This window comes from Narcine bancroftii, chromosome 2 (genome assembly GCF_036971445.1).
Source record: "Narcine bancroftii isolate sNarBan1 chromosome 2, sNarBan1.hap1, whole genome shotgun sequence".
Taxonomy (NCBI): Eukaryota; Metazoa; Chordata; class Chondrichthyes; order Torpediniformes; family Narcinidae; genus Narcine; species Narcine bancroftii.
The window spans coordinates 140,968,072-141,256,429 of NC_091470.1; the positions used below are offsets into that span (position 1 = coordinate 140,968,072).

General features: G+C 41.8%; 4 protein-coding genes and 2 long non-coding RNA genes across 35 annotated transcripts in view; 2 read left to right on the forward strand and 4 right to left on the reverse strand.

Moving 5' to 3' along the window:
• The first annotated feature begins 9,274 nt into the window (after positions 1 to 9,274).
• Positions 9,275 to 171,757, forward strand: mib2 (MIB E3 ubiquitin protein ligase 2). Of its 12 annotated transcripts, XM_069918211.1 has the most exons (22): positions 10,382 to 12,504; positions 32,045 to 32,219; positions 32,471 to 32,595; positions 48,362 to 48,431; positions 54,457 to 54,764; positions 72,169 to 72,340; positions 103,696 to 103,802; positions 105,463 to 105,657; positions 121,014 to 121,156; positions 122,038 to 122,145; positions 132,868 to 132,972; positions 141,146 to 141,311; positions 143,854 to 143,987; positions 145,680 to 145,828; positions 148,001 to 148,157; positions 150,348 to 150,502; positions 153,451 to 153,577; positions 159,718 to 159,942; positions 161,271 to 161,449; positions 165,259 to 165,434; positions 168,613 to 168,678; positions 171,509 to 171,757. In XM_069918211.1, exons 5-22 carry the CDS (start codon positions 54,542 to 54,544, stop codon positions 171,748 to 171,750), a joined length of 2,829 nt encoding a protein of 942 aa, XP_069774312.1. In that variant the 5' UTR covers positions 10,382 to 12,504; positions 32,045 to 32,219; positions 32,471 to 32,595; positions 48,362 to 48,431; positions 54,457 to 54,541; the 3' UTR covers positions 171,751 to 171,757. The 12 variants fall into 12 exon arrangements, with proteins under 12 accessions (XP_069774315.1, XP_069774313.1, XP_069774320.1 ...); XM_069918214.1 differs by lacking the exons at positions 10,382 to 12,504; positions 32,471 to 32,595 and adding an exon at positions 9,275 to 9,397; XM_069918212.1 differs by lacking the exons at positions 10,382 to 12,504; positions 32,471 to 32,595 and adding an exon at positions 9,524 to 9,562.
• Positions 171,758 to 179,820: 8,063 nt separating this feature from the next.
• On the reverse strand, positions 179,821 to 192,919 carry LOC138754265 (uncharacterized). Its single transcript, XR_011351622.1, has 3 exons — positions 192,193 to 192,919; positions 190,550 to 190,813; positions 179,821 to 180,848 (listed from the first exon to the last, which is right to left on the reverse strand). It is a non-coding gene; the product is annotated as an uncharacterized lncRNA (long non-coding RNA).
• Positions 186,656 to 233,525, forward strand: mmp23ba (matrix metallopeptidase 23ba). Of its 2 annotated transcripts, none has more exons than XM_069918240.1 (9): positions 186,656 to 186,786; positions 190,742 to 190,881; positions 192,610 to 192,746; positions 193,658 to 193,825; positions 198,821 to 198,985; positions 199,526 to 199,636; positions 200,222 to 200,348; positions 214,945 to 215,115; positions 233,193 to 233,525. In XM_069918240.1, the coding sequence occupies exons 1-9, from the start codon at positions 186,658 to 186,660 to the stop codon at positions 233,314 to 233,316; spliced, it is 1,272 nt and encodes a 423-aa protein (XP_069774341.1). In that variant the 5' UTR covers positions 186,656 to 186,657; the 3' UTR covers positions 233,317 to 233,525. The 2 variants fall into 2 exon arrangements, with proteins under 2 accessions (XP_069774341.1, XP_069774342.1); XM_069918241.1 differs by lacking the exon at positions 233,193 to 233,525 and adding an exon at positions 217,963 to 219,782.
• Positions 197,882 to 212,977, reverse strand: LOC138754264 (uncharacterized). The gene is made up of 3 exons (XR_011351621.1): positions 212,773 to 212,977; positions 201,434 to 201,656; positions 197,882 to 198,248 (listed from the first exon to the last, which is right to left on the reverse strand). It is a non-coding gene; the product is annotated as an uncharacterized lncRNA (long non-coding RNA).
• On the reverse strand, positions 218,392 to 278,904 carry cdk11b (cyclin dependent kinase 11B). 17 transcript variants are annotated; one of them, XM_069918224.1, is made up of 24 exons: positions 278,833 to 278,902; positions 278,081 to 278,176; positions 271,952 to 271,993; positions 271,532 to 271,604; positions 269,303 to 269,432; positions 263,383 to 263,498; positions 262,029 to 262,153; positions 259,558 to 259,683; positions 255,034 to 255,184; positions 251,295 to 251,434; positions 249,803 to 249,922; positions 248,679 to 248,774; positions 247,402 to 247,491; positions 246,085 to 246,150; positions 245,759 to 245,988; positions 233,759 to 233,849; positions 231,314 to 231,435; positions 230,939 to 231,044; positions 226,737 to 226,858; positions 225,975 to 226,082; positions 222,338 to 222,454; positions 221,371 to 221,519; positions 219,449 to 219,638; positions 218,392 to 218,711 (listed from the first exon to the last, which is right to left on the reverse strand). In XM_069918224.1, the coding sequence occupies exons 5-24, from the start codon at positions 269,411 to 269,413 to the stop codon at positions 218,619 to 218,621; spliced, it is 2,469 nt and encodes an 822-aa protein (XP_069774325.1). In that variant the 5' UTR covers positions 269,414 to 269,432; positions 271,532 to 271,604; positions 271,952 to 271,993; positions 278,081 to 278,176; positions 278,833 to 278,902; the 3' UTR covers positions 218,392 to 218,618. The 17 variants fall into 17 exon arrangements, with proteins under 17 accessions (XP_069774325.1, XP_069774330.1, XP_069774323.1 ...); XM_069918229.1 differs by lacking the exon at positions 271,532 to 271,604 and having other exon boundaries at positions 245,759 to 245,982; XM_069918222.1 differs by lacking the exon at positions 271,532 to 271,604.
• Positions 278,905 to 280,855: 1,951 nt separating this feature from the next.
• Positions 280,856 to 288,358, reverse strand: part of slc35e2b (solute carrier family 35 member E2B) — a 33,969-nt gene continuing 26,466 nt past the window's right edge. For both annotated transcript variants that reach the window (XM_069918244.1, XM_069918243.1), the window contains exons 7-9: positions 288,117 to 288,189; positions 284,847 to 284,992; positions 280,856 to 282,299 (exon numbers count right to left, since the gene is read on the reverse strand). In XM_069918244.1, coding sequence (XP_069774345.1) covers positions 282,065 to 282,299; positions 284,847 to 284,992; positions 288,117 to 288,189 — 454 coding nt within the window. In that variant the 3' untranslated portion in view covers positions 280,856 to 282,064. The remainder of the gene's footprint in view (positions 282,300 to 284,846; positions 284,993 to 288,116; positions 288,190 to 288,358) is intronic.

The following is a 288,358-nucleotide window of genomic DNA, read 5'->3' on the forward strand; positions in this document are numbered from 1 at the left end:
TCATGTGTCAATGCTGCAGAGTTGCCTTTCCCTATAACTTAATATTTTTGGTTAATAAGATTCCAGAATGGATATTTAATTAAAAGGTAACTTGGAAAATGTTCAGCAAACAAAAATGCACAGGATCATTGGGGAATTGACCAAAGAAAACAGGTACCGGTGGAGGGGTGAGAGGGTGGGGGTGGGGGGGGGGGGGGGGGGAGTCGGCGGAGGATTTATTCTGGCTGGAAATCTGTAAGTCGTGGTTTTTTGCCACGATTGGTGCATACCTACCTTCATTGGTTGGGGCATTGAGTATAAAGTGAGGAAGTTGTGTTACAGCTACATAAAACTTCAGTTTGACTGCATTTAAGAATATTTTGTGCACATCTGATTGCCCCATTACAGGAAGGTTGTGGAGGCTTTGGAAAGGTACAGAACAGATTTGCCAGAACTGTAAGGCATAAGGAGACAGGCAAACTTGGGTTGTGTTCTCCAGAGTGTTGGGAGGCTGAGGGGAGATTTGATAGATGTTTATAAAATTGAGTGGTTAGAAATTTTTCCCCGAGGTTTAAAAAAAAAAGTTGCAAACTAGAGAATGTGTGTTTAAGGGAGGAAATGTTTGAAGGAGATATGGGAGCTTTTTTTTTTAATTGCAGCATGGTAGAAGCCAATTCCATCCATTTAAACCTGGCCAAATTACACAAAAATTAACCTATAACCTGTGCGCTTTTTTTGAGGGGAAATCCTATGTAGTCGCTGGGAGAACGGACAAACTCCTTACAGACAGCGCCAGATTTGAACCAGTGGGTCACTGGGGTGGATAGGTATTTAATCAACAATTGGTACTGAAACTGGAAAGATGTGGTTCCAGCAGGCAGAAGAGGTTTAAGTTCAGTACAGACATGGGCCAAAGGGCCTCCACCTTCTGCTCTACTGTTCTATGTTCTGAACATAAATGATACTAAAACACTGGCAACTTAATTTACAGATGCAACACTGTAACACCCTTCTGGCCCAATAACCTGTGCTACCCAAATGCACTCATGTTAGCCCTGTACTTCTGGTGTATGGGAAGAAGCCGACGTTGTCACAGACAAAGCATATGAGCTCCTTACAAACAGTGTTGGGTTTGAACCCAGGTCATTAGTACTATAATACTGTGGTGCTAACTGCAACACTAACCGTATTTCTGAATATGTAATTCTTGACCAGAAATGAGAACTTTCAATCTATCCTTAGTTCCCCTTTAAATTTTGAAAATATTGATGAAGTCACTTCTGAGTCTTTAAATGAACCCGAAGATTACCATATAACAATTACAGCACAGAAATAGGCCAGTTTGGCCCTTCTAGTCCATGCCGAACACATCCCACCTAGTCCCATTGATCTGCACCTGACACACCTCTTGTCCATATATAAATAATAAAATCAAACCCGCATCTACCACTTCGGTCAGAAGCTCATTCCACACTCCCACCACCCTATGAGTTAAGAAATTCCCCCTCATGTTTCCCCACTTTTGAACTTTTCCCACTTCAATCTCAATCCATGTCTTCTTGTTTGAATCTCCCCCATTCTCAATGGAAATAGCCTGTCCACATTGACTCCATCTGTCCCCCTCATAATTTTAAATACTTCTATCAAATCATCCATCTTTCTCCTATGCTATTTATTGTGAAGGGAATATATATTCTTTTGGTACAAGATGCAAAAAGGTATCACAAGTTTCTGTACTGAACTTTAAAATATTTGCACTTCATTTGATTTTCCAAACAAGACCATAATGGAACTAGTTATACTTTCCACAGAACTCGTACAGGAGCTTGCAGATGTTAGAATCTGGAATAAAATAATCTGCTGGAGCAACTGAGAAGATTGAAATTGTGTCAGTCTACCACTGATGTTGCTTGACCCACTGAGTTCATTCAGCAGATTGTGTTTTACTTTCCAGTGTACCTGTCGAAGTTTGATACAGAAATGGATAATATGCCAAATCATCCTTTGTAATAGAAGCATCAAAAAATAAAGGGGAGATTTGACAGACATTTGCAAAATTAGGAGGGATGTAGATAAGGGAAATGCAAGCAGGTTTTTTGACCTCAGACTGGATGAGACCAGAATGAGACAACATGGGTTAGGGGTGAAATGTTTTAAGAGGAACATTAAGGCAAATATTTGCACAGGGTGATGAGAGAGTGGAATGAGCTGCAAGTGGAAGTGGTGGATCTGGGCTTGATTTCAAAGAGAAGATTGGGCAGGTACCTGGATGGGAGGGCTCTGGTTGGGTGCAGGTCGATGGGACTTGGCAGAATGGCCTAGAAGGGCTGAAGAGCCTGTATCTTCACTGTAATGTTCTTGGGGTGTTAGCTTGCCATCAAAGAAGCCTCGATGTGCTGGCTCAAGGAGAAGATCACCATGAATTTGAAGGAACTCGCTCTCTCCGCCATTGTCCTATCAATGTTCCTCTCCCTCTCTCTCTCCACTGCCTAAAGTTTACAATAAGCCTGGTTTCAGTGATGTTGAGAGCAAGATTACTTTGGCACCACACAACCAAAATCTCAGTTATGAAGGGGATAGAGGGATATGTATCTCACATAAGCAGCAGGGTTCGTTTAATTTGGACATCATATTTCAATGCTGTCACAAGGGCTGAAGGGTCTGTTCAATGTTATTAATTTAAAGCATGATTTATTGGCCTGTATCTTATGGACTTATAGTAGGAGAATTGATCAGCTCTGGAAGGGATTGCAGAGAGGATTCAATGGGCTGACTGGCCGCCTATACCTTATAGGATCATAGAAAATGGGTGCAGGAGAAAGCCATTCAGCCCTTCAAGCCTGCACCACCATTCAATACAATGTGGTTACACAAGTTCCTCCTCATCTCAGTACAAAGTAACTTCCTTCTTATCCTCAGACTGTGACCACTTGTTCTGAACTTCCCCAACATTGGGAGCATTCTTCCTGCATCTAACCTGTCTTGTTCTGGCAGAATTTTATCTCTATGATATCCCCTCTCACTTGTGTGATTTCTTTTTTCTGACCATAATGTGATAAACACAGGTTCGCTGGCACTCCAGACTTAAGTGGTGTTGCTCCTGGAGTTTCAATACCACCTGGTCTTTTTTTTTGGTTATCACCAGGTGAATATTTTGGGTTAAAAACAGGTTGAAACAGTTGAAATTTGTGGTTTATGTTACTCTGCTCGTCTTTGGAAAGTTTTAACCCCAGTTTGCAAAAATTTCCTAGAAGTTTTTAATTACAGCCATCTTCCACAAGGTTTGGTTCCACGATGTTCTAACATGGGCCTTGCTACAACCCATTGCAGATCATGATAAAATGTCAAATTGAAACATGGCTTCATGTTTGCAGGGAGGTTGGGCTCTTCGTAAACATCCACAGTGGCAGAACTCCAGTATTTTCACACGTGAAATAATGGGAATTTGAACAAATTCTTTAAAGCACAATTCATTTAATTTGCAATTGAATGTAACATCTGTAATTTTTGACATAATCTTGCAGATTTGTTTCAGGACTTGTTTTTATAAGCACTTCATAACCTCCATATCGCTCAAAATGTTTACTGCTAGTTAAATACTTTGGAAATCTAGTTAAACCAGGAATTAATTTAGTCCAAATTATTCATTCAAGTGCCCATACACACTCAAGTGAGGAACATTGGTTTTAGTGACTGATAGCTTATTAAAACCTGCCAGGAGATGAATGTACTTCCCTGATAATCAGAAAACCAAGCTATGGGATATTTGTTTCCACCCATGAAAACAAGGAGAGGGGAAACACCCAACAGAGCTACACTCTCTCAAGCAGGAAAATATTAGTCTTGTTGCTTTGTACAGTGCAAGAAGCCTTTGTAATTTCCAGATAATTGGCAGGAACTCAATCTTAATGTTAGTCTGGAAAGGGGACTGGTTGTGTTGACAGGATATGAAAACAGCTTTTCAAATTTGTGTAAATGTAAAAGTTATTTGCTTACATGGAATGTTAATACCGTAAAGGAAAGTCGGCTTGCTTCTGTGATATGAAGTGAAAAATGAGTCATCAGATGATTCAATTGTAGTAAAAACACAGGAATGCTGGAGGAACTCAGCCGGTCTCACAACATCCACAGGAGGTAGATGTACCGTATATTTCAGCATATAAGTCGACCGTCAGAAAAGTTGGGTCCCTTTCAGTCTCATCATCATGTATCAGGTGTTCAAGTCATGCCCCCCCCCCCCCATCAAAAATCACGTTGACTGAGCTATTGGGCATTGCCGGGCGGTGTTTGTTATGGCGCCTCCTGCAAAATGATGAAAGTATGAAGAGTTTTAAGTTAAAAGTAATAAACAGTGAGACTCTGAATGTGTTTGCCGAGGTCTTTGTCTCAGACAGTGATAGTGATTTTGAAGGATTTAAATTTTTTTTTTCAATAAAAATTTCTTTCTAATATACTGGTAGCTGTAAAATTTGTTGGTTGGGTTCTTTTTTTGGTGTTTTGGGTCATCTTATATGCCGAATCTAAACCGAGTGGGGTTTTTTTAGTTGAATTTAAGGTCTCATTTTTGTATCTGGCATTATGTCAACCCCTGATTTTTTTGAGGGTTTCAAAACTTGACATACACTGAAATGTAGGTATATACTGACATTTTGTATTGTTTCCTCTTTTATCATATCCAATTAACACCTTTTGCTTGTTGGTCTGGACTCCTTACACCCCCCCCCCCCCCCCCAATTCTTCTCCCTTTGTCTTTATTGAGACGTCTGCCTGACTTTTTGCTTACACCTCAAAGAAGGGCTCAGGCCCAAAACGTTGGTAATATATCGTTACCTCCTGTGGATGCTGTGAGTCTGGCTGAGCTCTAGCATTTCTGTGTTTTACTTGTTTCTTATAATATCACTGTTCTAATATGGCATGGTACTCCAGTAGATGAGTTATTTGACCAGTATATCAATAGTTTGAACCATTAATTAAAAAGGCACAAGTTCACATCCCTTAATGGTAGCTGGGCATTATAAAACTCTGTAATGGTAACTGGAATTCTCATTAAAAACCCCGTCTGGTTGACTAATGGTTTGAAGAAATCTGCTGTCCTGCCCCAGCTATGCCAATACAGTTGGCTCTTACACTGGACGTCAAATGCTTGTATTTCAGCAATATCCACATTCCAAGAAAGAATAGATTAAAAGAAAAATGATAAGATTTTATTCAATTATCTCCCAGAGCAACAGGTTTTACAGTATTCTTGTTTATATTTATTTTTCACCAAATACTGAATACAGTCAGAAGAATTCTTGTTATATGTGGATTCTGTCTGAAACTTACAAGTCCCATCACCTCCAATCAAGGTTGGACTCCAGCCACCAATTAGTGTATTCATTTAAATGCTTGTCATTATTGGCCAGATGCCCAGCTCAGAACAGTATAAAACATCGATCCATACCACATTTCTTTTTCTCTGTCTCTTGGTCCAAACCTTGGACAATGTTCCATACTAGGTCACTACTGTGGACATTGCTGAAGGAGTCGCAGGTAAGGTGTGCACTACACTGAATTGAGGCATAGTACTGCAATAGATCAGTGCTTGCAGAGAACTGCATCTTGGTTGGACTGATATACAAATTGGCTTAAAACATGCATTATCTCAAGGTTTTAGAAAGGACAGCCCTCCCATCAAGAGGCATTTGAATGCAGGCACAAAAATTAATAAAACTTTATTAAACGGGAGACGATGCAAAAATTGGTAAGGCATGCAGAAACGTGGGCGGAAGCTTGACGAGAAATTTTAATTCAGCACTGAAAAACAACCTGGAAGAAATTGACAGAATTGTGGCCCAAACCGAATTGACTGACCGGCTATGGAGGCAGCCACCAAAGCAATAACTTGGAGCAGATGAAAAGCAAAAGACAAAATTCAAAATTACAGCCTCATGTTCCCCTCAAGGGGAACAGGCTGCGGGCCCAAACTCAGGAGCAGCTCACACACACCTCCACCGCTAACACACTGACTTGCACACATGAGGCCTAACCCTAATGTGAAGTGGTATGTGTCCTTAATATAGCTGGGGGGGGTTCTGTCCAAGGGGATTAAGGAAGGAGTCTATGTATTTGGCTACCTGGTAGGATTCGCTGCCGGTCTGATACAATTTGCCTGACTGGCGGGACTTCACCCACTACCATCCACGTATCTCAGTTCTTGGGTATTTTGGGTAAGATCTAGAACTTTTTCGTGGTTGTGTTCCTTTCAGGTATTCTAGTTTTTTTGGTGATGTGCTTGGATCTTTGTAGGCCTTCTAAGATTTCCCCAATCTCCTCGTGTTTGTCTAAAAATGGGCTCTGTCCGCTTGGTGTAGTGCTCTGTGTTGTAAAGTTGTCTGTGTGCTTCCAACAAGTATTGCTGTCTATCCAGCTGCCCTTGTCTTTATGACTATCTCTTTGTTGTTCCTCATTTCTGCCAGGGCCTGTTTCCTTCCTAGTCAGATTTGATCTCTTCTTCACTATGTCTATTTGCTGAATGTCCTCCTCTGCTTCTAATATGAAGTCCATAATGGCCCCCGGGACTTCCTCTGGTTTGGGTTCCCAACTCGAGGGTGGACAAAAGGGTGTTCTAGTAAACTGCTGAAGTGGTTGATTAATTATCCTATAGAATTGCTTCACATCTGCCGTTTTTGGATTTTTGCTGTAGGGACGAAGGTGAGACCCTTGTTCAGGACCCTCTCTTGTGTTTCACTGGGGATGAATGTCTGTGAAAGATTCACATTGGTTCTCCCTAGTTTAGGTGTGTGCCGCATGGGGCTTGTGGTCTCATTTAGGTTAAAGACTTCATCCACCCCTTAATAACATCCTGGGCTGTATTCTTCATCCAGTGGATGTTGTCTGGGCCTACAATGAACTGGTTATTGGGAACTGCTGGGAGGTGCTTATTGGTTTTTATGAACTAGTTTAGCCCTACCAGGGTAGCCCATTCTCTCTCTGGGAGTGCCTGGCTAAAGTTAATTATGGCCACCCAGATGCTGGCATTTGGGAATTTAATGCGAGCTTGTTTAAGCTGTCTGAGGTTTTTGTGACCTGTTGTTTATGCCAATTGATAAGACTGTCTTTTTAATTTCATGGCACGGTTCCAATTTTTCCAGGATTGAATTTGCATGGATAAATTTTGCTCCCAGATAGCTGTCCAATTGTGTGTACCTGTTAGGGCACTGTTTAATGTGGGAAATATTAGAGTCTCCAATTATCAGCACAGGTTTAGTTGGTTTAAGTCACCAATTCATATTCTGTTTGGCATTGGGGTGCCAAGTTACATCTCTGCTATTCTCAGTCACTGAAGCTGGCAGGGGCCCTCTACATTGTGGGGAAGAAACTAATTTTTAGCCTGATATGCACTTTCAAACTCTTCCTTCTCCTCGATGGGAGGTGCTGATAGATCCTTCAGGATGTTGGCTTCCCTTTGCTGGGCAGCGAAGATGTAGTGGAGTCCATGGAGGGGAGGGATGTTCGCATGATGTTCTGAGCTGCATTCACCACCTGATCTTGAGCAGAGCAGCTGTGACGCACCCAGCAAGTGCTTTCAATGGTGAACCTGTTATGGAGGGAAATGCTGAACCTTGTTAGTCTTCTGAGAAAGTGGAAGTGGTGTCCCAGGTTAGGTAATTGGAGACATTTATTCTCAGGAACTTGAAGCTACCTGCTCTTTCAACTTCAGTGTATTCATCTGGACAGGGTGTGGACTCAGCCCCTTTCCTGAAGTCGATGATCATCTTTGTCTTAATGAGAGGTTGTTCTGTTGGCACCGTACTATGAGGTTTTCATTCTCCTTCCTGTATTCTGTCTCATTATTTGATACCCTTAGGGGGGGGGGGGTTTCAAAATTCATCGCTATGTAATCCCTAAAGATTTCCATGGTGATATATTTCAGGAATAATGTATTACTAAGTTATAATTTGAAGGACTGTATCTGAAAATTTAATTTTTTATAATAAGCTGAGAAAAAAAGATTTCAAATGCTGTCCTCAATGCTGGTGTTGCTCAACTAGTTGGCAGGTTTATAATAGCAATGCATTTATGAGTCTTGCATACATAATTCCAGTTTCATTGGTCCACCAAGGAAGAGCATTTTTGATGGGGTGGGGTTTAATGGACATGTTTCAAATGGAGTCATGCTCTTTCCTTCACCCATACCCAAAGATGAGGACTTGATAGAAAGGATTTGTTTTAATATTTTGCTTTTCAAGAGTTTAAATTAAATGTTAAAACATTGTCTCAGGCACCTTCAGCAAGTATAGTACACTCACTGGCTGGAAATGCTGACTGTCTCTGGCCTGCAGAGGGACTGATGTAAACACCACACAATGTCCAGTTTCAGAAACAGGACCTTATTTTATAAATATTGCTTTGAAGAGGTGCTTCTGTGCCACAATTTTGGTGACAATTGCAAATTTACTATCCTCTACCATAAGAATCATAAAACCAGAGAGGATTTTCATCCAAGTGGACCCAGCACTGATCCCAGCGCTACACCACTACTCACAGGCCAACAATCTGTGTTACAACCCTCCACCTCCACCCTCCATCTCCCATCATCAAGCCAAATCTGCACACACCAATTTGGCCACCAACCTGACCTGGATCCTATCATGAGGGATCTTGTGAAAGGCTTTGTTAAAATCCATATAGAGAGATCTACCACCAAGCCCTCAACAGTCTTCTTGGTTGGTCAAAAACGCAATTAAATGTCGATTAGAGGGAGGGGGATAGTTTAGGTTTGGATGTGTTTATGACATTATTTGAAGAATAGGGGAATAAAGGGAAATAAAATAAAACTGGAAAGTCAGCAGGCACTGTGGTTGAAATAAAAAACAATGCAGGAGAAATTCAGCAGGTCCACAGTGTACTTTAAATTGGAAAGATAAAAAAATTCGTAACCAACTTTTCTGGCTTGAGCCCTTCATCAAGGAGGAATACATGGGTAAATGGAGCGGAGTCCATGGACCGATCTGTCAAGCTCATGTTGAATGGCAGATTTGCTCGACGGGATAAATAGTTTCCCCTAGTTTTTTTTTCCTTCTGATCAGCACCAGTAAAATAAAAGCTGAAAAGCTGCAGCACTCTGCAGGTCATGGAAATCTGCAAAACGATCGATCATCCACATCGGTCCTGTCAGCAAGAGTGACCCTGATCTTAGACCTTAACCCCCTGCCGCTGTTTCAATGGGAAGTGCCTCTGTTCTGTTTCTGAGCTGGATCGGCTGCTTCGGCAACTCGAGCCACGCCCGTGTCAGACCCTGTTCCGTTCTCCGGAGCCACCCACCGCCACGTGAAACAGTTGGCCGTCGTGCCGAGGATTCCCCGCGGGTTCACGGCATTTCCTGCCAAGTTGTTCTCCAGTCGCCCCGATCAACGAAACCTCGGACCATGAACAGGTGATGGACTGGGTGACAGGGCCAGGGAGTGAAGCGGGCCCGGGGGAGCTTCATTGGTGACGTAACCTTGAAACCGCTCTATTAGTGCCCGGCGTTCCGTCCAGTTCATGCTTCCCCCGAGCACCGTCGCCCCGGAACGGCTTGCGCCACGGAGCAGGATGGCGGGTGAGGGGACGGCGACATCTCCCGCGGGCTGGCGGCTCTCAGAGGCCCGGCGACCGGGGACTCGGGAGGTGGTGGGGGGAGAGGGAAGGGGAGGGGTGGTTTTGTGGTAAAGGGGGAGAGGGAAGGGTGTGGGGGGGGGGGAAGGAGGGTGGAGGGGAGATGGAAGGGGGAGGGTGGAAAGGGAGAGGATGCCGTTAGGGAAGAGAGGGAGGGGAAGGAGGGTGAGGTGGAGAGTAAAAGGGGTAAGGGTAGGGGAAGTCATGTGGGGTGGGGAGTGGAGAGCGGTCTTCAAGGGAGAGGGGGTTATTGGGGTGGGGAAAGGGAGGGGTGGCAGAAGGGTGGGGGAGAGTTTGAAGGAGGGAAAGTTGAGGTAGGGAGTGGGGGAAGGGAAGAAGGGAGGGGCAAGGGGAGAAGGGGATGGGAAGAGGGGGAGGGGGTCGTCAGGGTGAGGAAGGGGAAAGAGAAGGGATGTTGGGGAAGTAGGGGTGTGGGAAGGTGTTTGGAGATGGTGCTCTGGAAGTAAATACACCAAAATGCTGGAGAAACTCGGGTGGTCTTTTCAGCATCTATAGGAGACAAAGATGTATTGCTTCAAGGAATAAACAGAATAAGCCAGGAACAGGAAATCTCAGAATTCAAACAATAGGGAAGGAATCGAGATCACAAAAGGTGTTAATTGTATGTGCTTAGGGATTAGGTAGGTAGAGTTTATCGTGTCTGTGTGAAAGGAGACAGGGAATGGGGAGACAATGGGGGAAGAAGAGAGTGGGGGTGGTGGTAGTGGTGGTGGGGGGGTTTAATAAAGCCAGAGAAGTTGATATTAATGCCATCTGGTTGGAGGGAGCCCAGTCAGAAGATGAGGTGTTGTTCCTCCAATTTGCAGGTGGTCTCAGTCTGGCAGTGCATGAGATCATGGACAGCAAGTGAATGGGGCAGGGAATTGAAATGTGACGGACAGAGCCAAGGTGCTCAACAAAGTGATCTCCCAGTCTGTGTCCATCTGTCTGATGTAGAAGAGACCACAGCGGAATGCAGTAGATGACCCCCACCCCTGCAGATTCAAAAATGAAATTTAGCTTCATGTGGAAGGCCTGTTTGGGGCCCCAAATGGTGGTGAGGGAAGATGTGTGGACACAAGTGGAGAATCTCCTGTGGTCATGGACAGGTACCAAGGGAATGACTGTGGGAAGGGAGTAATGGGCAAGGGAGTCACGGAGGGAGTGGTCCCTGCAGAAGGTGGAGAGGGGAATATGTGTCCAGTGGTGGGATCATATGGTAGATGGCGGAAATGGTGGAGTTGGATATGTTGGATGTGGAGGCTGGGTGGGGTGGTAGGTGAGGACAAGAGAAATCCTGTCCTTGTTGTGCATGGGGTTGGAGGTGGCCAGGGCAGTTGTGTGGGTAATGAAGGATATGTGGGTGAGCGGTGAGTTGATGGTGATAGAGGGAAAACCATGTTGTTAGAAGAAGAAGGACATCCCTGATCTGGCATGGATATCCTCATCCTGGGTACAGATGAGATGGAGACTGAGGAATTGAGAGAATGAAATGGAATCCTTACAGGGGACAGGGTGGGAAGAGGTGGAGTCAAGGTGCTGTGGGAGTTTGTAGAAAATGACCGTTGAGAGTTTGTCTCCTGAGATGGAGACAGAGAGATTGAGAAAAGGGAGAGTTGCTATAGATGGACCAAGTGAATTGGAGGTTAGGATGGAAGTTGGCAGCAAAGTGGATGAAGTCATCAAGTTCATCGTGGGTACATGAGGCAGCAGCAAAGTAGTTGTCGATGCAATAGAAGAAGAGTTGAGGGGCATTCCCTGTGTATGGTTGTAGCATGGATTGCTCCATATAGCCAACAAAAAGGCAGGCAGAGCTGGGGGCCATGGAGAAAGTGGGATGAGCCAAAGGAGAAATTATTGAGGGTGAGGTCAAGGGGGACTAGTTGGTTCTATTGTCCAGAAAGAAACAAAGGGCTTTGAGGCCTTCAATATGGGGAATGGAGGTTTGTAGAGATTGGATGTCTGTGATAAATATGAGGTGATTCAGTTCAGGGAAATGGAAGAGATAAAGGGCATGCGAAATGTCCTGGATGTAGGTGAGGAGGGACCAGACCAGTGGGGACAAAACAGTCAAGGGAAGCGGAGACCAATTTGGTGGGGCAGGGGCACATGGACACATTGGGTTTTCTGGGACAATTGGGTTTGTGGATCTTGTGTAGGAGGTATAAACGGGTGTTGTGGGGTTGGAAGGCTGTGTCAGGGAGGTGACCAGAAGTGATGAGTGCATGATACAGTTGTTGATGAGTTTTGATGGAGTCCTATTGGAGGGGCAAGGAAGAGGAGGTGCCTGAGAGCTGTCGTCCAGCTTCCGCCAGATAGAGGTCAGTGCACCAGTCCACAACAGCATCGCCCTTTTGATGGTGAGGGTCGAATTGGTGCAGAGAGTGTGGAGGGCCAGGTGTTCTGAGGGGGTGAGATTGGAATGAGTAAGGGGAGAAGTAAAGTCGATATGTTGATGTCACAGTGGCAGTTGGAAATATAAAGGTCCAGAGCAGGTGGACTGGAATGAAGTGTCCAGGAGGAGGAAGATGTTTTAAAGTGGGAGAAGGGATCTGTAGTGGGGGGGAGAAGGAGATGTGGAGATTCGTGGTTGTGAAAGTAAGCATGGAGACGGAGCCGAAGGAAGATCATGGTGTGCGTGGAACTGGTTAAGGTGTGGGCAGGGGTGCAATGTTACCTTCATTACCCATAATCCCCCACGCAGCTGGAACCACTCTGCCAGTGCCAGGGAAATGTGAATGCCTGTTGCCACCCCCCCACCCCACCCTCCCAGTTTCTTCCATGACCAGTTGTATTCCTACCGTTTGCTCTCAATTACACAACACCAAATACAACATGGCGGCCACCAAGGCCAGGTTTCACAAGGCCTCCTTGTCGCCATTTTTGGTGAGTTCTGGTGCCTAAAAAATTTGCATTGCACCCCTGGGTGTGGGGCAAAGGGGGACGAAGGAGAGGCTTCTACTGAGGACAGAGCATTGGAAGTTGGGAATCATTGTTTTGTTCTGTGGTGTCGGACTGAGAGAGGTCTGCAGTTGATGGAGCTGCTGGAGATTGATGGAAGGATGTTCATGTGAATCAAGGAGGTAGGGAACATGAAGTTTAAATCACAAGTATCCTGACGTCAAATAGAGTAAAGGGCTACCCAGTGATCTTACCATATAACCGTATAACCACTTACAGCACAGAACAGGCCAGTTCGGCCCTACTAGTCCATGCCGTAACAAATCCCAACCCTCCTCGTCCCACTGACCAGCACCCGGTCCATACCCCTCCAATCCTCTCCTATCCATGTAACTATCCAGTCTTTCCTTAAATGTAACCAATGATCCCGCCTCGACCACGTCTGTCGGAAGCTCAGTGACATCCTAAATATCTCTGTTAATGGCCCCACTATCTGTCCACTAACCTCCCTGAGTGTCCTTGGAATATTTTGTCCGGTCCCGGAGATTTATCCACCTTTATCTTTTTCAACACAGCCATCACTACCTCCTCGGTTATCCTTATATGCTTCATTACCTCCCCACTATTTTTCTTTACCTCAACTGGTTCAATATTTTTTTCCTTAGTGAATACCGAGGCAAAGAAATCATTCAAAATTTCCCCCATTTCCTCTGTCTTCTCACTCAGCCTACCCTCACTATCTACAAGGGGTCCAATTTTATCCCTCACTAATCTTTTACTTTTAATGTACTTATAGAAACCCTTTGGATTTATTTTTACTCTGTTTGCCAAAGCCTCTTCGTGCCTTTTTTTGGCCTTTCTAATTGCTTTCTTAAGATTCCTTCTACTCTCCTTGTAGTCCTCCTTCAAATTGTCAGCTCCCTGTTCTTTATACCTCTTGTACACCTCCCTTTTTCTCCTAACCAAATTTCCAATATTCCTCGAAAACCAAGCCTCCCAATGACTTCCAGCCTTTGATCCTCACTGGGACATAACTACTCTGTACCATCAAAATTTCTTTTTTGAATATCCTGCATTTTTCATTTACACCCTCACCTGAAAATATTCTGTCCCACTCAATACTCCCCAAATCCCTTCTTATTCCTTCAAAATTTGCTCTTCTCCAATCCATAACCTCAACTTTAGGCCCCTCTTTGCTCTTCCCTAAAACTACCTTAAAACTAACAGAATTATGATCACTAGACCCAATTGGATCTCCAACATTAATGTCTGATACCTGACCTAGCTCGTTCCCTAACAGAAGATCCAGTATTACACTGTCCCGAGTCAGTTCTTCTACTAATTGATTCAGAAAACAATCTTGAACATATTTAACGAACTCTAGCCCATCCAGCCCTCTAACTGTATGGGTATCCCAATCAATGTGAGGGAAGTTAAAATCTCTCATGATCACTACCTTATGATTCTCACACATATATGTTATCTCTCTACACATTTGTTCCTCTAGTTTTCTTGACCCATTTGGTGGTCTGTAATACACCCCTATTAGCACCCTCATGTCTCCTTCACCCCTCAATTCCACCCAAAAAGCCTCACTGGACGATCCCTCCAGACCATCTTGCCACCTCACGGCAGTAATGTCCTCCTTAAGAAGCAGAGCAACTCCTCCCCCTTTTTTACCCCCTGATCTATCACATCTAAAACAAATGTATCCTGGAACGTTAAGTTGCCAGTCCTGCCCCTCTTGTAGCCAGGACTCACTAATTGCCACAATATCATGACCCCAAGTATCTGTCCATGCTCTAAGCTCATCTACCTTGTTCACTATGCTTCTTGCATTAAAATATATGCATTTCAGAGAATGACCCTCACATACATTCTCTTTTCTACCTTCTACCCTAATCTCCATCCTACCTTTGTTATCGTTTTTATTCTTATCTAGGTGGCCATGCTCCCTTGACACTGCTCTCACATTCTGTTCCCCACCCCCCTGCCAAACTAGTTTAAACCTTCCCCCACAGCTCTAGCAAATCTGCTTGCCAGCACATTGGTCCCCCTCCAGTTCAAGTGGAGTCCGTCCCTTTTGTACAGGTCCGACCTTCTCCAGAAGAGATCCCAATGATCCAGAAATCTTATCCCTTGCCCCCTGCACCATCTCTTTAGCCATGCATTCATCCTCCACATCCTCCTATTTCTACCCTCACTAGCCAGTTTTTAAAAAAAATTATTTTATTAGCACATGCATCAAAAATACATACAAAAATAGGAAATTTTAGTATATCAAAATCAATACAGGCCTTTTTATCATTTCCTTCACCCCCCCCCATTCCCTCCCACACAGAAAAACCCCTAAGAAGAAGAAAAGAAAAGAAACAAAAAGGAAAAAATTAATAAGCAAAGGAAGAAAAAAAGGAGAGAGACTAGTTTTATAATAATACTGGATATTATCTGATTAATAAATACTTAAATGAATCTAATAAAACACTACTGTATAATATATAACATTTCTCCATGCCATCTGTCTAAAACCGTCAGTGTCTAATTTCTATGAAATTACTATACATTTCCTAACAACTGCTCGTGCAATCTTTAAAAAATTCTTTTTTAAACCAATTTAATTTTAAATCTAGACTCATCCTTCATATGTCTCCCAAAAGAAACAACATAGGGTTTCTCAGAAGCTTAAAAGTGTTACTTGTTGAAGAAAATCTATTACGCTGGTCCAGAAGGAATTCAATTTAGGGCATGTCCATGGGGAATGTAAAAACGTACCGATATCCTGTTTGCATCAAAAACACATCTGAAATAATTGACTTCAATCTATTCAGTTTTTGTGGTGTAATATATAACTGATGTATAAAGTTATACTGTATATCAAACATTTATTGTATTTTCCTACTATCATAGCATATTTGTGACCTATTTTTTTCACCTATATCTGCACCCAGGACCATTTCCCACCTTTGTTTAGACATAAAAATCTTTCTTCCTTACTCCCCTCTTGAGTAATAAGTATATAACTGATATGAATTTCTTTGTATTTGGTTTTGATATTGTTTCTATTTCATCATTTTCTAATAATAAATAAGATGTAGTTAGTCTTTCTCATAAATAAGCCTTTAGTTGATAATATCCAAATTTTGTATTCCATATTTAACTTTCAATTGATCAAATGTCATTAAATATCTGCCTTGATAACAATCTTTAATAGATTTTATTCCTTTTTTTGATCAGTTCAACATAAACAGGATCAATTTATTTTGTACCAGTGACGCTCTTATTAATTCATACCCCTTAATTCCCATCAACAAATGTACCTTGTGCCATATTCTAATCAAATGTTTTAATACAGGTGTGTTCATTTCTCCAGTTAATAATACCTCATTCCATTTAAATAGAAATTCTTCAGGTTCTTTCTCACCTATTTTTTTCATTTCCATATTAACCCAAAGCCACTTTTTCTCCTTCCTCAAAAAGAGAAGAGAGAACTCATAATTGGTCCACTTTATAATAATACTCAAAATTTGGAAGCTGTAAACTTCCGATTCAAATCTCCAGGTTAATTTGTCCATAAAAATCCTCCACATCTTTCCTTTCCTTATAAAATTTTCCTTCTAATTTTGTTTAAATATTTTTTAAAAACTTTTAAGAAAAATCAATGGGCAAGGATTGAAATAAATATTACACACGTATAAAAATATTCATTTTAATACAATTTACTTGACTAATTAATTAAGGTGATTGGTAGGTCAACCCATTTTTTAAAATCTTCAGTTTTCTTAAACAATGGTCCATAGTTAATTTTAAATAAATTCCAACATTGTCAATTCTAATTCCCAAATATTTTATTCCATGTTCAGGCCATTTAAATCTCGTATTTTGCTTACATAGAGTATGATCACCAAGAGCCAGTGGCATAATTTCACTTTTGTTCCAATTAACTCTATATTCCTGAAACTGCTTCATATTGTTCTAATTGCAGATGGAATTGATCTTTTTTTTTAAATTTTTTATTTTTCACACTATAAACCATATTGATCAAGATACATACATTTTCCTTTCCAAATATATACAGTGTTGTTTTCTCTCCCCCCTTCCCTCCTCCCCTCCCTCCCTCCCTCACCTCCCCTCCCACTTATTTAAAGTTCAGAATATAAGATACATTAAACCCTTTAAACAATGTTGTCACTCAATAAAAATAAACAAGAAATTCCACTGAGTCAGTTCTTTTCATTATCTTCTCCTTCTGACATTTTAGGTGGTAGATATCCACGGTAGATTTTCTCTATTGTGTTTCATGTATGGGTCCCATATTTGTTCAAATATTGTAATGTTATTTCTTAAATTGTATGTTATTTTTTCTAATGGAATACATTTATTCCTTTCTATATACCATTGTTGTATTCTCAAATTATCTTCTAATTTCCAGGCTGACATAATACATTTTTTTGCTACAGCTAGGGCTATCATAACAAATCTTTTTTGTGCTCCATCCAAATCAAGTCTAAATTCTTTGTTTTTTATGTTACTTAGGAGGAAGTTCTCTGGCTTTTTTGGTATATTGCTTTTTCTGATTTTATTTAGTATCTGGTTTAGATCTTCCCAAAATTTTTTCACTTTCTCACATGTCCAGATTGCATGAACTGTTGTTCCCGTTTCCTTTTTACAGCGAAAACATCTGTCAGAAACTGTTGGGACCCATTTATTTAACTTTTGAGGTGTAATGTATAACCTGTGTATCCAGTTATATTGTATCATACGTAACCTGGTATTTATTGTATTTCTCATGGTTCTGGAGCATAGTTTCTCCCATGTTTCCTTCTTTATCTTTATGTTTAGATCTTGTTCCCATTTTTGTTTGGTTTTACCATTTGTTTCCTCATTCTCCTTTTCTTGTAGTTTAATATACATTTTTTGATTATCATTGTATCTGTAATCACATATTCAAAATTACTTCCTTCTGGTAACCTCAGACTGTTTCCCAATTTGTCCTTCAAGTAGGATCTCAGTTGGTAGTATGCCAACCTTGTATCGTCAGTTATATTATATTTATCCTTCAATTGTTCAAAGGATAATAATTTATTTCCCGAAAAACAATTATCTATTCTTTTGATCCCTTTTTTCTCTCATTCTCTAAAGGAAAGGTTATCTATTGTAAAAGGGATTAACTGATTTTGTGTCAGTATTAGTTTTGGTAGTTGGTAATTTGTTTTATTCCTTTCTACATGAATATTCTTCCAAATGTTGAGCAGATGATGCAATACCGGAGAATTCCTACGTTGTACCAATTTTTCATCCCATTTATATAATATATGTTCAGGTATCTTCTCCCCTATTTTATCTAGTTCTAATCTAGTCCAATCTGGCTTTTCCCTTGTTTGATAAAAATCTGATAGGTATCTTAATTGTGCGGCTCTATAATAATTTTTAAAGTTTGGTGGTTGTAAGCCTCCTTGTTTATACCATTCTGTTAATTTATCTAGTGCTATCCTCTGTTTCCCCCATCTCCATAAAAATTTCCTTATTATTTTCTTTAAATCCTTGAAAAATGTCTCTGTTAATCGTATTGGTAATATCTGAAATAAATATTGTATCCTTGGGAAAATGTTCATTTTAATACAGTTTATCCTTCCTATCAGTGTTAGTAGTAAATCTTTCCAATGCTCTAAGTCGTCTTATAATTTTTTCATTAGTGGATAATAATTGAGTTTATATAGATGGCCGAGGTTTTTATTTATTTGTATACCTAGATAACGCATTGTTTGCGTTTGCTATCTGAATGGTGATTCTTTCTCAAATTTTGAGAAATCCGCATTATTCATTGGGATTGCTTCACTTTTATTTGCGTTAATCTTGTACCCCGACACTTCTCCATATTCCTTCAATTTCCTATGTAATTCTTTTATTGATATTTCTGGTTCTACTAAGTATATTATAACGTCATCTGATTATATTTGAATATAAAATAGACTGATTTTATATTCCTTGTCTTTTATTTTTATCCCTTTTATTTTCTGTTTTTATCAGTTCTGCCAGTGGTTCTATGGCTAATGCGAACAATAAAGGAGATAGTGGGCATCCCTGCCTTGTTGATCTGCTTAAGTTAAATTGTTTTGATATATATCCATTTACTGTCACTTTCGCCAATGGCCCCTTATATAATGCTTTAATCCAATTAATATATTTCTCTGGTAAGCTGAATTTTTGTAGTACTTTGAATAAATAATTCCATTCTACTCTGTCAAAGGCTTTCTCTGCGTCTAAAGCAACTGCTACTGTTGGAGTTTTATTTCCTTCTACTGCATGAATTAAGTTAATAAATTTACAGATATTGTCCATTATTCGTCTTTTTTTAATAAATCCAGTTTGGTCTAGATTTACTATTTTTGGTACATAGTCGGCTAATCTGTTTGCTAATAGTTTAGCTATTATCTTGAAATCTGTGTTAAGTAAAGATATTGGTCTATATGACGCTGGTGTAAGTGGATCTTTCCCTGTCTTTGGTATTACTGTAATTATGGCTGTTTTACATGACTCTGGTAAGCTTTGTGTTTTATCAATCTGGTTGATTACTTCCAGAAGGGGAAGAATTAATAAATCTTTAAATGTATTGGGAATCCATCCTCTCCTGGTGTTTTATTGTTCGGTAGTTTTTTTATTATCTCCTGTATTTCTTCTATTTCAGATGGTTTTGTTAATTTATTTTGTTCCTTTGTTTGTAATTTCGGTAGTTCAACTTTAGTTAAAAATTCATCTATTTTATCTTCTTTCCCTTCGTTTTCAGTTTGATATAGTTGTTCATAGAATTCTCTAAAGTTTTCATTAATCTCCGTTGGATTATATGTGATTTGCTTGTCCTTTTTCCTTAATGCCAATACCATTCTCTTAGTTTGTTCTGTCTTAAGCTGCCATGCTAGAATTTTGTGCGTTTTTTCTCCTAGTTCATAATATTTCTGTTTTGTCTTCATTATGTTCTTCTCCACCTTATATGTTTGTAGTGTTTCATATTTTATTTTTTATCTGCCAATTCTCTTCTTTTAGTTGTGTCTTCCTTCATTGCTAATTCTTTTTCTATATTTGCTATTTCCCTTTCCAACTGTTCTGTTTCCTGGTTGTAGTCCTTCTTCATCTTGGTTACATAACTTATTATTTGCCCTCTGATGAACGCGTTCATTGCGTCCCATAGTATAAACTTATCTTTCACTGATTCCGTGTTTATTTCAAAGTACATTTTAATTTGTCGTTCAATGAATTCTCTAAAATCCTGCCGTTCAAGTAGCATGGAGTTTAATCTCCATCTATACATTCTTGGTGGGATGTCCTTTAACTCTATTGTCAATAACAGGGGTGAGTGGTCTCATAATACTCTAGCCTTATATTCCGTTTTCCTAATTCTCTCTTGCATGTGAGCTGATAACAGGGATAGGTCTATTCTTGAGTATGTTTTATGTCTACCCGAATAATATGAATATTCCTTTTCCTTTGGGTGTTGTTTCCTCCATATATCCAAAAGTTGCATTTCTTGCATCGATTTAATTATAAATTTGGTTACTTTGTTCTTTCTATTAATTTTTTTTCCAGTTTTATCCATGTTTGAATCCAAATTAAGATTGAAATCCCCTCCTATTAGTATGTTCCCTTGTGTATCTGCTATCTTCAAAAAGATATCTTGCATAAATTTTTGATCTTTGTTAGGTGAATATACATTGAGTAGATTCCAAAACTCCGAATATATCTGACATTTTATCATTACATATCTCCCTGCTGGATCTATTATTTCCTCTTCTATTTTGATTGGTACATTTTTACTGATTAATATAGCTACTCCTCTAGCTTTTGAATTATATGATGCTGCTGTTACATGTCCTATCCAATCTCTCTTTAATTTCTTGTGTTCCACTTCGGTTAAGTGCGACTCTTGTATGAATGCTATATCAATTTTTTCTTTTTCAATAAATTTAACAGTTTCTTCCTTTTATTTGGTTATGTATTCCAATAATATTTAAAGTCATATAATTCAACATAGCCATCTTATACTTTGTTTATCTTTCCTTTCTGTTTCCTCATCATCACCTTTCCTTCTTATCCATTTCTGTTTTTTTTTAAGCACATTATAAGACAACATTTCTAAAACATAAAATATTTCCATTACTCTCCTATCTAAAAATCCTTTAACCCCATTATCCCCTCCCCTTCCTGAGTTGCCCTTTATCCCTTGTCGGGCAACCACATCTCTCCTCTCCATTTGGATTTGCGAAATCACTCACAAACGTCAACTGATTTCGCAGTGATCGTAGTTCTTCCCCACCCAGCCCCCCCAGAAAAGATTTTGATCTTCATATATAACGAAGGTCACTCTCTTAATTCCCTCCTTACTTCCTCTCTTCCCTTACTTTCCCTTATTAATTCTTATCTATACTCTATATATTTTTTTAAAATATACATACCCACATGTACACACATACATACATACACACATACATATAGTCTGTGGTCATTTTTGCTCTCGTTACATGTCTTCATCTCTCTGTCTGTTTTGTAGTTGTTCTGCAAATTTTCGTGCTTCCTCCGGATCTGAGAATAGTCTGTTTTGCTGCCCTGGAATAACTATTTTCAGTACCGCTGGGTACTTTTGCATAAATTTATATCCTTTTTTCCATAGGATCGCTTTTGCTGTATTAAACTCCTTTCTCTTCTTCAGGTGTTCAAAACTTATGTCTGGATAGAAAAAAAATTTTTGAACTTTGTATTCCAGTGGTTTTTTGTCTTCTCTTATTTTCTTCATTGCTTTCTCCAATATATTTTCTTTTGTTGTATATCTTAGGAATTTTACCAGAATGGATCTTGGTTTTTGTTGTGGTTGTGGTTTAGGGGCTAATGTTCTATGTGCCCTTTCTATTTCCATTTCTTCCTGTAATTCTGGTCTTCCTAGGACCCTGGGGATCCAATCTTTTATAAATTCTCTCATATTCTTGCCTTCTTCATCTTCCTTAAGGCCCACTATCTTTATATTATTTCTTCTATTATAATTTTCCATTATATCTATCTTCTGAGCTAACAGCTCTTGTCTCTTTAACTTTTTTATTAGATTCTTCTAATTTCTTTTTTAAGTCATCTACTTCCATTTCTATGGCTGTTTCTCATTCTTCCACCTTGTCCACTCTTTTTCCTATATCTGACATGACCATCTCTAATCTATTCATTTTTTTCTTCTGTACTTTTTATTCTTCTTTTTATTTCACTAAATTCTTGTGATTGCCATTCTTTTACTGATTCCATATATTCTTTAAAAAAAATATCCATTGTCTTGTCCTTCCCTTCTTCTTCCATTTCTCTGTGTTCTTCCTCTTCTTCCTCTGGGTTGGTCATCTGTTGTTTCTTTGATTTCTTTTTATTCTCTTCTTTCTTGTTCTCATTATTTTCTATGTTCTCCTCTTGTTGTTGTGTGGTGGCTGTCATTCTCAGCTGTGGAGATCGACTCCTCAGCTGGTCCCCCCTCCCTTAGGTGTTTTTTCTTGTCTTGCGCATCGCGCATGCGCGAGGAGTCGTGCATGCTCGGTTGCGCACTTTTGCTTGGCTCCGCGAGCCATTTTTGTAGTCCCGAGCTCGGGGCTTCAACTGACCTGAGGGAGCGGGCTTCTCTCTCCACAGCGGGCCTCCTCGGACAGGTAAGGCCTTCACCTTCTTCTTCCGACGTCTTTTCTTCTTCTCTTCTTCCCGTTGCTTTTGACTTTTCTTTCTTCACTGCCATTTTCTTCCCACCTTTATTTTCACTTTATTTTAATTTTCGTTTTTGTGCATTTGTGTTTTCTGTGTTTTTTTTAAACTTTTCTGGAGAGGGCTGGAGTTCCCCAACCGGCCACTACTCCATCACGTGACTCCCTCCGTATATGGAATTTATCTGATGAATTTTCATGGTCTGTCAAATAAATAATTATATCATCTGCAAATAGACTAATTTTATGTTCCTTAGCCCCTATTTTAATACCCTTAATATCAGAATCAATTCTAAGTAATTCAGATAACTGTTCAATTACTAATACAAAAAGTACTGGCAATAATGAAGAACCTTGTCTTGTTGATCTTGTTAATTTAATATATCAGATATTTGACCATTTGTCATTATTCTGACTCTTGGTTCAATATATAATGCTTTTATCCAATTTATAAATGTTTCTCCTAAATCAAATTTAGCAAATATCTTAAAAATAAAATCCCATTCTACTCTATCAAATGCTTTTTCTGCATCTAGGGCCACTACTACACTTAGATTTTCTCTCTTTTCAGCTAGATGAATTAAACTAATCAACCTAGTTAGATTGTCTGACAATTTTCTTTTTTTAATAAATCCTGTTTGGTCCTTATTAAGTTTCCAGTCTATTTGCCAATAATTCAGCCGCTATCTTGTAGTCCACATTCAGTAAGGATATCAGTCTATAAGGTGATGACATCAGTGGATCTTAAACTTTTTTTGGAATCACTGTTATAGTTGCTATCTTAAAGGAGTCAGGAAGATTTCCAGTTTCTTCCATTTGTGTTAAAACTTTCATCAATTAAGGAATCAGGGCATCTTTGTGAATTTTTTAATAAAAATCTGATGTAAATCCATCTTCACCAGGAGATTTATTATTTTGTAAAGAAGCGATCACTCTTCCAACCTCACCTACTGTAAAGGAGGTACCAAATATTTTCTGTTCTCCTATATTTAATTTGGGTAAATTTATTTTAGATAAAAATTGATCAATTTTATTGTCATCCTGCTTAGACTCTGATTTGTATAGTTTCATATTGAATTGCTTAAAACAATAATTTATATCCTGAGGTTTGTAAGGTATATAATCTCACTTGTTTCTAGTTGCAGTAATAGCTTTTGATTCTTGGTGTTTTCACTTGCCATGCTAAGACTTTGAGCTTGTTCCCCCAGTTCATAGTATCTCAGTTTAGTTCTCACCATCATTTTTTCCATTCTATAGGATTATAATGTATTATATTGCAACTTTTTATTCAAAAGAATTCTTTTTTTTCTAACAATTGTTTTTGTAATTCCTTTTCTAGATGTAATATTTCTCCCTCTAAATTATTAATTTGAGACATATATTCCTTTTTAACTTTAGAAGAGAAACTTGTTATCTGTCCACAAATATACGCTTTCATTGCATCTCTTAGAACAAATTTGCTGACAATACAAACGTATCAAATCTAGAGTATGAATCATATCTATTGGAATAAAATGAATAGTCCTTTTCTCTAGGATATCCCCTTCTCCAAATATCAACTAAATTCAGGTCTTGCATTAATAACAAAGTTATTTTTGCCACCTTAGATGGTGTCATGCTTTTTGTTGATCTATCTAATATAGGATCAAAACAAAAATTAAAATCTCCACCTAAAGCTTCACCCATATTTAAAAAGATTTCTTGTCTAAATTTACCATCATCCACATTTGGTGCATAGATATTCATTAATGTCCACTGTTCAGAAAAAAAATTGACAATTTATTAATACAAACAGACCAAATGGATCTGAAACTGTATTTTGTATTTTAATTGGAATATTCTTAATTATCAAAATCACCACTCTAGGTTTTGTATTAAAATGTGATGCTACTACCATTCCAACCCAATCCCTTTTTAATTTCTGATGTTCCTTTTCAATTAGATGTGTTTTTTGTTGGAAAGCAATGTCTTCTTTCATTTTTTTAATATATGTTAAAATTTTCTTTCTCTTTATAGAGCCCATTCGCATTAAAACTAGCAAAATTTAATCCTTTACTCATTATGAAATTTTAAAAATTCGTACACTTTTCCCTTTTTCATAATTCTCCTTCATCAGTCCCCGGCCCTTCACCAAACTCTTAATTATAAAAGTCATAAAATCCAGTGATAACAATAATTCTTGACTGCATAGATAAAAGGAAAAAAGAAAAGGTGACAGAAAAGACCCCACCGGCTTGAGCATTATCGTGAAATCCCCTGGCACTGCTACCTCCCCCCTCTATTTTTCAGGTTGAGACTAAAGTCACAAAATAACATCCACGGTTCGGCAGGATCCAGTTAGCACATTTCCGGCTCCTCTGAGTATATTAAACACATCCCCACAATATTTCAAAATCTTTTCCAAATTACATTAACCACAGCAAAGTAACTTTGCATTTTCAAGTGTCTGCTCTTTGGGTCAACTCTTGATGCAAACGCTCCGCAAACTCATGAGCTTGTTCTGGATTCATAAAAATTGACTTGGACCTCCTTGGACAAATACTTCCAGAGTCGCAGGATAGCGTAGAATGAAAGTATATCCCTTCTTCCACAATATTATTTTTAACTGGATTAAAACTCTTCCTCTTCAATAATTCAAAGCTGATGTCAGGATAAGAAAAAATCTTGTTGCCTCCAAATTCTAATGTTGCTTTTCTTTCTTTTAGCCTGTTTGGCTGCTCATTCAAATTTTTTCCCCCTTACTTGGTAACGGAGGAATTTAACCACAATGGGCCTTGTTTTTTGACCTGATTGAGGTTGAGATCTGTGAACTTGCTCAATCTCAATATCCCCTTGAAAATGTTCTTGCCCAAAAGTCTGGAATCCAGTGCTGCAAGAATTGTGTAATATTCTCTCCTTCTTCTTTCAAGCCAATATCTTGATATTATTTCTTTGACTAAAACTTTTCTAATGAATCCACTTTTTCAGACAGCTGTTTATTCATCGCAAACATCTCCCCTAATCCTTCATCTACCTTATCTACATTTTTTTTAAAGAAATTGGTTTTCCAAATTTATACTTTGAAGTTTTTTTCCATTTCTTGATTTTTTTTGCATCTCTTTAACAAATTCACATCCTTTATTAATGTTAGCCTCTGATCTCTTAATATCGCGCCTTACTGACTTTAGCTCTTCCATGATCATAGCTATTGGGTCTTGGGACTCAGGGATAACTTTAGTTTTCTTTCTTACTCCTCCTCCTTCCTTCAACAACTCCTTTAAACTTTGCTCTTCTTCTACTTCTCGTAATTCTTCTCCCTCTGCCAACTGCCCAGATTGCTTGGAAAGCCACTCTGACCGGGCCTCCCGTTGTTGCCGACCGCTCGTGCATGCACAGTTGGGTCACTCCCCCAATTCACCTGGATGTCCCTGTTGATGCAGGGATGCCGCAGCTCACCAGGGAGTGAGTCGGGAGGCCCTCTTCGTTTGGAGAGAAGACTTCACCTCAGGTCCCAGCTTCTCCTCCTCCAAGGTAGGTCTCTCTTTTTCATCCAGTTGTTGTTCTTTCATCTTCTCTGTCGCCTCTTCTGCTTCTTTATCTTTCTTTGGCACTGTCGCTTGCATCACTGTCCGTGATGTTTTATAAATTGTTTAGATGAGTTTTAAAACTTATCCCTCCACTTTTCTCACTTTTATTTTAACTTTTTCTCGAAGGAGCCAGATCTCTCGTCCTGGTCCTACACCATCTTTTGGCAGTTGTATTGACTTCAGGACTGGTGCTTTGTAGGTACCATAACTCAGACAGGGCGCTCTCAATTTTACTCCTGTAAAAGAGCTTTGCCCTCCTTAGAAAGTGTAGGTGCTACAGCACCTTCCTGACTAATGGGGAGGTGTTGTGAGTCTTGGATAGGTCATCCCCTATATGCATGCCACTCTCTACACAATGGAACTGTTGATATTTAATAACCACATGAAGTTGACATTCATCTCCTTTATCTTGTCCATGTTGAGATTCAGGTTGTTCTCACACCATTTTACAAGCCTTTCAACCTTCTCTCTGTGATGTGACTCATCGTTGTTGCTGATGAGACCACCTTGATGATTCTTTTTGAACTGAATCTGGCAGTGCAGACGTGTGTCATCAGCATGAACAAGAGTGGGCTGAGCCCACAGCCCTGAGGTGCGCTAATGCTCAGTGTGATGGGGCTTGAGATTTTACTACCCACCTGAATAGATTGCGGTCTTTCCATCAATAATCAAGAATCCAGTTGCAGAGAGGGGTGTTGATCCCAGCAACCCAGCAAAGACAGCTCCCCCTCCCCCTCGAGCAGTTTATCCACCAACCTCTAAAGTATGATCATGTTGAACACTGAGCTGAAGTCAATGAACAGCAGCTTGGTTTATGAGGCGTCGTTCTCTTGGTAGGCCAAGATTGAGTGGGGGGAGACGAGACTCACATTATCCATGGACTGGTTTGTACTGTAGGTAAACTGGAGCCGCTCTACTATTGCTGGAAGGTGTGATTTGATGCTTTCCATTACCAGGATCTCAAAGCACTTATGATAAATGAGGTCAATGCCACTGAGCGGTTGTTGTTTAGACCAATCACCATTGTTCTCTTGAGTACCAGGATGATGAGGGCTGTCTTGAATCCTGCTTTGAATCCTGTTGTAGATGTCTGTAAGGACATGTCAGCTGGGCGCATGGTCCCTCAGCCCCCGACCAGGTATGTTGTCTGGTCCCTCTGCTTGGTGTGGGTTCACCCTGGATAGGATCTTCCTCACCTCAGCCGCAGCTATCCTGCGTGCCTGTTCTTCAGGGGAAGATGAGGCTTTCTTTGGTATCCTGTTTTTCTTTTCAAACCGTGCGCAGAAGGTATTCCACCTGTCAGAACGGGAGGCATCATTGTTTCTGACCCACTGGGTTGACTTGTAGTTAGTGTGCCTTGAGTTGCTGGTGTCATACATGTTTTGGTGGATTCTCTGTGTGTATCCTTGAGCACAAAATCGGCCTGTGTCTCTCATAGTTCAACTGAGGGAGGACTGCATTGTGGCAGGTTCTATGTCAGATGAGAAGGTAAGTCTTGGTCGTCTTGGGGAGATGTAAATGATCCCTTGGCAGTACTGCAGCAGAAGTTTCCTTGGTGGATTGGACTTCCTCAAATTACAGCAGTAGGTATAAGTAGATTAGACCCCTCTATTTTGTTGGACCTCTTTGCACACTGCTTTTGAGCTACATACTCTGTGTTGCTCCAGCAGCCACCATTCAAAAATATGTTGCTTACCAAGATCTGTTTTGAAGTACTCTGATGAGAAGCATTGCCTCACTCTGTGAACTGAACTGTGGAGATGCTGCAGACTCTATAATTAGAGTAAAAACACGCAGTAAATGCTGGAGGAACTCAGCATATATCAGCGACATTTCTGGCCTGAGCCCTTCTGCATAAGCAAAAAGTAGGTAGGCACCTCAATTGAAGACGAGAGAGAGGGGAAGACTGGCGGGGGAGGAGTCCAGACCAACAACAAAATATATGGATTTGATGAGATGAAAGGTGGAATTGATTCTGGCTCTGTGAAAGGAGACAGGGAAAAGGGAAGAGAGAGAGAGAACTAGAGGAAATGAGACGGGGTCGAAGATTGGGAAGGGATGCAGGCATTGTGTTGAAAATGTGTCTTGATTTTAAAGCCACTGTGTGCATGGCTCTTGTTTTCTTTGCCTTGTCTCCTTCTCAGCAAGAGAAGACATGGGCATTGTGCAGTTGGTCACTGTCTATCTGCCTTGGATATACTGTTACGGACCATGAAACAGAGCCCCTCAATTCGCCGTGTCTGAGATGAGCACTAGTTAATGGGATTAAAGTCATTCTATCTGCCTGGATGTGGCTTATATTTGTATATCCATGTCTCTGTGTAAATGCCTCCACCTCTGGCATTGCATTCCAATCACCTACCCACTCTGTTTTTAAAAATAAAAGCTTCATAAATGACCTTTTAAACTTCTCCCTATCAACTTAAAGCTATGTCCTTTAGTATTTGACATTTACACCCTGTCTCTGGTCTCAATGCCTCACAATTTTATACATCTCTATCAGGTCTCTCAGCCTTCTGTTCAGAGTAAACAACCCAAATTCCTCCACCTTCTTGCAACTCATGCCATGGAATCCAGGCAACCTCCCAGGGAAACTCTTCTTCACCCTTTCCAAAGGCTCCACATCCTTCTGCAGACAAACAACCAGAACTGAATTCAATAATCCAATATGGTCTCAGCAAAGTTTGTACAGCTGTAATGAAACTTGTCAGCTTTTACACTCTGTACACTGACTGAAGCCGGTAAGTATGCTGCACACCTTCTGTACCATCCTATGTTCCCACTTTAAGCTGTGGATTTGCACCTCGCAATCACTCTGTTTGTCAATGTTAGGGCCTATCCTATCTCTATCCATCTGTATGGAGTATAATTTTGTTCCCGCGTGTTCTGGTGCTCCAGTTTTCTTCCACAATCAAAGATTTGCGGATTGGCATGTTAATTGTCCTCGTGTGTAGATGAGCGGTAGAATCAGAGGAACGTTGATTAGAACGTGGGGAAGAATAAATAATTTAGAATCAGTGTAAATGTGTGTTTGATCGATATGATTTGTTTGGGGAAAGAGCTTTTTTTCTGTGCTATCTCGCAATGAATGACAAAGGAAAATATTTCACCCATGAGCGAACTGTTAGAAATATATGAAGAAATACAAACTGCAGATGCTGGAATCTCAAGAAAGCAAAGAGCTGCTGGAAGGACTCAGCAGGTTAGGCAGCGTCCGTGGGTAGAAATGCCCAGTCAGCGTTTTGAGTTGGGATCCTCAGTAAAGAATCCCGACCTGAAATGTTGTAAAAACACAATGCTGGAGAAACTCAACAGGTGAAACAGTGTCCTTTATGTGGCAGAGAGACATAACCAATGTTTCAGGCTTGAGCCCTTCATCAAGGTATGAGCAACATGGAGGCAGGTGCCCAAACTTGTACACCAGCCTACGTTTTCTTAATAAAGGGCTCAAGCCTGAAACATTGGTTATGTCTCTTTACCTTTGCTCTATAAAGTTCACTGTCTGACCTGCTGAGTTTCACCAGCATTTTGTGTTTTTACTTCAACCATGGCATCTGCAGACTGTTGTGTTTTACTCTGACCTGAAACGCTGACTGGCCATTTCTGGATGGTGCCTGACCTGCTGAGCCCTTCCAGCAGCTTCTTGTTTGCCACTAGAAATGTATTTGGGGGATTTGAGTACACCTCCACAATATCTTGGTCACTCTCTTAGCTCGAGCAGGTCTATCAGCTCCTTGGTCAAGTGTCACCTCCACCATACTTAAGAGCTCTTGTCTGCATCTCATTTGTTTCTTACACATTTGCTCTCACTCTCTTTCTCCTTCTGGATGGGGCAAGTATACATTTCCGTTTGTCCTCCCTTTCCACTTAAATCTATTTAATCAATCATCCTCTGCAAATCCCTCCACCTTAGCATTCCACTACCAAAATCTATAATTTCCTCCCATTTCAACATTCCAAAGGATCTGTTCCCTGGTCCATTCTTCCATCCCACTTTGCAACTCTCTGGAGTCAAATTTTGCACCTCATGCATTTCTTCATGCTCTCATTTTCTAAATGGCTTTACTCCATAGCGTGTATGATCAAAGGATCAAGTTCTTCCTGCCTAACTGCCCCCATTGGGTAGCACGTTGGCATAGCGGTTAGCACAACACTGTTACAGCACCAGCTACTGGGACGGACGTTTGAATCTGGCGTTCTCTGTAAGGACTTAGCACGTTCTTACTGTATCTGCATGGGTTTCCTCCTATCCTTTAAAACATAGCGGGGGTGTTGGATAATTGGCATATTTGGGTGGCAAGGGCTCATAGGCTGGTTGGGCCTGTTACCATGCTGTATGGCTATATTTAAAAAAAAAAATTAACTCACTGATTAGATGACAACAGCTCACACAGGGAATTCCTGGCTTTGAAACGTTCTCTCTGACACTCCCATATCCTCTGTCAGATGAATGCTGATCCCACACTGCATTTGGTCTAATTTCAGTGAGTTGGTGCACCCACGTGCATTCAAGCAAGGATGATTTAATACTTGGTTTCATCAAAATGTTTGCAGCAGATTGCTTAAGATGTTTTAAGGTCATTGAAGTAATGAGCATATCAGTGTGGAGATGGCTTGGTAAAATTCCCCCACAATAACATTTGGTTATTTTTCATTTGCAAAGTTTGCAAAATGAAAGGTTACAGTTCCGAGCCTGTAAAAGTTTACATTTTAGAATGCAACCATAAACCAGGAACTGGTGGACCAAATGGCCTTTTGTCTCATAATAAATAAACAAATAAAGAAATAAATAGATGGATGAATTGTGTCACTGCTTCATCCTTCTCCCACTGTTACTCTGTACAAGCCAGCCCACATTCTAGTAACTGTGTCCGAATGCAACTCGCATCACCCTCAAAAATATCTGATGCATGTAAGAATGGTCCAGCACTCTTCATGGGGAACTTTTAACTTGCACGTAGAATGGATGAATCAGGTTGGTCGAGGCAGTCATGAGGAGGAATTCATCAAATGCATCTGTGATAGCTTTCTTCAACAGTGTGTTACCAAACCTACAAGGTGACATGTTATCTTAGATCTGGTCCTGAGCAATGAGACGTGTAAAATTAATGATCTTGTAGTTATTGATCCCCTCAGAAAGAGTGATCACAATATGTTCAAGTTTATTATCATCTGACAGTACTTAACTGATAGCGTTTCTACGGACCAACGAGCATGCACATGAACACACAATAAACAACATGTAGATTATATTATATGTTACATATATAATTTATATTTTGGAATAATTTATTCCATTTCATTAATAAGGTCACAGGATACTGTGCATTAATCTCTTAGCCTGTGGGAAGAAGGTATTCCCCAGCCTAGCAGTCCTGAGTTTGATGCTCATGTACATCCTTCCTGATGGCAGTAGGTCAAAGATCCTGTGTGATAGATGTTAGAGGTCATAAATAATTCTGAGGCCAATTTAAGCAACAGATCAGGATAGGTTGTTGATTTGATGGAAGGGTGCAAGAGTACGATCTAAGCCCACTGTAAACAAAGCAGATTGCACTGGGATGGGGAGGAATTGGTGACGGTCAACTGAATGAGCAATCAATGTGGTGGAGCAGTTGAGGAACAATGGAAGACTTCCAAAAAGATTTTTCAGTGCTCAACAAAAGTATATTCCAGTTTAAAATAAGGATCGCAATGGGATCCAACCTTGGATAACTGGAAAACATCAAACCAAAAACAAAGTTGCCAAAAGTAATGGGAAACTGGAAGATTTTTAAAAAGCAACAAGCAATAAAGAAAGATGTTATGAAGTAAAATAGTACAAAAGAAACTTTTTACTGTTTTTCATTGATCTAAAAAGGTGAATGTATTGTCTGAGGTGAATGCAGGTCCTTTTTTAAGATCAGAAGGGGGAATTAACACTGGGTAACACAGAAAAGGCCAGGCCTTGACCCATTATTTTCTGTCAGGAGGTTGTGGGACAAAGCATCTGTTTCTCTCCTGTATAATCCCTTGACTATGAATGATGGGGAAAGCTCGAAGGAATGAATGGCCTCCTTCATATATTTTTGCATTTACAGTATATCGATTCACTTTCACATCTGACATAGAAATTTACACTGTGGAGAGTTGCATAATTGGAAGCATTTGAATGTTGTTTTGGCTACTTGAGACTTCTATCTGTTACTTGGTTGTAAAGTGAAAATGATTACTTGGTGTTTGACAAGTTCCTTTTACTTGCAGGTGACATTCAGTAGAATCAATAATTACCCTGATTTCATAGCCCTGAACGTGGAAGATCGCAGTTGCCTGTGTGGAACATCGTAGTTGTATTTTATCACCACATGCATCATTTATGTAATTCACTGGAATAATGGATATCTTTTCAGTTTGTTATTTCTTCACTAAACAATATATGGTGAGTGAATTTTGTGTCACTGTTGATTTCCTTTTGGTCCATATATTGTGGTTCAAATTGGAAAATTACATATTTGAATTTAATTTTAACCCTTATTTGTTAAAGTCATCAATTGCTAAATTATATTTGGTCTGGATTAAACAAAGAATCACAGTGATAAAGCAGAGGCAGAGATCATTCTCTCCATGTTGAGCACTAGGTTTATTTAAGCTAAACAAGTTGTAGCGTTAACAAAATAATTTTAATCCTAGATTCCTATCAGAAGCACCGTGTCAAGTGTAAAGATGTTTCCTTGGGTTGATTTCTGGCAGTGTTAATTTCATGGACTGAATAGACAAAGAATTACTGGAGGGAATCAGATGGCTAGACAGCAGAGGTAGGAATAATCAGTCAACATTTCAGGTCTGCACCTTTTGACAAGACTTAGAAGAAATAGAAAAATTACATGGATATAAGGGGAAAGAAGCTGGGGTGGTCTCCGAGTTGATTCCGATGTGGATACAAGGGGAAAGAAGCTGGGGTGGTCTCTGAGTTGATTCCGATGTGTATACAAGGGGAAAGAAGTTGGGGTGGTCTCAGAGTTGATTCCGATGTGTATACAAGGGGAAAGAAGCTGGGATGGTCTCCGAGTTGATTCCAATGTGTATTCAAGGAGAAAGAAGCTGGGGTGGTTTCCGAGTTGATTCCGATATGGATACAAGGGGAAAGAAGCTGGGGTGGTCTCCGAGTTGATTCCGATGTGTATACTAGAGGAAAGAAGCTGGGGTGATCTCCGAGTTGATTCCGATGTGGATACAAGGGGAAAGAAGCAAGGGTGGTCTCTGAGTTGATTCCGATGTGGATACAAGAGGAAAGAAGCTGGGGTGGTCTCTGAGTTGATTCAGATGTGGATACAAGGGGAAAGAAGCTGGGGTGGTCTCCGAGTTGATTCCGATGTGGATACAAGGGGAAAGAAGCTGGGGTGGTCTCCGAGTTGATTCCGATGTGTATACAAGGGGAAAGAAGCTGGGGTGGTCTCTGGGTTGATTCCGATGTGTATACAAGGGGAAAGAAGCTGGGATGGTCTCCGAGTTGATTCCGATGTGTATTCAAGGAGAAAAAGCTGGGGTGGTTTCCGAGTTGATTCCGATGTGGATACAAGGGGAAAGAAGCTGGGATGGTCTCCAAGTTGATTCCGATGTGTATACAAGGGGAAAGAAGCTGGTGTGGTCTCCGAGTTGATTCCGATGTGTAAACAAGGAGAATGAAGCTGGGGTGGTTTCTGAATTGATTCCGATGTGGATACAAGGTGAAAGTAGCTGGGGTGGTTTCTGAGTCGATTCCGATGTGTATACAAGGAGAAAGAAGCTGGGGTGGTTTCCGAGTTGATTCCGATGTGTATACAAGGGGAAAGAAGCTGGGGTGGTCTCCGAGTTGATTCCGATGTTTATACAAGGGGGAGGAAGCTGGGGTGGTCTCCGAGTTGATTCCAATGTGTGTACAAGGGGAAAGAAGCTGGGGTGGTCTCCGAGTTGATTCCGATGTGTATACAAGGGGAAGGAAGCTGGGGTGGTCTCCAAGTTGATTCCGATGTGTATACAAGGAGAAAGAAGCTGGGATGGTTTCCGAGTTGATTCCTATGTGTATCCAAGGGGAAAGAAGCTGGGGTGGTTTCTGAGTTGATTCCGATGTGGATACAAGGGGAAAGAAGCTGGGGTGGTTTCTGAGTTGATTCCGATGTCTATACTAGGAAAAAGAAGCTGGGGAGGTCTCTGAGTTGATTCCAATGTGTATACGAGGAGAAAAAAGCTGGGGTGGTTTCCGAGTTGATTCCGATGTGGATACAAGGGGAAAGTAGCTGGGGTGGTTTCTGAGTCGATTCCGGTGTGTATACAAGGAGAAAGAAGCTGGAGTGGTTTCCGAGTTGATTGCAATGTGGATACAAGGGGAAAGAAGCTGGGGTGGTTTCCAAGTTGATTCTGATGTGGATACAAGGGGAAAGAAGCTGAGGTGGTTTCCGAGTTGATTCCGACGTGTATACAAGGGGAAAGAAGCTGGGGTGGTCTCCGAGTTGATTCCGATGTGTATACAAAGGGAAAGAAGCTGGGGTGGTCTCCGAGTTGATTCCGATGTGTATACAAGGGGAAGGAAGCTGGGGTGGTCTCCAAGTTGATTCCGATGTGTATACAAGGAGAAAGAAGCTGGGGTGGTTTCTGAGTTGATTCCGATGTGTATCCAAGGGGAAAGAAGCTGGGGTGGTTTCTGAGTTGATTCCGATGTGTAAACAAGGAGAAAGAAGCTGGGGTGGTTTCTGAGTTGATTCCGATGTGTATCCAAGGGGAAAGAAGCTGGGGTAGTTTCTGAGTCGATTCCGATGTGTATACAAGGGGAAAGAAGCTGGGGTGTTCTCCGAGTTGATTGCGATGTAAGGCAGAAAATGTGGGAGATGGAGGGAGAAATCATTGTGAAGTAAAATGAAAAGTAAATGTCAAATACTTTTATTTGCTCAGCAATTGATTGCTCTGTGCAATCATTTAATATGTCTTTTGAACTCACCGCAATCTATGTATCAAGAGTCTTCGATGTATTCGATGTATCAAGAGTCAGCCATGTTTGATCAGTGGGATGTGGCGTACAACAGATGCACAATAACTGAATGTTATTTCAAGGAACTGCTTAAATCTTTTTGTGGATGATTAAAAAGAATCATCAAGACATGGTTATTTATTTCTGAACTTAGTAAATGTCCTCCCATGGCAAGATGTGTGAACTCTGAGGCAATCAGGATCTTTTATTGGAAGCGTAGTTAACACCGTTGTAAACTGGTCCATTTCTTTGTAGAGAACAGAACTGTTGGGTAATCCATCGCTGCAGATTGAGGTGAAATGGTGGAAGGATTAAGTCAGCTATATGATGAAATGCTTCCATAAAGCAGTCTGCTTGATTGACAACCTATCCTCATTCCATTTCCCACCATCCTGTTGAATGGCGGCGCAGGCTCCATGGGCTGAATGGCCTTCTCTGTTCCTGGTTCTGATGTTTTTGTGTAATTTGGCACCTGCAGAATCCAGCTTCAATTTCATCAAAAGTTAAAATTTTTCAAGGACACAAATAGCAAGTAACTAAAGGTTGATAACCTGACACCAATTGTTGGAGTGAAACAGGAGAGTCTGCAGACACTACGGTTTAAAAAATTTTTTTTTTATTTTTCACACTATGAACCATACTGACCAAAATACACACAAACATTTCCCTCTTGAATATACACAGTGTCATTTTCTTCCCTTTTCTCCCCTCCCTTCCCTCCTTCCTTCACCCCCCCCTCCCCACCCACTCAACATTCAACATATATTACACATTAAACCCATTTAACAGTGTCCTCACACAATGAAAATAAACAAGAAAACTGGGTCAGTTCATTTCGTCTTCTCCTTCTGTCATTTTAGGCGGTGGAGGTCAGCGGTAGGACATCTCTGTTGTGTTCCATGTACGGTTCCCAAATTTGTTCGAATACTGTGATGTTATTTCTTAAATTATATGTTATTTTTTTCTAATGGAATACATTTATTAATTTCTATGTACCATTGCTGTATTCTCAGGCTATCTTCTGATTTCTCCAGCTAAGGTTATCATAATAAATCTTTTTTGTGCTCCATCCAAATTGAGTCCAAGTTCTTTACTTCTTATATTACTTAGAAGAAAGATCTCTGGATTTTTTGGTATGTTGCTTTTTGTGATTTTATTTAATACCTGATTTCGATCTTCCCAAAACTTTTCCACTTTCTCACATGCCAAAATTGCATGTACTGTTGTTATCATTTCCTTATTACAGCGAAAACATCTATCTGATACTGTTGGGTCCCATTTATTTAACTTTTGGGGCGTGGTGTATAGCCTGTGTAACCGATTATATTGTATCATGCGTAACCTCGTGTTTATTGTATTTCTCATAGTTCCGGAGCATAGCTTTTCCCATGTTTCATTCTTTATCTTTATGTTTAGATGTTGTTCCCATTTCAGTTTCGGTTTACAGCTTGTTTCCTCATTCTCTTTCTCTTGCAGTTTGATGTACATGTTTGTTATAAATCTTTTAATTATCATTGTGTCTGTAATCACATATTCAAAATTTCTTCCTTCTGGTAACCTCAGCCTGCTTCCCAATTTGTCCTTTTTTTTTAAATTTTTTATTTTTCACACCATAAACCACACTGACCAAGATACATACACTTTCCTTTTCAAATATATACAGTGTCATTTTCTTCCCCCCCCTCCCTCCTCCCATCCCACCCTCCCTACCTCCCCCCCCACCCTCCCTACCTCCCCCCCCCCATTCATTTAAAGTACAAAATCTAAGATGCATTAAACCAGTCTAACAATGTTTTCATTCAATAAAAATAAACAAGAAATTCCACTGAGTCAATTCTTTTCATTTCCTTCTCCTTTCGTTAATTTAGGTGGTAGATGTCCCCGGTAGGTTTTCTCTATTGTGTTTCATGTATGGCTCCCATATTTGTTCAAATATTTCAATATTATTTCTTAAATTATGTTATTTTTTCTAATGGAATACATTTATTCATTTATACTTAGCATTGTTGTATTCTCAAATTATCTTCCAATTTCCAGGTTGGCATAATACATTTTTTTTGCTACGGCTAGAGCTATCTTAACAAATCTTTTTTGTGCACCATCCAAATCAAGTCCAAATTCTTTATTTTTTATGTTACTTAGGAGGAAGATCTCTAGGTTTTTTGGTATATTGTTTTCTGTAATTTTATTTAATATCGGGTTTAGATCTTCCCAAAATTTTTCTACTTTCTCACATGTCCAGATTGCATGAATTGTTGTTCCCATTTCTTTTTTACAATGAAAACATCTGTCAGATACCGTTGGGTCCCATTTATTTAACTTTTGAGGTGTAATGTATAGCCTGTGTATCCAGTTATATTGTATCATACGTAACCTCGTATTTATTGTATTTCTCATCGTTCCAGAGCATAACTTCTCCCATGTTTCCTTCTTTATCTTTATATTTAAATCTTGTTCCCATTTTTGTTTAGTTTTACCATTTGTTTCCTCATTCTCCTTTTCTTGCAGTTTAATATACATATTTGTTATAAATCTTTTGATTATCATTGTATCTGTAATCACATATTCAAAGTTACTTCCCTCTGGTAACCTCAGACTGCTTCCCAATTTGTCCTTCAAGTAGGATCTAATATGCCAACACTGTATCTTGAGTTATATTATATTTATCCTTCATTTGTTCAAAGGATAATAATCTATTTCCTGAAAAACAATTTTCTATTCTTTTGATCCCTTTTTTCTCCCATTCTCTAAAGGAAAGGTTATCTATTGTAAAAGGGAGTAACTGATTTTGCGTCATTATTAGTTTCGGTAATTGGTAATTTGTTTTATTCCTTTCTACATGAATCTTCTTCCAAATATTGAGCAGATGATGTAATACTGGAGAACTCCTACGTTGTACCAATTTTTCATCCCATTTATATAATATGTGTTCAGGTATCTTTTCCCCTATTTTATCTAGTTCTAATCTAGTCCAATCTGGCTTTTCCCTTGTTTGATAAAAATCTGATAGGTATCTTAATTGTGCGGCTCTATAATAATTTTTAAAGTTTGGCAGTTGTAAGCCTAATTTATCTAATGCTATCCTCAGTTTCCCCCCTTTCCATAAAAATGTCCTTATTATTTTCTTTAACTCCTTGAAGAATTTCTCTGTCAAATGTATTGGCAATGCCTGAAATAGGTATAATATCCTTGGGAAAATGTTCATTTTAATACAGTTTATCCTTCCTATTAGTGTTAGTGGTAAATCTTTCCAATGTTCTAAATCGCCCTGTAATTTTTTCATTAGTGGATAATAATTGAGTTTATATAGATGGCCGAGATTTTTATTTGTTTGTATACCTAGGTATCTTATTGCTTGCATTTGCCATCTGAATGGTGATTCCTTCTTAAATTTTGAGAAATCCGCATTATTCATTGGCATTGCTTCACTTTTATTTACGTTAATCTTGTAACCCGTCTCTTCTCCATGTTCCTTCAATTTCTTATATAATTCTTTTATTGATAGTCTGGTTCTGTTAAGTATACTATAACATCATCCGCAAATAAACTGATTTTATATTCCTTGTCTTTTATTTTTATCCCTTTTATATTATTTTCTGTTCTTATCAGTTCTGCTAGTGGTTCTATGGCTAACGCGAACAATAAGGGCGATAGTGGGCATCCCTGCCTTGTTGATCTGCTTAAGTTAAATTGTTTTGATATATATCCATTTACTGTCACTTTCGCCAATGGCCCCTTATATAATGCTTTAATCCAATTAATATATTTCTCTGGTAAGCTGAATTTTTGTAGTACTTTGAATAAATAATTCCATTCTACTCTGTCAAAGGCCTTCTCTGCGTCTAAGCAACCGCTACTGTTGGCGCTTTACTCCCTTCTACTGCATGAATTAAGTTAATAAATTTACAAATATTGTCTGTTGTTTGTCTTTTTTTAATAAATCCAGTTTGGTTTAGATTTACCATTTTAGGTACATAATCTGCTAATCTGTTTGCTAATAGTTTAGCTATTATCTTATAATCTGTGTTAAGTAATGATACTGGTCTATATGACGCTGGTGCGAGTGGATCTTTCCCTTGCTTTGGTATTACTGTAATTATTGCTGTTTTACATGAATCTGGTAAGCTTTGTGTTTTGTCAATCTGGTTGATTACTTCCAGGAAGGGAGGAATTAATAAATCTTTAAATGTTTTATAGAATTCTATTGGGAATCCATCCTCTCCTGGTGTTTTATTATTTGGAAGTGTTTTTATTATCTCTTGTATTTCTACTATTTCAAATGGTTTTGTTAATTTATTTTGTTCCTCTATTTGTAATTTTGGGAGTTCAATTTTAGTTAAAAATTCATCTATTTTACCTTCTTTCCCTTCATTTTCAGTTTGGTATAATTGTTCATAGAATTCTCTAAAGTTTTCATTAATCTCCATTGGATTATATGTGATTTGTTTGTCTTTTTTCCTTGATGCCAATAGCATTTTCTTAGCTTGTTCTGTCTTAAGCTGCCATGCTAGAATTTTATGCGTTTTTTCCCCTAGTTCATAATATTTCTGTTTTGTCTTCATTATGTTCTTCTCCACCTTATATGTTTGTAGTGTTTCATATTTTATTTTTTTTATCTGCCAATTCTCTTCTTTTAGTTGTATCTTCCTTCATTGCTAATTCTTTTTCTATATTTACTATTTCCCTTTCCAACTGCTCTGTTTCCTGATTGTAGTCCTTCTTCATCTTGGTTACATAACTTATTATTTGCCCTCTAATGAATGCTTTCATTGAATCCCATAGAATAAACTTATCTTTCACTGATTCTGTATTTATTTCAAAGTACATTTTTATTTGTCTTTCAATTAATTCTCTAAAATCCTGCCTTTTAAGTAGCATGGAGTTTAATCTCCATCTATACATTCTTGGAGGGATGTCCTCTAACTCTATTGTCAATATCAAGGGTGAATGGTCCGATAATATTCTAGCTTTATATTCTGTTTTTCTTACTCTATCTTGCATACGAGCTGATAACAGAAATAGGTCTATTCTTGAGTATGTTTTATGTCTACCCGAATAATATGAATATTCCTTTTCCTTTGGGTGTTGTTTCCTCCATATATCCAAAAGTTGCATTTCTTGCATCGATTTAATTATAAATTTAGTTACTTTGTTCTTTCTGTTAATTTTTTTCCCAGTTTTATCCATATTTGAGTCCAAATTAAGATTGAAATCCCCTCCTATTAGTATGTTCCCTTATATAATGCTTTAATCCAATTAATATATTTCTCTGGTAGGTTGATCCTCTGTAGTACTTTGAATAAATAATCCCATTCTACTCTGTCAAAGGCTTTCTCTGCTTCTAAGGCAACCACAACTGTTGGCGTCCTTTCCTTGTACTGCATGGATTAAGTTAATGAACTTACAGATATTGTCCATCTTTTAATAAATCCAGTTTGATCTAGTTTTACTTGTTTTGGTACACAGTTGGCCAATCTGTTTATGAATAGTTTAGCTATTATCTTATAAGCTGTGTTGAGTAGAGATATTGGTCTAGACGATGCTGGTGTTAGTGGATCTTTCCCCATCTTTGATGTTACTATAATTATTGCTGTTTTGCATAAATCTGGCATGTTTTGTGTTTCTTCAATCTGGTTCATTACTTCCAGGAGAGGAGGAATTAATAAGTCTTGAAATGTTTTATAGAATTCTTTTGGGAATCCATCCTCTCCTGGAGTTTTATTGTTTGGTAGATTTTTTAATATATCCTGTATTTCCTCTATTTCAAATGATTTTATTAATTTGTTTTGCTCTTCTTGCAATTTTAGTAGTTTAATTTTAGCTAGAAACTCATCTATTTTTGCAGACACTATGTTTGAAGTAAAAACACAGAAATGCTGGAGGAACTCAACAGTTCCTGCAGTGTCTATGGGAGATAAAGATATATTACTGGTTATATCTCCTAAGGACCTGCTGAATTTTTTTTTAGACATACAGCACGGTAACAGGCCATTTCAGCCCATAAGCCCATGCTGCCCAATTACACCCTATTAACCTACAATCCCTGGTACGCTTTGAACTGTGGGAGGAAACTGGAGCCCCCGGGGAAAACCCATGCAGACACAGGGAGAATGTATACACTCCTTACAGACAGTGCCAGATTCGAACCCCAGTCCCGATCACTGCTCTTTAAAGTTGTTGCACCAACCGTACCACCAGCATTTCTGTGTTTCTACCTATTGTTAGAAAACAGATGAAAGAAAATTACAGAAGCATTAGGGAGAGGGTTATTTTTCACATTTGGAAAATCAAGTTCATGCAGCATTGGTGTTTTTTCTGAGGAAGTCTCCACCAGAATGGCCTGGTGTGTCTGGACTTCCAGGAGATGTTCACAAAAGGTAAAGTCACAAGATGAGAGCCCATCATATTGGTAATGGATAGTGACACAAGAGACAGCAGGTGCTGGAAACTTAAGGAAAGCATGAGAAGCTCGAGGGAATCAAGTGGTCGAGCAGCATCCATGGAGAAAAATGGAGAGTCAACATTTTGGGTCAGGACCCTTTGTTGAGACCAAGGTGTGAAGAAAAGATAGGAAGCATTAAAAGGGGGTGGGGAAGCCAAAATGAGATAGGATGTTGGATAGATGGGAGAGGTGGAGTGGCAATAAATGTAGGTCAGAGATGAGAGCACTGAAACAGTAGAAGTGATTACAGGAATGGACTAGGGAAATGGGAAGATGTGATGGACAGATGGGCATTGTGGAACTGGATTGGGGTGGGAGTTAACTAAAATTGTAAAATTCAGTGTTCATGCCACATGTTTTGTGGAGAAACATCTGAGTTCCTCTCCCAACTGGTAGGAATTTATAGATTGGCACATCGAGGGCTAAAGGCCTGTACTGTTCTTTAGTATTTTACGTTTCTACAACTTTTGCTTTCATACTCCATCTCAAATACACAGTAAATCTTAAGACCAGATTTTCCATTTAATTGCACATTAATAAAGTTTCTCACAAAAGATAAGGATGGCTTCTGTTTCATTTTCCATTTTCACACAGTTCAGCATTTCTCAGAACAAGATATGGCTGCTACTCTTCAATTGTAGAGTGGCTTGATGTTAATAGGCACTGTGGTTAACCATGGTCTAATTTAGTGATTTTAAATACCATTCAACTTTGCTTTAATTGCAGTGAATCCTGCCTAATACACCTTCTTGTCAGATATGCACATTTTCCTTTCTCCTCTTGTAATAATTCTCCTGGATTTAAGGTTCTTGCAAAATGGGAAATAATCAAACAGTTCAGTTTATGAGCATAAATGTTAGGGTCAGTAGAAAAGAATCACGTTCCTTTCTTCTGCTGTCCCCATTCTCCAGTAAACATCAGTGGAGGAACATTGGAGTCACACAACACTGCAGAGGCTAGAATGTGGAGCGATGACCACTCTGCTGGTTACGCAGCATCAGAGGGAGAAGGAGTTCAGAGCCCTTCTTCCTGGCTCTCGAGAAGACTTTATCAAGAAGTATTGTCGGCTTTGTCCTTTTTCTCAACCACCCAACCTGATCAAATTAGTCATTTGTCTATTACCAAGACTTCTTGTCTTGGCTGAATGCCATTTCTTAGCCATCAGTGCAAAGGCGTCCTCATGCCAAATATAAAATGGTTTTGTGTTCTTGTAGATTTTCACATCATCATTAAATAAATCCGAGGAAACAGTGCATGAAGATGTAATGCATTAATGTCAGCCATGACACTCAAATTATCACATTTATCCCACTGGACAAGATGTATAGTTTCCAAAGGCAAAGAAATATCAAAGGTTGGAATTGTCTGAATGTTTTGCATTTCTCAATTTTACATTTGGATTCAGTGGAATAATTAATCTTTACTCAATTTTTCCATCTTTATACGTTTAATACCGTATACAATATTGTATCTGTCACAGTATCCTTGCCTTTATTAGGTATGTGTCCAGGACGCAGTGCACAAATGTGACTGTGTAGGGAACTGTTATCATTCCTCTAGCTCCAGGTGATTATTTGTCATTCGCTGTGCTAAAACTAGACTTTGAAATGTGTTCCTTCAGAAGAGCATTACTCTACCATCTTTGGATTAGTAAATAGATTAATTTCCAAGAATATTTTATGAGGATAATCATTCTTGATCAACCACAGTTGAAGTGATTTAATTTTCACAAAATCTGCACTTAAACTCAAACTAAAAGATGATGAGGAAAGGTCAACAGTGCGGAGATTTACCTTGGTGGATTCCATTATAATGTTCATCCCTCGTTTCCCTCCCTCAAGGACATATTTTGCTGAACTTCTTGAACTGTTCCTGCTCTTCAATCACTTGTTCAATTCCCGTTCTAATGAGAAGTTGTATAAATGCCTGATGGTTTTAGAATGATTGCCAGCGGCTCGTTCCTCTCTATTTGCCTGCCCTTTGGTGAGAGTGCTTGAAGTTTGGCCAATAATCCAAGGTCTACATATCTGCATCTGTGCAGCAAGATCTTGTCATCCTGATCAAAGAGAAATGTGTTCATGCCTCTTGCACAAAGGGGAATTAACTTCTAATTGAATCATATTGTGTGATATCAAGCGACTGAGAGCACATGAATTCCCTTTTAAAAATGTGTGGTGACTCCACTAAATCTTATTATTTCTATTTGAACCTTTTGCTCCTTTCTTAATGATACCGATGTCAGTTAACTTGTCAATAGTTCTCTCCCTCCAACTTTCTGAAATTGTGGGATTATATTTGCTACTTTCCAGTCTTTGGGAACCATTCAGGAATCTGGAATTTTTGGGGGGAAAATAACTTGTTCATGATCATAATTTCAGAACCTGGATTTCTGGACATTGAGTTCCAGGTTAAAAATCCCTCATTAATTTCTCCCATTTTTAAATTATTATTATTTATCCTTCATTTTTTGTTCATGTCAGGCTGATTGTTCACTATTTGCAGGAGGTTTTCTATCTCCCATGGAGATGGACACAAAATGCAGGTTTTGTTTCTTTGCAGTTTATTTATTACCCAAGATATTTCTCTTGTGGTAAAAGTAGTGGTGGTTCAGAGGCTCTAGAGGTTGCATATATATTATTAAGTACAGGTATGAGAAAATGATCAAATGGGCTAATGGTCTCCTGGCTTTACCCAGAGGGCCAAGGTACTGGGAGGTGGGTGTAATCCGGCAACAAAACAGATCTATTATTTAACCACATGTGAGCTGTTCTGGGCTCCATACTTTAGCATAAAAATATTGGTCTTGGACAAAGCAGTGCACAAACATGCTTGAGAAACTCAGCAGGTCACGCAGCATTTCTCAGAACAAGACGTGGCTGTTTCTCTTCAATTGTAGAGTGGTTTGATGTTGATAGGCACTGTGAAAAAGCAAAAGGCAGTGACGTTTTGGGTCTGAGCCCTTCCTCATTTAGAGAAAGCAGGCTGGATTTCACCGAATCCATTTTTGACTCCATTGTTTTCAGCCATTCTCAAAAGGGGACCCACAGCTCATTTTAGCAAAAACCTGGTTTTCTTTTCACCTCGTGTAACATAAAAATTTTAAATATTTTTTATGTAGTCAGTAGGAGAGAATTATGGAGAAAACCAAACCTTGACTGCTTCACAGGGAAGGGGGCCATAAACTCTGAGCAGAGTCCTTGGGGACCACAGCAAAGCAAGGTTGAGAATCGATGGTTTAAATTACAAGGGGAATTAAGGGATATGGGGAAAGACAGGTAGGTGGAGATGAGTCTATCATCAGAATCAGTTGTGATCTCATTGAATGGCAGAGCAGGCTGGACTCCTGCACCCATTATGTTCTTATCAGAGAAAGTGTATATAGAATTTCAAAGATTATGGATGATTTTATAGAATTCTTTTAGCTATTAAGGAAATTTAATAGCTGGTGGTGGATGAATAACTGTTGGTTAGAGTCTTGGAACAGCGTAAAAATTAGAAGAGTAGGAAACTCACAGGGTGCTGGAAGTTTGAGTTTGAAATCTTTGAAGTGGTTGACATATATCAGCTGTGGTTGTATGAGGCAGTGAAGTGCTGCCTCAGTTCCCCATGTGTAATGTGGGCTGGGCTCAGCGGGTCAAATACTCTCATCCTGTGGAAAAACTGTGGGTTCTTGTGCTCTCATTTGAATTCATCATCAAGGTCACTGGTTACCAAACTCCTCAAACTAAAACCCCACTTGGTAAAATGTATTCCTCTGCTCGATGTCACAAGCTGCTCCCTTTGGGGAGATGGGCTGTCACAGAGTCTAATGGAGTTGCTAGCTGATTGTTGGGCAGCTAGACTGTACTTTTATTTATTTTTCACTGTGCATATCGATGCTATCTCTTATTAAAGTGTCCTGACCCCTTTTTGCCAGAGGATTTGTGCTGTTCCAGGTTGCATTGATGAAAGTTTGTACAGGCATTGAATGTACTGGAAATAAGGCAGAAAATCCAGTTAGCAGGTTGGTCAGCAGCTGTGGTGTGAGAAATAAGGTGAGCACTTCAGGTTGATGACCTTGTATCTGTTATGACACTAGAACTGCAGATGGGAGGTGACGGTCAGGGGCTTGATGAACCGAGAGATTTATTCAAACAAGCAGATTTGAGACCTGAATTAAAACATCCCCGTGAGATTGGATTGTTCTCAGTGTAAAGAGTGGGCAGATTGTCCCATCTCCTGCTGAAGAGATCAGTGCAGGTTAGGCTCCAGTGTGCCCCTCTGTGCACGTCTCTTACTTCATGAGCCTGATTTACATATGAGGTTTGTCGTGAATGGCTCTGCACAGCAGGGGGAAGCAGTTTCCTTTATTTTAAACTCTGGGGTTTTGAAGATGAGAAGCTTGTGTGTTACCAGAGCTTGTGGGAGCTTTGTCTGCCTCCATTTCAGCTGCTCCATGTTGCATTTGGAAGCTCCCCTTTGTGCATCGTTCATAAAGCAGCGATTAAGTAATTGGATCAGCAGTGCACCGTCTGCTTCATTTTAATGCTGAGGTTTGCATTCTGTAATTTCCCTCTGATCCCAAGCAGAGCTGTCACCCTGAGAATGCATTGATTTGGCAGACAACAGTTGAAATTGCTTTCTCTTTATCAAATCCTGCCTTGTACAGCTTGTTTCCTTACTGTTTAAAGCACATTGAAAGCTATATTTGCTTGCTGAGGCCATTTATCACCCTGGAATTATTGCTATTAATAGTTCGGTGCATTTCTACAACTTGGCCAGGATCCTTACAGGAGGTAATAGAGCATGTTCTGTTTTGTTTTGTGATTTGTTATCTTGTGTTATTAAAATGAAATTGGTTTTATTGATCTTATGACAGCTTTGAGCTGTGAAGTGCTAAAATATTGCAATTGCTCGTTTTGGTGTAGTTTACCGTTGTAATGGTTTGCAGACTGACTTGCTTCAGTTTCGACGTGATAGACGATGAATAATTCTGGAAGTGTGAGGCAGTGCATTATCAATTGTTTGCCCAGTTAAATATGAAATAGGCTGGTACAAATACAAGTTTTGGTGGGCAGTTTGCCCATTTCTAATTAATAACACACTCTTTGGCACCAGACTAACTTTTTAATTGGGTCAGTGTAAACAGATGTAAAAGAAGCATCAGTGGAAAACGTGACGGCACAGGCACATTCCTCCATTGCTTTGGTCAAACCAAATGAAACCAAGCCCTTGTTTACAAAACAAGTCTCCCTCCTTCAAGCTACATGTCCAGCTGGTTTAACCCTGCAGCTCTTTGCAGCCAGTGGAATTTCAAACAGCTCTATATTCTGTTTGTAACTTCAGGGATTATACACAAATCTGATATTAGGCCATTAGATATTGGTGGCCAAATCTTTCCTGTGGTCTCCAGGGAGTGTCGGTAGGATTTGTGCTCTATTTAGCAGGGGGTTCCTTTGAAACCGTTTTTTTTTGGGGAGGGGGGAACTATGGCTTAAACTTGCTGTTGTACCAATGTCTTAGTTGCTTAGATGTGTACATTATGTAGAAATATTAATGAAGCTATGATTGAAAAGATGCTAACTTAACTCCATTTATACAAGTATCTTGGTGTGCATGAAGGGTGCCAATAATTTGTGAGCAGTGGATTGCAGCCATGTTGATGCCAAAGTTCATATCTTCAGTAACCTGCTTAGGGAAGGACTAGTCAGGATTGTTTGTCTAAAGGTGCACAGCTTGATCTTGAACATGAAATTTTTAACATCTTTGTAAATTGGAGAAATATTGAGTGGGGGTTTCTAAAGTTGGGAAAACAGTGGATTGGATTTTTGCTGAATAACCAACTCTATGCGGCTGGCACAAGATCTGTGACAGAGCTTCTCAGGGTAAAGTTTGGAACCTGCTGAATAAAAGCACACAAGCAAATGGTAATTTTACAATAATGGGAGTAGAGGAGGTTGAGTGAGGACACCATTTAGAAGTGCTTTGAGGTTGGTTATAATTTGCATTAACTCCAGCCACCGCCAACACACTCTAAGTCACCTACTGCCCCAACAAGTCCATGGCAGATGCCCTGGCCCTATACTTGGTTCTGGAACAGCGAAACAACAAGGATACATACGTCAGAGATACATACGTCAGACTACTATTCATTAACTACAGCTCCACTTTCATCATAAATATTAAATGAACTCCTCCCCAAACTCCCAAAACGTTGGCTTCAGCACATTTCTCTACTACTGGATCAAGACCTCCTGTTCTTCAGTGGGGATCGACTCCAACATGATCACCTTTAATATTGGTGCCCTGGAAGTCTCTGTACTCAGCCCCATGACTAGGTGGCCAAACACCACTCCATCTGATCCATAAACTTGCAGATGACACCACAGTGGTTGGCAGGATCTCAAACAATGATGAAATTGAACATAGAAGAACTAGTGGCTTGGTGCCAGGCTCTATCCTCTCTCTCCACGTCAGCAAGACTCGGGAACAGCTCATGGACTTCCCCTGTCTACATCAATGTTGCTGATATGAGATAGTTTCTAGGAGTAATCATCTACAATGATGTGATGGTCATGAAAGTGCAACAGCGCCCCCACTTCCCAGTATCGTGAGGAAATTTGGCATGTCACCTGTGATCCTCAATAACTTCTCTAGGTATCAGTGGGAACTGCTCTGTCCAAGACTCCAAGAAACTGTAGAGTGTTGCCAACATGGCTTGAGCCATCACACAAAACCACTCTCTCTACTCCCCACTCTTCCATTGACACTGCCCTTGAAAAGCAGCCAACATATGAAAATAAATTCATCCCACCCCAACCACACTTTTAACCTGCATTCCGTCATGAAGATTCACGAGTGAGATTGCACATCACCAGATTAGATGAGAGTTTCTGTTCTGCTGTGATCAGACTCCTGAATGAACCTAGCACCAGTAAATTGGGTTGACTTTGTTCCATACTAACTGATCTCTTTTGTAACTCTGCATTGTGCTATTACTGCTCTATTATGTACAAGCTGATGATCTGGAAAGCTCGTTAAACAAACTTTCTCACTCCCTCTCATTACATGTGACATGAAACATGAACGATTGAGGTATATAAAATTCTAAATGATTTTGATGGGATAGACTGTAGAAAACTTTTCCTCTTAACAGATGAATAAAATTCAAGAATAAAGGTCACAGGGTTCGAGGGGATCTGAGGGAGACCTTCAAATGAAGAGTGGTGAGTACGTGAAATGCTTTGCTAGAAAGAACGATACAGTCAGATTTATTGACAGCACAGAATAAGTATCTGGATGATCACAAATTGCTGGAAGATGGGATGAATATAGATTGGTGCTGACTTGTCAATATTCCTAAACAGTTGGATTACCCAGAGCTCAGGCTGGGTGGAGGTAAAGATGGAGGAAGCCAGCCAGTAAAGACCATTTCAGGAGAATTAAGGGACTGCACACTTTGACTGTTGCTTATGGCCTAGGAAGAGGAGTGTCCCGTCCAACTCCACTTCCTACTTCTACCCACACTGTTTTTTTTTTGTTTTTTTTTAATTTTTTATTTTTCACACCATAAATCACATTAGCCATGATATACACTATTTCTTTTTCACACATATACAGTGACTTTTTCTCCCCCCCCTTTCCTCCCAAACCACCCCCCCACCCCCCCCCCCCCCCTCTCATCTATTTTAGGTATACAATCTAGGTTGCATTAAGCCAGTCAGACAATGTTGTCATTCAACAAAATTACACCAGAAATTCTACTGAGTCCATTCTTTTCTTTCCTTCTCCTTCCATCAACTTAGGTAATGTTTGTCCCCAGTAGGTTTTCGCTATTGTATTTAATGTAAGGCTCCTATACTTGTTCGAATATTTCAATATTATTTTTTAACCTATATGTTATTTTTTCTAATGGAATACATTTATTCATTTAAATTTAGTAGTTTCTTCCTTTTAATTTGGTTATGTATTCCATTAATATTTAAAGACATATAGTTCAGCGTAGCCCTTTTATATTTTGTTTATCTTCTCTTTCTGTTTTTCCATCATTACCTTTCCTCCTTTTCCATTTCTGTTTTCTTATTTTCAACTCTTTATAAGACAACATTCCTACAACATCCAACATTTTCCTTATTCTCCTATTTCTATCTTATTTATCCCCAATCTCCCCTCACCTCCTGAGTTGTCCTTTATCCCTTGTCGGACAACCACATCTCCCCTCTCCATTTGGATTTGCGAATCCACTCGCAAGCGTCAACTGATTTTGCAGTGACCGCTATTTCCCCCCTCCCCGCCTCCCCCAGAAAAGATTTCACTTTTCATATGTCACAAAGGTCACTCTTTTAATTCCCTCCTTATTCTCTCTATTCCATTACCTTCCCTTATTAATTCTTATCTATACTATCTATATTTTCCTCTAAGTACAGATACATTCATGTATGCTCATTGTCTCTATTCACTCTTATACCTCTTTACCCGCATACATATCAATCATGATCATTTTTACTCTCGTTACCCGTCTTCATCCCTCAGTCTATTTTTGTCTTTACCCACATACATATCAATCGTGATCATTTTAACTCTCATTACCCGTCTTCCTCCCTCAGTCTATTTTTGTAATTGTTCTGCAAATTTTCGTGCTTCTTCTGGATCCGAGAATAGTCTGTTTTGTTGTCCTGGAATAAATATTTTCAATACCGCTGGATGCTTTAGTATAAATTTATACCCTTTCTTCCATAAAATCGCCTTTGCTGTATTGAACTCTTTTCTCTTCTTTAGGAGTTCAAAACTTATATCTGGATAAATGAAGATTTTTTGCCCTTTATACTCCAGTGGTTTGTTGCCCTCTCTTACTTTTTCCATTGTCTTCTCCAGTACCTTTTCTCTTGTAGTATATCTTAGGAATTTTACTACAATAGATCTTGGTTTTTGTTGTGGTTGTGGTTTAGTGGCCAATACTCTATGTGCCCTTTCTATTTCCATTTCTTGCTGTAGTTCTGGACATCCTAGGGTCTTAGGGATCCACTCTTTTATAAACTCCCTCATATTCTTGCCTTCTTCATCTTCCTTAAGGCCCACTATCTTTATGTTATTTCTTCTGTTATGGTTTTCCATTGTATCTATTTTTTGAGCTAGTAGTTCTTGTGTCTTTTTAGTTTTTTTATTAGATTTCTCCAATTTCTTTTTTAAGTCTTCTACCTCCATTTCTGCTGCTACTGCCCGCTCTTCCATCTTGTCCATTTTCTTTCCCATTTCTGTTAAGGTCATCTCCATTTTATTTATTTTCTCTTCTGTGTTGTTTATTCTTTTTCTTAAATCCTTAAATTCCTGTTTGCCATTCTTTAAATGACTCCATGTATCCTTTAATAAGAGCAAGTATATCCTTTACCTTGCCTTTCTTTTCTTCTTCTATTTCCCTGTACTCTTCCTCTTCCTCTTCTTCTTCCTCTGGGTTGACCATCTGTTGTTTCTTTGGTGCCCTTTCCTCCTCTTCTTTCTTGTTTCTATTGTCTTCTGTGGTCTCTTCTTGCTGCAGGTGTTCTGCAGCTGTCGTTGCCGGCTGTGGAGATCGACTCCCCAGCTGGTCCCCCCTCCCGTCGGTGTGTTTATTTTCATTCGCATCGCGCATGCGCGATACTTCGCGCATGCGCGGTTGCGCACTTTTACTCGGCTCTGCGAGCCATTTTTGTAGTCCATTATTTACCGACCTGAGGGAGCGGGTTTCTCTCTCCGCAGCGGGCCTCTTCAGACAGGTAAGGCCTTCACCTTTTTCCTCCTTTGTCTTCTCTTCCTCTCTTCTTACCGTTGCTTTCGATTTTTCTTTTTTTGTCGCCATCTTCTTTCCACCTTTATACTCACTTTTCTGTAACTTTTATTTCTGTGCCTTTGTGTTTTCTTTTGTTTGTCCCGACTTTTCTGGAGAGGGCTGGAGTTCACCATCCGGCCACTACTCCATCACGTGACTCTCTCCACCCACACTGGTTGATGCAATCCACCACTGGTATCCACGGTGCAGTGCAGAGGTAGCTAAGGTTCCATTGGAGAGACTGGACCCACACACCTCTGGTCAAGGGCTTTTTTTTTTTGTTTTTGTAATAAGAAGGAAAATAATATCCTGATAGTTGAGCTCAAGTACATCTGGGCAGTGGTAGCAGATGAGAAGATGGTAATGAAAAGGAGAAAAGATCACATGGAGGTGCAATCCTAGAGCTGATCAATCCTAGAGAAACAGCAGGATAAGTTTAAGGCTGAGGCAAGGTTATTTTGATGACTCCTGAAGTAGGCAGGGTTGGAGGAAAGGGTTGGGGCACTGACAAACACCATGAAGATTATGCACTTGCTTCCTTCCCACTCTTACTGTCAAATGAGCTGCCAAAAGGTCAGTTCTTTTCATTTAAAATTTATTATAAGAAGCAATATTAACTTGTGAAGTAACCTGTTTTGCCAAGCTTTGTAGTTATATTATTGCCAGCCTTATTGCCAAGTTTTAATGGGGTGGGGGGGGGGGTGTCCAAAAAGATATATGCTTTAAAGATTTTTTTTAAGAATAGGATTTCTTTAATTATATTGAAAGAGCAGAGACTGAAAATTGAGAGTCACTTTATATGTGCAAATTCACAAATGAGCTTTATAACAATGAGCCTCAGGTCACTTTTACAAGTTTCACAAAATCAGAGTGCACCTCTTGGATTCACTTGGAGATTTTTAATGGATTTGTAATGACACAAATATTACGGCACAGAGAAAGGAGACCCGCTTTTACAAGAATGTGTCTTCCACTCTAGTCAGTGACTGAGCTGAGGTAGAAAGCTTTTCCTTCTATCACTGTGAGCTGAGACATCTCTCTGTGCGATGTCATTTCGAGATAGAATTTGCACCGTTATTTGAAATTGAAAACTGACCAAACTTGTATCAAAGGTTGATTTTGCTTGTGCAAGCTATGATCACTGCATGTGTCTGAATCACTTCAAACATTCTCTTTTTAAAACGAATGTGTTTGAAGCTAGCATCTCCCACAGTACTAATGATCTCACAGATTGAATTAATTTCCCATTGTGTGGTTCTGACAGAACATGCTACCTGTTTTTTCGAATGGAGCTGTGGGACTTGTGCTTTTCACGTTAGCAGATCAGATAACCTTGCTGATTTTAACATGCTTTAGGATATACAGAAGTGAACACAAGAGGTGATATTTAAGTCTGTCTTTTATTTTAAGATTGAGCTGTATTTTGTTAAGTATAAAAGTTGAAAAAGTAAGTGGATAGATGCTGTTTGCGTTGCGTGCATGGTAAACAGTTTGAAAAAACTGTTTTGAGTTGCGTCAATCCAGCTGGAACCTAGATTGACACGCAAGTTCAAATAAATTTGCCCTCTTGTAGGAAATCATTTTCCACTGTACAGTATTATCTTCGGTTCTAAATGTGCTACTGCACAATATTCGATTGCAAAAAGTAGATATGCCGAATTTGTGTCGAGACTGCCAAATGCAAATCAGAAATTCTCCATTGGTAATTGTCTCAGTATCTCACGAGCCAGCAGTTCAAAGACCACCAAAACTCATGAAGGTAAGGGGATGAGAACATTGTTCAGCCCTGGTAGCTGAGCACAGCTGTTTTTGTTTTTAATCTTGTTTTAATATCTGAATAATATCTAACCTGATAAGAGTTAAGAGTAGGTACATATTTTAGTGTCATTTGGTTACAATTTTGCCTGGGTCTGAATGTTGTGGGCCTTGTGCCTCTGAAGTACATCAGCTGAACGTGCTGCTAAAGGAGGGCTGTGTTGTCAGAGGTGCTGTCTGAGATATGTTCCCTGTCGATTTCAGTCTTCAGAATGTGATTTATAATCTTGTGACCAAACTGGAACTGAAAAGCTGTAAGAAAACAGTCATTCACTTGAGAGTGAGTTCCAAGCAGCTACAGGTTAGCCTGGCCAGATTAGGAGAGTGAAAAATGTTTGACAGCTGCAGTATAAATGTACTGTTCATCGGAAGGTAGATTGTTATCTGGTTAAAAATGGTGCTTCAGTCAATTAAGTTTGGAATGCAGGTATAGCAGGTGATGAAGAAAGCAAATGGCATGCAAGAGGTTTTGAATATAGAAGCAGGGAGGTTTCACTATGGATATATGGAGCCTTGGTGAGATCACACCTTGAGTATTGTACTCTTAATATGAAGGACATTCATGCAATTGAGTGGAGTGAAGGTTCACCAGACTGATCCCTGGAAAGGCAGAAATGATGAGTGTAGAATGGTTGAATTGACCAGGGTTTCAATCATTGGAATTTAGAAGAGGGGGATCTTATTGGCATACGGTTCTGACAGGGCCAGACAAGTTAGATGCAGGAAGAATATTCCCGATGTTGGGAAACTCCAGAACAAAGGACTAAGGAGAAGGGCAAAGCCATTTTGAACTGAGATGAGGAGAAACTTCTACCTTGATGAAGGGCTCAAGCCTGAAATGTTAGTTGTCTCTCTTTGTGAGATAATGTGCACTGTATGATCTGCTGAGTTTCTCCATCATTGTGTTTTTACATCAATCATAGAGTCTGCAGACTTTAGTGTTTTACTCCTTTCACCCTGAACGTTGTGACTTCTAAAATGGCTTTGTTGGAGGACAGCCACTATATCTTAAGAGTTAGTCTCTCATTAGCCTGATCATCTCCTCAGCAGAACGAAACCATTTGTATTTTAAAGCTTTGCTTGAGGCAGTGATTCAGTACCCATAAAAGATTAACAGCCAGCACAGTTTTTTCCATTGATCATTCAATGGCTATCCTTGAGTGTTGAATGGCTCCTGTTCACGTTGCAGCTGTACAAAACTGTGACAAGAGTGCGCAAAATCATTAAGGACCTCTTCCACCACTTCTGACCTTTCACAAACTGGATGCAGATAAAACCCGTGTTCCTTTGAAATGTAATTTTTTTTAAATTTCAGATTCAACACATGAAGATAAGAACATCTGTTTTGTTGTTTGTAGCAGGTTGCTTTACAGTGAAGATCTGAAGTGCGTGTAAGCAGTGAGACCCATGGTATACTTGTCATGCTTGGATCATGATGGATCGTTCTTGTTTGTGGTATTTTCTTTTGAAGTTTAGTTATTACGGAAACCAGTTCAGTATATTCATGTAGTTCAATAGAGGTACTGATAATTGAGAAATTTTACTCTTGCATAAAAAGAGTGGATTAAAAAGAGTACACGCTAATGAGTTAATGATAATTGTTAAATAATTGATTTGTTTTCCTTTTCCAGGTGTTCTAGGCAGTCTGAGACACCTTCTGTCGCTAGACAACATTGCATTTGTTTGCTGGTAAACCATCCAGGCACCAGTTGCACCATGGAAGTGGGCATGCGTATTGTGCGTGGTGTGGATTGGATCTGGGGAAACCAGGATGATGGAGAAGGACATGTTGGCACTGTGGTGGAGATTGGCCGCCAAGGCAGCACCACAACACCAGATAAAACTGTGGTGGTGCAGTGGGACTGTGGTACGAGAACCAATTATCGCACTGGTTACCAAGGGGCCTACGACCTGCTTCTCTATGACAATGCTCAAATTGGTAAGTTGGCAGTTCTGTCGTGAACTTCCGATTAAGATTTTTCAGATCCTCTCTCTTTTGTGCAAACTACATCTTTGACAATAATTCAGGCAGTTATCTCAATGGAATGTCTTTGCCAGGATAAAAGGAGGCAGGACTGATAACCGTATCAGGTAACGCTCCTTCATGTTGCCCCTTCTAGGGACTTGTACTCTTTCATGTTTTTAGGAAACATCTTCAGAAATTGGAACACTGAACACAAGTTCCTACACTCTGCTTCACTTAAAGTGAATAATTGATAATGTGTCCTTATTTTTAATGAAGAGAAAAAAAATTTGATAAATCATAAAGCCAGTAAGTACGAAAATTAATTTGGTTTTTTTTTTAATGTTCATTCCTTTGCCTAAGTTTAATATTTTGTGATATTTTAAATCCAAATTGTATTTAAATGGATGTTTTTAAAAGAAATCAGGAAGGAAAAAGTTCACCAGGCTGTTGTAGAACAAAAATCTGTCAGAAACATTTACTATAGTCTTGCTATATAAAAATGTTTTTAAGAAATCAAAATCAGGTTTATTTTCATGAACATGTGTCATGGAATTTGTTGGTTTGTGACAGCAGTATTGTGCGGAACTAAGTGCAAAATTACTTTAATTACAATTCCATAAGTATGAGAAGTTTGTGTATTTTTATGATATTTAGGTCTCTCTATCCTTATTAATGTTTCATCCTTCACCATCTTTGATGGCTTCTTACAATGGGAATAATTCAGGTTTCCTCAGATCCTGAATCATCCCACAATGGGAAGTTACTGTAGATGACAATATTGTCGTGTTGTTTATAATTGATTAGCAAGTGAGAAGATTAACCCATGAGATGAATGTTGTTCAGTACACACATGGGCACCTGCTCATTGCTTTCTTTCACTAAGTTTTTGCACTGCCCACAGGTTTGTTTCCCTAGCAGGGGAGCCAGTGGCTTCTGTTCAGGCTAAAACTGGTAATGGTAGTGATGCAGTTCTTTCGCTCTGACCTTGCAAGTACCTGAAGAATCGTTATTGGGATGAAATGCATTTCAGCTCCAATGCTTGTAACTCTGCAAGTTAGCTCTTCAAGGACGTTTATGAGATGTATGTTTATAGGTACCTTAGGGCAGCTGCTCACTTTTCCTTCAATAAACTTCAGATAAACCAAATGATGCTTTAAAAGTAGAATCACAATTATTTGTAGATGACATTATTTTCCCGGAGTTTAGTATATCAGTATATTTAAGAAATGATAATGCATGTAGATAGTATGTTAATTAAACTAATTGTGAAATGGAATCATCAAAGCTGTAGAACACAGCCATTTTATTTGTTCATCTTGTATAAACTAGGAGATTCCTGATAAAATGCGAAACAATAATATGATTATGTTCAATAGGCACTTCCAAATTAAAACCAGATTAAATTGTTCCACAATCCATACTGGTCAATTAAATCAATTTCTTATAAATTCCTCATGCATGAAATAAACTGCTGTGCAGGCAATGAATCCCTGAAATGGGAAGAATATCTCTCAAACTAATGAGTGTAAAATATAAAAAGGATGTGTTAAATTGTTGGGAGAGGAATCACTGCATCATTTAGAAATACCTTTTAAATGTGAAGCTGCAACTTGAGGAGCTATAAGATGATGAGAACATTGGAGCTGAAATACATTTCACCCCATTAATGATTTTTGCGGGTATATGGAAGGGTGACAAAGCTGAAAGAGTTGTGCAGACACAATCACCACTAGTTTTACCCCAAATAGAATCTAAGGTGGTTTTCCTGGTAAACTAATCATTATTTCAGCCAGCTCAAAAGCTTTCCCATGTGTAAACCTAATTATATCCATCTCACGGATTGGTGACCCATCAGTTATAGGCAGTGATACAGTCTTGTGATCCTACAGTCAGCACAGAATCCACGAAGGGAGTGACTGCAGCCATGGGACATTTACAAAACCGGGAAAGTCAATGGTGCGTTGGAGATTGACCAGCATATTCCCAGATGTGAACAGCTCTGGATTTTGGTCCATTCCTTGAATGTCAGCCAATAATGAGTCATCTCATTCTGTCAGACTTATGCATAATAATTCTTCTGTTGTTTATTGCACAGTTTCCTGATATGAACCATTGAACGTTTCACAGTTTGCTGACTTGCAGTTTTTGATTTTATTCACCTAACCTGTATGAATTGCAAACCGTGCTTGGAAGCATCATTAATGATTTTTAATTTTATCAACTACATTTGGTCTCTCTGGACTAACCAGTAACATTGCTTCATTTTGGTTACCAGGTTGAACTTATTATCACATGACTGTACATGTAGAGTTTCTCTGGACCATGATACACACATATTGCTCGACTAGCACATAGTAATCACATACATAGTACAATATAATATTTATAAATGTTCAGGAATCATTTACTCAGTTTCATTCATAAGAGACCCAAGGATACCATTGATCAATCTCACAGCCTGGGAAGACCTGGCAGTCTTTTCCAGGAGGACAATTCCCACAGAAGATGGGGAAGGAAAATATGATCTGGAAAACCAGATCAGGCCATTCAGCATCTGTGTACGCTAAAATTTTGGAAACTGGAATCCTTTGCTCTTCGTGAGGTGGTGCAGGCTGTATTTTTTTTTAAAAGCTTCTATTTCTGTACAATTTAAGTTCTTTTCCACAATGGGAAAGAATGATATCAGATGGTCATGTGCATAAGCTTCTGATCATGGCATTGGATGCAACCAACAGAAATCTGCAGGCTGGTCATGACCTTTTTCCCCATGAGATGAGTTTAGAAAATCCCAGTGAAGGAGTTTTTTATCATAACTTATCGTGAGCGATGGGAAGAGGTTGGACAAACTTGAATTGTGTTCTCTGGACTGTCAGAGGATGAGGAGAATTCAGAGGGTAATTTAAAATTATGAGGTTCATAAACAGGGCAGACAGTCAGAATCTTTCCCAGGGTAAACATGTCAAATACTAGAAGGCATGTTTAGGATGCATTTCCTGCCCCCCCACCCCCCCACAGAGTGGTGAGTGACTGGCATGGGCTGTCAGAGATGTGGTGAAAGCAGATACAATATTCGCATTTAACAGGCCTCTAAATGCACACATGAATGTGCAGGGGATGGATGGATCATGTATGGGCAGAAAAGTTTTTTTAGTTATTTTTTATTTTTCATATCAACCAAAATATATACAAACGTTTCTCATTAAATATACATAGTGGTGAGAGTCACGTGATGGAGTAGTGGCTGGTTGGGTGGAAACAGCCCTCTCCAGAGAAAAGGGGAAAAAAAAGTGTGAAAAAACATAAAATACAGGAAGAGAAAGATAAAGTTACAAAGAAGAGACAGAAGATGGCACCCAAAAGAGAGAAAGTAAGAATAACAGAGAAAAAGGAAGAAGGAAAATCAGTGGAGAAGAAAGAAGAAGCCCTTACCTGCACATCGGAGCAGAGACCCACCGTGGAGAGGGGCGGCCGATCTCCGGTGTTGGTGAGTCCCCAGAGGAGCGGTGTCCTCCCGACCGGCGTACTTCAAAAATGGCTCTCAGAGCACAAGTAAAAGAAAAGGTTAACGCCGATGGGAGGGGGACTCAGCTGAGGAGCAGCCAGCTGAGAGAGCCCAGTATCGGGGCGTTCGGCTGGGGGAAGTAAACAAGAAAGAAGAAAAGAAGAGTGGTGAGAAAGAGAATGAAAGAGGGTGAGCGGCAACAAGGCGACCGACAAGGGGACGACCTGCGGCAGGGGGCCCAGCAGCGGGTCGACCTGCAGCAGGGGGCCCAGCAGCGGGTCGACCTGCAGCAGGGGGCCCAGCAGCGGGTCGACCTGCAGCAGGGGGCCCAGCAGCGGGTCGACCTGCAGCAGGGGGCCCAGCAGCGGGTCGACCTGCAGCAGGGGGCCCAGCAGCGGGTCGACCTGCAGCAGGGGGCCCAGCAGCGGGTCGACCTGCAGCAGGGGGCCCAGCAGCGGGTCGACCTGCAGCAGGGGGCCCAGCAGCGGGTCGACCTGCAGCAGGGGGCCCAGCAGCGGGTCGACCTGCAGCAGGGGGCCCAGCAGCGGGTCGACCTGCAGCAGGGGGCCCAGCAGCGGGTCGACCTGCAGCAGGGGGCCCAGCAGCGGGTCGACCTGCAGCAGGGGGCCCAGCAGCGGGTCGACCTGCAGCAGGGGGCCCAGCAGCGGGTCGACCTGCAGCAGGGGGCCCAGCAGCGGGTCGACCTGCAGCAGGGGGCCCAGCAGCGGGTCGACCTGCAGCAGGGGGCCCAGCAGCGGGTCGACCTGCAGCAGGGGGCCCAGCAGCGGGTCGACCTGCAGCAGGGGGCCCAGCAGCGGGTCGACCTGCAGCAGGGGGCCCAGATATGAACAGATATGAAGGAATTTATAAAAGATGGATCCTGAAGGTGCTGGGAATGACAGGTTCACATGAAGAAATAGAAATCAAAAGGGCTCATAGAGCACTAGTACTGAAACCGCCACCACATCAAAAACCGAAATCCATATTGGTAAAATTTCTAAGATATATGACAAGAGAAAACATACTGGAGCAGGCAAGAAAGAAGGTTAGAGAAGACAATAAGCCGTTGGAATATAAGTGACAAAAAAAAAATATTTTTTTACCTGGACATAAGCTTCGAAATTTTAAAGAGGAAGGAATTTAACACAGCGAAAACAATCTTATGGAAGTAAGGGTATAACTTTATATTAAGACATCCAGCAGTACTCAAAGAATTTATTCCTGGGGAACGGAATAGACTGTTCTCGGACCCAAAGAAAGCTCAAGAATTTGCTGAACATTTGCAGGACAGGAAAAGAGAGGAGGAGGAGTGACAAGAAGGATGACCGGCAAGAAAATATACAAAAATATGTAAAAATATAAAGTAAAAATAATGTATATATAAAGATTTAAAGATGGATAAGAGAAGGGGAAGAAGGGGAAAAAAGAGAGAGAGCTTTGTTATATGTATAGGAAAATAGTGTTCTCGGGGAGGGGGGCTGGTGGGGTGAATATAATCGTCACTGCGAAATTGGTTGACGCTTGCGAGTAAGTCGCAAACCGAATGGAAAGGGAAGTTATGTTTGCCGTCAAGGGACAAGGGGCAATCCAAGGAGGGGAGGTTCATTTGGGGTTAAAGGGTTATTGCCTGTTGGGATTGTTAGGGTATTTCATGTCTTAAGTGCGTTGTCATATATTGAGATTAAAAAGGAAAACTTAAAAAAACAGTAATGGAAAAAAAGGGGATGGAGGTGGTGAAGAGGCGGAAAGAAGTGAAAATAAAAATTTAAGATGGCCACTTTGGACTATATGACTATAAACATTAATGGAATATATAACCAAGTTTAAGTGTATCCCATTTGAAAAAAAAAATCACATATAATTTAATGATTGAAAAAACCTGGGAACCATATATGGAACATAGCAGAAAGAGCAGGTCTCGGACCACCACCACCTAAAATGATAAGAAGATAAACATGATCAGATTTAATGCGAATAAACAGATGATACGTCTTTTTTGTTTATATTCTTTTGTATCAAGATATTGTTTTATTGTATTTTATATGTCCAATATTTACTGTTTTTGGAGAGGGTGGGAAGGGAGGGATGGGGGAAAAAAAGAAAAAATGTCACTGTGAATATTAAAAGAGATGCATCTGTAAATATATTGGTTGAAATGGTTCATAGTGCGATAAATAAAGAATTACAAAAAAAATATACACAGTGGCATTTTCTCACTTTCTCCCCCCCCCCACACTCCCTTCCCCCTTCCCACCCCCCTCCAAAACCAATAAATATTCAACATATAAAATAGAACCAAGAAACAATGTCTTCACACAGTGAAAAATAAACAAGAAAAATATGTCATCTACTTTTACTCGTTTTGTCTTATTTTAGGGGGTGGAGGTCCAAGGCAAGCCCTCTCTGTTATGTTCCATGTACGGTTCCCAAATTTGTTCAAATAATGTGACTTTATTTTTAAATTGTATGTTATTTTATCCAGTGGAATACATTTATTCATTTCCATGTACCATTGCTGTATTCTCAGGCTCTCTTCCATTTTCCAAGTTGACATTATACATTTTTTTGCTACTGCTAAGGCTATCATAATGTCTTTTTTGCGCTTTATCCAATTTGAGGCCTAATTCCTTACTTCTTATGTTACTTAGAAGAAAGATCTCTGGATTTTTTGGTATGTTATTTTTTGTGATTTTATTTAATATCTGATTTAGATCTTCCCAAAATATTTTCACTTTCGTACATGCCCAAATTGCATGTACTGTTGTTCCCATTTCCTTCTTACAGCAAAAACATCTATCTGATAATGTTGGATCCCATTCTTTTAACTTTTGAGATGTGATATATAACTTGTGTAACTAATTATACTGTATCATGCGTAACCTTGTGTTTATTGTATTCTTCATAGTTCCAGAACATAACTTTTCCCATACTTCATTTTTTATCTTTATGTTTAAATCCTTTTCCCACTTTTGTTTAGGTTTATAGCTTATTTTATCATTTTCCTTATCTTGCAGCTTAATGTATATGTTTGTTATAAATCTTTTTATTATCATTGTGTCTGTAATCACATATACAAAGCTGCTTCCTTCTGGTAATCTCAGTCTGTTTATAATGTATATGTTCCAGTACCTTCTCCCCTATTTTATCTAGTTCAATCTTAGTCCAGTCTGGTTTTTCCCTGGTAAAAATCTGATAAATACCTTAATTGTGTGGCTCTATAATAATTTTTTAAAGTTTGGTAACTGCAAACCACCTTGGTTATACCTCTCTGTTAATTTATCTAACGCTACCCTCGGTTTCCCCCCTTTCCACAAAAAATTTCCTTATTATTCTCTTTAGTTCATTAAAGAATATCTCTGTTAAGGGAATTGGCAACGATTGAAATAAGTATTGTATCCTTGGGAAAACATTCATTTTAATGCAATTTACCCTCCCTATCAACATTAGCTGTAATTCTTTCTAATGTTCTAAGTCTTCCTGCAATTTCTTTATTAGTGGCTGATCATTTAGTTTGTACAAGAGGCTTAAGTTATTATCTAACCTGATACCTAGGTATCAGATTGCTTGTGCTTGCCATTTAAATAGTGATTCTTTTTAAAAATTCTGTATAATCCGCATTACTCATTGGCATCACTTCACTTTTATTTTCATTGATCTTGTACCCCGATATTTCTCCATACTCCTTCAATTTCTTATGTAATTCTTTTATTTATATTTCTGGTTCTATTAGGTATACTATGATGTCATCTGCAAATAAGCTGATTTTATACTCCTCCTTTATTTTTATCCCTTTTATTTTCTTTTCTTATCAGTTCTGCCAATGGTTCTATTGCTAAGGTGAACAATGAGGGGGATAATGGACATCCCTGTCTAGTTAACCTACTTAATTTAAATTGGCTTGATACATATCCATTTACTGTTACCTTCGCCAATGGCCCATTATACAATGCTTTAATCCAATTAATATATTTTTCTGGTAGATTGAACCTTTGTCTATAAATAGTTCCATTCTACTCTGTCAAAGGCTTTTTCTGCGTCTAAAGCATCAGCCACTGTTAGCTTCTTATTTCCTTGAACTGCATGAATTAGATTAATAAGTTTACAGACATTATCCTCTGTTCCTCTTTTCTTAATAAATCCAGTTTGATCTTGTTTTACTATTTTTGGTACACAATCGGCCAATCTGTATGCTAATAATTTTGCTATTATCTTATCATCTGAATTAAGTAGAGATATTGATCTATATGATGCTGGTGTTAGTGGATCCTTCCCCATCTTTAGTATTACTGTAATTATTGCTGTCTTACATGAATCTGGCAAGTTATGTTTCTTCTATCTGGTTCATTACTTCCAGGAGAGGAGGAATTAATAACTCTTTAAATGTTTTATAGAATTCTATTGGGAATCCATCCTCTCCTGGCGTTTTATTGTTCGGCAGTTTTTTTAATATATCCTGTACTTCCTCTATTTCAAATGGTTTTATCAGTTTGTTTTGTTCCTCTTTTTGCAATTTCGGCAGTTCAATTTTAGCTAAAAGCTCTTCTATTTTATCATCTTTCCCCTCGTTCTCAGTTTGGTATAATTGTTCATAAAATTCCTTAAAGTTCTCATTAATCTCTATTGGGTAATATGTAATTTCTTTGTCCTTTTTCCTTGAGGCCAATACAGTTCTTTTAGCTTGTTTTGGTTTAAGTTGCCAGGCTAATATTTTATGTTTTTTTTTTTCTCCCAGTTCATAATACTTTTGCTTTATTTTCATTATGCTCTTCTCCACCTTATACGTTTGTATTGTTTCATATTTTATTTTTTTGTCTACCAATTCTCTCTTTTTCCTTATATCATCTCTTTTTATTTGTTCCTTTTCTGTACTTATTATCTCCCTTTCCAACTGCTCTATTTCCCGATTTTAGTCCTTTTTCATCTTAGTTACATAACTTATTATGTACGGCCCCTCACCCCAAGTCCAAAGCCCGCTGCGCAGCTCAGACGGCAAAGTCCTCCTCAGCGACAAGATCTCCATCCTCAACCGATGGTCAGAACACTTCCAATCTCTTTTCAGTGCCAACTGCTCAGTCCAAGATTCCGCCCTGCTCCAGCTCCCTCAACAGCCCCTAAGGCTAGAGCTGGATGAGGTTCCCACCCTGGATGAGACATATAAGGCAATCGAACAACTGAAAAGTGGCAAAGCAGCAGGTATGGATGGAATCCCCCCAGAAGTCTGGAAGGCTGGCGGCAAAACTCTGCATGCCAAACTGCATGAGTTTTTCAAGCTTTGTTGGGACCAAGGTAAACTGCCTCAGGATCTTCGTGATGCCACCATCATCACCCTGTACAAAAACAAAGGCGAGAAATCAGACTGCTCAAACTACAGGGGAATCACGTTGCTCTCCATTGCAGGCAAAATCTTCGCTAGGATTCTACTAAATAGAATAATACCTAGTGTCGCCGAGAATATTCTCCCAGAATCACAGTGCGGCTTTCGCGCAAACAGAGGAACTACTGACATGGTCTTTGCCCTCAGACAGCTCCAAGAAAAGTGCAGAGAACAAAACAAAGGACTCTACATCACCTTTGTTGACCTCACCAAAGCCTTTGACACCGTGAGCAGGAAAGGGCTTTGGCAAATACTAGAGCGCATCGGATGTCCCCCAAAGTTCCTCAACATGATTATCCAACTGCACGAAAACCAACAAGGTCGGGTCAGATACAGCAATGAGCTCTCTGAACCCTTCTCCATTAACAGTGGCATGAAGCAAGGCTGTGTTCTCGCACCAACCCTCTTTTCAATCTTCTTCAGCATGATGCTGAACCAAGCCATGAAAGACCCCAACAATGAAGACGCTGTTTACATCCGGTACCGCACGGATGGCAGTCTCTTCAATCTGAGGCGCCTGCAAGCTCACACCAAGACACAAGAGAAACTTGTCCGTGAACTACTCTTTGCAGATGATGCCGCTTTAGTTGCCCATTCAGAGCCAGCTCTTCAGCGCTTGACGTCCTGCTTTGCGGAAACTGCCAAAATGTTTGGCCTGGAAGTCAGCCTGAAGAAAACTGAGGTCCTCCATCAGCCAGCTCCCCACCATGACTACCAGCCCCCCCACATCTCCATCGGGCACACAAAACTCAAAACGGTCAACCAGTTTACCTATCTCAGCTGCACCATTTCATCAGATGCAAGGATCGACAATGAGATAGACAACAGACTCGCCAAGGCAAATAGCGCCTTTGGAAGACTACACAAAAGAGTCTGGAAAAACAACCAACTGAAAAACCTCACAAAGATAAGCGTATACAGAGCCGTTGTCATACCCACACTCCTGTTCGGCTCCGAATCATGGGTCATCTACCGGCACCACCTACGGCTCCTAGAACGCTTCCACCAGCGTTGTCTCCGCTCCATCCTCAACATCCATTGGAGCGCTTACACCCCTAACGTTGAAGTACTCGAGATGGCAGAGGTCGACAGCATCGAGTCCACGCTGCTGAAGATCCAGCTGCGCTGGATGGGTCACGTCTCCAGAATGGAGGACCATCGCCTTCCCAAGATCCTGTTATATGGCGAGCTCTCCACTGGCCACCGTGACAGAGGTGCACCAAAGAAAAGGTACAAGGACTGCCTAAAGAAATCTCTTGGTGCCTGCCACATTGACCACCGCCAGTGGGCTGATAACGCCTCAAACCGTGCATCTTGGCGCATCACAGTTTGGCGGGCAGCAACCTCCTTTGAAGAAGACCGCAGAGCCCACCTCACTGACAAAAGGCAAAGGAGGAAAAACCCAACACCCAACCCCAACCAACCAATTTTCCCTTGCAACCGCTGCAATCGTGTTTGCCTGTCCCGCATCGGACTTGTCAGCCACAAACGAGCCTGCAGCTGACGTGGACTTTTTACCCCCTCCATAAATCTTCGTCCACGAAGCCAAGCCAAAGAAGAAGACATAACTTATTATCTGCCCTCTAATGAAGGCTTTCATTGCGTCCCATAATATAAATTTGTCTTTCACTGATTCTGTGTTTATTTCAAAATATGTTTTAATTTGGCGTTCAATAAACTCTCTAAATTCTTGTCTTTTAAGTAGCATGGAGTTTAACTTCTATCTATATGTTCTTGGTGGGATGTCCTCCAGTTCTATTGTTAATAACAGGGGTGAATGATCAGATAGTAATTACCCCCTCCATAAATCTTCGTCTGCGAAGCCAAGCCAAAGAAGAATCTAGCTTTATACTCAGTTTTCCTAAGTCTCCCTTGAATATGGGCCGACAACAAAAACATATCAATCCTTGAGTATGTTTTATGCCTACTCGAATAATATGAATATTCCTTCTCTCTTGGGTGCTGCCTCCTCCATAGATCCATGTTTTATTTCCTGCATTTATTTAACCATAAATTTGACTACTTTATTCTTTTTGCTTGTCTTTTTCCAGTTTTATCCAACATTGGATCCAAATTAAGGTTAAAAAACCCTCCTATCCATATATTTCCTTGAATATCTACAATCTTCAAAAAAATGTCCAGCATAAACTTTTGATCCTCCTCATTCGGAGCTTATATATTGAGAAAATTCCAAAATTCTGAGTAGATCTGACACTTTATCATTACATATCTCCCTGCTGGATTTATTATTTCCTCCTCTGTCTTGATTGGTACATTTTTATTAATTAATATAGCTACACCTCTAGTTTTTGAATTATATGATGATGCTGCTACGTGTCCTACCCAGTCTCTCTTTAATTTGTTATGTTCCATTTCAGTTAGATGCGTTTCCTGCACAAATGCTATATCTAATTTTTATTTTTTCAGTAAATTTAATAGCCTCTTCCTTTTAATTTGGTTATGTATTCCATTAATGTTTATAGTCATATAGTTCAACATGGCCATCTCATATCTTGTTCACACCTCATTTCTGCTTCCTCACCCCATTTTCATCTCTGTTTTCACTTTTTAAACTCAATGTATGACAACGCATTTAAAACATAAAATACTCCAACAACTCTCACACCCAATATTACCTTAATTCCAAATGCTCCCCCCCCCTCTGAGTTGCCCCTTATCCTTTGCCGTGCAACCACAACTCCCCTTTCCATTTGGATTGCGATCTTGTTCGCATACGTCAACTGATTTCGCAGTGAAGGTTATTCTCTCTCCCCCCCCCCAGAAAACACTTCTTTTTTTTACACATATAACAAAGCTCTTCCTTTATTTCCCCCTTACTTACTTCCTTCCCTTCTCTTTTCCCTCTTTAGTTCTTTACATATACATTGTTTTTACATCTTTATATATACTTTATTGCCGTTCTTCATTCTTATTACATCTCTTCATCTCTCCTTCTGTCCTGCAAACGCTCTGCGAATTCTTGTGCTTCCTCTGGATCCGAGAACAGTCTGTTTTGCTCCCCAGGGATAAATATTTTAAGCACAGCTGGATGTCTTAACATGAATTTATAACCTTTTATCCATAGGATCGATTTTGCTATATTAAACTCATTCCTCTTCTTTAAGAGTTCAAAACTTATGTGTGGGTAAAAAAATATTTTTTGACCCTTGTATTCAATGGTTTATTATCTTCTCTAATTTTATTCCTTGCCCGCTCCAGTATATTTTCTCTTGTCGTATATGGGCAGAAGAGTTTTACTTAAATTTGGGCATCATGTGCAGCACAGATCTTGTGGGCTGAGCGGCCTGTTCTTGAGCTGTTCTGTTCCATGTTCTATGGTGTCCTTGGCACATCCACAATGTGTTAAAGGTTGAGATGTTAATTACACTGATATTTTCCTATGTTAGTAGAAAGTAATGTGGGCTTTATTTAGAACCAGAGCTCGAAATGGCATGGCACTGTCTGTGTACAGTTGAATAGTCAGAGTAGCAGGATTCTGCCATCTGTCCGTCAATGTGGGAATTTGCTTGGCATCTTCACATCTTTCCATCTGGGCTGATTCTCCTTGGGTTTCCATTCCCTCCCCCACGTGGTTCCATTTTTCCATCAGCCCTCACTCCTGGTTCCATCGACAACCGACCAGCCTCTGCCTTACCTATCCCTCTTGCCCTGCTGCAGAGTTTTGACCTGAATCGTCTTTGTCACCCCAGATAGTGCTCAACCCACTGAGCTCATCCAGCATTTTATTTATGCTCAGAAAGTCTCCCATTGTCCCACAAGAGTCTCCATAATATTGGCTTTGAATTATTCTAAATAATTATTCTTTCACGTGGTGGCACTCTCATACATGTTACTGGACTCATGACAGGTCCCAGTCCAGCTTCTTCCTTGGAATTACAGGTGTATCCGTGGGGTTCAGCGAAGCTTCATTACTTCCTTTTTCAGGCACGGGAATATTAAAACCCTGGTGGTTGCACAACCACATTCCAAGACTTTGGAAAGTTGGCAGCACTTCATCTTTTTGTAAACAAACTGTTTTCCATTATTTAAAATCAGCATAACCATTTGGATGAGCATTGTAAACTTGCCTTAATGGTCAGCTGAACATACCAAGAGCACTCCGACATGGAGTGGGCATTCAAGTTAATTATCATCTGAACACCCTCGCCCACTGCTACACCAGGGGATCGAACACCCATACCCACTGTTATACCAGGGGATCGAAAACTCACCCACTGCTACACCGGGGGATCGGACACCCTCACCCACTGCCACACCGGGGGATCGGACACCCTCACCCACTGCTACACCGGGGGATCGGACACCCTCGCGCACTGCTACCCAGGGGAACGGACACCCTCGCCCACTGTCACACCGGGGGATCGGACACCCTCGCCCACTGCTACACCGGAGGATCAGACACCCTCACCCACTGCTACACTGGGGGATCGGACACCCTCGCGCACTGCTACCCAGGGGAACGGACACCCTCGCCCACTGTCACACCAGGGGATCGGACACCCTCGTCCACTGCTACACCGGGGGATCGGACACCCTCGTCCACTGCTACACTGGGGGATCGGACACCCTCGCCCACTGCTACACCGGGGGATTGGACACCCTTGCCCACTGTTACACCGGGGGATTGGACACCCTCGCCCTCTGCTACATTGGGGGATCAGACACTCTCGCCCTCTGCTACACCGGGGGATTGGACACCCTCACCCACTGCTACACTGGGGGATCGGACACCCTCGCGCACTGCTACCCAGGGGAACGGACACCCTCGCCCACTGTCACACCAGGGGATCGGACACCCTCGTCCACTGCTACACCGGGGGATCGGACACCCTCGTCCACTGCTACACTGGGGGATCGGACACCCTCGCCCACTGCTACACCGGGGGATCGGACACCCTCGCCCACTGCTACACCGGGGGATTGGACACCCTTGCCCACTGTTACACCGGGGGATTGGACACCCTCGCCCTCTGCTACATTGGGGGATCAGACACTCTCGCCCTCTGCTACACCGGGGGATTGGACACCCTCACCCACTGCTACATTGCTACACCAGTCTCGCACACTGTTACAGCAGGGGATTGGACAATCTCGCTACTGCTACACTGCTGTCAAGAATGCCGGCTGCTCCATTCAACATCTGTACTTTGGAAAGTTGGAATCCCTGGCTTTTCTCTTTTGTGCAAACAGGCTGACAGAAGCTGAAGAGCATGGAACCAGCAGTGAATGCTATCCATAGGTGCTCTCATGAGGTAGAAGAGTGGATTCATGACTAGCTGGAGTCAGTGAACTTGGATATACCACAGTGGTCACTGACTCCATCAGGAAAGGCGTGGAGGAGTATGTTCTACTCAAATTCTCTGTGTCAGAAGCCATGGATGGATGCAGACATCTGCAACCTGTTGACCGGATCTGTGGCTTTCAGATCATGTGATTCAGAAACCTAGAGAAAGACGTCCAAAATCTGAAAGGCCATTACTGAAGCAAAGAGGCCATTCAGATTCAAACTGTTCATTTCCAACAGTTATCAGGCTCTTGATCATCTTTGTCCAAACTATAAACTAATCTGGGACAACCAAAAGATATACCTGCTTTGTTGGAATAACCTTTTTTTGTTTCTTTCACTAGCTGCATATGGATGTATTTATCTATCTTGTGCCATTTTGAGTTATGTCATATTGTGGTAATTTGATGAGGTTGGTGTTTCTTACCTGCCTATATATATAATGAAGAGAGAATTTTGTGGCATCTGGACATTATACTGGTATCTATGACAATAAACTTTCGTCTTGTGCTTTTTGTTTGGAGAGTAGCAAGTAAAAACTATTGGTTTTCAGCTTTCATGGAAATTAAGTTATTACTTTGCAATGTTTCATTAAAACATGAAACTATAGACCACCTTTTTAGCATCTGAGAAACCAAAGATTGGTTGTATAGGGCATAAACCAGCTTGGCAGCCTTTAAATCTGTCCTTTCCTATATTGCAGCACTGACTGTCCTTCAAGAGTAACTTGGTTGTCTATAAACCATTTGAGAGTTGTTCCTTTTCATGTTTGTGTGCAGTATTCACTTGAGTTTTTGTGAAGATGACCAAGGGAAGGCGAGGATAAAGGAGCACCACCATGACCTTTTTCCAGCTTCTTCCTTGCAGAATTGTCTGTGTATTTGTTGATAGTGTCAGAAGAGTGTATTTGTGAAATTATATTGGCAAAGACTTGTTACACTGAGAGATGGAGCTGTTCTTAAACATCAAATCGTAGATCCTCTCACTTCATTGCAAGCAGCTGTGGTTTTGGATTTGTCTGCTGGCCAGAACATTCTCTGAGCTGGTTCTGATTGTTGCCTTTGTACATTTTGATTGTGAAATGTGCTTTTCTTTCTGGAATCTTGTTATTGAGAAACCAATTTGACAAAGAATCATTTTAGTTTGGCAGTAACTATTTTTTGTGTTTTCCATTTGTCCATTTTGTATCAGCGTTGCTCTAGTTTGGTAACGTCCCCTCATCTGCGTTGCCTGAGGGGTTAAGTTCCTGAGTTAGCCCAGCGACAGAGTTTACATCCCAGCGGGGCTGCTGCAGGATTTACTTTCAAGTTCTTCTTCTTTTCTTTGGCTTGGCTTCGCGGACGAAGATTTATGGAGGGGGTAAATGTCCACGTCAGCTGCATGCTCGTTTGTGGCTGACAAGTCCGATGCGGGACAGGCAGACACGGTTGCAGGGGAAAATTGGTTGGTTTGGGTTGGGTGTTGGGTTTTTCCTCCTTTGCCTTTTGTCAGTGAGGTGGGCTCTGCGGTCTTCTTCAAAGGAGGTTGCTGCCCGCCAAACTGAGGCGCCAAGATGCACGGTTTGAGGCGATATCAGCCCACTGGCGGTGGGTTAACAAAAGTAAATATGGCCTTGCAAATAGTAATGGCAATTTACCAGAATGCTCCTAAATGGCAAAATTCTGAGCTATGTGGAGGAAAGGAGGGATTGTGGGGTCCAAGCCAACAGATCCCTCAAATTGCTGCAAGTTGATAAGGTGGTTAAGAAGGCATATGCTGTGTTGATCTTCATTTGTCAGGGGATTAAGTTCAAAAGCTGTGCAGTAATGTTGCAGTTCTATAAAACTCTGATTAGACTACATTTGGTGTGTTCTGTTTAATTCTGGTGCCTCATTATTGGATGAATGTGGAAGCTTTAGAGAAGGTGCAGAGGAGACTTAGTAGGATGCTGCCTTGTGAGGAAAGGATGACAGAGCTAGGGCTTTTCTTTTTGGATCGACGGAGGTTGAGATGCAACTTAATAGAGTTGTATAAGATTATTAGAGGCGCAGATAGGGTGGACAGCCAGCGCCTTTTTCCCAATGTGGTAATGGGCATAACAGAGGACATCTGTTTAAGGTGAGTGAAGAAAGTTTCAAAAGTAGGTGGGATCTGAAACAAACTCCTGGGGGTAGTGATTGAGGCTAATACAATATGCACATTTATGAGACTCCACACACACATGGATATTTAAAAAATGGGGATTGTGGGGACTATGAGGGAAGGAAGGGCTAGACTGATGTGGAGTAGGTTTATATAGGTCAGTACAGCACAATGGAGTGAAGGGCCTATACTGTACCGTTCTGTGGTTCACTAATGTCCTCCAGGGAAAGAAGCAGTGAGATTGACGATTATCGGCTTTGGGGACAGACAGTCAATGCTGGCATTTCTAGTGAAGTTCTCTGCATGCATTTAACAAAAATTCTTGCCAAGTGATGTATCTGTCAGTGTAAAACCTGAAATGATGATCTCGCTGCATGCACCACCCATTGAACAAAGTGGGATTGAAATGATGGCAGCGTAGGCAGAAAGCCCACGCTATATTTTTGGAACTAATAGTGCAAGTCTAACCATCCACTCCCCGCTTTTAAACCCCACTCTCCTCTCCTTGACCCCCCCCCCCCACCCCGATTTCAGTTAGAAATACCAGATAATTCTAAACGGAGAGCAGCAGTGGTGTCGTTTCTGTGGGGTGACTGACCTGGGGACAATCACCTCTGAGCAACTTAATTCTCTTCTGCCACAACTAATAATGTGAATAAATTGGTATTATTTTATTCTTGATATTTCCTACAAATTATTTATTGTCTTTTCGTGAAATGTTAAAACCATAATGTTCTCAATTTAATTTTTGTTTCTGTCATTTGACTCTGACCCCTCCTCTCTATTTTTTTTACTCTGAGTCCAAGGCCTGACCTTGATGCATTCCTCACACACACTCTCTTTGCCCACCCACCCACTGCAATTACCCAACCTCTTCTCCCTTTTGTTCCAAGAATTCCTGTCTTTCTAATGTGTGTATGTTGGAAGATGGTGAGCGACAGAGCTCAAACTCCCAGGAATAACTCCTCACAGATGAGGACAGTGAGGATGATGGGCTGGAGAGGAGATTTGAATGTTACAGATTTCCTGTGTGTGTGATCAGGTACTATATAACAATTCTGTGTTCTGTATTCAGGTGTACGTCACCCCAACATAATCTGCGACTTTTGCAAGAAGCATGGCATTATGGGAATGCGATGGAAATGTAAAGTGTGCTTTGATTATGATCTGTGTACACAGTGCTACATGATCAACAAGCATGATCTTACACACTCATTTGAACGCCACGAAACTGCACATTCTCAAGCGTAAGTCACTTCTGCTTTTTGGTACCTGCTGTCACTGTTTGTTCCATATTACAGTGATCATGAAGACGTTTGACGGCTTGAAATGTTGATGTGTTCCTTGTAATGAACCCCCATAATCCCGTCACTTGGCCCAGTCAGAGTGTGATGGACTTCTTCAGATGCTGTCAGTCAGCACCATCCAAATCAGCCACGTTTAAGATTTGTCTTCACCAAGCACATCCTCACGAACTGACTGTAGGTTTCATATTCCGTCTGGGAATCCTCCAACAAGATGGCATTGACCGACTTCTCCAGCTTCCTATGCCCCCACCCCGTCTCTCTCCTTCCCCATCTCTATTTCTCATTTAATTGTGTGTCTCTCTCTCTGTTTTCCTCTTCCCTTTTCCTCTGTCTCCTTTCCTTCAGTCCACATCCTCAGAGTCATCCCCTCCCCTGATCAGTTCTCACCTTTTCCTTTCCATGTCCAATGATCACCTTTTCTTGGTTGGCCAATGCTCTTCCTCCAGGAATCAGCAACCAGTTTATGCCCCATCTAAACTTGCTGCATTGATGTAATCCATTTCTATTACCTGTTCTCTTGGATGCCTGTCTAGTTTCCCTTTAATTGTATGCATGTGGGTTTTTTTTAGCTCAACTCGAATCATTGGTTCCCCAGATCTGATTAAAGATTGATTTCCTTCATGATCTACCGATCTACAGCATCGTCTTTATCTACTCTCTTGTTCAAACCAGGCAGGGTAGAAGCCTGGAAGAGAACTGAAGCTCTATTCCTTTGTCACTTTGATTCTCTGCTCTGGCATTAAAAGTCCAATTGTTAAAAATATTTCAAAGTTCTCCAAATCTTGTCATCTGCTGCCCTCAGGTTTTCAGATGCTGCGTGCAATGTCGGCATTCCAAACGGACCCAATACAAAGGGCTTTGCTGTGTGAATTTCCTCTTGTGTCTGATGACAATTGCTGAAACACTGATCTAGTAAGAGGTGAATAATGCTTTCAGGATATGTTGCATTTAAAATGTTTAGTCTCCGTTCCCACTTCTCTTGCACCTCCACTCTCCTTTCTCACAATCGCTCCAGCTCTACCTTGCTTTATCTCTCCTCTGCTCCAGTTCTCTCTTTCACTCACTCTCTCATATTAAATCAGGGCCAAATTTACCTTGTGATGATCAGTGGGTGACAAGGTCCACCTTGGATTCCTGTATTATGTCCCATAAGTAATTGCCTTTGATTTGTTCATAAGAAATGGGAGCAAGAGTAGGTCGTTTGGCACGTTGAGCCTGCTCCACCATTATTCATTACAATCGTGGCTGATTTGGCCATGGGCTCTTGTCTGCCTTTACCCCACAATCCTTAATACCCTCACGATGCAAAAATCTATATGGCTCTTTCCTAAAAATGAGGAGCATCTACTGCTTCCTTGGTCAGAGAATGTTGTAGATTACCAGATGTGTTCTTGTGCTCGTATACAAGTCATGTTGCGTTCAGTGGTCTTGAACAGAGTCCTGGTGTTGAGCAAATGTTGCAGGGTGAGAAGAATTTACCAGCAAATCTCAGCTCTGCTAACCCTTTAGTTCTTCAAAGATTGATGTAGCATTTATTTGTAGGTTAATTGGTGATGTAGTTTGGTTAAGATTACAATGACCAAACCGCGTTTGGTCTTGACTGTGTGGAGCCAGCTGCTGTCTGTCCTTCTCTCTCATTCTGTCCCCTGGTGGGCTACTCCAAAGTTGCCTTCAGCCTGGCAAAGAAACTGATCTTGCAGGCAACCCAGCTTCAGCTGGAATACAAGAGAAGCACAGACATAGTGCGAAGATATTAAACAATCATGAAATGTTATTCTTTTTGAAATGCTTTGAATTTTGAATGCTTTTTTGTAATTAAACCATACATTGTGTTTGTGTAACTTCTGGTCCTGTGTATTGTGCAAGAAACGTAGATTCTTGTGTAGGGTTAGGGTTAGCACACAGTCCTGAGGATTGAGGCTTTGCTACCAACCTGGACAGACTGCTCTTTCCGTCAAGAAGTCCAGAATCCATTTGCAGGGAAGGGTACTGAGTTCCAGTGAGGACAGTTTCTCCACCAGCCTCTGAGGTATGATCTGTTGAACATTGAGCTAGTCAATGACAACAGCCTGGCGTATGAGGCACTGTTATCTGGGTGGGTCAGGATGGAGTGGAGGGTTGAGGCTATAGCATCACCTGTGGACAGGTTTGGACCGTTGACAAATTGGAATGGGTCCAATGTCACTGGTTTGTTGTAGAACAACTTGTACCTATCCTGATTAATGCAGAAGTTATTTGGCCACTCCTGATCCCTGCCCCCTTTCCCCCTGATGGGCTGCTGCCCTCTAACCAAGTATTTATACAATCCTCTGTGCAAAGTTCCAATTGAATCTTTCACCAATGTTCCAGGCACCAAATACCAGATTGGAGTTTTCTGTATAATATTGAAGCTTTTTATTTTATCTGTGCTGTTTTTGCCAATTGCATTTTAAATTTGTCCAGAATTACCCTCACTGTTATGTGTGTCTGATCCCAATTATTGCCACGAGTTCCCATACCTTCACAACACAGGCTCTTTCCATTTTCCTAATGGCTCGTTAACTCGCTACACACCCACCACCCTTCCTCTTAGACCATTAATGAAGTCCATCTTTTAACCGTTTCTTTCCTGTTTTATCTTGTGCCAGTCTTTAATTTGTCTACTGTTATTTAATTGTTTTTTTTTCAGTTTTGTGTATGTTAAGCATTGCCTACCAATGTTTCCTAGGAAGGGTAGGCGCTGCTTGCTAAAGGCTGGATGCTGAAACACTTTTACCTCTAGCTTCTGACCTTTGACCTTTGTAACTGTGGAAACATCAAGCTTGAAAGGTGGACAGACTGAGTTGAAAGATTATGGGTGATCTAACTAATCCCAACTGGAATAAGGTTTTTAATATTATCACGGGGTATGATAAGTGAAGAATCCAAAACTGTTGTAGATATAAGACTACAAGACAAATGAAGGATTCAGGAGCCAGAAAGTGGTGTGAATGTGGACACTACTATAGGGCATGGCTGAAGGAACTTCTCCATTTTTTTCCAGGATGATGCTCAGTTCTTGACCCAACTCTCCACACCGCTCCCCTTCGGATTTTCATCCGATGTTCCCGGTTGAATAGGAGCTTTCTTCGATCTTTGTTCTCGGCTGCCTTGGCTTCTTCTTGCTAGTTTTATCCATTTTTGATTAAATAGATGTTGATTTTCAAGTTTTGACCATCTATTATTTAGTACTCTTCATGGAGAGCTGAACCAAAACACGTCTGTCTAAGCCCTTTGCATGGCAACGCTCCCTGGGGTAACATCTTGATACAAGCTCTCCACTTCCAACAATATGTCTGTTGCTGCAAGAGTTAGCATCACTGGCCTGTTCTACCAAAGTGCTGCCAAAACTGGGGTTGACTTTGACAGCAATGAGGTCATGTGTATGCAGCAACTTATGTAATTCTTTCTGATATTCTGGAACCAATTATTACTTTGCAGAATGGATCTTTTTAAAATGCTGCATCATCAAAAGATCTGAAGCACTACAGGGGGAGAGCTATTTGGAAATGTGTTGAGTCATGCTGGCCAACAGCGATTGACCAATGCCTCTGTCAGTTTGGTGAGAGAGGAATTTTGAAATATTTGCAAATCTGGGAATTTGGAATAAAAGCAAAAGATGCAGGAATTCGGCAGCTCAGGCAGCATCTGGGGGAGAGAAATAGCTATGGTTCAGGTCCAAAATCCTTCCTCAGATCTTAAAATATTTGTCCCAGTCTGAATATCCAAGTTCAGTTGTACATAATTGCCAGTGATGTGAATCACCGACAAAGAAACAAAGTTTGTTGATGTATAGAGTCTTTAACATGAAATATCCCAAGGTGATTAGAAAATGAATTGAACAGGATCTGTGATGAGGTGTTAGTGAAACAAGCAAAGGTTAGTCAAGGGTACTTTGTTACAGATGGAAACATGCCCAACCTGTCTGTTCCGAACAATGTGCTCTCCTGCTTTAGCTCAACGCCCACATGAGGCACATACCCCTCCAATTCCCTCCCACCCATGGGGTTATCCAAGTGCTTCTTCAAGGAAGCTACTGTACCTCATCCACCACTTTGTATGGCAGCTATTTCCACATGTCCATCACCCTAGGAGTGAAGAATTGTCTCCACCCTTCTGTGGTTATGCCCTCTTGGAAACACTCTCACTATTTGCCTTCTCTCAGTCCCTCATGATTTTATAGACCTTTGTAATAGCCTTTACATGATGTAACGCAGGTCTCAGAAGGTCTGACCTAACATTCTTACTCCAAGGTGCAGGGTAAAAGCTAAACAGGAGAGAAGATACAAAGAGTGCTTAGCAGTTTACTGCTCCAGTTTAGTATCAGGTCATTGAAGACAGAGTGCTCGATGCACTTCTCCTGAGCTTCTCTTACAGCAAATATCATGTTCACTGGACTCCATTCTGGTCGAAAGCCACACTGCGCCTCTGGGAGATTCCTTTCCGAGACGGTGACAAATCTGTTCGGGGGAATGTGGGCGAAAATCTTGATAACAGTTACACTACTCCCTTCATTCTTCTCTTATTTATTTCTCCATAAGACAGAGGAGCAGAAGAAGGGCATTCGGCCCATTGATCCGCTCTGCCATTCCCTCATGAGCTGATATATTCTCCAACTCAGCCCCACTCAAAGAACACAGAACATTACATCACAGAAAACAGGCCTTCTAGCCTGTGCAGAACTAGTATTCTGCCTAGTCCCACTGACCTGCACCCAGTCAATAACCATCCATACCCCTCCCATCCATGTAACTTTTCAAATTTTTATTAAATGTGACAATTGAACCTGCATTCACCAACTCATCTGGCAGCTCATTCCACACCCCCACCACTGTCTGTGTGAAGAAGTTCCCCTAAACTTTTCCCCTTTCACTCTTAACCCATGTCCACTAGTTTGTATCTCACCTACCCTTGGAGGAAAAAGGACTACCTACATTTACTCTATCTTTTCCCCTCATAAGTTTGTATACCTCTATCAAAATTCCTCTCGTTCTTCTACATTCCAGGGAATAAAATCCTAACTATTTAACCTTTCACTGTAACGCAGTTCCTGAAGTCCCAACGACATCTTAGTAAATCTTCTCTGCATTCTTTCTATGAAATTGACACCTTTCCTATAGTTAGGTGACCAAAACAGTACCCAATACTCCATATTTGGCCTCTCTTGCCTTCTCCCTGACCATTCAGATACCCATCACCCATCAACCTGGCCACAGCCACCTGTGGCAGCAAAATGCAGAAGTCCAGAGGAATCTATTTATGTTATTATTACACTACCTGCAATGGAAGTTGGATTGCCTGATAACACGCAAATGAAAGCTTGCTCTATTTTGGTGCACATGGCAATCATTCACATTCATTGGTAGGAATTCTTGGCTTGGTGTTGGCAGGCAGTGAATGCTGAGTGTGAACAGTTGCCGAGGTTGCGCTGCTGACTGCAGTAATAGGTTCATCATAGGTGGATCGTGAGCTGATGGTTGAAAACAGCAACGCTGACAGAAGGGAAATGTTCAGAGGCTGATGGAAAAAGAAGCTGACATTCTAGTGTTCTGTCAAGAGCCTGGTCTCAGGTTGAAATGGTAGTTTTTCTGATTTAATTGTGCAGAGAACATTAGTGATCATCATTCTGATTCACAGGTTGCTGACATGTGGGAAACATTCCAAAACATAAAGCAAATGGTGTGTGGTTTGGATTCATTCATCATTTCTTGGGATTATTAATGATTTTAGTAAATGCGGATTCTGTAATCTGCTCCAAAGATTCAACAAATGTTGATGATAAGAATAAATCAGTGAAACGAGACAGTGGTTGGAATTGTTGAATTATTATGCCCTAATGCCCAGCCACATTATCATCTTCTCAACATTGGCTTCCAGTAGTGCAATACCCTTTGTCTCATTCTCTCTCATACCCAGCCAACTACCCAATGAATTCCAGATCCCATCCATTCGGAGGAGAGAAAACTTTCCTCTCAATCCCTTTGATTTTTTTAAATATTTAGACATGCAGCCCAGTAACAGGCCCTTTTGACCCACAAGCCCGTGCCACCTAATTACACCCAACTAACTTGCAAACCCCCCCCCCCCATTACTTTTCGAACGGTGAGAGGAAACTGGAGCCCATAGAGAAAACCCACGCTGACACAGGGAGATTCTTTTGTACATAGCTATAACTGTGGTCTATGGTCACTGAATGTTGTTCTGTTTAAGGTAGTGAAGTGCTCATGAAGGGGTGATAACACTGAGTGTTTTGCACTTCAGATTCTTCAATGTACAAGCTGTTGAATATGTGAATATAGTTCCTGACCCACAGGAGAAGATGGAGGCAATTTTTGAAGATGTTTTCAGGACTGGAGATTTTTGACTGCTGGGAAACGTTGTGTAAACACTTCTTTGTAACAGAGAAGGCTAAAAGTCAAATGATATGCTTGAAATGACAAGGAACCTATGCAGCATGAGTAGGAAGAGATCCTAAACCAGCAGGCTTAGAACACTACAGCACAGAAAACAGGTCATTCGGCCCCTTATAGTCTGTGCTGAAACAAAGACTTAAAGTAATTGGTGAAAGGGTTAGAGGAATGAGAAGGAAAACATTTTTCACCCAGATCTGGACTTGGATGGACAGAGTGAAGACTGGAGAGAGAGAAGGAGAATCCGAGAAGATGATCTCTGATAGTCACCTTCAGATTTGATGTTGCCTATAGGGAAGTCACTGGTCCTGGTCTCTGAGTGAGGCTGTTGCCTGGGTCTGCTGCATTGTACATAACTGATTGGATGTATCAGCCCAAAAATGTCTGCTGTGAGCATCCTAAATCCATTAAATAAGGAACTGAAGGTGCTAATTCCTGGCATGACATTGGGTCGCTTAGACAGGCTAATAGAAGTCTAGCTCACACACCTTCTGCAGAAACCCTTGACTTGTGGCAAAACCAAGTTCAGTTTTATTGTCATGTGTGCCAAGATACAGTGAAAAGGTTTATGTACTATCCAGCAAGTCTACCACACAGAACGCAAAGCAGAGTTACAGGGAAAGAACTGTTCAAGTGGAGTAAAGGAAATGTTTGTGCAGTAGTCTCATGGTAGTTGGAAACTGACCTTGAATCTGGTGGTGTGTGATTTCGCACTCTTGAAGCTTCTTCCCAATGGAAGGATAGAGCAGAGAGTGTTGCTGGATGGAATCAGTCTTCTAGTACAATGACTACTTTTCCAAGGTGTTCAGAGGTATAGATCGAGTTAATGGAAGAAAGGGAGGTTTGTGTGATGGTCTCGTTCTGTTCTCCGCAGTTTCTAGTGGACTTGGGTGGAGCACCTCCTGTACCAGAAACTGATGTATCCTGACAGGATATCACAATGTTCCTGGAAGTAGTTGATTGAGGCTGGGAAAATGCCAAATTTCCTCAGACTTCTGAGAATGTCCAGGTATCGGTGTCCAGGTGTTGGTGCACTGCCCTGGCTGTCACATCAATGTGGGTGGACCAGATGTTTACTCCTTCTAATTTAACGCTGTCTACTATATGAACAGGGAAGGGAGAGCTCATTTTCCTGAAGTTGGTGGTGAGATTCTTTGAGGGAGAGGTTGTTGACCTGATGATCCAATCTAGAATAGTGGTGTCATCCACAAATCTATAGATGGAGTTTGACTGTATTTGGCCATTTGTGCATGTACAGCTGAAGGCTAATGACGCAACTTTTTAGGGCACGGGTGCGGAGCTGTCTTGAAGAGGACCTGTTGTCACCGATCCTTGCTAATAGCGATTTTCCCGGACAAGAAGTTGAGAATTCTCTTATAGAATGGGGTGCTTAGACCAAGGTCCCAGAGTACAGGGCTATGGTTGGAGAAGTAGTCAATGAATAGTGGTCTAACAGATCTTCTTGTTTCGGTATTCCAGAGCTGAATGTGTGAGGCCAGGACCCGTGGACCCACTGCAGTTGTAGATGAATTGGAGTGAGGGAGGCTGGAGATGACCAATTTCTCAGAGCACTTCATGAGCTGGATGGGAGTCATTCAGCCCCTCTCCGTTCTTCAGCACCAGAATGATAGCATCCATGTAGACAAAATCTATTATCTTGTCTCATCTTTCCTCTTGGTCATCTCTTCAAAAAAAAACTCAAATTTGTGAGATGATTTCCTGGGCACAAAGTCACGCCAATTGTCCCTCATCAGTCCTTGCATTTCAAATACAAGTAGATCCTGTCTCTCAAAGTACAGTTTGCCATTGTTTTGACCCTTTCATCTTAGATGAACCAGTTGTATGCCTAGAACAAAAAATCTATGTTCTGTTGGTTTAAATGTTGCATCCTCAAATCTGAGAGCCTGGGTAAAAACCAACATCGGGCGGCACAGTTAGCCCAGTGGGGCAGCAACCAGGAATACCTTGCTGTCCATAAGGAGTTTGTACATTCTCCCTCTGTCTGCATGGGTTTCCTCCGAGAGCTCCGGTTTCTCCCCACTATTCAAAATTAACCAGGGTTGTAGGTCAATTGAGTGCCGTTGGGCGCACGGGCTTGTGGGCCAAAAGGGCCTGTTACCGTACTGTATGTCGAAATTAAATTAAAGGTAAAGCATAGAATTCTGTGGACACTGTGATTGAAGTAAAAACACACTATGCTGGAGAGACCCTGCCTGAGCCTCTCTGGCATTTTGTGTTTTTAAATTGAATTAAAAGTTGGTCAGGTTTTCACTGAAAGTTCATAATGTAAGGTCTATGGACCGTTTGCTGGTAAATGGGGTTGGGCTAGATGGGTGCATGATACCACAGATGTTGAGGGCAGAAAGGCCTGCCTCTGATACAAGACTGAGTGTATAATATTGCTGTTCTGACCAGATCCCCAGAGTCAAGCAATGCTGGGGCACTTCACCACCAAGTAAGGGTTTAACAAAACGTCCCCAAGCTGCTAGTGCCTGGAGAAACAAGTGGAGTGGGGGGAGTCACGTGATGGAGTAGTGGCCGGTCAGGGAATTCCAGCCCTCTCCGGAAAAGTTGAAAAAAAACGCACAAAACACAAAGGTATAAGAATAAAAATTAAAACAAAGTAAAAGTAAAGGTGAGAAAAAACTGGCAGCGAAGAGAGAAAAGTCGAAAGCAACGGGAAGAAGAGAAGATGAAAGAACGTCGGAAGAAGAAGGTGAGGGCCTTACCTGTCCGAGCAGGCCCGCCGCGGAGAGAGAAGCCCGCTCCCTAAGGTCGGTGGAAGTCCCGAGCTCGGGACTACAAAAATGGCTCGCGGAGCCGAGTAAAAGTGCGCAACCGTGCATGCGCATGAAAAAAAACACTGACAGGAGGGGGGAACAGCTGAGGAGTCGATCTCCACAGCTGAGAGTGACAGCTGCAACACAGCAACAGGAAGAGAACGTAGAAAATAACGAGAACAAGAAAGAAGAGAGCAAAAAGAAAACAAGGAAACAACAGATGGCCAACCCAGAGGAAGAAGAAGAACATAGAGAAATGGAAGAAGAAGGGAAAGGCAGGACAATGGATATATCTTTTTTTAAAGAATGTATGGAATCAGTGAAAGAATGGCAATTACAAGAATTTAATGAGATAAAAAGAAGAATTAAGAGTGCAGAAGAAAAAATGAATAAAATAGAAATGGTCATATCAGAGATAGGAAAAAGAGTGGATAATGTGGAAGAACGAGAAATAATCATAGAAATGGAAGTAGAGGACTTAAAAGAGAAATTAGAAGAATCTAATAAAAAAGTTAAAGAGGCACATGAGCTGTTAGCTCAGAAGATAGATATAATGGAAAACTATAATAGAAGAAATAATATAAAGATAGTGGGCCTTAAGGAAGATGAAGAAGGCAAGAATATGAGAGAATTTATAAAAGATTGAATCCCCAGGGTCCTAGGAAGACCAGAATTACAGGAAGAAATGGAAATAGAGAGGGCACATAGAACACTAGCCCCGAAACCACAACTGCAGCAAAAACCAAAATCCATTTTAGTAAAATTCTTAAGATTTACAACAAGAGAAAATATATTGGAGAAAGCAATGAAGAAAATAAGAGAAGACAAAAAGCCGCTGGAATACAAAGGTCAAAAAAATTTTTTTCTATCCAGACATAAGTTTTGAACTCCTGAAGAAGAGGAAGGAGTTCAATACAGCAAAAACGATCCTATGGAAAAAAGGATATAAATTTATGTTAAAGTACCCAGTGGTACTTAAAATAGTTATTCCAGGGCAACAAAACAGACTATTCTCGGATCCAGAGGAAGCATGAAAATTTGCAGAACAACTACAAAACAAGCAGAGAGATGAAGACATGTCTTTTCTTTTGCTTGGCTTCGCGGACGAAGATTTATGGAGGGGGTAAATGTCCACGTCAGCTGCAGGCTCGTTTGTGGCTGACAAGTCCGATGCGGGACAGGCAGACACGGTTGCAGCGGTTGCAGGGGAAAATTGGTTGGTTGGGGTTGGGTGTTGGGTTTTTCCTCCTTTGTCTTTTGTCAGTGAGGTGGGCTCTGTGGTCTTCTTCAAAGGAGGTTGCTGCCCGCCGAACTGTGAGGCGCCAAGATGCACGGTTTGAGGCGATATCAGCCCACTGGCGGTGGTCAATGTGGCAGGCACCAAGAGATTTCTTTAGGCAGTCCTTGTACCTCTTCTTTGGCGCACCTCTGTCATGGTGGCCAGTGGAGTGCTCGCCATATAGCATAATCTTGGGAAGGCGATGGTCCTCCATTCTGGAGATGTGACCAACCCAGCGCAGCTGGATCTTCAGCAGCGTGGACTCGATGCTGTCGGCCTCTGCCATCTCGAGTACTTCGACGTTAGGGATGAAGGCGCTCCAATGAACGTTGAGGATGGAACGGAGACAACGCTGGTGGAAGCGTTCGAGGAGCCATAGGTGATGCTGGTAGAGGACGCATGATTCGGAGCCGAACAGGAGTGTGGGTATGACAACGGCTCTGTATACGCTTATCTTTGTGAGGTTTTTCAGTTGGTTGTTTTTCCAGACTCTTCTGTGTAGTCTTCCAAAGGCGCTTACCAAGACACAAGAGAAACTTGTCTGTGAACTACTCTTTGCAGACGATGCCGCTTTAGTTGCCCATTCAGAGCCAGCTCTTCAGCGCTTGACGTCCTGTTTTGCGGAAACTGCCAAAATGTTTGGCCTGGAAGTCAGCCTGAAGAAAACTGAGGTCCTCCATCAGCCAGCTCCCCACCATGACTACCAGCCCCCCCACATCTCCATCGGGCACACAAAACTGAAGACATGTAATGAGAGTAAAAATGACCACGAACTATATGTATGTGTGTATATGGGTATATATATATATATATATATATATATATAGATAGATATATATATATATATATAGACGTGTATGTATATATGTGTATACATGAATGTATCTGTATTTAGAGGAAAATATATAGAGTATAGATAAGAATTAATAAGGGAATGAAAGGGAATAGAAGAAATAAGGAAGGAATTAAAAGAGTGACCTTTGTTATATATGAAAATTGAAATCTTTTCCGGGGGGGCTGGGTGGGGAGGAGTTACGGTCACTGCAAAATCAGTTGACGCTTGCGAGTGAATTCGCAAATCCAAATGGAGAGGGGAGATGTCGTTGCCCGACAAGGGATAAAGGGCAACTCAGGAGGGGGAGGGGAGAATGGGGTTAAAGAAGTTTTAAATAGGAGAATAAGGAAAATGTTTGATGTTTTAGAAATGTTGTCTTATAAAGTATTCAAAACAAGAAAGCAGAAATGGATAAGAATGAAAGGTGATGATGAGGAAACGGAAAGGGAAGATAAACAAAGTATGAAATGGCTACGTTGAACTATATAACTTTAAATATTAATGGAATACATAACCAAATCAAAAGGAAGAAACTGCTAAATTTACTGAAAAAAGAAAAAATTGAGATAGCATTTGTGCAAGAAACACATTTAACTGAAATGGAGCATAAGAAATTAAAGAGAGATTGGGTAGGACATGTAACAGCAGCGTCGTATAATTCAAAAGCAAGAGGAATAGCTATATTAATCAGTAAAAATGTACCAATTAAAATAGAAGAGGAAATAATAGATCCAGCATAAAATGTCAGATATATTCGGAGTTTTGGAATTTACTCAACGTATATTCACCTAACGAAGAAGATCAAAAGTTTATGCAAGATATTTTTTTGAAGATAGCAGACACGCAAGGGAACATATTAATAGGAGGGGATTTCAACCTTAATTTGGATTCAAATAAAACTGGGAAAAAAAATTAACAGAAAGAACAAAGTAACCAAATTTATAATTAAATCGATGCAAGAAATGCAACTTTTGGATATATGGAGGAAACAACACCCAAAGGAAAAGGAATATTCATATTATTCAGGTAGACATAAAACAAACTCAAGAATAGACCTATTTCTGTTATCAGCTCGTATGCAAGATAGAGTAAGAAAAACAGAATATGAAGCTAGAATATTATCGGACCATTCACCCTTGATATTGACAATAGAGTTAGAGGACATCCCTCCAAGAATGTATAGATGGAGATTAAACTCCATGCTACTTAAAAGACAGGATTTTGGAGAATTAATTGAACGACAAATTAAAATGTACTTTGAAATAAATACGGAATCAGTGAAAGATAAGTTTATACTATGGGACGCAATGAAAGCGTTCATCAGAGGGCAAATAATAAGTTGTGTAACCAAGATGAAGAAGGATTACAATCAGGAAACCGAGCAGTTGGAAAGGGAAATAGTAAATATAGAAAAAGAATTAGCAATGAAGGAAGATACAACTAAAAGAAGAGAATTGGCAGATAAAAAAATAAAATATGAAACACTACAAACATATAAGGTGGAGAAGAACATAATGAAGACAAAACAGAAATATTATGAGCTAGGGGAAAAAACGCACAAAATTCTAGCATGGCAGCTTAAGACAGAACAAGCTAAGAGAATGGTATTGGCATCAAGGAAAAAAGACAAACAAATCACATATAATCCAACGGAGATTAATGAAAACTTTAGAGAATTCTATGAACAATTATACCAAACTGAAAACGAAGGGAAAGAAGGCAAAATAAATGAATTTTTAACTAAAATTGAACTACCAAAATTACAAATAGAGGAACAAAATAAATTAATAGAACCACTTGAAATAGTAGAAATACAAGAGATAATAAAAAAATTACCAAATAATAAAACACCAGGAGAGGATGGATTCCCAATAGAATTCTATAAAACATTTAAAGATTTATTAATTCCTCCCCTCCTGGAAGTAATCAACCAGATTGACAAAACACAAAGCTTACCAGATTCATGTAAAACAGCAATAATTACAGTAATACCAAAGCAAGGGAAAGATCCACTTGCACCAGCGTCTTATAGACCAATATCATTACTTAACACAGATTATAAGATAATAGCTAAATTATTAGCAAACAGATTAGCAGATTATTTACCTAAAATGGTAAATCTAGACCAAACTGGATTTATTAAAAAAAGACAGACAACAGACAATATTTGTAAATTTATTAACTTAATTCATGCAGTAGAAGGGAGTAAAGCGCCAACAGTAGCAGTTGCTTTAGACGCAGATAAGGCCATTGACAGAGTAGAATGGAATTATTTATTCAAAGTATTGCAAAAATTCAGTTTACCAGAGAAGTATATTAATTGGATTAAAGCATTATATAAGGGGCCATTGGCGAAAGTGACAGTAAATGGATATATATCAAAGCAATTTAATTTAAGCAGATCAACAAGGCAGGGATGCCAACTATCACCATTATTGTTTGCAATAGCTATAGAACCACTAGCAAAATTGATAAGAACAGAAAATAAAATAAAAGGGATAAAAATAAAAGACAAGGAATATAAAATCAGTTTATTTGCAGATGATGTTATAGTATACTTAACAGAACCAGAATTATCAATAAAAGAATTATGTAAGAAATTGAAGGAATATGGAGAAGTGTCGGGTTACAAGATTAACGCAAATAAAAGTGAAGCAATGCCAATGAATAATGCGGATTTCTCAAAATTTAAGAAGGAATCACCATTCAGATGGCAAATGAAAGCAATAAGATACCTAGGTATACAAATAAATAAAAACCTCGGCCATCTATATAAACTCAATTATTATCCACTAATGAAAAAATTACAGGACGATTTAGAGCATTGGAAAGATTTACCACTAACACTAATAGGAAGGATAAACTGTATTAAAATGAACATTTCCCAAGGATGCAATACCTATTTCAGGCATTGCCAATACATTTGACAGAGAAATTCTTCAAGGAGTTAAAGAAAATAATAAGGACATTTTTATGGAAAGGGGGGAAACCAAGGATAGCACTAGATAAATTAACTGAATGGTATAAACAAGGAGGCTTACAACTGCCAAACTTTTAAAATTATTATAGAGCCGCACAATTAAGATACCTATCAGATTTTTATCAAACAAGGGAAAAGCCAGATTGGACTAGATTAGAACTAGATAAAATAGGGGAGAAGATACCTGAACATATATTATATAAATGGGATGAAAAATTGGTACAACGTAGGAGTTCTCCAGTATTACATCATCTGCTCAATATTTGGAAGAAGATTCATGTAGAAAGGAATAAAACAAATTACCAATTACCAAAATTAATACTGACGCAAAATCAGTCAATCCCTTTTACAATAGATAACCTTTCCTTTAGAGAATGGGAGAAAAAAGGGATCAAAAGAATAGAAAATTGTTTTTCAGGAAATAGATTATTATCCTTTGAACAAATGAAGGATAAATATAATATAACTCAAGATACAGTGTTGGCATATTACCAACTGAAATCCTACTTGAAGGACAAATTAGGAAGCAGTCTGAGGTTACCAGAGGGAAGTAATTTTGAATATGTGATAACAGATACAATGATAATCAAAAAATTTATAACAAATATGTATATTAACCTGCAAGAAAAGGAGATTGAGGAAACAAATGGTAAAACTAAACAAAAATGGGAACAAAATTTAAATATAAAGATAAAGAAGCAAACATGGGAGAAGTTATGCTCTGGAACGATGAGAAATACAATAAATACGAGGTTACATATGATACAATATAACTGGATACACAGGCTATACATTACACCTCAAAAGTTAAATAAATGGGACCCAACAGTATCTGACAGATGTTTTCGATGTAAAAAAATAAATGGGAACAACAATTCATGCAATCTGGACATGTGAGAAAGTAGAAAAATTTTGGGAAGATCTAAACCAGATATTAAATAAAATTACAGAAAACAATATACCAAAAAACCCAGAGATCTTCCTCCTAAGTAACATAAAAAACAAAGAAGTTGGACTTGATTTGGATGGTGCACAAAAAGATTTGTTAAGATAGCTCTAGCCGTAGCAAAAAAATGTATTATGTCAACCTGGAAATTAGAAGATAATTTGAGAATACAACAATGGTATATAGAAATGAATAAATGTATTCCATTAGAAAAAATAACATATAACTTAAGAAATAATATTGAAATATTTGAACAAATATGGGAGCCATACAAGAAACACAATAGAGAAAACCTACCGGGGACATCTACCACCTAAAATAACGAAAGGAGAAGGAAATGAAAAAAATTGACTCTGTGGAATTTCTTGTTTATTTTTATTGAATGACAACATTGTTTGACTGGTTTAATGTATCTTAGATTTTGTACTTTAAATGAATGGGGGGGGGTGGTAGGGAGGGTGGGATGGGAGGAGGGGGGGGAGAAAATGACACTGTATATATTTGAAAAGGAAAATGTATGTATCTTGGTCAATGTGGTTTATGGTGTTAAAAATTAAAAAAAAAGAGAAGCAAGTGGAGTGGGTAGAAGTAGGGGGGTAATCTACCTATTTAGCTAAGCACCCAAACTGCAGATCTTGAGGAAAGAATTGCTGGAGGAACTTGGCAGGTCAGACAGCATCCACAGGTAGAAATTTCTAGATGTCACATCACTCCCTTCCCTCCTGTCTTAACAGATGTCAACTGACCATTTCCACCCATGAACCCTGTCTGACTTGCTGAGTTCCTCCAGCAATTCTTGGTCTGCCTTTATAGCTGTTGGCAGCTGCGCACTAGAAACTAGAAAGGGAAATGTTATTTGTGTTCCTGTTGAGCAATATTCATCTTAAATGGTCACACTGGCTCAGTGGCCGGATTTGGGGTGGTGGGGGGGGGGACACGACTGATTTTCTTCCACCCATGAGCTTTTTATTTCTGAATTTCTTCATGATTTCTGAAGCTGACAGGACTCGAAACAAAGCAATCTGTTGAAATCTAGGATATAAATTTATTACATTAACAAGATTAAAGCCACCCATTTCTCATGTTATTGTGCTGCATATTTAAGTGTAAAATATGTACATCAAGAGAATGTACATTATAACAGTGAGATTAATTATGCAAATAAATCAGTGGTGGAACCAGGTTCTGTGTATCAGCTTCCCATTTCAGTAAGTTTTCATTACATCCATACATTCAACTTGTGGCCCCAATAAAAAAAAACAATTCATTCATTAAGATCTGCTGTCATCTGGTTGGATGGGTTCTTTTCTCACTTGTGCACATTGGAAAATTGTAAATGCTTTAATGGAGTCTCTTGTTCTAAATTATTCTGTGCTGGGCCTCTTTTGAAAGTGGGTTGTGCTAAATAACGTGCTATTTTAAGAACCTAAAGCATTAAAAATGTCAGCATCCCCTGAGCAAAGCACCATCTGCTCCAGCAGAGCACAGTGAGTGAGGTCAGGTGGAGGGGAGGCACACATTCCGGGCTGAGCTGTTCCCAACGCAGTGATGGGGCAAGTGTTCACACCTGGGCCATCTCCTTCAGCTCGAGATGCTCCAGCGGAAGTGGCCCCACTTCACCCCACATCTCTCTCTGGTTGTGTCATACAGTGCAGGACCAGGCCCCATTTCACCCCACATCTGTCCCTGGTCGTGTCATACAGTGCAGAAACAGGCCCCACTGTGCCCCAGGCCCCACTTCACCCAACATCTGTCTCTGGTTGTGTCATACAGTGCAGGAACAGGCCCCACTTCACCCACATCTGTCTCTAGTTGTGTCATACAGTGCAGGAACAGGCCCCACTGTGCCCCAGGCCCCACTTCACCCCCACATCTGTCCCTGGTCATGTCATACAGTGCAGAAACAGCCCCCACTGTGCCCCAGGCTCCACTTCACCCCACATCTGTCTCTGGTTGTGTCATACAGTGCAGGAACAGGCCCCACTGTGCCCCAGGCCCCACTTCACACCACATCTGTCTCTGGTCATGTCATACAGTGCAGGAACAGGCCCCAATATGCCCCAGGCCCTACTTCACCCCACATCTGTCTCTGGTCGTGTCATAGAGTGCAGGAACAGGCCCTTCAGTCCAGGGAGACCGTGCCGGCCCACAACACTCATTGCATGAATACCAATTTATTCTCTCCACATTCACCTCAACTTCTATTGTCCACAACGCTGGAGAAACTCATCAGGTCAAACTGTGACCTTAAGATAAAGATACATCTCCCACGTTTTGGGCTTGAGCCCTTCATCAAGGTATGAAAAAATCTAGGCAGGTGCCTGAATAAAGAGGTGTGGGAGAGGGAGAAGCCCAGGCCCCACAGGCAGGAGGTAATAGATGGATAGGGAAGGGAGGGCACAGCAGCAAACAGGGGGAGGGGGGGTGGCTCTGTGATGGAGAGGGAAGGGAGCATGGAGCCTGAGAAAAGGAAATGGGAAAAGAGGGAGAATTGAAGGCTAGCAAGAACTGGAGACGTCCATGTTAATGCCGTCTGGTTGGAGAAAATTGTGTTGGTGTTGGTCCTCCAATTTACGGGTGCACACCGCCTGAATGCAGTGGGATGTAGGAGGCTGCAGGAGTCACAGAGAGCCAAGGCTCAGGTTTAAACCTGCATCTTTGGAGACCATTAGCTGCATCTGTGAGCCCTCCCCTCTCCCCCTATCTATCTGGCTGTTGCAAGAATCCAAGCATTTTTGGAAGGAAGTTTGTGGATAGAGAAAGGAAAATTGCAGCACTAGTGATCTACAGGGAAATAAGATTGGGAATTTGCACACTGAATTTTAATAAAAAGGTTTTAGTGATTTTTAAATCCGAATTTATGTCATAAACGTGTCACAAAATTCTTTTTTTTTCAACAGCATCACAATGCAAACATTTGTATAAACTACCTCAAAAAACAAATAAAAATAGTGCAAAAAAAGTCAAATTCAATGTGAGGCAGTGTCTATGCTTCATTGATCATTCAGGAATCTGATGACGGAGGGGAAGGAGCTGTCCTTGTGCCGCTGGGTGCTCGTCTTCAGGCTCCTGGACCTTTTGCCCGATGGTAGCAGAGTGAAGAGGGCATGGCCTGGGGGGTGGTGCCTTGAGGACAGATGCTGCTTCCTTGAAGCCTCTTGTACATGTCTTTAATGGAGTGAAGACTGAAGCCCATGGTGACACAGGCTGAATTCACAACTCTCTGGAGTCTTTTCCTGTCCTGAGCATTGGCATGTCCGTACCAGGCAGTGATGCAAGCGGCCAGAATGCTCTCCACGTAGAAGTTTACGAGTCTTTGGTAACATACCGAACTTCCTCAAACTCCGCACAAAGTATAGCCGCTGGCGAGCCTTCTCCAGTATGAAATAAAAAAATGCTGCAAGTGCTGGAATCCTGAAACCAAAAATACTGGATTGAGTGTTCTCCAGAGGCTAGTTCATTCTTCTGCTTTCACCAGCTCCCCACCCCTTGTGTTCCTTCCTCTGCAACCACAGCTGATGCTTCTTACTTTCTCCTTTTCTGTTGTCCAGAATCCCAAATGTATATTCCAGGTGGAACTGCAGTACTTGCAGGTCTAACAATTTAATATACCGTGTGCTCGCAATGTGGCCTCTCTGCTGAGAAGATCATTGTAGTCTGTGCAGCTGCTTTGTGGAACTCCTGTGTTCAGTCCTTAAATGTGACCCAAAGCTTCCTTCCGGTTGCTCTTGGTTCGAACTTCCATCCTGGTTCCAGGCTGAGTTCACTGGCTTCAGTTTCCTCCGTCGTTCCAAACACTGTAGGTTTCGGATCAGATCCTTTGCATTTACAACTGCATGGGTTGATTTTCTGTGTGTGTGGGTGAGTTGGTGTAGAGCTCATCGAAAGAACCAAAGACTTGTTGATCCAAACCAAGGCTTTTATTAGCAAAAGACCGGAGCTCTTCACAGGTGGCCGACCAGTCTGGAATGATCCGACCTGGCTAGGGACACAACCCTTTAAGGCAATAGGTGTGGCTTAGCTCTCAGCCAATCGCTGTAAGCACAGTCTAGATACAGTAACTATATACACTATGTACATTGGTGATAGATCTGTACTATCACATTCACCCCTTCTTGGAGAACTGACCCTGGGAAAAAAAAAACAAAAACGAGGGAGAGAATGAAAGGAAGGGGTAGGTCAAGGACTGTAGCGGTCAGGGGGTCTGACCATCCGGCGTGACCGCCGTGGTGCCGGGATTGGGGTCGCTGGAGTGGTGTCGCCAGCAGGCTCGTCGGGTGCGACTGCTCCGTCGCTCAATTCCCCAGTCGTGTTGTCGGCAGGGTGGCCCGGGTCATTGGGGTGCTGTTGGTCCTTCTGTTGCGGCACGGGACCTGGAGAATAAAGAGTTGGGGAAGGTTGGGTTGGGGGGTTTGCTGTGTCTACCGCGTCCTGAGCTAGGTCCCGCACCGAAACAGTGTCCTCCCGCCCGTCTGGGAACTCAACGTAGGCGTAATGTGGGTTCGCATGGAGTAGAGTCACTCGGTCGACCAAGGGGTCGTTCTTTGAGTGCCGGACGTGGCGTCGCAAAAGGACGGGGCCAGGAACGGTGAGCCATGCCGGTACAGTGGTTCCTGATTCGGATTTCCTCGGGAAAAGGAACATCCTTTCGTGGGGGGTGGCATTTGTTGCAGTACATAGGAGGGAGCGGATGGAGTATAAGGCATTAGTGAGAACCTCCTGCCAGTGAGAGGTGGGGAGACCTTTAGACCGGAGAGCCAGTGTAACCGCTCTCCATATGGTGGCATTCTCCCTCTCGACCTGGCCGTTACCACATGGGTTATAGCTTGTGGTCCTGCTTGAAGCAATACCACACTCCAGAAGGTACTGTCGCAGCTCTGCACTCATGAATGAGGACCCCCTATCACTGTGGATGGAATTGGGGTACCCGAAGATGGTGAAAATACTGTGAAGGGCCTGTATCACTGAGGTGGCAGTGGTGTCTGGGCAGGCCACAGCGAATGGGAAGCGGGAGTACTCGTCGATGGCTGTAAGGATGTAGGTATTACGGTTGGTCGACGGTAGGGGCCCCTTAAAGTCTACGCTAAGACGCTCGAAGGGGCGGGTGGCTTTGATAACGTGGGAGTTATCCGGACGGAAGAAGTGGGGCTTGCATTCAGTGCACACCGAACAGGCTCGGGTCATGGAGCGGATCTCCTCGACTGTGTAGGGTAAGTTGCGCGCCTTGACAAAGTGAGCAAACCTAGTGACCCCTGGATGATAGAGCACCTCATGGAGTTTCCGTAGTCTGTCCATCTGTATGCTGGCGCACGTCCCCCTGGAGAGCGCGTCAGGCGGGTTGTTGAGCTTACCAGGCCGGTACAGGATGTCATAGTTAAAGGTGGAGAGTTCGATTCTCCATCTGGCGATTTTGTCGTTTTTTATCTTACCACGCTGGGTGTTGCTGAACATGAAGGAGACTGCGCGTTGATCAGTCAACAGTGTAAAGCGCCTCCCAGCGAGGTAATGTCTCCAACGACGCACCGCTTCAACTATGGCCTGGGCCTCCTTCTCGATCGAGGAGTGTCTACTCTCCGGACCCTGGAGGGTTCTGGAGAAGAAGGCTACAGGCCGACCGGCCTGGTTCAAGATGGCTGCCAGGGCAAAGTCGGATGCATCGCTCTCGACTTGAAACGGGACAGACTCATCGATCGCGTGCAGCGTCGCAGCAGCGATGTCGGATTTGATTCGATCGAAAGCCGCTGTGGCTTCGGTCGAGAGGGGAAAAGAGGTGGTCTTGATAAGAGGACGCGCCTTGTCGGCGTAGTGTGGAACCCATTGGGCGTAATACGAGAAAAGGCCCAGGCAACGTTTGAGAGCTTTCTGGGTATGTGGGGGGGGGGGGGGGTGTAAGTCCATTAGGGGACGCATGCGGTCAGGATCTGGCATGACTATCCCGTTCTCCACCACACAACCTAGAATAGCGAGTCGTGTGGTCCGGAAGACACACTTGTCCAAATTGTAAGTCAGGTTCAGCCGACAGGCAGTTTGAAGAAATTTGTCTAGGTTGGCATCGTGGTCCTGCATGTCGTGGCCGCAGATGGTGATATTGTCCAGATACGGGAAGGTAGCGGTTAGCCCGTTCTGGTCCAGACAATAGGTGTGGCTTAGCTCTCAGCCAATCGCTGTAAGCACAGTCTAGATACAGTAACTATATACACTATGTACACTATCACAGTTGGGAACAACATCTTGATAAGATCACAGAAGTAGATTGGATAGTGAAATAGAAAAAATAATATCGGTTAGTTGAGAGGGTGAGAAATTTTATTTGAATAGCAAAGGATTCAGGGAGAGCGACAATTTTCCAGAGGTATTTAATTTCCGTGTGCTTGAATTGTTCAGAAATTTAGCAGCAGCAACAGTGCGGGTGAATTAAAATTGTGTGTTGCTCACATCTGGGCTGAGTGGATTACCTCAATCTTTGTGAGACGTTTATGTCCAGGCAGCAGACTCCAGTCTGGTTCAGTGATTGCTTGTGCCAATGTACATAGTTGATTAAGTCCAATGTTCCACCTTCACCTGGCCTGTTTTGTACGTTCAATATCATCCAACGTATGGATTGCAGACTGAAACCCAGACCCTCTGTCAGCAGGTCTCCAACCATTTTATTTTTGGACAAAATTGCCTCAAACTGCATTTTATACCAGCATCCAGTCTGATCATCAGGAAAGAATGTGTGGCCTGAGCCAATTCAAATAATTCACATCTACTGTTAAAGTGGGCATCTTAAATTCCTATATAATGAAATCCTTTTTAAAATGTGAAAGAGGCAACAAACTGGATGTGTGTTTGCTTTACCAGTTGCAGGAATGAGTTATAAATACACAGAAATGCTGGAGGCAGTAAAGGGCCTGAGTCCTTCAAAGTATAAGCAAAAGGCAGGTAGTCCCCTTAATTAAAGACTAGAGAGAGGGGGAAGAATGGGAGGGAAGGAGTCCAGACCAACAGGCAAAAGGTGTTAATTGGATATGATAAGAGGACAGGTGAAAATTGATTTTGGCTCCCTGATGGAAAAAGATGGGGGGAAGGATTTAACAGAAACTGGAGAAGTCTATGTTAATTAATGCCACCTGGTCAGAGGGGGCCCAGATGGAAAATGAGGTGCCATTTCTCCAATTTGCGGGTGGTCTCAGTCTGGCAGTGCATGAGACCATGGACAGACACGTCAGCAAGGGAAATGGGGCAGGGATTTTCCACTGGGAGATCCATGCTATTGTGCTGGACAGAGCCGAGGTGCTCAATGATGAGGTGGTCTGGCACTAGGGTTCTGCTGTCAGAAAAATGGTGCATATTCCACACTGGTCAAGAGGTTCTGCTTAAATGTTGGATTTTGTTTAAAGCAGTATCTTCACACTGGTTTAAACACACATCAGGATGAAGGATAGTTAAAATGTTCTCTGGCTCAATGCTGTGCTTCCAATGGTTGAAAATGGAAACTTCCTAGTTGATCTTAGTTAGTCATTAAAACCCCATGCAGCCTCTGCACTGGGAACTTGGAGTGCCAGCCAGGATCATACAACAGCTGCCTGTCCTTGTGAACAGAGGAGAACAAATCTATGAAAGATCTCAAATGTCATACTTGGTGACTACTTCTATGGTCAGAGTAAATGCAATGATTAGTGCAAAGGTCTTTTAAGGATTAAAAAAAAAGTTCTTGGCGCACACATGATGCTTCCACTTATACAAAAAAACTGTTCTAATTAAGCGATCCTAACTAATTTGGCGAGTTCACTAGCTGTGAAATTAGACCTTTTAACAATGGTAGCAAAGGAGGGTCACCAGCAAATTCACTGAAATGTAAGCAATCTTGCTTAGAATTTATCACATGTTGCGAGCCACTGTATATTCTGTGAATGGTTTGAGTGCTTGATCCTTATATTCTATTCAGATTTTCTAATTAAATCCTATCTCATCTCTTGATAAATTGTACCCTACTCCATTCTGAGAAATGTGAGCAATAACATTTCCTATTTCTGAGTGAAATGAATGTAAGTGGCTGGGTTGAGACCCCTGTCATCGCCAAATTCATTCTTGGTCTTGCACCTTGTGATTTATGTGGTGAAGCCACTGTTGGGCAGCAGGGTGCAAGGAATGCACACCAAAGGCATAGGTAGCACTGTGGTTCTGAAATATCACTGTTGCAGAGCAGATTGTCCAAGTGCAGTAATATTCACAAGTACACTGGTAACGTATTTATCATTACCTTTCATCCACTGTGTGATCAGTGTGCATCTCAGAAGCTGGTCAACAATGATCAGATGTTTAATAACTCAGGAACGATCCCACCCAGCATTAATGCTGAGACACTAACCATTCTAAGCTGCAGTACACAATCATGCTGATGAAACCCAGCAGGTCATGCAGCATTTATAAATCTGCCATTACTTCCTGTGTTACTTAAAGGTAACCATAAAGGTTCCATTTTTTGTCATGTAATACCACATTTAGAAAGTAACATACTTGAAATTCCTGAAATTCTTTAACTTTTGTCTATGGTAAGGCAGGCAGAGAGTTACTACTTTGCCCAACCTCCAGCACTTGGTGCTCCTCAGTGCTCTTCCCACCCCCCCCCCCCCACCATGCACTGAGCCTGAGCCTGCTTAACTTCGGAGATCAGATAATCTCAGGGATATTCAGGCTTTTAGGCTTCTGCTCTGCTTGTCCTCTACATGTGAAACTGGCTTCCAGAAATTAATTATTTTGTGACTAGTTCAGGCCTGGAATAATTGGGAATGTTGGGGTAGACCCATATTGGGCATTCAAAAGCTGCAAACATGACCATGTATAGTTAGTCATTCCCTGTCCAGGAAAGAGCCCTGGTGAACTGATGGAGGGAATGCCCATTTAAGTCTGGTTCTTCCAAAATACCAAAGTGATTGTTCCTGTACTTTTTAGGAGTATTCACGATGGTGTCCAGAGCTTGTAGAGTCAGCTCATTCATCAGAGATTGGTCTGGCTTAGGGAGTGCCATCGTTAGGTGTGGTACCAGTGGAGGTCGTTAATGATTCTCGTAAACACTCAGTTCAGTACAAATGCATCCATTTTGATCCTGTGTTGTGTCAGCTATTTTCCACTAGAGGCTGCTAGGTCGACAGATGATGGTGCCATCCAGTCTTCTTCCAGCTGTTCATCAGGGAGAACTGGTCCGGGGCCTGGCTTGGAAATGAGAACAGGTTTGTTGTCCTACACACAGAACATAATGTACAGATGCATCGAAATTCCTGCTGCAACCACACAGGTACTTATGTTTAAATAAAACTGTTTAAATGGTAAGCATTAAATTCCCCAAGTTTGGAAAGAGATGAATAGAGAATAATTATTGCGAGAAACAAAATGTGGTATTTGAATCACGCAGAGAGAAATCCTTTTGTGGTGTTGGAGTGGCTTTTGATTGCTATACTAAGTGGGGGGGGTTTCAAGAATCGGATAGCTGTTGGGGGAAAATACTCTTCTGGAACCTAGAGATGCTGGACTTCAGATTCTCTACCTTCTTCCTGAAGGGAACAGTGAGAAGAGGTAGTGACTAGGGTGATGGAGATTCTTTATGATGTTGGCTGCCTTCTTGAGGCACATTCAGTGGAATGGAGGTGAGAGTCTGCGACGAGCTTGGCTTGGTTTTCTACTTTCTACAGCCTTCTGCATTCCTGGGCACTCAGACCAGAACAGTATACTTTCCACATTGCATCTTTAGAAGTTACATGCCAAATCTCCTTAAACTTTTCAGAAAATAGAGGCCTTCATGGTTGCCTCAGTGCGCTGGTTCCAGGAGAGGTCCTCTGAAATATGGACTCCCAGGAAGTGAAGGTACCCACCCTCTCCACATCCATCCCATCGATGTGGACAGGTGTATGGTCCCTTAACCTCCCCTTCCTAAAATCCACAATCATCTCCTCGGTCTTTGATGATGTTGAGAACAAAATTGATGTTCTGGCATCACACAAGCAGATTCTCCATCCTGTATTCTGACTCGGCATTTCCGTTTCACTGACTTTCAATGGCCTTATGCAACCATATCCAGGCCCCTTTGAACATCACCACAATCCAATCCACTCTCTCATCATTCATCAATAATTTTCATATCAAATTGGATGATTTCAAATTATATTTCATTGCCCAGTCGTTCAGCTTTCTCCGTCCCCCGAAGCCTCTTTAGCTCATCTTCTTCTGTAGTTACAATCCATCTTATTTAAGATCATTCACAAACTTAGAAAGAGGTCCTTTCATCATCAAAATTAAATTGGTGATGAAAAGCTGAGTCCAAGTACCAATTCCTCTACGTACATCCTGCAACCTGAGGAGGGTCTCCTTATTCTCACATGGCAGACGATCTCTCTCCGTTCCACCTCGTCAGGTGGCTTTACCCATTGTTATGAGACCTGATAAAAAGCCTAAAGATCTAAATACACCATTTATTCTGTAATTGGATCTTCAAGGAATTCCTGCAAATTAAACATTTAGTATCAAAGGAGAGTTGGGGAAGAATTTGATTCAAACGTGTATCACATGACAAATTGAGGGAGAATCTGTCTGATCTGATTGTGCATGGCATGAGTGGAATTGTACAAGGAGAAATAAAAGAGAGCTGTATTACAGTTTGTATCTGTAAATATAGCAAAATAATTTATGAAGCAAATGGGACTTCTGCTCGAAGGATGGAACTTTAGAGTATATGACCACAGTTGAAAATATAGAAAAGCTGGAGGGACTCAGCTGGTCTCGCAATGGACGCTGGACGCCATGAGGCTGGACGCCATGAGGCTGGACGCCATGAGGCTGGACGCCATGAGGCTGGACACCACGAGACTGGATGCCAGACACTGGATACAGTGAGACAGGCTGCTGGAGGCCACAAGCCCAGCTGTGGATACAGTGAGATCGGCTTTTGGACACTGATGTAGCCAGACCGGTTGCTGGATGCCACGAGACCAGTTGCCAGACACTGATACATCAAAACCTGCTGCCAGACGCCGTGAGACAGTATGCAGAGAGACTGGCTGAGATCCTCCAGCATTTCCCTACTGCAATCACAGCGTCTGCAGACTTTTGTGTTTCACTGGATCATTTTAGGAAACTTGATTCTGTTCCACTTAGTAATTTCAGGGAAGGGTTGAATGCTTTGGAACCACTGCAGAGAACAGCAGGAAGAATTATCTCAATTGCAATGTGGATGAATTAGTAAAGATAAAGAATCTCTAATTCCACAATTCATTAGTGACCTCATTGGTAGCTTGTTAAATGGTATAAATGCAATTAATCCAGAACATAGTCTCAGAAGAAGGCGAGACTGGTGAGAGCAGGGAGCATAATCGTGAAAAATAAACTGAGAATCAGATCGTAGAGACATTTTACAGAGGGTAATAATCTACAAGTTGGATTACAGAATGGTCCTTAGAAGTTCGAGACTGGATGAGTGGAAATAATACTGAAATGTTCATTTAGCAAATTTTCAAAGGATTACTCTGAATTGAGTTAAGGTAAGGCAAGTATACCAGATGGTGATGTTATTGGAATGCATCCGGGTTCTCCCATGGTCCAGATTTTATAATAAATGACATTGATTACATCTAGAATAAATTACATGACATCATTACTGGTGGGAATACTGCTATAATAAATTACATTTTTTTAAATGAATAAATTAAAGGGAAAAAGAAGAGAGTGAGGTGGTGTCTGGTTCGTTGATCATTCATGAATCTGATGGCGGAGGGGAAGAAGCTGACCTTGTGCCGCTGAGTGTTCGTCTTCAGGCTTCTGTACCTCCTTCCTGATGGTAGCAGAGTGAAGAGGGCCTGGCCTGGGTGGTGAAGGTCCTTGAGGATAGAGGCTGCTTTCAGGTCACGTTTCCCCAGGTCATGGGGAAACATGGCTTTGTACACAGAGATAAAGTGGAGTGTGTTGAAACAGCGAGTTGACTGACCAAGTTTTCAGTAAAGTGAATTGTCACCGTTTGTGGGAAAAATACTGCAGTAATTCAGCTGTAATGACGGCTGGCTGATCTTTCAAGTTGCAGTTGTGGATCTTACTCGTATAATTTATTTCTCCCCTCCTCTAACTTGAAAGCTACACTCTTCCAGTGATCTTGCTACACACTTCTCTGCAGGTTTACCTAAAGCTTGGGGAGATGCATCGTTTTATTAACATTGACATGGCAACATCAAGAGTTAAGTGAATTGTATCTTTACAATTTATCCTGGTATTATGACTTTATCCTCTGTCCTTCTGGCACTCTGCACCAGACAGCCAGCACGACTTCACAGCTCCTCTGCGGAATGGATCTTTTAATTTTAAGTTAGTGAATCCAGGTGTGAGCAGTTATAAATGATCCTATTGGTAAGTAACTCATTGCTGAACTGAGAGCTTCAAGCAGTCGCAAAGTGAAAATATCAGTGTTTATCTACGTCCTGTCAGAACAGGAGATGTACATCTGAACTCCAAGGTGGGATGCCAATAGCAAGGTTGGCTTTGTCTTCAGTCCTTAACTTACTTGTAGTGTTTAAAAGGCATGGTACACGTGTGGCCAAATGCATCAGGACTTTTGGGAATGTGGATCCTTGTTTGTCACTGGTGAGAGTTTGATACAGAAGAGGAAAAGAAGCGTGTGTGAGACACATGCACACACTCATATTCACTTACACGTGTGTGCACGCACTCACACATGCTCAGATGCACACGTACGCACTCGCAAACAAATGCATGCACACACTCATTCTCACACTCTCTCCTTCCCCCTCTCCCCTCTCTCTTTTGCTCGCTCTCCCACACATGCACTTGCTCTCCCACAAGTGCACTCGCTCTCCCGCACACACAAGCATGCACATATTCACTCTCTCACCCACAAAAAGAGCATATATACACACGTAGCCTTTCCCCCACCCCATTCTCCTCCCTCCTTCATCCCCACCTACTCTTTCACTCTTCTCCCCCAGCCACTTTCTCTCCCCTCTCCATCCATCTCGGAACTGTCACACCCTCCACCTCCCTCCCTAACCACTGCCATTTGTCATACAATTCACTGCACTTGCACACACTCTCACAGGTCAGAACAGAAAGGCAGTGTACAGGGTGGGAAATGATAATCTGGCAGTTCCACGTTGACAATCACCTACAATGGTGTTTTATTTAATTACTTAAATTTAGATTCCTAACTGTAGTCATTACATTAAAAGTTTCTATGGATTGAGGCAAAAGCTAAATTGTAAGATGGAGTTTTCTGCAGAGAAAGTATTTCCTTTCATGGAACCTTTTCTCTTTTTATCATGGATTGATGTTGCAGGCTGCTGGAAGTAATCCTGTAACCTAAACACAAAGCTCCCAATCCATGGCCATAACTCTGGAAGCAGTTTGGTTCCCTGGACTCATTCTTTCCAAATGCTGAATCTTTGTATTTCCACTGAATTTAAATTGTGCTCTCTGTGGCTTCATTGTGAAGCCGAACTACCCAGCTTTTACACTTCTCTTTATTTCTCATGATCATTTCCTTTAAAACATAGTGTTGGGATGAATTTCCCTTTGAATCAGAATTTATTGTCATGAACGTCACGAAATCCGTTGTTTTGCGGCAGCGTCACAGTGTAAACATTCATATAAACCACCTTCCAGCAATAAATAAAAATAGTCAGGAAAAGTCAAAGTGAGGCTGTGTCTGTGGTTCATTGATCGTTCAGGAATCTGATGGCAGAGGGGAAGGAGCTGTCCTTGAGTGCTTGTCTTCAGGCTCCTGTACCTTTTCCCTGATGGTAGCAGAGTGAAGAGGGCCTGGCCTGGTGGATAGAGGCTTTCTAAAGGCACCACCTCTTGTAGATGGCCTTGATGGAGTGGTCTGGTGCCCGTGATGTCACAGGCTTGTATTCTGTTTGTATTCAGAGAAGGTGGTGGAGGCAGATACAATGACATGTTACCATGTTTGAACCGGCCCCGGGACGGGAAAGGTTTGGAAGGATGCAGGCCTGATTCAGGCAGATGGGACTCGTGGATGGACACTGGATCAAAGGGCCTGTGTCTGTGGGGTCTGATTCTACTTTGTCGTGTCACTCTGATGGCCAGTCAGCCAGACACCTCTCTGCTGTTCCATTGCACTGAGTTGCCTTCCACTCCCGACACAGTTACCATGAATCAGTATTTGAAGAACTTGCTCCACCGCTACTCTGTGTAAGAAAAATGTGCCTCCCAAATCTCCTCTAAACATTCCCTTTCTCATCTTAAATCTGTGCCCTCTAGGATTTGACATTTCATGGTGATGTTTGCTGACTTTATCATACACATTATACAGTGTCAACATACACCAAAGTTCCTACTTGCTGCAGTTCAATGGGCACTTTGTTAAATAAACGACTGCAACAGTATTCATTCTGCCCCGGGAAAAGATTTGAACCGTTCTTCCTGTCGACACCTCTCATAATTTTCAGAACTCTCCTCAGCTTCCGACACTCCAAAGAAAACAACTCCGCTTTGTCCAACCTCTCTCTCTGTAACTCAAACCCACTGATTTAATTTATTTGCAATACTGCAGAAGCCGACTCCAGCCGTTGAAACTCATGCCGTACAATTACACCCAGTTAACCCACTAACCTTGTACACCTTTGAAAGGTGGAAGGAGACCGGAACGTGGGGAGGACATATAGATTCCATACAGGGGTTCGAACCTGGGTTGCTGGTGCTATAATAATGTCGAGCTAACCGTGACAGGCAACATCCTGGTAAATTTCTTCTGTACCTATCCTGAAGCTTCCAGGTTCATCCTGTGATGGAGTGAGCAGAACTACACACAACATTCCAACTGCGGCCTAACCAAACTGCACAGCCCTTCCTAACATGCCACGCATCATCTTTACCACCTAACCTACCTGTGCTGCCATTTTTGGTCAGCAGTGGACATACCTCAAGATCCCTCTGCACATCAGTGCTCCTCAAAGTCCTGATACCTCATGCACTTTCCTCTGGAGTTTGACCTCCCAAAATGCTAAACTCACACTTGCACTCGTCTGGATTAAACTTCATTTCTTCAGCTGGTTACACCATTCTGCTTCCTTTGACAGCCTTCCTGTCCTCAACTCCACCAAACTTTGCATCATCTGCAAACGTACTAATCAGCCTGTATACATCTTATTCCATATTACTTGTATATCTCTCAAACACCGAAGGTCCTGATGTTGTTGCCTGCAGAGCACCCCAGGTCACAGACCTCCAGCCAGAGAAGCACCCCTCCAGTACCACCCTCCGTCTTCTGTGAGTGAGCCGATTTTGTAACCTATTTACCAACTTGGTGAGGATCCCATGTGACTCTGGATGTGGAAATGTGAAGGGAGCAAACATAGAAGGTGCAACCAAGATGAGACTGGGCCAAAGTCCGGACTCTTCTGCACCTGCCTATTACACCATGACATCCCCATGCAGTCAGACCAAGGGCCCCTGGATCCTTTCAGCCCACACATGCTGTGGGACTGGTAAAACATTAATTTTACCACACATATTGAAGGCTTTGTGTGTGTAGTTTCTGCTTAAGTGATGTTGTTTCTTGAAAGAAGTAACACGTACAAGAAGTGAATAATAGCTTGTCAATCATCCTGGAGTTCCTCCAGGAAATGTATCCTCACGCAAATGCATTCTATGTGATTTTTTTGGTTATTTGCCTAATAGAAAATTATTTTTCTTTTCTGACACAGTTGAATATTTTGAAAGGATCAGTGTTCCACTTCATTATATTTCTGTGTTTAAAAACTATAATTGGCACAGGAGACTAAAAGTCTCTAACTATAGAAAGGTTAAAAAATGGATAATTTCATAATATAATAGTCTTTGAGAATTGTAAAAGTCAGTGCTCTTTGTATCCAGTCAATAATTAGGCTTGTTATCAAGAGGAGTTTTTCTCATCCTGCTATTACCAACATTAATCAAGTGTGAAACTGTTATCTGATGGAATATTAATGCGTTTGGTGAATTGCAATAATTCATCACTTTTATTACAGCAATTTTAGTTGCAATATTAACTGCCTGCTTTCTTTTCAGAGTTCCTGTTGGTCCACGCCAGAATCTGCCAAGAATTGTACTGAGAGGGATCTTCCAGGGGAGTAGAGTGGTGCGAGGGCCAGATTGGGACTGGGGCAATCAAGATGGTGAGCACTTTGAATTCTGTCAGCTTGTTTGATTTATTAACAATGGCAACTCTGGAGTTTGTTTTATAACAAATTCATTCTCATTTTCTCATTTGCATATATTAATCTTCTTCAAGAAAAAGGGTCAAGTTTTTCAATTGGCATTGTAGTCAGCACAGGCATGGAGGGCTGATCCCTGTTCTACTATTCATGTTCAACGATTTTAAGCATTTTATTGTTAGTTGTTTCTGGATCTCAGAAACTATGAACATGCTTGACAACATTGACAGTTACCAAGGCTGGGTTGTGATCCAGCTTAAGTCATGACTCTATCCAAAGCAGTTAATTGTTTCTACAATCTGAACTCGTGTCGCAGAACACAGTCGAGATCCCTTGAGCTTGTTCCTCATTGACGAGGTGACCCTGGGTCTCATCCATTTTCTCACTCACTCCCTGAAATCTCTATTTCCCTATATCCAATAGAAGGCTGAACCCATTGATCCTGCTTCAGTCTGGCATAATTAGATCCTCGTGACATTAATCGGGGTTAAGTAATTTCCGTCTTTAGCTTAAGATAATTAATATTGTTTATTTTGTCCTATGTCTTTTGAGAAAAGGCTTTACTGCATTTAAAATGGTTCCATCCAGCATAGGAAACAAGTTTGGTGTGTGTTTCTCTGAGGGTCACTTGACTTGCCCCATCACTTCAGTGGGACTCACTGATCTAATTATTGAACGGTTCATGTGTTAAAACAGCAAGGAACACAGGGTAGAAACTCTTGCCTCATCTTTCTGAAGTAGTTCTTTCCACGTTTGTGCTATAGGTCCAGGGATGAGGATTTTGCTTCCCTTGTTCCTGAACACGGGTCCAGCACTTGTATAGTAGTGAGGCAACGTCAAAGGAAACTTCTGAATTGCCCTTCACTGTGCATTTCATCACACTTTTCACCTCCCTTTTAGCACATCCCAAAATGGTAACTGAAAAATAAATTCTCTCCAGTTCACCTGGAGAACCTCAACTGGAGAGCAGGCAAGGATTGTCCCCAAATAGACAGCTCGACACCACCTCGCCCTTACCCTGGAACATGACCTGGGAGGGAGTTATATGGTCTCTGGGGTGAGATTTTTCTAACAGATTGTGGTGGTGGTTAGTGGACTAGCCAGTGGCACGAAGCACCTCTCCCACACATAGATCAGGACTGTGTGTGGATTGATCTGATTGCCAGTGTTACCCCCTGCAGTTGTTTATTGGCCAAAGGCTCAGTTCATGTGATGTCTTGAAATTCCTAACTAATCTCATTGATCCCTGCTGCATCCCCAGAGTGATGGGCTAAATAATATTGTGGTCTTAATATTATGAGAATGGAAGGCTAACTGTTTCCCTGAGGAAGTTGAGGATTATTAGTGTCCATGCTGAGCTCGTTATTGTGGAGTCACTAACCTGTTTGCCCTCCTTGGAAGTGCATGGAGATGAAGATGGGAGTACTGTGTGCTGTGGACAGCCTGTTGGAGATCGTTGTTCCTGGCAGCCCTGCATGCTAACTCTGAGCTAGATCTCAATTTAACAGCTTGGGCTGCTGCCATTCTGGAAGTCACATAACCGCTGGGGCTGGTGAGCAACGGTAAAGATTACAAAACTTGCTTTCGAGGAAAATGTACAGTGGTCCTTTTTGCTTTGTAGGTGGGGAAGGCAAAATTGGGAAGGTAATGGATATCCGTGGCTGGGATACCGAGTCAGGACGGAGTGTATCAAGTGTCACCTGGTCCAACGGAACAACCAACGTCTACCGAATGGGTCACAAAGGCAAGGTGGACTTGAAGTACGTCACAGATGCTGCCGGAGGTTACTACTACAAAGACCATTTGCCAAAGCTGGGTATGTTTACATCGTTTCTCTGCAGTTACCTCAGCAGGTTGAAATAGTGAGCATTCCTTGAGCATTGGGTCAGGGCCTGTGCAGTGATGAGCCCCAGACCAAAAACTAAGTCATGTTTTTATACTTAACTCTGTGACTGAAGCAGCAAAGCTAGTGCAGTGGTTAGCACAATGCTGTTACAGTGCCAGCGATCAGGACCGGACTGGGGTTTGAATGGTAGGATGTCTGTAAGGAGTTGGTATGTTCTCCTTGTGTCTGCATGGGTTTTCCCCAGGGGCCTTGGTTTCATCCCACCCTTCAAAATGTACTAGGAGTTAGGTAAATTGGGTGGCATGGACTCGTGGGCCAAAATAGCCTGTTACCATGCTATATATCAAAATTTTTAAAATATTTAAATGTTAAAGAAGGACAGAACCATAGCGCTTCACTATTTATGATGCATGGGCTTCTAATATATTTACATATTTGACTTTGTGGCTCAGGTTGTTCAATCCTCTACCCATTGCTGAACCTGGTACTGAGCATGGTTGTATAGCACTCCTTGTCCATCCCAACCTTTTAGCCAAATATTTTCATCCTATTTGCCTGCACCTACTCCATATCCTTGTATTCCTTACCTTTTTACAGACACTGGAAATCTGAAATAAAAGCAGGGAATTACAGGCCCATGAGCCTGGTGCGCGGGGAAGTTCTGAGGAGCAGGATTAATCTAAGTGTGGTCGGGCATATGATAATTGAAGGTACTCAGCATGGGAGACTCCAGAGGACCAATTAGTTTCAAATTTTCAATGAGGCCTATGTTATTGAGGCTTTTAACAAGGGGCCTCATGGGGATTGGTCTAAAAAATCTAATGGGATCCACAGCAAGTTGGCAAATAGTTTCCAAAATTGGCTTCACGATAGGGTGATGGCCAAGGGTGGAATGCTGTCTCTAGTGGTGCACCACGGGTTTGGAACTGGTACCCTTGCTGCTACTGGATGTATGCTTTACCAATGAGGAAATGCATTGAGGAAGTTTGCAGATGACAAATCAGTGGTGGAGGATCATATGAGGCCACAGGCTGATGTGGCCATTTAGTAGAAGAATGGCAGGGGCAATTTAATCTTGATAAATGTGAGGGGTTGCAGTGGTGCAAGAGGACAGCTCTACTGCCTCGAGCAATTTGGGATAGGCAATAGGTATAGAAAATAATGGACCAAATGCACGATCCACTTATGTCTGTCTCAGAGATGAGTGGGCAGCGGGACTTAGTTGTTGAGAATAGTTAAGGTGGAGAGCAGAGTTTTGGATTATAAGTGAATCCCAGGATGTGGGGGTATAACGGAAAGTGATGTTGAGGTAGATGGATGGGGGTGAAGGGCTGATTGGCCTGCACAAAGCCCTTCTGTTGAATAATTGAGCTTGAGTTGCTCGTTGTCACCCCCAAGTGGCTACACATTAAGATGCACATATAGTCCTGCTGTCCTGGGAACCATCGTCAGCTGAGACATAAACAGACATTTTTTTTCTCAAAAAAAGGTTAAAGAATATAGCCTTAAACTGTTAATATGGTGGCTAAAAAATGCAATTTTCTCAAAGAATGTGCTAAAAGCTGTCTTGATAAGACTAGAGAGTGTTGGCACTGCATGTTTCTTGTGAGGCTTTAGAAAGATTAAAAGTGATCCTAATTTATTTGACAATTAGCATTTGTCTGTGTTGCAGTTGCAGTTTTGCAATGATTTGTGTTTTGAAAGTGCAGGAATATATTACATATATTTCCTAAAAACATGGACTCATTCATTCTTTGTTCGGAAGCAAAGCCTTGGGCTTATCACGCCTGCACAGCTCCCCAGCTGAAACTACTCTCTCAAATGTCCGTTCTGTTACTTCCCCACAACTTTTCATGTCTCCTCCTGTTGAGTTTGCTTCAACACCTCTTAAGTACGTTTTGCTTCTGTGGCTTTTAGTAAGAATATACTCCATATCTGGGGCTCCTTGAGATTACTCTATGATCCTAAAATCACACACCTTAATTCAAAACCCTAACCATGAATTAATACTGTCACTTTTTCTATTGTTTTCCATTGTATCCATTCCAAATTTAGTGAATAAGGCCCAGTCCTTCAGCCTGTTCTCTCAACCTGTCGAACCATTGAAAGAGCATTCTGATTTGCAGTAAAATACAACAGTCTGTAGACACTGTGGTTGAAGTAAAAACACGATGCTGGAGAAACTCAGCAGGTCCAACAGTGTCCTTTTTATAATAATGATGTTCCAGGTACCTTCCTACATTTTGATCATATCTTGATGAAGGACTCAAGCCCAAAACATTAGTTATGTTTCTTGACTATATAACGCACATTGACCTCAGGATCAGAATTTATTGTCATGAACAAGTCGCGAAATTTGTTGTTTTGCACCAGCGTCACAGTGCAAACATTCATGTAAAACCACCTGACAAAAATAAATAAAAATAGTGTGAAAGTAGGGCAGGGTCCGTGGTTTGTTGATCATTCAGGAATCTGATGGCAGCAGGGAAGAAGTAATCTTTGCGTTACTGAGTGCTTGTCTTCAGGCTTGTATTTTTTCCCGATGGTGGCAGAGTGAAGACGGCTTGGCCTGGGTGGTGGGGGTCCTTGAGGATAGAGGCTTTCTTCTTTTTTTTAAAATTTTTTATTTTTCACGCTATAAACCACATTGATCAAGATACATACATTTTCCTTCTTAAATATATACATTGTCGTTTTCTCCTCCCCTCCCTCCCTCCCTACCTCCCCTCCCATTTATTTAAAGTTCAGAAAATAAGATATATTAAACCCGTCAAACAATGTTGTCACTCAATAAAAATAAACAAGAAATTCCACTGAGTCAGTTCTTTTCATTCTCTTCTCCTTCTGTCATTTTAGGTGGTAGATGTCCCCGGTAGGTTTTCTCTATTATGTTTCATGTATGGCTCCCATATTTGTTCAAATATTGTAATGTTATTTCTTAAATTATGTGTTATTTTTTCTAAAGGAATACATTTATTCATTTCTATATACCATTGTTGTATTCTCAAGTTATCTTCTAATTTCCAGGCTGACATAATACATTTTTTTGCTACAACTAGGGCTATCATAACAAATCTTTTTGTGCACCATCCAAATCGAGTCCAAATTCTTTGTTTTTTATGTTACTTAGGAGGAAGATCTCTGGATTTTTTGGTATATTGCTTTTTGTGATTTTATTTAATATCTGGTTTAGATCTTCCCAAAATTTTTCACTTTCTCACATGTCCAAATTGCATGAATTGTTGTTCCCATTTCCTTTTTACAGCGAAAACATCTGTCAGATACTGTTGGGTCCCATTTATTTAACTTTTGAGGTGTAATGTATAGCCTGTGCATCCAGTTATATTGTATCATACGTAACCTCATATTTATTGTATTTCTCATAGTTCCTGAGCATAACTTCTCCCATGTTTCCTTCTTTATCTTTATGTTTAGATCTTGTTCCCATTTTTGTTTAGTTTTACCATTTGTTTCCTCATTCTCCTTTTTATTGCAGTTTAATATACATGTTTGTTACAAATCTTTTGATTATCATTGTGTCTGTAATCACATATTCAAAATTACTTCCCTCTGGTAACCTCAGGCTGCCTCCCAATTTGTCCTTCAAGTAGGATTTCAGTTGGAGGAGTCACGTGATGGAGTAGTGGCCGGTCGGGGAACTCCAGCCCTCTCCAGAAAAGTTAAAAAAAGATAGAGAAAAAACAAAGGCACAAACTTAAAAACCAAAACAAAGTGAAAGTAAAAGTGTGAAGAAAATGGCAGCGAAGAAAGAAAAACCAAAAACAACGGGAAGAAAAGAAGAAGGAAAGACGTCGGAAGAAGAAGGTGAAGGCCTTACCTGTCCGAAGAGGCCCGCCGCAGAGAGAGAGGCCCGCTCCCACAGGTCAGTGGAGGTCCTGGGCTCGGGACTACAAAAATGGCTCGCAGAGCCGAGTAAAAGTGCGCATGAAAAAAAACACACTGATGGGAGGGGGGAACAGCTGCGGAGTCGATCTTCACAGCTGAGAGGGACACCTGCAGCTCAGCAGCAGGTGCAGAACACAGACAATAACGACAACAAGAAAGAGGGTAAAAAGAAAACAAGGAAACAACAGATGGTCAACCCAGAGGAAGAAGAAGAAGAACAGAAAGAAGTGGAAGAAGAAAAGAAAAACAAGACAATGGATGTATCTTTTTTTAAAGAATATATGGAATCAGTGAAAGAATGGCAATTACAAGAATTTGAGATAAAAAGAAGAATTAAGAATGCAGAAGAAAGAATGAATAAAATGGAAGTGGCCATATCAGAATTGGCAAAAAGAGTGGAAAATATGGAAAAACGAGAAACATTTGTAGATATGGAAGTAAAAGACTTAAAAGAGAAATTAGAAGAATCTAATAAAAAAAGCTAAAGAAGCACAGGAGCTATTAGCTCAGAAGATAGATATAATAGAAAACTATAATAGAAGAAATAATATAAAGATAGTGGGCCTTAAGGAAGATGAAGAAGGTAAGAATATGAGAGAATTTATAAAAAATTGGATCCCCAGGGTCCTGGGAAGACCAGAATTACAGGAAGAAATGGAAATAGTGAGGGCACATAGAACTTTAGCCCCGAAAACACAACCGCAGCAAAAACCAAGATCCATTTTAGTAAAATTCTTAAGATATACAACAAGAGAAAATATATTGGAGAAAGCAATGAAGAAAGTAAGAGAGGACAAAAAGCCACTGGAATATAAAGGTCAAAAAATTTTTTTCTATCCAGACATAAGTTTTGAACTCCTGAAGAAGAGGAAGGAGTTCAATACAGCGAAAACGATCTTATGGAAAAAAGGACATAAATTTATGTTAAGGTACCCAGCGGTACTTAAAATTATTATTCCAGGGCAACAAAACAGACTATTCTCGGATCCAGAGGAAGCAAGGAAATTTGCAGAACAACTACAAAACAAGCAGAGAGATGAAGACATGTAATAAGAGTAAAAATGACCACGATCTATATGTTTGTGTGTAAAGGGGTATATGTGTGTATATATATATATATATATATATATATATAGTGTGCATACATGAATGTATCCGTATTTAGAGGAAAATATATAGAGTATAGACAGAATTAATAAGGGAGGGAAATGGAATAGAGGGAATAAGGAGGGAATTAAAAGAGTGACCTTTGTTACATATGAAAATTGAAATCTTTTCTGGGGGGGCTGGGTGGGGAGGAGTTACGGTCACTGCAAAATCAGCTGACGTTTGTGAGTGAATTCGCAAATCCAAATGGAGAGGGGAGATGTGATTGTCCGACAAGGGATAAAGGACAACTCAGGAGGGGGAGGGGAGAATGGGGTTAAAGAAGTTTTAAATAGGAGAATAGGGAAAATGTTTGATGTTTTAGAAATGTTGTCTTATAAAGTGTTCAAAACAAGAAAGCAGAAATGGATAAGAAGGAAAGGTAATGATGGAGAAACGGAAAGGGAAGATAAACAAAGAATAAAATGGCTACGCTGAACTATATGACTTTAAATATTAATGTAATACATAACCAAATTAAAAGGAAGAAACTGCTAAATTTACTGAAAAAAGAAAAAATTGATATAGCATTTGTGCAAGAAACACATTTAACTGAATTGGAGCACAAGAAATTAAAGAGAGATTGGGTAGGACACGTAACAGCAGCGTCGTATAATTCAAAAGCAAGAGGAGTAGCTATATTAATTAGTAAAAATGTGCCAATTAAAATAGAAGAGGAAATAATAGATCCAGCAGGGAGATATGTAATGATAAAATGTCAGATATATTCGGAGTTTTGGAATCTACTCAATGTATATTCACCTAACGAAGAAGATCAAAAGTTTATGCAAGATATTTTTTTGAAGATAGCAGATACGCAAGGGAACATATTAATAGGAGGGGATTTCAACCTGAATTTGGATTCAAATATGGACAAAACTGGGAAAAAAATTAACAGAAAGAACAAAGTAACCAAATTTATAATTAAATCGATGGAAGAAATGCAACTTTTGGATGTATGGAGGAAACAACACCCAAAGGAAAAGGAATATTCATATTATTCGGGTAGACATAAAACATACTAAAGAATAGACCTATTTTTGTTATCAGCTCGTATGCAAGATAGAGTAAGAAAAACAGAATATAAAGCTAGAATATTATCGGACCATTCACCCTTAATATTGACAATAAAGTTAGAGGACATCCCTCCAAGAATGTATAGATGGAGATTAAACTCTATGTTACTCAAAAGGCAGGATTTTAGAGAATTCATTGAAAGACAAATTAAAATGTATTTTGAAATAAACACGGAATCAGTGAAAGATAAGTTTATACTATGGGATGCAATGAAAGCGTTCATTAGAGGGCAAATAATAAGTTATGTAACCAAGATGTAGAAGGACTATAATCAGGAAACAGAGCAGTTGGAAAGGGAAATAGTAAATATAGAAAAAGAATTAGCAATGAAGGAAGATACAACTAAAAGAAGAGAATTGGCAGATAAAAAAATAAAATATGAAACACTACAAACATATAAGGTGGAGAAGAATGACAAAACAGAAATATTATGAACTAGGGGAAAAAACGCACAAAATTCTAGCATGGCAGCTTAAGACAGAACAAGCTAAGAAAATGGTATTGGCATCAAGGAAAAAAGACAAACAAATCACATATAATCCAAAGGAGAAGTAGGATTTCAGTTGGTAGTATGCCCACACTGTATTGTGAGTTATATTATATTTATCCTTCATTTGTTCAAAGGATAATAATTTATTTCCTGAAAAACAATTTTCTATTCTTTTGATCCCTTTTTTCTCCCATTCTCTAAAGGAAAGGTTATCTATTGTAAAAGGGATTAGCTGATTTTGTGTCAGTATTAGTTTTGGTAGTTGGTAATTTGTTTTGTTCCTTTCTACATGAATCTTCTTCCAAATATAGAGCAGATGATGTAATACTGGAGAATTCCTACGTTGTACCAATTTTTCATCCCATTTATATAATATATGTTCAGGTATCTTCTCCCCTATTTTATCTAGTTCTAATCTAGTCCAATCTGGCTTTTCCCTTCTTTGATAAAAATCTGATAGGTATCTTAATTGTGCGGCTCTATAATAATTTTTAAAGTTTGGCAGTTGTAAGCCTCCTTGTTTATACCATTCTGTTAATTTATCTAGTGCTATCCTCGGTTTCCCCCCTTTCCATAAATATTTCCTTATTATTTTCTTTAACTCCTTGAAGAATTTCTCTGTCAAGTGTATTGGCAATGCCTGAAATAGGTATTGTATCCTTGGGAAAATGTTCATTTTAATACAGTTTATCCTTCCTATTAGTGTTAGTGGTAAGTCTTTCCAATGCTCTAATTCATCTTGTAATTTTTTCATTAATGGATAATAATTGAGTTTATATAGATGGCCGAGGTTTTTATTTATTTGTATACCTAGGTATCGCATTGCTTGCGTTTGCCATCTGAATGGTGATTCTTTCTTAAATTTTGAGAAATCCACATTATTCATTGACATTGCTTCACTTTTATTTGCGTTAATCTTGTATCCCAACACTTCTCCATATTCCTTCAATTTCTTATGTAATTCTTTTATTGATATTTCTGGTTCTGCTAAGTATACTATAACGTCATCTGCAAATAAACTGATTTTATATTCCTTGTCTTTTATTTTTATCCCTTTTATTTTATTTTCTGTTCTTATCAGTTCTGCTAGTGGTTCTATGGCTAACGCGAACAATAAGGGCGATAGTGGGCATTCCTGCCTTGTTGATCTGCTTAAGTTAAATTGTTTTGATATATATCCATTTACTGTCACTTTCGCCAATGGCCCCTTATATAATGCTTTAATCCAATTAATATATTTCTCTGGTAAGCTGAATTTTTGTAGTACTTTGAATAAATAATTCCATTCTACTCTGTCAAAGGCCTTCTCTGCGTCTAAACAACCGCTACTGTTGGAGCTTTATTTCTTTCTACTGCATGAATTAAGTTAATAAATTTACAAATATTGTCTGTTGTTTGTCTTTTTTTAATAAATCCAGTTTGGTCTAGATTTACTATTTTTGGTACATAGTCGGCTAATCTGTTTGCTAATAGTTTAGCTATTATCTTATAATCTGTTTTAAGTAAAGATATTGGTCTATATGACGCTGGTGTGAGTGAATCTTTCCCTGTCTTTGGTATTACTGTAATTATTGCTGTTTTGCATGAATCTGGTAAGCTTTGTGTTTTATCAATCTGGTTGATTACTTCCAGGAGGGGAGGAATTAATAAATCTTTAAATGTTTTATAGAATTCTATTGGGAATCCATCCTCTCCTGGTGTTTTATTATTCGGTAGTTTTTTTATTATCTCTTATATTTCTACTATTTCAAATGGTTCTGTTAATTTATTTTGTTCCTCTGTTTGTAATTTCGGTCGTTCAATTTTAGTTAAAAATTCATCTATTTTGTCTTCTTTCCCTTCGTTTTCAGTTTAATATAATTGTTTGTATAATTCTCTGAAGTTTTCATTAATCTCCGTTGGATTATATGTGATTTGCCTGTCTTTTTTCCTTAATGCCAATACCATTCTCTTAGTTTGTTTTGTCTTAAGCTGCCACGCTAGAATTTTGTGCGTTTTTTCTCCTATTTCATAATATTTCTGTTTTGTCTTCATTATGTTCTTCTCCACCTTATACGTTTATAGTGTTTCATTTTTTTTTATCTGCCAATTCTCTTCTTTTAGTTGTGTCTTCCTTCATTGCTAATTCTTTTTCTATATTTGCTATTTCCCTTTCCAACTGCTCTGTTTCCTGATTGTATTCCTTCTTCATCTTGGTTACATAACTTATTATTTGCCCTCTGATGAACGCTTTCATTGCGTCCCATAGTATAAACTTAACTTTCACTGATTCCGTATTTATTTCAAAGTACATTTTAATTTGTCGTTCAATGAATTCTCTAAAATCCTGCCTTTTAAGTGGCATGGAGTTTAATCTCCATCTATACATTCTTGGAGGGATGTCCTCTAACTCTATTGTCAATATCAGGGGTAAGTGGTCTGATAATATTCTAGCTTTATATTCTGTTTTTCTTACTCTGTCTTGCATGCGAGCTGATAACAGGAATAGGTCTATTCTTGAGTATGTTTTATGTCTACCCGAATAATATGAATATTCCTTTTCCTTTGGCTGTGGTATAGTTTGTGGTCATTTTTATTCTCATTACATATCTTCCTCTCTCTGTCTGTTCTGTAGTTGTTCTGCAAATTTTCTTGCTTCCTCCGGATCCAAGAATAGTCTGTTTTGCTGCCCTGGAATAACTATTTTCAGTACCGCTGGAAACTTTAGCTTAAATTTATATCCTTTTTTCCATAGGATCGTTTTTGCTGCATTAAACTCCTTCCTCTTCTTCAGGAGTTCAAAACTTATATCTGGATAGAAAAAAATTTTTTTGACCTTTGTATTCCAGTGGTTTTTTGTCTTCTCTTATTTTCCTCATTGCTTTCTCCAATATATTTTCTCTTATTGTATACCTTAAGAATTTTACTAGAATGGATCTTGGTTTTTGTTGTGGTTTAGGGGCTAATGTTCTGTGTGCCCTTTCTATTTCAATTTCTTCCTGTAATTCTGGTCTTCCTAGGACCCTGGGGATCCATTCTTTTATAAATTCTCTCATATTCTTGCCTTCTTCATCTTCCTTAAGGCCCACTATCTTTATATTGTTTCTTCTATTATAATTTTCCATTATATCTATCTTCTGAGCTAACAGCTCTTGTGTCTCTTTAACTTTTTTTATCAGATTCTTCTAGTTTCTTTTTTAAGTCCTCTACTTCCATTTCTACGGCTATTTCTCATTCTTCCACCTTGTCCACTTTTTCCTATATCTGACATGATCATCTCTAATCTATTCATTTTTTTCTTCTGTACTTTTTACTCTTCTTTTTATTTCACTGAAATCTTGTGACTGCCATTCTTTTACTGATTCCATATATTCTTTAAAAAAAAATATATCCATTGTCTTGCCTTTCCCTTCATCTTCCATTTCTCTGTGTTCTTCCTCTTCTTCTGAGTCTACTCCAGGATCTGTGTCCTTTACCTCTGTCTCTTCTGGTTTTCTTGTTGGTTTGTTTGTTTTATCTTTTTGGTCTTCTTATTTTTATTAGAAGTGCTGCTGGTCTTCTTCCTCTGGGTTGGTCATCTGTTGTTCCTTTGATTTCTTTTTACTCTCTTCTTTTTTGCTCTCATTATTTTCTGTGTTTTCCTCTTGCTGCTTTGTTGTGGCTGTCAATTTCAGCTGTGAAGATCGATTCTTCAGCTGTGAAGATCGACTCCTCAGCTGGTCCCCCCTCCCGTCAGTGTTATTTTTGACTTGCACATCGCGCATGTGCGAGGAGTCGCACATGCGCGGTTGCGCACTTTTGTTCGGCTCCGTGAGCCATTTTTGTTGTCCCGAGTTCGGGGCTGCAACTGACCTTAGGGAGCGGGCTTCTCTCTCCGCGGCGGGCCTCCTCGGACAGGTAAGGCCTTCACCTTCTTCTTCCGATGTCCTTTCTTCTTCTCTTCTTTTCGTTGCTTTTGGCTTTTCTTTTTTCACTGCCATTTTCTCCATGCCTTTATTTTCACTTTATTTTGGTTTTTGTGTTTGTGCCTTCGTTTCTTCACTGTCTTTTTTTAACTTTTCTGGAGAGGGCTGGAGTTCCCCGACCAGCCACTACTTCCATCACGTGACTCCTCCCTGAGAGGCTGCTTTCTTGTTGTTGAATTCTCCAGCATTGTGTTTTTACATTCTGATCTGCATGTTCTGCTCAGCAACTCCAGTCACTCCTGCTCCGCTCAGGATATTTTTACCTGCATTTGTAATTATTTTCCTTCTCCTCTAACCTGTGCAGTCTTCAGAGTCTTCTCTCACAGTTTGCCTGCAGACCACCATGACCAGTGTCATGAAATAAGGCTCTGTAGAAGCTGGAGGTCCACATCCACCTCGGTTGCTTTCCTGTGTCAGGGCGGCAGGTTTAACGAGGCGGATAGTGCAACGCTGTAATAGCACAAGCAACTTGGTTTAGAATCCCGTTCTGACTGTAAGGAGTTTGCATGTTCTCCCCGTGTCTGCTGGGCTTCCTTCGGGCACTTGATTTCTACCCACCGCTCGTAATGTACAGGGATTGTAGGTTAATTGGGGTTTTTGGGCTTGTGGGCCAGAAGGGCCTGATACCGTGCTGCATGTCTAAATTTTAAAACTGTAAATTTAAGATGCTAGCCGACCTGCTGTGTAATTCCAACGTTAAAACAGAGACGATGTCTCTGGATGGATGATGCCTGATTGCTGCATGTTCCCAGCGTTCCATTGGCACCACTTCAGTGCAAGTCTCTCAATCATTTATCATCAGTGGGAGTTTCTCCAGCAGGAATGTTTTTGCTCCAGATTCCAGTATCACAGTTTCTCAAGCCTCTAAATCATTAATGTTTCTGAAGAACGAGAAGTCCCGCATAAATCACTGAGCATGCCTCTGATCCATCAGTGAAGGATGAATCTAATTCCAAGCATGAGTAACTGTTGACTTGCTCAGTCAAATGTTGTGATCGATAATGTGCCATTTCTAGTTCACGCGTTTCAACAAAAGGAAACAGACTGGCTTTCTGCAAGTAATTAGAACAGAGTATCTGTCAATAAGTATTTGAAGAATAAACAGGTGTACTTAATTCTATCATAAAATAAGTGGGTGCACGTCTGAATTCACAGCATGCAAAGAGAATGGCTTTGGTTAAAACAATAGCAAATATTACCAACGTAGCAATACATCCAACAGAGTTTCACAGGAATGGTCTTAAATATTGACCAAGAGTAGGATGCAAGGACAGAATGCGATTAAATTGATTGAGGAGGTGGAGTTTGAAAGAGGACAAAAAAGAGGGAGGGAGTGCTCAGGGCTTTGGCAGCTGGACACCCAGGCTGCTCTGATTGGGTGGTCCAGCCCACGCTGGTATTGTAGGGCAGTCCAGCCCACGCCGGTACTGCAGGGCGGTCCAGTCCACACGAGTACTGTAAAGTGATCAGTGATAATTGATGAAGCTGTAGAGGGTGCAGAACAGATTCACAAGGATGCATCTGCATTGGAGGGCTTGAGTTATGGTGAGAGGTTTTCCAGGAGTGGAGGGGGCATCAATAGGGTAGACCAGTGGTTCTCAACCTTTTTCTTTCCACTCACACACCACTTTAAGTATTCCCTATGGCATTGGTGCTCTGTGATTAGTAAGGGATTACTTAAGGTGGTATGTGGATGGAAAGAAAAAGTTTTGAAACCCAGTGTTTTAATCATCCTCATTGACTCGTTATGTGCACGATCTCATAACTCCAAAGAAAATGGGCCAATGACAATTTTCCTCAAGCAAAATATTTCAGTAAAAATTGGGTCTAGAGCAGTGATTCTCAACTTTACTTCCCACTCACATCCCACCTTAAGCAATCCCTTACTGATCACAGAGCACTGTTGGCACAAGGATTACTTAAAGTGGGATGTGAGTGGAAAGAAAAGGATTGAGAACCACTGGATCATACAGTGCTTTCCACGGTAGGGTTAACATAAACATGCTGGGCTGAAGGGCCTGTCTTTGTGCTGTACATCAGAGGTGTGAGTGCAGTCACATAAGCATACTAAAGTAGGTCAGGCAGCATCTGTGGAGAGAGAACGAGTTGGTGTTTCTTCAGAATGGAGAAGGAATTGTTTCAGCTGGCTCGTGCTGTTGTGCTGCTCCGTGGATTCCGTGTTTATTCCACAACATTTAAAGCAATAGGGTGCGGAATGTTCATAGAAGATCCACACTGAATACCACCTCCCCTGACTTCCCACGGAGCCCCACCTTCCCCTGCGGATCCCCACATTCTCCCCGGCAGACCCCCGCCTTCTCCCCTGGCAGACCCAAGCCACCTCCCACGGCAGACCCCACTGTCACCTCCACCGAGTGGACCCCCTTCTACTGGCTGGCACCTGAGGGTGTAAATGAAGAATCTGTGACATATTGGAGATTTGAACCCTTAAATTTCTTGCCTTTACTGGTCTCACAACCTGAGCTCTACTGAGGGAGCAGGCTGTCCACAGTGGATCCTATCCTGCCAGGTTGTGTGGAATCTGCCAGAGGGGGCAGGCACTGTTCACTCAGCACTTCCCACCCTTGTGTGAAGGCAGAGGATGGAGACAGATTTGTTTCAGTTGTTCTCAATCTGGGCACTGATGTGGGCAGCGAGTGTGAGCTCCCACATGTCACTTTGTGTATGTCATTCAGTCAAGAAACCAAAGATGCTCCTTGGTATTTTTTGGGCATGGATTATGGAAAACTGTATGGGGTAATTTGTCAAAATGTCTCTCCCCCTGCCAGCCGCCCTCTCCCCCCGCCAGCCCTCTCCCCCCCCACAGCCTTCTCCCCCCCCCGCAGCCTTCTCCCCCCACAGCCCTCTCCCCCCGCAGCCCTCTCCCCCCGCAGCCCTCCCTCCCCGCAGCCCTCTCCCCCCGCAGCCCTCTCCCCCCGCAGCCCTCTCCCCCCCGCAGTCCTCTCCCCCCCCGCAGTCCTCTCCCCCCGCAGCCCTCTCCCCCCCCAGCCCTCTCTTCCCCCGCAACCCTCTCCCCCCCACCCCGCAGCCCTCTCCCCCCCACCCCGCAGCCTTCTCCCCCCCCACCCTGCAGCCCTCTCCCCCCCACCCCGCAGCCCTCTCCTCCCCACCCCGCAGCCCTCTCCCCCCCACCCCGCAGCCCTCTCACCCCACCCCACAGCCCTCTCCCCCCCACCCCGCAGCCCTCTCTCCCCCACCCCCCCACCACCGCCTTCTCCCCCACACTGCTCTTGTCCTTGCGGAAGTGCAGAAATAGATAAAATTCTTATTACATTAGCCAGCCCATAACCATGCACATGTCTGCCTGATATCTACAATATTTTGATACCATTGTTGCTGGGTACGGTGTAGCATTCTCTGATCTGTCAGAGATTTAAGGATCACTTTTTTCTTTAAATAAAGACTGGAACGTTCCCATCTGCTGAACGGTGCAAATAGTTTGCAGCTCTTGAATCTGTTTGATTGAATGTTGGAGGCTACTGAAGCTGGCAGTTGGTCAAACATGATCACACCGCTTCACTATTCAGATACCCAATTTACAGGGAAAATATTTGGTTGTTTTTATGCCACATTAAATGTACTGTTTGAGTTAAATCCTGAAGTGGATTTAATTTCTGCTCATTATTGGTCGAAATGTATTCAAAATTGGTATTTTAAAGGCTGACCAGGTGCCAACGGGCAGGGAATGAAGGCAGCCCACACTGGTTCTAAAAGCAGACAGGATAAAATTCTTCTTCACATTGATGGCAATTGTCTTTGGCCAGATTAGTGCAGGTGACCCTTCACAAATTTCACAAGAGAAATTTCCCATCTACGTGGCATTTTTTAAAATCTGAGGTTCTGACTAATTTGTCACCACAAGCAACGTCAGACTGCATAATTGGAAACTTAGTTGTGGTGAAGGACTTTAACCATTTGGACAACAATGTAAAGGCAAGAATGTAATTGGGATTTAATAACTCTTAACTTTTCTTGGCTCTCAGCACCATTTCTCTTTATTGGACAGCTCTGAACTCTGTAATTCCAAAAGCTGTTTGTTCAAGAGTCACAGAACTGTAAATGCTGGAATCTTGAACAAGCGACCAAATCAGCAGGACATGGAGATAAAACCCTAAGGTCATAAAAAAAACCCTGAATTCCACTATTTCCTATCAGACCGAGGCTTTCACTCACTCCTCACTGTCTGTCGTTACTTAGTTGACCAGAATTCTGCCTTGTTCACAGTAGAGTTAAGAGAGAGGCAAGTAACTGAAGGAAGCGTGATCTACCCGAGGTGGAACCAACAGTTCTACAGAAACACAAGAATTGTAGATCCTAGAGTCTTGAGCTAGTAACTCGGCAGATCCGAGGAGAGAAATGGAGTCGATGTTTGGGGTCCCGATCGATTCACTGAGACCATCCATCTTAACATTGTTACTCAATTATTTTACAGTATTTTGATGAAGACATTTTTAAATTTAGACACAGTACAGTAATGGGTCCTTTCGGACCCATGAACCTGTGCCGCCCAATTACACCCAATTAACTTACAACCCCTGGTAGGTTTTGAACGGTGGGTGGAAACCCACACAGACACAGGTGGAACATACAAGCTCCTTACAGACAGAGCAGGATTCAACCCCAGTCGCAGGCACTGTGACAGTGTTGCACTAACTGCCCTGCTGACCGGGGCCCCTCACACATTGTCGCACATCTCCAATTGTCGCTGCGTTGTTTGGTTCACGTTCCCTTTTTCCCTTCAGGTGAACATGCGGAGCTGCCCCAACAGGAGAGTGCATGTGGTCACACATTCCAGCACAATGACAAGGTGAAATGCCTTCTGGAGGTGGACATTCTGCGACAGATGCAGGAAGGACATGGGGGGTGGAATCCCAAAATGGCCGAGGTATTTGGGAACTCAAAACAGTAAAATGTTTTCTACCCACAGTTTGTTGTTCAAAAAATAAATCCCAATGTGTGAGCCAGAAATAGCTGAAATGATGTCAGATGGTAATAGACCGTTTCATTGCAAACATCATTCAACTAGAAGTTGAAAGGAACATGAGTGTTTTTCCTTGCTTCCCAGAACTATCGAGCACTACAGCACAGAAATGGCCCTTCATCCCATCTAGTCCGTGCTGAACTATTATTCTGCCTAGTCGCATTGACCTGCATCTCTCCCAACCGTGTACCTATCTAAAGATTTCCTAAGTGTCAAAGTTGATCCCACATTCACCACTTCCGCTGCCCACACGTTCCACACTCCCACCACTCTCTGTGTGAAGAAAGTCCCCTATTGTTCCATTTAAACCAATGGTTCTCAACCTTTTTCTTTCCACTCACATATGCCATTGGTGCTCTGTGATTAGTGAGGGATTGCTTAAATTGGTATGAGAGTGGGGAAAAAGGTTGAGAATCACTGCTCCAGACCCAATTGTTAATGAAATATTTTGCTTGAGAAAAATTGTCATTGGCCCATTTCCTTTGAAGTTATGAAATCGTGCACCTAACAAGTCATTTAGGTACAATTAAAACATGGGTTTTCAAGTCTTTTTCTTCCACCCACATACCCCGCCCCCCCCCCCCTTAAGCAATCTCTTACTAATCACATGGCCTCTAGTTCTTGTCTTGCCATGGTTTATCCTCAATCCATGGCCTCTAGTTCTTGTCTTGCCTAATTAACCTCAGTGGAAAAAGCCTGTATACCTCTATCAAATGTCCCCGATTTAAGAACGTGCAGGGCAGCAATGTTTTGTGTGATGTAATGTTCCCCTCTGCTTTTGACAGTACATTGGCCGAGCAGGCACGGTGCACAGAATTACTGACCGAGGAGATGTGAGAGTGCAGTACAGCAACAGTATTCGGTGGACTTTTCACCCCGGAGCCCTTACAAAGGTACAGTCAAAGACCCAACCCATGATCTACTTGGATCAATAAACTAACTCCGTAAAATATGTATGCAATAGGACAGGACAAATAATTCAACCTTCTGAACCATCCAATAGGCTTGCTGTACTCGGATGCCTTCTGTGATCAGCATTATACAAATTCTGGCCTTGGTTTAATCTGGTTTGGTGTCCCTGATCCTATCTGGTATACAAATAGTTGTAAAACTCTGTAAAAGGGTCATGTGAAAGTTAAAGTAATAGGTTGAATTCTTTTGCATGGTGTTGCAATGTGCCAATGGAGGATCATTTTGGAGACAGTGACCACAACCCTCTACGTTTAAAAGTGATACATCCTCAGATGACTGGATCATGTTGTGAAAAATCATGATACAGATGTTTTCAAAGAAAGGACAGTCTCCTCCCACCCACTCTCGTAATCCAGGGTCACCTGTACTAATGAGGATAGGACATTGCCATGAATGATGAGGTCTTATTAAATACTGAGGAACTGAGGGACCTCAGAGTACAAGTGCAGAGATTGTCGAAGGTGGTAAGTAGGTAGGTGGAAGGTATGTGGGATACTGGCCTAGTTTCGTCAGGGTATCAAATATAGAAGTAGGGAGCTTATATGTCAACTTTCTAAAACATTCGTCAGACCTCAGCTGAAGTGGTGCACAGGAGGAGGTGATTCACCCGAATGTTGTCAGGAATGGAACAGTGCAGGTCTCTCTGTCTGGATGCTACTTCTCATGGGGTTGGCTCTGTGCAACCTCATTTATTCTGGTTTGAATGTAAGGGCCACAGTGAAAATGTTTGCAGATGGCCGTGTGGTTAACAATGAAGAAGAAAATTTTAAATTGTAGTGGATCCTGCTGACATACACAAAACACCCATCACAACTCCTTTTTGAGTGGGTACGTATGCAGTTTGGTTTACGAAATGTGGCACATACATTTCTGAGGCTGCTGGATGATGTGGTTAGTGGTTTTTCTTTTGTCTGTGAATACATAGATGATCTGCTAGTAGCCAGCTCTACAGAGGATGAACACAAGATTAATCTCCAAATACTTTACGAGCATGTGCAGGAGTATGGCATAGATGTCAACCCAGCCAAGTGTCAGTTTGGAGTACTGTTCCTCACCTTCCTGGGCCATACAGTTGATGAACATAGGATTCGCCCTCATGACAAGGTGAAGGTCATCCGTGATTTTTCCATTCCTTTGTTGCTCACGAAGCTGAGCGAGTCTTGGACTGATAGTTTTTACAGACGATTCACCCCGCACTGTGTTAACATACACCAACCACTCACGGACTTGCTGAAGATCAGGACTAAGGAAAATCAGTCCATCACACTCATTGAGGTGGAACTTTCAGCCTTCCATTGCGCTAAGAGCGACCTGGCTGATGCAGCTACTCTGGTTCATCCTTGACAAGACATCCTATTATGTCTCATTGTCGATGCGTCGGATGTTGGAGTGGGTAGAGCCATTCAACAGCTTGTAGATAGTGCTTGGAAACCCCTTGCCTTTTTCTCCAAGTGACTCCAACCTGCTGAGACCAAATATAGCACAATTGGTCATTAACTGCTGGCCATTTACTTTGCCATCAAACTCGAGGGTCTCGCATTCACTACCTACACTGATCACAAGCCTTTGACGTAAGCTCTTTGTTCAAAGCTGGACAGGTGCTCCCCACGTGAAGTCCGTCATTTGGATTACATGACACAGTTCACCTCTGATATTCAACATGCCCAAGGGAAGGAAAACAGTAGCAGATGCACCGTCACACCTGCATGTAGATGCATTGTGTGCCTCCTCTATCATTGTTTTTCAGCAACTTGCCTGTGACCAAGAGGAGGAGGACGACTGGGCTGCAGTTCAACTTTGCTCTCATTCAAGTATGTACCTTGCCAGCAAGTAATGGACATATCTGGTGTGATGTATCTACTGCACATGAACGACCCTATGTTTCCAAGAAACATTGGCGGTCTGTTTTCAATGCTCTCCACGGTATGTCGCATCCTGGTATAAGGTCTTCACATAAGAATGACCTACTCCTGCTCCTATCTTCTATGTTTCTAAGCTGATAACATCTCACTAAGTATGGCCTAACATGAATAAGGATGTTAACCAGTGGGCTAGGAGCTGCATCACCTGTCAGAAAACCAAAGTTCACCATCATACCAGAGCTCCCCTTGACACATACGCTACTCCAGACACCAGATGTCAACATATACACATCAATCTAGAAGGTCCTCTCCCTCCGTTGAATGGGTGCAGTTATCTTCTCTCCTGTATAGACCATTTTAGCAGGTGGGCTGAAGCTATACCTATTCATGATATGACAGCCGAGACAGGAGCCAGAGTTTTGGCCCATTACTGGGAACATATTGCAGCACATCATCTACGATCACGACAGACTGGGACGACAGTTTGAACCTCAGCTCTTCCATGAACTGACCAATCTACTTGGTAGTACACACACCCGCACAACAGCCTATAATCCTGCAGCTAATGGCATCGTCAAATGCTTTCATCGTCAACTCAAAGCAGAATTGAAAGCCCAGGAGAACTCAAACTAGTGGTATGAGTACTTGCCAATCATAGTACTGGGCATCCATTCAATGGGGTGCACACTGGCTGAACTAGTGATTGGGACAATGCTAACAATACCTGGACAGATGTTTGCACCTGATTGATCTACGTTGATACTAGACACAACGGATTATGTTAATCGACCATGGCAATACATGACAAATATCACTCCTGCCAAGACGCGTACACAAAGTGTTGTATCACATGTATCAGCTGAGCTCAGTTTGTGTTCATCAGATGTGACGCAGAACATCAACCCCTCCAGACACCATACACTAGACCATATAAAGTGATACACAGATCTCCCAAGTATTTTGTTCTCGATATACAAGGCAAGAGAGAGTCTGTTAGCATTTACCATCTTAAAGTTGCTCACTTAAAAGAAGAGTTTTTAGCTTCTTCTCAGAGGGGTGTAAGCAGGGATAAGGAACAGGGAGAGGTGGTCTGACTGGCCTATGTGAGGGAGTTGTTTGGCTCTGTATGCGTGCTTGATGATCAAGAACGAACCGGTTGGGCATGTGAGCAGAAACATTACTACTACCTCTGATGAGGATAGCACAGCTCGAAACAACAAGGTCTGGGAGAAATGTTCACTGGCCAGCTTATTATATACAATATTTCAACACCTGAAGGAACTCTTGATATTATACATCTGTAACGCTACCTTTTTCTCTTTATCAATCACTTTCACTTGTGCCCACATTTAGCACTTTTGTGATCTTGGAGGGGGCTAATTAGCAAGCTTGAGAAGGGATTTTATGGCAATTGGAGTCAGGTGACTCAGGCAGTTGGATTTGAAACGCTCAGAGCAGCAGGAAGCTGTTTGGGCAATAGAGATCAAGTGATTCAGGGGACTTGTTTTTTTCCATGAACTTTTGACACAGGGTGGTATTAATTCACTTTCCTTCAGCAGTCTGGAGTCAGAACTGTCAACCGGAGTTCCACACTGTACAGGCAACAGTGAGTAGGAAATTCACAACTAACTAGTTGTTTTTCTACAAACCTAAAGTTAATTATTATTCATTAGAACGTTCTTGTATCTCTTCAAACAAAATAATATACATGAAGATTGATGCCATGTTTACACATTGCAGTTAAACCATAGGGCCTTGTAAGCAATAAAAATGAGGTGGGCCAAATTTTGCATCATTGACTATTCCTAGTTCACTGATGATGACACTGGCTTGGAAGATTGAACGGTTTTGTACAGATGTCGTGACGTGATCTTCGAACTCCTTTGGGCATGGATTTCAGAGTGGGTTCATTGTGCACATTTGCAGCATTGCACATTCACACATGGAACAAAGGCTGAATGTCTGCCCCAACTTTAGCACAACGGAGTAATAATTCCTCGAGTTTTAATTTGTGTGTCCATTTTTTCCACAGTGAAAGCCACTTTACTGGTATGATGAATGACTGCAAGGAATTGCAGCAGTTCCAAATTTCAAGATAACAACATTTAGAAATGTGACTGAATTATGGTTATTTTGGGAATTAAAATGAAAACAAATCATTCTTTGTCACCAAAGTGCAACTTTGCATCAGCAATAAGTAAATTAATTTGTATATTTTGGCATACAAGTCGACCCCCAGTTTTCGGGCTGTCCGGACCTCCCAGGAACAACTCAAAATTTTTAAAAACACTCCAATCGGCCTTCTAGACAGTAATAGTGACGATTCACAGAATGGTGGGGAGGTGTTGGGGAGCAGCGGCACCCAGTGGTGGGGAGGTGTCAGGGTGTGGCGGCGCCCAGTGGTGGTGGGGAGGTGTCCGGGAGTGGCAGCACTCACAGTGGGGAGGTGCTGTCAGCATTGACTTACTTGCCAAATTATCGTCAATCTGTTTGATTCACTGAATTTGAGGTCTCAAAAGTATATCCAGCGTAAGTCGACCCCACCAGCCCCCCCCCCCCCCACATTTTTGAGAAATCTTTCAGGGTTTCACAACTCGACTTATGCGCTGAAATAAATGGTATTTCCTTTAGTTGAATATTTTAATGAACGATATTATTGAATAGCACTGAATAGCTTCTAAACTGGACCAATTATGCAGTCCGTGAGGAACAGACTTCAAATCAAATATCAAGTCAAATAGCTTTTTATTGTCATTGTACAAGTTATACAACGAGATTTATGACAGCAGTACAAGGTTACCAATGCAGCGACGCAACCACAGGCAGCACCACAGAAGTTAAATAAAAAATTTAATTTACGGTGCCGGAAATGTCCTTTATGTGAATGGAGGGGGGGTGTCGGCTGTATGTATAATGGATGTGGAGGACAGAGAGGGGAATTTGTGGATATGTGTGTTCACTGTAGTGACAGCCTGGGGGAAAAAGCTGTTTCTGAGTCTGTTTGTTCTTGTCTTGATTGACCTGTAGCGTCTGCCAGAGGGTAGTAGGTCAAACAGATGCAGGGCAGGGTGGGTGGGATCCTTTATTATTGCTTGTGCTCTACTGAGGCAACAAGAGATGTTGAGATCCTTCAGGGAGGGTAGGGGACATCCAATTATCTTTTCTGCTGCCCTCACCACCCGTTGAAGTCTTTGCCGCTCTTCTTCAGTGCAATGGGAGAACCATACTGTGCTGCAGTACAGCAGGATGCTCTGTACGGTGGAACTGTAGAAGGTCATCAGCAGCTTCTGACCCACCTTGCTCTTTTTGAGCATTCTCAGGAAGTACAGGCGCCTCTGGGCCTTTTTGATGACTGCTGAAGTGTTTACAGTCCAGGAGAGGTCGTCTGAGATATTGATGCCCAGGAGGGTGAGGCTGTGGACCCTCGTCACACAGTCACCATCTATGTAGAGGGGGAGCGGGTCAGACCTGTGCTTCCTGAAGTCCAGAATGATTTCCTTTGTTTTTGTGGTGTTTAGGATCAGGTCATGAGCCCGGCACCACTTGGTCAGATTCAGGATTTCATTCCCGTAGGCAGACTCATCTCCCCCTGTGATCAACCCCACCACCGTGGTGTCATCTGCAAACTTCGCCACGGTGTTACTGGCGTGGACAGGTCTGCAGTCGGCGGTGTAAAGAGTGAAGAGCGAAGGGCTCAGCACACAGCCTTGTGGGGAGCCCATGCTCGATGTGCGGGTGGAGGACAGGTGGGTTCCAAGTTTGACTGTCTGTGGTCTATCTGTAAGGAAATCTTTGATCCATGAACAGGTGAGAGGATGAAGGCCCAGAGCAGACAGTTTGCTGACTAGGATATCGGGGATGATGGTGTTAAAGGCTGAGCTTAAGTCCATGAAAAGTACCCTTGCATAGGTGTTCCTGTGTTCCAGATGGCTCAGCACAGTGTGGAGGATGATGGATATGGTGTCTTCCGTCGATCTGTTCGCTTTATAAGCGAACTGGTGTGGGTCAAAGGAGGGAGGGAGACAGTCTTGGATGTGGCCTAGGACCAGTCGTTCCAGGCATTTGATGATGACAGGTGTGAGTGCTACTGGACGGTAGTCATTTAGGCCGATTATTTGTGGTTTCTTTGGTATGAGTATGATGGTGGAGGCCTTCAGACAAGCTGGTATAATGGCTTTTGACAAGGAAAGGTTGAAGATTGTGGTGAAGACCTGGGACAGCTGATTTGCACAGGCCCTAAGTACCTTCCCCGCTACGCCGTCTGGACCAGCCGCTTTTCTTGGGTTTACCCTGGCGAGGGTTCGTTCCACCTCGAATGGCTGCACAGTCAGTGGCTCGTAGCTAGGGGTGGACTGGGTTAGAGGGGGTGCAGCTGTAGGCTGCTGGGCGGTGGACTCAAAGCTTGCGAAGAAGGTATTTAACTCCTCCGCCAATGCAGTGCTTGAGTCCACAATTTTGCTGGGCTGACCCCTGAAGTTGGTCAGCTGTTGTAACCCTTGCCACACTCACCTGGGATTGTTGTCGGTGAGATGGCCTTCCAGTACTTCCTTATAATCTAGCTTGGCTTTCCTGATGCCCTTCTTTAGTTCAGCTCTGGCAGCACTATACAATTTATTATCACTGGATCTAAAGGCAGTGTTGCGGCTCCTGAGGAGTGATTTAACCTCCCTAGTCATCCAGGGTTTCTGGTTTGGGAACACCCGGATGTGTTTGATGACAGTGACAGTCTCCATGCAGAACCTTATGTACTCCAACACAGACTCTGTATACGCTGACAAGTCATGGTGTTCAAATATACTCCAGTCAGTGAGTTCGAAGCAGTCCTGGAGCTGGGAGAGAGAATCAACGGGCCAGGTGGTAATGGTCTTTCTCACAGGAGCTGAGCTTCTTCTCAGAGGGGTGTAAGCAGGGATAAGGAACAGGGAGAGGTGGTCTGACTGGCCTATGTGAGGGAGTTGTTTGGCTCTGTATGCATGCTTGATGTTGGTATATACATGGTCTAATGTGTTTCCTTTCCTGGTCGGGTACTTAACATGTTGATAAAACTTTGGCAGGAGAGACTTCAGGTTTGCTTGATTGAAATCGCCTGCAATTAAGTGTACACCGTCCGGATGAGCCTGCTGCTGTTTGTGGATTATGTCCGAAAGAAGTGAGAGGGCTGAGCCGGCATTTGCCTCTGGTGCTATGTAGACAGCCGTGATTAGGACAGCTGTTAGCTCTCTCGGCAGAAAGAATGGACGGCATTTGATAAAGATAGTTTCTAACAACGGTGAACAGGTAGTGGATATGGTTGAACTATCCTTGCACCAGTCATTATTTACATAGACGCATAAACCACCTCCCCTGCTCTTACCCGACTCCTCTTTGCTCCGGTTGCTACGATGAACGGTGCGGCCAGGTAGCTGTATGGCCTCGCTCGGTATTCTTGGATGAAGCCATGTTTCGGTAATCACCATACGCCACAGTTCTTAACATAACGGTCATCAGCTACCCGAAGTTCCAGCTCGTCCATTTTGCTTGCCAAGGATCGTACGTTGCTGAGAAGCATGCTAGGGAGCGGAGGTCTGTGGGGAGCCTTCCTCAGCCTAGCTAGCAGGCTTGAGTGGCAACCCTGCTTTTGCTTCCTCTCCCTCCTCTGTCTCCGCCTCTGCCTCCACCTGCTGCAACCGCCGTCAACAATCCAAGGAGCTCCTGCTGGTCTCGCTATCTCACTGGGAATGCTGTGAGAGCGGTGGAACTCGTCCGTGACCTCTATCCTAGCGGAAAGTCCGATGCCTAGCAGCACTTGTCTGCTGTTGAAGTTCAAGGAGACATGGAGGTGACCGATACCGGGCCGGGCCGGGCTCTCGCGCAACACAGGCACGGATGCCGAGGCCAATTGACTCACCGCGTCCAGCCTCATGGAGCTGGGCGGTGGGTCCGTTGTATTCGTGACGGGCTCTGTGATGTGGGACCCGAAAACGTGGAGGTGACTGATGCCGGGCCGGATAGGGCTTTCGCGCAACTCGGGCACGGCTTTCAAGGTCCTGAACCTCCGCGGATGCGGAGGGGACTCGCCTCGGGAGGAATCCGCTCCCTGCGACCGTGGCGGCCCTCGGCAGCGGACCCCGCCGGCCGGTCCGTCCGCCACTACGCCGCTGCTGCTGCTGTCGGCGCCGCTGTGGATATCTGCTATCTGCCGTGGTAACGATAGCTTTTTTTAACTTACCCATTTACTTTATTGGGTTCGGTGTACCTGCTGTGCCTGCTGTGGAAGTGCTTGCTGCTAGCCGCTGCGACCGTGCGCGCCGCCAGCAGTCCGTGAGGAACAGTCTTATCACTCGTACACTGGAGATGGGCAGGTGCAATGAAAAACACCATACTTTTAATGCAACCAAAAAGGTTCATAGTTTTCAAAAAAAACTTTCAGTATCTCAGACAAAAATGAATATTGGAATAGAACAAAAAACTCTACAGCACAGTACAGGCCCTTCGGCCCTCAGTGTTGTGCCCACCCATATATTCCTCCAAAAAAGAACTAAACCCTCCCTACCCCTGTAACCCTCTATTTTTCTTTCATCCATGTGCCGTCTAAGAGCCTCTGAAATGTGCCTAATCTTTCAGCCTCCACCACTTCTCCTGGCAATGCATTCCAGGCCCCCTTAACTCTGTGTGCATAAAAAAAACTTGCCCCTGACATCTCTCCAAACTTCCCTCCAATTCACTTTGTGCTCTGGTGTTTGCTGATCCTGCCCTGGGAAACAGGTGCTGGCTGTCCACCTTATCTATAGCTCTCTTAATCTTGTTGACCTCTATCAAGTTTTCTCTCATCCTTTTATACTCCAAAGTGAAAAGTCCCAGCTCTGCTAACCCTCATAAGACTTGTTTCCCAATCCAGGCAACATCCTGGTAAATCTCTGCCCCCTCTCCATAGCTTCCACATCCTTCCTATAATGAGGTGAACACAATGCTCCAAGTGTAGTCTTACCAAAGATTTTGTAGAGTTGTAACATGACTTTTCCTGAACTCAATCCCCCTATTAACAAAGCCCAGAATTCCATTGGCCTTCTTACTTATCCTATCAATCTGTACGGTGACCTTGGGGGATGTTTGGATTTGTACCCCAAGGTCCCTCTGTTCATCCACACTCTTAAGTAACTGACTATTAACCCTGTACTCAGCCTTCTAGTTTGTCCCTCCAAACTTCATCACCTCACACTTACCTGGATTGAGCTCCATCTGCCACTTTTCTGCCCAACTCTATATCCTGTCTATATCCTCTTGTAACCTTCGGGGGATAAGAAGAATGAGGCTGTTAAATTAACATTTGTTCATTTTCAGTGATGGATTGTCCAGGTCTTCACATTACTTAAAGATTCATAGAAAAGAGAATTTGCATTTGCATTTCTGTATCACCTATCATCACCTAAGACAGCTGGGACCCTGCTGCCCCCCTTGGGGCAAAGGCAGAGTTTAGTAAAAGCCTTGCTTTCTTTCATCACATAACATGGTTCTAATTTTCTTTTACATAGCCTGTGGGAGAGGAGTGCAGATGTAACCAAAACGTGATTGCTTCACAAGGAAGTTGAGCCCATAAAATCTGAGCAGAGTCCTGGGGGCGGGGGGCTGAGGGGAGGGGGTTGCGAATGACTGATCTAAAAATGTATCCAATGAAGCGCCTGTGAACTGCAGTGCCTGTGGTAATTGAGGCAGGAATAGGGATGTCATTGAGACCACAAGTTGAGATGCCATATTATTACATCTATACAGAGACGTTGGTGAGACCACATTGGAATATTCAGTACCCTTTGGTCACTCAGCGACAAGAAAGATATTGTTAAGGTGGAAAGGTGAGGAGAGGATTGGAGGTTCTGGGTTACAAGGGGAAGTTTGATAGGGCGGGTATTTTTCTCCCTGGAACATGAGGCTGAGGGTGATTTGATAGAGGTTTATACAATCAAGAGGGGCATAGACAATTTTTCTGAGTAGAGGAATCTAAAACTAAATGTCATTGGTTTAATGTGAGAGGCGAAAGATTCAAAAGGGATCTGAGGGGCACCTTTTTCATCTAGAGGGTGGAGAGAATGTAGAACGAGCTGCCAGAGGAAGTGGTTGGTGGAGACATTTAAAATGTTTAAAAGACATGGGTAGAGGGATATTGGCCAAACACAGGCATATGGGACTGGCCTAGGTTGACAGCTTGTGCGATGTGAACAAGTTGGGGCAATGGCCTGTACCCGTGCTGTCGGACTCTGTGATTCAAAATTTCCTCACATCAAGGTCCTTTGATATTTCCCATGATTTTCATACCATTGATTCCAGGAGATAATGGGCAAGGATACCACATTAGTTAGGCCGCAGCTGGAGTGGTGCGTACAGTTCTGGTTCTCAACATGTAGACAGCATGTGACTGCTCTGAAGAGAGTGCAAAGCTCACCAGGATGTTGCCTGGACTGGAATATTTCAGATGTGAGGAGAGATTGGAAAGGTTGGCTTTGTTTTCCTTGGAGCCGAGGAAAGTGAAGGGTGTCACGAAGGAAGTTTAGGTCGGGTTAAACTCTGGAGTATCTCTGCTCAGACTGTTGGTTGGGTTAAACTGGATTATCTCTGCTCGACTTTCGGTCAGGTTAAACTGGATTATCTCTGCTCAGACTGTCAGTCGGGTTAAACTCTGGAGAGTTTCTGCTCTGACTGTCAGTTGGGTTAAACTCTGGAGTATCTCTGCTCTGACTATCAGTTGGGTTAAACTGGATTATCTCTGCTCTGACTGTCAGATGGGTTTAACTCTGGATTATCTTGCAGGTTGATGCCTTCTCAGTTGGTGACATTGTTCATGTGATAGATGAGTTGGACACGGTGAAAAGACTTCAAACGGGCCATGGAGAATGGACGGACAGTATGACTCCAGTAGGTGCTTTTTCATTCCTCTGGAAAGTACTTAGTACAGGGAACACTGCCTTTTGGAAAGTTCTGGATTACAGAATAATCTTTGTAGAAGCCAGATGTTTGCTGCGGTAACACCATTATATATGGCAGAATTAGGCCATGCCTGTTCCACCAATTGAACCATCGCTGATGTATTTATTCTCTCAACTTCATCTCTTGCCTTCTTCTCATAACCTTTAACACCCGTATTGTTCAAAAGCTTTGCAACCTTTGCTTAAATCTACACAATGACTTGGTCTCCACAGTCATCTGTGGCAACGAATTTCACAAATTCACCCCCACTCTGGCTGAAGATCTACTCCGTAATCCACTTCACTTTGGGTCTTATTACTGACCCCCTGATTCTCCCATTCCAAACCTGCTGAAGGTTTCTTTCTTCTGTGCAGAAACATATGACAGCACTGGGAGAGTTGGTGGAGTGGGGTTCTGGGTGCTGGCCAGGGCCTGCCTCACCAGTGAGTTGCTGTGTGCATCACACTGTGTGGCCACGATCCATGCAGGACCTTTCTCAGTGAATGTTGGGGTGGAGGAGAGGTGCCAGAGTAACTGCCTGCTGCCCCACCTCTGATTCAACTCCGTGTTCTAGGGCAGACTGAAGGACTGACCCTGTGTCTATGTAGTGGGCCCATCCCTTCACTGTTTTCAGTTCATCATCACAAAGGAATTATTAACCTTTCAGCTGATTTTCTTTTTAAAATATCTTTATTGAGTTTAATGTATAAAATTGCATACAAAAATTTTGGAAACATAACCAGTCATCTCATGAATATACAAGTACATCTATATAAATATATAAACAAATTGATGGAGTAACATTAGACAGTTCTTTGATCCACATCAGAAGCAAATAATTAATTAGTCTATAATAACCATGTTAAACCTCATATTTGCAAAGATAAGCCAAATAAAAATTATTTAAAAAAACATCAAAAACACTGATGTTCTTCCCTGACCTGAGTCCTGTGCTGCTAAAACATCAAAAATAATTTGACCATGTCAAGAAAATGCTGAGAGATTAAAAGAAAGTAGAGTACACGATGTGCATCCAACCATCCTAAAAATCCTGCTACAGGAGGGGGGAGAAGCATTTTAAGGAGCTGCGGGATGCTACGTTATGCACCTGGGAATTACCAGGAAATGTGTAAGCCTGCAAGAATGCAGGCTGAATCGAACCCCTGAAGGAATCATGGACAGAATGCCTGAGAGAAGCTATGGAACAAAAGAGTACACGATGTGCATCCAACCATCCTAAAAATCCTGCTACAGGAGGGGGGAGAAGCATTTTAAGGAGCTGCGGGATGCTACGTTATGCACCTGGGAATTACCAGGAAATGTGTAAGCCTGCAAGAATGCAGGCTGAATCGAACCCCTGAAGGAATCATGGACAGAATGCCTGAGAGAAGCTATGGAACAAAGGAAGGGTCATTACAGCCATATAATTAGTGATTCACAAAAACAATCAAGACAATTGAGGCTATTGTAGTACATAGTAGCTGGGGTTCTGATAAAGTTATAATTATTGGAGGGAATGGAGGGCTATATACTTTTCCTTTTTTTTTAAATGTATTAGTGGGGAAAATAATGGGAGCTCGAGGTGGAAGAGGCAACGCAAAGCTGCAGTGCAGACCGGGTGAGGGAGAAGATAGCACATGAGGAGACTCTAAATAGGAGGGGAGATAGCACAGGAGCAGAGAGGAGGGGCGCAAAAATTTTGACATACTGGGGTTTTTTAAGGTTTATTTTATTTAGGTTTGTCCATGGGGGGGGTGGTTTGTCTTTTTCCCATTTTTTTTATTTTCCTCTTTCCCTTTGTGGCTGGTGTGGACGTCGACATGGAGAGACCATGAACAACAGAAAAGCATGAGGAGGGCGCTATTCAAGACAAACAAATGAGGGTGATGTGAAGGTGAAAAGATAAGATATAGAAGCATAAATAAGACTATCAAATTATTAGTATCATTATGAATGGTTTAAACAGCCCCATAAAGAGGAAGAGGGTCCTGGCTTCCCTTAAAAGATTGAGAGCAAATATAAAATTCTTACAGGAAATGCACTTGACAGAAAGGGAACAAAACTTAAAAGGGACTGGGTGCAGGGTATAGCCATTTTAATACACAAAAGGATCCCGGTGGTGGTGAGTAGTGTCGCTACAGACCCAGCCAGGAGATTTGTAATGGTACCATGGAAGCATGGACACTGCTGAATCTCTATGTGTCAAACTTTGATCATGAGCAGCTTATGCAAAATGCTTTCCCAAAGGCTGCAGAGGGTAAACAGAACATATTAATTGGAGGACATCTAAATTTATGTCTGGACCCTATTCTAGATAAGACAGCAAAGACATTGACAAGGTCCAAGGTGGTGAAAACCACTCTGGCCTTTATGAAAGAATTAAATTTGATAGACATATGGAGACAGTGGAACCTACAGGGTAGGGACTACGCCTTCTACTCGAAGCCCCATGGTTCTCACATAAGAATTGATTATTTTTTGATGTCAGGATATTTAGCAAGGCTAGTATCAGATCAGTCACTGTTGACCTTGCAAGTAACAGGCAAATGCATATAGGTGGCACCTTAATGCTCCATTGTTGAAAAACCCAGACTTTTGTGCTTTTATAAGGGGTCAAATGCTCTGTTTTGTGAAACAAATTGGCCCTTAACTAATAATTTTTTTAAAAATCTGGGTCACAATAAAGGCCTATCTAAGGGGGAAAGTAATTTCATACACCAAAAGTATTAAAAAATCACCTGACTGAAGTGGAGACATTGGAACAGGAGATCACAAAATTTGAAAAATAATATCAAAATCTGGGATTGAATGAGGAACATCGGAATTGGAAAACCAGAAACTTAAATACAACATTCTGCAAACTTACAGAATGGAAAAATGCTTTTGCGATCCAAGCAAAGATATTATGAATTAGGCAAAAAACACATAAAATACTGGCATGGCAACTGAGAGCAGAGAAAACTTCAAGGACAATTAATGTGGTTCAATCTGGGCCGGACTCAGTGACATACAATCCAAGAGAAATAAATTACGCCTTTAAAACTTATTATGAAGAATCTATAAATCCGAAACGCCGAGACTTAAATAAAATTGAGGAGTTCTTGGCGGGGATTGGCCCAGGAGGACCAGACAGAATTAGATCCCTGACTTTCCAGTGAGGAAATTGAACGGGGTACAAACAAATAAGTCTCTGGGAGAGGACGGCTTCCCCCACACCCCTCCCCTCCCAAGTTTTATAAGGAATTCAAAGACCTATTGATTCTGTTGTTAATGGGGTTAGTGAACCAGGTGGCAGAGTCCAAACTCTCCTGGAATCTTTTTCAACAGCCACCATTGTGGTGATACCTAAAAAAAAATCAGGGTCCCGTTGAAGCCATCCTCAAACAGACCTATCTCACTATTAAATACAGATTACAAAATAATAGCCAAGGCACTGGCCAATAGGCTGGGTCAGTATCTTCCCAAACTGATCGATCTGGACCAAGTGGGATTATTCAGGAAGAGGAACTCTGCCAACAAATTGAGCAGACTATTTAACATTATACATTTGGCACAGGCAAAACATGATCCAAGTATAATAGTCTCGCTAGATGCAGAAAAGGCCTTTGATTGGCAAGAATGGCCTTTCCTGGAAATATTTGAAATGGGACAAAAATTTGTTAATTGGATAAAAACACTGTATGACAAACCACTAGCAAAAGTCATTATGAATTGACAAACATCACCAACATTCCCCCTCAGTAGGTCCAGCAGGTAGGCTGTCCTCTGTCTTCAGGACTGTTCGTCCTAGCAATTGAACCATTGGTAGAGGCAGTCAGGAATGATCCAGCGATAAAGTGAGTCAGTGTGAGCATAAGATAAATCTAATGGAAAATGATGTGTTGCTGTACCTGACGGAACCGGCCGGATCTTTACCAAAGTTGCTTACCACACTAGAGGACTATGGTACAATATCGGGCTACAAAGCCAACGTAGAAAAAACAATATCACACCACTGAATAAATTTGACCACGATGAATATCAAAGAAACTGCCAGTTCAGTTGGCAGGAGCTATGAAATACCAAGGAATCAAGATTAATAGTAACCTGGAAAACTTAAACAAACTCAACTACCTCCCTATGCTATAGAAAAGTTGAGGGCGACTTAATGAGATGGAGAGATCTCCCCATCACCTTAATGGGAAGAGATGTGTAAGATGAAGGTGATGCTGGGACTCCAATACCTCTTCCAGTCTTTGCCAATTCCATTGCCACAATCTATTTTTTAAGGCGGTGAATGTATTTGGAATGCGGAAGTATTCAGATTAGCATTGAGAAAACTGATATGGGACTACAGCTTGTGGGGGGGGGGGAGGGGATGCATAAGGTTACCCTAGTAGCTCAGTTGAGGTTACTTGCGTCCTTCTTTGAGGCGGGAGAACCACTTGCTTGGATGCAAATGGGATTGCACACAATGGTGGAGGGAACGGGGAAAGATTTCATATACAAATGGGACGCCAAATTAATAGGGATAAAATGGATAACCCCATACTGAAACATCTGATTAAAATTCAGCACAAGATCAATGAATGTATTGGAGAGAAAGTGGAGATATCACCTGAAGCACCACTGACTCAACAAATTGATGCCCATAAACATAGGTAACAAAATCCCGGAGATTTGGCATCGGCAGGGGATCTAATATATTGAGCACTGCCACAAAGGGAGGCAGGTTATGTCCTTCGAGCAGCTAAAAGGTAAATATGATTTGTCTTACACCATGCTAACCGTTACACTACGTTGTTTCCTCCAGTTAAGATCATTTCTAAGGGATAGGTGGGGCCCTGTAATGTAAGGAATGCTTTGACTGAGAGATGCACTCAAATTCACTTCAAGACTGTACTCGGTACTCCAAGGTGAAAGCCCCAAGCAAAGGCTACACAGATCAAGAATTGACGAGAGATGCTGGTCAGATTAATATAGAGACAGTGTGTCAACAGTGACCAATTCTAGATACAGACTGATTCAATACAACTTTCTGCACCAGCTCTACCTCACATCACAAATGATTCACAAGGCAAAATCAGAAGTGCCGAAGACATTTCAGGTGTGGAGTGGAGTTGGGAACATTCGTTCACGCAACATGCTCCTGCGCAAATGTAGCCCCATTTTGGGAGGATTTAGTCGATATACTAACCAGTTTAATGAAGGTAACCTTTCCACCAGACCCAACATTGTATCTGCTGGAGAACCTTATGGACAAAAATTACAAATTAACCAAATTCCACATTTAATTCATTTTTAATCGCTGTGTTCATAGCAAAAAAATGTATAGCGATAACCTGGAAACTCTTTATTGAGTTGCACAGCTGTATTCCCATGGAAAAAAATCAGGTACAATCTTAGAAACTGGCATAGCAACTTTATTAAAATAGGCAGGCATATCTGATGGGAGCACAGCTGTAGCCACATCCCAACAAAAATTACCAATAGATGGATTAGCAAAAGAAATTAGATAAGGGGATGGCTCCATGGTCATTTGTCAGAAGTGCCGAGACCACACCAGCCTCTTTTTTTTTCTCCTTTTCTTTTCATTTTCTCTGTCTTTCCCTTATTTTTTGTTGATATTGATATATTCTGTAATAGTCAGCGATTCGATCTCCTTGTTTATTGGTGGAAGATGAAAACTAAATTATTCAAAAAAGGTTACCTTATATAAAACCAAAAGGAAGTTGTGGATCAGATAGCGACCTCCAGATGTCGGACGGAGAATCTCCAGAGCATTCTTAAACTTCCAGTCATGATAATATTCTATGAATGGGCCCCACATCGCTACTAATTGAAACCTTCTATCTTTAATGTATCTAATGTTCTCCAAGCTTAAATAGGACGTTATGTCATGTAACCACTGTGTATGGGGAGGTGAAGAGTCATCTTCCATTTCATCTGACTATTGATGTGCTAAAGGCTAAAACTTTCTCCCAAGATGCAGGCAGGAGAATATCCAGCTCGTGTGAAAAATCCAAACAAAGCAATTAACTGACATGGTTCTATATTAATCCTAAAAATCTGATAAAGTATGGAAAATGTCTTTTCAAAATCTCTCTAAATTTAGCCATTCCCAAAACATATGGATTAAAGAAGGTTCAAAAAGTTTACACTTCTCACATAATGGATCAAAATCTCCATAAAACAAGATCATTTAAGTTTGGACATTTGTACTCTATGTACCACCTTAAATTGTAATAAACCATGCCTTGCACAAATTGAGGAAACATTAGTGAAGCTGAGAGTAGAGAAACCAGTCTTCATCTGAAAATATTATGTTCAAATCTCCTTCCCAGTCCTTCTTAATCCCAGCCATGGAGGCTAATCTTAAATCTAATATATCATTATAAATGTATGATATGAAATCACCGTGGAAAAAAAACTAAGTTTAAAAAATACATCAAGAATATTAATATTTGAAATGTGTGGAAAATCAGAAAGCTTGGATTGAACATAATGTCTGACGTAAATATCTAAAATAAAACTGTTCGAAAGATTAAATTTGATGATAATTGTTCAGAAGAGACAAAATTATCTCGATTAAAAAGATCGTTATGATTTTGGATATCTCATCTATTTTTCTCTCTTTGGCTTGGCTTCACGGACGAAGATTTATGGAGGGGTATGTCCACGTCTGCTGCAGGCTCGTTGGTGACTGACAAGTCCGATGCGGGACAGTCATCTATACCATTCCTTAAAACCTACGTCCACCAGAGACAGCTATCTTGAGAAAAACTATTAAACCCAAAGCACTTCCTAAATTTACCCCATATTCTCAACCTTTTTCTAATTAACGGATTATGTGTCAATTTAAAAAGGAAAATGGTAAAAAAAATCCTAAAATTGCCAACATGGAAGTATTTTTGGAAAACTGCAGTTCCATATCTACCCAAGAGGGACGATTCATTGACTTATCCAAAAATAAAAGTAAATTACATCTGTTAATCGCCCAGTAATCAAATCTAAAATCTGGAAGTGATCATCCATCATTCCCTGTCGTCTTTTGAAGATGGGCTCTCTGGTTTTCCCTTCCTGAAGTCAACTATCAGCTCCTTAGTTTGGGTGACTTTGAGTGCGAGGTTGTTGTTGGTGCACCATTCAGCCAAGTTTTCAATCTCCCTCCTGTATATATATTTATAAATATATATATATATATATATATATTTAGATATCTATATAGATATCTATATATCTATATATAGATATCTATATAGATATATATTTATATCTGTATAGATATATATATATATATATAGTGTAGCGCACTACTTCATCATTAGAACCGCCTATTTTCATCTAGCACCTGTTCTTGGACTTCACCAGAGGTCTTCCTGTTGTTCCTTGTTGTCTCATCACCCTGGCTAAGGAGTTAGTCATGGACCACCCACCAGTCACCTGGGAAAACTTGTACATTCAGCTTCTCAAGGGAGCTTGAATGCACAAGTTCTGCTGAGAAAGGAATTTTGCTTTGGTTGCCCGCTGGAACATTACAGCACAGTACAGGCCCTTCACAACAATGTTGTGCTGACCCATATAAACCTTCCAAAAAACTAAACCCTCCCTAACCCTCTATTTTACTTCCATCCATGTGTCTAAGAGTCTCTTAAATGCCCCCAGTGTTTCAGCCTCTTCTACCACCCTTGACAATGCCTTCCAGGCTCCCACAACTCGTGTATTTTTTTAAAAAAAAATCATACCCATGATGTCTCCCCTAAACTTGTCTCCCTTCTACTGTGTACAGATGTCCTCTGGTGTTGGCTCGCATGCCCCGCGAAACGGGTGCTGGCTGTCCACCCTATCGATGCCTCTCATAATCTTGTAGGCCTCCATTAAGTTTCCTCTCATCCTTCTTTACTCATAAGACACATTTTCCAATCCAGGCAACATCCTGGCAAATCTCCCCTGCACCCTTTCCATAGCTTCCACATCCTTCGTATAATGAGGTGACCAGAACTGTACACAATGTTCCAAGTATGGCCTCACCAGAGATTTATAAAGCTCGTCTTCTGAACTCAGTCCCTTGATTAATAAAGTCCAGTATATCATCGGTGTTGGGGTGATGTATTTTTATGGTGGATTATTCTCTGTCCTCCAGGCACTGGGACAGGTGGGGAAGGTATTAAGAGTTTATGCTGATGGAGATTTGCGTGTGGGAGTTGGAGGCCAAACGTGGACCTTTAACCCTGCATGTTGTACAGCACCACAACCTGGTGAGGTGGATGCCAACCTCATGACAACAGACAACGCCACAGATTCAGCAAGTAAGATGATTGGAATAATATTTTAGTTTATGTTCTATTAGCAGAACTCTGGACTTTTCTGGTTACTAACATTCCAGAATCAGAAATTATTTTCATGAACAAGTCACGAAATTCGGTGTTTTGCAGTAGCGTCACAGGGCAAACATTCATAATGTAGCCATCTTACAACAATAAAATTTTTAAAAAATTAAAATATTAGTGCACGAAAAGTGAGGCAATGTCTGTGGTTCATTGATCATTCAGGAATCTGATGGCCGACGGGAAGAAGCTGTCCTTGTGCCACTAAGTGCTCGTCTTTAGGCTCCTGTACCTTAACTCCACATAACTGGGCACCATTCTCCATTACTTCAGGCAGAAGCCCCTAAACAAAGGTCTAACAAGTCAAGAGGGAGATGGGAATCAGATTTGGGTATAGAAATTGATCTATTTTGCTGGTCTGCCCTGTGTTGGGACAGCAGGAGCAAAACAGTTAATATCAGGTCTAGGCTGGTACAGTATAATTTTTTACATGGCTGTACCTTAATCTACAAACATTAAATGCATTGAAATCTGAATCATCCATTTTATGTTTTCAACGCAGTCAAGATATAGAGACCTTTTTGCATTCGACCAGGACATGCCCTGAGATGAGGTCCTTCTGGGGAGATTTGGGGAATCTCCTGGAACAAATTACCTGAATTCGATCCCCTCAGATGCCAGAATTGTTTTTAATGGGGAAATGATCAGATATAAGAACTAAGAAGAGGCTGTCAAAATATCAGTCGAAATTTGTTAAACTCGCTTTAGCGGTGGCCAGGAAATGCATAGCCATAACTTGAAAATCTGATTTCCCCACTGAGTCTGAGACCCACTAGAACTCAGAAATGCATAGCTGTGTTCCCCTGGAGAAGATTACTTACAACCACAGAAATTGTCACAACATAATTTTAAGAATATGGAACTGTATTTAAGATGTACAGGGGTTAACCTTTGATGATTCCCCCCCATCCCCCATGACACTATCTCCAGTATCCCTAGCAATGGAAGTAGCTCTGGATATTTCATCTGTATGTAATTTTAATGCTTTTGGAAAACAGACGATTTTGTCACATTTTTTTGGGAGAGTTAACCCTTTTTTCCTTTTTCTTTGTGGGAGGGGGGTCTTTCTCCATTTCTTTTTTCTGTTTCCTTTTTTTAAGGATCGGCACAGTGTGTAATTTTGTATTTACAGTACAACTCCAATGATCCGAGTTGGTCGGGACCAGGCTCATTTCAGATAAACGGATTTTTCGGAGAACCAGTCATTTTTTTTAAAAATAGCCCATTAGCAACAGCAAATCACTTGTAACAGTCTTTATACAACAAACAAGGGAAGGGTTTTTAAGCATCAGAATAATTCTCCCCCAAAAAATGGCCGCTCCCAATCACCAATACTCCCCACCGAGGCCATGCTCTTGCTGGGAGCCTGAAATTCCCATTCCTGCCTGGGAGCTTGAGGTCCGCGCTGCTGCCAGAATCCCAATGTCCCTACTCCTGCCGGGAGCCCGAGGTCCGTTGCTGCCTGCTGAGAGCCCAAGGTTCCCAGTCAGTTCAGCTCCAAAAAAATTTTGGATAAATGAGGATTTCTGATTTTTTGGGGATATCCTCATTTATCTGAAATTTTAAAAAATTGTATAAATGAGGATTTTGGATAATCGGAGATGCGCTGTAGAATTTGATAATTGTGTTGATTCTTCCTTCTTTGTACATCAGTGTGGAGTTTGGTTCTGGTATTTTGTATGTATCTGTAATGTTTCTTTGTTTTTGTATTGTAACTTCATGTTGATGGTTTTTTTTAAATTTTCCATGGCCCACGTTGATTTAAACACATACTTGTGTGGAAGCCAAGGACAAAGTGGAAACAAATATGTGAGATTGCTGGCCAGCAATGGTGTTCCTGGCTGCCAAACCAACTGAGATTTGGTGTGCTTCTTTCTCCCGCCCACTCCCTATCTTTCCAAAACCTCTCATCCATCTCGGAAAACACAACCTACGTCACCTTGAGGTGCACTTTACAAAGTGAAGTAGTTCCCAAACTCAGGCCATCCCTTATCCTCGGCTGTGATCAAGTTCAGGTGACTCCAGTCCAGGTGTCCTCTGTCACTCCATGACAGACCACTCAACCTCCACTCCGAAAACCTGGTGCTGTAACAGGGGTGCCTGCTGCTTCACAATGAAGGACATAGGTAGGAATAGGAAGTTTTGTGCACATTTTTACATAAGAAGCTTGTCTGAAAGTTGTATTTTGTGCATGCACCACCCCCCCCCCGCCCTCCACAGGTCTGCAATATTGAGATTGGCAGGGAATGGTCTGGTTTGCAACATGCATTCATACTTGTTCTTGGGTCTCACCATCAATAGGGCCTTGTAGCGAGCTGATCTGAGCCCCAAGCTCCTTTAAAATGTTTTAAAACTGGTTTGAACTTAACAAGAGCATGTTGCTGAGGTTCACAAGTCACAAGCCTCTTTGGATCAGTTATTTCTGGCAGAAAGATGTAAGAATTATTTTTACCATGTACTCTAGGCACAGTCATCTCTGTCCTTGAGAAACTGCTGTCACAGTCAACTGACCAGGATAATCCTGGGCGGATTGTAATCGAGGCTGCTCATGGGAATGCCGCCAAGGTTCGAGATTTGGTGCAGAAGTATCCAGAGAAGGTAAGAGTGTGCCTTCTAGGTTGTTGGTTCGTCTACCTGCAAAGCACATCCTTGTTATAGAGTCATAGTTATCATGGGTTCAGCACTGAAACTGGCCCTTCAGCCCAACATGTTCATGCCTCCCCTTCTGCCCATCTACTCTGATCCCATTTGCCCGCATTAAAGACAGTCATTCCACCACCTCCTCTTGCTTTTAATATCCTATTCCTTGGGAAGAGATCCTGACCATTTACCAATTGTGGCCATGTAATTTTATCTACCTCCAACAAGTCACCTCTCAGCTTCCTTCGTTCTGGAGAAATCAAGTCCAGCCAAATCCAATCTCTTCCCAGAACTGTCCAGGCAAAGTCCTGATGAATCTCCTGTGCACCCTCTGTTGCTGAGACTTCGATACCTCTTCCAGTCGCTGCCCGTGGCGCTGCCCTGAGAATTCTTCTAAAATGTGCTCTCTTAAATAAGGAACTTCTGTGGAATGGAAAGGTAGCCAGGGTCTTATGGAAAAATTGACCTGGCATTAGTCAGGGCGGATTACGAATGCCAGATATCAAGAAATACTATTGGGCAGCCCAGTCAAGATACATCACTGCACTCTTTGAAGGGGGAGGTGTACCATCCTTGGCACAAATTGATCTGCATGGGGTAGGTGAGAAGGTGGCAGAGGACTTTATTTGTAAATGGAACGCTAAACTATTATCTGGGAAAACAGACAGCACCATACTAAAACAAATTATCTTCCTTTGGAATAAAATTAACCAATATCTTGGAATCTAAGGGGGGGTGACTAGCCATTTGATCTGTATTCCACTGTATCCTTAGACTATAGTGGAATATTTGTGCTTGTTCATGTCCATAATGCTCGGAATTTCTGTGTCATTGGCAGGTTAACCAATCATGCCTCCATCTTTCACATCCAAATCACAAACAACAAATCTCCTGGCAGTAGTCAGTTCTGCATCCAACCCCATCACTCTGCCTCCCATCACCAAGCTATTTTAGAACCCAATTTAGCCTGTTGGCCTCAGATCCCATGTGTCCGAATCTTCTGCACCAGCCTACCAGGTTGGTTGTTGCCAAATGCTTCACTGCAGTCAATATAAACAGAATCTATCACCCCTGCCTTCATCAAAACACAAATTAAATGAGTGAGGAATGATTTCCCCTGCGCAAAGCCCGACTCACCATCCCTGATCATCTCCTGTCTTTACAACTGCAAACACGTCCTATTCCTTAGGAATTTCTCCAATCATTTGCCTGCGACTGTTAAGAACAGGGAGTAGTCCATGTGGCCGGTCAAGCCATTGCTGTAAGAGTCCTTTGTGTCCTTTCTCTCTCAAGGCGCATGTAAGCTAGGACTTGAATGAAGGGAGATATCTTCCCTGAGGACAGTGAACTTTTGGCTGTGGAAAATCTCTCACAGTCAAAGCCTGGCTCGTAGATTTCTGAATCAAACTATGGGGTTGAAGGTAGATAGTGTAGGGGAGGAGGATCAGTCTGATAATGTCAAAGGCTGGTACAGGCTAGAGGGACTGAATGGCCTATTCCTGTGTAAAGGACTTCATTTACCACTCTTGTGCTTCACTGGGTTCAGTCTCTGGGCTGCTGGCTCTGAATGAAGCTTGTACCATGGGCTGCCAAAATATCTACTCAGGAAATGTTCACCAACTGATTTAACCACTTGTGTATGCTGTGCAGGTCGACATGAAGAATCAGGGCAAGACGGCACTGCAGGTGGCTGCTCACCAGGGACATCTCGAGGTGGTGAAAATTCTACTGCAGGCAAATGCAAAGCTTGAGATTCATGACGAAGATGGTGACACAGCACTGCATTACGCATCGTTTGGGTATGAGAAATGCTTCTGACATAACGTGCTCACAACCATAGACCAGTCCAGATCTTGCCTCCCTGGACTGGTCTATACCTCATCTCCCTGGACCAGTCCACACCTCAGCTCCCTGGACCAGTCCACACCTCAGCTCCCTGGACCAGTCCACACCTCAGCTCCCTGGACCAGTCCACACCTCAGCTCCCTGGACCAGTCCACACCTCAGCTCCCTGGACCAGTCCACACCTCAGCTCCCTGGACCTGTCCACACCTCAGCTCCCTGGACCAGTCCACACCTCAGCTCCCTGGACCAGGCCACACCTCAGCTCCCTGGACCAGTCCACACCTCAGCTCCCTGGACCTGTCCACACCTCAGCTCCCTGGACCTGTCCACACCTCAGCTCCCTGGACCAGTCCACACCTCAGCTCCCTGGACCAGTCCACACCTCAGTTCCCTGGACCAGTCCACACCTCAGCTCCCTGGACCAGTCCACACCTCAGCTCCCTGGACCTGTCCACACCTCAGCTCCCTGGACCTGTACACACCTCAGCTCCCTGGACCAGTCCACACCTCAGCTCCCTAGACCAGTCCAGACTTCACCTGGTAATTAATTCAGAGCTCAGGTTGATTTTAAAACAAAATCTGTGTTGGCCAGTGGAGTTTTAACGCCAACGTGTGGACAAGCTGACCTATAGCAGGTCTGCTGACAGTACTGGTGAGATCTCATTGATGGACTCACATCCATGCCTTGTTTCTCCATGTGGAAAACAGTGACAATTATGCAGCAGACTAAGGAACTTGTTCCTTGATAGAGACTAATCACAATGGTCCAACATGCAAAGTAAAAGCAACCTTGACAGCATTGCAATGAGCAGATAATTCAAATATGTACCCATTGGAAACAGTGGAACTATTTCCCTGCTCTGTGACAGTGTGGAATAGGGCTATTTGCTCCTTGAGTCTATGCTAGCTCCCATCAGTCTCATTCCCTCACTGAGTTCCCTGGAACCAACTATCTCTAACCTGCTTCTCCTGCCAGTCATCTGCACCAAAAGGAAACTCACAGAGCCAATTAAACCTTCACATTGTTAGGATGGGGTAGGAAGCAGGAGCATCTGTAGGAAAATGGGTCTCAGAGCAAATGTGCAAACGATATGCACCCACATATGATACTCTCAGTATGATCTCACCAAGGTCTTGTACTGTTGTAATGTGACATCCCAAGTCTTGTAGGCAAGTGTGCCACTAGCTGTCCTCACCTCCCTGTCTTCCTGTTTAACCACTTTGGAGGATTTTGGATCATTGAACGCAGGAGGTTTCTTGTAAAGCAAAAACCTGCAGATGGTCAAAATCTGAGACACAGGGATACCATGTCAGACAGCGATGTGGGGCTAACCGTTCAGGTCAGAGGTTTAGACTTCATTTCTAGTGAAAGATCATCAGTCTGAAATGTTCATTCTGTTTTTCTCCGCAACATGCTGGTTCTCCCACTGAGTATCTGCCCTGTTATTTGCTGCATCATCAGTGATGCACCACATCAGGGTTTCATCCTCCCTCGGCCCCCACCCACCCTCCCTCTGTCCTCTGCACCCTCCCACCCTGTGATCGGGCCTGTTCCGCCCCCCCCCCTCTCCCACCCTGTGATCTGCTCAGTGTTGGTCCAGCCCTCACCCATCTGCATCCTCCCACCCTGTGATCCACTCACGTGCGTCGGTCCAGTTCACCCCCTCCCCATCCTGTGATCTGTTTTCAGTGTTAATGTCCAGCCCCTACCCCCACCCTGTGATCCTCTTAGTGTTGGTCCAGCCACCCACCCTGTGATCAGTTCTCAGTGTCAGCAATTGCAAAGAAAGGTCCTGTTCCGCCACATCTGGACCTCATGATCTGAGAATGTCTGATGTCTTTCGGCAAGTCATTCCAGGTCTTCCCTCATTGCACCAATCCCTCATCCCAGCATTAACCTACTGATTTCTTGCTATGTGGCTCCAGGGTATAAACATGCTTAGTTAGCATTGGAGAACAAGCCTGTCGAGAGTGCATTCGAACAACTCCTGAGATAACGTCTCACAGTTTGTGACAGGGAAACGGTGGAAATGATCCAGTGGTCAGGTAGCCTGTATGGAGACTGCTTCAGTTTTGTAAGGATTTGCAGGGCAGGAACTGCAAGTATTTTTGCTTTTTTGGTGCAGAAACCAGCCTGAGGTGGCCAGAATCTTGCTCAGCAAAGGGGCAAACGTCAATCTGATGAATGGGTCCACTTGCTCTGCTCTGCACATTGCAGTGAACAAGGGCTTCACAGAGGTGGTGCAGGCACTCTGCGAGTATAACTGCAATGTCAATCTACAGGTGAGAGAACGGTCACTGTAATGACACATGGAACGCTAGGAAGATTGTGATGGGAAAGGCATTTCTTATGTGTTTGTGAGGGGCAGGAATAGCAAACACCAGAGCACATGTGTACAAGGTGAAGGGAAAGAAGTTTAGGGGGTTGAGGGTCCCTGGAATGGTGGTGAGACTGAAACACTAGGAGCATTTAAAAGATTCTTAGTCAGACACATGGATGAAAGGAAAATAGAGGGTTATGGGGTGGGGAGGATTTAGTACTTTTAAGGAATATACAAGTCAGCTCAACATCAAGGGCCGAAGGGCCTGTACTGTGCTGTAGTATTCTATGTTCTATATTAAGCAAAATGGAGAAAATACAGACGGGAATTGACAGCCTAAATATCTTCACGTCAGCGACATGAGCAGCGCATGGGCCACGGCCCAATCCTTCATTGGTGGGTTGTGGACATCGTTGCTAAGTCTGGCAAGGTGGTGATGAACCAGTGTTATTGGGCAGTGTGGGTTTCAATGGCTGGGATGGCTTCTACCATGCTGTAAATAAAAAATTTTTTAATGTAACATTTTAAAACTGCTGCAGTCCTGCTGAAAATAGTTTAACACTTTGCTGTGGAACGAGCTCCAGGTTCATTTCTATGATGAAGAAACCTTTTCCAAGCCAGGATGGCCTTCGCAGGAGGAAAGCTGGACTGTGGCTCCTTGACGTTGCATGACCTGGCCCACTTTTCTGTTCCTCATTGATTTGACGAGTTATTCAGTAATTCATGATTTCTCCTTTGCTGCATCAGTTCAGGTGACGTTCTGTTTGTTTCAAGATTACTATGCAAAAGTAGATGTTAACCCAAATCTCTTGCAATTTATGGAATATCTTTAAAAAGCAGTCTGGTCTTTTTTGTGAAAGAAGAGTATGCAAACGCTGTGATTGAAGTCCACACAATTGGTGGAGAAACTTGGCAGGTCCCACAGTGTCCACAGGAAGGAAAGGTATATAACCAACCTTTTGGATGAAGGGCTCAGGATTGAAACGTTCTTTATGTATCTTTGCCCCCTATGAATCCTGTGGGACCTGATGAATTCCTCCTGCAATTTTGTGCATTTACTGATAATTTTTTACTGATCATAATATTGCAGAGACAACATAACAATAAAGACATGTCATTGGAGAAATGTGGCAAGGATCTGCAATGTACTTGTACTATTCAAATGGCACGTCATCAATGAATCACCAAAACTTGATTTCACTAAAGTAAAAACACAATGCTAGATAAACTCAGCAGGTCAAACAATGTACTTTATAGAGTAAAGATACATATCCAATGTTTCAGGCTTGAGCCCTTCATCGAGGAATGGAAAAATGTCATCAGGCATCCAAACCAAAAGGTAGTGCAGGGAGGAGCACGGTCCCAAAGGCAGGAGGTAATGTGGAGATGGGAGGGAGGCCACAGCAGTGGGGGGGGAGAATGGCTTAGTGAATAGAGAGGGAAGGGGTGGAGAGCTGAGGGAAGAAGGAAGGGTGGGAGAATGGAGAGTTGGTTAGCAGAAACCAGAGAAGTCGATGTAATGCCATCTGGCTGGTGAGTGCCCAGACAATTTCACGACAGCTTCTTTGACGTGCCTTCCAGCTTCGAATTACATTTGTTTAATCTAACAAAATGTTTCCAGGCAAAAGGAATCAGGAACTAAGAGATTCCAGGATATGATTGGCCATGATATTTAATGGTGTCTGACTCACTGTTCCTTCTATACCACAAATGCATAAAATGTTTACTGGGACCCTGACCCAATGGGGAGAAATTAGAACAGCTTTGAAAAGTGGATCCATTTTAAAGTCTCCTAAAGAAAGGGAGATGGGGAGTTTTAGGAAAAGTAGATTTCTAATGGTTGAGGTCTAGGCCCCTCTGATGGAGTGAGAATTCAAAAAGTATCATGATCAGAATGAGAAGAAGAAAGAATGTGGAGGAAGAGGGGAGTGGGACCACGGGTTGTTTCAAAACAAAGAACACACTTTGAAATTAAGCTGCTGTTTAACGAGGTTGGCAAGATAGCAGGGAGGTATGGAGTAATGGGAGCCCATGGTGCAGAAACATGGTGTAGACCGCTTGTCCATTCCTCATCAGTGTGTGAATAACTGGAAATGAGCTAGTGGGGAAAAGGACTCAAAGATTCATTTCACTTTTGTTATTGTCGTTCCAGGATTCGTATGGAGATACTCCTTTGCACGATGGAATTGCTAAAGATTATAGGGACATCATTAATATCTTGACAGAGGTGCCAAACATTGACTTCACTCAACAGAATAGCCGTGGCTTCAACTTGCTTCATCACGCAGCCTTAAAAGGCAATACATTGTAAGAAGCTGTGGAAGATGATAGTTTGCCAATTGCTCGCACTAATATCTTGCAAAATGCAATTTAGAAAAATTACCAGGGCTGTTCCTAGTCAGAGAGCAAGGATTACAAGATTTCCAAATGATGTCCAAAAATTTCAGGGCCTTAAAACTGCTGCTTGTCATTCGCCTAAACAAAGAGAGGATTTATTGTAAATGTATTTTGCAATCATGAGGAATGAATCATGTGGGGAGCGCTGTTTTGTACTCTTACTTACCAATGCTTCAGATTCTTTTTTTAAAATATTTTAATTTTCATAGACTCATCAAACAAACATTAGAATCTTTTTTAACATTCATGTAATATACAGAGTCTGTATTTATTCCCCCCCAGCACGAATAACCACCTATTGATGTCAATTTCCCCGCCATTTTGAGCTGAGCCCAGTGCACCCGTCTACCACTTGGATTTTCCTCCTTTTCCTTGAGCTCCCCATATTCATTCTTACTTCTAATAATAATATTCTTTAAACATTAACATATACATGGCCTCCTGGTATTCCTCACAATTACAATATTTACAGTCCATCTTTCCCTTGATTCCCCCTCTCCACCTTACTTACATTTAATCCCGAAGTGGTGGCAAGGTTCTTACAAACTCCGCTTTCTCCCTTGGATCCTTAAAAGACTTTCTTCCCTCTCCCGCCCTGACTATCTTCAGCGTTGCCGGGTGAAGGAGGGTGAGCTCGATTCGTTTTTGTTAAAGGCTCTTTTTAAACCAAGTCAAATTCCCTCCTGCATTTCAATATCCAGGTAGAATAAAACCTTCAATGCTTCAGATCCTTGTCCTGTTTATGAAGCATTCCCTGATCTTGGTTCTCCATCACTTGGGCAGCATGTGAAACCCTCCGAGGTCTTGTTTCTGTTTGCTCCTGATTGGCTCCATGGTTAGTCACACAATGACTGCATCAATGTCCAGTGGATTACAATTCCTTCCTCACCTTAAAACTGGTGAGGCCACACTTGGAGAATGGGATCCTTGTTTAAGAAAGAATATGCTGGCATTGGAGAGAGTTCAGAGAAGATTCACAAGAACAATTCCTTGATGAAGGGATGATGAGATTTGACGGCTCTTGGACTGCACTCCTTGGAGTTCAGAAGAATGAGGGGGGACGTCATGGAAGCATTTTGAATGTTGAAAAGTCTAGACAGAATAGATGTGGCAAAGTTGCTTCCATGGTAGGCGAATCCTGGACAAGAGGGCACAACTTCAGAATTGAAGGGCACCCATTTAAAACCAAGATTTGGAGTAATTTCTTTCACCAGAGAGTGGTGAATCTTTGGAATTTGCTACCACAGGTGGCTGTGGAGGCCCTGATGTTGGGTGTATTTAAGGCAGGGATTGATAGGTTTCTGAATAGTCAGGGTATGGGGAGAAGGCCGGGGACTGGAGCTGAGTAGAGAATGGATCAGCTCATGATGGAATAGCAGAGCAGACTTGATGGGCAAAATGGCCTTCTTTGTTGCCATGTGATCTAAAACTGTCCTCTGAGCAACCTGCCCTCATGGTCCCCTATATGGCACAGAGTAAATGTCTGTGGCATTCCTGGGAGGTGCCTTGGGTCTTTCAGCTACACAGTATAGAGGTTTTCTGCCTTCCACCTGAAGAAAGAATGACAAGATAGTTTCCCCATTAGACTGAATTGCAGCATCACCAGACAGAAGTGCTGTGTGACTTTGTGAACTAATCATTGTTTGAGATAAAATTTTGGGAAGGCATTGACTTTCAAATTCTTCCATGTGTAAACATTTACGAGCAGGACTGGAGAAAAGATGAATGCTGGTTAATCCCAAGTATTATTTGTCCTTTTGTGATGACTTGTAGAATTCAATATCATTATTCCTTCAGACTTCCCAGCAAGGATGTTCCCACAGTGGTCTCGTGCAAAGGCTTCCTGCATTTTGACCCAATGTGATGAAGGAATGACGATGGATTTCCAAGGCACAATGATCTTGGAGGAAAACTTGCAGATGTTCCCTTGTGTTTGCTACCCTTGTTGAAGGATGTGGGTTCAGGAAGTGCTGTTGGAGTAACTGCAGTCCATGCTCCACACTGCAGCAGTGGTGAAAGGACGGAATGATTAGAAAGGTTGATCAATTCTAATCTAGTTGGCAGCTTTGTCCAGAATGACATTGAGTTGAAGCTGCCATCATGCAGGCAATCAAACTCCTGATGCTTCTCCTAGGAGGTGCAGAGGTTCAGGAGATGAGCCATTCAAACAATAGGCCTGCTATTGTAACCATGGTGTTTATGTGCCTGGTCCAGCTGAAGTTCTGATCAGTAAACCCCAGGATGTGGTTTGTTGTGGACAGTGGTGGTGCTATTGAAATTCTCTTGTCGGGGACGCTTATTATCGTACATGAGTGGTGTGAATCATGCTTAAGCATTTGCTTTTCAGCCTTGACTCTTGAAAATTGAGACTTATATTTGTAAATATAATGCACCCATTTTTTTGTTTAAATTTTTTAATTTATTTGCTTCTTAGAGGGTTCTTTTATGTGAGAAGGGTTCTTCTGTGAGCAGTCTAACAAGTTATCTCTAGCATTCATACATCTTGCGTAGAGCGTGGTTTATAGAGTATTGTTACAATTTTTTAAAAGTTCAATTAGCACCAAGAAAGGGCAGCATGAGAACACTGTTGTGGGGTTAGTTCAGGAGCCTGATGGCTGCAGGGAAGAAGCTTTCTTTAAGCCTGTTGGTGCACACTTTCACACATGAGCTTTCTTCCTGACAGTGTGACCAGAGTGTGTTGGCTACCTTTCCCAGGCAGTGGGATGTGTAGATGGAATCCATGAGGGGGAGGGAAGTTTGCATGATGTTCTGAGCTGCATTGTTCACTTTCTCCATTGGCCTTGCCCCGTGTTAACGCTGCTGCTCATTTTCTCCATGTTTCTCCCTCAATTTGTCAGAGCCACTGAGAAGATTCTAGCCAGAGCCCGTCAGCTGGTGGATGTCAAGAAGGAGGATGGCTTTGCTGCCCTCCATCTCGCTGCCCTCAACAACCACAAAGATGTAGCTGCAGTACTGATCAAAGAGGTGGGGATGTCCTTTCAGGTACTGGCCTGTTAACGGGAACTCTCAGAGCTGAAAGACCCGTTCTCAAATAAATGCTCCAAAATGTTATCATCTCTGTGAACAGAATCGCTCTGCTTGCAGCCGGGACTCTCATATTCATGAAACAATATTTATTTATTTGCATACATGAATACTTGTCCTGCTTATGTATTGTTCGTCCATACATGTATTATGTCTGGTTGTGTGTCACGTGTTTTGCTGTTTCGTCAGGTTGTACTTGTGCAATCAGATGACAATAAACTTGACTTGATAGTGTGCTAAAGTAGTATTAGCAATTGGGCCCATTCATAGGGTGAAATGCGTCAAAGAATGGTGGTGACTGACTGTAAGAAATGCTTTGAGAAATGTAATCAGAAAACATTTATTGATGTATAGAGTGATGACAAAATTTAGGAAATATTGTGGATGTAATTAAAGGCAGAAGGTTGCAATAATGTACATACAATCCAAATGTTTCAGGAAAGTCAAGGCAAGGAAGTGGGCGTTCCACAATCCAGGCCATTCTGGCAGGGTATGAGGTAAATTCACCAAAATCCATTCACCGAAGAGAAAAATCACCAGCCATTTAATTCACCGAGGAAAATAAATCACTGACCATGTAATTCACCAACAGAAAATTCATTGACTTCAAAATTCATTAAAAATTAAAAGGAAATACCCCCCCTCCCCTGACTGCAGAGCTCTCTCTTGGGGTGACTAGTGGGGGAAGGAGGGAATAGGGGATGACTGTGTCACAGTCAAAATCAACCCAAACTAGCGTCCAACCACACACCCTTGAGGTGGTGGGGGGGAGAGGGCAAACTCTCCCATGCACACAATGGATGGGGGGGGAGGCAGGTAACTGTGGGAGCATCAACCTAAGGGGAGGCTCAGTTTTTTTATTCATTCAGTTGTCGGTGAATTTTCTTTGGGTGAATTTGATGGGTCGGTGACTTATCTGTCGGTGAATTTTCCGTTGGTGAATTGATTTTGGTGAATTTACCTGGAACCTTATGGCAAGGACACTGCTCTCCAGCCTCTCTCCAACTCACTCAAGTCATGTTTGCCTTAACCCACCATTCCCTTCTCTTTCCTAGGTTTCTCTGCATCCTCAAATCACCTTTATTTATCGCTCATACCGTGCTCGCATGGTAAAGATGAGATAGTGACTCTCCAGGTCCACGGAGCATATTTACATAAATATAACTTAGAATAGAAGTTAAAGACACTAAAATATTAAGATGTATACAGTAACAGTCCACAGTCCCCTATCCCCAAATGTTCTGGGAATTCAGGAGTCTGATGGCCTGGGGGAATAAACTGTTGCCCAATCTGAATGTAAGGCCCTGAGTGCTTGGTACCAGATGGCAGAAGGGAGAACAGTTTATGTGGGGGGGTGTGGAGACCTTTACAATATTGCCTTTCACCTGCATTGAGTGTTGTAGATGTCCATGGCAGGAAGAGAGCCCCCAAAGGTCTTTTCCACTGACTTCACTATCCTCTGCAGGGTCTTGCGGTCCAAGGTGGTACAGCTTCCAAACCAGGTGGCGACGCAGTTGCATAGGATGCTCTAAATACATCCTCTAGAATGTAGTGAGGATGAAGGGTGGGAGATGAACTCTCCTCAGCCGTCACAGGAGGTAGATGCACTGCTGGGCTTTCTTGGCTGTGGAGCTGGTGTGAAGGGACCAGGTGAGATTCTCTGCCAAGTGCACAGCAAGGAACTTGACACTCTTGATGACCTCATCGATGGATCCATCAATGGACAGCTGACCACGGCTCCCCAAGACCTCCTGAAGTCGACAACCATCTTTTTTGTTTTTTTAACATTCAGATACAGGTTGTTGGCTCTGCACCATTCTGTTAGCGACAGCACCTCATCTCTGGACGCAAACATCCCGTGGGTACAGATTTCATCTTCACTTTGCTTCTTTTCAATTCCCTATCCTAGTTTTTGGCGACCTGCCTAGAATGAAGGTCTCTATGGAAGCAAAGGTTCTTGTCCCCCCTCTCCAATAGATCCCAATGTTAAAGATTCTGTTTGTCACCTTTCCATCTTCTCTCAGTCCCTTCATCGTCCCTGCTGGGCGTAAACTGCCAGTTGTGGAACAATGACTTCAATCACCCATCTCCCACCCGACACATTCACTTCCTTTACCACCACCAGTCTGTACCGGTGATAAAATGCACTGCAGTCACCTTGACTGATCAGCCACACCTCCAAAACCCCTGGCCTCTATCGTCATGGAAGACTACCGTGAACAGGAGAAATGTCACCGTTCCTTCATCAATGGTCTAAATCCTGGGGTCATTCACCAACAACATCATCTAATTGCACAATGATTTACTCAAGGGGAGGCAGGGATGGGCAACGAATGCCCATCCTCATTTATGTCACCATTACTCCTCATGTTTTCTTTCCCCTGGTTAATGCTTTACATCAGTCAAGGTTTAACTTAATAAATCTTTTGCTGCTTCACACATTCTGATCCTTTTCATCTTGTTCGTAAACGTGTATGGCTGGGAAGGACAGGCAAGGAAGAAAGAAGGAAGAGGTTAGCAGTGCTGACTAAAGAATATATTCGTGCTGAAGCGGTAGATTGGCGCCAGGGAGTCACAGATACCCTGTCTGGTAAGGGTTGTACAGGGGGTATATCACACATGTGGATGTATTCTCTAATTCACCAAAAAGTGTGATGGAAATTTCAGAGTCGTAGAGCTATACATCGAGGGGCAGGCTACTTGACCCAACTTATCCATGTTGGTCTCATTTGCCTGAATTTGTCCCATATCCTTCTAAGTCCTTCCTACCCTTTCCCCTCCCCCCCTCCCCCACCCCCACACCAATTGAATATCAGTAATGGAGAAATATCCCTGTGTAAACTGGGGTAGTGTTAAAGGCAGTTGGTGTAGCACTTGGGTGGGAAGAATGAGGAGAGGCAATATAGAATGTAATGTGCTGTTCTAAACGAGGTGTTTGAACACAGGGACTTGAGGAGTAGGCCCACATCACTCAGCCGCAGAGCAGGTGTGGAAAACAGTTAACAGGATGGACATCATTCTCGGCTTTAGAAATAGGTCAAAGAGTATAAAAGCAGAGACGTCATGCTGAACCTTTGGAAAACATTGGTCTGACCTCAACTGGCATCTTATTTCCAAGGGCAACCAAGTTACATGAAGGATATTAAGCATTAGGAAGAGTCAAGAAAAGATGTACAAGTATGTATCCTTGTAAGAGTGGTCTTAGTTACCAGGATAGTCTGAAAGGCTAGAGTTGTATTTAGGAGATTTGATGGTAGTCTGTAAAATGATGTAGGTTCTAGTCAAAGCCGAGACAGGGGGTGGGGGGAGGGGGGGAATGGTGCTTCCCATTGGTGAAAGAGACAAGCTGAGGGATCGCGGGTATAAAATAAAGGGGATAGAGAATTAAGAAGAGAATACACTTTTACACAGCGTGTGGTTGGAATCTGGAATGCAGTGCCTGCATGCATGATGGAGGCAAGTTCCAATGTGGTCTTTGAGAGGGAATTGGATCAATCTATGATGGGGAGGGAAACTTGTCTGGAGAGGTGACTGGGGTTGGAACAGGAGTTGCTTTGGTAGAGTGTTGGCTCAGAAGCACCAGCCTGATTAACTATTCTACATGCAGCCTCCAGTCAGAAATTGTTGCCTTGAGCAACTTTGGGTCTCATGCTCTGCGCTGTAGGATTCAGCACACAAAACAATCACGATTCTAAAATGTACCACATCTGATAGGAGCAGATTTGGGACGGCAGGCATGGTTAGTGTAGAAGTTAGTGCAATTCTTTTACAGTGCCAATGACTGGGGTTTGAATCCAGCGCTGACTGTTAGAAGAACTCCCCGTGTCTGCGTGGGTTTCCTTCAGGTATTCTGGTTTCCTCTGACCCTTCAAACATGTACGGGGGTTGTAGGAAAATTGGGTATGTAAGTGGCACGGGCTCATGCTAAATTTCTAAATTTTTAAGAATGTAAATAGATTTCCACTATTGTGGATCATTGAGTTGGACAATCTCACCAGTGATCAGGCATCAACAACATTTCAGATCCATTGACCACATTTTAGCCATTTAAATCTGCTAGATTTGTCGAGGGTTTAATTTCCAGCAAGGCTATGTGGCTAAAACTTGTTTAAACTGGCCTAACTGTCCATCTTCGTTCAGCACCAATCATAGGGAGATCTCCAGGCAGGAATGCTTGGCTCCACTGGCAGGATTTTCATTCACTTCCTGTGTTATATAATGAATTCTGAAGCTACAGACTATAAATTGACCATTTTCTTGGCTCTGATAATGCTCAAGATTCTAATTCAAATGAGCAAACCTGTTCAGTGCTCTGGGTTCAGAAAGACCTAGACTTCATCTGGGACTGTCCAGGTGGAATGAAGCGAATTTCATGCTCTCAGCAGCTCTAAATTACCAGTTTATAATTTTAAAGGAACAAATTAAGTATTTGCTGCATTTAAATATATGATGTTTTTTGAAAAAGTAATTCTTCTTCAATTAATGTTAAAGTCATAAAAATTTTCTTTTCACTACAAATCATTGCATTTTCATGAAATGCAGATATTAGAAAGAAAAAAAATCTTATTTTTAAAAAGTGTTTCAGAATCAGGCACCGCATATTTCACAGAAGTTTTTTTAAAATCTGCACAATTTGATACGTTCCTTCAATCCACGTAATACAGTAATTCCTGAGAACTGATTTCATCTCCTGTCTGCTGATATTAAAACCCTTTCCTCCCAAGTCCATCTCTTTGCACCTCCCAAAATTTCCTCTTGATCATCAGATTCACCGGAAGGATTACACTTCAGCCACGAAACTTCAGCCTTTCTGGCTGTTAGCTGTGCATGTTTACCCATGTCAGTTAACTGGAGGAAGCTCATGTAGTCACTGGAGGGTTCAGGTTTATTGTCACCTGATTGTACATCAACACATACAACCCAACGAAACAGCGAATCTCTAACTGCAGTGCACACACACAGAATCACAGTGCACCCCTATCCCCAAATGACATAGTGGTTCAAAATAAATACAGTAAAACCTCTGGTATTCAGCATCTATGAAGATTGGTAGATGCCGGATAAGTGAATTTTCCGGTTGCATGAGATCACATGTTGTGTGATTGGTGAACTAACAGTGATGTGCGCTAATGTTAAAATTGTGTATTTTTATTTACCTATTTATTTTCCACAATTGTTTTTGTCATTTGCTTGACACTGCTGGTTGCTTGAATTCCAGATAACAGTGGTTTTACTGTGTATATTAAAATAATTTACAGGCTTCCAGGATTGATCTAGTCTCACCACCTGCCAGAAGAAGCTGTTGGCGAACTTGGCAGTCTTGTGTACAAACACCACACAGGCAGCAGCCAAGGCACAACTTCAGGATTGAAGGGCATATACTTAGAACAAAGATGCAGAGGAATGTGTTCAGCAAGAGAGTGGTGAATCTGTGGAATTTATTGCCTCGGGTTGTGGAGGCCAGGTGTATTTAAGGCAGAGATTGATAAGTTCTTGATTAGCCAGACCATCAGAGGTTATGGGGAGAAGGCCAGGCAGTGATGCCGAATGGGGAAAATAGATCAGATCATGATGAATGGTGGGGCAGGCTATGATGGGCTGAATGGCCTATTTCTGTTCCTCTGTTGTATGGAGTGCATGTTACTGGAGATGTGATGTAGCAGCCCTGTGGCAGGTTGATCCACAGCAGCTGGGAAATGTCAAATTCACAATGCAATAAAGCAGGATGTTTTAGAAAAGGCTTTGAAACTGCTTGTTTGTCTTTACAGACTTTTCTGCAGAAAAAATCTGGCGTCCTCACACACTCTGAGTTAACTCCAGGCTGGCATCAATGTAGTTCACTGTGACCTGGCAATTGCAGTTTTTCCAGTTTTTCCAGTTGCAGGGCAGTTGGTGATGTCCACACACTATTAGTTTGACATTGTGAATGATTTGAAACATTTTATATTGGCCAGTGTAAGGTGCTGAGTTCCTGCACAGCTTGTTACCACAGAGGGAACAAGCAAAAGAACCAAAGGTTGGAAATTGCCAAAGGTTGTGTACTGTGTGTTTAAAGTGAAATCATATTTTCCTCTACTCAGGGTCGATGTGAGATTAATGTCCGGAATAATCGAAACCAGACTCCATTGCAGCTCTCGGTTACCCAGGGTCACACGGGCATGATCCAGCTCCTGGTCACTGAAGGCTGTAACGTGAATGCAGAGGATGAAGATGGGGACACCGCTTTGCACGTGGCCCTGTGTCGTAAACAACTTGCAACCAGCCTGGCCTCGAGGGAGGGTGAAACTAGCTCGTTGTTTGAAAATGTAGGTTCCACGTCGATGCAGGAGAAACCACATCGCTGTCTGTAAAGTGGGAATATTTTATAATCTTCCAACTATTATTATGAGCCAGTAGGAACTTAAAATAATTCAACCCTGTTGGGTCTGAATCATTGTGTTTGGTCCAAAAATAAGTGTTTTTTGTTTTGTTTTAAAATGCCAGCCCAAGTCATTCTGATGATGCATTTCCCTCTCCCTCCTCTCCCTCTCTTCTCTCCTCCTCCCCCTCCCCCTCTCTCCCCTCTTCCTCACCTGTTTTTAGATTAAAGTGTATGCTATTCCCAGCCATGATCTGGAATGCAGCACTTTCATAAATGGGTCCTTTGCAATAAATTGCAATTTATCTGCATTATCACCTGCTCCATTGGGCTTGTTTGGGGAATAAGTGAACTTCTAATTGTATCTTCTGTTGCTTTAGCATCAACAGCCGTAGCTCAAATTGATTCAGCTCACCAAGTTTGTGAAGTGTGAGCTGTTAAAGTAGTTAGTCGAGTGGGGCAGTGGTAAAGAACTGAGAACGAACAGAAGGGGTGAAAATTTGAGTGGGTAATAAATCTCAAATCCAGTGCACAGAGAGGGGCAAAAGGAAAAGTAATAAATATAAACATTTTTAATTTGACATTCGTTTAAAATCCGCAAGAACAATTAATGTCTATAGACAAGACCAGGGCACTTTCGTGGACTCGAGCAACACACGTGCAGGAAGCATCAATTCTATCAACCCAGCTACTGACTTCTGCCTGCCCTCAAATTCGCTTGGATCATCCTGGCTCATCTCTCCCCTTTCTCAATCTTTCTGTCTCCATCTCATGAGAAACCATCCAGTGATAGTTATGATAAACCATCCGACTCCCACCACTAACCAGGCTACACCTCCTCTCACTGACTCGTGTCAAACCCTCCACATCTGCCTTTCCACTCCAGGACATTTGGAATCTCCCTTTTTATGAAGTGAGGCTGACAGAGCCCTCCCCCATTCTCCATTTTCTGCTCTCAGCCCACCTCACAGACAGGTAGAGGTCCCTTGCCTTTCACCCTGACATCTCCTTCATCCACACATACCACTGAAAACTGCTCACAACATGTGGAGTTGTTGATTTTTGAAGCTATCATCTTTTCTGACGTTTAATGGAGAGTGTGTAAACCTTGCTGTGTCTGACGTTTAGTGGAGAGGTGCTGTAAACCTTGCTGTGTCTGACGTTTAGTGGAGAGGTGCTGTAAACCTTGCTGTGTCTGACGTTTAGTGGAGAGGTGCTGTAAACCTTGCTGTCATTGTCAATAGCTTCTGATTTGCTGTGTTGCTTCCTCTGCAGTTACAATCCTCTGGGTTATTGGGATCGGGCGACTTGAACGTGGGCGCAGCAATTGCTTGCTTCCTTGCCCAGGATGGGGCAGACATTAATTACACAAATCACAAGGGAAAAACACCCTTGGATCTCGTCACAGATGGCAGGACCATACAGCTCATCAAAAGTTTCGCAGAAAAATTCAGGTGAATTTGCAATATTATTACCGTAGTGGTTCTGGGTTTGATTTTGCCCTGCGCTTTGCATCAACTCTCCACATAAGAGCAGCATGGCTAGTGTAGGGGTTAGCACAACACTACTTCAGCTCCAGCAACCTGGGTTCGAATCCAGTGCTGTCTGTAAGGAGTTTGTACATTCTCCCTGTGTGTGTGTAGGTTTCCTCCAATTCTCTGGATTCCTCCCACCTTCCTAAAATCTACGGGCCCTGTTGGGTGTTTGGGGCACCACAGGCTAGTGGGTTGGAAGGGCCTGTTACCCTGTTGTACATCCAAATTAAACTCTACACGAGAGTAAAACATTGGAAAGGGAAATAGAAAATGTATGCCTTTATAAATCAAAGTATCGAGTACAGGAGCTGGGATGTTATGGTAAAGTTGTACAAGACATTGGTGAGGCCAAATTTGGAGCATTGTGTGCAGTCTGGTCACCCAGCTACAGGAAACATGTCAATAAGATAGAAAGAGTGCAGAGAAGATTCACTAGGATGTTGCCCGGACTTCAGGAACCGACTTACAGGGAAAGGCTAAACAGGTTTTGCATAACGTAGGAGAGTGGATAGTGGGGGATTTCATTTATAAATGAGATATTAAATTGATATCTGGAGTAAAAGACCCCCCCTCCCAATTAAAACATGTAATTACTGTTAGGCATAAAATAAATCAACAGTTTGGATTTAAGGTGGGGTTATCACCAAAAACACCCCTGACTCAAAATAGGTTAATACCATCAATAGGATCCTGGACACCTAATCTCAAAAGGGGATCAGGTGTATCGAAGATTGTTATGAGCAGGGGCAGTTTATGCATTTGACCAGTTAAAAATTAAATAGGGTTTGTTAAATAATTCTTTTCTCTGAAATTTTCAATTAAGGGACAAATGGCCACTAATGGCCTTACTGAAATACAATGACATGGAGACTCTGATTTGAAAGGGGAACATGAAGACATTTATTTCAGCAATGTATCTTACTTCAAACCAAAACCCCAAAACAAGGGCTACATAAATCCAGAGAGAGATAGGAATCAGACTTGGATACAATAATTGGTGAACAAAGCTGGTCCGATTTAGGTCGCGACACATGACAAATGCAATAAATGTAAGATATAAACTCTGCAATATAATTTTTTTGCATCAGTTATATCTTACTTATTAAATCAGAAATATCAGATCAATGTTCGAGGTGCAGCTTGGAGATAGGAATCTTTCTACCTTCAACCTGTTCAAGTCCCAAAGTGAGACCCTTCTGGGTAGATCTAGAAAATTTCTTTGAACAAATTACAGGAATACAATTTCCACAAAACCCAGAATGTTTTCACTGGGAAATATTGTGGACATAAGACCTACAATGAGGCTATCAAATCCCAAACAGAATTTGTAAAGATTGTGTTGGACGTGGCCAGGAGATGTGCAGCGGTTACCTGGACCTCCAAATTCCATCTAGGAATGACACGCTGGAACATGGAAATGCACAGTTGTGTCCACTTGAGAAAATCACTTATAATCTGAGAAAAAGATATGAAATGTTTTTAAAAATCTGGCCACCATATTTGCAGCATTTAGATGCAACTTTTCAGCTATAACCCCACCCCCATCCTCGCATCCACACCCTTCATCCGCACTTCTCTCTCACAGATCCGGGAAAGTTAAATATTAAAGTCTATGGGGAGGTGGTGAACTCCTGACCAAACTTTCTCCTTAGTTCCTTCTATTCTTCTTCTCTTCTCTCCTTTCTATCTATTTCCCTTTTCTCTTCGAATCTAGTTTTCCTTTTTTTGGGCGGTTGGGTGGAGGGGGGGACATGATGTCGTCAAACATGTAAAATGTGATTAATTGACTCATATGAATCTTTTTGATGGTCACTGGTTAGTTTCCTTTTGCTTATCATCTTTGACGTTAGAAACAAAAATAAAATATTCCCAAAAAAGATTAAACAGGTTGGGACTTTATTCCCTGGAGCGTAGAACGAGAGGAGATTTGATAGAAAATGATGAGGGGATAGACAGAGTAAATGTAGGTTGGCTTTTTACACTGAGGGTGGGTGAGATACAGACCAGAAGACATGGGTTAAGGGTGAAAGGGGAAAAGTTTAGAGGGAACTTCTTCACGCAGAGAACGGTAGGAATGAGCTGCCAGCTGATGTGAATGTGGGCTCCATTTTAACATGTGAGAAAAATGTAGTCAAGTACATGGATAGGAGGGGTATGGAGGGCTATGGACTGGAGGCAGGTCAGTGGGGTGAGGGGGAATAATAGTTTGGCAGAGAAGAGAAGGGCCGAAGGGCCTGTTTTTGGTGCTGTATGGTTCTAGGAGGGTAGGGAACCTTTTCTCCTTGCAGCCAGTTTGAGGACAATTGAATGACCATTGCTGTGTACGTGTTACCGTGCCACCTTCCCTTCCTTTAACCATGTTTGGGGAGAGGGCAGCTTTGTTGTCAGCTTGTGTTTACAAAGGAGCAATTGTTCATGAATCTAAATCATCTATCCACCATAAACTATTTTTACCAACATCCCTGTTTCTGAAACTGTTTGGGGGTCGAAAGTACTGGTAACTTAAATCCAAGAAAGAACTGGTCGAATTAGTCCAACAGAAACTTGCCCACCTGCTCTTTCCTCCCTCAACCCCCCTCGATTAGAATCATGCAGTTCTAATGCAGGATTGACTGGGGATATATTGCAGCTGTGGTATCAGTGTTGAGTGAGCATCAGATCTGTCTTGGCAAACTATCTATAAATGCAACAGAAGCATTGTACTGTGTTATGTCACATTATTCTCCATGAATGCATGTTTGAATTAAGTGGACACCAGGTTGGTTCCTAAAAAACATTTTGAGAATGGGTGTGATACAGGAGATACTGAGCAAGTCAACAGTTGGACAAAATGGCGACTCTGTCTGCCGTATAGTAGACAAAAGATGATGAACTTCGTGTAGGTTACTTCCTAAATGGAGTATTATGTGACAATAATGAAACCTTTACCAGTATGTCCTCCAATTCTATCTCTGATAGCTCAGTTGTGTCAGTGGAAAACCCTCTGCCCTTCTCTGGGTCACAGATGGTGAACTGGATCACTGATTGTGCAAAGATTATTCTTACCAAATCTTCATTAATGGTGCCCGCAGTAGATCAAGACTTGCAATGTTTGGAAAAGATAAATTTGTTCACCCTCATTCCTGATTAAGATCATGACATCTTGCATTTAGTGTTGCCGTGTGTATTACGCTGCTTTAGCGTTGCAATTTGGCTGTGCCTCTGAGACTGCAAAATCTAATGCATTCAGTCGGTTCAAAGGTTCATTTCCATTCAAATGGATATCTCCATTCAAATTAATTGAAAGAATGACATCTTAATTCCATCATATTTTGAAACCCCTCCAAAAGATTCCAAATGAGATATTTATTTATTTTTTACAAAAGCAATAGCAGAAAGTTTGTTTGATATCTGAGGTGTGACAAAACAAGAAGGGTGTCCACAATTAACTGCTTGATAGCAGGTATTACATGAATATGCCTTCAACTGGAGGTTGTCACTAGGAAAGCATTGCTCCCACTGGTGGGAGGCTGACCTTGTTGTTCTGAGCCTAGTCATCAGGTGGATACCCTGAGCCTGGGCCCAGGATGATCTTCAGCTACCTTCCACAATGGTTATGAAGTCCATTTGGTTGGACGGCTGTGCCCACTCAGATAAAAGGAGTGCCCAGTAGCCATGTGGTGAACGGGTAGAGGTGATGCTTTTATCTGTGTAACAATGGTCTCTTGCTGTGGTATTGTTTGTTGCAGGGGTTCACAGCTGCAGCCAACAGGATCAATGGTTCTCCGCCGAGTCCACACAACTCCAAATACCATGACAAACCTTTTACTGCCGCTGACTGCAGGTCCTGCTGAGTGTTTCGTATGCTCAGAGCTCTCCTTCCTCGTTCTCTTTTCACCCTGCCAACATACTATCGTATGTGAAGGTACAGTACACCGTCTCGGTCCACAGCAGTGAGCTGGGGCTTCTGTTTAGGACATCACAATTCACCAGCAAGGTTCCTTGGTCGGGATCATTCCTGTAGGGAGATGTGTACAGTTGTGGGGGCAGGGATGTATATATCTCCAGTGGGGTGGGGTGTGTGCACTATATATCTCTGGGGAGGGGGGGGTGTAAACATCTCCTGTGGGGGTGGGGATTACAGCCCCAATCTGTTTAAAACAGAACAATACAGCACAGTAGAGGCCTTTTGTTATATTCCTTAAAAAAACACTAAACCTTCCCTACCCCATAACCCTCCATTTTACTTCCATCCTGGTGTCTGTCTATGAGTCTCTGAGAAATGCCCCCAGTGTTTCAGCCTCCACCACCATCTCCAGCAAGACATTTTCTGTGTAAAACAAAACATCCCCGACATCTCCCCTAAACTTTCCTCCCTTACCTTTGTACAAATCTCCTCTGGTGTTTGCTGATCCTGCCCTGGGAAACAGATGCTGGCTGTCCACCCTATCTATGCCTCTCAGACTCTTGTCGACCTCTATCAAGTCTCCTCTCATCCTTCTATGCTCCAAAGAGAAAAGTCCCAGATCTGTTAACCTTGCCTCATAAGACTTGTTTCTCAATCAAGGCAACATCCTGGTAAATCTCCTCTACACCCTCTCCATAGCTTCCACATCCTTCCTATAATGAGGAGATCAGAACTGAACGCAATGCTCCAAGTGTAGTCTTACCAAAGATTTGTAGAGTTGCAACATGACCTCTCTACTCCTGAATTCAATCTCTCTATTGATGAAGCCCAGCATCCAGTAGGCCTTCTTAACTATCCTATCAACCTGTGCGGCGACCTTGAGGGACATATGGATTGCACCCCAAGGTCCCTCTGTTCATTCACACTCTTAAGTAAGTAACCCTGAATTCAGCCTTCTGGTTTGTCCTTCCAAAATCCATCACCTCAGATTGAGCTCCATCTGCCGCTTTTCTGCCCAACTCTGCATCCTGTCTATATTCTCTTGTCTCCTTCGCCAACCTTCACCTCCATCTACAACTCCTCCAACCTTTGAATCATCTGCAAACTTACTAACTCATCCTTCCGCCTTTTCATCCAGGTCATTTATAAAAATCACAAAGAGCAGAGGTCCCAGAACAGATCCTTGTGGTACTCTACTAGTCACTAATCTCCAGTCAGAATACTTTCCTTCTACTACTATCTGCTTTCTGCATGTAAGCCAATTTTTTATCCGCCAACCAAAGTTCCATGGATCCCATGCCTCATGACTTGCTGAACCAGTCTCTCATGGGGAGCCTTGTCAAAATGTCTTGCTAAAATCCATCACATCTACCACCCTACCCTCATCAATTTCCTTGAGTAGACTGGACTTCTCCAAATGCTTATGGATCCTATCCTTAAGAATCTTCTCTAATAGTTTGCCGCCACTGATATAAGCCACACCGGTCTGTAATTCCCAGGATTCTCCCTATTACCCTTTTTTAAACAAGGGGTCTACACTTTCCATTCTCCAATACTCCAGCATCTCCCTAGTGGCCAAAGAGGATACAAAGATCATAGCTACTGCCCCAGCTATCTCTTCCCTCACTTTCCACAGTGACCTGGGGTATATCGTGTCCGGCCCCGGGGACATCACTCTTAATGTTTTTAAGAAGTTTCAACACTTCCTCGACCTTAATCTCCATATTGTGCAGCACACACACCTGTTCTATTCTGACCTCATTGTGATCAAGGTCCTTTTCTCTTGTGATAACTGGACACAAAGTATTCATTTAGGACCTTCCACATCCTTCTCCTTCTCCAGGCACATGTTGCCTCCTTTATCCTTTAGCAGCCCCACCTTCATTCTCATCGTCCTTCTGTTCTTCACATATTCATAGAACACCTTGGGGTTCTCCTTAATCCTACATGCCAAGGCCTTCTCGTGCATCCTTCCAGCTCTCCTGTCCTTTCTTGCTCCTTCCTGGCTTCCACATACTTCTCATGAGTGCTTCCTATTTCCTGCTTCCTATATCCAATATCTGCTTCCTTCTTCCTCTTGATAAGTTGCCTCACCTGTTTTGTCAACCACAGTTCCCTTTTCCTACCATCTTTTCCATGTCCCAGTAGGACAAACCTATCCTGAACCCAACATAAGTGGTCCCTATACTTCCTCCTCATTAGATCTGTGCTTTCACCCTTAAACGTCTGTTTCCAATTTACTCTCGTTGTTTTCTGCCTCATCCCTTCATAATTAGCCCTTCCCCAGTTAAACACTTTCCCATTTGTCTGTTTTTAATCCTTTACCATAGCTATGCTGAAGCTCAGGAAGTTGTGGTCACTCTCACCAAGATGCTTCACCACCGAGAGGTCTGCTCCCTGACCAGGTTCATCCCCTGAACCAGATCCAGTCTGGCCTCTCCTCTCGTCACTGTGTCAGGAATCCTTCTTGGACACACCTGACAAATTCAGCCCCATCTATCCCTTTTTTAGTCAGGAGGTGCCAGTCAATATTAGGATGTTGAAATCACCCATAACTACAACCCTGTATTCCCTGCACCTTCCAAAATCTGCCTGCTTATCTGCTCCTTGGGGTCTCGAGGGCTATTTGGGGGCCTATAGATTACACACAGCACAGTGAGAGCTCCCTTCCTATTTCTGACGTCCACCCACATCGACTCAGTGGACCCTCCCTCTGCAGCCTCCTCCCTTTTGATACCATCCCTGACCAGTAATGCTACTTTCCACCCCCCCCCATCCTATTCCTTTTAAAGCCCCTAAACCCCGGTACCTGCATCAGCCAACCCTGCCCTTCCTCCAGCCATGTCTCTATAACGGCCACAGCATCGTAGTTCCATGTACTGATCCATGCTCTAAGTTTATCCCCTTTATTCCTTATACTCATCGCACTGAAATAGGCACATTTCAACCCCTCTAACTGGCTGCCTTTATATTTTGTCGCCTGCCCGTCCCTTCTCACCAACTTAAAGCATCGTGCTTTTGTCCGTCTACCCTAGTCTCTGCCCTCTTATCTGGTTCTCACCCCTGATTTCTGATCCAAGGTGATTACAATCTCCTGATTCTTTTTCCCATGTTACTAACCATGTGGGCAATATGTTACAAAAGACTTGTCAGAGACGCGAGTTGTAATATATATAAATTTGTTTCAATTACACAGCGTGTTCTGTAAGGATGAAGAAATGCATCAAATGCCAGGTGTCTATATCCAAGAAAATAAGACACGGTAAATGTATTGATCCCATCCCTGAAATCGCCGTTCTGTGTACAGATCTTTTTATCTGTTGTTGGGGATAAGGAGAGTTGTCAAGTGATGCAATATTTTATTAATATTTCATTTTTTCCATAAATATATTCACACAATCTTTAAACTTTTATACATTTCAAATATATATCAAATGTTTACATACAAGAATTTCCCCCTTTTACCCTCCCCCCACCCCCCAATATAAGAACATAACTTTTGGTTCCATCAGAGTTCTAGTTCCTTTTTGAATTCTTTTTTTCTGGGATATCACGTCTTTACATATCTTGAAGGATCAGGTTTACAATTGAACCCCTACATAATCTAAGTGTGGTTTCCATATCTTAACGAAAATGTCATATTTATTTTAAAAATAATTTTCTCCATGGGTATACACCTACGCATCTCCCCAACCCATCGAGCAGAGAGTCAGGGAGAGTCGGACTTCCAGGTGGTTGCTGTACACTCCTTGGCCAGATTTGAGATTTAGTCAGTTTGTTGCTCACGTCCATCAGGTTGCCCAGAAGGTACAGCTCTGGGTCGCATGTGAAGTCACCCCTGTGACTCTTGTTAGCATTTCAACCAGAATGGTCTTAACCTTCACACACGACCCATATGGATGGTATGAAGGTTCCAGTTTCAAAGCCACATCTAAAGCACATTTCAGATATTTCAGATTTTGATTTATGTAGTTTTTGTGGCATGAGTTATAATTGATGTAGAAAATTCTATTGAACCAATCCATATCTTACATTAATTGTTGATGTTGTACTGTCCAAATACCAGTCAGACCAGCATTCCTCTGGTATTGTAACATGTTGATCCAACTCCCATCTCCCCCTCGACCTTTCTGGCCCTGGCTCAGCCCTTTCGCCTTAGAGGGCAGGATACATCCTGGTTATGAATTTAGGTGTGTTTTCCAGTTGAAGCATCCCCTCCACTTCGTTACTTGAGGGCAGGGTGATTGTGGGGCCCCATCTCTCTCGCAGGAGAAGGCAGAATAAGGTTCCACGTGACAGATGATATTTCTGTTTTACATAGAAACATAGAAAAATAGGGGAAGGATTTGGCCATTTGGCCCTTCAAGTCTACACCGCCATTCAATATGAACATGGCTGATCAGTACCCCGTTCTTGCCTTCTCCCGATACCCCCTGATCCCCTTAGCCACAAGGGCCAAATCTAACCTACTCTTAAAATATTTGCTCGAGTCACCCTTCTTCATGGCATCTTCAATATGTTTAATTCCTTTCTCATGCCAAGTTTACGGGCAATAGTTTGTTCTGGCACATTGGTGCTTTTGATGATATCCCCACTTCTAGTGCAATACTCTCATTAATCTCATGCCAGATTTTAATCAGATGTATTTGAATGGGATTTTCTATTTTATTGAGTAATGCAATCTTGGTGAGTTGATTTCAAATGGCACAAACACTGAGAATGGGGTTGGGCTGGTGTAGGAGGATGGACATGGAGACTCCAGGTGAAGAGAACTCCAGCTTCAGTGCAAAGGAAAGGAGGTGGGAAACATCATCACCAATGTGACCCCTACTCTGCCTGTCATCAACGCCCATGTCCGTGCACAATCATCTATTTAAGACATGGAATGTAATGGGTCATCTGGCAACCTGATGTAGAAATGTGTTGTACACTCAGTGCATGAGCTGAATTTACAGAAATGCACAACTAACACTGAAATAATTCGATAGGCTTTCGTTAAAATTCACCCAGTTGGGGCCTAAAACAATTGTGTTCTGTGACTGAGCTTGGGTGATGGTCACAAAATCAATGGTTTATCAAAATAGGTGGGGTCAGAGCTGAGATTAGATATGAACCTCTCCATAACAGTGTGGCTATTGGTGCTTTCCACTCTCTATTTCATAAATATTCCCCACAGAATGTCAGGGAAGTGAATCATCAATGGGTGATAAACTTCCCAGCTTGGCTTCATCACAAAACGTCCTCCCCCCCTTTAAAAGAAAAAGGGCAGGAGTTACACACAGGCAACAAAATACATCTGTTCCAAGGGGTTCAATGATAAAACAATTAGTTACAGTCATTACAGTCTGTAGCATTCTCTCCTTCCCTCAGTTCCCTTCCAGTTGATCCTGGGCCTGGAATTGCTTTGGTTTCCCAGACATCCATGTGGAGTGCCAGTTAAGGGGGAGGGTGAGATCTGACCCAGCAGCGAGGGGGGGGGGGTTCTAAAGGCAGCCAAGATCATAAAGGATCCCCATCACATTGGTCACAACCTCTTCTTGCCGCTTCCTTCTGTAGAAGGTACAGAAACCTGAAGATCAGGTTGAAGGACGGTTTTTTCCAACAGCTATATCTGGTTCTTGAACCTCCCTATACAACCCTTACCCTGACAGTAAACTGCTCCTGGAGTAGCAAAGATGAAACAGCACTGCTGTAACAGCACTTTTTTTTCAGTAACTACAAAACCTATCTTTTTTTCTCGTTAGTTTCTACATTTTTTGCTTGTGTATTTTATGTATCTGTGAGGCTGCAGTCCTCCTACACTCCCCACTTCTGTTCACTGGCCTTGTGTGTACCACAATAAATCTCATCATTATCCGGGTTTCAGCATTCATAAACCACAGATCTGTTTCAGCTGACAGTTTCATGCTGTTATAGTAGAACCTGAGGGTCATGCAGTCATGTCATTTATGAAAAACTCAATCGATAGTTCTGTCTCCCACATTATTCGGGAAATTCAGAATTTATTGCATGCAGTATATTTGATGTATGCACATCAAGGCATCACATGGCTGCAGCAATGACCAGATCCTGACAGGCTTTTCTTGTGGCAGATAACACAGAGGTTGAAAGCTGCTCCAGAGCTGAACCTTCCGACCAAAGAAAGTTGCTGGAACAGCTGCAATCTCGATACCGGCAGATGGAGGAAAGGATAACCTGCCCTATATGTATTGACAGTCAGATTAAGCTGGTGTTCCAGTGTGGTCACGGATCCTGCCTGGAGTGCAGTGTTGCCCTGAAGGCTTGTCCAATCTGCCGTCAGAACATTCGAGAACGGATACAGATTTTCGTTTGATGCATGGCAAGCCCTCTTTTCCTTGCTTCTGTTCTGTCCAAACTTCCTCTGCCCTGGACCTTTTTGTGATGTGCTCTGTGTTTATAACCATCTTGATCCATTGTGTCATTAGAATGTACATGTTGGTACCTGCTGATCCTCAACATCCCTGATAACCCAAGTCCTCTGTGTTGACTCCGTGGATGAAATGGAGGAGCAAATGAATTCACATGAAACAAGTTCATGAGTCTGTGGAGTGTCGCCCAAGTCTCTGCGGACGCTTGAAAAGTGCACAAGCTGCAGTCCAAAAATCTTACTGAAGGTGTATATTAAAAACAATGTAATATAATCCATTATCTAACCACTGTGGTTTCAAGTCAATTGTATATATTTAATAGTACTAGGTATATAAGATGCCTTTCTGCAGATGTGTTAGTTTTTCAGTCACCTCCACTAAAGCAGCACCTACTCTTCTAGTATAGTCGTGACTTAAAATCACAAAACTGTTGATTGTTTCCAAACTTCATGTAAAGTCTAATCTCTTTGAACTATTTGACAGCTTCATCTATCACTTTAACTTGAGGTTGACCATTTGATATTGAATATTTTCTGGAAAATGTTGTAAAAGATTGTGATTGATCAGAAGGAAGAGACTAATAGTTAGTTCACTATTTAAACATGGAGCTTCTGTCAGCGTTGGCCTTTGGTCTTGAATGTAAGTTGAAAACTGAATCGAGCAATTTGATTTGATCCGCCAGGTCAGCTTGGTAAGGGAAATTCAATGGAAGATGACCAGAATTAGTGCTTGTTTTTATCTGTGAAGTATTAATCGGATTTTTACTCATACTTTCTATTGCAGGATGTTTTTATATTTAAATATTCTATGAAAATAAAAGCTATGAATTGGGAAAGGTGCAGTTCTTTTAGTAATGATTAGAGTTGGACGTTGTAGATGGGTTACAATTAGTGCAGGGTCAAGTTTTTGCATCTGAATGTGCACTGGGGATTTGGATCTCCTTGTCTGATTGGAATGTGATTTGCATGTTAGGTTTGCCAATCTGTGGTTAAAGTGGAAGAAATGAGTTTAATCAGGAGCATGTTTCTCTCGGACCAAGTATTCACCAGCTCTACCAGGAAGATTGGGTGGAAGCAATGTCACAAAGAACAGGTAGCCAAGGGCTTGAGAAGAAATCCAATTAGTGTTTAGATGTGCTCTAGAGAGCATAGGGTTACGCTGGTTAGGATTTAGCAAAGATATACAGAGTTGTTGACTGTTCTCATTAGAAATTGGCCAGAAAAAGCTTGTGTTTTTTTTAACCTTTTACATTATGACCACTTCCAATTAACTCAGGATTACATCACCTGTTTATTTATAACAGACACACAAAGACGTATTAAAATGAATAGTGATATAACTTTCATCATATAACAGTGAATCCTGGGGCTTGAGTCTGGCCAGCCTTTAGGAAGGATTGACATGTTACCCCACCAATCTGTCTCACCAAAATGAATCAAAAACACCGTGAACTAATATGATGTCTTTAACAGGACATGGAAACAAACCTGAAAATACTATATGGTAAAACTAAACAGATCTGGTACAATTTAATAAGGAAAGAAAGTGTTTTATTATTTGTATTGGGGGTTGGTAGCTTTTTTCTGAAACCTGACATGGTTTGATAAGGAAAGAGAGTGTTGTTATTTGTGTTTCTGAAACCTGACATGTTGTATGTATATTATTTTATTGAAATGTTGCCTAGATCAGCAACTTTTTGAATCTTCCTGGTACCCCTGTATAGTGAAGCAGGATATTTGTGTCAATCAGGTTGTATCACTGTGGAAGTGAGTGTTCAGGAATTGCTGTTTAAATAAAATTGCAGTTCCAAAAAACCTGGCTTTCTTGTGCACATTTCTCTTCTTTTCTAGTCTCTTCCTCTAGATTAAAGTGGCTTCAGAACCATTTGCTTACACTTGTCTCAAGAGGGAAGGCCTTTGATCTCTTTTGTCGACTGACTGCAAGTTCAGTGCACTGTGCCTGTTGCTGGAGTGAGGGAGTAGGGCGTACTCCACATCTGCTCAACTTTGTGGCTTTTAAACTCAGAATGTTCCAGGAATTTCCCCACCTTTGAATGGGATCATTGGAGAACACTGACTCCTTGCACCTCCCTGTATGTTGGTCAGGTATTCTAGATATTGATCATTTGGCCAAGGGGTGTTGGAGGAAAGGAAACGTGGATCCTGGGGTAAAGAATGGGCTGCTGTCTGGTCCATTCACTGCAGCTGGGATGGTCATCTGGACTGGAGGAGTAGTAAACGTCACAGCAAGTCAGCGATGAGGAGGATGGTTTATTCTCCTGGGGTTATTATGTTTCTGGGTTAGGGAATCCTTATGGCAAGTATCCAGTGAGAATAAATTATTTCAAGCTATAATACATTAAAATATAGAGCCTGTATTTAGTTCAAATATTGGATAAAAGAAGATTTTTCTGAGTCCATTTCCATCTATCTTCTAGCTGTAATGATGAACATGAATGCTGTGTTGAGCTGCCAGTCTTCCTGCTGATGCTCCCGTAGTGTTTATTAGAGCAAAAGAATGTGATTCAGTTGTAAATTCTTATGAATAAAAAAAATGCTGTTTAGGATGTTGTATGCTTATCACCATAGGTACCTCGATGGATCAGCTGTGTTGTGTAAAATTGGCCAAAGCACAGTGGATAGGAAACACCTCCTTCTGCCATTAGAGATTGCCGAATAACTGTGAGTCTGACAATAGCTAAGGTGTTTTAAGTTAAAATGTTGCATTCTTCCTGGGTGTAGCAATACTTGGGAAATGAAAGCCATCACTGGGTCCCATTGCTGCAGACCCTTCACCCAAAAGCCCCACTCACTGTAAGGTCAACATGTGGTAGACAGTGTCAGAGATGAGCAGCCTTAGGCCCGACGGGTTTAAAACTCGATGAAGCACTGCCACCAGTTTTATAAACAAATTATTAAAGGCCTCAGGGGAGGTGCTGGAGTATTGGGGAATGGCAAATGTAGTCCCCTTGTTTAAAAAAGGTTAATAGGGAGAATCCTGGGAATTACAGACCGGTGACATCAGTGGCGGCAAACTATTAGGATAGAATCTATGAGCATTTGGAGAAGTACAGTCTACTCAAGGATAGTCAGCATGGCTTTGTGAACGGAAGGTCATGTCTCACAAATCTAATTGAGTTTTTTGAGGAGGTAACAAAAGAAATTGATGAGGGTAGGGTGGTAGATGTGGTCGACGTGGATTTTAGCAAGGCTTTTGACAAGGTCCCCCATGAGAGTCGGGAGTCAAGAGGTCAGTGGAAAATTGAATGTATGGATAAAAAACTGGCTTCCGTGTAGAAAACAGAGAGTAGTAATAAAAGGAAAGTACTCTGCCCGGAGATCGGTGACTAGTGGAGGGGCCGCACGGATCTGTTCTGGGACCCCTGCTCTTTGTGATTTTTATAAATGACCTGGATGAAGAGGCGGATTGATGGGTCAGTAAGTTTGCGGATGACATGAAGGTTGGAGGAGTTGTGGATGGAGCTGAAGGTTATCAAAGGTTACAAGAGGATATAGACAGGATGCAGAGTTGGGCAAAAAGGTGGCAGATCGATTTCAATCTGGATAAGTGTGAGGTGATTCATTTTGGAAGGGCAAACCAAAGACTGAGTACAGTGTTACTTAAGAGTGTGGATGAACAGAGGGACCTTGGGGTGCAAATCCATACGTCCCTCAAAGTCACTGCACAGGTTGATAGGATAGTTAAGAAGGCCAATGGGATGCTGGGCTTCATTAACAGGGGGATTGAGTTCAGGATTAGAGAGGTCATATTGCAACTCCACAAATCTTGAGGGGCCAAATGCCCTTCCTTTGTTCCCCATTACATTCTCCAACATGGTCACATGGGGGGGGCGAGGTGGGGTAGGAGGGGATGAGGTGGGCAGGAGGGGTAAGGAGCAGATGGGTTAGGAGAGGCTGAGGGGGTCATGACAGGTGGGCTAGAGGGGGTAGGAGGGCCAAATGAGCTAGAGGGGGCAGGTGGGGTAGGGGGTATGAGGGGGCAAGTGGGGTAGGGGTCAGCTGGGCTGAGGGTAGGTGGGGTTGGAGGGAAGGTAGGCTGGGGTCTGGTGGAGTAGGGGGCAACTGGGGAGGGCATGTGGTCTGTACTCCCCTTGGGAAAGGGGAAGGAGGGTTGATCCTGCTGCAACCAAGGACAGAAATTTGGGGGTGAGGATAGATTCTGCGGCAGATCAGAAAGGTCCTGCCAAATCCTAGTGAGGAGGTGAACCCCCAACCCCTCCCCACAACCCCCTTTCTACAACCCCCACACCTCCCCATGCACTCCTCACACCCCTCCCCCTTTAACCCCACATCCCTCTGCACACCCCCTTCCTAGAACGCACGGCCTCCCTACCACTTATACCCCCCGCACATCCTCCCACTAATCCCCCCTGCTCCAGAGGAAACGTGCAGCTTTGCCTCCATCTGCTGGATGTGGGTACTGGCCAGACCACTGTTAATGAAGCATCACCCTGAGCCAGTGAAACACTGACCAACTCTCCTTGAGAAGGGTGCAGTGCGTCAGGTGAAGGTGCACCACAATGCAGTGGAGTTGGGACCTCCCAGGTTTGCGGCTTTGAAGTGATCTTCCACAGGGCAGGAGGTGGGGGATGTGTTGAGCGATGGGTGTTCAGAGGAGCTGAGTCCTTTTGAGGGTGGACTACCACGAGTTGGACGAGTGTCACTGGTGTCTGCATGTTCCTTGGGCCCAGGCTAATGAAGTGGGTAACTGGGGTCTTGGCATTAAATTCAAAAACGAAGTAACAGCCTTCCCCGCTTTGTTTCTCCACACCACAAAGCTTCAATTTCCTAGCCTTCACCCAATCCCACCCCTTCCATTTTGCCTTTTCCATGCCACTTCAAGCATGTTTCATTTCTCTTGTTTGAACAAGAATCAGAAACATTTAAAAAAATTTTATTTTTCATACTATAAACCATATTGACCAAGATACATACAGACATTTTTATTCTTAAATATATAGTGTCGTTTTCTCCCCCTTTTTCCCCCTCCCTCCCTCACCCCCTTCCCCATTTATTTAAAGTTCAATCTATAAGATACATTAAAACCGTTAAACAATGTTGTCACTTTAATAAAAATAAACAAGAAATTTTACTGAGTCAGTTCTTTTCATTATCTTCTTCTGTCATTTTAGGTGGTGGAGGTCCGTGGTAGGTTTTCTCTATTGTGTTTCATGTATGGCTCCCATATTTGTTGGAATATTGTAATGTTATTTCTTAAATTATATGTTATTTTTCTAATGGAATACATTTATTCATTTCTATGTACCATTGTTGTATTCTCAAGTTGTCTTCTAATTTCCAGGTTGACATAATACATTTTTTTGCTACAGCTAGGGCTATCATAACAAATCTTTTTTGTGCTCCATCCAAATCGAGTCCAAATTCTTTGTTTCTTATATTACTTAGGAGGAAGATCTCTGGGTTTTTTGGTATATTGCTTTTTGTGATTTTATTTAATATCTGGTTTAGATCTTCCCAAAATTTTTCCACTTTCTCAAATGTCCAAATTGCATGAATTGTTGTTCCCATTTCCTTTTTATAGCGAAAACATCTGTCTGATACAGTTGGGTCCCATTTATTTAACTTTTGAGGTGTGATGTATAGCCTGTGTATCCAGTTATATTGTATCATATGTAACCTTGTGTTTATTGTATTTCTCATAGTTCCGGAGCATAGCTTCTCCCATGTTTCATTCTTTATCTTTATGTTTAGATCTTGTTCCCATTTTTGTTTATGTTTACCGTTTGTTTCCTCGTTCTCCTTTTCTTGCAGTTTGATGTACATGTTTGTTACAAATTTTTTAATTATAAAAGAATCAGAAGCATGAACTCAGTTTCTCCCCACACTTGCCAAGTCATTTTGGCTTTTGGCCAGATTTGCAGCATCTGCAGATGTGGTTTTCGGAAGAAGGGTGTTGGGCATCTTTGATTTTGGGGCACTGTTCACTGGAAAGCAAAGACAAAGGGAATGGGACAGCATTGCAAAGTTCTAAAAGAATCAATGATGAAAGATATTTGAATATATTCCTCTATTATTAGATAAATAAGAAGATTTAAAACTCCACTTTTACGCATCCAATTTGGAAGTAACTCCTTATTTCTGGTCCAGCCAATGCCCACGACTGACGTGTACTGTGATGATCAGTGCTGCTATTGCCCCCCTCTTTTCCATCATACTCTTGCTCTATCTTCCTTTATCCACATAAACTAACTTCTCTCTATTACAGGAATTGTCCAGTCTTTCTACTGAATGAATAACAAATTCGTAAATTGCTGCTTGAATTTTGACTGCTCTAAATTCTGTGATTGTGGAGATAAAGCAGGAAGTGGCAGGACTACAGTATCTGTGTAGAATTAGAGCAGCTCCAGGCCAACAAGTCAGGACCTCACACACCAGCCATAAATGACAACACTCTGAAGTATTATTTTCCATTAATGCTGGTCACTGAGTGATGTAATTGTGCTTTGACTTCACTTCCATTCACCTGTGAAGCTAGATTTAAAAAAAGGGAGCAGGCATTAGGAAGGTTGCAGAGCTTTAGGCAAGATACGTGCATGTGAAATTCTGCAAATCATCCTGTTTGATGCGGGGCTGGAATCTTTGAAAGGATTTTCTAACACACCAAGCTCATAGCTGTTTCCTGGCTCAGTGAGGGAAGGGGCGATCCCAGACTGACCACAACTGCTGAAGACACGGTTTTGTGCCAAGGTAGGTTAATGGAGTTAAAATCTCTTATCAGCAAAACCTTGCAGTGATCCAAATGTCCTTCTCCCTTGTTCTCACTGCTGAGGTCACATGTGCTTCTCAAGATCGAGCAAGAAGAGTCACACACATCGCTTCACTTGGGGTCTGTTTGTAAGTGTTTGGGGAGAGAGCAAACGTGGCTTCAATTCTTTTGCAAGGTGGTAATATTAAGTTACCACTCCTGCAGTTACATTGGCTACAAGCAAAAGGCAAGATCGCTCTTGTTCCCAGCTGTTTGCTGCTTTCAGCAGTGCATTCACTCGAGTGGGTTTGAGTCCCATTCAGACACCCTGATGAAGATGATGCTGGCCTTCTGGTCAGCTGGAGCTTTGGAAGGAACATCATCCAGGATCGTCATCTGTTTCCTCAAATAAATGCAAGTGATCCCATAATCATTGGGCATCAAATTATTCAGCTCAGAAACAGGCCTTTTGGCCACCTCATCCATGCTGACCTGCTGATCTCTTCGCCCATCCACAGCAACTCCATTGAGGAAGAGCCTGCGTGTTTCTGACCAATGTCTATACCTTGTTCAATGTTACTGGTGTAATTTACAAATTACAATCTGTGTGACCCTACTGACGAACCATCTGTTGCAACATGTCAGTACTTGATCAGATGTGAACGAAAGATGTTGTCAGGGTGGAGAGGGTGCAGAGAAGATTGGTGAGGATGTTGGCAGGACTAAGGGGTCTGAGCTACAGGGAGAGGTGGAGCAGCCTGCGGCTTTATTCCTTGGAGCACAGGAGGATGAGGAGTGACCTCATAGAGGCTATGGACACACACACACTATATATATATATGTATATATAAAAATATATATATATATATAAATACTATATGTACACACTATATGTGTGTGTGGGTGTGTATATATATTTATATATGTGTGTGTATAAAAAATACTGCATCAAGTGGATGCGATTGATGAAATTAGAGAGTAAATTGTGAAACTCGCAAAAACCCTTGAATAGGAGTCAAAGTGGAAGATATGGAAGAGTTATTAGATTTTGAATTGAAGGAATCGATCGACAAAGAACTGGTTGAAATAGAAGAGAGTTGCGGAGAAGGAAAGAGAAATAGAAATAAGAGGAGGATCTGCAGAAGAAGGGGTTGGCAAATGTGTTTTCACAAGTGAATAAAGCATGGACCAGAATGTTGAAAGATTCGCCAAGGTTGATTGACAAATTCAGTTTTAAATTACTGTTAATAAATCTACACAGAAAAAAGAAGCAAACAAATCCAAACAAATGTAAGCATGTTTTCAAACGTCTGACTCCTCCCACAATCCACCAAGATGAAGACTGACAACCCACAGCCAAGTACGTGCATTTATAGATTGAGTAGGATAAAAGAATGTTTCTGCTTATACATGCCATGCTAACATATGTCCAACTTGCATTTATTTCGAGATCTGACCGATCAGTCAGAATGGAACTCGGATCCGTCTGTCAGGGAATGGTTGTATAATATGTGTGTGTGGGGATTATCATCTTGTCGTGGTGGAGAAGCTTGTGTAGTCCTGAGATCGATGCCATCTGGAGCTGTGCTCCTGGTAGGGTCACCCATGGCGGTAAAGTCGAGGGTGAGGTCTCTGACAAAGAATGGTCTCAAGGGTGGAACAGGCGGACAAAGTTTCTTGGAACTCAGTGGCTGTTAAGGTGGACGAAGGCTACAGCAAATCCATCAGTTTCGATCGTCGTGGTTTCCACGCCATTGAAACTCGTTGGTTGATTTGTGAAGTATCGTGCGCTTCTTGGAGTGTAGCATCGGTTAAACAAATAAACGCACAGGCGTCTTCATTCGATGGGTCAATGGAACAAAGGCCACCATCCTCCACCTCGAGGGATAGTCACAATGACATATATATTTGTGTGTCTGTGTATAAATATAAATATTAAACTAGACAAAAAGATGAAGTGAGTCTCACAATTATGAATGAAGAGATTGCCACTGAAGTGCAAGGTTCTGGCTTGAAGCCCCGCTGCACTGACCTGAGCCCAGCAGTGGGACCTATGGCTACAGGCCTACTGGGGCAGCCGCACTGTCCAAGTGTTTGGCTTGTTGCGTGTGCCATCACATTTCTAATGTGACCATGTCAGCAGTGGTTGTGTTGAGGCTCTTCATTAAAGCAGTGCCTTCACTGATCTTCCTGTTCTGTGATCACTTGAACTTGCATGGAAGTGACTCCTTGAAGTTTGTCACTCAGGTCACAGCTTGAGCTTTCAATAAAATGATCAATCGGGGGATCTGGAAGCTCTCAGCAGGTCAGGGGGCATCTGTGGAGAAAGAGACAGCAAATGTTTCAAGTCAAAGACCCTTCATTGGAAGTTTTTAAATAGATGTCATGTTACAAATTAATTTAACCAAATAAATGCATCTATCCCAAAATAATATGTCAGCAAATAAGTGAGAATTCCAGTGAAATTCTTATCATTGAAAATTTTTGTATATTTTCTCCAAATCCGTTGAAAAGAACACTGTGCTTCACTGACTGATGTTGAGCAGCACAGAGGCCCCACTCACCCATGCTAATCCCATTTCCCACATTGGCCCGATTTCCTCTGCTCCTTTCCTACCTAAATGCCTGCCCAAACATTGACTGTACCTTTCTCCCCACCTCTTCTGACAGCTCGTTCCATATAACCACCACTATCCCTTCAGATCTTCTTTAAATTTCCACCCTCTCACCCTCTCCAGTTCTACGTTCCTCCTTTATTCCCCCTCATAGATTTATAACCCTCTGTGCGGTCGCCCTCAGCCCACTGCATTCCAGCTGACTAATCCCTCCTTGTAACTACAGCTGTTTATTCCAGCCAATGTCCTGGTGAGTCTCCTCTGCACTCTCTCTATTGCCACTGTATTCTTCTTGCAGTGTTCTGACCAGAACAGTACACAAATCTCCATGTGTGGTTGAACTGATGTTTTGTACAGCTGCAAAATTATTTCCAGCTGTTACCCTCAGTGCTTTGGCTTTTGAGGGAAGCCTGCTGACTCCCTTTGTAATGACAATGCACCTGTAAGAAGTTTATAACTCGCACCTAAACCTCTCGGTAATCAACCCTCATAAACCCCCTCAAAGCAAAAGAAAAAATCAATCTGCTGGAGGAAGTCAGCAGATCGAGCAGCAGCTGTGGTAGAAAATGTTTTCTGAAACGTCGACAATTCTTTCTCTCCCACTGATGCTGCAAAACCTACTGAGTTCCTCCAGCAGGGTATTTGTTCCTCCAGATTCCATGGTCCACGGTCTCTAGTTTGTGCCCTCCTGAGCTCGCTCCATTTTGCTGCTGCCTAGATTTAACCTCCCAAAATGCATTACCTCACACTTGACTGGAATAAATTCCTTCTTCCACCGTTCCACCCAACGTCATCGATGATCTGTTCCCCGCCGTATCCTCGGATAACTTTTTTCACCAATTACAACAGTTTTGGTGTTCACCCAGTTTTGTCATCAACCCACTGAGATTCTCACCCAAATTATTTGTATAATTTGACAAACAGCAAAATGTCCTTTTGCTACACCACTTGCTTTTCTGGCTGAAGTGTGTAACGCTCCATCTCTGCCTCCAATCAGCAAGACATTTGTAGAATTAATTTGTCAACACACCACAAACCTCTGGAACTGCCTACCCCAAAGAACTTGGCCAAAGGCTTTGTAAAGTCCACCAAATGCCGCTCTGCCTTAATCGAGTGTGTTACCTTCTCAGATTGTGGGACCAGAGTCCCTCTGCACAAAGCCATGCGGCCTGCTCCTTACTGTTCCTGAGTGGGTGGCAGGCACCGAACTTGTCACGTGGCAACTCATTTCCTGTAAACTAACTTTTTGCAGGTTAACCTCAGTTCTGCCTCTTCTCTCTCCTGGCCTGGCAGAGGAAGATGGTGAGCAGTGGCTAGAGAGAAAGGAGTTCTGTGACAGCGTATTGCTGTCAGGGGAAGAGGCGCTTTAGAAGATGGTGCAGTACCATACCGAGGCTATTTGGCCCACCATGTTGTGCTGACCTATATTTTTAAACCTATCAATAATCTAACTCTTCCCGACCTCGCCCCCACAAAACCTCTATATTTCCTATATCCATGTGCCTGTCTGAGTCTTTTCAATGTCCTTATTGTACCAGCCTCCATCAAGGTATTCCAGGCACCCATAACTCTGTATAAAAAAAGCTGACGTCCCTCTCACCTTAAACAGATGTCCAACAACTTCCTGGCAATTGATAAGGGCTTCAGCGACCTGTAGTTTCCAAACATTACCCCTGTGACACTTTGTAAACAAGGGGACAACATTAACAATTCCCTGGTCTTCTGTTACCTCACCTGTCTGTCCTAATGGAGGGTTTCAGCCTGAAATGTTGTCCACTCTTTATCTCCACCGATGCTGCTCAACTACTGACTTCCTCCAGCAGATTATAGCTTCCTCCAAATTCTGCATCTGCTCTCACTAGAATTCACCCAACCTCCACAACTTTGGGTATGGGAGGAAAACCATGTGCTGACATGATGAGTGGGCAAACTCTACATCCACAGCACCCAAGCGCAGGCTCCTGGGGTGGAGAGGTAGTGGCCCCTCCCCCCGCACTAGCTGACGATCATGATAATGATGTTTCGTTGTGTTAAAATGTCAATTGGAACAGCGGCAAATGAGCTCCAATGTCAGCAAAAAATTTGATGTGTGGCCATCTCATGGTTTGAATCCAGGGACATTCCTTTTGGTCTGACAGAACGTACTGACCCTCCCTTCACATTACAGAACATTACAGCATAGCAAGGCCCTTTGGCCCATCATGTTGTGCTGACCCATGTAAACCTACCAAATAAAACAGAAACTCTCCCTACCCCGTAACCCTTTATTTTTCTTCCATCCATCTGCCTGTCTAAAAGTCTCTTAAATGGCCCTAATGTTCCAGCCGCCCACCACCACCCCTGGAAAGGCATTCCAGGTGCCCACAACTCTCTGTGTTTAAAAACGTACCCGACTTTCCCTCTAAATGTCCCCCCTTCACTTGGCGCAGACGTCCCCTGGTGTTGACCAGGGACACTCATTTTTTTTTGGAGGTGCCCTGCCTCGCAGATCTCTCTGCAGCAAGAGATTGTCAATCCTCCTCCCTACTTTCTGAATGGAAAGTCACTCTGTTCCTCCTTTCCGTCTCAACCATTCAGATAAATTGTCCAGGTTTATCTGAGTTCACTGCACATTACTTTGGTTAGCAGATTCCTAAGGAAGTGATCTTCCTTTTTAACTTTCTGGATCTCCCTGGACTTTGATCAAAGGAATACAGAGTTCAGATGGAATTTTGTGATAAGCAATAAGCGTGTAAGTTTTAAACATTCTGATCATGGTATAATCCATTCCAGATCTTGCATGTTCTCTTTAATTCATGTTAGATCCTTAGCCACTTTGCAAAGAAACTACTGAAATGTGCTTTGTATACACTATCAGTCAAAGCAAGATTTGTACAAAAGCCAGCATCACCAGCACAGATCAGCCGCCCATTGTCACGTGGCTGGGTGTGGGAGCGGTCTGTTCATATTCCCTGCTTGTTATGACTGGGACTATACTTCCAGAACCATGGCATTGCCTGTAAAGTGCTGCTGTGACATTTCCCACAGATTTAGGAATTCTTTCACTACTGGGTGCTCTATTGTGCCTATGGCCCGGAATTAGGTAGTTGATCACCGTACAGCAAACCATTAAAGTGATTCAGCTGCCAGCGTCTGGCAGAAACTAATCTGTCCCAAGTGGGCCAAAGTTGGGACATCTGATGCGTCTAAAAAGATCACTGTAGCAATGAGGGCTGTGATAGTAGGCAATTTTATCTGCCTAATATAGACTGGGACTGCCATAATGCTGAGGGGTTGGATGGAGCAGGATTTGATGAACATCCAGGAAAGTTTCTCAAACAAAATGTTGATGGCTCTCTAAAGAGGGGGCATTGGACCTCCCCATAGGAAATGAAGCAGGACAAGTGATGGACATGTCAGCGGGGGCACTTTAAGACCAAAGTTCACATTTATTTTCAGAGTTCGTACGTGACAGCAGATAAAGCCCTGGGATTCTTTTTCCTGCAGGTGAGGCAGAATTTCTACTTAGCAGTGTAAACTGTACTCAAGAAAATAGACATACACATCCACCACCTAAAATAACAGAAGGAGAAGACAACGAAAAGAACTGACTCAGTAAAATTTCTTGTTTATTTTTATTAAGTGACAACATTGTTTAACGGGTTTAATGTATCTTATAGATTGAACTTCAAATAAATGGGAAAGGGGGTGAGGGAGGGAGGGAAGGGAGGGGGGAAAAGGGGGAGAAAATGACACTGCATATATTCAAGAGAAAAAATGTCTGTATGTATCTTGGTCAATATGGTTTATAGTGGGAAATTTAAAAAAAAAGAAAATAGACATACAAAAAAAAGTAAACAAACTGCGCAAATGCAGAAAAAAAATATTTGGTGATGTGCAAAGTCAGACACCTTAAATGAGTCCCTGAATGAGTTTGTCATTGAGGAGTCTGATGGTGGAGGGGGAGCAGCTGTTCCTGGTGGTGCGAGTCTTGCGACACCGATACCTCTACTGACGGCAGCAGCGAGAACAGAGCGTGTGCTGGGTGATGAGGGACTTTGATGATCATTGCTGCTCTCCGACAGCAGCGTTTCCTGTAGATGTTCTCAATGGTGGGGAGGGTTTTGTCTGTGATGTCATGAGCTGCGTCCACGAACTTTTGAAGGGCTTTACACTCAGGAGTATTGGTGTCCCCAAACCAAACCGTGATGCAGCACACTTCCCACCACACCCCCTGTGTAAATTAGCCAAGGTTTCTGATGTCATGCCAAACCTTGGCAAACTCCTGAGGAAGAAGAGGTGCTGACATTATGACCAGTTATAATCTGAGTTTTTAAATAATTATGGAAAGGGTTAGGAAGTTGAAGTCCAGAATTGGGACAAGGATAATTTTGACAGCATTGGACAAGAAGTTACAGAGGTCATTTGAGGAAGGCTGGTTAAGATATATCTGTCAATTAGGAGGGGTTTAAAAGTGAGGTGGGGATAGAGTTTAGGGCCAACATGTTCTTGGTGGTGTGAAGGGCAAGGCTGACAGGAGGAGGGAACCTGGCCCTCACGGGATATTAAGGCTCCAGTCAAAGGAAGCAAAGGTCAGATGTCAGGAATGGGCATATAATGTATGAACGAGTACACGAGAAGAAAGTGAAGAGGGCATGAGGTAAGTTTGTTTATTTATCACAGTACCATGAGGAGGGTTCTTCCATGAGCAGACTGACAGGTTATCTCTTGCATTGATGCAGATATGGTAAAGGATGTACAAGTGTTGAAGAGCCAAAAGGTAACTAGGGCAATAATGGATCCCCTTAATGATCAGTGTGGTTGATGTGTGCGGAGCCACAGGAGGTGGGCGAAGCCTGAAATGGATACTTCTCGTTTTCTGTGGACAACCATACGGCAACTGGGAAAGAGAACCTGTATCAATATTCTGAACAATGAGGTTTCAGGAAGCACTGGCCTGAATCATTAATGGTTTCTCTGCACAGATGCTGCCTGCTCAGTTGAACATTCCCAGGAGTATTTGTCTCTCCACCTCTTCTATAAGGTTTGTGGTTGGCAGTTTGTTTGGCAGTGGGAGGGGTTGAGTGTTGCTTTGACAAAACTCCAGTGTTTCACAAAAAATTGCTGTTTTAGATTGTTCACAGAAATTGCAGTCTTGAGCTAAGTAACGTACATTTTTACCTTGACTGAACGTGATCTAGTCCTAACTAGTCGGGTGTGGAGTTAACTGCAGCCTTTGGTATTCTGGCAATGTTCTATGTTGTTCCTCACTGTACATCTGACACTGATTTCAGGCCTGACCCAAGTCCAACCCACCAAAGTTGCAGAATCCAGCTGTTACTTGCGAGCGCTTTTCCTGATAGATGAAGACTTTTGAGATCTGCATCTGAAATAATGAGATTGAGTTTGGCTCTGTCAGCTGCCCAAATCTGCAGCTGAAGCCGGTGCCACTGAACTACATCGAGCCATTGAAACCAGCGAGACCTTAACCGGCTCCAGAGAAACTGGACGAATTGTGGAGCTTTTATAAAGATGAAGTTTGTTCATTGCTCCAAAGATGAGGCTTATCTGACTGAAGTGTTGATAGGCATCGCAGCCATACTCATGTTTGTTCCTGGAGATCACAACATCCATGCATTTCCTGTTCAGACGCTTCAGTTAGTGAGTATAAACCTTAACCCTTTAGTTACTGAAGTTAATTAATATCTTCTAATGCCTTCAGTTAGTTATAAAAACACACAGAAATGCTGGAGGAACTCAGCTGGTGTTGCAGCAACCACAGGAGGTACCTTGAAGAAATGCTCAGGCTCGAAATATTGGCAAGATATCTTTGTCTCCTATGGACGTTGCAAGACCGGCCGAGATCCTCCAGCATTTCTGTGTGTTTTTACTACAATCCCTGTGTCTGCAGACTTTCGTGCTTCACTTCAATGAAGTTATGTCCAGCAATTTTAACCTGAATTTATCTACATAGGACCTATCTCTTGCTTTTGTATTAATAATTTTTTATTTTTCACACTGTGAACCATATCAATCAAAATATGTACAAACGTTTCTCATTAAATATACACAGTGGCATTTTCTCCCTTTTTTCCCCCTTCCCCTCCCTCCCCTTTTTCCACCCCCCTCCAAAACCCATAAGTATTCAACGTATACAGTACAATAAAACCAAAAAACAATATCTTCACACAAAGGAAAACGAACAAGAAAAGTATATCATCTACTTTTACACACTGTATCAAGTAGCTTTGTCTTCTTATCATTTTAGGGGGTGGAGGTCTGAGGCAATCCCTCTCTGTTATGTTCCATGTATGGTTCCCAAATTTGTTCAAACAATGTGACTTTATTTTTTAAATGATTTGCTATTTTTTCCAGTGGAATACATTTATTCATTTCCATGTACCATTTTCACTTTCGTACATGCCCAAATTGCATGTACTGTTGTTCCCATTTCCTTCTTACAGCAAAAACATCTATCTGATAATGTTGGATCCTATTTCTTTAACTTTTGGGGTGTGATATATAACCTGTGTAACCAATTATACTGTATCATGTGTAACCTTGTGTTTATTATATTCTTCATAGTTCAAGAACATAACTTTTCCCATGCTTCATTTTTTATCTTTGTGTTTAAATCTTTTTCCCACTTTTGTTTAGGTTTATAGCTTATTTCATCATTTTCTTTCTCTTGCAGCTTAATATACATGTTCATTATAAATCTTTTAATTATCATTGTGTCTGTAATCAGATATTCAAAGCTGCTTCCTTCTGGTAATCTCAGTCTGTTTCCCAATTTATCCTTTAAATAAGCTTTCAGTTGATGATATGAAACATTGTACCATGAGTTATTCCATATTTGTACTTCAACTTTTCAAATGTTAATTAATTATTTCCCAAAAAGCAATTTTCTATTCTCTTGATTCCTTTTCTCTCCCATTCTCTAAAGGAAAGGTTATCTATTGTAAAAGGGATTAGTGGGTTTTGTGTCAATAACAATTTTGGTATTTGGTCATTCGTATTTTTCCTTTCTAAGTGGATCTTCTTCCATATATTAAGTAAATGATGAGCTTTTATATTGCACCAGCTTTTCATCTCACTTATAAAGTATATGTTCCGGTACCTTCTCCCCTATTTTATCTAATTCTATCTTAGTCCAGTCTGGTTTTTCCCTTGCCTGCTAAAAATCTGATAAATACCTAAATTGTGTGGCTCCATAATAATTTTTAAAGTTTGGTAACTGCAAACCACCTTGGTTATACCTCTCTGTTTCCCCCCTTTCCACAAGAATTTCCTTATTATTCTCTTTAGTTCATTAAAGAATTTCTCTGTTAAGGGAATTGGTAATGATTGAAATAAGGATTGTATCCTTGGGAAGACATTCATTGTAATGCAATTTACCCTCCCTATCAACGTTAGCAGTAATTCTTTCCAATGTTCTAAGTCTTCCTGTAATTTCTTTATTAGTGGTTGATCATTTAGTTTGTACAAGAGGCTTAAGTTATTATCTAACCTGATCCCTGGGTATTGGATTGCTTGTGTTTGCCATTTAAATGGTGATTCTTTTTTAAATTCTGTATAATCTGCGTTACTCATTGGCATAACTTCACTTTTCTTTGCATTGATCTTGTACCCTGTTATTTGGACCTATCTCTTGTAAAACCAGTAGCGGTTAGAGGTGGTCAGCAGGTCAGTCTGCTTGTGTGGAGAGGGAAACAGGCCATGGATCAGGTAGGTAACCATTTGCCAGAACTGTCAGGGTTAAGAAAGAACATCCCCGACACTGAACTGGACAGCTCTCTGCTCATAGCTCTGGTCAGCATATGACAGTACAACATGCGGGACCATCAGTGATTTGACCTCCTTCAGTCTTTTCTGAAGTGATTTCATTCCTTCTTGGAGTGTGATCTCTTCAGCTACTGGGCAGTGTTACCCATTCCTGGAACCCTGCCAGAGAGCAGGTGCATTCTGCTTCATGCTGGGATATGGTCTAAGGCTGTTCGTGTCACAACATGCCCAGGGGCAGCAGATGCAAACTCCTGCCTGATTCGTGACACCGCAGCTGCTGAACAATCCTGGCCTTTAGGGGACTGAGTAAAAGCACACAGAAATGCTGGAGGAACTCAGCCGGTCTAGAGTTGACCATAGGAGATAAAGGTATATTACCAACGTTTGTAAAAACACAGAAATGTTTGAAGATTAAGACACCATCATGGAGAGATGTTGAGATTAAGAGGGATTGTTAGAGGGAGGTTGCCCAGGCTGGAGGTTTTAGACCTGGGGTTCCATCTCAGTGTGGAGAACTGTCATGTAGACTGGATGTCAGACTGCCCTGTGCCCAAGAGCACCAGCCAAATATGACCACAGCGGATTTCTAGTGAAGGTCCCACAGAACGTTGGCAACCTGAACATGGCAGCCATTAGCATCAAGAGGTCTGGGGAGGGGGCTGAAGGAATGATTATAGGGAGGGGGAGAGAGTTAGGTTCAAAGAGGAAATTCTGCAACTGAATCCAGGAGGGGGAATGAGTACAATTGAGGCTGGAATTGGGAGATTTTAAGGAATTACAAAGGTGGGAGTAGAGATCTACAGAGATAGGAGCAGAGACATACGGAAGTGGGAGCGGTGAATTACGGAGGTGGGAGCGGAGACGTACGGAGGTGGGACCGGCAAATTACGGAGGTGGGAGCGGACACGTACGGAGGTGGGAGCAGCGAATTACAGAGGTGGGAACAACGAATTACGGAAGTGGGAGCGGGAAATTATGGAGAAGGCTGGTGAATTTAAAGACAAGACTTTAAAAGTGCTGCCTTCTTTGGACAGGTACTTGTTTAGGAACATTGAAGAGGGTCACAGCCTTAATGTGGCTGTGGGATTAATGTGGATAGACATGGCAGTTAGCATTGACGGGATGGGCAGAAGGGTCTGTTTTTGAGTCGGTAGATTCTAGGGAAAAGAATTTCAAGGTTGTATGGGATGTCAGGTGTGTACTCTGACAATAAATCTGAACTTTGTATTCTTTATAATCAAAGCTCCACATGTTGTTAATGTCTAACCAGCCCCCTGGATGCCCACAAACCCCTCACCGTTACAGACTGCTCTCACAACAAGGGCGATAAAGTCCAAGCAAGAGCACATCATGAGGGTGCTTATAATTCTCAAAGGGCTGGGTCCCAGGTTGTCAGGGTGTTTGACAGGAGATGGTTTATCTGAGCCACATTCAGCTTGTTACTGTGAGCTGAGAGAGTGGCTCCACCCTTTGGGCTAAGAAACCCCTCTCACAGGCTCGGAGTTCTTCAGTCAATCACCTTGGCTGCTCGGCTTTGCCAAGTGGTCAAACAGTTGACCTGAGCTACAGACTGAGACTGTGTTACTGCTGCAACCTGCCCCAATCACGTTTCAGTTCGTTCTCTGCCACAGTCACTGACCTTCTGTCACCTGATGAGAGATATTTAATGCCACTGCTGCTAAAAATGCTAAGTCCAAGGAGGGTGTATCCTGCTGACTGCACCGCCCCGTCCTGGTCTTGATGTTTATGGTGATGTATGTTGTGGTGGGACATGCTGCACCCTGTGCTTTGTAACGAGTGCCAAGGAATGACCCCGGGCTTTGTGCTGTAGGAGCACCGTACGTCTCCCAGTCTGCTGCTGCTCAACGTAGATCCACGGGAGGGTCCGCAGCCGGAAGACCACCTGCGGAAGAGGAGATATGCCTTAACTCCACAGCGGCTGAAATGGGATCACTTCAACTTAACCTACAAGTAAGGACCAAAGGAGATCAACAGAAAGGTTTCATTAATCATTCCCTGAGGTTCTGAGTCCAGAACTGCTTTCAATTCCCTCCGTTACTCTTTCCTGAGTGACCTAATGTCCTCAGGTGATGAACCCTCACTGTGACCTTTCACCGTGGCCCCTCTCCCTGACCCAGTGCCCTGATCATTAACCAGCAGCTACTTGGAAACCGCAAGCAGGCGATACAGAACATACAGGGGATGTTTTATATTTGAGCTCGCAAAAGGCCTTTGAAAAAAAGGCTGCTTCACAAAATGAGGGCCCATGGGATTACAGGAAAGATCGGCAGGGAACAGAGTGGGAATAAAGAGATCCTGACCTGGTTGGCTACTGGTTACCAATGGTGTTCCACAGAGGTCGAAGATGGAGCCACTTCTTTTTAGATTGTATGTTTAATGATTTGGATTGTGGAACAAATGGTTTTGTGGCCAAGTTTGAAGATGATATGAAGGGAGGTGGAAGAGCAGGTAGTGTGATGGAAATATGGAGGCTGCAGAGAGACTTAGATTAAGAGGATGGGCCAAGAGGTGGTAAATGAAATACAATGTTGGTCGTGCACTTGGGTAGAAGGAATGAAAGGGCCAACTATTATCTGGATAGGGAGAAAATACAAAATTCAGAGGACTTGGGAGTTCTCGTGCAGGATCCCCTAAAGATGAACTCCAGGTTGAGTCGGGGTGAAGAAGGAGAATGCAGGTTTGGTGTTCATTTCTAGAGGGATAAGGATATAAAAGCAGGGATGTGATGTTGGGGCTTTATAAGGCCTCATCTGGAGTACGGGGTACCGTTTTGGCCTCCTTATTTAAGAAAGGATGTGGTGGCTTTGGAGAGAGTTCAGGGAAGATTCACAAAAATGATTCCTGGAATGAAAGGATCAGCATATGAAGAACATATAACAGCTTTGGACTGTACTCCTTGGAGTTCAGAAGAATGGGGTGGGGGAAACCTCATAAAACATTTTGAATGTTGAAAGGGCTGGACAGAGTAGATGTGATAAAGTTGTTTCCCATGGGAGGGGAGTTAAGGACAAGAGGGCACAACTTCAAGATTGAAGGAACCCATTTACAACTGGCGAGGAGGAATTTCTTTAACTGGAGAGTTGTGAACCTCTGGAATTTGCTGCCATGGGCAGCTGTGGAGGCCAGGACATTGGGTGTATTTAAGGGTATCTGCAGAGTAAGGTTATGGGGAGAAGGCCAGGGAGTGGGAGAATGGATCAGCTCAAGGTGGAATGGTGGAATGCACTCAATGGGCTGAATGGCCAATTTCTGCTCCTCTACCTTATAGATAGTGGGAATGTCGTGGAGTGAACCACTCAAATATAAATCTTCCATCTAGTGACCTTTCAGGATGTGATCAAGTTGTTGGAGAGAGCTGTCTCAGCTGGTTGGGAGTCTGGCACTGGAACTTTATCTGCAGGGTTTTCTCCCAAGTTTGGAATTTTCTCTTCTACAAACACATGCTAAGTGGGAATTCCGGAGCTGGGATCAATGGAATTTCAACCCTGATGAGGAAAGAGTGGCAGCTCAGGGTCAAGATTCATCCTAGTTCCCACACCCCTGATCCAGGTGGAATGTTGGGAGCCACAGAGGAATGATGTTTGTTCCAAAGGAGAGAGTTTCGATCCTAAATCTCTTCATGGTTCTTTGCACATTTTGCTTGTATGATATTTCAGGAATTGCACACCCTCTCCACAGAATTGTATCCTTTCCAAAGACCCTGAACAAAGACGACACGGGGAGAGGAATTTCCACAGCTTTTCAAATGTGGAGTGAAGTATCTCCTTTCAATTTCACTCGAGTTCCTCCAGATGATGATGCGGACATAAAAATAGGTGAGTTCTACTCAAAGAAAAGTTGCAAAGGGAACTTTTGAGGGAAGAGCAGAGATGTTTGATAAATCGGTCAAACTGTTTCAAGTTCAATTGTTCTGTCACCTGGTTTCACTTCTCCCCTTCTCTGCCCTGTCCCCTCCACACTGCCTTTCCCCTCCCATCTCCCCTCTATCTGGTCTTCTTTCCCTCTCACTCCCCACCGTTCCACTTCCCCTCTATCTCCTATTCATCTGCACCTCCCCTCCTGCACTCCCAGTCCCTCTCCACTACTGCCCCTCCCCCCCCACCACAATGCCTCTTTATGACCCTGTAGTCCCATCTTGTTAACATTGCAGTGTCAGGGTTGACTTCGGAAAGCATATCACTTACCGTTATTCAAACCGGGAGGGAATAAAGATCAACTCAACACCAAACTGGATCCAATCAAAGTTAAACAGTGAAGAGAGCTGACCATCGTCCCCCTCCACCCACACCTTAATGAGTTCCAGGCACGCCACCTCGATACCAATCTCTTCTTCCATTGTCTCTGATTCCGGCCTACTTCCAAGACTGTGATACTCCACCCCCCACCCCCCACCACCCCTGCCCAAAACCCTTCTTCCACTTTCCCACTACAAGTCTTGTCCTCCTCTTGGATACCTTGTCCTGACCAGATGCCTGCTCTGGGTCTTTTTGTTTCCATAAACACACCTTGATGAAGGGATCAAACCCGAAACTTTGGTTATGTATCCTTATCTTTGCTCTATAAAGGACACTGTCTGACCTGCTGGGTTTCTCCAATGTTGTGATTTTGCTTCAACCACAAGGTCAGCAGACTGTCGTGTTTTACTTTGAACGATTCATCCCAGGTTGAGAATGGGCACAGGATCTTATGGACACATAGCAATTTAACCTGTCATCTCCTCTCCCAGGGTTTTATTCCATAAATCACACCGATTGCCTGCAGACTCCTTCCCATCCCTGTTTCGATGGAATAACTGGAGAATTAGCACATGCTTTCTTTCCAACCAATGGAGAAATCCACTTCGATGACTTTGAGCACTGGATAGTGGGAAAAACCCGTTTCAGTTGGAATAAAGGTGAGTCTGGGAGGAAAAGAAGTTGGGGTGGGGGGGAGAGAGGAGGGGAGGAAAAGGGGAAAGGAGAGGAACAGAGTAAGTAGACAAACTGCTGAGCTACAGTGAAATAACCCGCGTCAATGCTGTGCTTGCAGCTGTTAAATTGGAACACATAAATGTGACATTCATTCATGACAACAATTCTACCAGTTTACTTTTCAATGCATGTTCATTCACTCACTTTACTGAAAGGTCTCCTGATGTAATTAAAAACAAAACTGCTTCAAATGTGTTCAGGAAAGTTTTCTAAATCAGTATAAAGAGTTACCAACTAGAGAGAGTGCAATGCGGGACAGGTGACAGAAGAATGTGTAGGGGAACATTTTGCGTCCAGTGATCATAATACCATTAGTTTCGTTAATTATGGAGAAGGATAGGTTTGGGCCTCAGGTTGAGAGTCTAAGTTGGAGAAAGGCAAATTTTGAGGAAATGAGAAAGGATTTAAAATGTGTGGATTGGTATGTTGTTTTCGGGCAAGGATGTGCGAGGTAAGTGGACAACTTTAAATGTGAAATTTTGAGGGTACAGAATTTGTATGTACCCGTCAGGATCAAAGGTGACGTTAACAGGTATATTCTTTGGAGCATAGAAGATTGAGAAGGGATTTGATTGAGGTATTTAAGATCATTTGGGGTATAGAATTTGATGTGGAGAGGCTTTATCCTTTAAAAAAGGGGGAGAGAATGTGAGCTGAAAGTTGAGGGGCAAAGGTTTACAAGAAACATGAGGGGGACCTTCTTTACTTAGAGTGTGGTGGGTGTGTGGAATGAGCTTCCGGGCGAAGTGGCAGAAACAGGCTTTATATTAGCACTAGGATGGGAAAGGAATGGAGGGTCACGAGTTGAGTGTGGATCATTGGGGTTTGGTGGGAGAAAGTGTTCGGCAGGAACTAGAAGGGCCAAGTTGGCCTGTTCCTGTGCTGTAATTGTTATATGGTTAAAGAGGGAACCTTAGTTTTCGAGGGACATTGGGGAATCTGGTTCAGAAGGAGAGAGAGGTGTATAACAGGTGTAGGGAACGTGGAGCAAATGAGGAACTTGAGGAGTAAAAAAATGCAAGATAAACCTCAAGAAAGAAATCAGGAAGGCTAAAAGAAAACATGAGGTTGCTTTGGCAGACAGAGTGAAGGAAAATCCTAAGGGTTTCTTCAGGTATATTAAGAGCAAAAGGATAGTAAGGGACAAAATTAGTCCCCTTGAAGATCAGAGTGGTCAGCTTTGTTTAGAGCCAAAACTGTGGTGCTACACCATCGGCCTACTGTAGGGGGCAACCTCTGTATCTGCAGGAGTAGGTGTAGTACTAAGGGGACAGAACAACACCTGGCCGGCTGTCAATCAGTCAACCTGAAGGGATCAAGCCCCACCTGGTCGGGTGTCAATCACCTTCCAGGATATAAGCCTGTGCCAGCCTCCCAAAGCTCACTTAGAGTTACTGCAGCTACAGCCAGCCTGGCTCTGTGGAAGTCTTTGTGGATTAAAGCCTGTTGTACAGTCTGTGTCTGATTCTGGCTAACAGCGCACCACAAAAACAGATGGGAGAGATCTTGCATGTTTTTTTTTCCTATGAGTATTCACTCAAGAAACAAACACAAAGTCATGGGAAGCAAAGAAAACAAGCAGTGGCATCACAGAACCCATCCAGATTAAAAAGGAGTGCTTGCTGTCTTAAAGCAAATAAGGATGGATAAATCCCCAAGACCTGACAAGATATTTATTCCCTTGTACCTTGAAGGAGGTTAGGGTAGAAATTGCAGGGGCTCTGGCAGAAATATTTAAAATGTCCTTAACCATAAGTGTGGTGCCAGAGGTTTGGAGGGTAGCTCATGTTGTTTAAAAAAGGCTCCAAAAGTAATGCTGCAAATTATAGGCTAGTGAACTTGATGTCAGTAATTGATAAATTATTGGAAGGTGTTCTGAGAGATCAATATGCAAATCATTAACGTGTGGTAAGGCTGGTGCAGTACAACTTTCTTCACCAGCTATATCTGACGCTGCAAAAATTGAACAGGTCAAAATCAGAAATCTCAGACCAATGCTTCAGATGTGGCATTGATAGGAACGTTTGTGCACGCAATGTACCAAGGTGAGGCCCTTTTGAGTGGACTAGGTGGAGCCCTGTGGAAAATCATAGGCAAAAAATTCCCACAGGATCCAGAGTTGTTCCAGCTGGGAAATATGATGGACATAAGTCTTACAATGAAGCCGTCCATATTTCAAGTCCAATTTGTAATGGTCTCGTTGACGATGGCCAGCAAGTGCATAGCAGCTCCCTGAAAGCCTGACTCCAGCGTGAGCAGTGCACACTGGAATGCAGAAATGCAGAGTTGTGTTCCCGTGGAGAAGATCACCTGCAATCTCAGGAAAAAGCACAGTACGTTCCTTAAAATTTGGAAACTGTATCTAAAGGGTGCGCCATCCTGTTTCCCGGTCTAGGTCCATCCCATCCCAATCAGGAAAAATGAAGCCACGGATAGGATATGGACCAGGTCACAACTGGGATGTAACAAATCCGCATAACCCTGATTTACGTTTTTAACCTTTGTTGTGTGGGTCTTGAATGTAGTACATTATGTGATCTGTTGTGTATGATAAGGGGGGAGGGAAGGGTAGAAAAAGGGCTCAGACGATGGTGAACCTTGTATAGAAATGCCAACTGTACGTTTTGGTGAATGCTGATTGCTGTATGAGTTTGACTTTGAAAACTGATAAATAAAATATTTTTAAAAATCAGATATACAAATATTTGGATAACCAGAAATGGATTAGGGATAATCAACGTGTGTGATATATCATGTTTAACCAATCTTATAGAGAGTTTTTCGAGGAAGTTACCAGGAAAATAGCTGAAGGAAAGGCTGTGGATGTTGTCTGCAAGGGCTTTAGTAAGACCTTTGACCATGTCCCACATGAGAGGTTAGTCAGAAAGGTTCAGACACTAGTTATTCATGGTGAAGTAGTGAACTGGATTCGACAATGACTGGACAGGAGAAGCCAGAGAGTAATGGTGGATGATGCTTCTCAGACTGGAGGCCTGTGACTAGTGGTGTGCCTCAGGGATCGGTGCTGGGACTATTGTTGTTTGTCATCTATATAAATGATCTGGATGATAATTTGGTAAACTGGATCAGCAAGTTTGCAGATGACACAAAGATTAAGATGTTGTGGACAGTGAAGGTTTGCAAAGCTTGCGGCAGGACCAGCTAGAAAAATGGGCTGAAAAATGGCAGATGGAATTTATGCAGATAAGTTTGAGGTTTTGCATTTTGGAAGGACAAACCAAGGTAGGATATACAGGATAAATGGTCGGGCACTGAGGAGTGTGATAGAACAGAGGGACGTGAGAATAATGATACATGATTCCATGTAAGTGACATCACAGGTAGATAGGGTCATAGAGAGAGCTTTCATATTGGCCTTCATAAATCAAAGTATTGAATACTGGAGTTGGATTATTATGGTAAAGTTGTACATGACATTGGTAAGGCTAAATGGAGTATTGTGCAATTTTGTTTACCTACCTGCAGGAAAGATATTAATACGATAGAAAGAGTACAGAGAAGATAATACTGGGATGTTGCCTGGTCTTCACGAACTGAGTTACAAGGAAAGGTTAAACAGGTTAGGACTTTATTCCCTGGAGTAATGTGGGGAGATTTGATAGAGGTATTTAAAATTAAGTGAGGATAGATAGAGTAAATGTAGGTCAGCTTTTTCCACTGAGGGTAGGGGAGATACAAACTAGAGGACAAGGGATAAGGATGAAAGGGGAAAAGTTTAGGAGAAACTTCACACAGAGAGTGGTGAGGGTGTGGAACAAGCTGTCAGCTGAGGTGGTAAATGCATGCTCAATTTTAACATTTAAGAAGAATTTGGACAGGTACATGGGTGTGGGAGGTATGGGTACAGGTCAATGGAACTATGCAGAAATATAGTTTGGAACAGTCTAGAAGGGCTGAAAGGCCTGTTTTCTGTGCTGTAATGTTCTATGGTCCTATCTTTCCAATGAAGAAACTCAAAGTTTGAGTTGATGTTTAATTTAACCGATTAGCAATCCATTGACCAGTTGTTATTTGTACATCTCTGTTGTCTTGCTGCAGGAATGCAGCGTTGCCATGGTCCTCAGCCAAGCTACCAAACCAAACTTGTCTGAGCTTCTCCCAGGTGAGCAATCTGGGTAGGTCAGAGTCACCAGGACTCCTGATCTTGATTCATCAAGGACACTGCATTCACGGAGACAGGCAGAGCTGTAGAAGTCTATCCTTTTAAAAATGGTGCAGACAGGCAGGTTTAATATCCGTCCTCTCCCTGTCGACAATATGGCTCACGGGGTCATTGCGGGCATTAAGTGTCAGTTTCTGGTTGCACTGGGAAAGTACTGGCAGACCCTGCAGAGGACAAGAGTGCAACAGAGAGATTTAGTCCATTCATTGATGTTTTACAAGGCTAGACTTTTAATTACAAATTATTCAATTAACAAGATTATTTATATTTATTTAATTAACTGAATTTTCACAGCTACCATGTTTGGATTCAAACTCGCACTTCTGTACCATTGGACAAGGCCCCAGGTTAAACAGAGAACAGGCCATTCTGCCCTCATATCTGTGCTGATCATGATCTCCACAACCAACTAAACTCTGCTGCTTGCACCTGATGGACATCCCTCCATCCCCTTTGTCTGTCTAAAAGCTTCTTAAACCGGACTACTGTGTTCTGGCAGCCTGTTACAGGCTCTATTATCTGTAAAAAAAAACTTATCTCACACAAACCCCCCTTTAAACTTTATACCCTTCCCTAAAAAACAGGGAATGTGACTTTCTTGCTCTGGGGTAAAGATTCTGGCTGTGTTACATGTACCTCTCACATCTTGTGTGTGAACTGAAAGCTGCCCATCTATCTGCATGGTGTTATGGAGCAGCTTTTCACCCTGTGCTGCTGACTGTGGTCTGCCCTGCAGTGATGTGGCTGACGGACCTGGTGCACGTTGCTGCCCATGAGATTGGACACAGCCTTGGTCTAATGCACTCCTTGAACATCAACGCCATTATGAACAAAAATGCCACTTTAACAGGAAAAGACAAAATCACTCCGGATGACATGTGGGGGATTTGGCGGCTTTACGGTGAGGTTATGGCTACTTCTCAGGGTCAAGGGGAACTGGCTTCCATTCCAGTTGGGTGGGTGTGGTGAGTGGCTGGGAGTCGTGGGGACAGTGGGTGGGTGGTGGTGGAGGCAGTGGGTGGGTGGGGTTGTCCTCTCCTGCCATTAGCTGAAGGTCCTGCTTCAATACCATAATCACGCACACTGAAGGGATTGGACACTTCAAAATCTGGCTTGTGACGATAAATGTAACTCCTTCTCGTTAAGTGGCCAGACCACTCTGAGCAGTTTTTATTTTCAAAGCTTTGCGCATCAAGCATCTTGGCATTCTGCAGTGTGGCTCAGGAATTGGTGCCTGTGGCCCAGCCTCTCTCACTCTGCTGCACACCCAGCAGGGAGGGAGGCCCATGCTCCTCACTGTGACAAGTTATTACAGACTATGTACCAGAGCAATCTGAAGGAAGGGGCCGGAGTCTGCAATAGATAAAGATGTGGGACTTGAAACCGAAGGATCTAATAAGTGTTTACAAGCACATGAGACTATGTATTTCTTTGCTTTAAGGTTGCTTGGACAGACTGGACGATTGCCCGACCTGGGCACAGCGTGATTTCTGTGAGAAACACCTTGCTTTCATGATGAAGCAATGCCCATTCAGCTGTAATTTCTGCCAAGGTACAGTATTAGTTGGCCACCATTCACTCACCTACTCTCTCTGCTGCCTGTACTGTGGTCACAGCTACTTCACCTTGACTTCTGTCCTTAACCCCAATAGTGGGCAGTTTCAGGTGCCCACTGCAGCCATGGGTCATTCCAACTGGGCTCTCGTGTTTCACAAATGTAGACAAGCTCACAGAAACATAGAAGCAGCTTCTTGGTCATGTTTGATCAGTGTGTCAGTCAATGTTGTATTTGGTGGGTATGCGCGAGGGTCTGCATCTTCCCATGCTCTCTCATTCTGTAACTGAAACCAGGATTTCAGGGCATTCTTCTTAATGGAACCATCACTGAGCAGAGCCGAGTACTGATTCTGTGATGAAAAAGCTGCTGCATTATTATCACCTTTTTGTTACCTGATTAGAACCGATGCAATCACTTGATAATTAAGTTGCACATGGCATCTCTCTCTCTCTCTCTCTCCCCCCCCACCCCCCCCCACTCACTCCCTGTCGCTGCAAAGACCATGTTGTTGTGATTTAAGCATTCACTTGGATGTGCTATCTGGAAGGAGATCTAAGTGTGAAAACATTTCTTATGCAGATCCTCCAGTTCCGACCATTGCCCCAACAACCATCCCTCCCAGGACCAAGGTGAAACGCGTTCCCAAAGGAAGAAAGGTCACGGTCCGTTGTGGACAGAAGATTGCCCATAAGAAAGGAACCTTACAGTAAGTGGCATGTGCACCATACTCGTGTTTAACCATTGTCGGCAATGGGAAAGGCTCAGCTGACTTTATTTAATCCATTTAATCTATGGAATCTCACCTCCATAGGGCAGAATCTAGGGGTCCTCTATGCACTTGCCCATTGAATCTTGGCTTCTGCAAAGAGATTACAGCCAGAAGATGGAGACTTTAAATCTCAGGGATTGAACCCAGTGGAAACCAGTGGTTTGGGTTCAAACGGAATTCATCACCTTAACATGAGGTGTCCATGTTTCCAGTTCTTAATAGGAAGCATTACTGATCCCTACACCAGCCCTTGTGAACATAGAGAACAAAGAACTTTATAGCACAGTACAGGTATTCCAGGCACCCACAACTCTGTGTTTAAAAAAAACCCTTACCCCTGATGTCTCCCCTAAATCTTCCTCCCTTCTTGTCTGCTGGTGTGTGCTTTGATCTTATATTCACAGATTAGTCTAATTTAAATAGATGCTTATTATCTGAATGATTTCTGCAGCTTCTGAAGATGAAATGCCAAGAAATCAGGTCAGCATCACAGCTGTGGAATGAATCGGTTTTGCCGTTTTCATTAATGATGATTAATCCACACGTGGTTTCCTTAAAACCAGATGTCTCGCTCAAACCTTTGTTGTAGTTTGCACAATCCCATCTTCAGTCAGGGATGGGTTACAAAGCCTAGTGTAAGTGCAGGGGAATTACCCCCTGTTTAATACCTTCTGTCCAAAGACAGCAATCCTCGTTCTTGTACACCTTGGCCTTGAGATTCAACCAACTGCGCAGGATTCGATGAGTTGGGCTTTCAGGTGGAAACACTTGGATCTTCCTAATCATCAGCCTGGACAATCCTTCCAGCATGCTCCCAATGCCCTCATTCCCCAAGCTCTTCCCATACCCAGGACGATTTGTAGCCTGTTGCCTCCAGTTGCAGGGTGACGAAGGTCAGACAGCATTTACAGTGCCCTCCATGATGTTTGGGACAGTCATTTTTTCCCCTTTATTTGCCCTGATGTACTCCATAGTTTTAAATTTGTAAACAAACAATTCACAGGTAATTAAAGTGCACATACCAGATTGCAGCACTTTTATACAAAGTCCCCTCATTCAGGGCACCATAATGTTTGGGACATTTTGCTTCGCAGGTGTTAAGTATGTTTAATTGCCTCATTGGTGCAGGCACAAGAGAGCTTGGTTTGTTTTGAAGCTTTTGATGACCTTTGTAGTCTGTAGTTGCCATTTTTCAACATGAGGCCCAGAGGCGTGTCAATGAAAGTCAAAGAACACATGATGAGGCTGAAAAACAAGAATAAAACAGTTGGAGACATTGCCCAGACCTTAGTATTGCCAAAATCAATAGTTTGGAACCTCATTATGAAGAGAAAGTGTACTGGTGAGCTCAGTAGTTGCAAAGGGACTGATATACCAAGGAAGACCTCCACTGCTGATTGCAGAAGAATTCTCATCATAATGAAGAAAAAAAAAATCCCCAAATGTATGTCTGACAGATCAGAAACACTCTTCAAGGAGTCACGTGATGGAGTAGTGGCCGGTCGGGGAACTCCAGCCCTCTCCAGAAAAGTAAAAAAAAGATAGAGAAAAACCAAAGGCACAAACATAAAAACCAAAACAAAGTGAAAGTAAAAGTGTGGAGAAAATGGCAGCGAAGAAAGAAAAACCAAAAACAACGGGAAGAAAATAAGAAGGAAAGACGTCGGAAGAAGAAGGTGAAGGCCTTACCTGTACGAGGAGACCCGCCATGGAGAGAGAAGCCTGCTCCCTGAAGTCAGTCGAAGCATCGAACTCGGGACTACAAAAATGGCTCACGGAGCCAAACAAAAGTGCGCAACTGCGCATGCACGAATCCTCGCGCATGCGCGATGCGCAAGACATAAATAACACTGACGGGAGGGGGGACCAGCTGAGGAGTCGATCTCCACAGCTGAAACTGACAACTATAACACAACAGCAAGAGGAAAACACAGAAAATAATGAAAGCAAGAAAGAAGAGAGTAAAAAGAAATCAAAGAAACAACAGATGACCAACCCAGAGGAAGAAGACAAGAAGCAAGACACTTCTAATAAAAATAAGAAGACCAAAAATACCCAAAATAAAACAAACAAACCAACAAGAAAACCAGAAGAGACAGAGGTAAAGGACACAGATCCTGGAGTGGACTCAGAAGAAGAAGAAGAGGAAGAACACAGAGAAATGGAAGATGAAGGGAAGGGCAAGTACATGGATTTTTTTTAAAGAATATATGGAAACAGTAAAAGAATGGCAGTCACAAGAATTCAGTGAAATAAAAAGAAGAATAAAAAGTACAGAAGAAAAAGTGAATAGATTAGAGATGATCATGTCAGATATAGGAAAAAGAGTAGACAAGGTGGAAGAACGAGAAACAGCCATAGAAATGGAAGTAGATGACTTAAAAAAGAAATTAGAAGAATCTGATAAAATAGTTAAAGAGACACAAGAGCTGTTAGCTCAGAAGATAGATATAATGGAAAATTATAATAGAAGAAACAATATAAAGATAGTGGGCCTTAAGGAAGATGAAGAAGGCAAGACTATGAGAGAATTTATAAAAGAATGGATCCCCAGGGTCCTAGGAAGACCAGAATTACAGGAAGAAATGGAAATAGAAAGGGCACACAGAACATTAGCCCTTAAACCACAACCACAACAAAAACCAAGATCCATTCTAGTAAAATTCCTAAGATATACAACAAGAGAAAATATATTAGAGAAGGCAATGAAGAAAATAAGAGAAGACAAAAAACCACTGGAATACAAGGGTCAAAAAAATTTTTTCTATCCAGATATAAGTTTTGAACTCCTGAAGAAGAGGAATGAGTTTAATGCAGCAAAAACGACCCAATGGAAAAAAGGTTATAAATTTATGTTAAAATACCCAGCAGTACTTAAAATAGTTATTCCGGGGCAGCAAAACAGACTATTCTCGGATCCGGAAGAAGCACGAAAATTTGCAGAACAACTACAAAACAGAAGAGAGATGAAGAGATGTAACAAGAAAAAAAATGACAACAAACTATATGTATGTGTGTATGTAGGTATATATATATATATATATATATATATGTATATGTGTGTATGTATCTAAGAAGGGAAAGAAAGGGAAGAAAAGAAATAACGAGGGAATTAAGAGTGTGACCTTTGTTATATATGAAGATTAAAATCTTTTCTGGGGGGTGCTGGGTGGGGAAGAATTACAGTCACTGTGAAATCAGTTGACGCTTGCGAGTGAATTCGCAAATCCAAATGGAGAGGGAAGATGCGGTTGCCCGACAAGGGACAAAGGGCAACTCAGGAAGGGGAGGGACTATTGGGGTTAAAGGAATTTTAGATATGAGAATAATGGAAATATTTTATGTTTTAGAAATTTTGTCTTATAATGTGTTCAAAAAAAAGAAAGCAGAAATGGATAAGAAGGGAAGGTGGTGATGAGGAAACGGAAAGGAAAGATAAACAAAGTATGAAATGGCTATGTTGAATTATATAACTTTAAATATTAATGGAATACATAACCAAATCAAAAGGAAGAAACTGCTAAATTTACTGAAAAAAGAAAAAATTGATATAGCATTCGTACAAGAAACACATCTAACTGAAGTGGAACACAAGAAATTAAAGAGAGATTGGATAGGACATGTAACAGCAGCATCATATAAATTCAAAAGCCAGAGGAGTAGCTATATTAATCAATAAAAATGTACCAATCAAAATAGAAGAGGAAATAATAGATCCAGCAGGGAGATATGTAATGATAAAATGTCAGATATATTCAGAATTTTGGAATTTACTCAATGTATATTCACCTAATGAAGAATTTACGCAAGATATCTTTTTGAAGATAGCAGACACGCAAGGGAACATACTAATAGGAGGGGATTTTAACCTTAATTTGGATTCAAACATGATAAAACTGGAAAAAAAACTAACAGAAAGATCAAAGTAACCAAATTTGTAATTAAATCGATGCAAGAAATGCAACTTTTGGATATATGGAGGAAACAACACCCAAAGGAAAAGGAATATTCATATTATTCGGGCAGACATAAAACATATTCAAGGATAGACCTATTCTTGTTATCAGCCCACATTCAAGGGAGAGTTATGAAAACGGAATATAAAACTAGACTATTATCGAACCATTCACCCCTATTATTGGCAATAGAGCTAGAGGACATCCCACCAAGAATGTATAGATGGAGATTAAACTCCATGCTACATAAAAGACAGGATTTTAGAGAAATCATTGAACGACAAATTAAAATGTACTTTGAAATAAATACGGAATCAGTGAAAGTTAAGTTTATACTATGGGACGCAATGAAAGCGTTCATCAGAGGGCAAATAATAAGTTATGTAACCAAGATGAAGAAGGAATACAATCAGGAAACAGAGCAGTTGGAAAGGGAAATAGCAAATATAGAAAAAGAATTAGCAATGAAGGAAGACACAACTAAAAGAAGAGAATTGGCTGATAAAAAAATAAAATATGAAACACTACAAACATATAAGGTGGAGAAGAACATAATGAAGACAAAACAGAAATATTATGAGCTAGGAGAAAAAATGCACAAAATTCTAGCGTGGTATCTTAAGACAGAACAAACTAAAAGAATGGTATTGGCATTAAGGAAAAAGGACAAGCAAATTATATATAACAGAGATCAATGAAAACTTCAGGGAATTCTACGAGCAACTATATCAAACTGAAAACGAAGGGAAAGAAGATAAAATAGATGAATTTCTAACTAAAATTGAACCTCTGAAATTACAAACAGAGGAGCAAAATAAATTAATAAAACCATCTGAAATAGAAGATATACAGGAGATAATAAAAAAAACTACCGAACAATAAAACACCAGGAGAGGATGGATTCCCAATAGAATTCTATAAAACATTTAAAGACTTATTAATTCCTCCCCTTCTGGAAGTAATCAACCAGATTGATAAAACACAAAGCATACCAGATTCATGCAAAACAGCAATAATTACAGTAATACCAAAGACAGCGAAAGATCCACTTCCACCAGCGTCATATAGACCAATATCTTTACTTAACACAGATTATAAGATAATAGCTAAACTATTAGCAAACAGATTAGCCGACCATGTACCAAAAATAGTAAATCTAGACCAAACTGGATTTATTAAAAAAAGACGAACAACAGACAATATCTGTAAATTTATTAACTTAACTCATGCAATAGAAGGAAATCAAACTCCAACAGTAGCGGTTGCTTTAGAAGCAGAGAAGTCCTTTGACAGAGTAGAATGGAATTATTTATTCAAAGTACTAAAAAAATTCAGCTTACCAGAGAAATATATTAATTGGATTAAAGCATTATATAAGGGGGCATTGGCGAAAGTGACAGTATATGGATACATATCAAAACAATTTAACTTAAGCAGATCAACAAGGCAGGGATGTCCACGATCTCCCTCACTGTTCGCGTTAGCTATAGAACCACTAGAAGAACTGATAAGAACAGAAAATAAAATAAAAGGGATAAAAATAAAAGAGAAGGAATATAAAATCAGGTTATTTGCAGATGACGTTATAATATACTTAACATAACCAGAAATATCAATAAAAGAATTACATAGGAAATTGAAGGAATATGGAGAAGTGTCGGGGTACAAGATCAACGCAAATAAAAGTGAAGCAATGCCAATGAATAATGCAGATTTCTCAAAGATTAAGAATGAATCGCCATTTAGATGGCAAACACAAGCAATGCGATACCTAGGTATACAAATAAATAAAAACCTTGGCCATCTATATAAACTCAATTACCATCCATTAATGAAAAAATTACAAGACGACTTAGAGCATTGGAAAGACTTCCCACTAACACTGATAGGAAGGATAAACTGTATTAAAATGAACATTTTCCCAAGGATACAATACCTATTTCAGTCATTACCAATACGCCTAACAGAGAAATTCTTCAAGGAGTTAAAGAAAATAATAAGGAAATTTTTATGGAAAGGGGGAAACCGAGGATAGCATTAGGTAAATTAACAGAATGGTAAGCGCTTGACGTCCTGCTTTGCGGAAACTGCCAAAATGTTTGGCCTGGAAGTCAGCCTGAAGAAAACTGAGGTCCTCCATCAGCCAGCTCCCCACCATGACTACCAGCCCCCCCACATCTCCATCAGGCACACAAAACTCAAAACGGTCAACCAGTTTACCTATCTCGGCTGCACCATTTCATCAGATGCAAGGATCGACAATGAGATAGACAACAGACTCGCCAAGGCAAATAGCGCCTTTGGAAGACTACACAAAAGAGTCTGGAAAAACAACCAACTGAAAAACCTCACAAAGATAAGCATATACAGAGCCGTTGTCATACCCACACTCCTGTTCGGCTCCGAATCATGGGTCCTCTACCGGCATCACCTACGGCTCCTAGAACGCTTCCACCAGCGTTGTCTCCGCTTCATCCTCAACATCCATTGGAGCGCTTTCATCCCTAACGTCGAAGTACTCGAGATGGCAGAGGTCGACAGCATCGAGTTCACGCTGCTGAAGATCCAGCTGCGCTGGGTGGGTCACGTCTCCAGAATGGAGGACCATCGCCTTCCCAAGATCGTGTTATATGGCGAGCTCTCCACTGGCCACCGTGACAGAGGTGCACCAAAGAAAAGGTACAAGGACTGCCTAAAGAAATCTCTTGGTGCCTGCCACATTGACCACCGATATCGCTGATATCGCCTCAAACCGTGCATCTTGGCGCCTCACAGTTTGGCGGGCAGCAACCTCCTTTGAAGAAGACCGCAGAGCCCACCTCACTGACAAAAGGCAAAGGAGGAAAAACCCAACACCCAACCCCAACCAACCAATTTTCCCCTGCAGCCGCTGCAACCGTGTCTGCCTGTCCCGCATCGGACTTGTCAGCCACAAACGAGCCTGCAGCTGACGTGGACTTTTACCCCTTCCATAAATCTTCGTCCGCGAAGCCAAGCCAAAGACAAACAAGGAGGCTTACAACTACCAAACTTTAAAAATTATTATAGAGCCGCACAATTAAGATACCTATCAGATTTTTATCAAACAAGGGAAAAACCAGATTGGACCAGATTAGAACTAGATAAAATAGGGGAGAAGATACCTGAACATGTACTATATAAATGGGATGAAAAATTGGTAAAACGTAGGAATTCACCGGTATTGCATCATCTGCTCAATATTTGGAAGAAGATTAATGTAGAAAGGAATAAAACAAATTACCAACTACCAAAACTAATATTGACGCAAAATCAGATAATCCCTTTTACAATAGTTAACCTTTCCTTTAGAGAATGGGAGAGAAAAGGGATCAAAAGAATAGAAAATTATTTTTTCGGGAAATAAATTATTATCTTTGAAGAAATGAAGGATAAATATAATGTAACTCACGATACAATGTTTGCATACTACCAACTGAAAACCTACTTTTTAAAAAAAAATTATTTTTCATACTATAAACCATATAGATCAAGATACATATATTTTCCTTCTTAAATATATAGTGTTGTTTTCTCCCCCCTTCCATCCTCCCCTCCCTCCCTCTCTACCTCCCCTCCCATTTATTTAAAGTTCAAAAAATAAGATACATTAAACCCATCAAACAATGTTGTCACTCAATAAAAATAAACAAGAAATTCCACTGAGTCAGTTCTTTTCATTCTCTTCTCCTTCTGTCATTTTAGGTGGTAGATGTCCACAGTAGGTTTTCTCTATTATGTTTCATGTATGCCTCCCATATTTGTTCAAATATTGTAATGTTATTTCTTAAATTATATGTTATTTTTTCTAATGGAATACATTTATTCATTTCTATATCCCATTGTTGTATTCTCAAGTTATCTTCTAATTTCCAGGCTGACATAATACATTTTTTTGCTACTGCTAGGGCTATCCTAACAAATCTTTTTTGTGCACCATCCAAATCAAGTCCAAATTCTTTGTTTTTTATGTTACTTAGGAGGAAGTTCTCTGGGTTTTTTGGTATATTGCTTTCTGTGATTTTATTTAATATCTGGTTTAGATCTTCCCAAAATTTTTTCACTTTCTCACATGTCCAAATTGCATGAATTGTTGTTCCCATTTCCTTTTTACAGCGAAAACATCTGTCAGATACTGTTAGGTCCCATTTATTTAACTTTTGAGGTGTAATGTATAGCCTGTGTGTCCAGTTATATTGTATCATACGTAACCTCGTATTTATTGTATTTCTCATAGTTCCTGAGCATAACTTCTCCCATGTTTCATTCTTTATCTTTATGTTTAGATCTTGTTCCCATTTTTGTTTAGTTTTACCATTTGTTTCCTCATTCTCCTTTTCTTGTAGTTTAATATACATGTTTGTTACAAATTTTTTGATTATCATTGTGTCTGTAATCACATATTCAAAATTACTTCCCTCTGGTAACCTCAGACTGCTTCCCAATTTGTCCTTCAAGTAGGATTTCAGTTGGTAGTATGCCAACACTGTATCGTGAGTTATGTTATATTTATCCTTCATTTGTTCAAAGGATAATAATTTATTTCCCGAAAAACAATTTTCTATTCTTTTGATCCCTTTTTTCTCCCATTCTCTAAAGGAAAGGTTATCTATTGTAAAAGGGATTAGCTGATGTTGCGTCAATATTAGTTTTGGTAGTTGGTAATTTATTTTATTCCTTTCTACATGAATCTTGTTGCAAATATTGAGCAGATGATGTAATACTGGAGAATTCCTACGTTGTACCAATTTTTCATCCCATTTATATAATATATGTTCAGGTATCTTCTCCCCTATTTTATCTAGTTCTAATCTAGTCCAATCTGGCTTTTCCCTTGTTTGATAAAAATCTGATAGGTATCTTAATTGTGCGGCTCTATAATAATTTTTAAAGTTTGGCAGTTGTAAGCCTCCTTGTTTATACCATTCTGTAAATTTATCTAGTGCTATCCTCGGTTTCCCCCTTTCCATAAAAATTTCCTTATTATTTTCTTTAATTCCTTGAAGAATTTCTCCATCAAGTGTATTGGCAATGCCTGAAATAGGTATTGTATCCTTGGGAAAATGTTCATTTTAATACAGTTTATCCTTCCTATTAGTGTTAGTGGTAAGTCTTTCCAATGCTCTAAGTCATCTTGTAATTTTTTCATTAATGGATAATAATTGAGTTTAAATAGATGGCCGAGGTTTTTATTTATTTGTATACCTAGGTATCTTATTGCTTGCATTTGCCATCTGAATGGTGATTCCTTCTTAAATTTTGAGAAATCCGCATTATTCATTGGCATTGCTTCACTTTTATTTGCGTTAATCTTGTGCCCTGACACTTCTCCATATTCCTTCAATTTCTTATGTAATTCTTTTATTGATATTTCTGGTTCTGCTAAATATACTATAACGTCATCTGCAAATAACCTGATTTTATATTCCTTCTCTTTTATTTTTATCCCTTTTATTTTATTTTCTGTTCTTATCAATTCTGCTAGTGGTTCTATAGCTAACGCGAACAATAAGGGTGATAGTGGGCATCCCTGCCTTGTTGATCTGCTTAAGTTAAATTGTTTTGGTTTAGGGGCTAATGTTCTATGTGCCCTTTCTATTTCCATTCCTTCCTGTAATTCTGGTCTTCCTAGGACCCTGGGGATCCATTCTTTTATAAATTCTCTCATATTCTTGCCTTCTTCATCTTCCTTAAGGCCCACTATCTTTATATTGTTTCTTCTATTATAATTTTCCATTATATCTATCTTCTGAGCTAACAGCTCTTGTGTCTCTTTTTTATCAGATTCTTCTAATTTCTTTTTTAATTCATCTACTTCCATTTCTATGGCTGTTTGTCGTTCTTCCACCTTTTCTACTCTTTTTCCTATATCTGACATGATCATCTCTAATCTATTCATTTTTTTCTTCTGTACTTTTTATTCTTCTTTTTATTTCACTGCATTCTTGTGACTGCCATTCTTTTACTGTTTCCATATATTCTTTAAAACAAATCCATGTACTTGCCCTTCCCTTCATCTTCCATTTCTCTGTGTTCTTCCTTTTCTTCTTTTGAGTCCACTTCAGGATCTGTGTCCTTTACCTCTGTCTCTTCTGGTTTTCTTGTTGGTTTGTTTGTTTTATCTTGTTGGGTACTTTTGGTCTTCTTATTTTTATTAGAAGTGTCTTGCTGCTGGTCTTCTTCCTCTGGGTTGGTCATCTGTTGTTTCTTTGATTTCTTTTTACTCTCTTTTTTCTTGCTCTCGTTATTTTCTGTGTTTTCCTCTTGCTGCTTTGTTGTGGCTGTCAATTTCAGCTGTGGAGATCGACTCCTCAGCTGGTCCCCCTCCCGTCAGTGTTATTTTTGTCTTGCGCATCGCGCATGCACGACTCCTCACGCATGCGCGGTTGCGCACTTTTGTTTGGCTCTGTGAGCCATTTTTGTAGTCCCGAGTTCAGGGCTTCAACTGACCTTAGGGTGCGGGCTTCTCTCTCCGCGGCGGGCCTCCTCGGACAGGTAAGGCCTTCACCTTCTTCTTCTGACGTCCTTTCTTCTTCTCTTCTTCCCGTTGCTTTTGGCTTTTCTTTTTTCGCTGCCATTTTCTCCACACCTTTATTTTCACTTTATTTTGGTTTTTGTGCTTGTGCCTTTGTTTTTTTCACTGTCTTTTTTTAACTTTTCTGGAGAGGGCTGGAGTTTCCTGACTGGCCACTACTCCATCACGTGACTCCTCAATTGAAAACCTACTTGAAGGACAAATTGGGAAACAGTCTGAGGTTACCAGAAGGAAGCAATTTTGAATATGTGATTACAGACACAATGATAATCAAAAAATTTGTAACAAACATGTACATTAAACTGCAAGAAAAGGAGAACGAGGAAACAAATGGTAAAACTAAACAAAAATGGGAACAAGATCTAAACATAAAGATAAAGAATGAAACATGGGAGAAGCTATGCTCCGGAACTATGAGAAATACAATAAATACGAGGTTATGTATGATACAATATAACTGGAATCACAGGCTATACATCACACCTCAAAAGTTAAATAAATGGGACCCAACCGTATCTGACAGATGTTTTCGCTGTAAAAAAGAAATGGGAACAACAATTCATGCAATTTGGACATGTGAGAAAATGAAAAAATTTTGGGAAGATCTAAACTAGATATTAAATAAAATCACAAAAAGCAATATACCAAAAAAACCCAGAGATCTTCCTCCTAAGTAATATAAGAAACAAAGAATTTGGACTCGATTTGGATGGAGCACAAAAAAGATTTGTTAGGATAGCCCTAGCTGTAGCAAAAAAAATGTATAATGTCAGCCTGGAAATTAGAAGACAACTTGAGAATACAACAATGATATATAGAAATGAATAAATGTATTCCATTAGAAAAAATAACATATAATTTAAGAAATAATATTACAATATTCGAACAAATATGGGAGCCATACATGAAACACAATAGAGAAAACCTACCGGGGACATCTACCACCTAAAATGACAGAAGGAGAAGACAACAAAAAGAACTGACTCAGTAAAATTTCTTGTTTATTTTTATTAAGTGACAACATTGTTTAACGGGTTTAATGTATCTTATAGTTTGAACTTCAAATAAATGGGAAAGGGGGTGAGGGAGGGAGGGGGGAAACAGGGGGAGAAAACAACACTGTATATATTTAAGAAGAAAAATGTCTGTATGTATCTTGGTCAATATGGTTTATAGTGTGAAAAATAAAAAATTTTTTAAAAAAGTGTGGATATGTCAATGACTGCTGTGTGAAGAAGATTTCATGAAAAAAATACAGAGGCTACACTGCAAGATGGAAACCACTGGTTATCCACTGAAACAGCACAGCCAGATTACAGTTCACCCAGATGTATTTAAAAGACCCTGCAGAATTCTGGAAAAATATGGTGTCGATGAGACCAAGATTAACCTGTATCAGAGTGATGGCAAGAGCAAAGTGTGGAGGCTTAAAGGAACTTCCCAAATCCAAAGCATGCCACCTCATCTGTGAAACATGGTGGGGGTGTTCTGGCCTGGCCACGTCTGGCTGCCACAGGGTACAGGTGTGCTTATCTTCATTGATATATTACTGCTATCAGCATTAACAAAATGAATTCTGAGGTGTATAGAAACATCTTATCTGCTCAAGTTCGAGCAAATGCCTCCAAACTCATTGGAGGGCACTTCATCCTACAGCAAGATAATGTTCCCAAAAATACTGCTAAAGCAACAAAGGGGTTTTCAAAGCTAAAAACTGGAAAATTCTTGAATGGCCAAGATCTAAATCCAATTGAGCAAGCCTTCCATATGCTGAAGAGAAAACTTAAGGGGACAAGACCCTGAAACAAGCAGGAGCTGAAGGTGGCTGCAGTAGAGACCTGGAAAAGCCTACCTGAGAAGAATCTCCGCACCTGGTAATGTTGATGAATCAGACTTCAAGCAGTCATTGCCTGCAAGGGATATGTAACAAGGTGCAAAACATGATGACTTCAATATAGCATGGCTATGTCCCAAACATTATTGAGCTCTGAAATGAGAGAACATGGAAAAAATGCTGTAATTACTACATGGGTCAAACCAATTAATAAAATCTCGAATGTACACTTTAATCACATGTAAATTGTTTGTTTGCAAACTTAAAACTGTGGAGAACAGAGGCAAATAAGGGGGGAAAATGTCTGTCCCAAACATCGTGAAGGCCACTGTATTATGAAGGAATTTTGCCTACTGACTGGTCAATGTTATCCATCAATGAACAAATGCTGTGGGATCTTGCTGTGCAGGAGATGGCTGCAATATATATGCAGGGCTAGTGACAGCATCTCTGACATGAAAATTATTTATTTCCTGGAACTTGATTTTCCCTTTTGTGAAGGGTGTTTGCCTGTTCAGTGATCAGAGTTCTGTACGAGGATAAACAATGTGTGGTTTCTCGCGTCTTGTATTAGTTCAGAATTGTGAGTGGCATGTCAGTCATCAATGGGCTGCCTGCAACCCGTCTAGCACCAGCGGGGTGAGGGGGGGCGGGGGTGGGATTCGATCAGTGGACAATTCCTGCTCCACAATAAAGTCCTCGCAGCCAGACAGATGTTGGATTGCACAAAGCCTTGAATGGGCCAAAGCGCCCGATTCTGACAGCTATCCAGTGATGTAAGCACACGATGCTGGAGAAACTCAGCAGGTCAGCCAGTGTCCCTTACAGAGCAAAGATTAAGATACAGAACCAACGTTGAGCTTGAGCTCCTCATCAAGGCATGAGCAATATGTAGGCAGGCTCCTAATGATGATGAAGGGCTCAAGCCCGAGACGTGGTTCTGTATCATTATCTTTGCTCTGTAAGGGACACTGTTTGACCTGCTCCAGCATTGTTTCTACTTCAACCACAGGTTTTCCAGTGATATCTGGGACACAGAGAGAACCTGTTTAAAGCAGCTCCAGGCAGTGGGGCAAAGGGATGAGGAAACGAGATATGGGTCAACACTGTGATCAGGTCAATCTCCCACCCCCCTCCCCCCCTGAATTTTCAGGGAGATCAACAAGTCATGCCAAGGTTGGTCACTGTGTTTATTTTTGAGCTGAATGTAAGCAAGGCCTGCTGTGAGACCTCATCCAGGCAGCCTCTGGGGAGGTCTTTGACTTGAAATGCTTTGCTTTCGTGCCTGTGCTTCTGCAGCTTCCAACATTTTCTGTTTAAATACCAAGGAAGGATGTGTCTGTCAATGTCTCAGCACCACCTGCTGATTCAATCCTCATCTATCCAATTCCAGATGATTCGCATGGTGTGGCACGGTTAGTGAAATGCTGTTACAGCGCCAGCTATGGGGACCAGGGATCAAAACTAGTGCTGTCTGTAAGAAGTTTGCATGTTCTCCTCCCACCCTTCAAAATGTACTAGGGCTGGTAGGTCAATTGGGTGTAATCGAGCAGCACAAGCTGAAAGGACCTGTCACCATGTGGTATGTCTAAATTTGATTCCAATCAGCCTGGAGTTGGGGTGAGATGGTTCTGGTTAGTGTTGTGAGGGAATGAGCTGCCACTGTGTGGCTGGGCTCTGTGCAGACCCACCCATGTTGTTGGGGATTCCTGCTCTGGAAAGTCAAAAAATGATAAACTTTACATTTTAATGCAAGGTTTCTAATAATATTTTCTGAATTTTCATGTATTTGTTTTATTTTTATAAACAGTTTCATAAGCCTTTAAACATTATCTGCCATTTAAAAGTTGTGGGGTGAGAGTGTTCCAGGTTTTCATTGATCCAGGCTGCCGGGTGAGATCGAGCTGTGCCCACTGACCGCTGATTTTCAGCACAGGCCTGCAGTGAGTACATCCACAACGTGGGTTTCCCCCACGTCCCAAAAACCAGAGCTCAGAGGGTTAACTATCCACTGTAAATTGCCCCTAGCGTTAGGTGAGTCACAGAATCGGGGCATTCGATGGGGAAAGTGTTCAAACACTGTACATTCAAACATTTTCAGTGGATGAGAAACGGTCCTGTAGGTTTGGTGCAGCGAGTGCCGCGGGCATGCGGAGTTTTGCTGTGCAGTGAATACTGTTTTCTTTTCAGATGGTACAAAGACGGGGAAATGTTGGAGTACGAGTACCCTGGATACCTATACATGAAGGACAACAAGCTGAGCATTATCGCCAATGCAATTAATGAGGGAACCTACACGTGCATGGTGAAGAAAGCTGGCAAAATCCTCACAAAATACTCCTGGCAGCTTCAGGTTAAAGAGTAAGACAAACATTTGACTGTAATTTAACAAGGGAATGGTAAAGTTATTCAGAGCAGTGAATGTGGAATTATCTCTGGGCCACAAGCTATTTTGGATAGAGGGCAGTCATGGTAAAAGATGTATTAAATTGGAAATGACTAATGGGTCAAAGTGTTCAGCAGGTGATAGGGATGTCCAGTTTACTTTCAGCCACAGTGTTATTTCTGAAGGATTCGTAAAGGACAATGACGTGTGGAGGAACTCAGCAGGATTTCTGTACTGCATTCGACTCCACTGTCTGCAGACTTCCTTGTTTTTTTAAATAATTTTTTTATTTTTCACACTATGAACCATATCAACCAAAATATGTACAAACATTTCTCATTAAATTTACACAGTGGTCTTTTTTTCTCCCTTTACCCACTCCCCTCCAAAACCCATAAATATTCAACATATACAATAAAACAATATTTTCACACAAAGGAAAATAAACAAGAAAAATGCATCATCTATTTATTACACACTGAATCTTGTCATTTTGTCTTCTTATCATTTTCATTCTCATTTTAGGGGATGGAGGTCGTAGGCAAGCCCTCTCTGATATGTTCCATGTATGGTTCCCAAATTTGTTCAAACATTGCAACTTTATTTTTTAAATTATATGTTATTTTTTCCAATGGAATACATTTATTCATTTTCATTTCCTGCATTGATTTAACCATAAATTTGGCTAATTTATTCTTTTTACTTGTCTTTTGTCCAGTTTTATTCAACATTGGGTCCAAATTAAGATTAAAATCCCCTCCTATCAATATATTTCCTTGTGCGTCTTCAATCTGCAAGAAAAGTATCCTGCATAAACTTTTGATCCTCCTCGTTAGGCGCGTATATCTGACACTTTATCATTGCATACCTCCCTGCTGGATCTATTATTTCCTAGTCTATTTTGATTGGTACATTTTTGTTAACTAGTATGGCTACACCTCTAGCTTTTGAATTATATGATGCTGCCGTTGAGTGTCCTACCCAGTCTTTCTTTAATTTGTTATGTTCCACTTCAGTTAGATGAGTTTCCTGCACAAATGCTATATCTATTTTTTCCTTCAATAAATTTAGTAGCCTCTTCCTTTTAATTTGGTTATGTATTCCATTCATGTTTATAGTCATTTAGTTCAACATGGCCATCTTGCATACACCTCTTCCACCTCCATCCCCATTTTCATCTCTTAGTTTTCTTATTACACAATGTACGACAACACATTTAAGACATAAAGTACCCCCCACAGTTCCCACATCCACTAATACCTTAACCCCAAAAGTCCCCCCCCCCTCTGAGTTGCCCCATATCCTTTGTCGGGCAACTACAACACCCCTTTTCATTTGGATTGCAATCTTGTTCGCAGCATCAACTGATTTTGCAGTGACGGCTATTCCCTCTTTGTTTTTAAACACATAACAAAGCTCTCTCTCTTCTTTTTTCCCCTTCCTTCTCTTTTCCCTCTTTTAGTTCTTTACATATGCATTGTTTTTACATCTTTATATATACTTTATAGCTGTTCTTCATTCTTGTTACATCTCTTCTTCTGTCCTGCAAACGTTCTGCGAATTCTTGCGCTTTCTCTGGATCCGAGAACAGTCTGTTTTGCTCCCCAGGTATAAAAATTTTAAGCCAGGCTGGATGTCTTAACATTAATTTATAACCTTTTTTCCATAGGATTGATTTTTCTGTATTAAACTCCTTCCTCCTCTTTAAGAGTTCAAAACTTATGTCTGGGTAAAAAAATATTTTTTGACCCTTGTATTCCAATGGTTTATTATCTTCTCTAATTTTATTCCTTGCCCGTTCCAGTATATTTTCTCTTGTCGTGTATCTCAAAAATGTTACTAAGATGGATCTTGGTTTTTGATGTGTCTGTGGTTTCGGAGCTAGTGCTCTTTCTGTTTCCATTTCTGTCATTCCCAGGACCTTCGGGATCCATTCTTTTATAAATTCCTTCATGTCTGTGCCTTTTTCACCCTCCTTCAGGCTCACTATTTTTATGTTGTTTCGCCTACTATAATTTTCTGAGATAACAACTCTTGTGTCTCTTTAATTTTTTTGTCACTTCCAATTTTTCTCTTGTCGTTTACTTCCATTTCTACAGCCGTTTCCCGCTCTTCCACATTCTCTACTCTTTTCCCTATTTCTGTCATGACCAGTTCTAACCTTTGCATTTTATCTTCTGTTCTTTCATTTTCTTTTTAATTGCACTAAACTCTAATGCATCCATTCTTTTAATGATCTCATTTGTTCTTCAAAATAGATTTTATCTATATTCTGTCCATCAGTTTTACCTTCTATTTCTCTGTGAAGATCTTGGTCTTCTTCCTCTTCTTTGTGTCTGTGTCTCTTTTGGTTTTCCTGATGAGCTGCTTGTATCACTTTTGTTTGGCTCTGAGAGCCATTTTTGTAGTGCACTGGCTGGTGGGTCTCAACTCCACAGGGCAGGCACTGACCTCGAGGGTCGGGCACTCCTCGTCACCACGGCATCCTGTTCCTTCGTGCAGGTTAGGCCTTCTTCTTTGGTTACTTTTTTTTCCCAGTTGTTCTTACTTTCTCCTTCTTGGGAGCCATCTTTCTCTTCTCTGTATCTTTATATTCTATTTTTGTTATGCTTTGCTTTTTCCTGGAGAGGATTGGTTTTCCCGACCGGCCTCTACTCCATCACGTGACTCCCTGCAGAATTTCTCGTTTAACTGGCTTCATAACGGAGCCTACATGACTGAACAAGTGTTTTCACTGGTTGCAGAAAATCAACATGATTTAAACTTGGTCTAAAACAGTTTCACATCTCGAAATAAGCTTCAATTTGTGGCATTGTTTGTAGGTTAGGTCGACGGTGAAAACTGCCCATTGACTGTACCTGGTCTGCTGCTGTCGCACCTGAACTTGGCATCTGTGGATGAAAGTAAACAGGTTTTGCTGGGGTGCAGAGTCCTGCAGGGAGGGGAACCTACAGGGAAGTACTGGATTACTGTCCACAAATAAAACCTGCAAGTTTAAAGGTAATTATACTTAGAACATCAGCTTAAGGGATAAAACATGAAGGACTGCAGACTAGGTGATTAAAGTAAGAATACTTACAATTTGCTCTAGGGCTGGAGCCCAAAACGCTGGTTGTATATCTTTACTGTATAAAGTGATACATAAGCACATACACTGTTTGACCTGCTGAGTTTCTCCAGCTTTTGTGTTTTTACTAACATCAGCTAAACATGGTTGTGGGAGGAAAAGGAATCCACATTCAGAACAAAACTTCTTTCAAAGGAATTTATTTTTAAATTTACCAAAACTCTACATGTACACAAAATATTACACTTTGACCAGTCAAGTTGAACAATTATTTTCTACATTGCAAATAACTTGATTGGATTATTTTACAAATGAATAGTTTAGCCAAGAAAAGAAAAGTCCTTGTTGACCTGCAGTGAAACGAGAAGCAGTTTACAGAAGGAATCCTGTGTGTCCTTCATCCTGCCTGCATCAGAACTTCAGGCTGAAGCCTGGTCCAGCAGCAGAGGCCCCCTGGTTCGTGGTGGTCAAGTGGAAGCCAGTATCTTTCAGATCATCATCTCCCTGTCAAAGGAAATGGGAAAATAGTTTACAAAAACTCAGCAGGTTGAACAGCAAAGGTGGGAATATTTCCAGACCCCATCATCAAGCCTAATCGAGGAGATGGTCTGTATGAGAAGAAAAGGGAGAGACAGGTGGCCAGGTGAGGGTAAGTGGGAACATCACCTGAGTCTCTCTGGCTCACAATGCCTCTTGGTCACCCAGTACTCCCTTTCAAATGTCATTGTTCCCTGCAGACTGGTTTGAATACTGTCAAGTTTTGTCTCATCAGTAAAGCTGAATTGACATCTTTATGCACAATTAATAAACATGTTGACAAGGCAGTCACCATGGCTGTGAGATCACACCAATCATTTTAGCAGGCAGTCATCTCCAGATTTAATTCCTCAGGCACACTGTTCAGATGAAGAGACTTTCCACATCAGTACCTTGCAAAATGTTTTCCTGAACCCCGGACTTGCCTCTCCCGGTTTAACTCAGCTCTCCGCCACATCGTTATACCTTGTTTCTCTGGTTCTCACCTTGACAGCAACAGATCACTCTTATTGGTGTCCACCTCACCTCTTGGTCAGCCTTCCATCAACCACTTCCCAAAACAGCACTGTCCTTCACCCCCCCCCCCCCCCCCCCTCAGTGGCCAGAACAGTGAATATACCTGATGTCACACTTGGACATGTTACCACATTAAAGTTCAGGTTATTGCATGGTTTCCTGATTTAAAGATCTATGTAAACACTTACCAGTTGACTATAGCCGAGGCCACCTTCCGGGGGACGAGGGCTGGTCCCACGTTTAACTCTTTGTTGCTCACTCTTGGCTGGCCAGGTTGGGAACATGGCTGACTCTATGGGGAGGGGCGTCTCCCTGAAATAGTCGTGTTTCAGGGCTTCCTCAGCCGTGATTCTCTTGGCCGGACAGTAAGTCAGAAATCTGTTTTCAAAGCAGACAACATTTGAAATATCTGGCAGGAGAATCCTCTTCTGCACTTGGCTATCACTGTAAGGTGTTCATTTCCAAGCCACAGCTAATTGTTTGAATTAAATATTGGTTTATTAATAAAACTGCTGCACTTAACCATTGTAGATCTTCAAGATGTCACATTTTTCCATGGCAGCTATAAAACTCGTACAGCAATTCATGGAATGATTTAACATACACTCTGCACTATTGCCCGTGGATCACATTCCAGATACAACACCATCAATCTTTCTGAACAATCAGATGATGGTGTTTTACTGAACTTTATCAATTTGATATGTGCAGAGAATTTCACATTTGCAGGACACAATCGTGGCTTTAAAGCACTAACCAAATGTGCAGTAAAAAGAGTGAACAAATCTGATTTCAATTTCCAGCAGGCCCTTTTACTATTCCAAGAATATCATTATATGGCAACAAGTTGAATTGTAGAATGGAACATAGAATATTACATAGAAATATTGACTGATGTTGTGTCAACCTAAAAATTCCAACCCAAAAAAACAAAACCCTCCCTACCTTGTAACCCTAATGTTTTAGCCTCCACCACCATTCCCCAGCCATTCCAGGCACCCACAACTCTCTGTGTAAAAAAGACTTACCCCTGATGTCTCCCCTAAACTTCCCTCCCTTCACTTTGTACACATGTTCCCTGGTGTTTGCTATTCCTGCCCTGGGAATCAGGCACTGCCTGTCCGTCCCAGCTTTGCTAACCTTGCCTCAGAAGACATATTTTCTAATCCAGGCAACATTCTGGTGAATCAAGGCTTCCACATCCTTCCTGTAATGAGGTGACCAGAAATGAACACAATATTCTGGGCAAAATAGTTGGAGCAACCCCTTTAAGGCACCAGTGACCGGGACCAGAGTTTGAATCGTACAAGGAGGTTGTACATTCTCCGATGTCTGTGTGGGTTTTCCCAGGAGGCTCCGGTTTCCTCCAACTGTTCAAAATGTACTGGGTGGGGGGGGAGGGGGGGGGGTGTAGGTTAATTGGGTGTAATTGGACTCATGGGCTGAAAGGGCCTGTTACCATGCTGTAGGTCTAAATTTAAATGTAGTCTCACCAGGGATTGGTAGAGTTGCAACATGAACTCTTGATTCTCTCACTCAATCCCCCGGACTTATGAAGCCCAGCATCCCATCTCATCTATCCTGTGCAGTGACCTTGAGGATTGTATGGACTTGGACCCCAAGGCCCCTCTGCTGCTCCACACTGTAGTTTCCCATCATTAACCCTGTGCTCAGCTTTCAGGTTTAACCTTCAAAATGCATCACCTCACACTTCTCTGGATTGAACTCCAACTGCCACTTTTCTGCCCAAATCTGCATCCTGTCTATATCCTTTTGTAACCTATGGCAACTCTTCCAACCTTCATATAATCCACAAACTTACTGCCCCATACCTCCGCCTCTTCAATATGTATTCATTAATAATGAGGCTTGTATATGGTGCCTTTACCATTAGGAAGTGTTCACGAGCAGGTGATTAATATTGTTTAATGAATTCAAGTTGGTTTTAATTGACAACCTTTCCTTGCAAATATTTACAGCATCTCCCCTGCACACACATTTGACCGCAGAATTGGTAGATTTTCTTGTTTAGCAGCAACTTTCCTGATTTCTGTTAGGGTTAGTTAAACAAACATAAAGGTCTGGCTCATTCAGTTACCCTGACACTCACTTGTTCATGAGGTCAAAGCCTTGATCGGATAGAAGGGCTCCAAACCGCTTCCGCAGGTTGTTGAATGGATATTCGGTAAACGTCATTTTTTTCACTGCCGGAAGATCGTTGTAACCAGGCCATATCTTTTCACTTGGAGTTCCCAACTCCTACAAAAGGCAGTAATTACAACTCAAATGTAACATCATGTGTGGTGAAGTTTAGCTCTCACTCTGCAGAATGCAGATCCAGTTGTGCAGCGATAAAGAAAATGTAATCAAAAGCCCCGTTTGATGCTTCACGAGATGAAGAAAAATGTTTTCAGAATTTTCAATGAACCTGCCAAAGTCCTGACCAAGATGCAAGTTCATTAAAGTGACAGAGACAAAGACATCATTGTTGGTTGTGAAGTTAGAAGTCCCTCAGGGTGACCTACTGAGAACAATAGCTATACAACATTTACCATCAACCATTCCTAATGTCCCAAGTCCAACCCTCAAGAGAACTAATAGATAAGAATACTCTCATAACGTCATCGAAGACCATCTGAGGAAATATCAAGCTGACAGTCTCGTGAATGACATGAACCGCCTCTCTGTGTGTGATGGGTTCTTCAGCTTCTGCCCAGCCTGGCTGACGCACTGAGGGTAAAGCTCACTATTTCTGAGAGCTGCACGAACAAACTTCATATATCCAAGGACAATTAAAGGTGTTGAAATGAGGAAGCAGGTGAGGGAAATCAGAGCCTCAGGCTGGAAACTGACAAAAAAGCATTGATTTCTCAGGGTTAACTTGTGGGAAGAGCTAGACGTTTACGTGTGACCATACACCAGCTTTAATTAAAATGTGCTGTTTTCACCTCGTTTGGTGAATTTCCTTTTTAGTTTGTTTTAAACAGTAGCAACTTTTTTTTTGAGCTGGTGGATTAGGTCATTAGTTCACCTCTGATAAAATCGAGCTGCATGTGTCGTTCAGTAGGATACCTTACCTTAAAGATTTTGTTAATCTGATCAATTTCTGATTTTCCTGGAAACAGAGGCTTCTGGGTGAGGAATTCAGCGAAGATGCAGCCTACAGACCACAGGTCAATGGCTGTGGAGTATTCCTGCACAGGGAACAAAAGCACCGCTGTCACCACAGCCCTTGGCCATGAAACATCAGCCAACACACATCAAAGATCCAACACACAGTAACGGAGTAAAATACACACAAACTCAGCACTCAGTCTAAAGCAGTGGCCTGACTCAGAGATCAAATCAAACAGCTTGTTCCTGCCGATAATGACTTCCTGTACTGTATGGTTTTAAATTAGAAAAACGCACAAAACCACAGCAGCAAACAATGTGCAGTTCTCACTCATGTTACACAGTTATTATAAGAGCATTGGTTAATGAGTGATGACAGTGGGAAAACATTTTTTAGCACACTTTACAAAATCAGTTTACAACTTGCATCATTTTTGCTGAATCATTGAAAATCTAAATTAAAACATGAACAATTTAGCAGCAGGTCACACAGCCCTGGAACTGCCAGCAGATTGGATTCTGTTCCTATCATTCCTCCAACACACTCTGAATTCACTTTTTTTTTTTAAAAGGCTGAATGATATCTTTTCCAGAGTAACCAGGAGGTTTCAAGGCAGCGAGGGCCCCAGTGAGTGAGATGGAGTGCAGGAACTAAGGTGTGAAAAGGAACGTGGGAAATGGGGACTCAATGTGGGGGCCTGAGTGTGAAAGGGAGCATGGGAACTGGGGACCCTGCATGAGAGGGAGCGTGGGATACGGAGACCCTATATGAGAGGGAGCATGGGAACTGGGAACCCCCCCCGAGAGAGGGAGCACAGGATATGGAGACTCTATATGAGAGGGAGCGTGGGGACCCTGCGTAAAGAAGGAGCACGGGATTCGGACATGTGAGAGTGTGAGAACCAGAGACCCTATATGAGCGGGAAAAACTGGGAGAGAGGGAGCACAGGATATGGAGACTCTATATGAGAGAGAGGGTGGGGACCCTGCGTAAAGAAGGAGCACGGGATTCGGACATGTGAGAGTGTGAGATACAGAGACCCTATATGAGCGGGAAAAACTGGGAGAGAGGGAGCACAGGATATGGAGACTCTATATGAGAGGGAGCGTGGGGACCCTGCGTGAGAGGGAGCACGGGATTCGGACATGTGAGAGTGTGAGATGCGGAGACCCCTCGTGAGAGAGAGAGAGACGGTGTGAGAGGGAACACAGGATACGGGGACCCTGTATGAGAGTAGGACATGACCAGGGCCCATGTGCCAGATGCTGAACCAGAATATTTTTCAATTGCAGATCTCACTTCGAATATTGTGAGCAGTTTTGAGCTCATTTAAGAAATGATGTACTGACATTGGAGAGGGTGCAAAGGAGGTTCACTAGGATGATTCCGGAATGAAATGGTTATCATACGAGGAGTGTTTAACAGCTCTTGGCCTGTATTCTTTGAAATTGAGAATGAGGGGAATCTCATTGAAACATTTTGAAAGTTGAAAGGCGTGGACAGAGTAGATGTAGAAAGGTTATTCCCCACAATGGGAGAGTCTAGGACAAGAGAACACAACTTCAGGAATGAAGTAACCAGAGGGAAGTGAATCTGTGGAACGTGTTGCCACAGGCGGTTGTGGAGGCCAGGTCATTAGGTGTACTTGGGCAGATTGATAGGTTCTTGATTAGCCAAGGCATCAGAGTTTATGGGGAGAAGGCCGGGCAGTGGGTCTGTGGAAAAATGGATCGGCTCACGATTGTGGTGGGGCAGATGATGGGCTGAATGGCCTATTTCTGGTCTTATTGGGACCCTCCAGGAATCAATGTGTTATCTATGTGGAGCCACAGGAGTTGCTCAAGGTCCTCAATGAGTCCTTCTCTTGCTTTTACTGTGGAGATAGACATGAAGATTGGAAAACTTGAAAAATAAAAAATTTAAAAAAAAAAGATTGGAAAACTTGGAACAGTCAACGGGAGTGTCTTGAGAACAGTCAGTATTACAGTTGAGGAGATGCAAAAGGTCCTAATGTGCATGAAGGTAGACAAATCTCCTGGGCCTGATCAGATCATATCCAAGGAGAGGAGGCTGCAGGTGCCCTGGCTGACCTTTGAGTCAAAATTAAATACAGGTGAGATGGCAAATGTTGTTCCTCTATTCAAGAAGGGCTGCAGGGTAAAGCCTGGGAACAACAGCCTGACATCTATAGGTTGTTAAGTAACTAGACAGTATACTGAAAGAAAATGCACTTGGATGGACATGGGCAGATTGGGGATAGTCAGCATGGTTTTGTAAATGGGAGGTTATTTCTCTCAAATCTGGATTGTTTTGAAGATAGATCCAAGAAGGTTGAGAAGGGCAGAGTGTTAGACGTTGTTTATATGATTCCTGCAATCAATAAGGTTCTGCAATGGTAGGCTGCTCTGAGAGATTAGATCACATGGGATCCAAGGAGAGATAGCAGAGGGTGATGAGGGAAGGGTGTTTTGGGCTGGAGGCCTATGACTAGTGATATGCCACAAGGTTCGGTGCTGGGCCCATTGTTGTTTGTCATTTGTATCAATATGCAGGTTGTACCTCTTTAATCCATTGATGCACCAAAGAAAATGCCGGAAAACAGAAATGGACCTCTATAGGTACCCCCATTTAAAGATAAACGGTAGAACAAAGCTTAAAACAGGAAATATTACTGTTGGGGTGGGGGGGGGGGGCACAGTTGGTGTAGCAGTTAGCACAACGCCTTTACAGCGCCAGCGACCAGGATTCAATCCCGCGCTGTCAGTAAGGAGTTTGTACTAACTGCGGCAGATTCAAACGTGCCAGACCATGGGAGTTGCCAGATCACAGAGCACCGAGTAAGAGAGGTTCCACCTGTACATGAAATTGTAGTAGTCGGTATGATTAGCAAGTATGCAGATGACACTAAAGTTCTAGTATCGCAGACGGTTACCAAAGAATGCAGCAGGATCTTGGTCACTTGGATAGGTAGAGGATTGGTTGATGGAATTTAAATCAGAGACATACGAGGTGCTGCATTTTGGAGTCTAAAAAGGGTACGAATCTGGGGCAGTGTTGCAGAGCAGAGGGATCTGAGACAGTGTCACAGAGTTGTTCTGTTTTGGTCACTGTGCTCCAGGGATGTACAGAATCATGGGAGGAATAGATGGTGTGAAACAAGAGTCTTTTGCCCAGAGTAGGGGAATCAGTCAGAGATTAACAGAAGCCAGAGGGGTAACATTTTTATTTTTAACCAAAGGGTGGTGGGTGTATGGAACAGGCTGCCGGAGGAAATGGTTGAGGGATGTAGTTTTGCAACATTTAAGAAAAAAATTGGACATATACACAGATAGGAGAGGCTTGGAAGGATATGGGCCAAACGCTGGCAGGTGGGAAGACTCAAGCAAGTTGGGTCTCCGTTACTGGAGTTTTACAAGAAATGATTCCCAGTTTTACCTGAACAATAACAATGTATAATATAATCATGAAAATTTATTAAACTCGACAAAATAAATAATTGCAGCAGAAGTATTCTGCTGAATGAACAAGATGCACAGGGTATTGCCAGTGTTGGACCCTCTCTGAACAGCATGACCCCAACTCCAGCTCCGATCACTAACCTTTGCTCCAAGCAACAGTTCAGGTGTTCGATACCAGAGGGTTACGACAACTGGCGTGTAAGGCTTCAAGGGGGATCCGTACTCTCGAGCAAGTCCAAAATCACCAATCTAGAGAATGGACACCAGTATTTATTTTGAGGTCTATTTGTTACTGCGTTAATATCCCAATCTGAGCCCAGAACATCCTTCAGCATTCTACTAACAATGGAATGCAATACAAACACCTGATTTCCCAGCCACAATGTTGAAATTCATTGATCATTTTAAAAAGAAACAAACCCTACTGTTTGCTTTAAATGGTGCTAACTAGAGTTGCGATTTGCCGGAATGGCTGGATGTACATTAGTTGTGCCCATGATGCACTTAAAAAGAGGCATCAATGACCACCATTGGTCTTATAATGAACAGACGGTCCTATCTCTGGTTCCTTTTACAGGAGGCAACAGGGGTTGAGATCTTTAGGGGAAATAACCAAAATTCTCTCCAGGACCATTCTTAGCTCCCAATCAAGAGAAAGGGAATGGGAAATAGAGAATAAAAGACCTGTAGGGGAAAAAAGGAGCCAAAAAAATCATAAAATGTTCACCAAAAAAAATTAGTGGAGGTGAAACACATTTGGTCAAAGACAATGAAGCATTTGTTATATATTATGACCAATACAAGCATAGATCACAAACTTATTCAGTGACCTGTCCTAAACCACCACCTCAGCACAGTTGACATGCACCTGTGATGTCTCCATCCTCTTTCAGCTGCACTGACCTTTAGTATTCCTGAGTGACTGAGCAGAAGATTAGACGTCTTTAAGTCTCTATGCAAAATCCAGTTATCGTGAAGATGTCGAACACCTTTGAGAAGCTGAATCATAAGCGTTTTAACTTCCCCTGGAAATTCAACAACTGATTTTAGACACGTTTTCACCCAACATTACAACCCCACCCAAGGAGCAATACTGTAAAAGTCCATCTCTCTTCCTCTCAACCTCTGCAGCCATCGGATGAAGGCCGGTCCTTATTCTCTGTAGCCATCGGATGAAGGCCAGTCCTCATTCTCCGCAACCCTTGGACGAAGGCCAGTCCTTATTCTCTGCAAACCTTAGATGAAGGCCTGTCCTCATTCTCTGTGCTAACTCAGGTACTGACCTCACACAACTCCATTCATTTCCTTTCTCTGCAATCCCACTTGAACTTCAATCTCAAGATCCACATCCTGTCTGAGGATTATCCACAGCACAAATCAAGCTTCCATACAATTAAATTTTTAAATTTTATTTTTAACACTGCAGAAGCCGATTCCAGCCATTGAAACCCATGCCGCCCAATTATACCCAAATTAACTCACAACCCTGTACCTTTAAGAGGGAGGGTGAAAACTGGAGCATGCAGACGAAGCCACGCGGACACAGGGAGAATGTACAAACTCCTTACAGACAACGTCAGATTCAAAGCCGGGTCACTGGCGCTGTAACGTCACGCTAACTATAACCATATAATAACCATATAACCACTTACAGCACAGAACAGGCCAGTTCGGCCCTACTAGTCCATGCCGTAACAAATCCCCACCCTCCTAGTCCCACTGACCAGCACCCGGTCCATACCCCTCCAGTCCTCTCCTATCCATGTAACTATCCAGTCTTTCCTTAAATGATCCCGCCTCGACCACATCTGTCGGAAGCTCATTCCACATCCCCACCACCCTTTGCGTAAAGAAATTTCCCCTCATGTTCCCCTTATAATTTTCCCCCTTCAATCTTAAACCATGCCCTCTAGTTTGAATCTCCCCCACTCTTAATTGAAAAAGCCTATCCACGTTTACTCTGTCTGTCCCTTTTAAAATCTTAAACACCTCTATCAAGTCCACTCTCAATCTTCTACGCTCCAGAGAAAAAAGCCCCAGTCTGCACAACCTTTCCCTGTAACTCAGACCCTGAAATCCTGTCAACATTCTCGTGAACCTTCTCTGCACTCTCTCTATTTTGTTTATATCTTTCCTATAATTTGGTGACCAAAACTGTACACAGTACTCCAAATTTGGCCTCACCAATGCCTTGTACAATTTCATCATAACCTCCCTACTCTTGAATTCAATACTCCGATTTATGAAGGCCAACATTCCAAATGCCTTCTCACCACACCATCTACCTGAGTATCAGCCTTGAGGGTACTATTTACCACAACTCCTAAATCCCTTTGTTGCTCTGCACATCTCAATAGCCTACCATTTAATGCATATGACCTATTTAGATTTGCCTTTCCAAAATGTAACACCTCACACTTATCTGTATTAAATTCCATCAGCCATTTCTCAGCCCACACCTCCAGCCTTCCTAAATCACCTTTTAATCTACGGTAATCTTCCTCACTGTCCTCAACACCACCAATCTTGCTTATCCAATTCTCCACCCCTACTTCCAGATCGTTAATATATATAACAAACAATAGTGGACCGAGGACCGATCCCTGAGGAACTCCACTAGTCACCGGCCTCCAATTGGACAAACAATTTTCTACCACTACTCTCTGACACCTCCCATCCAACCACTGCTGAATCCATTTCACTACCTCCTCATTTATACCTAATGCCTCCACCTTTTTTCCTAACCTCCTGTGGGGAACTTTGTCAAAAGCTTTACTAAAGTCTAAATAGACAACATCCACAGCTTTCCCTTCATCAACCTTTTTTGTAACCCCCTCGAAAAACTCAATCAGGTTTGTCAAGCATGATCTACCCCTGACAAAACCATGCTGATTACTCCCTAGCAATCCCTGTATCTCCAAATATTTGTAAATACCATCCCTCAGAACACTTTCCATCAACTTGCCCACCACAGACGTCAGACTCACAGGCCTATAATTCCCAGGTTTACATTTAGACCCTTTCTTAAACAGCAGAACCACATGCGCCACCCTCCAATCCTTTGGCACTACTCCCATGGCCAGTGACATCCTAAATATCCCTGTTAATGGCCCCACTATCTGTCCACTAGCCTCCCTGAGTGTCCTTGGGAATATTTTGTCCGGTCCCGGAGATTTATCCACCTTTATCTTTTTCAACACAGCCATCACTACCTCCTCGGTTATCCTTATATGCTTCATTACCTCCCCACTATTTTTCTTTACCTCAACTGGTTCAATATTTTTTTCCCTAGTGAATACTGAGGCAAAGAAATCATTCAAAATTTCCCCCATTTCCTCTGACTTCTCACTCAGCCTACCCTCACTATCTACAAGGGGTCCAATTTTATCCCTCACTAATCTTTTACTTTTAATGTACTTATAGAAACCCTTTGGATTTATTTTTACTCTGTCTGCCAAAGCCTCTTCGTGCCTTTTTTTGGCCTTTCTAATTTCTTTCTTAAGATTCCTTCTACACTCCTTGTAGTCCTCCTTCAAATTGTCAGCTCCCTGTTCTTTATACCTCTTGTACACCTCCCTTTTTTTTCCTAACCAAATTTCCAATATTCCTCGAAAACCAAGCCTCCCTATGACTTCCAGCCTTTCCTTTGATCCTCACTGGGACATAACTACTCTGTACCCTCAAAATTTCTTTTTTGAATATCCTCCATTTTTCATTTACACCCTCACCTGAAAATATCCTGTCCCACTCAATACTCCCCAAATCCCTTCTAACTGATGACAAAACCCTTTTAAACCAAGAACTGCAACCTGCATGACCCTGAGCACACGATCAAACACCTTCCTTCCATCTTCAAACACTCCCTCCGAACACCTGAAGTTCACTGTTGTTACTGTCCAATTCCTAATTACTTTGTTAACGATAAACCTAATTCTTCCCAAACCTTCCCAACCTTGGAGGCCGTTCAGCACTTTGTGTCTATTGCACCTTTCAATAACAAATAGGCTGAAACTAGTGAAGGAAAGAAAACAAACTTCACAGATGAGTGTATACTAGCAGAGAATTTTCAGTTATAAATAACACACAAACAGCAAGTGAGAAACTGAAATCACCCAAAATGATAATGTTAAGCCTATTTCACAAATCTGATTCTGTTATGAGTAGGTACCCAAGAGAAATGATGGGGCAGGACAGTCGACATGGACGAGTACAGTATTTGACAAGGTTCTGACAGCAGGCTGGTCCAGGTTCAAGTATGTGGGATCCATGTACTGCTGGATCTAAAATGATCTTGGTGAGAGAACATAGAGAGTAGTGGTGGGGGTGTACTTCTGACTGGAAATCTGTAACCAGTCATATACTACAAACAACAGTGCTGGGACCTTCATACAATCTGTGTAGGTGGTCTGTTTCGTGTTTGTTAACAGTGCACAAATTGATGATCTTAGCAGTAAAGGTTGCCAGAGGAAGGTTGGACAGAACTATGGCAGATGAAATTTAATCCAGAGGCAATATATTTTGGCAGTACATGTTCAGTAAATGGCAGGGACCTTAAGGTGTGCATGCACAGTCAGACCTTTTATTACAAGTTCATAGCTCCCTGAAAATGGTCACACTGGATTCATCAGGATGTTCCCCAATTGGAGGGATTCAAGGACAAGAGCAATTGGAAGGGCTGGATTTGTCCTCACCAGAGTGCATGCAACTGAGGAATGATTTTATAGAAGTTGAAAACATTACAAGGGGCGTATATCATTTGCACAGGGTAGGGTGTCATTTAAAGGAGTTCATTGCACAGTGGGTGGTGAATATCTGGAACAAACCACCAGAGGCATTTGGAAAGGAATGTTAATATGAAAGTAGAGGGAGTAGTGTAGACTGGGCATCACAGTCAGCACAGACCAATTCTGTAGCTTATATAGGGGATGTTATCAGGTACAGTCAGGTTTCTGGATTGGGAAACTGAAGTCTTTCGGAAACATGAATCTGATGAAGATTTTAAATCTTAGAAAATTAGCAGCATTATAAAACAATGTTCTGTGTGCAGATTTTTTTGAGCTTTTCGTTCATATCAGATATGTTACCATCAGATGTTACAACTGTACCTGGTAAGAAAGGCTGTTTCATGGTTTCCATTAAACTTTTGAGGTCATGTTCAACATAATTCATAACTATATATATTTTATCCATGTTGCTTCCCACAACAATTTCCTGAAGAAATAAAAGAATCAGTAGTTACTTTCACTAAGCCACATTCAAATCTCTTGCTGAGCAGAGTTTCTACAATATTAAATGTAACTTTAAAACCTCGACATTAGTTCAGCTCTCTAGGGCTACTTCTGAATAAGCTTAACTAAAGTGACAAATACACCAACATACACTTAAAATAATTGAAATTAAAACAATGTACAATTTATTTCTGAAATACCCCTTTAGGGTAACATCAACATTTCTCTAACTTTTAAATGTTGTCCACTTACTCTAACCGTGACAATGTTGGGGTGCTGTGCTTTCAGAATGGTGTTGATTTCCCGAAGTGATGTAATTGGAAAACCTTCTTTTTCCTTCTCCATCTTTAATCGTTTCAAAGCTACTATTTCATCTGAAAGAGATAAAATTCCCACAAATACACTTTGCTATTGGTCATTAACATGGTCAGAACCCCAGATAGTTTAGATGTTATGTTTGTATCATTTATACATCCTAACAAAGACATATACTTTATCATTTTGCAAAAGTAGCCAAGAGGCAAACTCTCCAACTGCCTGGATGTTGGGGGGAAATGTTGGGGCACGTGGTTTCAGCCCGATGGGGTGATCTATTAACAGGGGCGACGAGGAATAACCTTTCCGCATTTATTCTAGTTTTAGTAGTTTTGCAACAGTACAGATATAAATGTGAAATCAAGACATTTTATTATTTTCATCGTGAGATTTGGGATTTCATATTTTTAGCACAACAATGTCAGTGAAATTAATATTTGGAGAATTGTGTACGGTCTGGTCACCACCCTACAGGAAAGATGTGGAAGCTTAAAATGACATTCGTGGGCTCGAAGGAGAGGTGGATAAACTTGGGATTATTTTCTCTGTTGATCGAAGTTTATATAAGCATAGACAAGAGATGTGGTGGGCAATTTTTAACCCAGAAAGCGGTAGGTGTCTGAGATGAGCTGTGAAGAGAGATGATGCAAGCAGATGTAATAGCAATGTTTAAGAGGTATTTAGACAGTCACATTAACAGGCTTAGAACCCATCACCCATTCTCAATGGGGGTCCTACAGCACTCCTTCCCTCCTCCCCCCCCACCAAGAAGGGGGTCCATAAACTTTGAGTAGGGTCCTTAGAAAGGCCATAGCCAAAACAAAATGTTGAGTATGCCTGGAATAGAGGGATACATACCACATGTAGCCAGAAGGGATTGGTTTTATTTGGCATCATGACAGACACAGAGTGGGTCAAAGGGCCTGGTCCTGTTCCATACCTCACTACGTTCTACAACCGATTTATTCCCTGAAAGTGATTGAGAATGCACTCCCAGAGTGATTTATATAGGCCCAGGGGAGTATTGTTGAACAGAGATACAAGAACATAGTCCCCTGAAGCTGGTGACACAGGAAGCTGGTGAAGAAGGTATGTGAAAGCCTTGCCTTCATCAGACAGGATATTGAGCACATGGGCTGGGGCATGAGGTTACAGCTGAACAAGACCTTGGTGACACTGTATCTGAAGGATTCTGTGCAGATCTGGTCAACGCTCTGTAGGAGAGAAGCGATTAAACTAGAGAGGGTCCAAAAAGGAGTCACCAAAATATTGCGAGGACTGAAGTTTGAGTTTAGCATCAAGTCGGAATGAGCTGGAACTGTTCCCTGAAGTGATGGAGGCTATGGGGTTCAAAAAATAATGAGGGACATAGATAAAGAGGACAGTCACAGACTTGTCCCCAGGGTAGAGGGACCTAAAACTAGAGGGCACAGTTTAAATGAGAAGGGGAAGATTTAAAGTTGATCTGAGGTGGGTAAATGGAACAAACTGTCAGTGGAAATAGTAGAGGTGGACTCATCCGCAGCATGCATTTACAGTGACTCATGCATAGGGATGGTTTTCAGGGACAGGGACCAAATGCAGACAGATGAGTAATGAGTTTACTGCCATACACAATGCACAAGCACAAACTTCTTACTTGGATCAGTCACACAAGTATGCAAGGTACATCAACTACAAGTATATACATTAAATTACCCTCAGTATGGAAAAAGTAATAAATATAAAGGATTGGTAAATTAAAGAAAATAAAATTAGTTAGTGCAAGAGAAAAAAAAGGGTTTCAATCGTGCAGACTCGTCTTTATCTGTTCCAGACTAGTCGGTAAGGAACGGGAGGTTCAAGAGCCTGACAGACGTTGGACCAAAATCACTCTTGAATCTAGAGGTGTTGGACCAGAGTGGATCAGCACAGGAAGGCACTTTGGCTGGCATGAATGAGTTGTGCCGATGACTCTAAGGAAGAGCTTTTACCAACTTCTTAGAGGACAGAGTGCAGCAGAGCTTTAAGAGAGAATTCCAGAGCTAAATTCTGGAGAAAGTCTTTTTTTAGAACATTCTGTTAAAATTACTCAATTATTTTTTACCAAACATCCTGTTTTAAAAATTTCAGCTCATGTTTGGGTCTTGCACTAAGATTTCAATAACTCAATTGCACGCTAGAAAGGATGCAGAATAAATGGTGTCATCGCTGGTGATATCGAGCATTGCCATGGCACATCTTCTCTGCAGCACAAATGGTGTCTTCACAGTTCTACAATGAAGCTGACTGAACTTCTTCCAGTCCACACAAAGTTCATTGTCGAAGGCTTCAACTGAGCTGTCGGACCACAGAGTGAACACTGCACATGACCAACTCGCTGAAAGTACTGTTCATTCTCACCTGTCTTTTTGTCCTTAGCTCTATACACCACACCATACGTCCCTTCTTCAATTCTATTAAGACACTGAAATTCTTCCACGCTACGACAACCCTAAAAAGAGCAGCAAAATGGAAAGAGACAATTTTTAGTGAGATGTGGGAACATGCTTTATCAATATACACATCTTATTCAACACACAGAAAAGATGGAAGAACTCGGCAAGTCTCGCAGCATCCATAGGAGATAAAGATATATTACTGGCTTTTCAGGCCTGAGCCCTTCTTGCCCAAAACGACTGTAATATGTCTTTATCTCCTTTGGACACAGCGAGACCTGCTGAAGTCCTCCAGCACTTTAGCGCTTTTACTACAATCACAGCGTCTGCAGACTTTCATGTTCCACGACATCTACATCTTCTTAAATTGGTCTCTTTGTAAGAGGGGACATTCCACTGATATTTCCCTGCCATAAAAGAAGGGAGGAACATCATCACCAACAGGAAAATGGAACCTGTCGGCCCTGATGCAGAGTCTCCGTCCGAAACATCGCCTTACACCACTCCCCTCACAGATGACGCTTCACCTGCTGAGTTCTTCCAGCATTGTTTCTCAGACCGAATTCCAACATCTGCACACTCTTATGACTTGGAACCTATTTGGCATTGGTGGGAAGGAGGTTTCAAAGGGGGGAGGGGGGGGAATGTTGCTTGCAAGGTTAGCTGGGGACTGAGATGCAAGACTTCTTAGTTACGTGACCAGAATGGAGCTGCCTTTGCAAGTACTTTAAATGCCTCCAGTGTCATATTAATTTGTGGCTGATTTATGTTAAAATGCATCAATATTTAGGTGCAAATTAAGCATGTAAAAATTTTCAGATGTGGCACAAATATGAATTTTAGACATCTCCTTCTTCGAGTCCTCGTTACAGCCACATTCATGGTAAGCACATTACTCTCAGTGCATTGATTTTGCACGAATAAGAAATATTGCTGGCTGTTCTCCTCTCTGAGCTCTGTACTGAAATATACATGATGCTGGACATCTAGAGGAGTCACGTGATGGAGTAATGGCCGGTCAGGGAATTCCAGCCCTCTCCCGAAAAGTCAAAAAAACGCACAAAACACAAAGGTACAAGATTAACATTTAAAACAAAGTAAAAATAAAGGTGAGAAGAAAATGGCAGCGAAGAGAGAAAAGTCGAAAACAACGGGAAGAAGAGAAGACGAAAGAACATCGGAAGAAGAAGGTGAAGGCCTTACCTGTCCGAGGAGGCCCGCCACGGAGAGAGAAGCCCGCTCCCTCAGGTCAGTGGAAGTCCCGGGCTCGGGACTACAAAAATGGCTCACAGAGCCGAGTAAAAGTGCGCAACCGCGCACACTGACGGGAGGGGGGAACAGCTGCGGAGTCGATCTCCACAGCTGAGAGAGACACCTGCAACACAGCAACAGGTGCAGAACATGGAAAATAACGACAACAAGAAACAAGAGGGTAAAAAGAAAACAAGGAAACAACAGATGGTCAATCCAGAGGAAGAAGAAGAACAGAAAGAAATGGAAGAAGAGAAAGGCAGGACAATGGATATATCTTTTTTTAAAGAATATATGGAATCAGTGAAAGAATGGCAATTACAAGAATTTAATGAGATAAAAAGAAGAATTAAGAATGCAGAAGAAAAAATGAATAAAATAGAAATGGTCATATCAGAGATAGGAAAAAGAGTGGATAATGTGGAAGAACGAAAAATAATCGTAGAAATGGAAGTAGAGGACTTAAAAGAGAAATTAGAAGAATCGAATAAAAAAGTTAAAGAGGCACATGAGCTGTTAGCTCAGAAGATAGATATAATGGAAAACTATAATAGAAGAAATAATATAAAGATAGTGGGCCTTAAGGAAGATGAAGAAGGCAAGAATATGAGAGAATTTATAAAAGATTGGATCCCCAGGGTCCTAGGAAGACCAGAATTACAGGAAGAAATGGAAATAGAAAGGGCACATAGAACATTAGCCCCGAAACCACAACTCAGCAAAACCCAAGATCCATTTTAGTAAAATTCTTAAGATATACAACAAGAGAAAATATATTGGACAAAGCAATGAGGAAAATAAGAGAAGACAAAAAGCCACTGGAATACAAAGGTCAAAAAAATTTTTTTTATCCAGACATTAGTTTTGAACTCCTGAAGAAGAGGAAGGAGTTCAATACAGCAAAAATGATCTTATGGAAAAAAGGATATAAATTTATGTTAAAGTACCCAGCGGTACTTAAAATAGTTATTCCAGGGCAACAAAATAGACTATTCTCGGATCCAGAGGAAGCACGAAAAATTGCAGAACAACTACAAAACAAGCAGAGAGATGAAGACATGTAATGAGAGTAAAAATGACCACGAACTATATGTATGTGTGTATATGGGCATATCTTTCTTTGGCTTGGCTTCGCGGACGAAGATTTATGGAGGGGGTAAAAAGTCCACGTCAGCTGCAGGCTCGTTTGTGGCTGACAAGTCCGATGCGGGACAGGCAGACACGATTGCAGCGGTTGCAAGGGAAAATTGGTTGGTTGGGGTTGGGTGTTGGGTTTTTCCTCCTTTGCCTTTTGTAAGTAAGGTGGGCTCTGCAGTCTTCTTCAAAGGAGGTTGCTGCCCGCCAAACTGTGAGGCGCCAAGATGCACGGTTTGAGGCGTTATCAGCCCACTGGCGGTGGTCAATGTGGCAGGCACCAAGAGATTTCTTTAGGCAGTCCTTGTACCTTTTCTTTGGTGCACCTCTGTCACGGTGGCCAGTGGAGAGCTCGCCATATAACACGATCTTGGGAAGGCGATGGTCCTCCATTCTGGAGACGTGACCCACCCAGCGCAGCTGGATCTTCAGCAGCGTGGACTCGATGCTGTCGACCTCTGCCACCTCGAGTACTTCGACGTTAGGGATGAAAGCGCTCCAATGGATGTTGACGATGGAGCGGAGACAACGCTGGTGGAAGCGTTCTAGGAGCCGTAGGTGGTGCCGGTAGAGGACCCATGATTCGGAGCCGAACAGGAGTGTGGGTATGACAACGGCTCTGTATACACCTATCTTTGTGAGGTTTTTCAGTTGGTTGTTTTTCCAGACTCTTTTGTGTAGTCTTCCAAAGGCGCTATTTGCCTTGGCGAGTCTGTTGTCTATCTCATTGTCGATCCTTGCATCTGATGAAATGGTGCAGCCGAGATAGGTAAACTGGTTGACCGTTTTGAGTTTTGTGTGCCCGATGGAGATGTGGGGGGGCTGGTAGTCATGGTGGGGAGCTGGCTGATGGAGGACCTCAGTTTTCTTCAGGCTGACTTCCAGGCCAAACATTTTGGCAGTTTCCGCAAAGCAGGACGTCAAGCGCTGAAGAGCTGGCTCTGAATGGGCAACTAAAGCGGCATCATCTGCAAAGAGTAGTTCACGGACAAGTTTCTCTTGTGTCTTGGTGTGAGCTTGCAGGCGCCTCAGATTGAAGAGACTGCCATCCGTGCGGTACCGGATGTAAACAGCGTCTTCATTGTTGGGGACTTTCATGGCTTGGTTCAGCATCATGCTGAAAAAGATTGAAAAGAGGGTTGGTGCGAGAACACAGCCTTGCTTCACGCCATTGTTAATGGAGAAGGGTTCAGAGAGCTCATTGCTGTATCTGACCCGACCTTGTTGGTTTTCGTGCAGTTGGATAATCATGTTGAGGAACTTTGGGGGACATCCGATGCGCTCTAGTATTTGCCAAAGCCCTTTCCTGCTCACGGTGTCGAAGGCTTTGGTGAGGTCAACAAAGGTGATGTAGAGTCCTTTGTTTTGTTCTCTGCACTTTTCTTGGAGCTGTCTGAGGGCAAAGACCATGTCAGTGGTTCCTCTGTTTGCGTGAAAGCCGCACTGTGATTCTGGGAGAATATTCTTGGCGACACTAGGTATTATTCTATTTAGTAGAATCCTAGCGAAGATTTTGCCTGCAATGGAGAGCAACGTGATTCCCCTGTAGTTTGAGCAGTCTGATTTCTCGCCTTTGTTTTTGTACAGGGTGATGATGGTGGCATCACGAAGATCCTGAGGCAGTTTACCTTGGTCCCAACAAAGCTTGAAAAACTCATGCAGTTTGGCATGCAGAGTTTTGCCGCCAGCCTTCCAGACTTCTGGGGGGATTCCATCCATACCTGCTGCTTTGCCACTTTTCAGTTGTTCGATTGCCTTATATGTCTCATCCAGGGTGGGAACCTCATCCAGCTCTAGCCTTAGGGGCTGTTGAGGGAGCTGGAGCAGGCGGAATCTTGGACTGAGCGGTTGGCACTGAAAAGAGATTGGAAGTGTTCTGACCATCGGTTGAGGATGGAGATCTTGTCGCTGAGGAGGACTTTGCCGTCTGAGCTGCGCAGCGGGCTTTGGACTTGGGGTGAGGGGCCGTACACAGCCTTTAGAGCCTCGTAGAAACCCCTGAAGTCGCCAATGTCCGCGCTGAGCTGGGTTCGTTTGGCGAGGCTAGTCCACCACTCATTTTGGATCTCCCGGAGTTTGCGCTGAAGATGGCTGCATGCGCGACGGAAGGCTTGTTTCTTCTCTGGACAGGACGGCTTTGTAAGGTGAGCCTGGTGGGCAGCTCGCTTCTTTGCCAGCAGCTCCTGGATTTCCTGGCTGTTTTCGTCAAACCAGTCCTTGTTTTTCCTGGAGGAGAAGCCCAGTACATATATATATATATTTCTTTGGCTTGGCTTCGCGGACGAATATTTATGGAGGGGGTAAAAAGTCCACGTCAGCTGCAGGCTCGTTTGTGGCTGACAAGTCCGATGCGGGACAGGCAGACACGGTTGCAGCGGTTGCAGGGGAAAATTGGTTGGTTGGGGTTGGGTGTTGGGTTTTTCCTCCTTTGCCTTTTGTCAGTGAGGTGGGCTCTGCGGTCTTCTTCAAAGGAGGTTGCTGCCCGCCAAACTGTGAGGCGCCAAGATGCACGGTTTGAGGCGTTATCAGCCCACTGGCGGTGGTCAATGTGGCAGGCACCAAGAGATTTCTTTAGGCAGTCCTTGTACCTTTTCTTTGGTGCACCTCTGTCACGGTGGCCAGTGGAGAGCTCGCCATATAACACGATCTTGGGAAGGCGATGGTCCTCCATTCTGGAGACGTGACCCATCCAGCACAGCTGGATCTTCAGCAGCGTGGACTCGATGCTGTCGACCTCTGCCACCTCGAGTACTTCGACGTTAGGGATGAAAGCGCTCCAATGGATGTTGACGATGGAGCGGAGACAACGCTGGTGGAAGCGTTCTAGGAGCCGTAGGTGGTGCCAGTAGAGGACCCATGATTCGGAGCCGAACAGGAGTGTGGGTATGACAACGGCTCTGTATACACTTATCTTTGTGAGGTTTTTCAGTTGGTTGTTCTTCCAGACTCTTTTGTGTAGTCTTCCAAAGGCGCTATTTGCCTTGGCGAGTCTGTTGTCTATCTCATTGTCGATCCTTGCATCTGATGAAATGGTGTAGCCGAGATAGGTAAACTGGTTGACCGTTTTGAGTTTTGTGTGCCCGATGGAGATGTGGGGGGGCTGGTAGTCATGGTGGGGAGCTGGCTGATGGAGGACCTCAGTTTTCTTCAGGCTGACTTCCAGGCCAAACATTTTGGCAGTTTCCGCAAAGCAGGACGTCAAGCGCTGAAGAGCTGGCTCTGAATGGGCAACTAAAGCGGCATCATCTGCAAAGAGTAGTTCACGGACAAGTTTCTTTTGTGTCTTGGTGTGAGCTTGCAGGCGCCTCAGATTGAAGAGACTGCCATCCGTGCGGTACCGGATGTAAACAGCGTCTTCATTGTTGGGGTCTTTCATGGCTTGGTTCAGCATCATGCTGAAGAAGATTGAAAAGAGGGTTGGTGCGAGAACACAGCCTTGCTTCACGCCATTGTTAATGGAGAAGGGTTCAGAGAGCTCATTGCTGTATCTGACCCGACCTTGTTGGTTTTCGTGCAGTTGGATAATCATGTTGAGGAACTTTGGGGGACATCCGATGCGCTCTAGTATTTGCCAAAGCCCTTTCCTGCTCACGGTGTCGAAGGCTTTGGTGAGGTCAACAAAGGTGATGTAGAGTCCTTTGTTTTGTTCTCTGCACTTTTCTTGGAGCTGTCTGAGGGCAAAGACCATGTCAGTAGTTCCTCTGTTTGCGCGAAAGCCGCACTGTGATTCTGGGAGAATATTCTCGGCGACACTAGGTATTAATCTATTTAGTAGAATCCTAGCGAAGATTTTGCCTGCAATGGAGAGCAACGTGATTCCCCTGTAGTTAGAGCAGTCTGATTTCTCGCCTTTGTTTTTGTACAGGGTGATGATGGTGGCATCACGAAGATCCTGAGGCAGTTTTCCTTGGTCCCAACAAAGCTTGAAAAACTCATGCAGTTTGGCATGCAGAGTTTTGCCGCCAGCCTTCCAGACCTCTGGGGGGATTCCATCCATACCTGCTGCTTTGCCACTTTTCAGTTGTTCGATTGCCTTATATGTCTCATCCAGGGTGAGAACCTCATCCAGCTCTAGCCTTAGGGGCTGTTGAGGGAGCTGGAGCAGGGCGGAATCTTGGACTGAGCGGTTGGCATTGAAAAGAGATTGGAAGTGTTCTGACCATCGGTTGAGGATGGAGATCTTGTCGCTGAGGAGGACTTTGCCATCTGAGCTGCGCTGCGGGCTTTGGACTTGGGGTGAGGGGCTGTACACAGCCTTTAGAGCCTCGTAGAAACCCCTGAAGTCGCCAATGTCCGCGCTGAGCTGGGTTCGTTTGGCGAGGCTAGTCCACCACTCATTTTGGATCTCCCGGAGTTTGCGCTGAAGATGGCTGCATGCGCGATGGAAGGCTTGTTTCTTCTCTGGACAGGATGGCTTTGTAAGGTGAGCCTGGTGGGCAGCTCGCTTCTTTGCCAGCAGCTCCTGGATTTCCTGGCTGTTTTCGTCAAACCAGTCCTTGTTTTTCCTGGAGGAGAAGCCCAGTACCTCTTCAGTGGATTGTAGTATGGTAGTCTTCAACTGATCCCAGAGGGTTTCAGGGGACGGGTCCGTGAGGCGGGTTGCATCATCGAGCTCTGCTTTGAGGTTTGCCTGGAAGTTTCCTCTCGCTTCGTCTGACTGCAGGTTTCCAACACTGAACCTCTTTCTGGGGGCTTTATTGTTCCTGGGCTTTGGCTTGAAGTGAAGGTTGAGCTTGCAGCGAACCAGCCGGTGGTCAGTGTGGCATTCCGCGCTAGGCATGACCCTGGTGTGGAGCACATCTCGTTTGTCACTTTCTCGCACCAGGATGTAGTCCAGGAGGTGCCAGTGTTTGGATCGGGGATGCATCCAGGTGATCTTAAGGCTGTCCCTCTGCTGAAAAAGGGTGTTTGTAATGACGAGCCGCTGTTCTGCGCAGAGCTCCAACAGGAGGCGCCCATTGTCGTTGCACTTGCCGACACATACACACATATACCCATATACAGACATGTGTACACACACATACATACACATCTATATCTAATGTGTATGTATGTGTGTGTATACATGAATGTATCCGTATTTAGAGGAAAATATATAGAGTATAGATAAGAATTAATAAGGGAGGGAAAGGGAATAGAGGGAATAAGGAGGGAATTAAAAGAGTGGCCTTTGTTACATATGAAAATTGAAATCTTTTCCGGGGGGGGGCTGGGTAGGGAGGAGTTACGGTCACTGCAAAATCAGTTGACGTTTGCGAGTGAATTCGCAAATCCAAATGGAGAGGGGAGATGTGGTTGCCCGACAAGGGATAAAGGGCAACTCAGGAGGGGGAGGGGAGAATGGGGTTAAAGAAGTTTTAAATAGGAGAATAAGGAAAATGTTTGATGTTTTAGAAATGTTGTCTTATAAAGTGTTCAAAACAAGAAAGCAGAAATGGATAAGAAGGAAAGGTGATGATGGAGAAACGGAAAGGGAAGACAAACAAAGTATGAAATGGCTACGCTGAACAGAATACATAACCAAATCAAAAGGAAGAAACTGCTAAATTTACTGAAAAAAGAAAAAATTGATATAGCATTTGTGCAAGAAACACGTTTAACTGAATTAGCGCACAAGAAATTAAAGAGAGATTGGGTAGGACATGTAACAGCAGTGTCGTATAATTCAAAAGCAAGAGGAGTAGCTATATTAATTAGTAAAAATGTGCCAATTAAAATAGAAGAGGAAATAATAGATCCAGCAGGGAGATATGTAATGATAAAATGTCAGATATATTCGGAGTTTTGGAATCTACTCAATGTATATTCACCTAACGAAGAAGATCAAAAGTTTATGCAAGATATTTTTTTGAAGATAGCAGATACGCAAGGGAACATATTAATAGGAGGGGATTTCAACCTTAATTTGGATTCAAATATGGACAAAACTGAGAAAAAAATTAACAGAAAGAACAAAGTAACCAAATTTATAATTAAATCGATGCAAGAAATGCAACTTTTGGATATATGGAGGAAACAACACCCAAAGGAAAAGGAATATTCATATTATTCGGGTAGACATAAAACATACTCAAGAATAGACCTATTTTTGTTATCAGCTCGTATGCAAGATAGAGTAAGAAAAACAGAATATAAAGCTAGAATATTATCGGACCATTCACCCTTGATATTGACAATAGAGTTAGAGAACATCCCTCCAAGAATGTATAGATGGAGATTAAACTCCATGCTACTTAAAAGGCAGGATTTTAGAGAATTCATTGAAAGACAAATTAAAATGTATTTTGAAATAAATACGGAATCAGTGAAAGATAAGTTTATACTATGGGACGCAATGAAAGCGTTCATTAGAGGGCAAAAAGTAAGTTATGTAACCAAGATGAAGAAGGACTATAATCAGGAAACAGAGCAGGAAAGGGAAATAGTAAATATAGAAAAAGAATTAGCAATGAAGGAAGATACAACTAAAAAAAGAGAATTGGCAGAGAAAAAAATAAAATATGAAACACTACAAACATATTAGGTGGAGAAGAACATAATGAAGACAAAATAGAAATATTATGAACTAGGGGAAAAAACGCACAAAATTCTAGCATGGCAGCTTAAGACAGAACAAGTTAAGAAAATGGTATTGGCATCAAGGAAAAAAGAAAAACAAATCACATATAATCCAACCGAGATCAATGAAAACTTTAGAGAATTCTATGAACAATTATACCAAACTGAAAACGAAGGGAAAGAAGGCAAAATAGATGAATTTTTAACTAAAATTGAACTACCAAAATTACAAATAGAGGAACAAAATAAATTAACAGAACCATTTGAAATAGTAGAAATACAAGAGATAATAAAAAAATTACCAAATAATAAAACACCAGGAGAGGATGGATTCCCAATAGAATTCTATAAAACATTTAAAGATTAATTAATTCCTCCCCTCTTGGAAGTAATCAACCAGATTGACAAAACACAAAGCATACCAGATTCATGTAAAACAGCAATAATTACAGTATTACTAAAGCAAGGGAAAGATCCACTTGCACCAGCGTCATATAGACCAATATCATTACTTAACACAGATTATAAGATAATAGCTAAACTATTAGCAAACAGATTAGCAGAGTATGTACCTAAAATGGTAAATCTAGACCAAACTGGAAAATTTAAAAAAAGACGAACAACAGACAATATTTGTAAATTTATTAACTTAAAGCGCCAACAGTAGCAGTTGCTTTAGACGCAGAGAAGGCCTTTGACAGAGTAGAATGGAATTATTTATTCAAAGTATTGCAAAAATTCAGTTTACCAAAGAAGTATATTAATTGGATTAAAGCATTATATAAGGGGCCATTGGCAAAAGTGACTGTAAATGGATATATATCTAAGCAATTTAACTTAAGCAGATCAACAAGGCAGGGATGCCCACTATCACCCTTATTGTTCGCGTTAGCTATAGAACCACTAACAGAATTGATAAGAACAGAAAATAATATAAAAGGGATAAAAATAAAAGACAAGGAATATAAAATCAGTTTATTTGCGGATGATGTTATAGTATACTTAACAGAACCAGAACTATCAATAAAAGAATTATATAAGAAATTGAAGGAATATGGAGAAGTGTCGGGTTACAAGATTAACGTAAATAAAAGTGAACCAATGCCAATGAATAATGCAGATTTCTCAAAATTTAAGAAGGAATCACCATTCAGATGGCAAATGCAAGCAATAAGATACCTAGGTATACAAATCAATAAAAATCTCGGCCATCTATATAAACTCAATTATTATCCACTAATGAAAAAATTACAGGGCGATTTAGAGCATTGGAAAGATTTACCATTAACACTAATAGGAAGGATAAACTGTATTAAAATGAACATTTTCCCAAGGATATTATACCTATTTCAGGCATTGCCAATACACTTGACAGAGAAATTCTTCAAGGAGTTAAAGAAAATAATAAGGAAATTTTTATGGAAAGGGGGGAAACCGAGGATAGCACTAGATAAATTAGGCTTACAACTGCCAAACTTTAAAAATTATTATAGAGCCGCACAATTAAGATACCTATCAGATTTTTACCAAACAAGCGAAAAGCCAGATTGGACTAGATTAGAAGTAGATAAAATAGGGGAAAAGATACCTGAACACATATTATATAAATGGGATGAAAAATTGGTACAACGTAGGAGTTCTCCAGTATTACATCATCTGCTCAATATTTGAAAGAAGATTCATGTAGAAAGGAATAAAACAAATTACCAATTACCAAAACTAATATTGACGCAAAATCAGTTACTCCCTTTTACAATAGATAACCTTTCCTTTAGAGAATGGGAGAAAAAAGGGATCAAAAGAATAGAAAATTGTTTTTCGGGAAATAAATTATTATCCTTTGAACAAATGAAAGATAAATACAGTATAACTCAAGATACAGTGTTGGCATATTACCAATTGAGATCCTACTTGAAAGACAAATTAGGAAGCAGTCTGAGGTTACCAGAGGGAAGTAACTTTGAATATGTTATTACAGATACAATAATAATCAAAAGACTTACAACAAATATGTATATTAAACTGCAAGAAAAGGAGAATGAGGAAACAAATGGTAGAACTAAACAAAAATGGGAACAAGATTTAAATATAAAGATAAAGAAGGAAACATGGGAGAAGTTATGCTCTGGAACGATGAGAAATACAATAAATACGAGGTTACGTATGATACAATATAACTGGATACACAGGCTATACATTACACCTCAAAAGTTAAATAAATGGGACCCAACAGTATCTGACAGATGTTTTCGTTGTAAAAAAGAAATGGGAACAACAATTCATGCAATCTGGACATGTGAGAAAGTAGAAAAAGTTTGAGAAGATCTAAACCAGATATTAAATAAAATTACAGAAAACAATATACCAAAAAACCCAAAGATCTTCCTCCTAGGTAACATAAAAAACAAAGAATTTGGAATTGATTTGGATGGTGCACAAAAAAGATTTGTTAAGATAGCTCTAGCCATAGCAAAAAAATGTATTATGCCAACCTGGAAATTGGAAGATGATTTGAAAATACAACAATGGTTTATAGAAATGAATAAATGTATTTCATTAGAAAAAATAACATATAGTTTAAGAAATAATATTGAAATATTTGAACAAATTTGGGAGCCATATATGAAACACAATAGAGAAAACCTACCGGGGACATTCACCACCTAAATTAACGAAAGGAGAAGGAAATGTAAAGAATTGACTCAGTGGAATTTCTTGTTTATTTTTATTGAATGACAACATTGTTTGACTGGTTAATGTATCTTAGATTTTGTACTTTAAATGGATGGGTAGGGAGGTAGGGAGGGTGGGATGGGAGGAGGGGTGGGAGAAAATGACACTATATATTTGAAAAGGAAAATGCATGTATCATGGTCAATGTGGTTTATGGTGTGAAAAATAAAAAAATTTTTAAAAAAAATGCTGGACATCTAAAATAAAAATAGAAATTGCTGGAACTATCAAGTGGTCACAAATACTGCCAGACCACCAGTACCTCACAATGTTCACCTCGGCTATTCACCTGAAGTGCAGGCAGGTACTGCGGCAGCTCTTTCTTCAGTTCTACAGGTGAAGCGGGCGGGGAGTCAGGAACGTACTCTCCCTCCGTAGGAGCATTGGAGATCGGACTCTCCTCCTCCTCCTCCTCTTCCTCCTCCTCTTCCTCCTCCTCTTCCTCCTCCTCTTCCTCCTCCTCTTCCATCTCCTCCTCCACACTCTCTTCTGAATCATGGTCGAATTTTGATTCTGTTACTACAAGATTAAATATCAGGACAAACAAATAATCTGGCCCAGGACCAATGACATCTCATTTTGTAACCACTAGAAAACATGCAAATGACCAGTTACCCATTTGGAGGTGGTTCCCGTTCTGCCTTTCTCCGTCACTGTGCTCTTCCTCTTCACTAATCTCCCCTAATAAAAAGGAATTCAAATTCTGCTCAGTTTAAATTCTTCAAGTCATTTCTCCACCTAATTTCTTTAAAATCAGTAAAAATAAAACAGGACAGAAACAGGCAGCATATTTGAGGAGTTTCATCAGAACAGGGAACGGTTTCAGCTGCAAAAAAATCTGATACAGAGGCCGAGAGGGATGCATGACAAAAGGACGGGAAGATAGAATCTGATGATGTGAAATTATTAAAGGAATGTTGACAAAAGACTGGGCACCTGGAATAAAAATGATCATTATCCCAAATTGTTAAATCAATTTCATGGCTGTGAATCAGCTCTTCTCAAGCTTCATGTCCTTGTTCTCTCATCCAGACTCACTTAATTAAATTAAGGATAGTGGGGACAGATGGAGCTGACTCCATGACCAGATCAGCCATGGTCTTAGTAAGTGGTGGAGCAGGCACGACAAGCTGAAGTGGGAGCAAGATGAAACAGGCTGAGGGAAGTTTGGGGCAAGGGGAGTCGCAGATGCTGACTGGAAAGCTGTCACCCCCATCTAGTGCATTCAATGCCCACAACATGGAGATCGCACAGAGTAGGAAATCAGTGTACTAAACTGAAAGCAAGACTCAACTTCTGCTTCGTAATGTGAAAATGTGTTTTGATCGCTGGGGAGTGGGCAGGTTCAGCATCTGCAGTATTCTGTACCATTTTAACATTGTTATTCCATTAGGATCAGTTAGAGCAAAAAAAATTACAAGGTCAGGTTATTTCTTTCAAAAAGGCACTGGGAGGTGTCAGCCAATTGGGTGTAAATTGGGTGGCACGGGCGCGTGGGCTGAAAGGGCCTGTTACTGTGCTGTATGTCTATGGAAAAAAAAGTGGACCAACTACATTGCCACATGAAACTGAACAGGCTATCATTTCATTTAAAATTCCTTTATGAATAAAATGCTTTGATGCAGTTGTGCATTTTCCACATCCAAATTGCTCATCGCCACAAGAGACTGCAGGCGGTGGAATCCAGAACAAACTACTGAAGGACCTTAGCAGCATCTGTGGGGGAGAATTGTTAACTTTCTGGCAGGACTAAGTGTGGAGAGGCAAGATGGAGGAGAGAGGGAGTAGATGCTGGGTGAATTGAAGAGGGCAAGGGATAATGGACAGATTGGGCCAACCTTTTTTGGATGGTAGAGAAATTGTTTCTTTTGCTCTCAATTATTTGTTCACTTCGAATTCATGCCCTGGAATCTGTGAGAAACTGCTCCTTACCAGGAGATGGCTCAGATTCAACCTCAGACAGACTTGGAGATTCTTCAGACCCCTCACTGCTGCTCTCTGCCTCCGAGGCAGTTGCAGAGCCTATTGGAGAAATGTAGGAACGAAAACAATCAGGTCACGAAGCAGCACAATAACCAACATCTTTGTAAAGTAACCAGCTATAGTTAAAAAAAACCTCAACCTTTCTCCGTAGTGTGTAAAGAGGTTAACATTCACTTTGGATGTAAATGCAGGAAAATCGGAGGGACACAATGAACAGAGCACAGGATCAAATCTCTGTTGCTAATGCTCAACTTGTCTCTTTCGAGGTGAGTTGCATCCTGCGCTTCAGCCTCACATGATTTATCCATTCATTGTACAGCTTGTCCACATCCATATTAATCCCATCCCCGAACACTTGGCCCGTGGCCTTTCTTACCTGGGTAATCCACGTGTTCTTCTGGACACGTCCTAAATGTCAGTGACTCTGCTCCCACACTCTCTCAGGCAGTGTATTCCAGGTAACTCACCACTCTGGGTGACAGAGAACCCACTCAGACCACCTCTAAATCACTACCCCCTTGACCCAAGTTGGTGTCCACTATTTGGAGCAGGGATTCAAGAGGGAGCTAAGTGCAAGAAGGGCTCCCCAAGGGCCCTTGCGCTGACGGCAACCTGAATGTGTCGAAGGTTTGGAAGTGGAGGCTGCAGGAGCGCTGGAGGAGAATCCACAGACACAGTGATTCTGAAGGGATGTACTCTAAGGGGAGCCAAGCAACACTGATGGTGACTTTTTGACTTGCAGCAGGCAGAGGGCGATTTCATGTAATATTACATGTTCTGACCTATTACATGACAACAAAGGAATCTTGAATCATTTCATTTCCTAATAAGAGAAGCTTCCTGCACTCTTTAATTTTCTAGACCTCAATCGTGATCCCTTCATGTCAATCATGTCCCTGTTCTGCCTGATTTGATACCGTGAAATGCATTGGCATGCAAGATGTGGTGGTGGTAAGCTGGTTTTATATTTAATATTAATTCTGGAAAAACTAATCACCAAATAACAGTAGTTTAATTTTGGTTTTAAAACTGTAACTTCAAATGACTGATTTAAGCCAACACAGAATTTTGCAGAGGTGCTCAAACATGTATGCACTAATAAGGCAAAAAAGAAAGGACATCTAACACAGAGGATGCACACATCTCTCCCGCCTTTACCACCTGCTTTCCGAATGCTCTATGAATATCTCCTGGTTTTAGGGAGGGCAGCCCGTCTCCCAACATACCCGAGGAAGATTCACCAGATGTTGTCTTTATTTCACTGTCACTGATGTCTTGCAGATCAGATGGCAGGTCTTTTTCTTCATACCGCTCTTCCTTTACTGCAGAACACACAAATGATGGAAAGAATAACAAAAAAATGTTATTCACATCATCCATTAATCCTTCAATTCCACACAATCCTGCAAAGTTGTCTATCATTTTATCTTTAATGATTTCTTATCTCATTTTATTTACCACTTTCTTCTTCTGCTTACCATCGCTTTTTTTTAATTGGATCGAGCTTCACCTGCCCCAGCCCTCAGTATAACTGGCCAGCTCCCCTCAGCACTCTCAACCTTGGCACTAGGTTCCGGCCCGGTACATTAACCATTTACGGCCACTAATGCTGCTCGACCTTCTGAGTTTCTCCAGCAGATCACCTTTGCTCCAGATTCCAGCATCTGTAATCACTCGTGTGTCCCTGGAATAACCTCAATCTCCTGCAGAAAGGCGATGAACCACATGGAAGTGTAGGACCCTGGAGTTACAGGAATCAAAGAGCTCCTTTTACAGTTCTCTCCGGAATTGGTTCTATCACTCCTCAAAGATGGTGGTGTTGGGATGAATGAAGTGTGGGACTGTGCCTCACATTTCAATATTTGTTTGGCTCAGTAAGAATCAAGGCCATAACTGTTAACTTTAATAGATTGTGCTTCAAGCAACACCCTTTGGAAGTGACAAGGGTGACAAGAGTAGCCTGCACAAGCCCTAACCACCTTCACTGATCAACAAAATTCTGGCCCATCAGATCTTGAACAAATGGTATCTTTGAAGAAATTAGCTATTTGTACTCATTTTCAGGTAACATCATTTCTTCAGATCTTGATCAATTTTGGAGAGAAGTTTGAAATTTTTATCCCCCCTCATGTAAACCTCTGGTCAGAAATGGAAAATAAATTTCTACGATTTGTGAAGAAAACAATGTACACAAGTCAGCCTTTTGCATAGCACATTTCCACGTTCCTCGTCTGGACCTCCCCTTTCAATGGCATTCCTATTTGTTTTGGTTAAAACTTTGTGTCAGACTTGTTATTGTCGTGTGTAGTTCTGACATCTCCGAATGGAATTAATAATTTGTTGACCTTACCGTTTTTCCTCCCATCGCCAAGATCAAACCTCTCTGGGTGGCGCCACACTGGGCTGTGACTCCTAGGATGAAGCCTTATTTTTTCAGCATATTCCTCCTTCAGTCTATGATGCATCATGGCTAAAAGGAAACAGGAAAAATTCCTGGTCAAGTCCAACATCCAAGCATTAAAAAGCAGTGTCAAAAGATCAATTTTAACCTTCCTGAAGGCCTGTAACTTGTAGGCCATGGGGTGGGATGGATGCAGTGGGATTAATGAATTGTCCAAAGACAAATTCTATGATATTATGCTTCAACATGATCTGCCGCTGAGTTCAAAGGTCTACTCACAGAAAATCTGGGCTGGAAATGGATTAACAGCCACTCCTGCTTAGTAAAGAACTCTCAAGATTACATTCTGAAAGCATCAATTTACCCAAGACAAGTTTTAAAATATATGAAAAATAGGAGTTGGTCCATTAGCTTACTGTTCAATGAGATCATGGCTGGTCTATCACCTAACCTTGGACTGATTTAAATTTTAATCTTTAATTTTTTAATTTAGACATACACACATACTGTGTATGTGTCACAGGCCTTTCCAGCCCATGAGCCCCTAAATCCCTAATTAACCTACAATCCCCGTTCATTTCGAATGGTGGGAGGAAAGTGGAGCACCCGGAGGAAACAGGGAGAATGTACACCTTATAGTCAGCGAGGGATTTGTAACAGCACCTGGGTTTACTGACAGCTGCTGCCAGTGAGACAGAGAAGCACAGCAGCAGACGCTGAATCCTCAGCGAACACTGTGAATCTGGAGGGGCCCAGCAGCTCAGACGGCATCCAGACTGAGAAATGGGAAAGGATTCAAACCCAGCCCCTCCATCTTCCCCTTGGCTGATTTAGTGAAGAACTCTGGAAATGGAACACAAGGTCTCTCAAGTCTATTGTCAACTAATTATCTTCTGAATGGATCAAAATGGTTTCTCATTTACATACAATAGTTAAAATGTCCATGGCATCCATTGCAGAGGAGCAAGTTTTAAAATTAAGCTGATATCATATCAAGTACTTTAAGTGTTTTCTGTGCACTGATCTAGGCCTGCTCTAGCCTATTCAAAGATACACATTATGGGCTGACCAACAGGGGTCAAACTCAGAACAAAAGATTGCCAATGGCAGAAATCAGAAACCACCGCAAATGGAAAATCTCTACTTATTTCAAATCATAGCATCTTATTGAAAATCCAAGTAACTGGGAGTAATCCAGGGTTTTAGAAGCAACACACTGGATGGGGCTGGGTACTGTGGCACAGACTCTGGGAAAGAAATGCAAAGTGAGGGTTAATGTACTGCACAGTATGGAGTGGGATCGACCTGTGTCCTTTTCCATAAACAGCATTACGGCAGGGATAATGAAGATGGATGGATGCAAATGCAGAACCATCTTAAATAAAGCCACCTGCATCTGCAAGTGGGGGGGGTTGAAAATGCTGGTGTTTAAACCAAATACCTTCCCTCCGGATATCCCGTTCCTTTCGCCTTTCCTCTGCTCGTCTTTCGCGCTCTTTTAGCTCCCATTGTTCTTTCTGCAGTTGCTCCCTCATTCTTTTCTCCCGTTCCCTCTGTCGCTCAAGTTGCTCCAGACGATCCCTGAAACATTCATGAGCATTGTCAACACACAAACTCAGCCCAAAAACCTGTGGTGTTGTCATGGACCACGTACAGCAGGTCACATCACACACCATCGAACGTCCTGCCTCGCACTGTTTGTATCGGTAAGGTAGTGCAAATCAGAGAAAATAAAACCCACTTAAATATAATTCAATACATGTTTTCAGATGGATGGATGATCATTGGTCTTTAGAAGATTGTTTCTGCAGGTTGTATTCTACAAACCGAGTCGTAAAATAGTTTTACAGAATAGAAAGCTTCACATAATGTCAGGATCAAAGTCTGCAACGTCCCAAGGGTGGTTTCAGCATTTTTATATTGTGCTACCAGAAGACCTACCCTCAAACGTTAACACACTGCTTGATTCATGACGGGTCTATCAGGTTCCTTAACTAGTAACCTAATAGACCCATCAAAAATTAAGCTTCTTTCTCTCTGCCAATAACTGTGGTCTAACGGTAATTTGACACCTCCAAGGCCAGGTTCCCCTCACAAAGTTTGCTTTTCTCCCAAGTTCCAAGCATTTGGAGAGTGCAGGGAACAATTATTTTGGAGGGAAATAAATTACAGGTGGACCAATGAGAGTTTTAAGTTGAAAACAAGCCATTAAAGTTGTGGTCAGGGAAAAGTACAATCCTTATCTCGAGTGAATGCCACTCCATACTGACAGGTGAAGAAGGTGGATGGACATTGATGAGGAGGGCTGAAGGAAGCAGAAATGAAAACCTCTACTCAGGAGAGAGTACACTCACCCATCTGGTGTGTCCTCTCCCACCACTGTCACTGGTGAAGAAAGGAGTGCAGCGTAACAGGCAGCGAACTTCATGTCAGGTGGAGAGTGAGCCATTGTATTATGCCTGCTTATTTTAAAAATAACCTCAAAATTATCTAAGATTTTGTTTATCCACTTGACTAATTAAGAGACCTAATAAATTAAATTGTTGAAGACATTTGTCCAGTGAAAAGCAAATTCACATTAAAACTTCAGTCCTTGCCTTTAGTTTAATTTAAAAAGCATCACCTGATTGCTTTGGCTATGACATCATTTTGACCATAAGACAGGAGCAGATTTTGGGCAGTCAGCCCATCGTGTCCATTTGTCCAGTCAAATCATTGCTGATGTCCTTTTCCTTTCAACTTCATTCTCCTGCCTTCTCCCCATAACCTTTGAAGCTCTTACTGATCAAGATCCCATCAACTTCTGCCCCCTTGTCCTAAACTCTCCCACGACTGGAAACATCATCTCCACATCCACTCTCACCAGCCCTTTCAATATTCAATATGTTTCAATGAGAACTCACCTCTCCTTCTAGACTCCAGGAGTACAGGCCTAGAGATATCAAACTCCCCTCGTGAGTTAACTCATCCCTGGGGTCATTCTCCTAAACCTCCTCTGGACCCTGTCCAATGCCAGCGCATCCTTTCTTTGATATGTGGCCCAAAACTGCTCACAATATTCCACATGTGGTCTGACCGACACCTTGTAAAGCTTTCACATTGCACCCTGCTTTTGGATTCTAGTAAATCCTACACTGGAACTCCCAAATCCCTCTAGATCTCCACTTCCTGAATTATCTCCCCATTTAGAAAATAGTCAACTTCTTAATCCCATCCATCAAAGTGCATGGCCAGACACTTCCATCTGCCAGTTCTTTGCCCATTCTCCTTACTTGTCTGCAGATTCCCTACTTCCTCAACACACCCTTAGACCTATCTTTGCATCAGCCACAAACAGACAAAGCAATATAAAGATAATTGCTTTATCCATTCTTACCTATCGAATCTCATGCAAATCTGCAAAGGCTTCTCTTCTCATGCATGCTGTGGTCTCCAATGTCCTCTCAAGGGTAAAACCATCCCCAAAAGCTACTCTGGGGAGACGCAGGAGACTACAGACACTGGAATCTGGAGCTCAGAGGACTGAGCAGCATTAGTGGGAGTAAAAGAATGGATAACATTTTGGGCTGGAGCCTTTCACCAAGACAGGTTTAGGGTGAAGTATTTTTTTAAAGACTTACAGCACGGTAACAGGCCATTTCAGCCCACGAGTCTGTGCTGCCCAATTTACACCCAATTAACCTACAACCCCCAGTACGTTTCAAAGGGTGCAAGGAAATCAGCGCATCTGAAGAAAACCCATGAAGACACAGGGAGAATATACAAACTCCTTACAGACAGCGCAGTTCCGATCGCTGGTGCTGTAGAGGTGTTGCACTAACCGCTACACCAACTATGCCCCCCCCCACAAGGGTTCTGGCTCAAAACGTCGATTACTATGTTCCTTCCAGGTGATGCTGGTCAGACAAGAGTTCCTCCACAAGATTGCTTTTTGCCTCAAACACATCTGCCTCTGTTTACTACCTAAAATCTTACAGCGATGTGAGAGGTGCTTCATGAACCAAAGTTTGTGATTAATGAATTTCAAGCTGTTTAAACAATTGTTGTGAACGGAAACATACCCAGAGGTTCTACACGAGTTTTATCTCCTAAATTCAAAGCTCAGCTCGTTTTGATCTGTTATAATGAAAGTGCAGTATTATTCCAGGCCACTGGCATTTTGTGTATTTCAGTTACCGGGCTACAGCATTATACAACACTGAAAAATACAGGAGATTTTTCTTTGAAGATGAATGATAAGAAGGATGATAAGAGTAGGGCAGTACACACTGCATATAATCATTTTAGCAAGGTCTTACAGCCCAGAAGGTCAGATCACGATGGACCCAGTGTGGGCTGGCTAACTGGATACTAAAAGGGTTTGATGGTAGGAGTCAGAGGGTGGTACTCACGCTGGAGGCCTGTGCCCAGGGGCGCATCAGTGCTGGGATCACTGGACTTTGGCATGCACATTTAATAATTTGCATGATAATGTAGTAAGTTTGTGGATGACCTCAAATTTGTGGTATAGTGGACAGTGAATAAAGTCTAAGATTACAACAGAATCTTACTGAATTGGGGAAAAGCCAAAAGTGAAGTGGGGAAACAGCCAAGGAATGGCAGATGGAATTTAAATGTGAGGTGTTGCACTTTGGTAGGTTAAACAAAGGCAGGACTTTAACAGTGAACGGTCGGCCCATGTAGATCACGGAGACTTGGAGCACAGATACATAGTTCCTTGAAAGTGATGACACAGGTAGACGGGGTGACTTCAATATCAGGGCTTTAAGTACAGGAACAGGAATGTCATCTTCCAACTGGACAAAATGCTGGGGAGGCCACATGGGGTATGGTGGAGTTTTGGTCATCCAGCCATCAACTGGAGAGGCCGGTGAAAAGATTCACAAGGATATTTTCCCTTTCCAAGTTAACTTTTAACTTTTCAACAAGATTTGTTTAAATTTTAAGTCTGATAATGTCATATTTAACTCGTGAAACAATTTATGAAGTATCCATTAAAGGAAGCCATTGTACACAAAATTGCTTTTTAATCACCAAGAACAGATCCAAATAAAAAATCTTAAAAGCAGGCAATATCTTACTTTTTCTACTACCACAGGAAAAAAAAACTAACATTGTAATGTTTTCTCTATATTTTACTTTGACCACTACCAACTCAAAGGAAAGTTCTTTTCCTTCACCTTTCTCTTCTGGAATGTTCTCTGGCAAGTTCTCGCCGTTTCTGCCTTTCTCGTTCTCTACGTGCCTTATCTTGTTCCTCTCGCTGTCGTTTCCTTCTCTCGTGTTCCCTCTCTTTTTCCTTATCTTTATCCTTCCCTCTCATGTGTTTTCCTGTTTATAAACATTTTGAATATAATATTCAGGTTTGAATATTAATTAAGACTAATAGTAATGACATAAAGCAAAAGCCTTTTAAATGGAGCCATTCATGTCGTTTCTGAATATTTCTGCACCAGAGACCAGGTTGCCAAGTTGCATCGCATACTTGAGGACAGAACTACTCACCAGTTTGCCCACGAGCTTCCGGCACTGGTTTTACATTGAGACTCACCCATAATGCTTCATGCAACACGACACTCCATTGGTAATCTTGTGGCAAATGCAAACAAATGCTAATCAGCCCCAAAGGCCTGAGATTTCTACCTGTAATAATGGATCAGCTCAGCTTCATGCTTGGAGAGGGGAAGAAGGAATTCGGTGCAGCAAGCATTCCTGCTGAATTAGAATGTTATCCATCTCTGTATTTTGTCTCACTCAAACTAAGTACTTTGCATGCAAAACATTCAATAAACCTCAGTTTCAAAGTTTTCAATTCACCCAATGTCACTTTTCTTTATCGTACGTGAGCATGTGAGTCAGACTGTGCGTGCATGTGTGTGCACATGTGGATGCGTGTGTTCACATGCACAAGAATGTACATGCATATGTGGCAATTTCTACATTTCTGTCTCCTGCAATCTTGGACAGCAATTTGAAAAGGCAAATCTCTAATTTTTGGGCTTTCGGCCTCTGTTTTACACTGCCACACCCGATCAAACCCTTCAATCAATTTAAATATCTTTGTCATATCAACTCCTAACCTTTTTTCAAGGGATATTGCCAGCTGTCCTTTCAATTTAACCCTTTCACCTACTTACTTGGGTAAAGTTATCACATTATGTACCAGCCAGATAACCAGCTTACAATTCAGCCAAGTGAGGAACAGCACAAGAACGAAGAAGGATCTTGAACAAAGGGAGATCCTTCTGGGAGAACCTGGGGGGCGGGGGGCATACTAAAAAAATTACAAAGGTGGATTTTCCACAGGATCCAGAATTGTACCTTCTGGAAAACATTATGGACGTGAGTTTTAAACTGTCCAAGTACCAAGTTCAGTTTGTGAAGTCACCTCGGCAGTAGCCAGGAAATGTATAGCGGTCACGTGGAAGTCCAACTCCCAACACTACAGAGATACAGAGGTGTATCCCTTGGAGAAAATCACGTACAATTTAAGGAGAAAACATGGCACATTCATTTGATTGTGGCAGCCTTACCTGCCGTATATAGGTACACAGATATAGTTACACCCCTTCCAAATAGGTAAAAATCCATAAATGAAGTGGGTTGGGGTGCAGACAACGTGCTCTTGTTTTGTGTCTTTTTCATTTTACTTTATGTTACTCTGGGTTTATATTTGATTCCTTTAAGGGTCGGTGACTATAGATTTTTGGTTCTTCAGTTTGCTTAATTTACATCATCTTTTCCTTGTGGTATTTGGGTCTGGGAGGTAAGGGAGAGGGGTGGGTGGGGGGAAATGGACTCTGAATGTAATAGATCATTGTTGAGAATGACTGTGTTGTGGTTCTGGATTAGTGGGAGTCTTGGAAAATCAAAAATAAAATATTCCAAAAAAAAAGTACAAGGAAGGGTCGTTAAAACATCAAGTCCAGATTAGACAATCGGGAATGAAAAAGCTTAGGTTTAAGGTTAGAAGGGAAAGATTTAACAGAGACCTGAGAGGCAACTTGTTCACTCAGTAGGTAGTCTCCATCTGCCAGAAGAAACTCTAGAAGTGGCCACAATTCTGACATTGAAAGACATTTGAACTGGAAGGGTTTAGAAGGATATGAACCAAATGTAGGCAAATGGGGCTAGCCCAGAATGCCCACTTGGTCAGAATGGATGAGTTTTCCGAAGGGCCTGTTCTGTGCTGTGTGAGTCTATGACGAGGTCCACGAATTAAACACCACCAGTTACTGTTTGAATGTGATCGCCTGCTGTACAAAAGTGAATGGAAGGAGTTCACACTCACCCTCACAATTTTAACTCCTGCTGTTACAGATACATCTTAAAGACTTTGATGACATGACAATTACCTATTTTACATAAATTCTACTGTACAAAGACGTGAATCAATTACAAATACAGTACAAGTCCAAAAATCCAGACTGCTCTGGGATTCGGTAGATACAGATTTTCGGATTTTTCAGATTCTCCAGATTCTCAGGCAGTACTTTTAAGTACTAGAAATAGAGAAAATGTGAACAGTTAAATTTTGATAGTTTATTCATTAGCAAATTTCTTTTGTCAAAATGAGCAGTTTTAAAGACAAGTAAAGCCAACGAGCATGTTCGCTTGTTGCCACTGTGCATCTGTGGCACTTGCACATGCAAGAGTCCGTTAAATTTAAAAGTTTGAGAGTTTTTGAAAAGTCCAGATTCTTGGGTGTTCAGGATCTCTGGCATCCAGAATTCTACTATATATTAAAAAAAGCTTTTGGACAAGTAAGGACTGGCATATACCAAATGTTAATCAGTTGATTATCTTTGCTGAGACTGAAAACGAAAATGCAGACACTCATTATTACTCTGGAAGATCACAGGCTGGGAAGTTGAATGTCCTACCAAAAACCCAAAAAGATCATAAATATCAAAAAAAAGAACAAAAATAATAGAGGCACTAATCACAAATATCTTTACAGAGGAAGAGGTTGAGAGAAGAACTACATCAAAAAGAAGAAAAAGGGATAAAGTGCATAACCATAAACCAGTTGAAAATCACCCATCTAAAAATACCCAGTTTGCTGTGCTTTGTTAGGGCCAGCTTCTAAAAAGTGTGATGTTTATTGCAAATGTAAGGACACTCATTGAGAAAGTAGTTTGTTACATATATGAATTTTCAGGGAGCATTGTTAGAATTGTATTGATAAATTTGTCATATCATGTTTAATGTGAAAACATAAAAATGGTACTGAAAATTGAGGTTTCTAATGTACAAACATAAACAGTATTGCACTGGATCTCCACCTTTTTCTTTCCACTCATGTACCACTTTAGCAATCTCTATTCCATCGGTGCTCTCTGATTAGTAAGGGATTGCTTAAGGTGGTCTGTGAGTGGGAAGGGAAGGTTGAGAATCACTGCTCTAGACCCAATTGTTACAGAAATATTTTGCTTGAGAAAAATTGTCATTGGTCCATTTCCTTTGGAGTTATAAAACCGAGCACATAGCAAGTCAATTGGGGACGATTAAAACAGTGGTTTTCAAACTTTTCTTTCCATCCACATACCACCTTAAGCAATCCCTTACTAATCACAGAGCACCTATGGCTTAGGGATTACTTAAAGTGGTATGTGAGTGGGAAGAAAAGGAAGAAAATAATGCTTCCCCAAGGTTCGTTATTGGAACAATAGATATTGTCAAATGGTTTTAAAGAATAAGCCACGTAAACACACACAAATGCTGAAGGTACACAGCCAGTCTCGCACCATCCACAGGAGGTAACAATATTTAACTGACATTTCAGGCCTCAGCCCAATGGTTCAAGTCCAAAACATCAATTATACAGTAAAATCCCTCTTATCCAGAATTCAAGCAACTGGCAGACTCAAGCTGTAAAAATTATGGAAGTTTAAAATTGGCGTACCTCATCATTAGTTTTCCAATCCACACAACACATATCTCAAGAAACTGGGAAATTCAGCATCTACCAGTCCTCATTGGTGCTGGATACCAGGAGTTTTATTGTACAGTATATCTTTACCTCCTATGGACGGCGCGAGTATGGCTGAGATCCTCCAGCATTTCTGCATTTTTACTACAATCACAGCATCAGCAGACTTTCGTCTATCACTCCATAAATAAAAGGACGAATCAAGCATTACCAACTTCTGTCAAAATGCAGAGCTTCAGTATCTTGAGAGAGAGAACTTAATTGGCAATAGGACTTGAAAAATTATGCAGAGAAATGTGATGGAACACTTCTCCATAAGATGAAGGGCAAAGATAAACTGGACGGTACATCTTCAAAAGGTGTAGAAGCATCTAAGATTTCAAGTACATAAATCTTTACTAAGGGAAAACAAGTTAATAAAGATGGTCAACAAGCATAATAAATTAGGGTATGTGTGTCACAGGTTTATGCCAAAATTAGACAAAAGACTGGTGAAGCTGCAGTGTGTGGGCATCTGACTTAGAAAGTAAATTATTTACTAGATTTGATATTAACTGAGTTGGCCCCTCAAAAATATTCTAGCAGCAGAGGGGTTTTTAAGCTATAATGTTTACGTTCTTGCTGATATTTCCCTATCTTGGTACAGAGAAAAGCCTGACTGGTCTAGTTTCAAGAACTTACTTTCCAATTATACACATGGCGTTAAATTCACATTCCTCACGTATGCCCTTGGTATTGAGAGGCCACCTAAATAGATCAATGAGAGCCTTACCCATTTCTTTGCTCATTTCCTTGAAGATTTTAAAGTTCATCTCATTTGCCTTAAGTGCCCTGAAGACCTTAAATTCTTTCAGTTTCTTCGTGACAGTCTTCGTTTCCCATGATTCATTTCTGAAGACTGTTGTAAAGAATTCATTTAACACTTTGGCCAGTAGTAATCCCTGTACAATTTCTATCCAAACATCCCTATGGGTCTTTACAATCCCTTTACACACAGTATGAAGAGTTGATGTAACCCTCGATTATTCATCTTTGATCATTCAACAAACATTTCAGCTAACCTTAATTACATTGTCATTCATCAGCACTTGAGTATGTTTGGGATTTCTTTATTTCCAGGTCAAAACAATTTGACCTGGAAGTCCACTCTTTCTTTAGACTGCCTCTCTTTTCCACACAGGATTAAAGTGGCTCATGAAAATATTTTACTCAGTTCCACTGCCGAACAGTCAAGAGATAATTGGATTCCCCAGAATCTGATACTTCTATATTTTTGGCCTCATCTTTTATTACGATAGCACTGGACAACAAAGGTTTTGCTTCCTGAACACTTTTGGAGTATATTTTATGAATTTTGGGATGCTGATCACAAAAATCACCTTCAACTTTTCCTATCGCGTACCTTTTGTTTTCGATATAACCTATTTTTGTGATTTCCTGTCATATTTTGTCTACTAGTATATCGCCCACAAAACAAGCTTTTTTGGATAGTCCAAGCATCCCTGGACATGCACTCAGTGCAGGTGCTAAGCAAATGTTGACTTGGGCCTGGGCAGGCTTAGTCAGGATAGATGCAGGCAGGCTATAGAGGCAGCTCGTATAGAAACAGCTCACATATACAGATGCTGTATTACATTGATTATAGATTGAACACATGCTGCACGTGTTCTTCAGGCAAAAGCACAGTGAGTGTAGTTAACAATAGCTTTTATTGACCAGCAAGATTCAATATAGCAGAAATATCTCATCAATGTCTGCACAGCAGCGATACATTTTGTTCTATTTGTAGCGAGTAGATGCTTAAGGCTCAAAGACGCAGCTTGGCTGCACTTATTAAGAAAGCCTACGAGCTCAACTTCAGTTGTAAAATTGGTGTCCAAGACAAAGCCAGGGTTCCTCACATTGGTTGTGCAGTCAACCTGAGAGCTTGGCTCAGAGGTAAACATGCTAAATTCAATGAAAATTAATTTAATGTTTCTCCATCTTCCTACACGATGCAGCAAAACTGAAATTAACTTTGTGTTCAGCTTGAAGTTGGCTATCACAATCCACAATTTTTCCTCAGGAAGCGAACCTTTGGAAAAATATTTGTTGTCCGGTGTAATAAATGTAGGCACATAAAGATCTCTAGAATCAAAATATTTACTGCTGAATGAATGTTTTTATATTAACTTTAACATCACATGCAATGCAATATCCAGATTCAATTATTTTTGACCGTACTGTCCTATCTTTGCTCTTCTCTTTTTGATGTTCTTTCTTCTTTGATTGAAGAATCGTTACATTTGCCTTAAACATTGCCTATTGCTGGTTTGGTTGCTCACGTGAGAATTCACTGAAGAGAGGATTACTGGAGTCTCCCTCCACCACCCCCAATTGACAAGAACTACCGGATTGTTGTCTGAAGAGAGCACAGAAAATCACTGAGGACCCTTTCCACCCTGCACACAGCATCTTTCAGCTGCTTCCATTGGAGAAGAGATACAGGGGGATCAGAGCCAGCACCACCAGGCTGAGGAACAGCTTCTTCCCACGGGCAGGGAGAATGCTGAACGACCAAAGGAACTGCTCATGCTGACCCTCCGAGACTCTCGTAGTCATGAAGCAACATCTATTTATTTGTATCTATGAATACTTGTCCTGCATGTGTATTGTTTGTCTGTACGTGTGTTATGTCTGGTTGTGCGTCTGCGTGTTTTGCACCGAGGACCGGAGAATGCGGTTTTATCAGGTTGTATTCGTACAATCAGATGACAATAAACTTGATGCCTATCCTTATTACCTTGCATCTGGTATCCTTATTACCTTGCATCTGGTATCCTTATCCTTCCTCTAGTGCGTTAAACTATGAAACACCTACAAGCAACCTGGTCCTTTTTACAGAACTGGATTCATGCTTTTGAGATGCCGATGTTTATTTTTCTAGTTGGTAACAAAACAAAATCTTAATCCCAGTAATGAATTCAATTTTTGCAATTTCCTAAACATAATTAGTAATATATATTTTCTCACTTGCTTATAAAGTCTTTATCAAATTAATAACTTTCCTGTTGCTTCTTGATGATTACCTACATGATGACCTACTCTGGTTTCTCTCCTGCTTCAAATTCTACTACAGATTTAGAGCAAGTCAACACATATCAAACTTAGACAATTGTCACCCCCCCCATTCATCAACACACAGAGCAATTCACATGACATAAATAAGTCTAAAAATGAACATTCTGCTGCTCTCTCTCTCACCTTCAGTTGAACGGCTTCGATGCCTTCGTTTTTCTTTTCTCCTTTCCTCTTTTCTGTGGTGAGATTTTTCTTTTTTGGAGGTTTGTTGAGGAGGTTTAATTGCCAAAGAATCATCCTCCTCACCTCTAGATGTTTTAAAAAAAAATATATTAGCAACATTATTCAAATTAATAAAGCTCATTTGCAAGCAGTACAGAAGGGTGAATACAAATAAATTGGGTTCAAGGGCTCTTTGAGACCATTCTGCCATTAAACAGGGCGAAGGAAGGTCTGATTGGAATTTTAAACTCAGCATTTCCTTCTATCCCAGAAACCTTTCACACCCTATCTACATATCAACAACCTCTCTATAGCTGCCATAAAAATATTCAAAGATTGCCTCCATCCTTCTGTGCATTAATGCACTGAGCAAATCAAATGTCTAATCCTTGAACCAGGTTCTAGATTCTCCACAAAAAGCAACATCTCAACATCCATGCTGGGAATCTTGCCTCTAATCTTTCTGCTCTCTACGGAATGCAAAGTCAGTCCGTCCAACTTTCCTTCTGAACGGAACCTGCCCATTCCAGTCATTAGCCCAGCAAACCCCAGAAAATTAAGACAAGCAAAAGAAAGTTTCATGTAATTTTACATTTTCTGTTTTATTGCATGATAATAAAGGAATTTTGTCAAGTGAAAATGAAGGCAGATGCACGTGGTACTAAATGTGCACATGGCTGCATCAGTATTCCAACTGTGCACTTGTGAAAGTACGTGTCGTTCATCACAAACTGCTGCATTGCTATATAATGACGTTACCAGTTGTCATAAAATCTTAAAAGGCTTCAACAATGACTTAGTCTCAGAGTGCAGCAGGTGGGAAATTGATGCTGCAAAGGACAGAAATGTGTTTTAATTTTTGTATCGGACATTTTCAGCATTACACATTAAAAAAAAGTTTTAAATTTAACAATTACAATAGAACTGCAGCAGATTCCTAATTTGCAGATTTGGAGAAGATCGCTCCACTGAGCTTTGAGGGTACAGAAACCTGGAACACATTGATAGAACGCTCCTTAAACTAAGTCATGTTTCCAAAACAATTAACCAAAAAGCTGGTGATAGAAGAGAAGAAGTCAAATGAACATCCTCTCTTTTCTCTGCTTTAAGTAGATAGAATTTAAAAACAAGATTATAAACATATTTGGGAAAATCATAAACAACTGGAAGATGGATTCAAAGAGTAACAAACTAGTGAAAGGTCTAGATGAAAGCCAAATGCTTCTTTCATCAATCTGAAACAGAAATTATTTTCTTCGAATGCAGGCATTCACATTGGGATCTCAAAGATAAAGTTGTTAAATGAGAAACACACCGATCCTCTATCGATCCTTCTCGTCTGTGTGGTGAATTGCGAATGGTTATCTCCATCTTGTGTTCTTGAAGCTCTCCTTCCTCCAGTGAGTCTCGCTTAGATTCCCTGTCATCCAACTGAGATGCACAAAAACAGGATGGAAATTCGGAACTCATCCACTGCTCAGTAACAGTTCAGAATTAACTTATCTCTGACACATTTCTCTTGTGCCAATCAATATGTTCTTGTGACATACTTTACATTGTCTCTCCCCACCCCTCATTTTCTCAGTGCATTTGCACATTTCATTATAACTACAGTTTTGAGAATGCAAGGCTTAGAAAGAATACCAAATAAAAAGTCATACAATTTCATGCACTGATACCAGAATTTCTTTGCACCACAGGTAACCACACAAAGATATAGAACTCAGATGGTGTTAGGAAAGGTTCACAAATTGACAATAAATATTTCAATAACAACAGCAGTTGCTGAAAAAAGGATTCATTTCCCTCTACCAAACTACAATATTTCTCACATAAACTCCATCATGTTGGAAACAAAGTCCCAATGTGGTCACTCCGTTTTTTTTGGATGGGGCTGACAAACTGTAGGACAGCAAAAGGACTCCACTGTGGTACATACAAAATAATCAAACAATTGTTTGATTGAAACCAAGATGTTCTTGCCAGCTTAAGAACAACTAGAGTAGAAGTCCAAAAATCCAGATGCTAGAAATCTGGACCACCCAAGAATCCAGACTCTCAAACATTAAATTTAGCGGGCTTTTGTGTGCGTGCATGTGTAGTGCCACAGATGCACAGGGCAACAAGCGAACACACTCAAATATATGTAATCTCATCACAAAGTAATTCATTTATTACTGTATTTTTCTTTTACAATGTTCATTTTTAAACACAATTTCAAGCATTACATACTTTTTTTGTAGTGAAAAAATGTTATGTTTACATCTTTGACCCGGTTGACTATATTTTTCTTTCAAACTGATAAATGAATAAATGTGTTTGCCAATGAGTAAACTATTAAAATTTATTTGTTCATCTCTTTATTCCTCCTTAAATTTGTATTTTATAAGTACTACCTGAGAATCTGGAAAATCCAGACCGACCCAATCCCCAAGCAATCCAGATTTTAGGACTTCTGCTGTATTATCAAAACACTGTATATCTTATATTTACCAATTACATATTTCTACAATCAATTTCATGGGTGACAATATACCACTGTACTTGTGGAGTACTTTCACCCGGTAAATTATAGAATGGTCCCATTATTTACAGGATTGATTAAAATTCAAAGTTCGAGCACTCTTTAAACATTAGTGCATTATTTTGACTTGCAATATATTATCTACAAATAAAATGGTTTCTGGCTCAATGTTAAACACAGCAGTTTTGTAAAGCTCGCTGGGTTGCTGGAGAAACCAACTAATGAGAGACAGCACAAAAGTAGAGAGAACATTGATAAAATCAACAACAAAAAAAACTAGGGAAAGGACATTTTGAAACCTATGAAGCAAATCCCACCAGCTGAAATGATTATGGAATCCTGGCCCATTGTGTTAAAAAAGACATCCCAAATCTGATGTCATTTTCTCCTCTTAGATTGACTGGGCTGCAGAACATTGTTAAGGTACCACAGTTACGTGAGTGAAGAAATTCCACTGAGAACCAAGAAACAGTTGCAATATTTAAAATGATTTCAATTCTCCACCTCAACATAAATTATGGGGAATTATGGTAATAACATTTCATTAACATTATTTTTGGGATTGTCCTTTTTAATTTGTCTTGTTCCTCAGGCACAGATTGCTCCCCTCAAATGGAGATCTATTTTTCTAAACATTATGTTTACCAGACCACTGGAAGCTTTAACCATGATCAGGCCACAGCAGGATATCACACCTCAACCCTGGGATACGTTTATAAGCAGCAACATCAATAAATGTCCTTGTTGGGAAGCCAACATTGCAAAACAAGAACTAAACAGATAAATACGGCAATGAACGGAAGAGAACAAAATGATGATTAATTTTTGATAGGTATGGCCAACTATATCCCGTTAGTTATATTTACCGACATGCAGTCAAACCAATCGGGAAAAAGCGGCAAAGTGGCTCAGGACCGGCAGAGCAGGTCGCTGTGTTGCCCCACAGCACAGTTGAGGCACAGCAGGTGGCGGTGCTGCCCCATGGCACGGTTGTGGCACAGCAGGTCGCGGAGCTGCCCCACTGCACAGTTCTGGCACAGCAGGTCGCGGTGCTACGCAACAGCACAGCAGGTCACTGTGCTGCCCCACAGCTCAGGTGACCTGCATTTAAACATAACATTCAGTGTTGTCTGTGTGGAGTTTGCAAGCTCCCACGACCTTGTAGCTTTTCTCCATTTTAGGCCCACATTCTAAAAACACACAGGCTGATAGTTTCACGGGCCACTTTAAATCCTAGAGGTGAGTAATCATCTTGGGAGGGAGTTAAAGGGAAGAAAATGAGAAATAAAATAGAATTAGTGCAGGATCAGAGCAAAATTGGGTACTCGATGGAAGCGTGGTACTGTTTCTGTGCTGCATGCCTCTATAGTCAGTTTTCATGGTGTGACGTGCAGTTGATGCAGGAAATTGTATTGCATCAACCTGTATCTGGCATTAGTAACAGCTGTCAATGCTGTCCCAACACAGGTCTGACCAGCACCACTCATGGATTGTTGTGCCCAAGTCCAACTCCCACCTTTCCCTTTCCCTTGGGGATCATCCATTTATGACTGGCTGTGATGGTCAACGATTTCTAACCAGATACCCAGGCACTGAACATTCACAGAAAATGTTGCAAAATTCACATTGTAAATGTCAACACTCCCTCCACCCTCCGAGTGCTGGGTCTCTATATTAACTATATGTACTATGACTATGTGGTTAGCATGTTAGTTTGCAGTTTGCACTGAATTTGATGGAATACTGAACAGTGAAGATGTCAGATGGAATTTAACTCTGACAAGTGGTAGGGCCCTGGAGAGTGTCAAGGAACTGATGGCCGGTATAAAGTTCCATGAAAGGACATCACAAGTAGACAAATGCAGTGAAGGCATGATTCCTTTCCTCAGTCAGGGCCGTGAGCACAGAAACAGGGAAGTCATGCCATAACCGTACAAGATGTTGATGAGACCACACATGGAGTATAATGTGCAGTTTGACTAGGTTGCTGCATGATAAGATGCCATTAAGTTGGAAAGAGTCAGAAGGATGTTAGTGGGTCTAGCAGGCTTGAGTTATAAGGGGAGGCTGGATAGGCTACGACTTTCCTCCCTGGAATATAGTTGGCAGTCTTTTTCCCAGGGTAAGAGGGTTTAAAACTCAAAGGCACAGATTCAAGGTGAAAGGGGATAGTAAAAGGGCCCTGATGGGCACCTTTATCCAAAGTAAACATGTTGGTGGAATGAGGTGTCAGAGTAAGTGGTAGATGTGGGTACAATAGCAACGATTGAAAGGCACTGAGACATATAAAAGGATAGAAATGTTTGAGGGATATGGACCAAACACAGGTAAATGGTACTCTACTCTAGCTTGGTTGACATGGATGAGTTAGGCCAAAGATTATGTTTTCATGCTGTAAAACTCTGGGACTAAGTGAATACCATAGGCACACCAACAATTATGCTGATCCTCAGTATTCAAGAAACCATCGAGTCAACTAATTGGATTTATATCAAGCCAAGCTGAATAAATTCAAGGACACCATTCCCTGAGGAACAACAGTGTGCTATATAGTTAACAAATCAGGCTACTTTAGTGGTGACTTCAAACATCCTAACCTCACAGTAGGAGTTGAAACATTATTTATTACTGGCCCATTACAATGAGAGTAATTACTTCTGTCTATATTTTTCTGAATTCAAAATAGTGCAAACTAATGAGAAACCATCAACTCTACATTCTGTTTAGATTTTTTAATGTAAACATTCAAAACACAAAGATGAACATTTTAGTCTGTATCTCAAGGCCACAATCCGAACATCTGCATATCATCCACTTTCAGTGAAATTGTCACCTTCAATCCAGATTCATTGTCTACATACATGATATCACATACAACCCTGAGATTCCTTTCTCCTATGACCATGGCCAAATTACCACTAATTGGTAGTGCAAAAAATAGATTGTACACAGTGTAAACATGGAAATAAAAGAACTATAAATGTGGGATGAATGTAAACAAACTATGCAATACCAAGAGAAGGAAAAGAAAATCAATAAAGTGCACAAGTAAGATTCCTTAAATGAGTCTCTGATCAAGTTTGTCATCGAGGATCTGGTGGTAGAGGGGGAGCAGCTGTTCCTGAACCTGGTGGTGTGAGTCTTGTCGCGCCGATACCTCTTTCCTGATGGCAGCAGCAAGAACAGAGCATGTGCTGGGTGGTGTGGATCCTTGATGCTGCTCTCTTCCGGCAGCATTCCCTGTAGATGGGGAATAGTGGGGAGGGTTTTGCCTGTGATGTCCTGGGCTGTGTCCACTACCTTTTGGAGAGCTTTACATTCAGGGGTATTGGTGTTCCCATACCAGACTGTGATGCAGCTGGTCAGCACACTTCCCACCACACCTCTGTAGAAATTTGCCAGGGTTTCCAATGTCATATCAAACCTCCGCAAATTCCTGAGGAAGTAGAGGTGACGTGCTTTCTTCACGTTGGTGTGTTGGGTCCAGGAAAGATCCTCAAAGACAGTGACTCCCAAGTACTTAAATTTGCTCACCCTCTCCACTTCTGATCCCCCAATGATCATTGGATTGTAAACCTCTGGCTTTCCCTTTCCTGAAGTCAACAATCAGCTCCTGAGTTTGGGTGACATTGAGGTTGTTGTTGGTGCACCGTTCAGCCAAGTTTTCAATCTCAATCTTTCTGCTGACCCATCCCCTTCCTCTATACAACCCACTTCTGTGGTATCGTCGGTAAGTTTGTAGATGGTGTTATTGTCATACTGAGCCCCACAGTCGTAGGTGTAAAGTGAGTAGACTTTACAACCCATATTGAGGAACATCATCACACAGATTAATGATAAATGTCTTGAGTTAAAGAAGAGCTGAACTGTTGGTGGTGAAGCTGAATTCCACGTTTTTATAAGTCTTCAACTACAAAAGGTTTCCATTTAATTTCTTGTTACAAACAGATACAAGTAGTATCAGATGAAATTATTTAAGATAGCAGAGAATGTAGTAAGTTATAACTCCATCAGAGACCTGGAAGTTCTTTCCCAGCACCTGTATGGAACACATACCCAAGCAGTCTGAACACCACAACTCAGTGCATTGTCCGATTCACAAGTATCATTCAGTAACTTTTAGGTATTGATGTTGTGAAATCATGCCTGACAAACACTATTTTATTTTGATATTCTGCGATCTGACAAGATTTTTTCTATTTACAAGGACTGTACGATGGAGCAAGATGAAAATTCAACAATAGGGCATGTTTTTTCATTTCATTTTAATTCACTGACTTTTGAGCCTAAGCAGTCTCTTACTTCAAAGCACTCCCAGGAATAATCCCACACGCTGCACCACAAGGATGGATTGTGAATCTGCATCCAAGAGTCTCCACACACTCAGCTTCTAATGTCAAGCATCTCAATCTGGAGAAAAGGACAACTAAAGATCCATAGATCTATTAAACTAGAGTATGATTAAAAAAATACTTTCACAGTGACAACTGACAATTCCCCACACAGCTTCTTGTGTGGGAAAGGCAAAAGCAAAACTCAGTTCAGATTTACTGACGGAGAGCCACCAAAGGTCACACGGGAACCGAAATAGGGCACTGACAGTTTTACTGTCTGGTTGAAACATAGGAATTAAAAATTGAGTTGTTAAACCAAGCAACAAAACAAAACCACTCTCTGAGGATATCAAAAATTGACAGGATTTACTACTTACGTTTTTCAAACGTTTCACATCAACCTTTTCCTCCTGTTCTTTTCGCCGTTTCTTTTCCTGCAAAATTTCTTCAAGAGTTTTTACTTTCCAGTTATCCTTTTCATCTCCCATTGGTACAGACCACACTGAGCTAAAACACAATCAGTTACAGGCTAGTCATTAGGTTAGAAGAGACTTAATGGCTTTGTCTCAACCTTCTCATGCTGGACTTCAAAAAAAAAGATGCAGGTCACTTCCATTTGTTAAAGCGCAGTGTAGATTATTTCTTCCCCTGATCTGCAAATGAAGTACATGGTGACATTCTCAAACTTTGTCAAATCCTTAATCCCACTTACATTATAGGAGATATTTGCAAAAAATATTTTTCAAGATGAACTTCCACCATTAAACAAATAGTTGAGTTATTCCACACTACCACAACTGGGTCAGAGCTGAAAATGGCTCTAAAACCTGTTACTCAGTATTATTTAGTTGAATATTTAAGAACCTTTATTGTAAACTATAGAATATACCATTGCAGCAATGTTTCATCTTCAATTGTGACATATTGCAATTTAATCTATAAAATTAGACTATGCTTGGATCCTGTTCAAACCAATTGAAAAAAATCTAGTCTGTTCATAAGAGGGGTGGCATAGTGGTTACAGCACCAGCGATCAGGACTGGGGTTCCAATCCTGAGTTGTCTGTAAGGAGTTTGTACGTTCTCCCCATGTCTGCGTGGGATTTCCCTGGGGGCTCCGGTTTCCTCCCATCGTTTGAAATGGACCAGGGGTTGTAGGTTAATTGTGTGTAATTGGGCACCACGGACTCATGGGCAGCAAGGCCTGTTACCCTGCTGTACATCTAAATTAAAGATAATAAAGCTCTTTGATTACACTGGTCAACAAATTTATTCAAAAGGTTTGCTTCCTGAAAAGGAAATTGGGAACTATGATAAACAACTTTCCAGCTGAACACAAAGATCATTTCTGATTTGTTGCATCACGTAGGAAGTTGGAGAAACTTATTGAATTTAGCATGTTTAATCACATAATGATGTTGACACATTGCATTAGTTCAATCGACCTAAAAATGTTTTGCCGCTGATTTTCATTTGTACTCAGCATCTGATGCCTCGCGTATCAGTATCCAACAATAGTCAGTCAACAATGATGGGTTCCAGTTGCCCTGATCCCACTTTTCCATGGTCACAATGTCCTGGTGAAACCTTTCACCATGTTCGTCACTGACTGCACCAAGATCAGCAGGGAAGAAGGTCAAGTGCAAATACAGATAATGAATTTTCAATGACATGTTGCACTTGATGGTTTTGTATGCTTGAATTAGACTTAAAGTATGATATGAAATCACAAAACCAGGTTATATCTAAAAAAAGATATGATAGGAAAATTTTAGAGTGATCGGCAGCCCAAAATCCATAAAATATACTCAAAAGTGTTTGGGAAGCAAGATCTTTGTTGTCCAGTGTTATTGACAACTACCTTTTATTTCTTCAGATAGCAGCTCAAGATCATTTTCCACAGAAAATTGTGTCATTGTTCTAAAATGATTTAAAGTTAGAAAATAAAATCAAGCTATTTAAAAACAAGTTGTTGCTTGACTGACATAATCAAGTCACACAGGTAAAGCAAAAATAAAAATATCAATGCTTGATACCTGCATTTTCAACATGCATCTTTGATTAATACAGGTACAGAGCTGCATGGGTGCCCTTTGTACAGCGACAAAATTATACTGCAGTACAGTGGAGTCCTTTTATTGTCATTTTCAATTTGCCATCTTAAAGAAGTGACAATAAAAATGCGTATTGTTTCTCTTGAGAAATAATTAAATTCTTATTAAAACTGCAATAAAGAAATGACATTATCAATAAAATTTGGGATTCCCTTGTGATCAAATCTATCAGGTTCACATGTGAAGAAAATAAAGCAAATATATCTTGTAAAATTAATAGAAATCAAGAATCCCTTTTGCAGTAACTGGTACTGTTGTGGTGAGTAAGATTGTTGCACCATTGCAAACATTTGACTAGATATGCTGGATAACAGCACAGCAAAATTACTGCAAACTTACAAATTCACGTGCACATATTGGAGATTTAACAAATACAGACAATATATTGGAATTAATTAGACTCCTTTTACATTGTGAGATGTCACTACTTGAGTTTATAAATCTTATTTCCTGACCAGCCTTGCCGCCTCAAAACAATATACAATGTAATGACCAGAATTAATGCTTGATTTGAACAAATCTCCCATTCAAGTTTGTCTTTCCTTGTTCCTTGGTATGCAGTTAACCTGTATCAACAAAAAAAACAATAAAGCCTATGTGAACATTTGTGTAAAAAAACTAAAGAGTTGGCAGGAAATGACCATAAAAGAGGCAGCACTTTTAGTCCAAAATTAACTAAAACCCCATCTTGTGAATGGACACAAAGGAGTGTGTTGAGAAAGGCTTGGACTCCACTGTACTTCCAACAACACCATCACAGTCAATGTGAAGAACACTGCATGTTCAAGGTTTCGAGCAGGACAAGATCTAGATGCAAATTTTAATTCAATGCAATAAACACAGGCGTAACATTACCACCACATTGAGGAAAGGAATGTTGCTACAATCTTGTATAGTGATTATTCCGACTTACAAATGAACTCCTTCTCCAAGAGAACCAGGAATATACAGCGCACTGAAAGAAAACAAAACACAAACGTTACAACAGTTCTACTCTTTAAACTAAAGTCAATCCATTACATAGTTGTTAATTTTAATTTAGCAAGCTGTTAATTTGCAATCAATAACATGCTTCCATGGGCAAGTGCATTGGATTTTACTTCAACACACATTGCAGAAATATGAATAGAAGTTCCTAAAGCTGAACCGTTATTGCATAAATATAAAAATATTATATTTTCTCCTTAATTATATATCACAGCTACATTGTGATGGCACAAACACACGAGATGAAAAACAAAACTCAAATTTGATTTGTGGTCATTTCATTTTTAGATATTGCAGGCACGTGAGTGAGATCAGTAAAAGAAGAAAAGAGCGAGGTAAAGGGGTCACAGGGGCACAGCACCTCCCACTAAAAACATTTTTGAAAATTTACAAACAAAATTACCAGTTTCAAGCCTCTTTTATTGAATTTCTTAGTAATAATGACTATGTTACTAAACTAATAACATTTCTACTATTTTTAACTGACTTTGAAAATGTTTATCCTTACAGTGATTTGTCAATTCATTCTTTTCCTTCTCCATGCCTTTTATTTTTACATTCATGGTGTGTTCGCTACTTTATTCCATCTTGCTTTTGACTTTCAAAAAGTGCTGGCCACTGCCGATCACTGACACCTCCCCACCGAGGCCCCACTCCTGCTGCAAGACCAATGGGCCCCGATCCGAGCTCCTGAACGCGGAAATCATTCAAAAATGCGGAAAATGGATTTTAAAAATGCAAAAAATTCACGTGCCCGAGATTGAGATCCACTTCTTTCTTAATTACTGCCATCAAAAGACAATTCCTTATTTCATATACCATGATTAACAAATGTAGTTTAAATATTTTATTCAAAGCTTTAAACTTCAGAAAGTAGCATCATTAAAACAGTATGGAGCTGACTGGGTTGCTCTACCATGTAAAACTAAGATTTCAGAAGGCATAGGAGCAGAAATAGGCCATTCAGCCCATCGAGTCTGCCCCACCATTTACCCACTAAGCCCCATAACCTTTCATGGCCTGGCTAATCAAGAACCTATTAATCTCTGCCTTAAATGTGGCTACAAATTCCACAGATTCACCACCCTCTGGCTTCCTCAATCTTAAAGTTGAGCCTTCTTGTCCTACACTCTCCCATTATGAGGAATAACCTTTCTACATATACTCCGTCTGTGCCTTTCAACATTCAAAATGTTTCAATGAGATCTCCCCTCATTCTCCTAAATTCCAATGAGTACAGGCCAAGAGCTATTAAACACTCCCTCATATGATAACCCTTTCATTCCGGAATCATCCTCGTGAACCTCCTCTGAACCCTCTCCAATGTCAGCACATCCTTTCTTAAATGAGGAGCCCAAAACTGCTCACAATACTCTAAGTGAGGTCTCACTGGTGCCCGGTAGAGCATCAACCCCTGCTTCTATATTCTATTCCTCTTGAAATGAATGCCAGCATTGCATTTGCCTTCTTCACCACTGACTCAACCTGCAAGTTTCCCTCCAGAATATCCTGCATGAGGACTCCTCGTTCCTTTTGTATCTTGACATTTTCAGTTTTCTCCCCATTTAAAATAAAGTCTGCTCATTTATTTTTTGTACCAAAGTGCATGACTGTGCACTTTCTGACATTATATTTCATTTGCCACTTCTCTGCTCATTTTTCTAATCTGTCTTCTGCAAACTCTGTGTTTCCTCCACACCACCTCCTCCTCCACCAGTCTTCATATCGCCTGCAAACTTGGCCGCAAAGACATTAATTCCACAATCCAGATCATTAATATACAACAAAAAAAGAAGTGGCCCCAACACCGACCCCTGTGGACACCACTCGCAACTGGCAGCCAATCCGAATATGATCCCTGTATTCCAATTCTCTTCTTCCTGCCAATGCTCTACCCACACTAGTATGTTTCCTATTATATCGTGGGCTCTTACCTTGTTGAGTAGCCTCATGTGCCGCAGCTTGTCAAGTACTAGAATAGAGATCTCCTTAGTGCCTGTCGTTTGCAAGAGACATTTGTTTCCAAAAAATTCTCTGGGCAAGTTATTAGCAAGTAAAATTGCACAGTCATATTTAAACTTTGTGGTATAGACTGCCAACACAAGATCCAAAAATTAATTGTGTGCCAACTTAAGTGACACCAGACCCATTAATCTGCAATAGATCAAGGCCCCAGTAGTGAACAAATTCCAAACCAAATAGTTCTCTTTGCAAAATAGTACTACAGTAATAATCCATGAATTACAGCTTTTGAAAACTTGCCAAGATACTACTCAGGCAATGATCAAATGACCAATCTCACCTTAGCCAAGACAGGAATAAACTTCATTTGACCTGACTTTTCCTGGAAAGTGTGATATGAGAGAGTCAGGTCTAAAGATGTTGAACTTGGTTGTAATACTCTCTGCCAGGTTCACACATGGGAGATACACAGCTGTGTAATTCAATGAAGGAGTGACAGAGAGGTGTGGTGGAGTTTGTGTATAATTCTGTGCAATATAGTTGTATCTCAATACTTGTAAATACCAGCCATCCAGGTTACATGGCATTTGCATTCTCTTCAGCTGAAACTGGAGTTCTGCCATAGTCAAAACCTGAACCCAAACCTGATCATTTATTTTTTGATACCCAATTGTCCATCCATAATGACACACTAAGCTGGGCACATAACACGTGGCCCATTCATTCCTGCCTTTGTGGCTGGTACCTCTGTAATCTCTGTTAACGTGTAACAGGTAAAAAATACACTTACAAGTGGACATGTTTTTTTCCTAAAATTATAAAGGCAATGGGTAGAATCATAATGGTCAAAAACAAGAACATGAAGGAATTGATTGTGGAATTTAGAAAGGAGAAAACACAAGAATGTAAACCAAACCTCATCGAGGGGTCCTCAGTGGAGAGGGTAAGAAACTTTGTTCCTGGTGTCATCATCTCTGAAGACCTGTCCTGGGGCCATCTTGTTAATGTAATCATGAAGAAGACTCACCAGTGGCTATATTTCATTAGAAGTTTGAGGAAATAGGGCATGTCACTAAAGACTCTTGTAAATTTCTAGAGAGCATTCTGACTGGTATGGAGGTGCCAATGCATAGGACAGAAAAAAGGCTCCACTCCATTAACGGCAGTGTCTCAAGAAAGCAGCCTCTAACATCAAGGACCCCCACCACACAGGCCAGGCCCTCTTCTCACTGCTACCATCAGGAAGGAGGTACAGAGGAGCCTGAAGACAAGCACATTAGATTCTTCCCCTCCACCATCAGATTTCTGAATGGACAGTGAACCAGACACCATCTCACTTTCTCTCTTTTTTTTTGCACAGGTTATTTGTTGGATTTTTTAAAATCTCGTATTTACAGAATTGTAATTTATAGTAATTTTGCACCTTGTTCTGTGTGATCCTGCTGCCACAAAACAGCACATGTTCATGACAATAAGCCTGATTCTGATTGTGAACATTTAGACAGGTACAGTGACAGGAAAGGTTTGGAGGCACCTGGGCCAATACAGGCAAATGGGGTAAGCTTGGGTAGACTCAATTGGCATGGAGGTCAGGCCGAAGGGCCTGCTTCCCTGCTGTAAAACTCTACGGCTTCAAAAAGTCCCAAGAATTAGCACAATTATTTTCAAGAGCCACCCTGAGAATTTGAATTCATTGCAAGGCCACCAATTTCATAGCTGACATTTCATTGTATTGGGTTGAGGTCAGGTGCCCAGGCTCATATACTGAACCAACAGCAAACACTTGACCTGCAGTGGCTTTTGATAGTGTATCTGAAATATGTTTTTACCCCTCTATTCAATCCAGATTCTGTCTCTGAATATCAAGCCACAAATCTATCTTAATGGGATGAAGTAATCAACAAAAATCATGCATCATTTTAACAAAAGTATACTTTCACCACAGATTTCCCAATAATGAATTGTTAGCTTGCAATCAATAACATGCTTACAACCAATCTGTTTTCATTGTGCCCTACTTTGGAAAAATCTGCAATTGCTGTTTCATAAAGGCTCTACTTTACTGTGGAGCAATCATTAAAAACACTATCATTAGGGTACTGTGGAAAGTGAATATAGAACAATACAGCATAGTACAGGCCCTTCAGCCCACAATGTTGTGCTGACCCATATAAAAAGTTTTTTTTTACTAAACCCTCTCTACCTCATAACCCTCTACTTCTCTTTCATCCATGTGTCTGTCTAAGAGTCTCTTAAATGCCCACAATGTTTCAGCTTTCACCACCATCCCCAGCAAGGCATTCCAGGCATCCACAACTCTGTGTAAAAAAAACTAACCCCTGTATCTCCCCTAAACTTCTCTCCCTTAATTTTGTATACATCTCCTCTGGTATTTGCTGATCCTGCCCTGGGAAACAAGGGCTGGCTGTCCACTCTATCTATGCCTCTCATAATCTTGTAGACCTCCTCTCATCCTTCTATGCTCCAAAGAGAAAAGTCCCAGCTCCGTTAACCTTGCCTCATAAGACTTATTTCTCAATCCAGGCAACATCCTGGTAAATCTCATCTGCACCCTCTCCATGGCTTCCACATCCTTCCTATAATGAGGTGACCAGAACTGAACACAATGCTCCAAGTCTGGTCTCAGCAAAGATTTGTAGAGTTGCAACATGACCTCTCTACTCCTGAACTCAATCCCCTATTAATGAATACCAGCATCCAATAGATTTTCTTAACTATCCTATCAACCTGTGCAGCAACTTTCAGGGATGTATGGATTTGGACCCCAAGGTCCCTCTGTTCATCCATAAGGAAAAAACCCAGCCTTCTGGTTTATCCTTGCAAAATGCATCACCTCACATTTATCCAGACTGAACTCCATCTGCCACTTTTCCACCCAACTCTGCATCCTGTCTATATCCTCTTGTACCTTCAACAACCTTCAGCTCCATTTACAACTCCTTCAACCTTCGTGTCATCTGCAAACTTACTAACCCATCCTTCTGCCTCTTCATCCCTCCATCTCTTATAAAAATCACAAACAGCAGGGGTCCCAGAACAGATCCTTGCGGCACTTCACTAGTCACTGATCTCCGGGCAAAATACTCTCCTTCCACTACTACTCTCCTTCCACTTCTACTCTCTGCTTTCTTCCTTCATGACTGGTTACATCACAGCCTGGTTTAGAAACTTGAGTGCCCAGGAGCAAGGCCAACCTGGCCAAGTGCATTATGGGTACCAACCTCCTGTCAATCAAAAGCACCACTGTGAGGCACTACCATCATAAGGAGCCCCCCAATCATCCTGGTCACAATTTCTCACTCGATTTCCTTGCAGAAGATAATGAAGATTGAAGTCCCACAACCAAATTCAAATTCAAGTATTGTTTTCCCCCAAAAGCTATCAGGCTCTTCAACCTACTCATATTGCCCTAACCATAAACTGTTCCAGGATCTCGAGATGGCAGAGGTCGACAGCATCGAGTCCACGCTGCTGAAGATCCAGCTGCGCTGGATGGGTCACGTCTCCAGAATGGAGGACCATCGCCTTCCCAAGATCGTGTTATATGGCGAGCTCTCCACTGGCCACCGTGACAGAGGTGCACCAAAGAAAAGGTACAAGGACTGCCTAAAGAAATCTCTTGGTGCCTGCCACATTGACCACCGCCAGTGGGCTGATAACGCCTCAAACCGTGCATCTTGGCGCCTCACAGTTTAGCGGGCAGCAACCTCCTTTGAAGAAGACCGCAGAGCCCACCTCACTGACAAAAGGCAAAGGAGGAAAAACCCAACACCCAACCCCAACCAACCAATTTTCCCCTGCAACCGCTGCAATCGTGTCTGCCTGTCCCGCATCGGACTTGTCAGCCACAAACGAGCCTGCAGCTGACGTGGACTTTTTACCCCCTCCATAAATCTTCGTCCGCGAAGCCAAGCCAAAGAAAAGACCAGGATCTATCTCCACAACAAAAATGACACTTTTTTTCTCTATTGTAGCATTTTAATTTAAACCATATTGCATGGTAAAAGGCCCCTTCAGCCCAATTATATGCACATACGTTTTGAAAGGTGGGAGGAAACTGGAGAATCCCTACCCAGAGATGGGGAGAATGTACAAATCCTGACAGTCAGCACCGGATTCAACCCCGGGTCGCTAGTGTTGTCATAGCATTGCGTTGACCATAACACTCCTAAGAGAATTTAAATTTTTACCATGAATTTCAGTGCATCTGAATATTGTACTTGTGTGGACAACAATAAACTGAAATTCAACATTGACGAGACCTTCAAGGTTGAAGGCAACCTGCTCTGGGTGTGGAGTGTGGGTCCAGAGCCCAGCAGAAGGGGATCTGTGGACACACATATTGCAGCACCTGCTAAATGCTGGAAAACTTTAGCAGGTCGAGCAGTGTCAGTGTGAGGATGTTCCGAGACTGAGCTGACCATTGACTCCCACAGAAGCTGCTCGACTTGGCGTTTCTCCAGCTGGGAGAGGGGGTTAAGACGGGTGTGGAGATGGATAAGGCTGGACAGTCGGGGGTGGCCATATGGTAATGGAAACGGGCGGGGGGGTGGGGGAGCCACATGGGGCCTGCAGGGGTTCTGGAGGAGGACAAGACTGGGCAGTGGGTTGAAGGGGGAAGGGATGGGAGTGGGGGGTGACAGGAAGGGGGGTGGATAGGCCTGGGCGAAGGGAGGGAGGGAGGGGGATGACGGGGGAGGGAAGAAGGGATCTGCGGCCGTCAATCACTGACCGGGATTAGGAGCGGAGGCCGGTCCCCGTCCCTCCGCCGCCTCCTCATCTCCCTCTCCCTCCCCTTGTCCCCCGCCGCCGCCCGGCCCTCACCTTCTCCGCCCGTCCAGCTTGCTCCTCGCCCCGTCGCATCGATCACACGTCACCCGACGCGACGGAGTCTCCCCACGCATGCGCGGAAAGTTCATCTGCTCCTGGTGGCTGGGGTCAGGTGCCGGGGGGGGGCGGTGTTTATCTGGTCCATTAACATCTCACTGCCCATGGGAAGAAGCTGCTTCTCGGCCTGGTGGTGCTTGGGTTAGGGATGGTGGGAAGGGGAGAGGGGAGAGGGATGGGGGGAAGAGGGGTTGGAAAGGGTCCTCGCTTATTTTATACACCCTCTCCAGACAATGAACTGGATAGAGCACAACGATGGGGGAGGTAGACTGCGGGGACCCTCTCTGCCGCTCTTATGCGCCCGTGGATTGACTGCTCTGCAGCAACTGGCAGCGGCGTAGCTCGGAGGGTGTAGAGACACCAGTTCCACCGTCATCACCCCCTCTCCCACCAAGAGGATCCAAGATGACAGTGGGAAGACAATAATAGGAACTTAGAATTCCCAAGGTAGAAGACAAAAGAGAAGTATTCCCCCCCCCCAAAAAAAAACACCCACAAGAGGATATCGAAAAGAAACAAGAAAAAGTTTAAAAAAAAGAATGGGCAAGAATGCAAAAACAAAACTCAGAAGGAACAGAAAATGCAAGATATGGAAAAGGCTCACTTGGTCGAGTCAGAGAGGCCAACTTCAGGCCGTCCAACTAGAAGTGGGTGAGAAAAGGCAGCCTTGGCAAGGCTGACACTCAAGGAGGCCAAGGGAAAGCTGTGATCGAGGCAGCAGGAGCATTGTTGGGAGTGTGCAGTGTGTGAGCGACCCGAGGCGGAGGCAGCATCAGCAGAAGAGCTGCGACGGACCAGCAAGACGACAAAGGAACTACCTGATAAGGCTGTTTCATCCAGGGGTAGGAGTCAGGAGCACAAGACATTGGGCCTGGCGGGCAACAGGACCTGAGGGAAGGATTGTGCTGTCAGGAAACGCAGCATTGGAGGAGGAGGATGGGGAAGAGGAGGAAGAATATGGACAGATGAGAGACAGAAAAGGAGGCAGTGGGCTTGATGCCCTCTACCAGGAATATAATGGAGGCCATTGGCCAGGTTAAAAAAAAACATTGGTGATGGGTCAGAATGTAATTAAAGAAAGATTGGATGATTGAACTGAAAGGGTGACAAATGGATGTGTGGTTGAGGGAAAGGTAGGGGATGTGCAAAAAGTTTGACTCCCTAGAGAACTACAGTAGGAGAAATAACATTAAGATAGTGGGGGGAGGGAAGAGATCTGGTGGGAGTCCTCAAAAAGTGGATCCCAGAATCCAAGAGGTGCTGTGGAGGGACAAAATTGTGGGTGAATTGGAAATTGAAAGGGGCTGCCAGCCCAGGTCCAGATCAACAACCATTCCATCCTGGTCAAATGCCTTTGCTACCAGGAGAATGAATTTTACGGGTGGTGGCAATGGGAGCGAAGGAAGTGGGTGGGGGGGGGGGATCAAGTGGAATTTGGAGGAAAGAAAATCCTCTCCGGACATTAGTGCGACACTATTAAGGCACGGGTTTTATATGCTTGAAGTAGACTTAAAAGTTTTCTATCACGTACCATCATATAGATACAGCCTATTTTTGTGATTTCCTGTCATTTTAAGGGGATTTTTGTGATCAGCAGTCCAAAATCCATAAAATACATCCAAACGTGTTCAGGAAGCAAAATCTTTGTTATTTAGTGTTATTAGAGGTGCTATTAAAGATCCCATGGCAATATCCATAGAATAGGAAGTTCTCCCTTGTTTTCTTGTCAATGCAGTCATAAATCAGGTTACCTGGTTGTTTATCACATCAGGAACTGCTTGTATGTTGTATTGTGATGGTGTTCCCTACATTCTGAACAATAATGACAATATTAAGTCATCGCTTGACTGCAATGAAGACTTCTGGAGGTCATGAAATGCATTGCTTTGATGTTGACAGTACAGAATTATCAGCTAAATCCAGGTGCATGCTGATAATAAAAGCTTCCACAGAGAACATGTTAAAAATTAAATATTTTAACTGAGACACAGGAAACATACAATACAGCACAGTTCTGATAAATACAAATTGTGATTATAATCAAAATGGACGCATCACTCAACTTTCTTAAAAAGCCCTCGTGTAAAAACTAACAATTTTGTTTTTCTGCAAGTTTAATAGCATTGACCAGTTTGCAACTCTAAATACAGGGAATAACAACTCAAATAAGGCATAAAACTGGTTCTCATAATTATACTGTTCTAAATAAAATGAATTAATAATAACCTAGCCAAACACAATCATAGATGTTAACAGGTATTTCAAGATTAAAAAAGGATGGAGAGTTTGTCAAATAGTGGTTTACCTTGTATTTAAAGTGCATTTGGGAGGAATCTTTGCATTTCAACTAGGAAAGTTTCAAGTAATATCTCTCTCAGAAAAGTAATGTCAAAAACAGCCATTTTCAACAGGAGCCATGTGCCACTCCCCCACTTCCTTGGGAATTCCTCCCCCCTCCCCCCACTTCCCCACAGACCACAGCACACTTAAGGAGGGCCAGAAGAAACCATTTAAATTTGTCTGCTTCACAGGGAAGGGGGCCCATAAATTGAGCAGAGTCCTAAGGGGGCTGTAGCTAAATAATGGCTGGTCTAAAATATCAAGGACAAAGTGTGCTGCCTGTGGAAAAGTGACTTGCTTAGGTACAGCAGCAATCTTTAATGGTTCACTTTCATATAATGAAATATTAACATTTAGAAAACAATTAAACTTCCATACAAACCTTTGATTTACATAGCAAACAATCACTGTTTAACATAGTCAGTCCAAAATGCTAACTCAAATAGAATATGTACAGAATTCAAATAATTCTTGACATTCCATTAATAATACCTACACTTCATCCTCTGGTGGAAGCTCAGCCCATAACAGAAACAACTCAGCAAACCCTGAGTAAATTCAATGATTACACGGCTTTATGGTTTTAAAAAAATTCAGGGCACTTGCTGAATCAATTTTTAACATTATTAATTAAACAATGGGGAAGCAATTCATTTTTTTTTAATTAAAATGGAAATTAAACTTTTTTAAAAAATAAGCAAAAAATGTTTTGGAACAATCACAAGTTAACACTGCAGAGCCAATAAAGGAATAAAATGTAGTCTATGAACTTGAGTGTTGTTGTTGGTACCTCCAGTTTTACAGAACCACAAGTGAGACGTGTGGAATATTACTTGTCACATTGTTTCAGCTCCTCAGTCATCAGAGGGTGACCTTCCTGTCCATCACTATTCCATGACACCAAAGCCTGGATTTTCTGTTGCTGATACTGACGAGCCCGGTTATACAAAAAGACTCCAATGGTGACTGAAGCTGTGCCAAAAGCAGAATAGGCAGTGATCTTGTTACTGAAGATGATAATACTGAGCCAAATGGAAAGGGCATGCTTCACTGTGCTAGCAACACTGGATTGGGGAAAGCAAACGAGATCGTGAATTTTCTAGACCAAGTATATACAGTATTTCATGTAGTCAATAATTCTACTTCCTTATGTCCAAGTTTTAAGGTTCATCATATTTAAAAATGTCAATGATAAACTTCGTCTGACAAAAATAATGCTGAGTAAATAAACTATAAAGACCGAAATACTCTGCATCAGCCATTCTCAACCTATTTTCAGTGATGGCCCCCCCCCCCCCCCCCCCCAGACCCTGCTCAAATTTTATGGGCCCCTCTCCTGCAAAGAAGTCAAGTTTTGATTTTCTCCATAATTCTTTCCTACCGACTACCCAAAATTAAACACGCAAAAATATTTGTTATGTGAGGTGAAAACAAGGCTTTAACTTCAATGTACTGTGGCCCATATTGAGAATGGCTGCTCCACAAGCATTCTTATGCTCAACTTTCACCTGCAGATGACGTGAAACCTACCTCCATGAATCATTCCACTGCGCGCGTGCACGCACGCACGCACGCAAGACTGACATTGATACCACGGGAAGGGTAACAAGATTTTGTTTGATGTAATGTATTTGCTCAAGGTATTTGTGCATTACTGGGATTGACAGCATTTACTGCCCATTCTTAATTTCATCCTTCCATGATATATACGCCGGACTAGGTCCATGGGCAAACTATAATAAAAACATGAGTAAAAACCCGCTGGTGGTTGGGTATGAAACCAGTCCCGGAAAACAGGGAAATGGAGAACATGCACTTGTTGGTAGACCCTGGACACAAGGACACTGATTCCAAAGGGTTAAAATCCAAGCAGTGGTAGACCCAGAGTCACATACAGCCAGTCTGGGTTCAGAGGGCAGGTTTGCATCCATGAAGGACAAGAATTAAAATTGATGGGATTTTACAACCACCTGGTATTTCATGGTTATTATTAACAAGACAACTTTTCTTTTAATTATTTAATTACTTGAACTAAAACATCCCATAAAATCCATCTCTGGATCAATCCTGTCTTCAAAGGAAATGGGATAGCCCAATGAAAAACAAGTTGCAGGATCTTGGTGAGAGATCAAGTGTTTGACAAAGGAATTAATGCTTGGAATCAGAAGTGGGCGAGATACTGAATGAAATAAATCACAAAACTGGAGAAACTCAGCAGGTCAAATAGTGGACTTTATGTAGCAAAGTAGAAGATACATAACCAACATTTTGGACTTGAGCCCTTCATCAAGGTATGGAAGAATGTCAGCAGATGCCTGAAGTCAGACACCTGACTTCATGTTGCTCATACCTTGATAAAGGGCTCAAGCCTGAAATGTTGGGTTATGTATCTTTATCTCTGCTATATAAAGGTCACGGAGTTTCTCCAGCATTGTATTTTTACTTCAACCACGGTGTCTGCAGACTTTTGTGCTTTACTTAAATTGGAAGAAACATCATTGATAATGCAAGTGAATATGGATTGGGCCAGAAGACTCCCCCAGGTCCCCAGGTGTGCAGAGCCACTGCCACAGATCCAGGGTCAGGTGTTGTAGACTCACAGGACAGTGGGTTAAATGGAAATTACCTTGAGTGTGTGGATGAGTGGTAGAATCCGGGGGACGGGGCTGATGGGAATGAATAAAACATGTCTTTACTGTAGGATGTGTAGGAAAGTAATGGACTCTGTGTGCTGAGGTACATCTCTGAGGCAAGATTCCAATCACCACCATCCTCCTTTGAGTCATCTCACTCCAACAATTTGTAGGTTTTCCCCTAATGCCTACTGACTTGTTTTACCAGAACCCCTCAATGTCACAAACAGCATCAAGACAACTTGTCGCCCCTCGAGATGTGGTTGTCCGACAAGGGATAAAGGACAACTCAGGAGGTGAAGGGGAGATTGGGGTTAAATAAGATAGAAATAGGAGAATAAGGAAAATGTTAGATGTTGTAGGAATGTTGTCTTATAAAGAGTTGAAAATAAGAAAACAGAAATGGAAAAGGAGGAAAGGTAATGATGGAAAAACGGAAAGAGAAGATAAACAAAATATAAAAGGGCTACACTGAACTATATGTCTTTAAATATTAATGGAATACATAACCAAATTAAAAGGAAGAAACTACCAAATTTAAATGAATAAATGTATTCCATTAGAAAAAAATAACATATTGGTTAAGAAATAATATTGAAATATTCGAACAAGTATAGGAGCCTTACATTAAATACAATAGCGAAAACCTACCGGGGACAAACATTACCTAAGTTGATGGAAGGAGAAGGAAAGAAAAGAATGGACTCAGTAGAATTTCTGGTGTAATTTTGTTGAATGACAACATTGTCTGACTGGATTAATGCAACCTAGATTGTATACCTAAAATGGATGAGAGGGGGGGGTGGGGGGGTGGTTTGGGAGGAAAGGGGGGGGGGAGAAAAAGTCACTGTATATGTGTGAAAAGAAATAGTGTATATCATGGCTAATGTGATTTATGGTGTGAAAAATAAAAAAATTAAATAAAAAAAAAAAAGACAACTTGTCGCCCCTCAAAGAACCTCTCCACGGAATGCCTACCTGAAAGTTACAGGCGATATTTTTCCCATTAAAGCATATGCAGTTACACTCTGAATATGAAATAAGATCCCATCTATAAGAAGCAGAACTACAACATCTTGATTAAAATGGAATTCGTGTCCACGCCTTCCAAGGATTGGAACATCCTACAAGACAAAGGGGAAGGTGCGGCATTTTTTAAATCTTTATAGAAGCTATAGAATGGCATCATGTATGCATGTGGAATAACATATACAGTACATACAAGTAAACATACTCCAATAGGAAATTAAATTTGGCAGTCAGTATACCAACAGTCACTACTCTAATTGGCACTCTCATTCTCACAGTGATAGAGAGCACCTTCATAAATGAAGACAATGTGGTGCCTTTTAAGACAGAGATGCAAAGGAAAATACTGACTCGCGTTGTAATCACCAAAGAATTGTTTTAATCTTTTTTAGACACTTTTAAAGTCACTTATGGTTTGGCTGTTCTGAAACCGGAAGTGGCGCCAGGAAGCTCCCGGCGCATTTCTCACCCCTTGGGCTTCATCACTGAAGTGGAGGGGGTCCAGCGAAACCTCAACGCAGGACTCATGGTCGGCTGGCATTACAAGGACGATTTGAACGTGAAGCCATACCACCCAGCTGCGGCTACAGTTCACCCCCCCAGAATCGTCCCCTGCTACGAAAGATAGAGTCTTAGGCTTTTTGGGGGCGTCCACGGCGACATAGCAGTGGAATTGGCACTGGCTTGACATGGGTGGATTTGAGCCAGTCCCTTGTATTCAGCTCGTGTTTGCCCCCAATGTCCAACTGCAGGGTGGACCCATTGGTTTTTTTTTTAAGCACTTTGCACGGTTCGATGTAGGGATGCTGTAGCTGTGTCCCGTATCAGGTGGCGGAGAATTACAAAAGGCACCAAGTCGAGATCTGCCGGGACATGCGTGGATGGTGAGCTATGTCTTGTGGCTGGGACTGGGGCCAATACCCCCAGACAGTGGCGCAAGCGTTGGAGTTCTTCCAATACCATGGAATCTGCATCATCGGGCGAGGGTGGAATGTCGGCTGGAACTAACGGGCGTGCCATAAACCAGCTCAGCTGACGAAGCCTGAAAGTCCTCTTTTGGAATGGTCCATATACCCAGTATCACCCAGGGCAGTGTGTCCGACCATTCAAGCCCTGTGAGACGTGCTCACAGAGCCTGCTTCAAGTGCCAGTGGAAGTGCTCCACTAGCCCGTTGGCTTGCAGGTGGTAGGATGTGATGAAATGGAGTCGTGTGCCACAGAGGCGTGACTATGCAGCCCAAAGTGTGGATGTAAACTGTGCACCTCTGTCGGAGGTGATGTGCACAGGTACCCCAAAATGTGCCACCCAGGTAGATAAAAATGTCCTGGCACAAGTCTCAGTTGTTATGTCAACTATGGGTGCTGTGTTGGAGGTGTTTAATGTTCGAAATCATGGAGCTTCCGGAATAGGAGTCTGAGGTGCTGGACATGCTCATCCTCCGTAGTGCTGGCTGCCAGGATATTGTCCAGGTGACAAAAACGATGGGGACATCTCTGGAAATTGCATCCATTAGTCATTGAAAGGTCTGCATCACATTTTTTTTAAACCCAAACAGCATTCTCAGAAATTCAAAGCAGCCCAAATGGGGTTATAATAGCTCTCTTGGGCACATCATGTGGGTATATGGGGATTTGGTGGTAACTTTTTACATGTCCACTTTGGAAGAGTGTCCCCTGTAGATTCACGGCGAAATCACGATCTGGTACCATTGCACCATTTAGTCTCCGGTAGTCTCCACAAGATCGCCAACCCCCGCTTGCTTTAGGGACCATATGTAGGGGAGATGACAAGGGGCTGTCAGAACGCCTGACGATGCCCATCTCCATGGTTTTTAATTATTCTTTGGCTTATTGTAAACAGTCAGGGGGAGGGGGGGGGAGAAAGTCTCCTCGCCTTGGCGTGAATGGGCGGTCCTTCAGTCGTCATACAATGTTGGCCGTTGTGCAGTGAGGTGTTCAAATGAAAATCCAGTGTGAGGATTTTGGGGAACTCATGTCCTTTGCAAACTTGTCCGTAGACAGGGTCTGCATGCACAGGGCTGGGCGTGTACTAGGCGAGAGTAGGCATGTCTGGAAATTGTAGGCATGGATTTACATCAACCAGAAGGTTATTGGCCCTCAGGAAATCTGCTCCCAGGATCGGTTGGTATATGGCCGCAATAGTGAAATTCCACCTGTAAGCTGAGTCTCCTAGTAGCAAACGGATTGATCTGATGCTGTCGCTGGGTATACGCATCCCGTTTGCTACAAGTAGGTTGGACTGCTTAGTCTAGGCTTCTCATTCTAAGGCATTCGGTGGCAGGATGCTGTATTCAGCTCCTGTGTTGATGAAAAACCTTCACCCGGAGATTCAATCAACAGCGCAGAAGAGGCCTGTGTTCGCCAACCGCCACAGCCATTACTGGCGGCTGGCGGTGCCATATCCCTCCCTGGGTGTCGGCTGAGTAAGTGCACGGTGGGACTCATTGGCAGGTGTTCCGGCCCCACCTCCTTTGGTAGAAACACCATCTGTCACGCTGGTCGCCTTTGGACCCTCCTGTCTGTCTCAGGGTTATGGCAGTTGTCGAAATGGACAAGGTAGTCATGCTTTTGGACGCAGCTGCCTGTTGGACCGTTGGACAGATTTTTGGGAACTCTGAATAGTCCCTCTGCTTCGTTTACCACACCCTGAGGGTCAGAAAAGTCTGCATCGGATGGGAACAAGGCAATATCATGAGGGAAGTGTATTGGAACCAGGATTCGAGGGGGTGCTGAGGGCACGAAGGGTTCCTGAAAGGCCCCGGGCACTGAAGGCTTCCTCATCATGTTGGAGGTTTGGAGTTTCCAATGGTTTAAACTGAACTGGAGTCTTGTACGGCTACAAAGGCTGCAGGAGCGCCGGAAGAAAATCACCGGACACTTGGTGACTCTGGGGAGAGTCTCTTTTGCTCTCTTTCTCTGGATGTAAGGGGCGCTGGTCAATGCTAATGGCAAATCTTTGTCTGCCTTATGACAGCTTAGAGAAAATTTTGTGTATTAAAATAAATGTAATATTACATGACAATAAATAGTACCTGATCTGATTTGAGAACGAAATTGCAGTACTGATGGAATTACTCTGGTTGGAACCAGTACACTGCAGATTGGTCAAATGGCCTGCTGTTTTTAAAATTGGAGAAAAGGACACCTATTACTGGTTCCTGTAAAAGGAATCTCCGAAACCTCCAGAAGTCTTCTTACCATGAGAAAGATCCATGCTGGAATTAGCATTACCACTGCAGCAGCACTGGTATAAAACTGCAGTTCTGGTGGTCTAGAATACAAAGAGAAAGTATTGCAAACTAGAAATTTCAGACATCAAGAATTACCTTGAAAGATATTTTCCACATTTTACTGAATGGTATCTGGAATGCCAACTTTCAAATATGTTAATTATTAAATGAAGAACATTGCTGGTAGCCATTACAAATTTCAGCTGAAAT

Excerpts from the sequence above, each read along its gene's own strand:
- mib2 (XM_069918208.1), top strand. The coding sequence starts at position 52,278 with ATGCTACCTGTTTTTTCGAATGGAGCTGTGGGACTTGTGCTTTTCACG. Across the intron at positions 153,578-159,717 it reads CTGCAGTACTGATCAAAGAG|GGTCGATGTGAGATTAATGT; the intron begins GTGGGGATGTCC and ends TCCTCTACTCAG. Across the intron at positions 165,435-168,612 it reads ACATACTATCGTATGTGAAG|CGTGTTCTGTAAGGATGAAG; the intron begins GTACAGTACACC and ends TCAATTACACAG.
- mmp23ba (XM_069918240.1), top strand. The coding sequence starts at position 186,658 with ATGAAGTTTGTTCATTGCTCCAAAGATGAGGCTTATCTGACTGAAGTG. Across the intron at positions 192,747-193,657 it reads TGATGCGGACATAAAAATAG|GGTTTTATTCCATAAATCAC; the intron begins GTGAGTTCTACT and ends CTCCTCTCCCAG. Across the intron at positions 215,116-233,192 it reads TGGCAGCTTCAGGTTAAAGA|ACTAGTCGGTAAGGAACGGG; the intron begins GTAAGACAAACA and ends TATCTGTTCCAG.
- cdk11b (XM_069918222.1), bottom strand. The coding sequence starts at position 269,413 with ATGGGAGATGAAAAGGATAACTGGAAAGTAAAAACTCTTGAAGAAATT. Across the intron at positions 262,154-263,382 it reads GAAGGATCGATAGAGGATCG|AGGTGAGGAGGATGATTCTT; the intron begins GTGTGTTTCTCA and ends TAAAACATCTAG. Across the intron at positions 222,455-225,974 it reads AACTGTTGCTTGGAGCAAAG|GAATACTCCACAGCCATTGA; the intron begins GTTAGTGATCGG and ends TTCCCTGTGCAG.